This window comes from Hirundo rustica, chromosome 3 (assembly GCF_015227805.2).
Source record: "Hirundo rustica isolate bHirRus1 chromosome 3, bHirRus1.pri.v3, whole genome shotgun sequence".
Lineage (NCBI taxonomy): Eukaryota > Metazoa > Chordata > Aves > Passeriformes > Hirundinidae > Hirundo > Hirundo rustica.
The window spans coordinates 79,234,728-79,523,085 of record NC_053452.1 but is presented as its reverse complement, the minus strand read 5'-3'; the positions used below and the strand labels follow the sequence as shown (position 1 = coordinate 79,523,085).

General features: G+C 40.5%; 7 protein-coding genes across 25 annotated transcripts; 3 read left to right on the top strand and 4 right to left on the bottom strand.

Annotated features, from left to right (window-relative positions):
* Window positions 1-6,598: 6,598 nt before the first annotated feature.
* On the bottom strand, window positions 6,599-34,348 carry UBE2J1 (ubiquitin conjugating enzyme E2 J1). Of its 2 annotated transcripts, none has more exons than XM_040059501.2 (8): window positions 34,222-34,348; window positions 24,946-25,019; window positions 23,138-23,269; window positions 22,496-22,580; window positions 21,015-21,120; window positions 19,028-19,157; window positions 15,171-15,302; window positions 6,599-7,673 (listed from the first exon to the last, which is right to left on the bottom strand). In XM_040059501.2, exons 1-8 carry the CDS (start codon window positions 34,250-34,252, stop codon window positions 7,401-7,403), a joined length of 963 nt encoding a protein of 320 aa, XP_039915435.1. In that variant the 5' UTR covers window positions 34,253-34,348; the 3' UTR covers window positions 6,599-7,400. The 2 variants fall into 2 exon arrangements, with proteins under 2 accessions (XP_039915435.1, XP_039915436.1); XM_040059502.2 differs by lacking the exon at window positions 34,222-34,348 and adding an exon at window positions 33,924-34,021.
* Window positions 34,349-45,139: 10,791 nt separating this feature from the next.
* On the bottom strand, window positions 45,140-64,877 carry RRAGD (Ras related GTP binding D). The gene is made up of 7 exons (XM_040058272.2): window positions 64,636-64,877; window positions 57,879-58,174; window positions 57,257-57,456; window positions 56,158-56,272; window positions 50,259-50,401; window positions 48,359-48,507; window positions 45,140-46,447 (listed from the first exon to the last, which is right to left on the bottom strand). Exons 1-7 carry the CDS (start codon window positions 64,781-64,783, stop codon window positions 46,296-46,298), a joined length of 1,203 nt encoding a protein of 400 aa, XP_039914206.1. The 5' UTR covers window positions 64,784-64,877; the 3' UTR covers window positions 45,140-46,295.
* A 4,641-nt stretch (window positions 64,878-69,518) lies between these two features.
* Window positions 69,519-159,784, top strand: ANKRD6 (ankyrin repeat domain 6). Of its 13 annotated transcripts, none has more exons than XM_040058249.1 (19): window positions 69,519-69,589; window positions 69,959-70,091; window positions 113,036-113,173; window positions 118,580-118,666; window positions 124,590-124,846; window positions 133,236-133,334; window positions 141,517-141,615; window positions 142,128-142,226; window positions 145,365-145,463; window positions 146,399-146,497; window positions 148,097-148,195; window positions 148,434-148,511; window positions 149,310-149,414; window positions 149,666-149,803; window positions 150,033-150,209; window positions 152,226-152,378; window positions 152,922-153,035; window positions 154,770-155,109; window positions 156,169-159,784. In XM_040058249.1, the coding sequence occupies exons 5-19, from the start codon at window positions 124,727-124,729 to the stop codon at window positions 156,726-156,728; spliced, it is 2,379 nt and encodes a 792-aa protein (XP_039914183.1). In that variant the 5' UTR covers window positions 69,519-69,589; window positions 69,959-70,091; window positions 113,036-113,173; window positions 118,580-118,666; window positions 124,590-124,726; the 3' UTR covers window positions 156,729-159,784. The 13 variants fall into 13 exon arrangements, with proteins under 13 accessions (XP_039914183.1, XP_039914177.1, XP_039914184.1 ...); XM_040058243.2 differs by having other exon boundaries at window positions 149,663-149,803; XM_040058250.1 differs by lacking the exon at window positions 118,580-118,666.
* A 419-nt stretch (window positions 159,785-160,203) lies between these two features.
* LYRM2 (LYR motif containing 2) lies at window positions 160,204-161,828 on the bottom strand. The gene is made up of 3 exons (XM_040058256.2): window positions 161,774-161,828; window positions 161,488-161,628; window positions 160,204-160,606 (listed from the first exon to the last, which is right to left on the bottom strand). The coding sequence occupies exons 1-3, from the start codon at window positions 161,816-161,818 to the stop codon at window positions 160,526-160,528; spliced, it is 267 nt and encodes an 88-aa protein (XP_039914190.1). The 5' UTR covers window positions 161,819-161,828; the 3' UTR covers window positions 160,204-160,525.
* Window positions 161,829-161,987: 159 nt separating this feature from the next.
* On the bottom strand, window positions 161,988-255,081 carry MDN1 (midasin AAA ATPase 1). The gene is made up of 102 exons (XM_040058221.2): window positions 254,965-255,081; window positions 249,346-249,572; window positions 247,595-247,819; window positions 246,147-246,254; window positions 245,875-246,067; window positions 243,732-243,944; window positions 242,397-242,528; window positions 240,831-240,934; window positions 238,802-238,916; window positions 237,095-237,288; window positions 236,013-236,094; window positions 235,225-235,320; window positions 234,154-234,266; window positions 233,467-233,615; window positions 233,312-233,372; window positions 232,610-232,821; window positions 231,093-231,196; window positions 230,066-230,210; window positions 229,306-229,402; window positions 228,033-228,146; window positions 227,257-227,404; window positions 226,981-227,091; window positions 226,025-226,176; window positions 225,392-225,570; window positions 224,812-225,020; window positions 223,581-223,727; window positions 222,712-222,853; window positions 222,447-222,581; window positions 222,232-222,370; window positions 221,158-221,296; window positions 220,936-221,066; window positions 220,303-220,447; window positions 219,071-219,200; window positions 218,289-218,519; window positions 217,350-217,547; window positions 215,694-215,902; window positions 215,044-215,166; window positions 213,960-214,157; window positions 213,761-213,868; window positions 212,961-213,149; window positions 212,126-212,215; window positions 211,772-212,032; window positions 211,360-211,630; window positions 210,853-211,012; window positions 210,442-210,558; window positions 209,078-209,286; window positions 208,391-208,536; window positions 207,706-207,908; window positions 205,831-206,051; window positions 204,823-204,936; window positions 203,880-204,012; window positions 203,100-203,209; window positions 202,319-202,452; window positions 201,584-201,744; window positions 201,104-201,224; window positions 199,808-200,018; window positions 199,435-199,666; window positions 198,512-198,638; window positions 197,459-197,629; window positions 197,103-197,317; window positions 196,532-196,913; window positions 196,240-196,349; window positions 194,449-195,145; window positions 193,315-193,476; window positions 192,371-192,644; window positions 191,181-191,416; window positions 190,424-190,519; window positions 190,129-190,223; window positions 189,331-189,455; window positions 188,069-188,215; window positions 187,692-187,801; window positions 187,165-187,238; window positions 186,780-186,975; window positions 185,079-185,235; window positions 184,763-184,909; window positions 184,228-184,354; window positions 183,233-183,338; window positions 182,060-182,175; window positions 180,482-180,961; window positions 179,729-179,955; window positions 179,232-179,378; window positions 178,840-179,012; window positions 178,308-178,469; window positions 178,041-178,178; window positions 177,675-177,816; window positions 177,273-177,445; window positions 176,905-177,048; window positions 176,127-176,259; window positions 175,196-175,518; window positions 173,551-173,712; window positions 173,087-173,188; window positions 172,744-172,945; window positions 172,124-172,291; window positions 170,509-170,666; window positions 169,026-169,115; window positions 168,539-168,654; window positions 167,742-167,916; window positions 167,033-167,106; window positions 166,830-166,944; window positions 166,122-166,185; window positions 164,328-164,470; window positions 161,988-162,956 (listed from the first exon to the last, which is right to left on the bottom strand). Exons 1-102 carry the CDS (start codon window positions 255,064-255,066, stop codon window positions 162,768-162,770), a joined length of 16,713 nt encoding a protein of 5,570 aa, XP_039914155.1. The 5' UTR covers window positions 255,067-255,081; the 3' UTR covers window positions 161,988-162,767.
* A 193-nt stretch (window positions 255,082-255,274) lies between these two features.
* CASP8AP2 (caspase 8 associated protein 2) lies at window positions 255,275-276,036 on the top strand. 6 transcript variants are annotated; one of them, XM_040059151.2, is made up of 11 exons: window positions 255,275-255,670; window positions 256,836-256,911; window positions 258,021-258,101; window positions 259,463-259,563; window positions 260,749-260,823; window positions 262,039-262,154; window positions 263,980-265,184; window positions 265,284-266,495; window positions 267,495-270,420; window positions 272,005-272,104; window positions 273,412-276,036. In XM_040059151.2, the coding sequence occupies exons 2-11, from the start codon at window positions 256,863-256,865 to the stop codon at window positions 273,466-273,468; spliced, it is 5,922 nt and encodes a 1,973-aa protein (XP_039915085.1). In that variant the 5' UTR covers window positions 255,275-255,670; window positions 256,836-256,862; the 3' UTR covers window positions 273,469-276,036. The 6 variants fall into 6 exon arrangements, with proteins under 6 accessions (XP_039915085.1, XP_039915080.1, XP_039915081.1 ...); XM_040059146.2 differs by having other exon boundaries at window positions 263,980-266,495; XM_040059147.1 differs by lacking the exon at window positions 255,275-255,670 and adding an exon at window positions 256,030-256,056 and having other exon boundaries at window positions 263,980-266,495.
* Window positions 276,037-283,104: 7,068 nt separating this feature from the next.
* Window positions 283,105-284,664, top strand: GJA10 (gap junction protein alpha 10). The gene is made up of 2 exons (XM_058419692.1): window positions 283,105-283,902; window positions 284,212-284,664. Exons 1-2 carry the CDS (start codon window positions 283,105-283,107, stop codon window positions 284,662-284,664), a joined length of 1,251 nt encoding a protein of 416 aa, XP_058275675.1.
* The last annotated feature ends 3,694 nt before the right edge of the window (window positions 284,665-288,358 follow it).

Below are 288,358 nucleotides of genomic sequence, written 5' to 3'. Positions count from 1 at the left end.
AGAGATGAAATGTCTCCTGAGTTCTCAGTTTATGCAGAGCAATAAACATTACTGGAAGCATTATCAGCAATTATTTTTAGAGCAGCAAATATTAACAAAACCACTAATTTTCAGAGTTCCTTTTTTCTTTTGGAAATTCTGTCCAGTTGGATAATCTAGCAGGATTGCCAGTATTCATTTACCATTTCTGAGAGGCAGCCACGGCTGAGCTACTGAAGAGTACCCAAAACTGTTTCAAAAACTCAGTGCTGGACATTCCAGCAGCACTTGCTTGGAACTTGGGATAAGGCTGATGCTCAGAGGAAGATCCAAGCATAGCTACATACACTGTACAGTCAGTACCAAGTACAAAAGGAAAGGAACACTAGTTCCTAGGCTGGTTTCCTAATCATATAAGAGAAATTAAAAGAATGATTTTTTAAAAAAAATTTCATCACATTTCCTGCTTAGCATTTCTCTTGCTGACTTACTATAAGAAGCAGAGTAAATTTTACAGTAAACTCTTCTTATTCAAGAAAAAATATTTTTGTGTTTGGGAATCTACAGTTGGTAAGTTTGGTATTACGTTTAAGTGCCCTGGCAGGATCTAAACCCTGTGCACAGCTCTCTAGAAAATCTCAGCTAACATAGCAGCACAGTCCATCTGACACACACACCTGCACCTTTCCACATTTATATTGCTTCCTTCAGTGTCAGGCTCTTCGTAAATTTATTCTCTCGGTGTGCAGGTAAGGCTGGGGCAAACATGCCCTGCCCAGCAGTCACCGAGGCCACAATGACAAAAGGTTTTACTTTGCAATTCATTCATCACTTGAATCCTCTGAACAAAAGGAAATGCAATTTTTTTTAAACTAACAATGCTGTTACAGTTCTAGAGCCCTTGATTTCATGCACCATTTGTATATCTTGCACATCAGCAAGAATGCTCTCAACCTCATAGAAACAAGTATCGCTGATATCCTTCAGTTTCTCCATACAAGTGGCAGGGACTGTGCACCATGGAAAATGTGAAAAACTACTATCAAAGTATAAAGCCACGAGCTGCTACTTGATGAGCACACACCAATTCCCTATGCAAAGCCTGGCTCTTCAGAGCATAACATGAGGCAGTCTTGGGCAAAAGTCAGGGCAGAGAGGCATACAGGAAGTTGTTTATGTTATACCTCAATCTGTAGGAGGAGAGATATGTTATCAGCGAGGGGGGATGCGGGAAGAAGAGAAAATTAAATACAAGGTTGTTTCTAATCAAGCAAGGATAATCCATTCAGCATGCAGAGAGAGGCACAACTCATCGAAAAAAATGTGTTACAATGTATTAAACAACTGAGATTAATTAAGGATGAATAGGCAACCCTTAACCTGGTGTCCTGGTTTGGGACAAATTTGGGAGAAAACCCCTGTATAGGATCCCTCTAAGGAAGCAAACCCACGTGGCCCCTCCCTCCAACCGGTCCGGAAAAAACCAAAACCCTCTTTGGAGAAAAAAGTGGAAAAAACTATTTTACTAAACAAATGAAGTGCATACAAGTATAAAGAATGAATAGTATGAAACAATAAAACCTCTCCTTCTGAAGTGAGATGGCAAATTGAGAAAGTCCTTGCCGTGGGTGTAGCTCGGCTCTCTCTCAGCGTCTCCAGTCCCAGTCCCTCCGGCGCTGCTGGAAAATGCCGAGGTCCAGGCCCCGGTGGGCCGCAGGTGCAGCCCCCAGTGCTCCCCTGGGTTTTCAGTCCAGAGCAGGTTTAAACAGTTCCAAGGAAAAGGAAAAAAAAACAGTCCAGGGAAATTCTCTGCCCTAGCTAGCTGAAACTAACTAAAAGCAAAGGAAAAAAAAATCTCTGTCCCGCAGTCTCTCCAAGCCTCCGCCAGACACGCCGTCCGCAGAAGAATGTGGAGGAGTCAGGTAGTTTTCTCAAAACAAACTCCGCGCTTCTCCTTGCTCTTAGAACCAGTCTTAAAGGCACAGGACTCAATATACAGCACAAACAGAACAGACGATTGGGGATACAGGCATCATAAAGTTACCCTAGGACACCTGGCAATTCTTAATTTGGATTCCTAACCTTACTTTCCCCATGTCCCTTTCCCACTTAGGCACAGGCTCAACAACTTCTCCGCAGAACGGTGGCAGAGAGCTGTCCCAGAACCCACAGGACCAGCCACCCCAAGCACCCAGAGCTCCGTGGGGAAGAACCTCTGCACCACAGGAACCTCTGTGCAATGTCCAAGTAAGAAATACAGCACTGAAGGTGTTCTGCACCTGCACAACCCAAGCTATATTCTTGAAGTCGATAAAGAGATCTTTAGATCAGGCTGATTTACCACCTTAGTGGACACAAAATATCAAACTTACCAACTGTAGATTCCCACATACAAAAATAATTTTTCTTGAATAAGAAAAGTTTTCTGTAAAATTTACTCTGCTTCTTATGGTAAGTCAGCAAGAGATATGCTAAGCAGGAAATGTGATGAAATTTTTTAAAAGTTCATTCTTTTAATTTCTCTTATATGATTAGGAAACCAGCCTAGGAACTAATTTTAGATTCCTTCTACTACAATAGTCCACTATTCATCGTTGGTTTAGGGACAACTAAGTTTTTTCTATGTAATTGATAATGAATACAAAATTTAAAATAAATATAATTGAATATTGAAATATAAAAATTGAAATATAATTGAATAAGAAAATTAAAATATTAACAACACTGCTCCATACAGGTTTTGTTACAACATTGCAGAATTCTCTGTATTTAAAAAGCCATTCTTATTTGACAATCCCTAAAGCCTGATTTTATAAATTTTTAAATAATTTGCATAGGAGCTGTGTGCGCGCGTGTGTGTGTATGTATAAATATATATATAGCATATAGTTCCTCAGATCCTACCAAGATGGAAAATTGTTCATTTAAGGCATTACACCACAGAATACTAAATAGCATTGTCATTCTTTATAGTTTATTTATAAAAATAATTTTGGCAGCGCTTTGACTTCCACTCTGTTACAACTCATGAAAATATTGGCACAGTAGAAACTGTAAATTGTTTTCTTCAAGTTCAAATAAAGTAAAAAACTTTTAAAGCAAGGAATAGCTCTACTTCAGAGGAAATTGATATTTAAAGAAGGATTTGCACTATTTTATTACTTCAAAGCACATGATCTTTACGACACAAAAAGGTTTGCAAGGAAGTGCTACGGTTCAATTCCCTGCATTCCTCAGAATATAGACTCTGGAATATTTTCAGCATTCAATGAAAGTTCTGATTCAATAATTGAGATTCTGTGAACACCAGGAGTAAAACTGCAGTTGACTTTAGGATTTCAGGATCAGGCCCTGGCTGTTTCAGCTTTTTAACATTTACGTCACTAAAAACGTATGTCGCTGTATTTTTTCAATTAGTGGTATAAATCTGATAGCATATTATGTTTTCTTTGCTTCCAATTACATCACATTTCAAAACATTCAAGTAACAACACTCCCTAGAAAAGTGTTGAGTGATAAACCAAGAAGTCCACAAAAATAAATGAAATTTGAAAGTTTCCAGCCATAGTGAAACCATTTAATAAGACGGATTAACCCAATTTTATTTTTGAGCCCTTCAAACAATGAATAGTCTTGTAAGATATAATTGCCACTGGATGACATAACCACAAAAAAAGGATAACATACTTTGGACTGTCTGGCAGGTTTGGAAGATTATCTTTTCTAATGTAAACCTCTAGACAAATCTCAGCAGCGGTAAATCTAATAAACTTTACTAAGACTTTTAACTCATTCTTGTGCTTCCACTTAACTTTAAAATCCATTTTTAAAAGTTTTCACGTATTTCTTTAATTTTTTTCTTTTTTTTTTAATTTTATAATCCCTGGTCAACTTCCAGGGTTTAATTTGTTATCAATTACCACAATGTGTGCTAACCAACATCCCCATCTCAAATTGTCAGAGCATAATGGGCAATTACAAGCAAACATAAGTAACAGACATTCCAGCAAGCAGGTGAGTAACCTGCCCCAAAACACTGTTGAAACATTAAACAGTATGCACATTTGAACATCTCCTGTTAACTGCAACTCCTCTGAATTCCCTCAGTAATTTGCATGCATGGCTAAGAATAATTTTACCACAATCCATGCCGAAGTAGTCAACTTCTCTGCAAAACCTGCCTCACTCACAGTCAATCAAGGTTAGCCACTTACACATAAAACTGATTTATACTACCAGAGACCATTATAAAAACATAATCTGTGAAGCTCCTTGCACACACAATACACATGAAAACATTGACAAGAGTAAGTTTTTATATCCCTGTAGTAACGTATTTGTAACACTGCAGGAAAAGATACATACATGGTTTAGTAACCCTTACCTCACCCTCTGCACATCCAGATGGCTCGTCCACCTCCTCCTCCTGTGCTTTCTGCTTTCCACAAGAAGAACTAAGCAGAAGATTAAAAAAAGGAGTTTGGCAAAATAAGGCATCTTGCTGGAAACAGGAGCCGAGCACTCTGCACTCCAGTGACCTCCTGTAGTACAAGTCCCCCCAGGCTTAAACATCGAATCAGCTCTAATTCTGGCGTGTCGCGTTGGTCGGCGATCAGTGGCACAAACGCTGCGTTCCTGGCGTGATGCATTCGACCAGCTCTCAGGGGCTTCGCGTTCAGAGCTCTTCCCTCATCACCACTTAATGACTGGCCATTATTCACCAAGTTTGCCTCACTGAACATTTCCACTGGGTCCTAAAGAATACTTACTAAAGCCATTATATAAAAACCTGCAATTCCACATGCCAGATTTTTGCTCAATCCCCTAATCTCAGTGCTATCCTCCTGCCAGACTGTAAAACCAGCCTGTCCCTTTTCATTAGGCTTTCTACATTTTTTGATCCTCTGTACGGCATCTTTTTCAACTGGTAACTGCCTGTGCCACATTTCAGACATGTATGTCAATGTAAAATGCATGTATTTTAATGGATTTAGGGTAGTCAAGGCTTCTTTTTTTCTGTCTGGCTCTTCATGTTGTTGAAGACAGACTGAGTGACTTCCTCTGAAAAAGCTGACTTCATTTACTGTTAACTTAAAAGGAAAATTAAAACCGTAACTCCCAATCTATATGTGCAATTGACTTTATATAAACCAAGTCACCATTTTTTTTCCCCAAAAGGTATTTGCATTTTTAACTTTTATCAAAGAAGACAGAAACTAAAGCTGAAAGCAGCTATTTCTTTAATCACAATAAAGAGGCTGTTTCCAAAACCCATTCAAGGCTTATTTCCTCACAAGCTGGTGACAGTACAATGCTGATTTGGCCTCTCTGTGCAACAACGGCCAGTGAGTGGTACTCGTAGAGGGGCAGAAGTCTGCTTGGCACAGGAGGGATTCTGCAGGACAAGAAAAGCACATTCAGAGCAAAGATTCTTGAGAGCAAGCAACTCAATACCCAGCAGAACTGTCTTGTGGGTCAGACCTCTGCCAGAACTCTCCCCTGTGAGCCCACGTTTGCAGTACTCGAACAAGGATTCAAGCACAACACCAACAAGGAAACACAGTGCTTCTATTTTAGAGGCTACAGAATGTGAACAGTGTTCTGGTGTGGGTTTTAGTTGGGCGAATTAGTGTATTGGGTTTTGTTTGTTTTTATTTAATTTCTAACGAAATACACAAATTAGGTAGAAAGATGTTAATTAATATATTGACATCAAATTGGTCTGCAGCAGACAGTCTAACTGCTGAATAAATATATACTTTTGCCTGAACTTCTTACCAAAGTTATTTTTTCGCCTTTTTTCCATTATACCAATACAGAGAAATGCTAAAAGGCTCAGATTTTGGGGGGTTTCTAAATTTACATATCTCCCTTACACACAAAATGGATTTTCCTTATTTTAGAAAGTGTTATAGCTACTTTAATGATGCAAAACTGTAATATATACTATAGCTGACAAAACTTAGGTAGCTTGATAAATACTTGCTAAAAACCAGAATGAGACTCTCACATCAGTGCTATTATTTTTGACGGCAACAAAATGAAAGCCATCTAAAACTTCCTTGTCTTTGAAAGAAGAATGCGGAACAATAATTTGAACAATAATACAAGAGGAAAATTATCCCACTTTCTTCTACTTCAGTATTTAAACAAAGACAAAACTTCTCAGAACCCCAAGAACTGCAGGTCTACTGCTTTTATATGTGTTTTCACAGTATTCATGAATATCAGCAAGGAATATAATATATTCCCTGCTAATAAACAGGGGTTACCTTCCTCTTACAGTAAGTTGAGCTCTGGGTCAAAAATACAAATTTTAGGTTAAAAAGAAGAAAAAAACCACCACACTGAACCATGCCCTCCCCCCCAAAGCAAAGGAAAAAAAAAGAAAAAAACAACCAAAAGAAACTCCCTTACAAAAACCCAACCAACCAAAAAAAACCCCTCGAACAAGAAACAAACTGCCATGTGATACTTGAAACATATCCAAAGACTGGCTTGAAACTTTATTACTAGCAGGATTGTAATAAATACTTCTCTTAAGCTTGTTCATATATATGAGAATTTAAGTATAATAAGGTTTAAATTTTCTTCAGTAAATAAAACCACATATGGAACATTCAATTCAACACATTATGTATATTTCTGGTATAATTAAAAGACAACAGCTCTGGGTAAATAATTATATTACATATTTATAACTATTGCAAGAATAGACATGTTTTGCATAATCTTCAAATTTTAAAAACAAGATATACAGTTGAAAGTACTAGAAGAGGACATTCAAATCTTTCAAAAGATTATCCAATCTTTCTTTCAAAAAATAAAAATCAAAATAATGCAAGTAAGTTTTCTGGCAACCAACTTTTCTCCCACAATCCTTTCCTCCTTCCACACACACAAAGCAGCACCACAACCAATTTGTATTTGTTTCTCCTCTGGAAATGTGTCATGGCAAATAAAAGCAGTTACAAAACTGTATTCCCTCTAAATTAACAGTTCACCAGGCAGAAACACATAGTAGTGTTTCATTTCATAATCCCCTCTCCAATGTCAAATCTTATACTAACTTAGATGGGGTATTTATATGGGCATTTATGCCCCATAAAATATTTAATCAACCATTTTTTAAAAATTGTCTTTTTCTAGTTTATAAATTACTCAAATTTAGTCCCATCTCACATGCCTTAATGTTACTATTCCACTGCACTGTTTCTCCAAGTACCTAGTGGGCACTCAAAACTCATAGCTTACATGTCCAATTTTGCTTTTCTAACAAGTAACGTATCCGTAGGTAAATTAACATTCATAAGGATTTAAGCGTAAATACAAAAAGTAACCTTTGTAAACAGTTCTCATGTCTTAGCCAATACAGAATGTTCAGTGAAGCATTCAAGTCACTGCTGTTAGGACAAACAACCTTATAACTCAAATACATACTCGTTAGCCAAACATATTCTACGGAATATGAGAGCTGCCAGCGCAAAGGTCAGCAGGACAATGAGCACAGTTGACCCCGTGTGGTTCGTGTTGACCCTCGGCTGCTGCGCCCGGTTAAAGTCGGTCGAAGCTGGGGCCCGTCTCTGGCTCTGCTGCTGCGCACGGCGCTGCCGAGGACTCATCGAGGTGGTGGTGCTGGACACAGCTGGAGTACGCTCCTGGCCAGCCACAGCGCTGCTATTCTGAGTTTCAGACTATAAAAGAAATGTTGTATAGGAGAGTTGTCAGACAACAGAGCACGTAAGATCAGCAAGAGAGAAAATCGTAAGGGCTAAAATGTGCCCTTCAGATAACTGTTAACACATGTGACTAATAATTACAAGATTGTTATAGCTGGTTGGTTTTGTCCATGCACTATCCTGAGTAGAAGTATATTTCAAGCTGAAAATCAGCAGTTCTATAGACAAGAGAAGGCTGAAGGAAGTCTGTCAAACCGTCTTTGTGTTAGAGATTTCAAATATCTTTGTCTAGGATTTGTTTTAACTCTTTGCTACTTAAGAACTCTTTAATAATCCTCTGGATATTTAAATCTCTGAAAATTTGCAATGCTGCCTATGCTGGAGGTGAAACGAGATGGGGAAGCCAAAAGAAGGATGGAGAGAAGTCCAAGAACTGCAATTAAGCAATGCTGCAGTGCTTCTTGTGGACAGCTGGGTCCAGAACTCTGTTCTCATCACCACCACTGAAAAAAACAAAAAAAAATCCTAACCACAAACTACCTACCTCCCTGATCCCAGCTGCACAGCACGTGTGCAGGCACTGACCTATTGCCCTCTACTGGTCAAACTCGGTTTGACACTAACAAGTACTAAAAAATAAACTTCAGTAAATGATGTTCTGTTCAAGAGAATTTTGTGCTGAAGAAACCAAGTTTCAATCTCATGAACTAGAAAATATGGCATCTTATCTTCCACCAGACTAATCTTGCTTGAAATACTAAAAAGCTCAAACTTCAGTGTTTGATATTAAAAACAGTGATACAGCACAGTCATTAGAAATAAGCATTTTGACAAGGTTCAGTTTAAAAGTGTTAAAAAAAAAAAAAGGGCTCTGAGAAAAAATTGTAGGGATTTTTAAGTCTTATTTTCAGTCCTCAGAAAATAAGGTTTTCTGGTACTCCTACTTAAAGCAGTTTGCAGCTATTTTCCAGAATTAGCTTTCTGCCCCTTTCCTTCTAAAAAATTATCATTAGAGCAGGTAAAACTAGAATTCTGGACATTTTAGATTGTTTCCAAAGCCTTTTAATAATCAATATCCATGACCTTAAGCACCACTAGAGCCATCTACTATATTCATAAAGGAGAACCTTCCCAGGTTTGACAATCCACAAGACAGTGAACAGCACTTGGTCTTGTGACTCTTCCGTGTGTGAACAAAGAATTAAAAACTTTCATCTAGTCAGTGATCTGTCTCATCCAGGCAAGAGGCCTTCCATTCCTACCTCCTCCTCCTTAGTATTCCCTACTGTTTATCACTGGCAAGGAAGTACTGATGCAATTACTCACCAGATTTGACAACTTGCCTGTTTACACAGGCGTCTTGCCTAAATAAGCGAAGCAGCTTGGGTAGCTTCAAAGAAAAATGTTTTTAGAAGATATATTTTATCAGCAGAGACAGCCAAGAACACCACAAGCAGCCTGTCATGATATCCAGTACACTGCAGAAGACAGTAATTCTGCTTCTCACTTGAAAGCTCCTCATGCCAAGGAAAATAAAGACTTGGGGAAGCCAAGCCTTTGAAAAATGAAGTTTCTAGATTCATCTACATTCCCATCAACCAGAAGGCAAGAGGGAGAGAAGTTAATTCAGGACACAAGAACTACCAATTCAGTAAGCAGTGTTTTTCTTCTTCAAACAGTTCTTATAGATATAAAAAAGTCTAGAAATATTCATAATCCTTCATCTTACTGACAAAAGTAACTAGCGCTGGCTGTCACACACATCTTCTCCATACTGCAAAACTTAAAAATAAAACAAAAAGGTCCTGTTCTGAATAGAAGAATCTGTCATACACTGACATGAACAGATCAGTGATTCAAGAGAAATCTCACGGACAATTTCAAAGCTTTAAGTTATTTTTCTAAGGAAATTACAGATGGATTGTGGCAGCAGAAGACCAACGGCTTCACACAAAGCTCAACTAATGTACCACCTTGGGATTCCCAACATAATCAATGCCAACTATTACCAGATATGCAGAAGAAAGCTAAGAAAGGAGTGATCATGACCTGATATAAATTTGGGTGCTACATTATCTTAAATAATAGAGATAGATAGATAGATAGACAGACAGACAGATAGATAAGATAGATTCGATAGATAGATAGATTTGTTTGTTTGTTTGAAAACTTAACTGTTAAGAATCTCAAAAGTGGCAGATGGGCTGCATTATTTAAAAAAAAAAAAAATCAGAATCACCTTGTCTTCCACTTAATGGCAAGTCTTTAAACTCTTTGTAAGCAAATCTTACGAGATTTTTAGACTAACACAACACCTCACATGACACAATTTCCATTGTTTCTGCCAAACAATGGTTTCTGCCAAACCATACTGGAAATATGGATGAGGCTTAACAGACTAAAAATAGAAATATTCAATAATAATTACATTATAGCCACCTTTAGCATCTGATCTTTACAGATGTTTAATACATGTGTGACATTATTACATACTATTTATATTACTATGTGTCATATTATTTCTGAAGCTTCTGAAACTGTTAGGACTGATAGAAAACTTTGCTCCAAGGACATCTGAACAATTATTTGATGAATAAGCAATTCCAGTAAAATATACTTGTATTAGAACTATCAAAACCTTATATCATCTAACAAAATGCAAGTAAGGAAATTCATTGGTAGAATTCATTGCACCCTTTATATTTCCAGGACATTATTTTAAAAATTTTTATCAGAATTCTAAAAGGATTAAATAATCATCTTAGAAGGGATGCTTTAAAAATATAGCAAACTCAGGAACTCAGAACTATATAAATTCTCTGGGTTACTGAAGCCTCTTTCACTTATACTAATGGTATGGGCAGAGATGCAGAAATCAGGATACGTGAAATACTTGTTTATCTGTACAACTTCCAACTGAAGAAATGGCAAAGTTTGACGCAGCATGGCTTAATGGCTAATATGAAAAATGTCTATTTTTTAATGAATCAAAGTTGGGACAAGTACTCTCAATTGTCAAGACATTTTAAATGGTTGCTGTAGTATTAAAAAAGAAAATAAGACATCACTTAGCAGAGATAAAGGGAAATACTTTTTACCAATACATCATTCAGAACTTATGATTAAAGGTAAGGGCTTTTATAAATCTCATGCATCAGAACACAGCCCCCTTTTCTGACAGAAACCTCCTCCATCAGCTCAAGAGTAGCTGGCTTCAGCTACACTCTTTATTTTTATCACCCCCCCATCCAGACACTATTATCAGTGCAGGTCACTACTACGTGATATTGTTTAATAACAGATGTACTGAGGCTTAATGTATTCCCAGGTTACTAGAAAACAGCCCAACTACAGTTTTTACCTTGTTACTTAATAAAGCTCATCAAACATCAACTCTATTCACTAGCCATAAGCCCCAAAGTGGGACACCATTCCATATCAATACACCAAATGTATCATTACAGATTTGGTGGAAGTTCAGACACATAAAACGACTTATTAAAGAAATATGGGTATTGATCTAGTATCAATACCCAACTGTGACGGACAAAAACTCTCTAACAGTTTAAAGTTAGAAAGTGTATGTTTATTGCGGCGGGGCAGTATGTGGGATATTTCCCTAATTCGCACTGCGAAATTCACAGGTAATTACAAAGTCTTTTATTTACAAAAGTGTTGAATATCCAAAATACAAATGCATATTCATACCCCTGTCACCTCCCATTCCTCGCTTCGTATGCTAATTGGCAAAAAGGCTATTAAGCATGCGTACTTTGTTTCTTAAAATGAGTCGGGGGTCTATTTTGGGGAGGGGTCACCCAAAATGAGGAAGTAAGATGAGTCTTCCTCATCCTGACCTTTCTACCTTTTCAATGTATTCATGACAAATGATTCCTTGGTAGAACTTACAGTTTCCTCTGTTCAACGGGTCCTTTAAGCAGGAAATCTGCAGCTATCTTATGTCCTATTTACCACATTTTGTTTTTCATTACAAGCACAACTACATAAACATAAACCTGACAAGAAATGAGTTACAAGATCCGGGGTAGCTTATCTAAGATCCGGCTTCTGTTAACTACGAACAAAGATTACCTACCTACTTCAGCTAATACAGCAACTTATTATCTTAACTTTCCTAAAAATCCTTAGTTCCTCAAAATTAACGTCTCAATAATCCACATGGATTTAGTCCATGCAATCAGGGGGGAAGACAAAAATGCAGCCTACCACTCTCTGCTGCTGAGTAAACTGCACTGCTCTCCAGCCTCCACTAGTGAGTCACAATGTGATCAGAGTTTTGGTACCAAAATTTAGGTGACCACTGGACCTGAGTCTATTCTGAGTCCAACCTGAGTATCTGTAATATATTCCTTTGGCTCAGGTGTGGAAGGATCTCACCTTAATACTAAGGGTAATTACTTTTATCAAGCCAACTTTCAGCAGCATCACCTTGCTTGCACTTTGAATACTCAAACAAGAATAATGTACCATTACTTTGCCCTGAGTAGACATCAACAGCTACTGTAAATTAACAAAAAAATATTGTCAGAAGTAGTCCAGTCAGAGGTGTTCTCTGCACAGGGTTCAGACTCCTCAGAAGTACTATGCTCCATAATGCCTTAGGTAGCCTATTGTTTTAGTTTTATTAATGCTAAAGACTGTTCTCTGCAGCTCTGTATCCTTTTATACAAGTTACTGTGACATCATTTTACAGAGCAGCGCTGTTCTTTTCTTGTTCTCATGCTGTTGTACTTGTTACCTTGCACCTGGCAAGCCTCAATAATGTTGTGATAAGTTCTCTTGGGAAGCAGCTCTCACTGGCATGAGAATCAACTCCCTCCCCTCCTTCTTCTTCAAAGATCAGCTGTTTAAAGGCTGGATGAATGTTACCTAATAATACAGACACATAAAACTTAACAGCCGATGTGCAACATCTGCAGCAGTGTTGCACGCTCTGTCACTACGAACAGTACAGTGAATGGGAACAACCACTACTGGTCAGGCAAAAAAACAAGAGAAGGTGGGGAGGAAGGGAAGTGACCTGGAAGATGTGGTCATGCAGGGAAAGCCTGAAAGTCAACAGCTCTGAGTGCACCTCTCCCACAGACAAATACATCCACCCAGCAACTACACAGTATTTTCAAAGGGCAAGAATCTGTAAGACTAAATTACTGAGTAACACAGGGACAGTCAAAACATATACAACAGTTTCAAACTAAGTTTTGAAATCCGAAAAAAATATGCTTAATGGAAATACTCTAAGACTTGGTCTTTCTTTAGTTAGTGACGCTATAATCCTTTCCCTAGGTGAAACAGCCAGAAATGACAGAAAGGAGAGCTAATTAAAAAAAAAATTTGATGGAATGAAAAATTCTCTCGTCAGGAATGAAAAATTCTCTCTTCAGGAATAAGGCCCCGCAGGGAACAAAGAAATGGACACCAAGTGATGCCTGATGCCATGCCAGGGATCCACTTCAGCGCACTCTTCACATGAGAATTAAATTAGCCCTGTCCCAGAAAGAACATTACTGTGCTCACTAATATCTTGCCATTAACACATTCCAAAAATCTCTGGCCTTTCAAGGAACTCAAAGGTAAAGGAAAATCATGGACTAGAGAACTGTTGCTGCAAAGAACAAACTCGACCATGAAGCAATCCCACAGTAAAACACAGTCTACAGATTCCTTCACCTAGAGGTGACCCTTTCCTTAGCACCTGTTTATCACTGTGTCTTTAATGAAGACTGGTTACAACTGTTCTAGGAGCAGAGGGGGTAACACTCCGTTTTTTCTGCATGATTACCTCTAGTATTCACCTCCGTATTGTCTAGAAAGACAAAAGGTCCCACGCTTCAGAGTGAGACAGTAATCTACTATATTAGAAGGAATTACACAAGTTAATACAAGAATTCAGCATTGACCTACCTCTCCCCTTTTTACTCTCAGAGAGAGTAAACCCAGCAAATTTTCTACAATAGCTTTTAATTAAGGACACATTTGTGGAGTAAGTGACTAACATTTTATCCACAAAGAGAGAATAATATGTTTTGTTGTTCACATCTAACACAACTTAATTAGGCAGAATTAGGTCTTTATACAACAAGAACTCAAACAGATTTTACACAAGCAAGAAACCCAGCTGAGTAGAAAAGATCTGGGGTTTGCATGGGTACTCTCTCACACCTCTAAGCAGCTCAAAGCCCAGAGTGCCCTACTTTGAAAAGATTTCTATTATCTTTCACATGAATAAGAACACAAAAATAGCAAGCTCAAATTCCTTAAAATGGTCTTTCCTGTTACACATTTCTTTCTTTCACTGTGTGGCTATTTTCCACTGATGAATGGCTCTAGATAATTCCTAACACTCAAAAAGTGACAGCTCAGAAACACAGGTGTTGGTTCAAAGTAAAACTAACAATCCTGAACATTAGTTCAACTCCCTAAAACATGAACCCACTTATCATTTACAATTAATCACATATATGAATATTTTTACATACATTTATATGTTTATATGTTTAAAGGTCTCATTTATCATGATCTTCTGAAAATTAATTTAATCATTAATTATTAAATCAATATAATTGATAAAACCAGTTTTCTTAAAAATGTGTTTCATTTTAAAAAGTCTCTCTCCTCAAGAAAATCCCAGCAATGCCTTGGTGGGTCAGCTCTTTCTACTATATTAGTCAGGATTTGTTATAAGAATATAATAAAATGGTTTATTGAATCTTGAACAATCTCGAAAAATACTTATTGTGGGGAAAAAAGTATGCTATTAACATGTTTATATGTCTACATAGCTTGAAAATACGTTGGAAACACACAACAGATGTTATTGGACATGATGTAGGTTTTTTAGCCAATCTGCATCCCCATCGTCTCTAAAAAAGGCAGCTTAGCTGGGATTCGCCTGCAATTTATCCGTGAATTTAGCCTGCATTTGCAACAGTCATAACAGCAGCTGCCTTGGCCCATCACCAGACCTCAGTCACTTCTGAAACCTTTATGTAATTCCTACACCTTGCAGTATTAAAACATAGGTGTCATACTTCAAATGGTAAGAATATTTTAGACTTACTTAAGAGGTTGTAAAACCCAAGAAGATAGTATTGATTAATATTTTAAAGCTACAGGTTATCACTGAAACATGTTTTGCCCCTGGCTAAGAATTCTGTAGAAAAAATTCATGCTACATTATGCAGATGGTAAACTGTAGTGCTTCAGACACCATAAAGTTTTAATGAACATTTAATGTAATTAAAGGAGTCACTGGGAAGAAACACTGCTAAAAGAATATTATTTATTGTTTTATGAGAAGGGAGTGAAAGCAGAGGTTGCTATTTCTAAAAATGATTCAGCATACTATTTGCTAATATATTTTATTTAAAAGTATGCAGGAGTTCCAGAATAAATATGTGAACTACATACTTTAATCAGGACTCCAATCAGCTTAAGAGGACCAATTTCACGTTCAGACTATGCCCAATAAAACTCAAAGATGGACCATACCATTGCACTTGTTGGATCTGGGAATGCTCTAGCTGCACCATCCTGCTGGGGCTCATGTGAAGCAGCAGAGTGGCTCAGTCCTGACGTGTTTGAGGGTCCAGCATCAGATCTCCTGGATGAATTGACCTCTGCCTACAAGAAGCACAAATGTACACTTCACAGACAAGATCAAAATTGTTTCAAAACTATTTGGCTTATTTTGGAATGTGTATTTTATTGTATGAGAGAATATGAGGCTTACCAAAATGTAACAAACAGGTGTGCCAGTTGCATTTCAATCACACAGCAACAAGTTTAAGAAACTTTCATCCTTTAAAAATAAGGCTGCAAATGTGCAAACAATGGTTTAAAAAACAATTCTGTTTGCACAAAACAAATATAATGTTCAAAAAATGCACAGATGTAGAGAGAAAAAAAAAATTCTTTTTAACATCCAGGACATTATGCCAGAATAACACAATTTCTAAAACCTTTGTTTTGCACGTCCTTAAGACAATGCTGACCTACTGTTGATACAAGGGAAGTACCCCCACAGGACTAAGGAGCCTCCTGTGACTGCCAATGTAATGCGGCTGTACTGGTTTCAGTACCAAAGTTGCCTCACAGACAGAGTGGGCATATATGCATGACACTACACTGGGTAGTATATGCATATCAGTGTCCAGTATTTAAATTTCAGCAGAGAGTAAAAGAAAAAATACGAATCTTGTAATACTGCTTTCATACACATTTACAAAATGTCTACTATGCATTACTTCCCAGAATTTAGGTTTCCTGCCCAGGAAATCTGAGACAAGAGATCAGTAGGGAGAGGCAGAAGAACAAAACCCTTATGCCAGCAATCATCTCTTGGGAATGGAAAAGAACATACCATCACAGTGCTGAACTGAAATACTTTTAAAATTTACACATTAAAAAAAAAGTTATGACCATATCAATTTTTATCGGTAAGCAGGTCACCTCCCAAGTCATGTGTCTAGATCCCAATTTATTACAAAGATGACAACTTCAAATCTAGTGACTGTCTTCAAATGCAGACATAAGTAGTGGTGGTAGTAGTAGCAAGAAATACAAACGGTGTATTAGAAAACAACCAGTTACAGTGATAACAAACTGATAAGATCATAGTATAATACTCTTTCATGATACTATTTAGTGTGAGAAAATTAAGTTCTCTGTTTCTTTATGTGTATTATCTTAAGAGAATCCAAAAAATACAGCACCAAAACAATCTGGAGATAGATTTAACATTTGAAAACTTAGTATCTGACAACACTGCTTTCCCTTTGCACTTGACTATTATGAACTGTAATATTAGACAGGAAAAGTTATGATGCAAATATGGATCATTAACAAAGCAACACAGAATTATGAACCATTTAGACTGGAATGGACCTCTAGATGTCCCTGGTCCAACTCTCTCTAGAGTCATGTCCAGACAAGTTCTGAGCATCTCCAAAGCTGGGGGTTCCAGAGTCTCTCTGGGTAGTCTTCTCCAGCATTTTACAACACCTGGGGTGAATCTTTCTTTCCTATATTGAATCATAAATTCCCTGGAACCTGTGAGTACTGATTTTCATACTCTTGCTTCTGGCAAGATGACCTTATTTCATCTTTACTGTTAATCTCTATAAAGCAGTACCAAATGTGCATTTGATTTACTTCAGTTTATGAAAGTACTAAGTACAGTATCCAGACTGAAGTAAGACTAATATTCAAAAGATGACCAACATATTTAAACTTAATAATGAGGGGGAACACAGAATTAATTTTACTCCAAAATGTGCCTTGTGATGGCAATACGAAGGCAATCCATACTGTTTTACAGTGATACATATGCTATTAGTCATTTTTCTTTTTCCTTTTTTTAAGCAAAATGGAATTTCTGTTATGTAACACCTAAAATGCAGAAAAGTATTTGGAAGTCAATATATAACTGATATAAAATATAATTTACTATTAAAACAGACAGGAACAAAGGCGGATGCTCACAGAAGCGGGAAAACTCTAATGAGAAGATGTGTTGGGGGTTTTTCCCCCTCCTGAATTTCATATTCCTATCTCAATAGCACACAGGGGGCTTTTTACAGAGTTACCATCTTGTTTAAAGCTGGTAAGAAACACAATAACCCTGGGTTCATCTACACATAGCTCGGAAATCTCTTATTTAAGAATGAAGCTAATGCAGAGGTTGCTAGTATGTTTGCTAGTAGAGAGACTCTCTCAAATTATACACTCAATAAGCAATCTGATCTTATCCCAATAAGCAATCTAAATCTTACCCCATAAATTGACACGGAATGTATCTAAATGATTAAAAACTTCTTTATTTTCTGCTATTAATTCATATTATTAGTTTATTACAAACACATCAATTGAACACCTCAGCCTAACAACAAACAGATAAAGTCAAGCAGAGCCAAGAAGCAGGAAGCTTAAAAAACCCCAACTCCTAAAATTTGATTTGAGAAGGGAAGAAAGATGTAACCAGAGGACAGAACTGATTTACCTTATTAAAAAAAACCCACCCACAACGGATGGTAAAAGGCTGTAGAAACCTAAGACTTTTGTTCATTTTTTTTCCTTAACAAGCGCTTGTTCTTAGGAGGTGGTGTCAAGCATACAGATAGATGGAAAGCACCGATATTCATTAAAGACTGATGTCTCTAAGTCTTTAATTTTAAAACTGAAAAAGGTAGAAAATGTAAGTTATGAGCTGTTTCTCACAAAAGAAACTCAAACAAAACCTAACTCTGCTATTTCTAGAATTTCTTTGATGAAGATTAGCAGTTCTTAAGTAAAAAACAATCCTACAATTTTAAGCCCTTATACATTGTAAAAAAGCCAGGAAAAGGCAATCCATTTCTTCTCCAAGTATCTCAGCTTTAAAACTCTGTTTTTCCATCTTTGTAAAATACTTAGAGATGTTTTTATCATAAGCGTTATGGCACAGGAATATGCATGTCCTGCAAAACTGGCAGGAATGCTCCGACAAAGATAATCTTTACTTTCATGGCACACACAAAAAAAGCAGTAGTCTCTAGGTCACAATTAAAAGAATACGAGTGATAAAAGGGGACGTAATAGCAGCCCTGACCTTGGCGAGGATATGTTCTGCAATAACGCCACATTTTCATAATGTATCTGTAGTTCCCTGCCCTCATGCACAGTAGTCTTCCTTAGTGGCTGATTTAAGAGTTTAGTGGAAAACCCAGTGAAAAACAACACTGTGCATGCAAAACATGCAATTCTCTAAGGAATGTATTTGTCTAAACAAACCTTGCTTTCACTGAAACACAAGCTAGAGAACACATTTTTCGGTCACAGCAACTTCCATACCAGAGTTCAACTTTCAGTATCTTCAGATAGTAGCAGAGTAGTTCAAAAGAATTTGCAACCATTTTTCAGTAGTAATATGTTTTATTCCTTCCATAAGCCAAAAGGAAAAAAAAAAATCACAAAGGTAAAAAAAATTAGGTTAGCTTAGCCCAAACTTTCCTCCCGCTTCTAAGATAAGACTAATTCTGGAGAATTTAATCAAGTTATTAGTGTCTGAAAATGTGGAAGTAAAAGCAACATAGGCAGTTTTTAACACAGTGGTCACCACTAAAATTCAAGCTAATCAATCGATGCTTGAGATGCACAACTTATTAACTGGCAAATTTCAAGAGATCCATTCTTATTTTTCTCTTTCAGACTATACCTGAGAAAACAGGTTTCCACATAGCAATTGATGAAGGTTTTCTGAAATGATGAATGTTTCTGATTTACAAGTTTTTTCTCAGTGTTTTTTTTTTGGTTTTTTTTTTTTTTTTTTGGAATTCTGTACAAGAGAGATAAAAATTCAGTGACTTTACCTTGAAGCTAATCTGTTTGGCCAGTTCTTTAGCCTCCTTGTCCGCCTGGCTTGACACACTTTCAGATGTCAGTGGTAAAAGGGCTGTCTTCATAGATGTGCCACACATTTCACAACAGAAGTCTTGTGACCTGCCCACAAATGACATAGCTCAGAATAGCATGCACTCAGTGTTCCTATGTGCTTGTTTAAATAAACTACTCACAGAACAATTCACAGAAAAACAAGTGGTGGCAAGGTCAGTAACTCAGAAGTACTTACCTCTATCTCAAATCACTATCTTGAAAAAGATATGTTGAAAATTATCTATATTACTAACACAAATTCTCTCATGTCATTTAGGAAAGTATTAACAACTGACTTAAATATCACTATTATTTATACTTCATTAATAATTTCCTACAATTGAAATACTTATATCTGCAGCAAATAAAAATTATAAAGATTTAACTATTTTTACAAATGTTATACTGGACCCAGGAGCTTGCACCTCCAATCCAAGAATTTCAGCTTCTTGGAGAACATTACCTTCTCACACCATCTCTCTACAGGGCACACTGCAGGCAGCTCTCCAGGCCAGTGAGGAACCACAGAGACTTGATAGAACAGCATCAAGACCAACCCATCTCACTGACTCACTCCTGTTACTGAAAGCCACTGAAAAGAGCCTGGCTCTACCTTTTTTACAACTTCCTTTCAGATAATCATACACATGGATATGCTCCCCTGAACCTTCTCTTCTCCAGGCTGAACACTCCCAGCTCTTTTACTATCTTCATGAATGAAACATGTTCCAGCCCCTCAGTCACCTCTGTGGCACTGCACTGAATTTACTCCAGGACGTCCTTATCTTTCTTGTACTCTGACCTGGTCACAACCCCACCTGAATTCAGCACTCCTGATGTCTCACCAGTGCTGAGTACTGAAGTAGAATCACTTCCCTTGACCTGCTGGCAACGCTCCTCCTCATGCAACCCAGGACACCATCAGCCTTCTTTGCTGCAAGGGCACACTGCTGCCTCAAGATCAGCTTGGTGACCATCAGAATCTTCCCTTCCAAGCTCCCTTCTAGTCAGCTAGTCAGCTGGTATTATTCCTCTCCAGGGGGAGGACTTTTCTCTGACATTCCTTCAGCCCACTGAGGTTCCTCTGGATGGCAGCATAACTTTCTGGTGTAGCAGTCACTCCTTCCAGTTTTCGATCAGCAGCAAACTTGCTGAGGGTGCACCCTGTCCCAGTATCCAGGTCATTAATGACACTAAACAGCACTGGCCCCAGTACTGACACCAGGAATACACCAATAGTGACCAGCCTGCAGCTGGATTTTGTGTTGCTTATCACAATCCTTTGAGCCAGACAGCTTGAGCAGTTAATCCACCTTACTGTCCCTGCCTACCTAGGGTGTATTTCATGACGGAGGATAAGGGAAAGGACACCAAAAGCCTTGCTAAATTCCCTATAAACAACACCCACTGCCTCCCCTTTGTCCACTAAGCTAATGATTTCATCATAGTCACAAACCTAATCTTAAATTAATTTCCTAAAGATCATTTAGGAGAAGTTGCTTCAGAATTCTGAAATAATTTCATTATTATTATTTACTTAAAGACAATTATGCATTATTATTTTGGTTGTTTTCTCCCCACTTACTATCAATTCCATCATACCCACTTTCTCTCCATGCTGCAATTAGTGCTGTATCACGTTAATTACATCTCTAAGTCTGAATTTCAGACAAACCTCTACTACTACCACACAATGTGACCACACAATGCTGGAAGGAACAGAATGTTCTCAAAATATTTTGTTGGACTGCAAGTTCCAAGTTTGCAGAATATTCAGAGGAAAAAGCAACTACATATACAAGGCATCAAACTTGTTTTATTTGGAATAAATGCAAGAGAATAGACTGAAGTAGCTTATTTTCTACATGGTGCATTACCCTAAAAGTGAGTGAATGTACCTACAGTAACAAACTTAGCACTTACTTCTTTGCAAGAGATCTTCTTTCTTCTGGTGTGTAATCTAGAGATCCTATTGCTCCTTCACCTTTGGTTGGCATGAATCCAATGATGGCTAGTAAAGCTGTTCTTACTAAAATGGGAAAACAGAGATATAAACAAGGTGACAGAAACAGTTATGTGATCTCATTCCACACTCAGAAAAGTTCCTTTTCTGATTGCAAAACTTCATTCTGCCAAGTCTGAATTTCCTACATGCAGCACTGGTTTAGGGGTGTTTTCTTGGTACACTGTAAGGCTTTCTTAATTTTGTTTTAACATCACATTGTAAACAAAGAAAAGGCCACCAGCCAACAGAGAAGAAAAATTAATTGTTACAAAAATGCTGCATTAAGGTGAGTGTTCCAGACTTTAAAAACTATGAAAAAAGGTAAAGCAGAACTAACATATAAAAGGGGTGGGAGAACGGGAGCAGGAGGAGAGGAAGAGGATAAGAAGGTTCACAGGGAATTCTTCTTTTTGCATCTGTTTTCTATTAGACACGTATTTTGCAATTTAGTGTACACATGCTCAGAGTTTTTCACAAAGTATTGCAGAACTTGTTCCTTTTATATCATCATAAAAGCGGAAGGAGGTCGCTTAAAATATTAATAACTGCTTGTAACAGAATTGCCATCTAAAGCATCTCTTTTGACAACATCTCTACTTGAACTTTGTTTTACAGAAATTTAAGAATTCAAGACACTTTGCTAATAGATTTGGTAAATAAGTATCATATCAGAATAAGTACCACAGAAAAGAGACAGGATTTTTACAACTACTTAGAAACACAGTATTTTCTGCTCTTTAAAAAAACATGAAAGACAATAAAAGTTCTGCTAGAAAACTCCTAAGATCTTACCAACATATTTTAAAAGTGAAACCGATACCGAGATACTTGATGTAGCGTACCAAGCAAAACTAAAATTATTTGAACATATTGCCTTGCCTTGGATGAACTGTGTTAGATCTCAATTTCTGTGATAACAGTATTTTTAAAACTAAAGATAGAGAAGATTCAGTTATTCTGAGCTCAGATACATTATCTTTCCTCTTGAATGCTCAGAACCACAGCATTAGAATTGAAAACTCCCCTCTATTAATATTCAAGCTGGCTTAGTGATCATGCAAAACCAGGGTAAAGTAATAGGATTTATTTTTGTAAGAACAATTTAAAACAAAACACACAAAGAATATTCTAAGTAATCTGAGAATTCTTAATGCTTATCCAAGTAAAGAAGAGCTTACCATCACCCCTCAGCTTCTCAGCCCTAGCATTTACTTAGTATCATTTCCAAATCATTCAATTCCACTCTTTTATGACCTTACATTTGACAAATTCTCCCTGTATTTTACACCCTCAAAATCTGTCTCCTTTTCCACTATAAACATTCTTCATGAGATTTTTTTTCAGCTTAAAGACCAAGTTGTTTGTCAGGGGTAACATTTTTCAAGGAATTGCTACTTACTACTCCAGGAAGGCTGCCACGTTTCAGGATGATGCCCTGAGATGCTTAAACAAATTTTCTTCCCCACTTCAAACCTGCCATTTGGCTTTAAAGAAAGAAGGAGGATACAATAAAACATGATAGAAGTTAACTCTTGACTTTTGGTAAAAGTTGTAAAAAATAGGATCAAAATAATTCCATATGCAAACAACCTGACAATTATACTGCTGCCAACCTCATAAAATTGGCATTCAGCTTGCCGAACACAGAACTCTGTCATTTGACTCTATTAATGCATGAAGAAAACCTTCTACAAAACGATGCACTAAGGAAGGCCTTTGCCCCAAACTACAGGTCTGCCTTCCTATATCTGAGCAATGTTTTCAACAGAAACCAAGAGGGCCCATGGGGAGAAGGTTAGACAATCACATCAGCAGTGTGATTTCAACCAGAGGAACAAACTTCCATTCATTAGGCATGAAGCTCTGTGCAATTAGAGATTACCGAAATAATCTTGAATGACTTTGGAACCTGAATTACAATATACTGTGCCACTGTTCTTACAAAAATGACATTATGTTAAATGCCAAGAAATCTCTCTCTCTCTACCTATGATAGAATTGATAACATAAAAAGAAAAAACTAGTAAGCATGTTTACTTACCGTCAGCAAAATAATGCTAGGTGGTTTCATGGGATATTCAGGTGGCAGCACTATTCGCCCATGATAAATCCCTCCATCAAAATCTGAATCTGGAGGGCCTCTAACAGTGAAGTGCCATTCAAAAAGATTATCCTAAAATGACCCCATCAATGGAAGAAGAGGCGAAAAAAAGGAAAAAAAAAGAGAGAGAAATGAAGTGTTCGTCAGAAAAAAGAAGTGTTTGTCACAGAAACAGACAACTCAATGCCATTTTCTTGAACAAGGACAGACTAAAGAAACAGTACGCAGGCAAAAGTTTCAAGAAGCCAAAATTAAATGGAGAGTTAAGAGAACATAGCACTAAGGATAACGCGTTTTAAGTTTCTGATAATTTTCTTATGCAATAATTCCCCAAAGCCCTCAAATGCATTATCCAAATTCTTTATGCTAGCTGTACAAATTATGACAAGAGTTTTATTACCCAACAGATGGAAAACTGAGTCAATTAAGAGAAAACTCGATCTTTACCTCAGAGAAGAACAATAATTTCTGGAGAACCAAGGGGAGACGTACACCAAGAAAGAACACTAATGACAGCCTCCCCAAAGCTCCTTCTGTGCCCAGGTCAACAAACAGCTACTGTGCCCTACTGTGCCTTAGTGCACAATTTTGAAAGGTACACTTTGAAATCTAGAGTTTTATTGTCACTGGACATATTAATAACTTCTCTTTAAATGTTATTTCTTTGAGGTTTTGAGCTGGGACTTGTGTATCAGAACTTGTGCTGCCAACAATTTCTTCAATATTTACAAGAAGAACAACTCCTGTTAGGATTGGAGCCCAAATGAGGCTTGCTGTCAGTGAATGAGATCCCTCAGCTAATAATAAACATGTATTACAGTGTTGGAAAGGCCCACCTAGTCACAGTTTTTCAAGTACGGGAGATAACTGTCAAGATTTCCAGCATCTCCTTTCATCTGCCACTGTTCTCTTCCCAGTGTGACACAGTTCTAATCCAGAAATGATATCTTCATGTAGGTTACAAGTAATAGCAAGAATTAAACCTCTCTTTTCACCACAGGAAGGTGAATCAAGCAACAGCAAAAAAACTAGTATAGACAATAAGGAACATTTTATAGCACCTAAGAACATGCATTATTATGTGAGCATGTTAAGCATGTTATGCATTTCTGCAAACAGCTAAGAATCAAATCTCCTAACTGAATACCACAGAACACTGCCTTTTTAATTAATCCAGTGAAATCAGAAGGGATTTCTGTTTAAGCTTCTAACCACCAGAACTTCATTGTCCTCTCAGCCCAAAGATTTAACTGGGTGTTCAGACAAGAAGTTACTACTTAAGTGAAATCCCTCTCTCTTTCAATGCATCCAGATTTGCATACATTTATGTTTTTCACAGGTTTTCTTAAATGCAAAACAGCAATCCTCAGACATCACCTTAGGTTAAGTGTTTCAGTGACCAATGTAGCAACTGAGCCAGATGTCAGGTTTGGGTACAAAAAGCTTGACTTAAGTATTTCCATAGTTTTGGGAAAGAGACAGGGGAATAAACACACCCATGCTATAAAACTGATCAGATGCAATGTAAAACTGTTATTAAGTACTTTCACCAATAACCTGGAAATACAAGACCAGTGAAGCTGAATTCTGCTGCTGATTTCCATCACAGGGAAAAAAATTGGTTTGCTATCATTTAAGTATATACATTTTAAATATATATGCATTTTAGAGGAGTATATATTAATTAAGAGTATATATGAATAAAACTGCCTAATTACAAGCTCTTGCAAACATACAGAGAAACAAACCTCCAAAGGCTGTGCATGATAATGATCTGTAGGATCCTTCAGCTCTGCAGCCTCTTTCATCAAACGTTTGACAGCTGAAAAAAAAGAAAGCATAAGACATGAAAATGAAGAAAATAACTTAATATGCATTGGACAGAAAAAATACATAAAACATTTCCTGAAGAACTCTTCTCAGCTAACTAATCTTCTCCAGCATATTCCGGCTTCTTCACTAGAGTTCATAATTCAAGACACTATATAATTACTTATGATGACTAAACCTTAAATGGGTTATACAAGCATAAAGTTATGAAAAATATGTGCATGGTTACAGAGTTTCTCAACACAGAACAGTGGGACTAAAGTACTTTAATATCAGTAATTGCACCAGACAGGAGGAAAAACATACATATCATTAATAGAGTTTCAGACGACAAGATTCACAAGGCTAACAACCTCGACATTTTATGATACAGGACATCATGTGCATCTTTAACAATTGCTGAAAAGCTTTATCCTGACGCCTCCCATGAAAATTACATGACTAGTCCCTTAGGTAATACTTGAGAGAAATGAGCACATCACCAGTAAGAGAAAATGAAGTTTTATATTAGATTTGAACACACGTATGCCCAGTCAGAAACATTTACCCAGGGCCTCTGCAGCTGGAAACTGCCACTGAGTGTGAACACCCAGGTATTTTTCTATCATAACTTCAAGATAGTCATTAGTAACCCTCTCTAACCTTCCACTTCAGAAATACCAGCATCATCTGTATTTTCTGCATCTCCTTCTTGTGGCCACTTTTGCAAGCTCTGTTACATCACTTACACTTCAGGCACCCTCATGTGCACCATATGTTAATGTCCAATAAAAACTCTAACCTCCCTGCAGAGGAATTTTCCTTCCAATCTACTGTGAAAAGTTCCTTTCCTCCTTCACACTTTCGGACAGCTATAAACAACGGCTCAAAGTTTGAGAATTTCACCTCTAACAACCCAAACAGAAAACTGATTATGTGGAAATGTGCTGCTGCCAGTTACCTCAGTTATGTTGCTGCCACAAGGAGGTGTCAATTAAACACCCTACAGATCCCATCAGGTCACCCCAGCTAGCAGCATTCGGACACTGAAGAGTAACAGTTTGTCTCTTTCATCTTCATTGCAGTTTACCAGTTCATTAGAGAGGAAAAACAAGAAAACCAGTCTGGACCAGAAAAGGCTTTGGACCCCTACTGCTTCACTGCCAACAAGGCTGGACACTTGCCTTGGAAGAAGAGTGGCATGCAGCAGGATGAGCCAATTCAGGAGTGAACAAGCCATGAAGCAAAACAGTGACCGTGAGAAAACTGAGAATGTATGTAACAAAACCTAATAAACACAGAGCAGTCATGGACAAGACGGACAGCTGTTACTGAGATTTTCCAGCTGAAGGACCAAGACAGAAAAGAAACACATTCCCCCGTAACAGCATCATGTGCAGTCACCCATGCTCACAGAGGGAAAGCTATTAGAGCATAATACTATTCCACTCCTGGGGCACAAAACAGAGCACAATCTAATTTAGCACTTGTGTATCATAGAAACAATTTGCTCATAAGAAGTTTTCAGTATTAAGCAACCCAGGACCTCTTAAGAATCTATCAAGTGACTAACTTCAGCCTTCCAATATGTGAAGAGAACCTACAAGAAAGATGGGAGAGGGACTTTTGTAAGAGCATGTAGCAACAAGACGGGGAATAGCTTCAAACTGAAAGAGAGTCGATTTAGATTAGATATTAGGAAGAATTTCTTTCCTCTGAGGATGGTGAGGTGCTGGAAAAAGTTATCCAGTGAAGTTGTGGATGCCCCTTCTCTGGAAGTGTTCCAGGCCAGGTTGGACAGAGCTCTGAGCAACTCGGTCCAGTGAAAGGTGACCCTGCCCAAGGCAGGGCAGTGGACATAGGTGATCTTTAAGGTGCCTCCCAACCCAAGCATTTCTATTATTCCATGATTCTAAGAAGCACACGTGTATGCAGAAAGGCTGAGAGCTGGGGTTGTTCAACCTGAAGAAAAGGCTCTGGGAAGACTTTACTGTGACCTTTCAATACCGAGAAGGTGCTTATAAGAACAAAGTAACTTTTTACCACAGCCTGTAGTGACAAGACAAGAGGGACTGATTTTAAACTCAGAGAGCAGACTTAGATTGGACATATGAAAGGAATTCTCTTACAGTCAGGGCAATAACACACTGGAACAAGTTACCCAGATGCATCATCCCTGGAAGCACTCAAGGTCAAGATGGACAGAGCTTTGATCTGTCATCTAGCAGAAGGTGCTGCTGCCTGAGGCCGGCCCAAACCATTTTGTATTTCTCTTCGCACATTGCTGAAAAATACCAGCTGAGAGGCTGCAAAGAAAAGCCTGGAGTGGTAAAAGTTCATTCTGAGAATGTGTGATCCAGTGAAGAAAGCACAAAATTGGTTTCTTCTTTAAGCACTGCTGCAGTATTTGTGAAACAGTTCCTCCTTTGGCTACCACAAACTGCGGTGGAAGAAACAAGCATAATTCCCAAAGTCTGCCTGCAACAAGTCATGGTATTTCAACCCACACTGAGTCACTGAGTAAGCATTTGGCAATGGCAATTCTGAAACATCAGAATGGTTTGGGCCCATTTGAAATAAAGAGTCGCAGACTGACAATAAAGTCAAAGAGTATCACTAATTCTGCCAAAAAAAAAAAAAAAAGTCAAGACACTGATTTTATCTAAGACAGGCTTTAGAGACAAAATAATGAAATTATTTTTTAATGTGACATAACCATCAGTGTGAAAAATTACCAAACTTTCACAGATACACTAAGCAACACTTTATCAATGTTCATCAAAATTAAATCCTGAGGAAATTAAGTTCCTGGACTAGAGATTACAGGAGAGTTCCCACCAAACAGGAGGTGTGGGAGCTCTCTACCACTCTGTGGAGGAGACAGTACTACAGGTCAGAGGCTTTGCCTGACAATCTGCCTCTTGTGTTACATTGAACTTATCAACATTTTCTAAAAAGCAAAATATGGATATTAAAAATCTGAGAACCAAACTTAAAGGTACCAGCTTGCTTTAGAATTGAGTGGTGGTAGAATAACAATTAAGGAGCAAAATTTGTACAATATATGCATATGTGATCAACAGATTTATTTCTGCCAAAAAACACGTCCAGTCAAATTCCACTTTCATCATAATTTACCTCAAGCTACCGTGAAACTTCAGTTTACACAACTGCTTCTTTGAAATATATCTGCAGGTCACATTCAAGTACTCCTGCTATGTGCCCAACCAGACAAGTCTGCATCTAGTGGCTGGGGAAACCTTCTGGACACAGAAATCGCAAGTGATCAGTTTTTGTAAACATCAGTGTAACTTAGATGCTTCAAGAGATGACAGGATTTGAACATCGGTGGTGTTTTCTTAGTAAATCATTATGTCTTTCCTTAAAAAAAAAAAAAAAAAAAAAAAAGGTGGTTTTGCACGACAGTATCAAATGTATAACAACCTTTTAATTCTGAAATGAATCTTCAAACTTCCGTTTGAAATTTCAGTTCTATTGTTTGGAAAAAAAAAATACACGAGGAACAGATAAATAATGGAATCCAGAATAGCTGTCATAAAGCTAGAGATCTCTCAATCTTTCAGGTTCACTTATCTAAGCAGGGAAAAGAAGAATAAAACAACCTGACAGCTTTTACTGCTTTGGCAAATGTTTCCTACCTTTTTATTTATGGCTGCTGGTTTGTTTTTTTTTTTTTCACTTTAAGCAAGATTTAGAGGCCTACTCAGGAGAAATACAGAAAAAGTAGTAACTCTTTCCATATGGCTCTGCTGACCAAAACAGTCCAAGTAAGGATGCAGTTATCTTATTGAATACAAGTTTTCCAATCAAAGTAAAGCTCTCATAAAACCCTTCATCTCAGAGAAACTTTTGTAACTACTCAATCCACTTAAGCCATTAGCAAAGCAGAAGTCATCTTTGTTATGCTTTTTTCTATTAATGAGGCCACCATCTACAATTAGGAAAAATGTCAGAAAATAGAAGTAGAAAAAATTTTAAAAAATAAAACCACAGAAGCCATTTGAAACAAGCATCAAGTCCCTTCAATTACATATAAGTGTCATGGATCACATTTTGGGATGGTCTTCTTAAATCCAGCTGGCTTTGTTTTCTTCCCCCTTCCACTCTATACCTGACCACTGAGCCAACAGTGCCTGACCTACAGCTGGTATAACCATCAAGTGACTTCAGAGGTCACAGCACAGAGAGTCACCTGCTGAATCACCAGTCCCCACAGCCCAAAGCACCTGGGAACCCAAACTGCATTGGCATTTAGAAGAAAATCTCATTTACTAAAGGTAATGTTTTAATTTCTTGTAAGGGGAAAAATAACAAGTCAATCACACTGCCAGTAGTTCCGCTGCATAATGAATGGATCACATAATTAAAAAAAAAAAAAAAAAAAAAAAAAAAAAAAAAAAAAAAAAAAAATCAGGATTAAGTTTACGTGTAAAGTGTCTAGGATTTCTTGTAAAATGACAACACCTGACAAGCTCTGACATTTTAAGTGGAAAAAAAAACCAACCAAAACACTTAACATGATGTGGTCACTGACGCATCTAAGAAAATATATTTAAAGCAAAGAGTCACAGCAGCTCTTTGATATGGAAAATGTGGGGGGTTTTGTTGTTGGTTTTTGTTTTGTTTTCCTGTACTCTCTAGAGAATGGTTTATTACATCTAAACATACAGCAACTCTTAAAAGGTTCACAGCAACCTGCACAGTGTCACTAGGACCTGCATGTCACCTTGTGGGTGTGATTCTCCTGGACAGCTTAGAGCCTGTGAATGATGTGTGACCATTTGTGAACTAAAAATAAAAGAAAAAAAATCCAAAATACAGCACTGAACCAGCTACTAGGAAAAAAATTAACTCCATCCCAGCCAAGACCAGGACATTCTTTGGCAGTTCCTTTGACTTCTGCTACAGAACAAATGGAAACACCATTTGCCAAGAAAAAAGCCAGCTGTTTTCCATCCTAAGGATCTCAGATACATCCTTTCTCAAGACCCATAAGCCTCCTGAATAGCTGCTTTATATCTTCACAGCCTCATGAACATTCTTTCACATGACCAACAAGTCTCCTGTACTCATATAAAGTATTAACAACTATTAAAAAAAAAAACAAAAAACCTTTTAATTAGTCTTGTCTTGCTTTCCTCTCACCCTCAGAAACAGCCAACCTTTAGTCCTCAGGGCAGCAGGAAGTACAGTATTCTTCTTGTAGTTGCAATTGGAAACAATTGTTCAATCAACACAAAGGGAGGTAAAACTTACTAAATGAAAGGTGCTTGTTGAACACACTAAGATCAAACAGTATCTTCAGCCTTAATAAATTTTTAACATCTGTTCAATTTTTTATTTTTAAACGATCTATCCGTATTTCATACACAGAAGGTACTAAGCAGCACAACAGCTAGAGGCTATTTCCTATTAGCTGTTTTGTTAACAAAGAACTGATGCATGCTTGCTGGCACAGAACACTTACTTGTACAAAATATGCAGGGGAAAAAGAAGTACAGTTTGTGGAAAAGGAGCAATCATATTGAGGATGACAGCTAAGAGGATCCCAATCTCAGCATTGTTATGTTCCCTATGGCTCCAGGATCCCAAAGCAGTGCTCCTGGGCAATAAATACCCATGCAATGCCTCCCTCCACGTCCTCTCCCTAGGCCTCCAGTGCCCCGGCTAATCAAATTCTCAATGAGGTGGTCAGCATAAAGTGAAACAAACTCTGCCCTTGAAAAAAATAAAAATCACATTTGTTTGTAGGCTCTGTAAGTAGCTGTTCATAATTCAAGTGTCTGTGCTAATAACCCACTCAGATGCCCGGTCATAGCCTTCACAAAAGCAAGACATGGTCACTAAAAGAGCGGTGACCGCCCAAGATTTGGCATCTCATCTCACAGCAGGCTAAGGGTCACAGCTCTCAGGGAAAAAAAAAGTAAAGAGATTATTCCAAGTAGCTGTCTTATAAATTTCAGAAAATAGGGATGTTCCTGAGGCATGAAGAGGATGAAGTCCGTGCTTTATTCAGCTGAGCTTTAATATTGATGGGAGAGGTTTATCAGCCATGTGGTAGCAGCCTGATATACACTGACTAATCCATTTTGAAATCCTAAGACAGAAAATAGCTCGCCCTTTTACAACTGCCAAAAATACACACAAAAATATGAAGCAACAGGTTACAAGGCTTTGCCTTATTGAAGAAATACAAAGAAGCCTGAAGTGTGGAGCATGAAATTTCACCCCTTCCAAAATTAAGTCTTTTTGGGAAGAAATAAAAAAGAAACTCAAGTTCATAGGCAGTGTGAGAAGACAGCATCAGGTGAATGCCTCCATGGCTCTTTGCTCTTACAGAGGGGGTAAGTGACAGGAGCTGCTTGGCCATCCCAGACCATCACTGGCCATGGCCTGTGCCTATGGCAAACCCAGACAGCCCAGAGCTGTGCCACCTCTCATCAAAAGAGACGTGGTGTGCAGGGGGACAACTTGCTTTGTGTTATGGAGAGTTACCATCTTTCAGATATGTTGGGATGAACTAATTAGCTGTAGAAACAGGGATAAGGAAGAAGATGAACACATTGCCTGGGAGCAATCAGCAGTAGGACAAAGATTTGTAGTAATACCGCTCTTTGTGGTCTGCTTGAGAGCACACAGAAAAGTGTGGCAATGGAGAGCCGACTATCTGATCTCCACTCATCAATCTGGTCTAGCACATTCACGGAAGAGGGATCCAGGTATTAACCACAGATGAACTTCAGCTCCTTCACAACTCTTATAGCAGACTTTGGCTTAAAATAAAGATCAGTAAAGGCACATGTTTCTTTCAACAATATTTTCCTATTTGTGTTTTCATCTACAACATTACATTAAAGCAACTTACACAAAAAGGGTTAGTAGGATTTGCCCTTTTAAAAACTACTGAGCAGACAAAGTCAGTTTGCTCAAGTTCAAAAGCAGATTTCAACAGCAGAAGACTCTTGTACAGGTACAAAATGATTACTTTTTCCACTATGTATCAAGATAGCATGTTCCAAATCCCTAAAGCTGACATAAAGGTTAGCCGCTTGGTTCTTCCTCTATTAAAGGCAAAGCAGCAACAACAGGCACAAGGACAGCTACTCGTTCTAAAGCCCTAGAGGGCTCAGTTACCAAAGTAATCCCTTCAGATCACAGATGACACAACACCTTGAAATAGAAAACATGGTGGACTTCTTTTAATGTATTTTAGTGCATTTACATCAATTGAAACCACCTTAATATTAGAATATTCTACAGTTCCATCATAAGCCTTCAGTCGAATGGCAAGAGTAAGATACTACCACTGAACTGCACATGTAACTGGAACAAGATAGGAATTCGTAAAACGTACACAGAAATACTAAGTAATTGCATATGCATATCTACCTGGTTAGCAAGTAAAGTGCCAGACTAAAAGCAGTGGCTATACATAATTACCGTCAACTCATTTTAATGGACAACTGTTAAAGAAACAATATTTATTTAAAATATTTGTTTATATTTATTCAACACCTTTTTGCCCATCTGTTCAGAGAATGATTTCACACATACTGACTATTGAAAGCAATATTTTAAATCATTACAGAAATTTTAGAAGTTATTTATATAATTTACAAACTTTCACTATCTATACAAAAAGAAATAGTTTAATATATTAATAGGTAACCAAACATGTTTAATTTGGAGAAATAATATTAAGCCACTGTACAAATCATTTATCTTTGGCACAAAAAATTCATTTTGCTATGGAACAACTGGTTCCAGCTGGTTTTCAGCACCAACAGGTGCTGAAAATCAATTCCAGTAAAGGTAATTTTCTCTTTAATATAGGAGGGACAAGTAGCAAGAAAGAGGAAGAACATTTCTAAATTAAGCCACAAATATTTGTCCTCTCCACCCAGGTCCCAGGTGCTTGTCACACAGCACACCATCACTGTTTCCCATGACGTGGCGAACCAGTGAGCGTGTTTGTGTAGCCTTGTAAAAATTCACATATGCCACACATCCTGCATATCTCCCTAAAAAAAAAAAGAAGTATTCCTTCCAGATATTTTAAATGACAACGAGTTCATCGTTTGCTTAATGAACCTTCTTATCTTTCAGTTATGCAACTTCGGTGTGAGGCTAAGGGACATAATTTAGCAATAGACACATCATCCGCATGAGATATGTTTGTAAACAAGCATGTCACTGACATCTGTAAGGTAGAAGTCATCATAGCATTCAGTTTCTCCCCACCTCTCCTGCTGGTAACAGGACGGTATGATTAAAAAATAAACCCACTGTTCATCACAATAACATGAAGCTGATAATGCCTATTTCTCAACACCCGGTTAGGGGAGAGCAGGGGCAGGACAGCAACCCACACACAAACTCTACCAGCCCCTATGAGCTGCAGAAAAGGTTTTGCTTCGGCAGCGTGAGGCCTCCGGCTGTGCAAGCGGCTCCCAGGAGGTGAAGCCCTGGCACAGCCGGTCAGAGGCCACTGCTCCAACACAGCCATACGGGGGGGCATGGCCTGGCCACTATTCGCGGCCTAGGAATCAAAACCTTCCCTTCCAGCGCTGTTTCCCCGCATCTCTTGAGGCGTGACTCTCACTTCAAGGATTCAAAAGAAAGCCCAGGAGTTACAGGCATGCATTTTAACATGCGAACATGTCAGACCAAACATGCGAACGCAGACACGCAAGTAAACAGAGCCTGTCCAGAAACACTTCTGCAAAACAAACTGACGCCACACAGGCCAAGTAACCCTTGGCAAGCCGTCCCCTCACACGCACCTATTCAGAGAGAAGGCGATGCCCAGGGGAACAGGGCACGGCCACCTGAATAAACATTCATACGTTTCCACAAACGAGCAAAAATGCGTGGGCACACAGACACATACACAAACCTGGCGGTCAGGGTGTTTCGAACCGATTTAGAGCTCGGAGGGAGGCTTAACGCCATCGCGCTGCGAAGGCGAACGGAACGCGGCCGGCCTCCGCCTGAACGCCGCCACCGCCCCGGCGCAGGGAACCCACCGCCGCGGTCCCCGGCCCTCCTCTCCGCCCGGTTCCGGCCCCGGTCCCCGAGCCCTCCGCAACCAGCGGCAGCCCCGAGGTGGGTGGGCTCGCTCGCTCGTCCGCCCGCAGCGGCCCGGGCAGCCCGGAAAGGCGCGACCGCTGCCCCCGCCCGATCCCGCCGCCTACCCGGGCTCTTGAGGTTGTACCGGGCCTCCATGGCAGCGGGCACCGCTCGCTCCCTCCGCGGCGGCTCCGGCGGCGGGGCAGGGGGCGGAGGAGGAAGGCCGGCCCCGGCCCAGCCCGCCTCGCCTCGGGACACTCCCCTGACGTGGCAGCGGCCGCGACAGCCCCGCCGTGACCGCGGGGGGAGGCACCTGCCGCGCCGGCACCGCCCCGGGCCGGCCCCGGAACCGCAGCCGGGAGGGGACGCGGGGCTGCGGCGCCCGGGCCGCGGTGACTGCGCGAGTGAAAATGTCACTTCTGCGTCCCCGGCTCGGCCCCGCCCCGGCCGCAGAGGTGATGGGGCGAGGTGCCTCCGGGCCTCGGTGGGTTTCAAAACTGGGGGCTTGGAAAGGGGGCTTCCAGGACCCCACAGACCCAGCGCACTCCCCGCCCTACAGGCCTTACTGTAAGACTTGGTAGCGTCTTGTTTGTTGGTTTTCAGGATCATGAAATATTGGAATGGTGTCATATGCCAATGATTATTATTTTAGGCAAGAATTATCATCAAGAGCTTGACTTGACTGCCACCTTTTCCATACCACGGTGACAGAGAGATATCTACATTTTCAAATATTTCTCTTCCACCTGGTTATAGGTGTAAAACGCTTGGGATAAAACTTTTAAGAACATACAGCTCAGAGATAAAGTGGTCAGAATCTCAGCAGTCTCCATTTCCTTTTGTTTCAGTACAAGCTGTAAAAAAGAAACAACCTCTTAAGTACTTGTCTTCAGCAAAAGTTTGAAGTTCATATCTAGATCATATTGTCCTTAATTTCATCTGTGAAAAAGAATTGTTCAAACTTTCGTGTTACTTATATATTCATCTTTTAAAAATTAATTTTTCGTTTTGATGTCTTAGTTCTCACTTTGATTGAACAGCAATGGCAAACAGTTGTAAATCAAAACATTTGAGTAGGTACATATTTTTCACCTCAGCATGTTCTCAGTATTACAAAACAATGTGTTAGTCTTTCCTTTTCTGTTCTGTTACACAGTGGTGTGGTAACAGCAATAAGTAAAGAAGGCAACTTTACTCCTGAACAACCAGCAGAATTTTCAAAGGGGCAAAGTGATTGTCCCTTTTACATGACAAAGCACTATGGATAATTTAAAGGGTCATTAATGTATAGAGATGGGGAAAAATGGCATCAGACCTTGGAGTTCCCTCTTACAACAAAAGTACCCTAGGGTCCATTAAATGATGAACAACTCTTGATGACATTTCAGCATTCCTAGCTAAGAATGGTTGATCTGACCACTTGAGACTGAGCTGCAGGCACTGGCTGTCCTGTTGATGAACTATTTTGGTCCTAAGTATGCCCCATCTGTCCTTGTCCTCCAGAGCCACCTTGCTGTGCAGATGGAGAAGGGCTTTGGGACAATCTGTCACTAAATTTTGCCCTTCCCCAAAGTATGAGAAAGATATTTTCCATTCAGAATTTTGGATTTCTGTGTAAAAAGTTCTGTAGTCTATTTTCACTGCAGATAATTTTTGAAGTTGTATTATAACATGAATAGTACAAAGTGGTAGTTATTATGAACTACTTAAGCATATTGTGGAGCTTAGCTTTGCTTTCTGGTCTCTGGCCTTTGACCCTTGGATGCACTTACAGTGTCATTTTATATAGTTCAAGGAGGAAGCACCTGCAGTTAATGTGAAACTTGGGCTTTCAGCTAAAGAAAGATATATTGTCACTCTAACTGCATGACAACTAAGCACAATTGAAAATGAGCTGAATAGACTTAAAGCAACAGAAATACCCTGAAAGCAGGTGCACATTTTCCCAATCTAAGTAAGCTTTAGAGTGGCCTGGCTAGGAGCTGGGGGAATTGCCATAAGGTATTGTGCAGAGTTAGCAGTACAAGACTGCTTTCATTTTCAGATGTACTATTAGTTAAAAGTCAGAGCTCCAGGACCTGAATGCTGCCAAATGAAACTGCTGATTCCTGCAAGGTAGTCAGCATACAGTTAGAGATCTGGGGATTAATTCCCAGCCCTACATCTCAGCAGCTGCTTGGGGCTCTTGAGGAGCTGGTTCTGCAGAGCTCTTGCACAGTCAGTGTTGCCAGTCCAGATGCAGCAGCCTCCCTGGTTTTCCTGCCGCTGGTTAAAAATACTCTTTGGATTTTTCCTCTGCCTTTTGTTTAGACTTTTGCAGGAAGAAGCCATTTTGTACTAGAACTTGTGGCTTTTTAAAACCAAACACCAAATATAGTAGCAAAATTGCAGTCAAATCCTACATGCTGGCAGCACTTCATGTAGCTTGTATATCCTGTCATATGATCTAACCTGGTGAAAAAATAAACATGCTCAGCTGAAACATAGAAACTGAAAGTTTGCCTGAACACTGCTGCAACAAAGATTTTGTTATTTAATGCCACACTGAATCCGTGCTGAAAGTTTTTACTCATGTTTATGTGTACTTTTTTCTCTAGCTATCTTTGGGTGAAAACTCTGATAGATCCACCTAGCTTCAGAGCAAAGTAGCAAAGGCCCTATTTATTTATTTATGATTGTCATGCAAATTAATGACAATAATAAGGTTTGATAAAATTAATAATTTTTCACTTGATAGTGTTTTTACTGTGAAAGGAAGGCCAAGTCTGTGAGTAAACATATGGGCAGAATTCTGCTGAACCCTTGCAGACTATGGATACAGATTTCTGAGCAGATTCCTGAGGCTCACTTTATAGTTGATGGAAAGAACTGGGAGTTCCTCTTGCCTGGAATAGATGTTAGCTCTACATCCAACAAATCATGCTTTATATGTTCCTGCATTTTTCAATTATCTGCAAAGGGAGATTAAGCTACATCCTCTGTGTTCCAGACCATCCTAGTTAGGTATTTTTATATATACATATGTATATATGTTTGTATAGCTGCAACTGATACACAGAGGTCTCGATACCTGAGAGAAATGTATCCTGCATTTCCCCTCAGTTTAGCAGTTTAGAAGAATTACAAGTTTAGAAGAAGTACAAGCATTTCAGTCAATATAGCCTCTTATTTTTAATGGTAAAATCCTTGAAGAACTGATTTTAAAGGTCCAAGAAGGGAGCTCAGCCAATAGGAATGGGAATCAAGAAGGCCAGCATGTGGAGTTGGGGGAATGCACACTAAGAAGCATCCAGCAGGAGCCCACCAAGAGGGAGTTACTCCCCAAACCTCCCCTTTCTCTGGGAGTCAGAGCACCTGTGTGACACAGGGGTTCCGTTTTGCACAAAGGTCTGATGCGTCAGAGTATGTTCTTACAAATCTCAGGGAACTGTGCTAGGTAATGTGACACAACTACTATTTAGTTCTTTGTGCAGGTTGTATAATTGTATGAGATGAGTGTATAAATATGTTAGAAGGGTTTGCCTCATAATGCTAGCCTTTCAATACAGACAGTTGGCTGCAGAATTAAACTCTTACTGGAATTAAGGAATCTAACATTCATATGCCTATATTGTCAGTGGGAACAGATATGACTTACTTGCAAGAGAAAGCACCATGGTACTCATTGTGACTAATACAGTCTCAGCTTTTAAAATCCTCTGTGGGAATTCAGACCTTGTAAATCTGGATTCAATAAGTGCACCTCCTCCTCATCAATAAAAACAAGTGTGGCATTGTGTATCCAATGCCTGTAGCAGTAACACAGGTGGATGGTCCGTCTCAGGAAAGCAATTACTGTATGTTCTTCATGCTTAGTTCTAAGGCAACCGTCTCACAAAACAGAGATGGTTTGCCAGCTGACTTTTAATTAGCATTATTTCAGAAATTAGGACGATAGTGGGGAATGAAGTTACCAGATTGCTTTAATTGATGAAGCAAGCAAGTGCCAGTCTGGACCATTGGTGCAGCAGTTAGTGTGGACTAACAAGATATTTCACAATGTGAAGTCAAAATAAAGGTACATATTTTTCACCTTTTCTTTACTCCCTGAAGAATGAGGAGAGCCCTGCCAATCAGTTGACCCACAGTCTTCTGGCATCATTGCTGTGACAGTTCAGATAGTTTCCTGATTCAGAAGATGTGCAAAGGCCCAAGTCAAAGCTGAAGCTGTGTCCAAGTGGCAGCTGCTCATGACTCTGAACCTCCCTGATTTAGTTGTTCTATCTTTAGCAGCTACAGACAATGGCAGAAATTTTCTCTGGTGCATATTCTTCACCATGCAAATTGCAGAACACACTAGAGAGCTGGAGGCAATTGTAAACTACTGAATTTTAAAAATGTTTTGCTCCTATGCCAGTATTTAAGGAAAAAAGGCTGGGCATAGCTTTTGACCCATGCAGTCGGTTTTTCATGACCTCTTTAGGGCTTCAGGCCCCAGATTTTCTTGTCACATTTTCTGTATGTGAGTTCCTCTGCATGCCTTTCACTTACTCCCATAAGTTTCCTTCTGGGAAGGGAGCACCTGTCCTCACAATTACACATCGGGCAGAGGCAAAGCAGTCAGGGTTATATCTGTTGGACTGCCATCAAGTAGTCTTTCCACCCCATCCATTCCAAAACTGTTACTCACAACTTGAATGTACACTTGCATGTTCCTGCTTGCATGCAGCTGCTTGCATACAGCTGCTTGCATATAGCTCTGACTCAGCAATAGAAATGAAGGCTTGGTGAGCAGGCTGTTAATTTAAGGCTCCTCAAAAAGCATTACCAATCGGTGTAAGCTTACTGTGTCATAAACCAAGATATATTGAGTTACCATCTGTCTTCACCAGCCCCCTGCATATATCTGGGAGACACAGGAGTTCCTCAGATGGTTAGTGGAAATCTGGGGTTTGATTCAATTGCACACACATAAGCATCTGATGCTGTTTGAGGTATGCTGAGGTATGCTAAGGTATGCCAGATATCCACACAGAGCACAAAGGTATGGGATACTGGTGCCATTCTGAACAAAGCAGCAGCACAAGGCCAGGTGAAGTACCTAGAGTGCCTTCAATGACACCAGGGATCCATGTGGACACTTGGACTAAAGCCCTAATCACAACAGTCAGAAGAGCCCAGAGAGTGGCTCTGCTGACCAAATGTGCAAACCCTCTGGCAAACTGCATTGCTCTCTGGACTCCAGCTGACTGTATTGTCCTGATCTTCAGTGCCTGATACCAGCTCACTCACAGGGGATGCAGGCTGCAGAGGCTACTGTTATTCTGAAAGAAATAACAAAAGCTAAAAACAATTGTGCAGTCTGGTGTTGTCATAATTATTCAAATGACAGACTTTATAGCCTGGATTTTTATGGAGACTATTAATGGAAGCAATATAAAAAGGGGAGGGAAGAATGAAAGAACTTCTTCCATCCTGAGGAACTTTTAGGAATGCATTTAGCTCATGGGAGCTGGAAGCTTTGATGGGACAGGGTGTACTGAGTAAAGCAGAAAGGTGTTTATAATCAAGAGAATATTAAATTTAAAGCCAATAATCAATTTTCTGCATAATGTACTTTATGAAGAATGCAAAATTTGAATGACAACTGCTGCTTTATAGACAGAAAATGTGGAATTGAAACATGAAATGAAATTACTGAAGGAACAGAGCTGGAAACAGTGCTGAGCACGGGGAACAGGACTGGTGGGAGTGAGTTGTGTGCCTCTGCTGCAAAACTTGCATTCAGCACTTAGGATATGAGACCAAGATAGCATGATGAATGGCATACTGACAGTCCAAAGAAGTTGAAGCAGCTGCAAAGGGAGTATTGAAAGAGAAGCAATTTGTGGATCAGACCATTTGGCTCACCAGGGACAATTCAGTCACTGAAAAGGGCATTGCAGAGAAACAGAATATGGTTCCACTTCTCAGCACAGGGTTTGGAGACAAAGATGGTCCCAGGACCTTTTGATCTGGCACTACTGGATTTCCCAAATGGCACACCTGTTCTCTCTGTTTACAGCTTTGCAAGAGTAGAAACAGGGTACATTTCCCACAGCCCAGATGGCTCTCACTATCAAAGTAGACCCAAACCCAGATGTGGGTGTGCATAAGCAAAGGGAGAATTCAATCCACAGCTGACTTAACCTCAGAACAAGTTGGAGTTATATGATACCACTGCACTGGATGGTGGGGCTTCTAGAAACTCCAGAAATGCTGCTGAAAGTTTTTAAGTTTATTGCTAGAGTATCCATCACTCCAATCAATTAGGCAGTTTTATCAGCAGCATTAAGAGGAGCTCCAGCTGCAAAAGAGAGCTTGCAGCACTAGTTGTGAAGGAGTCTGGAAGCAGTACTGGCTCCCAAACTGTTGGATGATTGTTTTATCTGGATAATGTGTAGAAAATGCCTCCTCCTGCTGCTGAGGACTCCAGGACGGTGTGGATGAATGTAGACGAGAGATCTCTGAAGTTAGGTTTTAGAAGAAGAGCTTTATTGTATGGGACGTGAGGCCTTGCTCAGAGCCGCCAGGCGCAGCTGTAGCATGGCCTTGGAAGGTGGGGGCAGTGAGAGATAAGGAAATTCCAAGAGGCAAGAGAGAGGAGCAAAGGAGAAGAGAACAAAGAGACAAGAGGAGAGAAGAAACAGAAGGAACAGCAGGGAGGCCCACTCTCGCAGCCCCCTGATAAGGGGTCTCGAGGTGGGCTGTAACAGGGTTGTGCCAATGGGGTTACAGGTACTTGATACTTCGGGGGGGGTTACAAGTGTGGGATAAATCATACATTGGGGGTTGTTTTCCTAGGCATCCAGCAGCTAGGACATCTCAAACATCAAAACTTACTTTCAATTCTATCTCAGTTACAGGTTTCACATTCTCAAAATCTAAGCAATCATATTTATAGGGTTTTCTGGCTTCATCCTTCCCAACAATAATGGAAAGCTGAGGAAGGACTAGGGCAGTATTTATCAAGGGAGCATGCACTAGGTATGAGACTTGGAGTTTGTGTGGGAAGGAGTAAGGAGGCAGCCCAGTTTTGAGGACCAAGAACTTGCAGTGATGCATGGATTGAAGTGGCTGAGTGGGCACCTACCTGACACATAAACACCTAAATGCAAACATGAGTTAATTTGGGTAAGAAACTTGCAGTGCTGATGAGAAAGTGAGTTAAGACCATAGTATTCACTGATGCTAGCACTCTCGAGGAATTGACACACCATGACTTACACCCATTTTCACTGACAAGCTGAGGTTCCTCTTGGATGTTGTCAGGCTGTTTGCTCTCCCTGTGCTGCTCTCCTGTTTTAGAATTCTTTTTGATTTCCAGTGTGAATGTGGTTCATGTGGTTTATACTTATATTTGTACTGACACTATGCTTCAGTTCAGCACAGATAGCTTTTCTTTTGCACAGAGTAGAGATAAAACCACACAGGATAAATCCTGCTATAATAAGAAAGGCAGCTTTGATACTGTCTTATTGCTTCCTGTCAACTACTTGGACCTTTGAGGACCATGGGGTGAAACTGACCTCACCCACACCACCTCCCCGTGGCTGACCCTGTTGTGATAAGCCCATGATCCTTCCTTGGTCTACATTTTCATGGAACCACAGAATCAATTCACTTGGAAAAGACTTCTGGCATCATCAAATCCAGCCTTTGACTAAACACCTCCAGGTCAATTAGACCATGGAACTAAGTGCTATGTCCAGTCTTTCCTTAAATACCCCCAGGGATGGTGATTCCATTACCTCCCTGGGCAGCCCATTCCAATGTTTAGTCACCCTTTCTGGGGAGAAATTCCTCCAAATATCCAGCCTGAACATTTTGTGCAAGGCAGCTTGAATACAGTGAAATGTTCTGGCCTACACGCTGTACCTTTGGCCACTCTGTACTTTTTTCCTGCCTCTCATGTTTGCACTCATGCATGTGTCTAATCCCAATTCTTCTCAATTTAGGCTAGTGCATGTTATTGTTGGCTTGGTTTTATTTATTTTTTTTTTTTTTTAAAGAAAGGCCATCAATGGGTTTTTTCTCTTTTTCTTCTGCTATTCAGCAATTCTGAAATAAATAATCCCTCTTACTAGTAGTAGGTCCAGGTATTCAGGGAAATATTCAGTAGAGTATCCTCTTTGATAGTATCATGAAAATCTTTTACCTTATCAAAAATATGTTAGTTTAGTCCAAGAGACATTGTGATAAACTGCTGCATTAGGGGTTTCTGTTCTGGACATATATAAATATTTTTTTAAAAATTTTAAAATATGTTCTGGACATGATTAAGAAATGTTTAAAATCTGACTGTGAACATAAACTGTAAGTTCAATATGAAGATATATTTTATGGCATGCACGCAAACCAGGATTACATAAATACGTTGAGTCTTTTTAGGGACGTTAATAGCATGTAATGGATTTTTACAATTTAGATGTTTTTGTACTCAGTATTTTTTCAGCAGGCTTTAGCTCAAGACAGCCTGCGGCTCATAAGGCCTACAAGCCAAAGGGAATAGGCTGGCATGAACCAAGGAGACTGGGTATGAGACCTGGTTACAGCAAAACGTAAAATTCAGAGAGAGCGAACTGAGAAAGGTAACACAGAAAATACCAGAGAGAAAACAAATTAAAAGCAGCAATCTGCTAGTGTCATTTTTAAATGTAGCTATTTGAAGATATGTGCATGAGCTAATATGCAAATATTAATACAGTGAGAAATCAAGTGGGATGTCAACCATATGCCACCATGTAAGAGGAGCCCAACCCAACCAAGCTTATTCCTAATTTTCCACAAACCTGAAATGGGAGAAATTGATGTGTTTATCCATAACTGAGTAAATTCACATGTAGCTATTGAAAAACATTTAGAATCTGAGTAAGAAATTTTGGGGTTAATGTATATGTCCATCAAACAGGACAAAGCTGCAGCACAAAAATCATGGCATGATGTCATGTACATCATTCAGTACAAAAATAGGATAATCTCAGTGTTCAATTTAAGAAAAAATATTCTACAATGACTATTGGCAAATGACAGCACAGTAAATATGTCATTAAAGCAAACATTTGCTACTGTATACAATGACAAGGCTTATTTTAATTCTTCCACTTAATCTGATGACACATATAAAAATGGAGGGAGTTTGTAAGCTAACATTTCTTTTAAAAATTGCTGCAGTACTTTCAGAGAATGAACTCCCTTAGTATCAAACCATCAAGAGTGCAATTTCACATGCAAGAAACCACACAATTTTTAGTGGGAAAAAAATTGTTCCATCATGAAACATGAGATCTCAAATGATCCATATGAATTATGCTTTATCAGAGTAGTTTGCTCCTGTCAATTACACTTCCATGCTAATGCACAGCATGTTGGTAATAACCAGATTTTAGAAACGTATTCCAGCACTGTAACATTTTAAATAGCCATTCCAGTACATGCTCAAAGGTGCATATGAACTCTTCAGAGAAACCTTCACACACTCGGAGCTGCTGCCTGTTGAATTACTTACCGGGATTTCCTCAACTATAACAAGTTCTTGGAACCAATATTCTATCTAACTCCGGACTTTAAAATGCCTTTGGGATACTAAATTTATTTGGGGTTACTGTAAACTGGTGTTTTAAAAAGACATGACTTGTTCATTCATGGTCCCTACCATTTCTAGTCAACTTCAATGATAAATAAGAAATGGAGATTCACGGATCAGGTACTTTAGAAATACTGGACTATTTGGAAAGTAAATACATCTTACACAATTTCTAATTTTAGAAAAGGTATATCAACACTGCCTTAAGTGGCCCTTATAGCACATGGGGTATTTAATTTCTTTAAAATAAAAACTAGAATCTCAATAAAATTTAAAAGATTTTTTTTTAAGTAAAAGCAAGTTTTAAAATATGTTCTTAAAAAGAACCTTGCATGCCTTACTCAGTGCTCAACTACTTCAGCTAGAACATTAGAAAATTATTACTCAAAAGTGAAATGAGTCATCACCTAACCTGAAAATATCAAAGTTAAACACTAAAACGAATGAATTTTTAACATTCTTTCAATTTTATATTTGAAAGTAATCTGATGAAAATTACACTTACTCTGATAATATCCAATTGGAAGTTTTACGTTGGCTAAAGTCACCTTCCCTAAATTATAGTAGTCTGTTCCAAATGTTAGAGGGGACTTCAAGAGGTAACTTCGCTGTCTTAAACAAGTTGATGGTCTCTAATACAAAGGCATACATGACTACAATAAACTCAGGCCAAATATATGGAAGCTACATTTAGTTATGACTCATAGCATAGCCACTATGATGAGATAACTTACACATTGAAAGATGTGGCCCAGCCTGGTAGGTGTTCTTAGTCTCATACAGCCACCTACACCTGGGGCAGAGATTGTGACCCAATGGGGGATCTTAACAAAATGAAAGACAAACACATGGCCAGAAATTATGGCAGCCCTTCAGTGAAAGTCCTGTGACTGGAAAGCTGCCAAAAGGTCTCTCTTATCCATCACAGCTTTGGTGAACTCTCAAAACAGCTTTGCGTTACTTTAACTGAGGGGCTAATCAGAAGAATTGCCCTCAACTAAGATGATGTGTGGTGACAGTACCAAAAGGAATCTGTGCTCTGTGTTTTTGAAACACTCTGATTTGAGTACAGCTACTGTCACTGTTCTTCACATGAGTATCAGGATCAGTGGTTTTCACTATTATCAGTATTTCTTTATCTTCCTGAGCCCCTAGAACTGCATTACTTATCACACAACTCTTGAGAGAGCTATTGGCTCTATCTTCCTGCCCGCCTCCAGAGCTATTTTGGCTAGGGGCAGATTAGCTGTGAATAAGGTACATACCCCTTACCTGTTTCTGGTGTACACCAAGCTGCCTCCCATTCTGGTCAAGTTCTTCTCACTCCCAAAAGCTGCCAACAAAATCACTGGACTGCACATGCAATTGGTAAAAAAATTGAGTTTCCTTTCCATCTAAAAATCACAATTTTATATCGCTAATTAAACAAAAACACTGAATACAGAACATGGAAAGTAAGTGTTACTTCTTTTTAGGTTTGAGAGTGCTCTGCTGTCCTGGCTGATCATGTGGTAAATCTGCCCATGTTCAATATTACAATAAAAAGTAGTGATGTACTCTGATTATTACGGCAGGTAGATTGTGCAGTCCTCATTTTAATGGTCTCATCTTGATTTCAGTCACAGATGTACCCCTGTTAGAGGGAATCAGAACCCAGTGCTCACACCTTTATGACTTATCAGTACATCAGAATGCCAGGGTGGAAATACATACAGATTCTTCATTGCGCCAACTGTACATGTGCAGGCTCTCAACACAAACTTAGCAATGTAAATCCAGCCGTACGGATACAACATACTCCTCTGAAGCCTTATAAAAATACCAGTGCAACATAGAGCCATTTTACAAAACAATCATCTTTATAGAAAGGTATTTTAGTGGTATATGCTGAGGTAAATAATAAAACCAGACCCAAGAGAGGGCATGACCAGTGTTAAGGAGAACGCCGGATGAAATTTGGCCAAAAGCCTGTTTTATAAAAGCTAATATTTACCTACCAGTTATGATCCCTGGTAAGGTGCTTATTGCTGTAATACTTCAATATTATTCTTCAGTTTACAAATTGAAAAATATATGAAATTAGATCTGTATGAACGTTAGGTATTAGATGTCACAAATTTAAAAAGGCATTGTACCAAGTTTTCTTAATTGTTTACTAACCAATTTGATTGTAGCAGGTAAATAAACTACAGCATACATTTTACCTGACACCATGCATCAAAATCACCATAAAAACGAAGTTTATCAAAGTCCAAGTCCACAAGGAAAACATGAAAAAGTGCAAATTATGTACCCAGTATCTCTGTCACAGCTGTTTTTTCTTAATATGGCATGAAAAAGGTTTACAGCATATATTAAGAAAATTCTTACAGGTGCTCACCTCAATGTTTATATATACAACATTTTGCTCAAAGTGCTCACTATATGAAAAAACTGATTGGATAAAAATATTTAAACAGTGCTTTCTGAACGTTCAGGGAAAATTCATATAATACATCAGTCCCATTTGTTTTCCTCTTCACTCAGTGCAATGAGATGCAGAAGTCACGTCAACTTCATGAAAACTTTGCTTGCCACATTACCAGAAAACCTCAGTTACAGTGGCATTCTTGGTGTCCCATTGGGAGTGGGTCTTTTATTTTTTTGCAGGTGGCTTTGATGTTTTCGAGATCTTACTACTTTCATTCTTACTTCAAAAACTTCTTGTATGGCTTTTCGAAAACAATGGAAATTGTAGTCTATTAATCCTACAGAGACAGAAATGTTTTACATATTAATAAAGAAATTCATAAAAGTAAGTTAATGAAAACATTGCTTATATTCTGTGTTTAGTGAAATACCATACTCTCTGTCTGGAGGTCATATTCAGTGAACTGTCCAGGAATTCTTTCTATGCTATGCAAAAGCACATTTGATAAATACAAATAATTCAGTAAGCATTACAGCTTGAAACTCTCTCTGCTATGAAATACACTTGCAAGTTTTAAGAGAAAACAAATAGAAGTTCATTAGCAGATAACAGATCCATATTTAATAAGAGGCTTTGAAGAAGTGCTCAGTATGCTAGAAGAAAAACTGAAATATTTCATTACATATGGCATCATTTTGGAAATATGCTTTACAAAATAACTGTGGTAAAAATAAGTAGCATCTATTAATCAAGAAATGTGCATTTTTTGACAATACATAAACTTTGAAATGGATACTTGATAGAACTGTTACCAAATCTCAACCAGCTATATTTCATCTTACACTGTAATTAAAAAGTAATACAATAGACATGCTGTTAGATTAGATACTTACATAATAGGCAAATAACATTACCATGCCAGTGGGCTGAATGTGATCCCACAGAAAAACTGTAAAGCCTTATTAGTAGACAATTGGAAGACTTTCTGAGTGCTACAATTCTGTAATACCACAGTATGATTTTAGAATTTTGGTACTGAGCTCATGACCTCATTCAATGTAATGCCATAAGCTTTCTTAACTCAAATACTGCAGCATTTTCTCTTCAATTTCCCTAACAGGAGATACCTATTTTTAAGGTTTAAATATACCTTGTTACACTTTGTTTTGTTTTGTTTTCCCAGGAATTCTTTTGCATCTCCCTACAGTTCAGCCAAAACATTACTTGGCATTCATGAGGCACAAAAAGCTCATCTCCATTATAATACCAGAACCTTACTGCAGAAGAGTGCAGGCCACCAAGCGTCCCATCTAAGCAGACAACAACCTCACACAGTTATGGACAAACCCTAATGGATGTTTATTCAACATGGTGTCATTCTGAAACAGTGCTTTTAGTAAGTATGCGGAAGCAACACTTTTTATGCTTACAAGAGAAAGTGACTGTATCCAACATTCATATGCAATAAAGGTGGTAGGGGTATGGAAGAGACAACTGATCAGTTTAAGCTATCAAAAGCTCAGTAGGCTGTCAAACAGCCCAGAAGACATGGTACAAGTGCTGCATTCACAAACACACCAACACTGACTGGTGAAATTACTATCACACTGATGGGGCACACAAGCCCAGATGACAGCTTGCTCTTCCACTGCTGAATTTCGGTCTCAGGACATGCCACAAAGACCAGCAACTCAGTGAACATTATGTGAGTGAGCAGAGAGGTCAAGAACTAAGGGTTCAGTATTGACTTTGACCAGGGTCAAAAAGATAACAAAGGAATTTTATGCACTTTAACTGCAAAATATTAAAGCACTTCTAAATATGCAATTTTTCAAAAGCCTCCTTTCAGATATAAGAAAAGCAAGAACATTCTATCAGTCAGTTTCAAAAATTTTCACTTGGTTATTGCAGGTAAGCCGTCCCAAATGTGTATGCTGGTGTCAGCAGGTACAAATCAGTGTCAGTCAAGATGAACTAACACGGTCTACAGTTGCAGGTGGAAGCTTTACTGCATTGGATGTAAACTTCCAAATGCTTTCATATCAGAAAGTTGTCAAATACGTTTATGATTTCTTAATGCCTTCACAAGTACTTTCATCCCTTTAAAAATGTTATGTAAGCTTTATCAAGCTGTACTTACCTCAATATTTATGATAGAGTTAGAAACTGTTATCAGCTAATAACAACCTCAGTTATTCATTAACTTAATAATATAAGAGAAACTTAATACTAGAAAAGGGGAAAATACCTTTTCTCTCAAAGCTTTCTTCTCTGACAAAACAAACAAGAGCGAGGAATTTTGTCACCTCTTTTAAATAAAGGACAGTTGTATTATTCAGTTTTATGATTGCCATTGATTCTTTGTCATAAGGAGTTCCAGTGCCATCATCTTTAAGCCTAAAGAGCAATATTCAAACAAACAAATAAGAAAAGATAAGACACCAAATTAGCTAACGGAAGTACTGAGACATTGGTTCTCTCACCAAGGAATCTCAAACTTTATGAAATCTTCATTTTAATCTTTCAGGGAGACTCTTCTTCATACTACACACTACATAAACTAAGAAGACAAAGAGATTAAATTGTTTATCCCATCACAGACCAAACCTTAGATCTGGGGCTAGAAATCGGATTGTTTGATTGCCAAGAGCCTGAACTGGAACCTTATTTTTGACTCTGTAAGTTACTACACATTTACCACAAGGCTGCTTTTCATTTAATCAGTGCTTTATATTATGACTTATCATAAACATGTTAAACAGTAGGTCTGTACTGATAACTCAAAACCCAGTAACCTTGCCTGAGCAGTAGCAGCTGACTGATAGATTAAGACATCATGAGAATTTCCTCATGAGATGTTGGCTTTTGCAACATCATATTATGAAAAGAGATTTCTCTTTCACAGATGCTGAGTCATGATGATCACTGTTTTATGTTTTTGTACATTGTAACATTGTAATTTTATCCTCATTCCTGAATGCACACACAGATATTGTTAAATGGATAGTTATCACCAACCTCCCAGAACAATTCGTCTCAATAATATATTAAAGTGGTAAGTTCCACAGATGCTCCAGGAACAGAGGACAAGAAATGAATTGTAATATCAAGTCTTCAGTCTGTAGCTAAAAAATGGCAAGCAGATCTCTGGTGATACATGCTAAATAGCTACACAACCACAGTGGCAGAATGATATTTTGTAAATAAAGAGCCCAACAAGTGGTGTTGTACAGATAACTATTAAATGCATGCTCTTTTAAACTACACAGCAGAATCTTTCTCTTTACAAAAGTCAGCATCCTTTATTTTATACCTCTATAATACAAGTTCTTACACAGTTAATGAAGTGACGACTCCAAAATCTGAAACACCCGGCAGAATGCACTTCAGAGATTTTAGGTTAAGTATTCAACAGCTTATTGTTCCATTGCTTACTGCACTTCTGCAGCAGGACTCTCCCTTGTACCTTCTCCAAGAGTGCAAGAAGTCTGTCAGTGGGTACAAATGCAGAGCTACCCCAGCCTACCACTCTCTAAGCATGTTGTGCATTGGCCTCCAAGTGTAGGCATCTTAATCCACTAATTCTTAATGTGCCCCTGCCTTTCCCAGCAATGGCTGGCATTACATTTGGCCAAGGGCCAAGCCACTGAACACATAACTTGAAACGAGATGTACATGCCAGCCCAAGAGATTTCCACTTGCTAATGTACAGGAAAGGGAAACTTAAAAAATCCCAGAAAAGGTCATGTAGGGAATAGAGGACAAACAGAGAACTGAAGTGAGAGTGAAACAACTCTCTGAGGCTATCAGAGGCCACTGGCTATTAAATAAAACCAAATATGGCCCCACTTCTTTTTAAAACAGGAGGCATGCTTCTGTTGATTTCATCCCTAGGGAATAAAAAAATTATGTTTCCTTTTATTTTAGGTTGGTTTCTTCCCAATTCTTCCTCCAAATAAAATTATTAGAATAGAAAGAGGAAGATACTCACAAAAGGGACTGATGCTGGGAAGGATCCGTCCCTCAGAAGCCAGCTGTCCTGGCAAACTACCCATTCTCATTATTGTTTATACCCATATCACTTTAATTTTGAGGCTATTCACATTCTCAGTACACAGCTTTACGGAAAACATTCACAATTTACTTACCCATATATACAAGAAATGTCAATCACAACATCTATCATATCACAGCAGAGCTCGTAAGTTTGCATATCCACTGGAGTGCTGTCTGTTGCAATATAGATCTTACTGACTACATCAAATAAAAATGCTTTTTCAATCCCAGAATTCTATTCAGGAGAAGAAAAAAAAGAAAAATAAAGTGAAATCCAAGTTCTCAAATTAATCCCAAGATTTTCTGTACCCTTACTTGCCTGTTATACAAAAAAGTTAGGCTAAAGAAATTAAATTGCAATCAAGCTCATTTTGAAAGAACTGTACATACAGCACTGTTGTACTTGTAGCAAACCATAATGCTCACAAACCTTCCAACAGTTTCTGCCTCTGAGCAGACATAATGCCAAGTGACACTCCCTACCTTCACCTGGAGAGATTACATTTCTTTTCAGAAATGAAAATGGGGGGGGGGGGGGAATAGGGGGAGCAGAAAAAAAGCTTTAACGTTCAAGCTTTTGGTGTTTTAATTGTAGCAACAGACATAAAAGAAAGTTGTAATCTAAAGTTATTCCAGTTGGCCGTATGAGAAGATAGAAACAAAGGAAAGAAAACGCTGATGGACAAAGACAGTATTGTTCAGGAACTGATTTCTCAAGGAAATGAAGACATTTTTTCATTGCAGTCTGTAGCTGTTCTACTGTCTAGTTCTGTAGAACACCTTTTAGGATCACAGGAGAGAGACCAGTGTTTTGATGGTGCCTTAGGTTTCATATAGCACTGGTGGTTAAAGCCATGTTTAAAATGCTAAGGCTTGCTAAAGTGATGACAGCTATGCTCCTGTCATCCTGCCAAGCTGATTAAGATGCTCTCCATGCTGGAGATATATTGTATTCACAGCTCTGAGAAGCCAGCCAGGAATGCTAGCTCTGACTCTTTGTGTAGATAAGGTAAACTGCCACAAGCCTCTGCTTCCTGGAAAAAAAAAGTGTACTGCTTAACTGAAAACAGTAGCCTTACTGGCTGATATCAAGGGATTACAACTGTACAGTTGTCCCAGCATGAAAAAAGGAGATATTTCCCAGTATTGCTAAAGCACAAACTATAAAATACTCTTCACTATCCACCTATATGGGAAGACAAGCAACTTTCTCCATCCAACTGAACTGCCTCTGTATACGGACAGGATTTCCATTTTAACATGCCTTGGGACTGCTGCCACAGTAGTTGTGTAACCATCAGAAACCACACTGAAAATCCCTAACAAGTTTTAATAGTTTCAGCTTCTTTTGTACAGTTACAGAACTTTTCCATTTTTTCTTCCTTCTTTTCTAAGTCAAATATTTAACACATAGTTAAGTAACTAAAGCAACTCTCCTGTTTTCCGTATTTCCTGAAATAGGCAGGAAAATTTCCAGCACTAGATATGCTATTCAACAATGGCCAGCAGTATTTTGGGCATTTTCTTCTTAAAGAGTTATTCTTCCATCCCTGCAGAGAGCTAAGACTGCAAACATCCATTAGTAATAATAGAGTAGAGAGGTGAATTTCTTGCATTTCATAATGGAAAAGACTTTCTGAGTGGCATAGTTCAGTAAATCAGTAATTAAAAAATATTCAAAACCAAAGTATACACTGTGGATACCTTAGGCAGATGGGCTGAAGTACAGGATGTACAAGGAGAGCCGCAGAGAAATGGCTTTGTTCAACCTGAAGAAGAGAAGACTCATTGCTATCTACAGATACCTAATGTAAGGGTTCAGAGAAGCCAGAGCCAAACTCTTCTCAGAGCTACAATGTTGAAGGACAGACGCCAAAAGGCACAGGCTGGAATTCCAACTTGATGAGAAAACAATAAAAATTAACGTAAGAGTGATGAAGGACTGGGAGTATGCCGACCTGAGAGTTTGTAGCATTTCTATCCTTCCAAATGCACAAAGCTGAGCTGGACCCAGCCATAACCAACTTGGTGTAAGTGGCCTGACTGAGCAGCAGCTGATCTCTAAAGGTCCCTTTCAGCCTACAGGGTTCCATGAGTCTGTGTTCTTTGAGCAAGAAGAACAAAAATGTATGCATATTTATGCTGGTTGTTCTGGCCACATATGGGAGTTCTGTAATTTTACTTTTTAAACAGTAATTCTGACAGCACCTCACACAGTTCAACAGATCCTGTCAAGTAAGATTAATTACAAGACTCTCTTGAAATATCATGTAAGTACATAGCTGTAACTCATTGCCAAAATTGTATTGGAAAATACAAGCCATTTCAGACAGAAGAAGCTGAAACTTGAGCACTGCAGTGTCATTCATGAAAAGTCAATTACAAAGTTTTGTATTACACGAAGAGAGACAGCAACAATTTCAGCTGTACAGGTAAGATGCAGAGATGCACAATTATTAAGATGCCAGTGACAAAAAAAAAAAAAATGGCTACATTTAACAATGAGAAGTGATTTTTTTTAATCTCAGAGTTCCAGGTGCTGCAGCCTACCTGTACTTGCAGTGACAGTTCAGAAAGTTTTCTGAACGTCTCTCATGAACATCTAGAGACATTTGCCATGCCAGCAGTTACACCTGCTGGTTAAGGGCAGAAATTGGACTCTTAACATAAACTACGCTTGCTTTCAATTGCAACTGATCCATTGTTGTAGGACCTGCTGAGAAACTGCAAGTATTTGCTTCTTTAGAACTTTGTATGGTGACAGAAACCTCTGTGCAGGATGGACTGCCAGGAGTAGTAACCATTAAATTTACCCCCACGCCTTCAAATATGTAATTTGCCAGGGTTTTTAATACAACTGTAAATGAAAAATTAAAGGATTTCCCGTTTTTTTTGTGTGGAAACTACTCAGCAACTGCTACCCCTAGACTGCAAAAAAACCCAAACAGAAATGACAGAAACAATAATAACAAGTCATAAAAAAACAGGAAAAGGTGGATAAAAAGTACTATTCAAAGAGACATTACATCATTAATGCCTACGGAAAATGACAATAAGAAATCAACTGTTTCTGTTAGTAGAGCTGGTGGGTTCCTTACTGAATGAAAGGCTGCCATTGATTAAATGAGAGCAGGATCTGAATTGGCACCAGTTCTCCCTGACACAACCCTACAGTCTGCAGAGAAGATGCTACAAGTACTCTGAATCGATGTAAGAATATTCCATGGTTAATCTGAACCAAGAGTCATCGTGAAAAATCTGCAATGAATAGATGAGATTTTATTTTGGATAGGTAAAAACCATGAGGTACTTGAAATTCAAACCATGTTTCTCAACTATATGGGGTGTGATGATGTAGAAGACAGTTTCTATTCTTTAAATAGAATGGGTTCAGTAAAAGTGGTAGTATTCCTCCAATTGCTAGGATAGGTAAGCAGGCCTGTCTTTTTCAGCTTTAATGTATGAAACGAAACCATAATTTGGCCCTAAAAAGCAACTCTCAAAAGAACTTAAGAGGATATTGCCAGTCACATTCAGTTAGCAATCAATTTTGGACAATTATTTAAACAGGTCTTATATCACACAGCAGATTTCATTAATTAATTTTAAGCACTGCATTTGCAGATTACAAAATTTAAATAATTATTGAAACTGTACATAGTTTTATTTTTACTATAATAGTTTGTTTTAATACATACTTTTTAATATTCCTTTAAACAAAACAAACAACCCTCAAATGAAAATTTGCTTTCCCATGTCACACAACTTGATCGGTTGATAAGGCCACAGTAATTAAGAAATAGGCATCCTTCTATATTAAGCTGATCAGTGTGTTAGTCAGGTAAGACTAATATGAATTTTGAGTGCCAGTTATTTAATGACTTAAAAGCAGTTACATTAAAGAATGCAGAAGCAGTATTATCACACTGATGGTTCCTCAAACATGCCTACACACTGTGGTGTTATGAACTTGGGCAAAAACCTGCTGTGAACTTGAGTGATCGCAGATCTGTTTTTGTAGTTGTCAGCTTTTTATGTTGGAAGTCTCCATAAATGAAAGCATTTCCTAATGAATGCTGCTGTAAAACCAAAAGTAGAACTAATACACCCACACCCTGATATCCGACACATAGGCTTCCTGAGGTAAGGCATGACCAAAATCCATGCCAAAATTTGTTGTTATTAAGTTGCCAAGGTCAAGAGGCACCCCCTAACTAATTGTACGAAGGACAATGAGGTTTAATCTTCCTGTGGTTGCAAATAGTCATTCTGACTCTCTCTATCTACAAACAGAAAATACTTGTAAAAACAGCAAGCATGCTGAGGACATAGTGATGCAGCTACACATGGCCTTAAGTCACTAAAAAACTGGAGCAAAGAAACAGTCCAAGACTCTTTCCCATACTGAACAGGGGAGAGATAGCACACCTCCCTCATTTTCTGGACTTCCCATTTATTTTACATACTTGTTCTTCCGTACAAACTATACCTGATATTCTAGGTATGACTGGAGCTGGGTGTTCCAGACACACAAGCAACTGCTATCAGCCATTCAGGAAGCTGCCTGCGCTCAGTTCACGTGGAGATTCTGTACAAACCCTTCACCAATTCCAAACAGTGAGGAGACTCCATACAGAGATCTGACTCACAATGACTGACCGGAGTGACTCTGGCACAAGGAAGACTATTATTCAGCAAGCTTTCTCTGAAGACTGTGTGCCAAAACCACTATCAAATTGCTCTATAATTGTTGTCATCTTTTCTTCATTACCTTTCTGTTGGGGAGTTTTGAGACTACATGATAATAACTGGTATACAGTCCAGGTATTTTGGAAGAAACAGATCTTTGTAGCAAACTATTCATTATGAAACAGTATAAATATGCTGTTTAATAGTAAGAGAATAAATTTTGGAATGACCTTCCTCTGTTGCTAGCTTTCCCTTTCATATCCAACTTTTATCTCTCTCCATTTTCACTATGAGAAACCATGAAGTCTAATTTTTTCTTACAGGCTGTTCAATGACATCAAATAATTTCTTATGTCAAAATCACAAAAAGACACAACAAAGAATCTTGCTTGGAAATTGAAGCTTCAGAAATTAGTGCTAGATGTCCAGCACAAAATTAGAATACTGTGAGAAAGGGTGCAGTTTTCAGAGCCATTATGACCTGATTCAATGACCACTAAAATAGGGGGTTTCCCCTTTTCACAACCTACTCACTGTGCTCCCCTTCACTCACTGCCCCATGTTTCCATCTCTTACCTTGTGTCAAAAAAAGAACATGTTGGCACCTCCATCACCTGCTTTTAACTAAATTAAACAGTACATAAGTGCATGGTAATATCAAACCCACAAGGGAACAGGTGAGTGTCAGAACCAGTACAAAGGAAAGAAAGAGAGCAGACATACAGGAAGAGTGGAGCAAGCAATCTCTTCTACAGTGGTAACAAACCACTAGATATACAAAACTCCCTAACTGGCTTTCAGATAACTGTGGAAGCAGTGGGAGTTGTGGTGGAGTCTACATCTAAAGATTTCACAATATAAGATTTTCTTTAACTTGGTAAGCTTCCGATACAAAGTAAAATTAATTCTGGGAAGCACTACAGACAGCTCCCCATATGAGGTCAGACTAGATTATGTTCTTTTAAATATTTATTCATAAAAAAATTAAGTGCAACTTAAACAAATACATGCGGCACTGACTTTTGCAACATTCAGACTGATGTTACAAGCAGAGAAGTGATGGCTGCTAACCCACTTTATGTGACTCAGGAAATATTGTGAGTATCTCAGCAGCTCATCAGTGCTGTTTAATACACATGGAGGTGAGACCAAGCTGCATGGAGGTACATTTCAACTAAGTTCTGATAATTTCTCTGAGAGTTCACATTGCTCATGCTCTCTAAGAAGGCAGTGAACAGAGTATCCGAACATGCATGTTGGACATTGCCAGATCTATAGACAAAGGATATAGTAAGTACTTACTGAAATAAAGATGTTAAGCAGGTTTTCCAATGTTGGGAGCTGTGGAATCAGTTTCTGTACCACTTTGCTAAATGCTTCAAATATAGAATGATCATATATGCTTGTCAGATAAAAGCTGGAAAAAAATGTCACCACATTTTCCTTTTAGCCACATATTGTGAACATGATGTACCTTTCATAATATGAGTGAAATAAAATATTGTCAGACAGTAAGTGCCTACACTAATGCAATTACCCTCTATGATCAAAAGTCATTATATGATTGAAGCACAGGATTTCACCTCTATATTAAAAAATCCCCCAACCTAGACACTGAAACCTAGAACTTGATGTAGAATGCAATTCTTTAATGCAATTCCCACACTGGTATTCTTACAAAATATATTTATTGAATTTCAGGAGAGGACTATTACTGAATATGTCTGTTGTGATCTACTTTTCAAAAGCTGTGGACCCATTTATGAGTGCAGTGATGCAGTCGAGTAGTTGAGAGCTCTAAAGAGCTGGCATATTCATGGAGCAGGCCTCTCTTTTTAATAAGTTTGTACTTGGCTTTACAGTGCTAAGAAAGCCATGACAGCTTTATGACCTCTGGTTCCGTCTCCAAAGTCCACTACTTGTCACTACTTGCTACAGTAACCCATTTTACCAGAAGACACAAGGCAAAGATACAGCACAGGCCTTCCCAAGGGGCTCCAAGCAGGCTGCAGCACGGAGGATGAGCAACTGGGAGGGGACTGTGTGGTAGAGAGCTTTCAAGGAAGACAAAAGTGATGTAGTGGCACATACACTCCATTGCCTGGAACTCTACTGGTTGTCGTCACTGTCCGAGCCAACTTATTTCAAGACAGCAACTGCAGCAAAAACTGATAGGATTCTGGCATGTTTGTCCTCTGTTATTAAGCAGCTCTCCATCTTTCCCTTCAAGACAGCAATCAGAAATAGGATTCTTTGGCTCAGGTCAAATGCAGTATCTGATTATCCCTTTTCTTCATATATCAAAAGCATGTTGGCTGCTGCTTCAAGAGGACAGAAAATGGTAACTTGTAAAATAAACTGCTCTCCTCTTTAGCATTTTCTGCACAGCAACTTTTCTCACCTGAGGTGAATCTTCTCCAATCCAGCATCTGCAAGGTCATCATTTGCCCTCTGGTGAATATCCCTCTGTGTTTCAATCTTGTGATCATCAGATAAACCATCCACTTTATGGATAAAAATTTCAAAGTTGATGTCTGGATTCACTTTATAGGCTCTGGTCACAGTAAGATGCAGCCGAGCTAATGCTTCCATATAATCATCCTAAGTAAGGAAAAATAAGTTAGGAAAGTGTTTAAAAATAATAATAATAAAAAAATACATATAAAATTTTATGATACTTATTTTTAGATAGTACTACAGCTCAACAACAGCTTGATATTTTTAATGTTTTATAAGTAGAAGCCTGAGCATACATCCAGCATGTGCACCAGTCTCATGCTGTCATCACTCAGCAATCTGAGCAAGAACCCTGAGATGTTAAAACAAATCAGTTAACTTCTGAACACGCTACAGAGAGAGATTAAAAATAGCCAAGCAGGTCTTCAAGTTTTAATGACTTCTTTTAATGCGTGTTTGTGATGTAGATTATTTATTTACTTTGAAAAAACCCTGTGCTTTTCAACCCATTTGTTCATTGCTGAAGGAAGAAAACAAAAAAGTAGCTTAAAGTTCCTTTTTTTTACCTGAGAATCAATAACAAATATCAGTGCTCCAGTGCCTCTGAAAATCATCTCATAATCAAACGTAGGGTCAAAGAAGTCAATCTGCCCAGGAAAATCCCATATCTGAAAGTTGACAAAGGAGCTGTTGGAGACATCCTCTCTGCAGATCTTGTTTGTGCTCTCCAAGAAGAGAGTCTCATTCGGCGACATTTTGTGAAAGACAACTTTCTGAATGGAAGACTTTCCACTTCTTCTCAATCCCATGAGCAGGATTCTTGGCTTAACTTCAGTACTGAAGGGATCATTGAAATCCAAAACTGAATAAAATCATAGAAGAAGAAAAGGAATATACTATGGCAATATAATTAGTAACTGCCAAAAACCATGCATTTTATATTTATTTTCATGAATTTTTTATATGAATTTATGCAAATGCTACCAATGTTTAAGCTTAGAGAGCAGTGCTACATGCATTTTCACTTGAATTATTTGCCCCTTAGGGTATACTATCACAAAATCTACTTCTCACCTCCAAGACAGAAACTGCAGAAGGCTTGACTGCTCTGTTTGTATGTGAAAAATCTGTTATCGCACATAAACATCTTAAAATGCCTAATTTTACTCTAATTCTAATTAACACTATGCCACATATATTCTTCTTCAAAAGTGTATCATCTGACAACAAATACCCTTTTCAGCAGATAGCTACATCACACTGCTGGAAGAACAGAGTAAGACTGTGTTAAGTACTTCTGCATGATCCTTCTACCTGAGGGCTTCCTCTCTTGAAAATCAATCAACAAATAAATAAATTAACAAATAAATGAAATCACACATGCAAGGAGCTACTGGCAGAGTTCAACTCAGCAGGCACACAATGCTTCTGTGTTGGAACTTACAGTACTGAGCTTGTGAGGAACCTTTCCTAAAGTGCTTAGGATTTCACCTGCTGCTCAGTAATTTGTGTTACGATCTGTAAAGGTTTGTCATCCAGTAAATAAGATTACAGCAAATCATCTGCCTATTTGCAAAACAAAGGCCTGGGAACACTGAAGTTTCATTGTGTTACCTACCCCAGTTTGAACGTGGCACCACTTTTTCTGGTGCTGATGCAGTTATATCAGCATCAAGTCGTTCCAACAGTAAACTATGCTGTTATATCTGTAAGGACATGAATGTATAGCTATCCATTCCTGCAGGCACACCAACTTTAGCTTCAGGTATCTCTAATCAAAACACTTAAAGCAGTCTAAATTGCTGCATTTAGTTGGCCTATAACTTTGAAATGTCCATTGGTGCTGAGGTGAAATGGAGCTGCCCTTATATGTAAAAAGCTTTGAAACACCTCTGTGACTCTAGTGTCTAACACAAGCAATGCAAAAAAAATGAGCTGTCAATACTAAATCCACAGAGTACAACTCAAGAGTACACTGAGGTCAGGTTTAAAATACTGATCACACAACAGGCTAAACAAACTATCCAGTGAGTTTTGGTAGACCTTCTCCCACCCACTGCACTACAGACTATTCAGATTGTACTTCATAGCACAACATAACTGCATATCTTTTTCTTCTGGGATAAGCTTTGAATTGCAGAAAACTGGCACACACGTATTCACATGCATCATTCTTGAATATGCCCTGCAAAGGTTAAGTGGTCAGCTTCACTCCCAAAGTATGAAAAACCAAACCAAGAAACCTCATCAACAATTTGAACTTGCCAATTTATTACATAGTCTTATCAGCCAAAGAAATGGAAAGCTTACAGGAATCCTTTGCCTAGGAGCATGTTTTGCACCCCGGGTGGTGACCACATCTTGCGTCTTTCTTGTGTGCCAGAAGCCTCAGTCACAGCTTTCAGAAACACAGAAGCAGCGTATGCCTGCCAGGAGGGTACAGAACCTTGTCCAGGTCTGTTTGTGCTTCCCAAATTTGAGTGACAGAAGTAAAGCTTCTCAAACTGAAGGTACTGCAGTGTTAGCATAAAACATCTCCTGGCACCATCTACTGGCTTGTGAGAGGTTGTGCCACTCAGTGAAGGTCCGTGTCACCAGTGAATGACAGAAGTTTTCAGTTCATTATTGGAGGGAACCTGTCCATTTCAAATACAATTGAAAGGCCTTGGCAGATATTATCTGTGGTCTTGTCAATTATCACACGTGAACACTGCCAGGCAGGAGTAGTGCATAGAGGAAACACTTTCAGGCAGAACAGGGATAGGTAAGTTTGTAAGAATTTCATACCTATAAATACAGCAATGGCCACTTCTGCTGATCTACACACAACAAATTTAGGAAGTAAAAAACTGAGGTCAACAAGCTCCTTTACTCTTCCCATCAACTTGAACAGAGGTAGTACCTCCTGTGGCTAGGAGAAACATGTGCCTACAACACTTCACATCTCCAGAAGAATAATAAACATCTGCTCTATGATGACATAACGACATTTTATGTTTTGGGGGCACAGTCTTGTCAATAAACCAAACCAAACTTGCAAGATTTAATGGTATATCCTCCATCTCACTCTGGTTTTTGGCCATCAGAAGAGAAAATAATTTATTCAAAGTTTTACAAAGACTTCATAAAAGCATATAAAGAACAGTCTTCAAGTTGAAGCTTTATTGCATGTTTCAAAAAAAACAAAGCCTCCCATTTGCTCTGTAATAACTGAACTTACGAAGTCTCATCTACATGGATTTGTACTTTGTGTCCCCTTCCTCTTCCCACCGCAATAACACCAACTTCCTCCTGTATGTCTTATGACATCTCCAAATAATAGATATGACATGCTGTGGCTGATCTGGAGCTCAGCACATTTCAGTTGGTTACACTGTGTACACCCGTCTCCCAGCTGCTGCCACAGTGAACACACAAAGCTGCTCACCTGTCCCTCTGAGGACACTCATTTAGCTTTCTCCTCTCTTCTGAATGCCAGTTTTCCTCAAACTTGTGGGAACTTAATAACCTTTGAGACGTCTTTTGTTCAGATTTGGTTGAAAGTGGAGAGCAGTTTCCAAGATTCTGACCATTGATGAGACAACCAGAGGACAGGCTACCTACCTAACTCCCTTTTCTTTCAGAAACAAGCTAAAAACCCACATATATATCTGAAGAAATATTTAAAATAACTTGGAGGTTTTGTGTTGTGGTATTAAATTGTCTCAGGCTGCTAGACTTTTACTGACTGTAATGCTTAACAGCAGGAAATTGCTTTCTATTAAAGCTATGCTAAAAAAAAATACAGTTGCAACTGCAAACAGAATTAGAGATGAGAAGAATGAAGACCAGCTCTTCTGCTAGTAAGACTGTTACATAGCTTTTGAAATCCTGCCAGTTCAAAGACAGGGAAATGTAAGAGTATCATCCAAACCTGATGAGATAGCAAGGCTTCTACAGCACTTCCCTCTCAGAGAGAGTTAAGAGATTACCTTATATGTAAAGGAATTGGACGATGCATTGCCTGCCCACATTCCTTTGCAGGAGTACATGACAACTCCTTTCTTAATTTGCCACAGAAATGCCAGTAGATGTATCACTGTAACTTCCCAGACTAGGTTACTGAGTGAGATCATAATATGCCCAAGAGAAACGCTAAACTCTTCTCTTGTATAACGGGAAAGATAGTTTTCCCTATTGTGAGATGCAACACATTCCTTCTTCATTCACTTTTGCAAAGAGTCATCTTGTAAAAGGCCAGTCTCTAATGCATATCAACAGCCCTTCATATTTCAATTTTTCTAAGTAGCCATTAAGAACAGAAGCCATGCTGGTTACAGCCCATTCCTTTGAAGTATTCACAATTTTAACAAACCTAAAAGCACTTTTCCCCAGAGAAGCACTCAATTCCTTACAAAACTTCTGTTAACTGCAGTTGTGTCCTTGCTTATGGAGTGTGTTTTGCATGCATTGCAACATGCAGAAGAGCACAGCTCTGAGGAGTTGAGAACTGCACGTAGCAGTCCCAACCTGTCTCACCAGTACACAATGAATACTTTAGTATCTGCTTTGTGCTATTAGATATATATATAGATCACTAAAAAATTCAGCCCATCCTGAATTACAATTGCAATTAATTGTCAAAGCAGGTGACTATCCACACTTTGCAGGCATATGGGATGGGGATGCCACGTTCTGTGCATCCCACCAGCTTTCAAACGTCCAAATAAAACATCACAGCTCATCTGTTCAAGGAACATAAAGCCAAAAGGAATTATTTTGCTCACGCTTCCATCTGCAAGGTAACAAGCCTCTGCGTCTAGTTTTGAACTAATACAGCTAATAATGATTTTTCTTCCCCATTAATGCAGTTATATTAAGTCCTAACCATTTCTGTGTAAAGGAGAGGTAGCAGTCCCAAACTTTCTACTCTTACCTTCAAACCCATTGTATCATTTCCAGTACTGCTGTGACTGTGGTATTTGCAGCATTTTGAATTGCTGTCAAGACAATGCCCTTACAAAACACATACAATGAACATCTTCAACGCTAACGGATGGCCTGAGACTAAAGAGTTAACAGGAAAAGTTTGTATGCAATGAAGAAGTCTCTTCAGCTATGATGGGTTTATAGGCATTGCAGAAACGCCTGGTGGAAGGAAATTCTTGTGGGTACAGAAAAGACTCAGAACCAGAAGACCTGGTTCCACGCTGCCACAAGAGCAGCACTCTGCAGTGGTATGTCTTAGAGCCACTTCCTTGGACACTCTGCAGAGGGCTTTCCTGCTTCTAAACACTTTTTAATTGCATCCATAAAAAAATATGACTAGGCTTTATGTAAATTTAAGTGTTTTAAGGTCCCTGAATATGACTCTAAGTGTAAACTAAGGTACAAGAGTCATGGTTTCAGCATTGAAGATGGAGGCACAAACCCAGTATAGGGTGAGGGATGACCAATGTGAAGTTTTGAAATCTTCTGCATGCTTACAAGGAGAAATTATGCTTTTACTTTTAAGCCTGGCTTCTCTCTTTAAGCCTGGCTTCTCTCTTCATTGTCAACAGCCGTGCATTGAAGCTATTCTTCTTATACCGCCCTTTTCATTCTTTCTTTGTAGAAAAGTGGAAGCTGTGACACTGAATGTTGGACTACTTGTTGTATGGAGCCAGAAAGAGAGGACAAAAAAAGGGGAAAGCCACTTGCCCTGTAGCCCAGCATTACACAAAACACAGACTCAAATCCCAACTGCCTCCATTTCAGATGTTGTATGCCTCTTTCTCCAGAGAATTCAAAATTAAACAGGGAATCTGGACAGCTAAAAGGATTTTGTTGTAATCCTGTGTAAAATAGTCCCTGCATGGACTGTCTTCTCCTGCTATTCAGGATGTAAAGGTTCTTATCTGTTAAGTACAATATTCTGGTGTTACTATAAAGAAGCAATTGCAATTTCTAGCAGTCTAACAAGCTCCTAATCAAAAATATCCATATGAATTTGTCTGAAGGCTGTATATGGGTTACTTCTCTACACAAAATACTAAGTGTAGCACTAAAGAAACACATTAAAATTTATTCTCTTTGTATCAAAATGAAGGCAATTCTTTAGCAGGTTCAAGCAAGACTTCATTTAGCGTCAGTTATAGCTCTTACAGTCTAACATTCCTATAGTTTTTAACCATGAAGGCTTACACTCAAAGCACTGACCTTCCTCCACTCCCCAAAATTACATTACTGAATGCAGCACCTCCCATGGCAGCCTGGAGGACTGGGCCTTTAAGGAGACTGGCTCCACACGCTAATATCAATGTAGACTTAAAACATGTGGCCTTTTATTATGCTCTTATAAAAAAGCACTTCCTTTTTTATCGTGCGATACTGAGAGTTCTCCAAGCTCCTTTGTGAAATATGTCTCAGAAGAATGAATTCGGGCTCTGAATGAACGCAACAGGCTCTGAGCTGGCATTTCCTTTTTCTACTGAATGAGACTGCTTTTCCTGGTAAGCCCGTCCTTCTCAGCATCACCATCCATACTGATACGGACACGCAGCGAGTAAAGCGGCTCCTCACAAGCCCAGACAGACGGACATTTAGCAGAGCCTGCCACTGTGGGACTGACACTCGCAGCTGCGGAGCAGCCCCGGACACAGAGCTGCGTGTGGTCGCTGCCTTTTATAGCGTGACACCCAACCCCCCAGCTCCTTGGCACACTCGGGTCACATCATCAAGCTGTGGCCTCTAATAACTAATAACTCTCACCCCAGACATGAAGAATACTGATGAGAAATTACACGCACACACTATGCCTGCATTCCCTTTGCCTCCTCCCTCTTTCCCAACGCTTCCTGCTACCTGTCAGCCCTTGCTCCGCTTCTTCCTCAGAGCTCCCCGCACCCTCTGACCCACCGAGCACCCTTGTCCCGGGCCCTTCCCGTGGCCAGCGCCGCAGCATCCTCGCTCCGCCCGGCCTCTCTGCGCCCAACCCCGTCCCCAGCTGGGCCTGCCCCCCCCCCCTCTGGACGCCTCGTCTTCCCCGCACCGCTGGCCCTGGCTCCCCTCGTGCCCCAAACCCCGCGGGGAGCCTCGCCTCCTCCCTGACCCACATCCGCGGGCCGCCAAACCTCTCCTCCTGGCGGCGGCCCTGCGTGCCCCGCCACCGTCCCGGCCTCACCCCGGCCCCCGCCCCGCCTCACTCCACACCCGCACTCGTCGCCCGCCGCTACCCCGCAGCCCCCTCCGAGCCCGGTGCTCCCCCTCGGCTCTCCGGGAGCAGCCCCAGCCTCCGCCCCCGCGGCCGCCGCGCCGCTCCCCGCCGCCCCCGGTGCCGCTGCGGCCGCCGCGAGCGGCACTCACACGCCTCATCGCCGCCGCTCCCCGCGTCGCCGTCCGAGAAGGACTCGGCCCCGTCGGCGTAGCCCGCCAAGCCCACGATCTCCTCCTCCTCTTCCTCCTCCTCGTCCCCCTCTTCCTCCTCCGGCAGCTTCCTCGGCACCTGGCTCATGCCGGCCGCGCTCCTCGCGGGCCTCCGCGGCCCCTCTGCCTGCGGCGGGCTCGGGGCGCGGGGGGCGCAGGTCCCGCGCTGGCGCCGCGCCCGCCGCCGCTCCCCTCCTTCGCCCCGCACGGCGCTGGCGGAGCGCGGCGCAGCTGCCGGCGGGGCGGGCGGGGAGGCGGCGTGACCCGCGTCACCTGACGCGCCCGGTCACGGGCCGCCGGGGCCTCCGCGCCCGCCCGGGCCCGCTCCCAAGCCCGGCCGCGCCGCTGGCGACCTAGCGCCGGCGGGCATAGCCGGGAGCTGCGGGCTCACCGGCGGGTCCGGGGCCTGCCGCCGCCGCTCGCCCCGGCCCGAGCGTGCGGAGAGTCGCCCGTGGGAGCGGTGCACACGGGAGGCGCTGCCCCTGGCGTGCGGGGCGCCGCGGTGGGCGAGCGCAGTGGCCTGGTGTGCCCGGCAGCGGCACCGATGGCACCTCGCGTTTCTATTACAAGCATCCCTGCCCAGAATCCTTACAGTCATAGAGCCAAATAGGTTGGAAAAGACCTCTGGTATCATCGAGTCCAACCTATGAGTGAACACCACCATGTCAACTATGCTGCGGCACTAAGTGCCACGTCCAGTCTTCCCTTAAACACCTCCAGGGGCGGTGGCTCCACCACCCACCCTGGGCAGCTCATTCTGAATCTAATCACCCTCTCAGTGAAGAATTTCTGCCTAATGTAGAACCTAAATTTCCACTGAGGCAGCTTAAGACTATGTCCTCTCCTCCTGGCACTTGTTGCCTGGGCGAAGAGTCCGACCTCTATCTGGCTACAACCTCCTTTCAGTCAGTTTGAAGAGAGTGGTAAGGTCTTCCTTTGAGCCTCCTCTACTTGGTCATGTCCTGCAACCTCACCCTGCACAAACCCCGAAGACAGATTTGGGACTCTCCTGCATCATCTGTACACACTTCCAGCATGTGGGAGACTCGGGAACATGGCCAGGACTAGTGTGTGCCTGGTGCTGCTCAGCTCACCCCTCTGCCAAACCCACTCCAGCCCCAAATGTGCCGCCGGCACTGCTTGCTGCCTGCCCCATGCTTCTTCCATGCCGACTCGCAACACAAGGGCAAGCCCAAAATGTTAAGCCAGGCACTGATGGTGGGGGATAATGTATTTGCAGTAAGGTTAGAGACATTATTTTAGAAAAAACCAATTTGATTAATAAGGAACCCTTAAGAGAGATATTAGTGAAATCTCTGAAGAAGTTGAGATTTTGATGCCCCTGAGAGACAAAGGTGCATTCATCTCTTTGCCATTGCTTCCTCTAGGCCTGCTCTGCAAAGACTGATCTCCTGCCTCTCACCCAGGCCCCTCCTCAGGAGTTTCCAGTGCTGTTTTTATCGTGTACCAGTCTACGCTCCAGAGTGTGTGTTAGCCCCTGGCTAACACCCATGCTCCCCTGTGGTGACTGACAGCTGAGTTCCTGATTCTCCAACACCAAATTGGTGTTTTCTTTCTACTTCTTCCTGTCCTGTTCTCCCTCCTTGCATTCAGTATATTGATTAGACTTCTGTTTGGAGTCTCCATTTTTTTCCTGCAGCTGATTATTTTTCCCACCTCTGTGCTGCATGACAATCTTCTTTTCACCAGGCCTTCCAGGTTGCATTAACCCACTGGAGATAATGGAGGTACACATCTGTTCAGAGGTGGGAGAAATCCCCCTTGCCTATTAGCATACAAATTTATTGAAAGGCATGCCTTCATTCTCAGCTTATCAACCTGCTTGGAAGTTTTGCTTGAATAGATTAACAATATACTAAAATGTTACGGGAAACATTTCAAAGTTAAATCCTGTTAGAGGAATTAGTTTTGGAGCAGGATTTTTTTTACCAGTTTTCAGCAGTCACCAGTCACCAGTTTTCAGCAGTGTGTCTTGGGACAGCCCTGACAGGCATTAGCCTGCTGAAAACTGATGGAAAGAGGAAGAGTCTCCTGCTGTGTAATGAAGGACCATCTGTCTCACAAACCAGCTGATCACTTATGTGCACAAAGGGCTGGTAACTTTCAACACCAGCTTCGGAAAGCAGGTCTTGCCCAGAAATGTCTGTATTAGGTTTCTTCTATACAAAGAGCTATGAAGCATGACCAACGAGAGGGAGAATAATTTGGATCTATTAAAATGCTAAATGAGGGTGTAGAAACTTAAAAAAAGAGGACTGGTTGCAATGCAGCTCTTCCCACAGCCTTCCCACAACTGACATCAGTGACCTTCTACCTGTCCACAGCTTCAGGTTCAAAGCCACACAGACTCCAGGCCCACTGCCAGATAGGTTTTTAGAGTAGGGCTGAAGCATTTCTGCCAATCCTTGGCAATATAATCTGTCATGGACTCTACATAAACCTCAGGACTTGCTCCTCCTCTGTCCCTTTGCCACCAGGTTGTTTTCAGTTGCCTCTGCACCAGGCCTTTTTCTTCTTTTCTTTTTGTCAGGTCACTTGACTTTAAAGCTGGGTGCACATAATGAAACAGTGCCCAGCTTTCAGTCACAGGACTATTAGTAAGGGCAGGTAAATAAGAGCTGAGTCTTTGCAGATATGACATGTACAGTGATAGATGTGACTGGACTTTGTCCACAGAGAGCTGCAGTTCATAGACACTATATTCTTTCTGTGTCATTCATTTCTGTCCCCACTAGGAAAAGAAATCCCAAAGAATACAAAATCAACTGTCTGCACTAGAAAAGGTTAATGTTACCTAAGCACAGGGAATTGTCCCTCTGACATCCACACAATCAAGGGAGCCTATCTGCACCTAGGTTTGCAGGATCACGATAGGGTCTCATCCTGTTTCTGTTAAAGAGTGAAAATTTCCATGAAATACATTGGTGACACATCTGTGCCATGAAAGTTTTTTTCTACAATGTGCTAACACCTTGTTTCTCAATCGTAAGGATCAAACATAGCCAAAATAGTTCTGCAAACTTTTACCTATAACTTATTTACATATTTAACTTGTTTAACGTACAGATTAACTGTTACTCACACAAATACTTCTATTCCTACATTAAAATTTTACACAGAATCAAATTAAATAAAATTCACATGAACTAAGCCTATCCTGAATATGGGAATGAGCAAACAAAAGTGTAGTGTCTTTTTATGTGTTTTAGCAACTATGCTTTAACTTCAGTAATGAAGTGTAGTGTCTTTTTATGTGTTTTAGCAACTACGCTTTAACTTCAGTAATGACACCAGACTTCACATTAATGCTGTAGTTTTGACAAAGCCTTGCTGAGATCAGGGAGGCATCTGAACAGCAAATCCAGTCAGTCAGTCAGTCAGTCAGTCTTTCCTGGGGAGCACCAAGGGTTTTGATGTGAACCTCTGGTATGACTATTGCCACAGAATGATATCAACCATAGTAACTGTTTAGTGAAAAAGGCATGAGTAGAATAATCTGAAAAAACATTCAAAAGAATATATTCATGACTTAACTAGGAAGTGCCTGTGATACTTCAGTGTTTAGTTTGCTTAGGGCATCAATTCATTTAGGGCATTTTGAAAATGCCTTCGAGCCAGAGGAACAGCCTTTGAAAGTAATGTGCCTGTGAGATCGAGCAGTGTATGGGGAACAGCAGCTCGTTTTGTTTTCTCCTTCTTCTCCCAATCCCACTTTTATCATTTTACTCAGCCTACTCATACAAACTCCTTTCTTCTTTACCGGTGTCTACAGATGGTCCTGTCCAACTTGCCTCCCTACCAGTTTGTGAATTACTGACATTCACCCATAATTGCCTGCGCAAACACATGACTTAGGTGAGCAGAAGGTCCCAGTGATAGCTGGAGGGGTGGGTGGGGCATTAAGCAGGCACAGTCAGCTTTCAAGACATCCTTCTCTGATCTTCAGCTCAGACTTCAAAGCACACTGACAGGGTCCCTGCTGGAGGAAAGGGCATCTGGCCTCTCTGAAGTTGGGGAAATTTTATTGTGTCCAGTTCTGGGTTCCTTGGTACAAGAGGGACGTGTGGCTGCTGTGGAGGTCAACGAGGGTGATTGGGAGACTGAAGCATCTCTCTTATGAGGAAAGGCTGAGGGAGCTGAGCCTGGTTGCTGAAGATGTGACTGAGGGGACATCTCATTACTGCGTAGAAATATGTAAAGGGAGGTTACCAAGAAGATGGAGCCAGGCACTTCTTGGTGGTCTCAACCACTCAGATACGAGGCAACAGGCAGAAAATGATGCAAGGGCAGTTCCACCTGAACATAAGGAAGAACTTACTTACTGTGTGAATGACCATGCACTGGGAACAGATTTCTCAGAGAGATCGTGGAAGTTCCCTCACTGGAGATATTTAAGAGCGGTCTGGACGAAGTCGTGTCCCACGTGCTCTAGGACGACCCTGGTTAACCAGGGAGGCTGGGCAGGTGACCCACTGTGGTCCCTTCCAACCTTAACCCACTCTGATTCTGTGATTTTGTAGCGCTTCTGCTCCCACGCAAATTATTATTGGCTTCCATAATTAAGCCCCAAAGGAGCCTCCGTCCAGGAGAGCGTCCAGCCCGCGCAGAGCCTTGCTCCGGCCCGAGCGCCGTGTTCCCGGCCGGGGCGCGGGGCGCGGGGGTGGGTCCCGGTTCGGCCGGCGGGGCGGGCGGCGGCCCGGGCCGGTGCGCGCTGCCCGCCCGCCGCGGCCGCTCGGTGTCGCCCTCGCAGCGGGCATGGCGGCGGCGGCGGCGCCTCCCCCGGGGCTGCCCCGGCCCGGCCCGGCGGCGGAGGCGCCGCTGGAGGGGCAGTGCCGAGCCCGGCCCGGCGGAGCCGTGCCGCGGGGCAGCGCAGGTGAGCGCGGCGCCCACCCGCGCCCCCGCCGCGGTTCGTGTGGCTGCGGTGGGGCGGGGGAGCGCGCAGGGGCGGCGGGGGCCGGGCGGGGCCGGGGCGCTGCCGGCGGGGCCGCGCAGGTGATGGCGGAGGTGGCCGGGCTGTGGCGGGGCTGCAGCTGGGGACGATCGCGGCGAAGCCGCTGCCCCGGAGCGGAGCAGTGAAAGTGTTCCCTTATTCCAGCCCGGGGAGGGACTCCCTCACGGCGGGCGGACGCGGACCCTCCGGGACGTGCCGCGTCGGAGCAGGAGACTGTGTCCACCCAGGGGTTCAATTGCAGGTTTGGGGGTGAAAATGAGGAGTCTTAACGCTCTTGTTCCAACTTTTAAGGCCGCGTCTGATGAGAAATGGAAATCTGGCTCAAAGTCATCCTTCCTGTTGTTGACATCACCTGAAAAGTCCGCTGGAAATATTTCTACTAGTTTGCTGCAAACATCACCCTCCCCTGAGGTCTCAACACCTTGTAAGTACGCACTGGCGGCTGGTAGAGCTCTGATTGTGGAAATCCATGGCTACGGCATGTAATTGTTCTGCAGTGTTCTTTTTATTGCAAGCATTAATGAAGAGCTTATTGTGACCTGGGGTGTTGGTGTACTACAATATAGGCTTTTTAAAAAAGGCATAATCAATATCTTCATATTTTATAATTATATGTGAAGTGATTATTTGGGTTTCTGCTTGGTATTTCTGCAATGCACATGACCAAAGGGACATGTTGACTGCCACTGAATACCTATTGTTCACAGGGAGAACGCTGAGAGAGTTAGAAAGTAGCTTGCTGGTAGGTGGATTGTTCAATCTTTGCCCCATGAATTGTCTAAATGAATTTAGAATGCCATCCCAATGTTAAAGGAGTAATTGGGAAGATCAGTAAGTCCGCCTCTGTCCAAAACCAGAAAAATGTAACCATTTCTCAACTCCTATGCAGCATTGGTTAGGCATGGATCAGATCCCGTGGTAAGACTATTTGAGTCTATGGTTTATTCTGAGGAGAATGTTATTTACTTTCTTTCAAAGTGATGTGTCAGGCTGTGCAGCTAGTTTTGTAACAACTTATTTTGGCAGGCTCAGGTTCCAAGTATTGTGTAATCTTCATTCTCTAGATAGTTGCAAAACAAAGTGTTTCTGGAGATGTGTGATTACATGTAAGATCTGCAGTTGCATTGCGGACCACAAGACATGGTGCAGTGACTCTCCTTCAGAACTTCATAACAATTTCTGAGCAGAAAATACTCAAAAATAGTTAAATACACTTCATATAGCAAAACCTACAGTTGGGTGGCTACATGAAGTATTTGGATGCCTGGTATGTAGATGATGTATGCCTGTTTGTCCCTGAGAACTTATTAGTCTGCAATGGTAAATGGGAATTGTGTAGCAGCAGTAGTAATGTCACTGCTTTTCTCCCTGTTGTTTTGTTTTGTTTTTTGTTTTGTTTTGTTTGAAAATAAAATAATAAAATTAAAAAGGAGTTTTGTAGTAGTATTCATTTGGAAAGATCTCACCTTCTTCTGTTGGAAAGTTCCCCTGCTCCTTAATATTTACCCAGACAGTGGTACACCCTCACATAGGAGACTGGCTTTGTACACAAGAAATTAAATAGCCAGCAAATGATTGGTAAAAATAAAGTGAAAACCTCCTGTTCATGCAGGTGCTTTCCTTCAAGATTTTTTCACAGAGGTCCTTTCTTCTTTGGGGAGCAGAAATTGTGAGGGGTTGTCTGCACTAATGGGGCTCCTGTGTTGGCTGATATAATGTAGTTGCAGCACCAGGCTTAGCATCTTGCCTTGTCACAGGTGGCACGTTCTGGAGTTTGGATTATCAAACTTACGATGTTCTTGGATTAGGTGAGATGAATGATACCTTAATAAATCAGGTGCTTGTAGGGTGTGGTAATGAGCAATTGAGCCTCAAGCTGCATTTCTCCATGTGTCTTTAGCGTCACCTCTGACTTTGCCAGTGAATCATTTGGTGTTGTAAAAAAAAAAGACCTTACGGTCCCTTATTCACTAAATCTGTATAACAGGATGAACAATGCTTATTGGTTTGGATGGATGGTCTACCAATGAACATTTGTAAAGCACTTTCAGATTCTTAAATTAATTATACTGACAACTATATTTATTCTCATTAATTTCAGATGTGCCATTCCTCTTTTTTTCTCTCAACAGTTAGGACTTTGGATGAACTTGCAGAGAAGTTGTATCTTTTTTTTAGAGATATATCAGTACAACATGTCCCTAGTGGAAGTATTTTATTTAAAACCACAAATGAGGTGCCATATTTTATTGGCAAGATTGATCTAGGGAGATATTTGTCAAAGATATAAACTGATTGTAATTGCTTTGGGCAAATAAAAATCTGAAATAAAAATTTTTAGTTCCTTTTGTTTATTCAGGAATTAAATATGTGACTTCCTCAAAATGATCCAGCCAAAAATAGCAGGTGTAGAGCTACATTTTAGAAAGACCTTAATTCTTAACAGCAAGGGGCTAATTTTCTTCTCTGCCTCCTATCCAGCTATTTTGATCCACAAAATCTCCAGAACAATTTCTGAAGTACAATACAAGAAATATTATTGCATACTATCACTGACTTGTGAACCCTTTAGGAATAGCTTAGTTAGTTCTCACTTGACTACTCCACTCACTGTTAGCAGGTGCTGCTGAAGAATAGTTTGTTACAGTTCATTGACAGCAGTTGTGAGAATACTGAAATCCTGAAATACCCCATGTCTTGATGTGAACTGTCACTGAATTATCTGTACTGGTCCCTTTCTAAACTTTTTCTACTCCTTTTGTATGTACTTGGTTTATCTCATGCTGCCATTCAGAAGACTTAGATTTGTGAAGGAAGGTGTTCTAAATTTAGGGAAAGTCAGAATAAATGTGTGGAGTCCTTGCTTATGTATGAACTCCTTGCTTATTTGTTGCATAGCTTTCAAATACATGAGGCTTTGCATGTTCCCTGTGACTGGGATGTTCTCTGTGTATTGCTTCCTTTGACAGGTTGTGCATGACAGAGTGATGCTTTGTATTCAAAGTGCTGCTGGTTTGGCCAGACAGGTATTTTTCTTGTTTTCTGGAAAACAGTGAGGTCTAGTTGGAGATTTGCAGGTGTTGAGTGTGAAGCAGGAAGGATACTGTTATTGTGCAGTAGTTTGATACCAGGGTCAAGAATGCTATTAAAAAAACCGATAATGAATGTCAATTTAGGACACACTTTTGAGAGGTTTGTGATGAATGAAGCATTAAGGCTACACAGGACTTTGAGGTTAAAAGCAATCTAGCTTATTATTAATAGTTAGTTGTGTAAATCAATCCCCATTGGATGGCCTGATGGATACAGTACAACAGCTTGAATTCTTGCATTATCCAGCTGTGGAGAGGTTGTCTTGGTAGCCTCAGTGATGTACTTCTGATGCAATATCGAACGCATTGGTGGTAGCTTGTGGTACAATGCAGGAGTGTAGATTGCTGGCTTGCTCTTGCACTGTTTTACTTTTGATCCTTTGTCGGTGGTCCTGCCATGTGCGAAATGAAATGAATAGGAAGACTCTTTATTCCAGACAGCACTTGTGTCTTCCTGCTTTCTCCTCTGTGGCCCTCTCCTTTTCCACTCCCCACGCCCACTGATGGTCCTCCAAACCCTAGGTGCATCTCAGCCAAGCCACAGCCATGGGGGAATCTGGCTGTGATTAGGGATGGGATTTGGGCACATCTGTGGCAAGTGGTGGATGGAAGTATCTGGTGTGGATGCCAGCCAGATGGAGCATACTGGGGCTTCAGGGTAGCTGGGGTATGATGTGCTGAGCACAGGTACCCTAGTGGGATTGCCGTAATCCTGGAGTAAAATTTATATACTCCTATGCCAAAAAAACCTAGGCTTTTTAATCTTATGTCGTGATCAAAAGCATGTTTGGAGTACTCTTCAAATAATAAAATCCTGCCTCCTTCAAATCCTGGATTTAAACAGGCTTCTTCTAACTTAGCCTACCCCTTACTTTCTCTCTCACCATTTCCACCTTCCTCACCTAAGCACCATTCGCTTTGTGAAGTGAGCCACTGAAGATACAGGTTTTGTGTGCATGTCTTGGCATGCTGTTGGACAAAAGCATTTTCATTTGCATTATGGAATTTGCAATTTGGAATTGATGGAAATTAGTTCCTTAAGGGTATGCATCTTCATTGTGTCTGCATTGCTGTGGGATAATTTCCTTTTCCAGTTTGAGATGCCAATTGCTTTAAGCCAGTCAGGAATATTTTCTGTTGGCTTTAACAGCGTTTGCAATGTGACATCTTAGGAAGAACGGTTGCTAGGTCCATTTAAACTGTGCCTTCTGAGTTAAAGTGCCCTTAATTGTCTCAGTTGGGTCAGTCACTGAGGAAAAGTGCCAGCCTTATAAAGTAAGAAAGCACAGTGAAAGTATGGTAATTATCTATGAGCTTAGTATTTGAGTAACTTTTTAATAGTGGTCACAGTGAATTATTTTAGGTATGTTTTAGTTCTACTTAGAGTTTGATGTCTGTGCAACAGATGCAGAAATTGCAGCTGGTTCAGAGTCTTGGGCAGGATGTCATCTTTTCACTGTATCAATACTGTTGCAAATAATTGCACTAATAACTGCCAGGCAGATCTGTTGCTTAACTCAGTTTTTTAGTATTTTGTAAAGTTTACATATGAGTAATTTTCCTTCATTTTCTGTCTGAGCACTTTTGGGATTTGGCTGTGTCTGGCTGAAGTCTTTCAAGAGGATTATGGGATGGAGGGAAGGGGGGGGTGTCTTTCTTCTGGCTGTGGTATTATCTGCCTGACATCTACAGTTTTTCATTGATGTTACTGTTCTGGTTTGAATCCAGATTTTAAAAGTGCAGAACTTTCTTATCAATTTGTTTTCTCCAGACTTTGCAGCAGCTCCTGAATTCTTGCAAGTATGTGTTGTTCTTTTTTCATAGCTTCTGTGTAAAATCCAGCCATACTCTTTCCTTGTGTTCTTTTTTATTATTATTTTTAAGTTTATGGTGGTTTTTAATGTTTATTTTTAAGCTTATGGTGTAAGTATTGCTATGAATGGCAGACTCGTGTGTGGAGTAAGCTTAAACATGAGCTGGAAGTATAGTATTTTACTAATGAACAGTCAGCTACCAAGTTGGATTCTCTTCTTTCCCTGTAAGACTACAATTAATCAGTTTGGAGAAGCCAGGGTTTAAGAAATCCTGACCTGGCATGCACTATGTGAGGCTGTCATCCATTCCGCTTATTCCCTGGTGTCTTGACAGACAAGTGGAGGTACCCCTGCAGGTGAGCAGCTTCATTACCAGCATGCCTGATAAAGCGGAAATGGATTTGGGGATGAATGTGGACAGCTCAGTCAAGAGAGGGTGTTGATGTTAGCTGTCTTAATTGCTGCTAGCCCGAAAATAAGCAAGATGAAATTTAATTTATTTAAATTCTAATAATGTAGAGAGTTTTCAAAAACTTACCAAGTGACATAGATGCTTTGGACATAGCTGGGATAACAGAGTGCGTAACAATAGCAGCTTCTCTGTGTGACCATTTTTACAAATCATACTTGGTTGAAGGCAGTGGGGGGTGCACATCTCTCACTTACTAGGACAGGACTGTGTGTCTGGGGGGATTTCTTTCAGCTCTTCCTGCACTGGGGCCAGGAGCTGAGCAAGTCCCATGGCTGCAGGTATGATGAGCCTGGTTTGGAGGTGTGGGTGAACGGTTTCATGGTCAGCCTGGCCAGTTCTCATCTCTAAGTTGGCTGCATTTAATTTTAAGGGAAAGATGACATAGATTCTCTTCAATGGCTTTCACTCTTGTAGGGCATCCATATCAGTGACTCTTTGAAGCTGAGGAGGGAACATGAGTGAATGGGAAACAGCCTGAGAAAATCAGAGAAGAAAGGCTATGACAAACACAGTTTGAAAACTATTATTTGATAAGAGCTTTTTCTTCTCACTTGTTTTGAGCTTGAAATATCCTGGTTTAATCTGATGTCTTCTAGTATTTCTCCAACCTGATTTTCTTCTCCTTAATTACCTTTGGTTGTCTTATATTGTCCTTCCTTGAAACTCTTCTAGTTTTGCTAAACATTTTCAAGGAGGAGAAGGCCAGACTTACAGCTTCTAAGGTGCAATTGAGTTTCTTAGATGATTGAATAAAGGTGGGTTTGGTTGTACTCTCTGCAGTAATAATTTTTTTAGCACCCTTCCTGATTTTTAACTGTGCTGATGCTCTCATAAGAACAGTCCACTGTCAATCCAGGATATCATTCCTGGATCGTCTGAAGCCCATCATTATGCTTATGAAGTTGAAGTGTTTTTTCCCACCACAAATACCAGACTGTGATTAAATGGTATTGAAATCTACCAGCCATTTTAACAGTTGTAATCTTTCCCTGTCCTCTTGTGATTCGTTAGTGGGTATAATGAGCACAATATATGCTTAATGCAGATGGCTGTGGGGTGGCAGGCTTGCTGTCCTTCTCTTGGGAAGACTGACCTTGTACTGTTTATTTCCTGTCTAACTGGTTCTCTATACAGATGACGATTTTTCCTGTTATCCCATGACTGCTTCGTTTTTATGACACTGGGACTTTTTTTGTGGGTTTGCCTATTTATTTTATTTTATTTTATTTTATTTTATTTTATTTTAAGCATGCTTTCTTCCTTTGAAGGGAATCTTTGGGGATTAGACATGAGTTTTGAGGAATAACTTCGTATCAGTGCAACTGTGGTAACAGGCTAAGTGTATACTCACCATAAATGTGAAGTAGCTTAATTTTAACATCTGTCTTGTATCCAAACAATCAACATTCAGCTCTGTCTAATCTACATTGCAATCACATCCCTGCTTGCTTCATAAAATTTTAAGCATCAGTATTCCATTTGGGATTTAGTTTTGGTCAAAGAGAGCCCTGCGTGTGTTACAGTAACTCCTGCTTCTCATTCCTCCTACTTGTCAGAACAGGTTCTATTTCTATATTTAGCTCTGCTTTGCTTATTCATCCTTTCCCAATAAGAATTTTACACTTTGTTTACCTGGAAGCAAGATGGGTCCAGTGGTCCCAATGAGAAAGCGAATGGCAGAATTAAAAGAGTGGTATGAATACTTGCACTAAGTAGCATGCCATATCAGTAAATCAAAGGAGAATTTGTAGGTATAAGCTCTGGTCCTTGGCAGAGTCTCTTAACTGAAAAAACCTAATATTTTATGAAATTGTTTCCAGATTCCTAGTCTCCATAAAAGAGTAATTTAGGCCAAAAAAACCCCAAACCCAAGTTTTTTTCTGCCTCCTTTCTATTCCCCTTATCTCTGCCCACCAACACATGGTTGAGAAGTTTAAAAGCAAACTTCTGGGTTCCATATTCTTTTAGAGAAATCATCCTTTCATGTCTATAACTGCAGACATACAAATGAGCAGGATGTTGCTTCTTCATTTACTAGAACTGTGCCAGATTTTTCTTTTTGTTTCTAATCCTGAAAGTAGGATACTTGGCATAGAAGACAGAAACATCTTTTATTCAAAATCAAGCATACAGAACTTGGATACATGTATTTCTAGCTTTTAAGAATAATTGTTTTGAAAAGTTGTAATATGAATTTGTTTACATACCATGTGTGGGTTTGTACATGCAGCAAATGTCTGAATGTACTTACATGGGATGAGCTGGTTTTGGTGAGCAGGCACACCAAGAAAACAGGTAAGGGTGCATTCAGAAGAACTGAGAACAGCACTTGAAAGAAAAAAAAAAAAAAAAAAAAAAAACACAAACCAACATTTTAAAGGTTTATTTGAAACCAAGACTCTCTCCTTGTCTAGGCTGAAATAAGTGTTGAGCTACTCAGGAGGCTGTGGTGTAAAGCTAGTTTTGTCTGGGACCCATTCTCAGTCTTTCCCAGACGTGGAATAATGTCAGTGAAATTGAGAACTTGCTCTGTGTTTCAGGCCTGTGCAACTCTCATGAAACACACAGATACTTTGCCGTAGTGGAAAAAGCACTAAGTGTGCTTTTCAAGTAAAGCTAAGCCTGGGAGGGTTATCAGAGGAGAGTGACGCTATGATGGAATTTCTCAGCACATTAGTAAATGTATGCTACAGTGTTTTCACACTAAGATGAAGGATTTTTCTGTCATTCTAGGGAGCTGTGTACTTGTCATCTTCCCCAAAATACTGAGATTTTGGAAAGCATTACCTATATAGGCAGTGTCTTAGTTTGATTGTTATTAATAAAGTCACATTGTGAATTTCAGTATATCAGCAAGCATCTGTTGTATGTCTGTTCTTTTTACTTGTAAAAAGTAAACTGACCTTCAGTGATCACTTGGTGTGATTCAAATTTTGAGTATGAGTATCCACTCTTCTGCTAACAAAAGTTTTTCATGGTTTGTATATGTTAAGCTTAGCTCAAAATATATATCGTGTTTCAGGAAAAACAGTCAGGCAAAAGTGTCTGTAATGCAAAAGTTAGCAGTTTTTACCAAGTACCATTTGAAAATCACTTCCCTTATGGTCTGTAAGTGGGTTTTTCAGGCCTTGCTTAATTAAAGATCAAGAATAAAGTGATACTGAAATAATGACTCTTTTAAAAATTCACATGATTTGTACTCAAGTAACAGTATGGCCCACAGAGAGGTAATTATCAACTAATTGTGTGCAGCAAAATTATAATTAGTTTACTGTATTAAATCTCAGAAGGATAGAACTGAAAACAAAACCTTTGACAAGTTGTTGCATTATTAGATAGTTTAAAGATGGATGTTTATTATCCTGTTTTTTAAAAATTTAATATTATGTCGTATTTCGTATCGGTAATGGTGGATCAAAACCTGATTTCCCTGCTTCTGTGGCTGATCTCATTCAGTTCAATGACTGTTTATGTGAATAAGACCCAAAGAATGTGGCTTTGTACGAAAAATATCCTCCCAGAGGGAGTTGTAGTAGGCTCACACTTAATATAAAGGGGAAAAAAAGACAAAAAAAGAAATGAATGTTTATGTTTCCTTGTCCTGTTGTACAATGATTTTCAGTGAAGTTTCATATTCCGCGAAATTAAATCCGTAGCCAAGATAATACGATATTGGACAATTTTTATAATTCAGCATGCAGGTCTGTACTGTTGAAACAATAAGCTGAGTGTTTTTAGGTGCAGATAGCCTGACTAAAATGACATGCTGCAAAAGAAGTTGCAGTGCATTTTTGATAATGTTGAGCAGAGAGATAATTGTGAACTCTGCATGGTGTGTTACAGTCATGGGAGTAGTTAACAAGATAAAGAAAATCTCAGCTCTGTTTACAAAACTAGCCTTTCTGGAAGGACTGGAAAACAAGAATACAAATATATAATCAGCTTGCATTCTCTTTCTACCCCTCCTTTTTGCCTCCCTGTATTGAGCCAAAAATAAGTGGGAAGACTAACTGTAAGAAAACAGCACTAAAGTCAGTCCTTCCCTTCCTTAGTTTTCTCTCTCTGTTTTATACACCCCTGGGTTTTCTCTCTGTTTTAGACACCACTGGGAGCTGGTGGTTGTGTGGCAACGCAGCTCCCCTGATAAGGTGTGATTCAGTCCTGTAATGCCGACAGAGCAGAACTCTGCTGTTAACTCCTCCTCACTCACACTGCAGTACCTGCAAATCCAGAGATGGAGCAGCACAGTTTGGGAGTGAAGTTTGATCTTGTCTCCACTGAAACACCAATGCGTGTTTCTACCATATTAGGCCACTCCTGTGATTTTAAGGTAATGAAGATGTCCTCGACCTTTTTACCATTTAATTTTCCCATTTTTTGCTTCATTCTGTGCCACTTCTAAAAGCTCTGCATTGTTCCCCAATTTTGTCTTCCCCTCTCTTTTGTCCTAGTACTTTCATATAATTGAGAGAATCATCTGATTTTCTTTGATCTGTTCCTCATCCCCTACAAATCTCCTGTTGTTTTGCTAGTTGTGCTTCTAACAGTGGTTAATAAGTGCTGAGTCAATGCTTAGAATTCATAAGAGCTGTGAATAGAGCAAAAGGTTTTTTGACAATCCTTTAAGAAGGAATTTGTGAAAGAATGAAAAAGGATACATATCCCTCTTCCATACCTTTCCAGGTCACCTTTACAGATCAGATTGATTGTCATGACACATCTCCTGAGGCTTTTTAAAAGCTTCATGTTCAGTATTTTCTTCCTCATCCTGTCCTCTAGCCTTTATCTGTCTCAATTTGCAATCTTATTTTTCTTCTTTCCGTTCAAATCTAGTATTTTTGGGGGTCTTGGAGCATGTTTTTCCATCTCTGACTGCTTTCAACTCTCTGTTCCAACATCAGTAGCTTATGGGCTTTTCTGGTTGTACTTCTAGCTTTGTTAGGCGTCCAGTTCTTATCAGTGCGCTGTTTTTTTGATAACAACAGTCCACTGCTTTCCTTGATAGGAGTGATGGTTAAGGAATATCTATTTCTATCTTACTGGACAGGAGCTGCCACCTCCTTGAGATTTCTGTTGTGTTTTTCTTGTATGTTCTAAAAGTGAAAATGAAATCTCTTTCAAGGGGTATCCTCAAATACAAGAGGCTCAGGGGTGCTGAGCTTCATAAGGGTAGGTAAGGAGGTGGCCATGAGGAAAATCCAGCCTGTTTCTGTGAACATGGTCCAGGAGTATGATGTCCCTCTAGCATGATCCTGCCCTTCTCTGTTTTTCTGTCATCAGTTTTGGGTTTTTTTTCTTATTTCTCTTTAGGACCTGGGCAGCCTTTGTGGGCAGATAATGTAAAATATTCTCCGTGTTTTAACACAATCTTGGACAAGCTGGCCTCTTGTAGAATATGAAGGAGGCTCAGATATGCTGAAATTTCAGAATATGCATTAATTATAAAGCAGATACATTGAACTGCATGATCCTTTTCAGTACTTAAAACAGACCAAAGCATCTATTTTGGCTGAAGACAAAAAAAACAAAGGAGACTGAAATGGGTGCAACAAATAGCATCATCCTCCATGGTTCCTATTAGTGGCTGACCAAGGAAGTGCTTATACTAAGGGATCCTGGCTTTACCAAGGTGCGGTAGGTAAACCCATGTAGTAACACATTTCCAGATTTTCCTTTCTGTCGGGCTGTGGGAAATATCCACAAGCATTAAGAGGCTGAGTGTCTTTAAAGCCAGTTTGAGTTCCCAGAGAGATGGCTTCCACTGCAGAATTCCTCCTTCAGGTTCCTGCAGTGCCTGTGAGTGCACAGGGGAAAGGAGGGGGGTCATTTGTGTTCACTTTGCCCTCTCAGCTCTCCATACGAGACACAAGTACAAATATTTCTGGATTATGAACCTGTGACTTCTTGTATGTAGCCATGAGGACAGTCTTCACTGGGAGCTGAGGTTTTGTCCTACAAGAGGAGAAGCTTTCAAGAGATGCAGTCTCTGTAGCATAGTTTCTTGAATCACCTAAAATTATGTTAGTGGTGATCTTTTAATCTGTACAAAGAGCCTGCTGGTGTGGGAGACTTTTATTTTACCTGGGTGGGTATTGCATTTCAATGCAGCAGATGGCGTGTGTATGACAAGTGCCCTTTGGTAAGAAAGTAAACACAGCAAGAAATACACCCCAACCCCCTGGCATTTTCTTAGGCCTTTTATTACATCAAAGCACCCTTTTGCAATACTCATTTCAGTCACCTGATGCAAGAGCCAAGGTTTTGTGATAAGTACTTTCTTCTGTTGTTCATGTGTTAGTACAGCTGGCAAGATTCTCAAGATACAGGGAAGAGCAATGTGATATTCAAGGTGAGATGTGTTAATTGAGCTGTAGCCTGAGCTGAGCAATTCACTTCAGTTACTTGTCCTGGAAGTATTTTGTGTCGATGCATAGCTTTTTTAAATTAACTGAGGTCTTAGTTTGCGATATAAGTAGGATAGGACAGAAACGTGATTTTGTTTATTTTGGGCTTGGTGGGGAGGCATTCCTCATGAATCAAATGCTGCATTGAGACTATTGCTCTGCATGGCTTGCACAGAACAAATGAATAAGGACATTCTGGGAACTGGGCTGTTCAGGTGGGTTGGAATAAAAGAGCCCCAAGGTAGGGAATTACTTTTGTTGTCTGACTGAAATGCCCACCAGTGAACTTCTGCATGGAATGGGGAAGAGTCTTCTGCAGAACTTCCAGAGAATTTAGCAAGTAATAAAGATAGCACAGAGGGTGCCCACAACCCACTGAGAGATCCTTCAGCTCCATGTCTGCCAATGGTGCAGGCAAGAGGATCAGAATTTCCGTAATTTTGCTTGCATGACCTGTTTGGAGATTACTCACAAACATCACTTGTACAGATACAGCTGTGAAGGGCAACTTGACCTTGTTGTATTACAACTTAAGAGGGGATTTAAAATTACTTTTTGCCGATACTATTTCTTATGATAGCCTTCCTTCCAGAAGAACTTTGAGAATGTCTGTGTCTGTGTGGCATCAAACTCTGTCCCTGACTATTTATTGATAACAGTGAGTGCCTGAAACATCAAAGTCTTATTTCTGTGGGGAATCAAGTCCCTAGTCTGGTTCCCCACATGCCGAACCTGCCTTACGGTGTGGCATATCCCTTTGGCCAGTTCAGGTCAGCTGTCCTGGCCATGCTCCCTCCTGGCTTCTTGTGCCCCTCTTCACTGGCAGGGCACGAGACACTGAAAGTCCTTGACTCAGGGTAAGCTCTGCGGAGCCACAGCTGAAACATCACTGTGTTACCAACACTGTTCTTATACTAAATCCAAAACACAGCACTGAACCAGCTACTAAGAAAATTGTCCCTATGGCCAGGACAAGAGAAGGTGTAACTAGAGTGGGCAGGGCATGAAATGGACTGGTGCCACTGAAGGCTTTTTGCAGATACTTCTTCAATCTAATGTTAATTCACTCAATGCCAGGGCAGTCTTCAGACTATGTCTGCATAAAGTAAACTCCTGGATTCTTATGTTGTAGCGTCTGAGTCAGCAAATGTGTCCTATTGCTATATTCAGCCCAATATGTTTTGAAACAAAGGTCTTGTACCAAAACAGCTGCTGTCATTTTTGTGCAGTCTGTCCCAGCATATGGCTTTTCTCAAATGTAATTTTCCTTCTTCCCCCAAAATCTACAATTGTAAAAGTTTTACTGGCCTGCCACCACATGTCTTTAAAGAACCCAAGGGGTTTTTTTAATGAGAATTGCTTTAGAATTCCTGGCTTGATTTATGAGATAAAGAAAAAAATATACACAGAAACATTATCCTCTTACTTGTTAAAATTTTTGCCTTCAACTTTATGGTGATAACAGCTTAACTTTTTGCAGATGGAATAACCAAATGATTACCTGTTTTCTGCTTAGAAACATAGACTGTCTTTGCTTAAATGCAAGACAATTTGAGAAAAAGGGATGTGGAATTGTAAAGGATTAGAGGCCTTTGTTCTAAATTGTGGAATAAACAAACATTCAGGGCCTCAGCATTGGATGTTTGCTGAAAACTTTTGCTGTGACTTGTTCTTGAGAAATAAAGCTGAAAAGTTTTTTAGCAGTTTGCTGTACTGTTCTGAGGAGGTTTTTGTTACTTGTACAAAGTGAGACAAACATGGCAACAGGTCTTTGCTTTTGGTTTCTTTTGTCATCTCACCAGTGTTAATGTAAGTACTTTTTTCTTTCTTTTGAACAAGATTACATTACAGCCACAGACCTAAAGTGCGAATCATTCTGCATTATTTATATTTATGCATTAATAATCATAATTCATAAGCATGTTCAAAGGTATAGAAATCCACTCCAGTCCATGCTAAGGTCACCAGTTACGACAGGTGCCCTAAGTCTTATCTTCACTGCCTTTCAAAAAGTGCCAAACCTGTTTTCATTTACGCTGCACTCAGCCACTTGACGTAATTTCTCATTGTTCAGTAACACCTCCTCCTTTCCCTGCTCCAAAAAAAAAAAAAAAAAAAAAAGGCAAAAAGCTTGACTCCCAACATTCCTCTCATGTCATACAAATACGTGTGAAAGTCAGTGGCAAGAAGCTGACTCTGTTCCTCACCACTAGCCAGTCCGAGGTGTTTACCGTGGTGTTAAACACCACTGAGTTTGAGTTCTGCGGATCGTTAGCATAGGCAAGTGGCATGAGAGAATGAAGAGGCAAGGGCTACTGCTGGGTATTTGGTTTTCCATGGCTTTTATTTTAAAAGGAAATGAAATGTGGAAAACCGTAAGAAGAGAATGCTGAGGTGTAAACCTTAAAGACATCATCGAGTATTTGCTGCTGTGTGGGAGACATGCCCTGTGTGGTGCATAGGACAGGCAGTGACTGGGCAAGGCTCTGGAGAGGTAGGAGTGCATTTTTGTGTGGAAGCCGTGACCTGGAACCCAAGAGCAAGCTCACACCATCAGGAGAAGCGCTTGACTAATTCTGGCAGTTCTGCTCTCTCTATGATTTGCTTTGCAGCTTTAGTGTTGTATTAACTCCTCCTTGGTGTTACATTAATCCAGGGCAAACAAGGTCCTTAGGTTTCTTGTTTCACTCCCAAACAGACACATTCATCAAAACTAGGATAACTTTCTGCACATACCTCGCTTCTACTGTATTCTTTTGCGTGCATTTACACTGTGCACAAGAAAAAAATGTGTTTCAGGATTTTCGTTTCTTTGTTTTAATACCTAGCTCTGTGAGTACTATACTGAAGGGTCAGATCTGCAGGGAAGTTTGTTTATGCTGCACTAGCGATGATCAAGTCACATGAGTTTAAATCCAAGGAATGAAACAATAATGGTATTATTATTATTATTAATGTTAATATTAATAGTGATATTAATATTGATATTTTGTGCCTTGTATGGTCCAGAGCAGAACTGTCTGAAAATACAGAGAAATTATTCTTTGAGAGGAGACTGGCTCTCTCTTGCAAAGGTTGCCCAGGTGCCAGGTCCAGTACTCGAATTAAGACATTTCTTGCCTGTATTGGTTCTGCTGACTTTGTTTCAATCTCTTAATTGGTTTTTATATTATATTGAAACAGAGCAAGCAAGAACAATATCCTTGTCAAAAAAATGGTAGTAAAAACCTCCTGCAGCTTCTGAAGTGAATTTCTGTGTATCCTCATCCTGGCAGGTCTGTCAGTAAACCAATTTGGAGTCTAGCTAGGAGGAAACTTTTCAAGTAGAATTTTTCCTAACCAGATGAAAATACAAATCTGTTGTTCCCAATCTCCAAATCTAGTTTATATAAGATCTCAGATGCCTTGTAAGATAGCAGGTACAAATCTGTTGATGCAAAATTGCAAGTGTTCTTGTGTGCAGATAGTTTGTCAATATTACTGAAGGTACCAAAACAGAAAAAATAACAAGAAAACTGTGCTCACCAAGGGGATAGTCCTGCTCTCCTTGATGCTTCTGACAGAAATTGTGCTGTGTAGGACAGGAACGGGATCGATTTCAGATTCTTCATTTCTTTACCCTCTGCTCCTTCCTTTTGAACTACATTTTTTTTTCTCTCCAGTAGCCTGCAACACATTCCAGAAATGTCTATGTGAGGTAGAAGAGTAAGAGTGCCAGGGTTGCTGATGAATAAGAGACTTTGTTATGAATCTTGTTACATTGGAACTTTTCATTCAAAGACTCGTTCTTGATTACCGAGTCTTTTGTTGCCTTCTTTTGAATTGCCAGGGAGAGGAGGAGACGTTAAGTGTTGGCCTGCAACACTTACCAGAGGGATGAATTGCTTTGACATGGGGGGTGGGTAGAGGAAAATGCAGTGGAAGTTGACTCAGTTTGTTAAATCTAAAGATGCAGCAATCGTATTACTTCACTTCTGAAACTAGACAGTTTTGGGATATTTAAATTCATGTCAGAAGTTTGATTTTGAACTTGCTGATCCAAGCTGAGAGGTGATAATGGAAACTTTCAATTTCAAAATCACCACTTTTTAAACAGATATTCAGGTCTTACTGACTCCCAGTTCCTTGGAATAAATCTGTAAGTTGAATTTTTTTTTTCTATTCTAAACTACTTTGCAACAATATTATTACTCTAAGATTTGGTTTATTTATTGATACTTCAGCTTGGAACTTCCTGCAAGGAGAATTTGGATTGCATATGTATTTTATCTGGGCTATGCCAGAATCCCAAACATGCATTTTTTTTCCTGCATTGAGTTTTCCTGTAGTAACAGCTGGAGAACTATGGCAGTTTCTATTTTAACAAGGTGACGTGCAGTGTGAGGTCAGGGCTGCAGCAGCTGTGTCCCAAGAGTGCACCTTGGTGAAGTTAATCACCATGCCTCAAATGGTAATATCTGATTACTAATAGGCAATAGTAGTATGTAAACATAGATGTGTGAGCTGTCACTTCAAGAAGGGGCACTTGATGCAATGGAGAGCTGCCTTCTAGTTTGACAGGAATCCATGCTTGTGAAAATTTGCAGTGAGCAGAATTAAGTCTCACAGTCTTGTCTCCAAAGCCTTAGTTCTTCATCAGGTCTGACAGGGTATCATACAAATGTCTTTGAAATTAATCCATTATTTGAAACTCCTGTGATGCTTTCTAGTTTAAACACCTTGAGACAGAAGGGTGTCTTTAATCAGTTCCTTATTTTCCCTTTTAATTATTGTAGGAGCTCCTGTTGTCTCCATTTGCAATGTTTCCTTCTCTCCCAAGTTGATGTGGGCAACTCTGCTGCAGCAAACACTGTAGCATCCTTTCAGCATTGCTGCCAGGGCAATCAGTTTCCACCTTCAAGGGATCTGCCCTGTCTCCACAGATTCTTCCAGTTTTTTGTGTTGGCTGCTGGTGCACTGGCTTGGCAGCCACTCTCGTCTGGGAGAGCTTTTTAGAGACTCAAATGCTTATTTTGTATGGAAATCTTCTGGACAAAATGTCTAACTCAGGAGGTAGGCAGCTGCTTTCCACACTGCACCAAGTTCTGTGTTTCACTTCTTTATGGTGTACAAGGGGTTTGGCTGGGAAGGACTGTGCTCCCTCTCTGTGCTGCTTGCTCTGAACAGTTGCAGGAGCCGGCATCCCTTCAGATCTCAGGGGGAGACCTCGGAATTCAGTGGCAAACATCCAAATCTTTTCAGTGCTGGGGGAGTGCCCTGGCAGGGTGATTGTTGAGGAGCACTGCAAGATATCTGGCTAGATGGGGCTACTTCCCTCCATCACCAGGCAAGAAAGGAGAGAAATCAGAAGTGGGTACAAGTTTCAAGAGCAAGGCAGCCTCTTTTCCCTGTACCCGTGAGGGAGGCACCCTGGTAGCCCATGCCACCAGCTGCACCTGATGCAGAGCGGCACCAATGGCTCTTCCCTTCTCCCTGCAGTCTGAAGATGTCAGATGAGCTCTCTGCTCTCCCTGATGGTTTTGTTGTGATAGGGCACCCCAAGAACACCGTTCTTCTGAAGAGCTTCCCACCTTTACATGGATAGAGCAGGCCTGCCAGACTCACGCACCACAGATGAGTGAGTAGTACGTGGTGAACTTGCTCCTGATTTCTAATGTGAAACTTTGCTCACTGATGTAGGGGGAAAAGACAAGCATATTCCTCTTTTAAAAATGCTTTCTGTGACTGGTTTTGTCCTCCACCCTGCAAAAGCATAAAGCATATTACAGGCATAAAGCATTTTTAAGGGAGTGAGTCCTGTCATAAACTGACATTGCTGCTATTGCTCACATGTGAAAATTCACTGTGGAGTCTGTTCTTCTAGCTGGGGAGCACAGCACTGGCCTCTTGGGAAGCAGATAGACAGACGCCTGCAGAGAATAGAGCTGTAGAAACATGGATCCCTGCAAGTGTGCTGAGACAGCCTTTTCTCTTGTGCCAGCAGTGACAGTCTCCCTGCCCAGCAAAGGGTCTCCATGTGTCTTAACTCTTTAACATTACTGTAAAAGTGAGGCTCTATTCTTAAGGTGAGATGGAGGAGCTGGTATCATCAGTTTTCTCCAGACATTTCCGGGGTTTGTTTATGGACTCATAGAAGCTACCGATTCAAGTCAGAAAATACTGAATATTGTGAAAATTGCAATGCTCACTTGCCTGAAAGAAGTTGTGGCTGTATATTGCACTTTCTGCAGAGTGGGATGGAGAGGAGGAATTTTCTGGCCATTCTGAAGGTTTGGGTGTTTTGGTTTTTTTTTAAACCAAAAAACTAGGTTGTTGCCTAGTGTTGTTGCTACAGATCTCCAAGATGTAGTGTCCAGGACTGAACACGTTTTTGCAGGATGTTTGCTCTCTCATTGCTGCCTTCCTCTCTCTCTAACCCCAGCTCGCCACTTCCTCATTCATTTAATGAAGACAGAGGGTTCTTTATTGTATGATAGTCAAAACGTAATATGATATTGTTGCAGGAGAGCTGCTGGAATGGTACCAGGTGTTTGGTGTTTTCTGTTTCAGGGAGATCTGTAGCTGTAAGAATGGCTTCTGTATTACTCGGTCCCTGTGCAGGAGGGGAAGGCAGGTTGGGAATACTTTGTGGTGTGGCACCATCTGTGCAGCCATGAGCTTTTCCAGGGGCTGCAAGTCAATGTGGAAGGTATTGTGCTTTAGGTCCCTTTTAACCTCCTGAGGGAGAGCAATGCCAGCTGCTCACACAGAGGTAAATGTGGAGCTGGGTCTCACCACATTTGAAAACTTCTGAGTTGGCCAAACAAATAGATGTGAAAACCCATGTAGAATCTCCAAAAAATCCAGTTTTAGATCACATTTTTTTTGTGAGGGAAGTTTGGGCAGATCTGTTTTTGTGTAAAGGCGTCAGGATTGTTTTGTCCCTGGCCCCTGGTGGTAGAAGCAGCTGAGGTTTCCTTATAGAATGTTCTTTTAGTTAGCTGGTTCTGATCATCTGTTGTAGATATTCCTGCTGTTTCTGTTTTGCCTTCTGCTCCGAGTAAGCCAGCACATATTACAGTATTGTCTTTCCTGATAAGCATACGAATAAAGCAGGACTGATAAATTGTTGTTTCATAACTGCTTCTGGAATGACACATCCATCATTTTGTGAACAAATTCAACAACCAGAATATACTTTCTTCATTTTTGAACACATGTCGCAGGAAACATGTTATCCTATGTGTTTTCCCACGAACGCATTGTTCTTTGGAAGTAATATTGACTGTGCTTATTAATGCACAGTGAAAATCTCTTACAAAGACAACCTGCATGGCATATATGGAAAAGTAGCTTAATTCTCCTGTCTTTAAAGATAAGTTTCATTTTGGAGCTTCTCTCCCAACAACAGGTTTAAAGTAAGACACTGCCAGTAGTTGTCTTGGACAATTAAACCATTAAGGCAGTCTCAAAATGAGTTAATAGCAATAGCAGCCTTCTGTTCTCTCAGAGAAGGATATGTAACTTTTTCTTCTAGCTAAATTGCATATTGGAATTTTAAAAAGCCTTCTTGTAAATATTCCCTTGCTGAAGGAATGTTAAACTGGATGCAATTATGTTCCCATATGAAACCATCCTTTCACCCACTAGCATCTTGTATTTTTTCTGGCAAGTGGAATACATGCAACATAAGTCTTGAAACTGAATTCTTACTACAGTTGTTGTACAAATAAATGTACTTTGTAATTTGCAAAGTCTTTCCATATTCTCCCAGTATATATGCTGATTAATATTTTTCTAATCTCGTTCATACCACATAATAGTTGGATTTGGAATGGATGCCTGGAGATCTGTGGAAGCTGCACACTTTGTATGCTGGAACATTGCTTTAAAAACCTGAAGGAAACTAAATCAGGTCCTCATACACCGTGCTTTCCTGATTGAAGATGAAACCACATTTGTCTCAGTAGCTTTCAGTTGTACTGCTGACCTCCCAACAGTAGTACACTGCTATTGATTTCATCTCAAGTAATAATTTCACAGCTGCCCTTACATCATTGCCATGTTTTTGTCCTTCACCCTTGACTGAGCTTTTGAGCAATGAGCATCTGGTGAAGGTGATGACAATGATGAAAACATAGCCATTCAGAAAAAAAAAAATGCAGCCAAGGTCGTTTGTACAAAGCGTTTTGTGTTGTGTATTCAGCTTCACAGGTGAAGCAGTGAAATCTTGTCAGGAGGTCATTCATTTTGAGAGTGATTGGACAGAGCATTGCAAATTTTCATCTCATCTTATGAAGAGTGGTTGTGCTGGTCAAAATTTCAAGCTAGTAAAAAGTCATCTCTTGATTTTTGTTTCAGAAAGAGAACAGCATCTCTCGCTGCCACAAAACTAGCCTCCATAAAGAGAACCTCTCCTCCACCTTTTCTCTCATTCCTAGATTTGTGTTGGTGGTTGGCTATCCTAATGATCCTGCACATGTCTCTTTTCTTCATGACAAACTTACAGCCTGTGTATATTTGAAACTGTGTTGGGTGTTGGGACTCTGCCGGCATTCCCTCCTCTCTTGCCTTAATTTCTTTGCTGTCTGTCAAATCACTGGTGGTCAGATGTCTAAGGAATGACTGAATGAGTTCTTGCTGGATTTTAGAGACAGCCCCATTGACATCTGGTGCAGGGTACAGTATCAGACACTGGGCCAATAGCTCATTTCTGAGTAACAAATACAGTTTTGCACAGTAACAAATACAGATTTGTAGTAACATTACTCAGGTTCCAATGACAGCAAATCCTGTAATTCATCAGTGTGGGGCTAAGTTAAATGTCCAGGTGCACAAAGGCTTACATGACCAAAGTGTCCAGGCAGGCCAGCAGGAAGCTGGAAATGGCTCTTCTCCAGGTGAGGATTGCATTAGGTTTGTGCAGCCAGGTTTTGGTAACTGCTGGGATACAGGGATCACTTCTCTGGGAAGCTGCCGGAAGCTTTCTCTGTGTTTGATACAGACAATGCCAGCAGTCTCCAAGACAGGCCCCTGGCTGGGCAAGGCTGAGCCCATCACTGATGGTGGCAGTGCCTCTGGGATATCAGAGTGAAGAAGGAGAAAAGGTTACTGCACAGAGGCAAAATTGCCACCCAAGAGAGGAGTGAGAATATGTGAGAGAGACACCAAGTTCAGTGAGGAAAGAGGATAAGGAGGTGCTCCAGAAGGTGAAGCTGAGATTCCCTTGCAGCCCACAGTGAAGCAGCTGTGCCCCTGCAGCCCATAAGGTCCATGGGGGAGCAGAGATCCACCTGAAGCCAACGGTGGACTCCACAGTGTAGTTGGTGGATGCCCAGATAACGCTGTGATCCCTTGGGAAGACTGAGCTGGAAAAGGCTCCTGGAGCCCCATGAGACCCCGTGGAGAGAGGAGCCCACACTGGAGCAGGTTTGCTGGCAGGACTTGTGACCCCACAGGGGACCCACACTGGAGCAGCCTGTTCCTGAAGAACTGCACCCCATGGGAGGGACTGACACTGGAACAGTTTGCGAAGGTCTGCAGCCTGTGGGACAGACTCACATCAGAGAAGTTTGTGGAGGACTGTCTCCTGTGGGAGGGACCCCTGGCTAGAGGAGGGGAAGGGTGTAAGGAGTCCTTCCCCTAGTCTTGGTTCCTCAGAGGAGGAAGGCAGAGAACCAGGAATGAAGCTAAGCCCAGCAAGGAGAGAGAGGTGAGGGGAAGGTGCTTTTAAGATTTGGTTTTACTGCTCATTATCCTACTTTGATTTGATTGGTAATGCGTTCAAGTCGAGTCTGTTCTGCCTGTGATGGTAATTGGTGAGTGATCTCTCCCTGGCCTTAGGTTGACCCATGAGCCTTTCATTATATTTTCTCTCCCCTGTCCAGTTGAGGAGGAGGATGCTAGAGCAGCTTTGGTGAGCACCTGGCATCTGGTTAAGATGAAACCACCACAAGGAACAACTTGGACCAGCCAGGGGGTTCAAGAAATGCCTAGAAAAAATCAGAAGATTTTTTTTTTTACTGCTGAGTTGTGCAGAAAAAGATTATTCTGTTTTCGGAAGGTACTGGTTGTGATGTTGGAGGCAGATGTTTCCTTCATGTCAGAGTTAAGCTCTGCTCCCATGGCATTTGGTGATTATAATGGATGATCTTTGTCTTCCCTGTTCATAGAGATTTATTGTATGTGAGTGTACTGAGTTTTCTCACTTTCCATTCATATAGTGGAAGGAAGGCAAGCTTTCATTTCCTAACATTTTTAAGGAAAAAATAAGTGGGATAGTGAAGGGGATCATTTAGTTAGTAATGGAAGTTGGGGACAGGAGTAGGGTGACCACAGGGTGCCAGTCACCTCTAGACACCCACCTTTTTCTCAGAAGTGCTTTTGACTGTGCTCATGTGTTTTATTTCATGAGTTTTTAATGTTAGTATTTAAAGGTTAGGGCAAAAATACAAAACTTGTTACAACTTCCTTGAGCTAGAAGGCGATCAAATTTAGGATTCCTCTTCTCCTCACTTGCCCCTTACATGCAATGTTTGGTGCATTTTTGGCTTTCCAGAATGGACAAGGAGAGGGGAGTACCTATTCATGAGGGTTGTTGTTACTTCATTACTAATTTTCCAGCCTGTCCTGTGTATTTCTTTACCTACTGTATGTTGACATCATTTGGATCCAGCTGCTGCTGAAATGAAAGGTCATTTTGCTACCTGTGTTCACCTGCCTAAAAGCTACCGTAAGCAGAGAAGAAAGAGAGAAATACTTGGAATCCATCTGTTAGGATGGACTAACTGCCAAGTTAGGAGGGCAATTTGGTCCCATGGTAATCTTTGTGGTGGATATGTGGCAACTGAAATAATAATTGTAATACTCTAGTGTCTTTTACAGCCCCTCAAGGCAAGTGTTTGTGATTACTCTAAGATACAAATCAGAAGCAATATGTGCATTAGGATTTGGGAATCATCACATTACCCTAGTGTAAGAGAAGAAAAAAGAGCCCGGGCAAATTCCCTCATGCTAAGGGAATTTCTTGCAATACCCATTATCTGTAGCATAGATACCACGAACTGTTTTAAAAAGATACCTCTTGAAAGCAAATTGCTGAATTTCTCTTTTTAGCTGGTGGATCAGAAAGCCATTTACCCTCTTGTACAGCCTTTGCTCCAGTATCCTGCATAGTCATTTCGCTGAGCAGCGGAAGGCACAGAAGGAAGGAGGGTCACTGCATGCTATGAAACCTCTCCTGCAGCCCTGCATTAATAAGTTCCTTTTTTTCTGGCCTGTGTAATACTTGTCAGCTGCCCCTTGTGCCATGTTTGCACTGTCATTCCTGCAGTGTGTTTGGCCCTGGTTTGTGCTGTAGCTGAATTAGATCAAGCCAAACCCGTATATGAAACTTTTTTCTCCTGGTTAGATTGATCCTGGGAGCAAACCTGTTCCCTGGGGCTATGTCTGGTTTTATATATGTGCTGGGTCAAGGTATTAACTGTTAGTTCATGGTTCATTAAAAATAAAGCAGACAAGCTAACACTGAATCAACTGCTCCAAAGCTGTGTTAATGTTTTCCTTCCTGACACAGGTGGGGACCTGGCCTTTTTCCTCCTACCGGTGGTTTTGTATGCAAGAAGCTTAACTGGTCTTTAAACTCTCACTTGTCAGTAAAAACAGCTGTGTTATGAAATATGAAAGCTCATCTCATCTGGGAAAGGAAAATACTCTTTTGCCCTGTAACACAGTACATAACAGGGCAATGTGGAAGTGCAATCCCTCTGCCTAACAGAAAATGAGTAGGTCAACTCTGAAACTCTAATTGATGTCATTTACTGACCCTTGGTGCCTTTCTCACCTTCTGAGCATGTCCCCTAGGCAGTTTGGGAACTGCTCAGTGCAGTAAAGGATACCTGAGGTGCTTTGCGTTCCCAGGCAGTGCAGCTGCTTTTGTGGATTGAGAACTGTGCTCCAGCTTTGGAAGTCCTTTTACCCTGTGGGGGTAACAGCACTTTTGGGGCTGATCCTGAACACCTACAGCTGTGAGTTACTTCCAGCCTTGCCTCTTTGCTTCTATTCAGAAGTGGTGGTACCACTCTATAACTCAGATGGTGGGTTGTGAGGATTCCTTATGGAGGTTGCATCTGTTCTGTAATTCTCCTACTCAGAGCAGCACAACTTCTTGTGACTGCTACGCTCTGCTTTTGTCATAGTGGTCCTTGCTGTGCCAGAAAGCATCCAAATGAGACCTTCCACCCTTCTTTGGCTTCCTCAGGGTAGATGAATTGCACCCTTGAGACTAGTAATAAATGTGAGTTTGAATATTGATTTTTGACTTCTATATTCCTTCTTCAGTGTTTTGATTAGGGCAAATTAAAAATTAGTCACACAGCAGCCTGTATTCTAAGGTCATGCAAGTTAGCAGTTTGAATTCATTGGGTATCATGGGAGCATAAAGATAAAATAAGAGGTTTCAGGGGGTCTTACAATACTAATTCTTTAGAGATGAGCAAAATAGCAGACTGAGATTTGCTAGATTCAGAGGGATCCCGGGATAATCAAACCATCCACATGTCTGGAATCCTGTACAGTGAGATCTTAGATAAACATCCAGACCTGTAGACTGTTAGCTATTCCATATTACATTGTCATTTCTTTGTATTTTTCAGATGTCCCCAACAACACAAGTGGGGACAAAATGTCAGGTACTTCCACATGTATGGCCATATCTGCTTTAAGTCTCCTGTGCCTATTTTAATTCTGGCTGGAGATTTGTCTCTGGTTTCATCCTCTGCAAGGTGGGATATTGGCACCACCAAGTACCTTTTTGAACAGCTAAATTAAATGTTACCTTTTTTGGAAAAAAAAATAAAATGAGGCAGTCAGTCATCTTCTTAATCATAATGAAAATGTTTTTTTATAAAGTATCTTACATAATTTTCTAAAATCAAAGCACAGGGGCCTAAATAACTGAGCTTCATTAAGCAGATGAAATGAAAGAAGAGAAGCATCTGGCAGAAGAATGGAGGGCAGTGTAAAAATAGAGGCATATGGCTGTTTGAGTAGCATTAGTAATTTCTGAAATTACTTTGCCTATGAACCTCTGCTCCATTCAAAGTAGAAGACTAAGCAAACAAAGCCAATTTTCAGGACACTCACATAGTGTTCATTTCTTCCTGAAAATAAGTGGCTGAAGCTTGGAGAAATCAGAGGTACCTTTTGGCCAGCAGAAATTTTTGCCACATTGAGAATTTTATAATTTACTCTACATAAGTCTTCAGAAAGCAAATAATTAGAAACAAACAAACAAACAAAAACAACAAAAAACCCCCCACTGTTTTCCTAGAACATGTGCCCTGATTCATTGTGATCAGTCTGTATACGGATCCTGAAGAATATTCCTTAAATAAACACATCCCTGATTTGTAATTATTTATTTGTATATACTAAGAGGCTGGCTTGCTTTGTGCTGGTTTCCCTTGCTTTCCATAACATTCCATATTGCTACTTTCCATAACATGGCTTAATGGAAACCTGTATTTCAGAAACATTGATGATTTTTCAAACTTTTAATCTTGAGTTAAAGTGTCAGTTTCAAACTTCCATTGTAAGTTCCTTGTTTAAGGAGCTCCTTGTTTTTTCTTTGTTTATTTTTGCATTCCTCTTTGGTTTTTTCCTTCTCCTCCCTTACATAATTTCCCCCTTCTCTCTATTGTCATGTTTTATGTTTCCTCTAAGAAACTTAGCTGAGTGTAAATGGTAGTGCATTACTTCTTGCACTACCACTGTATGTCTCAGTAAATCTGGAATCAGTGTCTCTAAAGCTTGTAAACCACAAGTGTAGGAAAATTAAATGACTCTCTCAACAGCACAGGGAAATTCTCTGTCAGACCTGGGACTGGAATATGGATATGTATTCTGGTCACATCACTGGACTGTGCTACTTCTGTGTCTAGTTGCTGCTTTATTTGTCTATCTGACCTTTTCATCTTTCTCATCTCACTGCTCTCCTAATTTGAGTCCTCTCAAACAGCCTAGGTTGCTTCCGGCTGGCCACTCTGCAGCTGCTTTGATGTACATGTTCACCTGGCTCTCCATAATGCTTTCCATCATGGTTATAGCATAGGCAGGACACTGCTTCTTCTGGTATCATAAATATGCTCAATAATAATATGGTGGGATATGGATATACTGCTTATTAAGAAAGGCTGCAAAACATGTAACTGCTGTTATCTATGGAGAATAGGGTCTTCAGGATTATTTCCAATCTATGTAATTGTGGACACCAATATATATAGAGATTGTTTCCTAAAGTAGAGAAAGTCTTTTGGACAGTTTGTTGAAAATCCCCTGGTGTCTTTAAGTGTACTGTAAAAGTGATGTGGTGTAGTAGGGGATTATGTTAAATGGGAAATGCACATTTTGTTTTAATAGTCAAAGTGCAAGAGCACCTTATTCCACTGTAAGAAGGATGGCAATTGGCAGCTTGCTAAAGGAAGTTTTCATGTTTTTGAGATTCTAACAGTAGTAAATACAACAATCCTGTATGCTGAACGCTTCTAGTTGTGAAATAAAAGACACACTAAAAAGAGTTTTCCCACATAAAGGTGATTAAAGTTTATTTCTGAAATGAGAAAGCTGTTTAACTGTAGAAAGTGGCAAGACCTGTGCTAGTTTGGAGTTAATACTGGAGAGGTTCAGCACCGGGACTGCTTCTTTTCACTCAGTTTGCAATGAACAGCTGCAAGTGCTTAGATTTTCATGTACATTTTTAAAGCAATTTGATTAGCAAAAGTGGGATGATGTAGAAGGTCTTCTCTCAGAAAACTCACTGGTGAGTTTTACTGTAATTTAATATGGTCTAGTGGTCACATTCAAAGTGAATAAAGTGAAAAATATACATTATCAGTGTTCATACTTCACTGAGTCCCATTTTTGAGGTGGAGAGATCTGGAGGAACATGAGTAACTCTGATAAGTAAGGGAGTTTTTTAATCAAGCTATGCTAAATTAATTAAACATGGGTTGCTTTACAACAACATCACTATTTTTTTTTTTTTTCTTTTTGTGTCATTTTAATAAAGATGGTTGTACATCATAATCTAAGTCACACTGGCATATTTTACTCATACAGAAGAGCCTCTGCATTTTTCTTCCTTTGCCTACTAGAACCGACAGTTCTCTAGCCACTACTAACATGTCCAGCCTGCGAGGTGTTTTATCCTTCAGCACTGTATTCTTTATTTCCATTTAGGTTTTGGTTCCCTGTGTCTTAACATGTCGTTTCCTCCAGTATTCCTGCTTGGTCAGTTCATTCTTATTTTTTTGCATCTTTAGTGTTGATTATTCCTGTGTAAATGTGGAAATTTGAACTTTATTGATTGCATCCTCTTTATGCCAGACCCTTTCTTCAATTTGAAATTACTTTGAAATGTGACCCGTGTCTCTCTAAGAAACTTGAAATTTTACCCATTCTGATGTTAGAGACAGATTTCACAACTGTCATCTCTGTTTCCTTGATCTCAGTTGGGACTTTTGAACAAAACTGGACCCAGCACATACATATATAGGAGCCCATCAGAAATTTTAAGACAGTTTGATAAAGAAACTTTCAGAGATAACTACCAAGCTATTGATTTTGTAAACCACTTGGGCACTTAGCTTGCACCCATAGGTTGTAGTTTCTTAGTTCGTGTGTCAGTGTCAAAAGCCTTGCTGAATTCAAGATGCATATACTGCTTTTCTTTTTGCCTACTGAGAGGTTATGCTGTCAAAGAGGAATATTACGTCAGACATAATTTTTGATGATTCTTGTGCTGTTAGAGTTGTGTTACCTTACTTCCATTCTTGTATTCTTGTGACTGCTTAACCATTTATTTCTGGGTGGTAAGGGCAAGGTGGAAGTTTGTAATTCTTTTAGTTTTTCTTCTTCTCACCTTTTCAATGACAATCTTGACCTTCCTTTGTAGAATTTGTCAATTTTCTCCCTTCTCAGTAAGTTTATAAGTATGAACCTAAACAGGTGTAGGGACCTTGGTTGAGCATTTTAATTGATAATATTTTCCAGAATGTCCTGACCTCCCCCTTATATTCTCTCATGGGCTTTCTTTGGTATAACAAGACAAAGCAGGAAAATGAGCAGCTATATTGGCTTAGCTGGACCAAAAAGCACCTCCTCCTGGCCTCACGCAGTGGCCAGAAGTGTATGGCTAGGGAAGAGAAGGAAGGAAAACTATCTCTCCCTTGACTCCATATGATCCTTCAGTATCAATCTACATCATCCTTTTTCTGGATAAGATGGGGTTGGATAACAATGACCTAAGCTGGATTTCCTAAACTGCATGAATGAATATTTGTGTTAGTTCCTGAAGGTAAAACAGTTATTTTGCTACAATGTAATTATTGCTGGATATTTAAATAAATGCTTATATCTTCATCAGAACTTTCTGGTAATTTTTCCTGTTGTTACCTGTTTCCTGATGTGTATGACTGCTATAGCTGCAGTGTTCTTTTATTCTAAACTGTGGCATGCCTTTGGAAAGGGTACCTGGCCTAGAGAGTTAAGGCAATTGCTTATATATTGTGTGAGAATGGAATGACTGCGACATTATTTTGGGGGTATGAACATGACTGATAAAAGGTTTATCTGAAATGGTTAAGCAGCATTATTTATATTTGAAATGAAAGCAGTAAGCTGCTTTTAGAGAAGAGTGATGAAAGAAGGATGAAATACTTCGATGAAGCAATAGGAGAGAAATATAAGGTGCAGGATACATTTAGTACACAGCTGGGTGAACATACTGAAGTCATGGTGCTTTGAGCTGAAGGGCTGTAAATTTGTCTAAGTTTTAGAGATTAGTCCACGAGATGTGAGAGTCATTGTTACTTATGTGTTTTATGAAGTTGATGACTGGGCAGATTAGGCTCTGCATGCATCTCACCAGGTCTAGGAATCCAACCCACTGCTTTCTTTGCTTGTAGTTCACCCGTGAATGAAGGAAGAAAACTATATAATTTTATTTCAGTGTCGCTTGCAGCAAGTCTGAAAGGGTCTGCTGTTTCCCTTGATTGCTTTACTTTTCATTATATGGTGTTCCAAACACTACTGTCTTCTCTGAATGTGTTGGAGGTCTCCCTGGAGAGCCAGCACGGGAGGATGGGCAATATCCAGCTCTAGGCTGAAGACTGGTATGATGCAGGAAACACTTTGGCGATTGTACTGAAGTGATGCATCTTCCTGAACATAATCCAAAACAAAACAAAGTAACAGAAAGGATTTTTCCTTTCCTTTGGCACTTCTGCTGTAGTGCTTACTCTGACATCACCTTTCCAGTCATTCATGTGGCATCCCAGGAGAGGCAAGACAGGAATTTCTAATACAAGTAATAAACAAGAGCTTCTCACCCAAATATGTAATTTAATATTGCAGGGACAGAGGATATGTTTTCTTTGGCAGGTCATTTTTACGACTAGTCCACTCAATTTTTATGCCAAAACAGTTAAGTAATTCTGTTACAGAGGGACATAAAGAAGCTCAGGCAAGAAAGGCAAGACTTTTTCTCCTTGGGGTTGAAACAAGTTAGAAAGTAGATGAGGGAGGGAGGGAAGTTTACAAAGGCTCTTCCAGATTTCCGAGCAGGGAAATGTTTTGCACTAGCAGTGCATTTGGATGGGCACAGCAGAGGCCTGTGCTGCTTCAGCCGAGAGGCAGGAACATCCTCTAGGGAAGAGTTGAAAGCAGTCTCCCAGCTCAAAGGATGTGAAGGCAAAGCTGTGCCATGGAGCTGTGCAGACTCATGTTTTCTGATGCTCTGGCTTTTTCTCTGTCCTGCATGGGCACCACCAGTCATGTGGAGTGCCAGAACAAAATGTGGCCTCATCTGAGTTGCTTACAGATGAGGAACAAGTGTGTTGGCCCGTTATGTTGTTTAGTCTTTTTAAAATTGCTAATGCGGAATAATGTGAGAATTTAGCAAGGAATCCCATTCCTTCCCACTTCCCTCTGCATTGAGGCTGCTGCTTGTATTGTTTCCTTTCTTCTTTTGCTTCTTTTTCTTTTAATATTCACCAGAAATGTGTAATAATGGAGTTTTACCCTCCTGCAGCAAGTGTAGCACCTGCCATGTGAAATCTCTCCTTTTCTCTTTGAGTGAAAGCTTTAAGCAAGACTTCTCCCAGACAGAGATTAAAGCCTTGGAATTCCTGTCTGGGGTGGACATTTGATTAATACAGGGTCCCTTTATTGTCACCCTGCCTTTCTGCTCTTCCTCATTAGAAATCAGTGACTCTTCCCCAATTCATTCATGACACAGAGAAAAGAATGTCTAATGATACACATAAATAAAGAAAATATATAGCATGCATTCAGCTAGTAAAATGAGCTATTTTCCCACATGAGGAGGGGATTAGGCAGGGGGGCTTTTGCCTCCTGCAGCTGTTGGTAGAAGCCTCTGACAGATGGCAGTGCTATATATATATGTGTGCATACATATATATATATATATGCACATATATGTATGTGCACACACAAGTAGGAGAACTAAACACAGTTGCTTTTCATAAGTAATTTCTGGTTTGTGTTTATGTTTCAGTGAAGGGATGTGGTGGCCTGTAGTTGGGGGGGATTTTGCCTTTGACGGCTGGAAATAGTTTTGTTCCTGCAAGCTACAGTTTCCATTAGCACTTGACAGCACGGTTGGACAGGAGAGGATTTATTTGCTGGGGATTATCCAGGGAGGCACTCCAAGGAGGGGTGTGGGGGTGTGTTTTGGCCACAGCACGGTTCTCTGGGGACATAATCCTTCCCGTAAGGAATTGCACAATTTACAGGGATAGAAATGGGTATGTTGATACTTCACTGTAACCCTTTTACCCCTTATCTCCAAAGTTTTCTTCACTTTTTAGTGATGTAGGGTGAATATGTGCATCAGTTCACCTGCGGTTAGAGTCCCACAAGTGCTTTTCTGCTGTCCCTCTCCCTGCTGGCTCCTAGCTGAACAGCTGCACATCATGCCAGGGCTGGTATTTGGGGCTTGCTGCAATTCTCTTCAGCCTCAGTGGGAGCATGAGTACAAGACCTGTGGTGCAAAGCCAAGCCAAACACAAGCTCTCTTGGACTCATGCTTTTCCTGTGTCAGGGCAGTGTGGAGGGACTTCTGATGCAGAGAGAGGTGGGAGTTGCCCAGAGGAGATGTCTCAGGTCCAGCTGTTACTGGAGGGGATTTAATGGGGAACAGAAGCTTTCTTCTCGAATGTCAGGATGGTTATGTGCAGTGCTGGTGGTGAGACCTGGCCAGGGCTTGCCTTACTCCTGGAGCTTGGGGCTGCAGGGTTTGGAGCTGCTGGAGCCTAGCTGTAGGGATACGTGCCAAAGGTGCCCAGAGCAGGGTTGCCAGGTTCAGTGTGATAGGCGGTGTTACAGAACAGATGGAGGAGGGAAAAATCACCTTAGGTATCTATAAACCATAATGCAGAGTGTAGAAAGCAATGTGAATAAAACCATATGTATATAAATATATTTGCTATGTGTTCAATGTGTCAAATATATATATTTTATTGGTAAGGAAAGTTTCACTTTGCTCACCTTGTTGGTCTCCATGCTCAGCCCTGGTGGTCTTGTGCTTTTGCCATTTAAGGAACTGACAGAAGTAAGGATCAAAAAGAAAGCCCCCAGTGACTGTGGTTCAAGTTGAGTTCAGGTGAAAGGAACATGAATGAGGCAAATGTACTTGGACTGGTGCTTTGTGAGTGCTTTCTCAATGGAAGATGCTTGTCTGTCCACTGCTGTAGAGGTTCTGCCTTCAAAATGTGCTGGATCCAGTCCAAACCATAGGGTGCCAGTGGCCATAACGTGCCTCCCTTTATCTTTCACTTGGTTTTACTTCTGGTTTTAATGTTTAAGCATAATAAAGTTTTTATTATCCCAACATCTCCCTGAGAAGCTTATTCTACTGCTATATGAATCGACCCGGTTAATAACTCAGTTTCATATTAAATTTTTTTAATGCATTGTTGTGTGGGTACCTGAAACTGTCAACTTCCTTTGGTAGTGGTGCTAGGTGAAGAACCCAAAACGAAGACCTCATAAAAAGGATATTTCCACAGGCACCTGTTCACTTTGTTTATGGAGGTATGTTTTGAGCACAGAATGAGCTTCATTCTTGCAGCTCTGGCAAATGAGCTGCAACACATTCTTACTGATGCTGCTGCTGCAAGTAATCAGCTAGAGGTTACTTTCCTGAATAAAATACATTTAAATGGCAGGAAAGGAGAAGACTGATTTGGTTGCTTTTCTCCATGGTATTTGAATACTGCATTATGTAACATGAACAGTTATATACAAAGATTTTTTTTTTTTTCTCCATATGATACCATAGATCAAGAGAGAGTTTTAAAAAACTCAGTTTGCTTTTACGGACTTTGCCTTTTCCCCCGAAGAACCTGGGAGCTTAGATCTGAATGCTTTGAATGAATATATTGTTCTATTTATGTTGGATAAAACTATAGATTTTTATGTGGGATAATGTATCTCTGAGGCAATTATCATCACCTGAATGCACTAAACATTTAGAGCCAGCCCTCTTTGTTTATGTTTTCATTCCCAGATCAGTGCTAAAGAAATAGTTATAAAACTGCTTATCAGAGGTTTCGATAAACATTTTTCTATAGTTGCAGAGTGATTAGGATATAATAATGTGGTTTAGATACGTTTGAGGAATAAAATGCTTAATAACCTAGTGCTATAGTAGCTGCTACAGAACAGCTGTGGGTTTTTTCTCCTTAGCAAAGAGGTGATAAATTAGGGGGTTTCACTGTGCAAACTCCATCTTTTTTTCTTAGGTTCAGCTTCTTTAAATTGACAAGAATGGGGAAATAAATATGACAAAAATAGATTCTTCATTAAGAATGTGTGAATATAAATTGAGGGCACAGGGGTCAATTTGGAAAAACAAAACATATGTTTACTCTGTAGTCTGTTTGTAACACGTTCAAATGATGCCAGTTTTAAAAGTGTGAGAGCCTTTGAAGGAACTGAGGCAGCAATGGAAGCACTCACTCGCTTGCTGGCTTGTGCATGCAGGCGTGTGAGGCTGCTTATTTTTCAGACAATTGTGCCAGCACTGCAACAGCCCTTGTTTGGCACAATACCACTTGAGTGCACTGAGGCTGGGCTGCTTGTTTCATCCCGGCATCTGGTGAGGTTAAGTATTAGTGCTGCTGTTTAATGAACAGTGTGCGGATGTGCATGAGTATTTGGGGTTGTTTTTGTTTCCTCTGGTTTGTAGCCGACAAAGCTGTAGGGATGAACAAAGCCTTCCAGACTGCCTGCTATATAGATTAATTTACAGCTGCCAGTTTATATTAGTTGTTCTATTTATTCTGCTTCGGTGCTTTTTTGAGGAAAGGAGTATTTCTTAGTCAATTGTCTGGCAAAGAGAAAGGAATTCAAGAAATGCGAAGCAAACAAGTTCGTGGTAATTAGACAAGCTTTTGGCAGATGAACTGTTTGCTCCCTTTTCTTATGATATTATGTTACACGGAAGGACTGAAGTTTGAAAACAGAATTTAAGTTGACATCTGAACTTTGTCTTTACTCTCCTGTTCTCTGCATTGGTGGTGCCGAGGCTTGATGAGCTCATCTATGACCACATCTCTTGTCTGCCTACTTAGAAGCGTAGCCCTACAGGAGGTTTTGATAAGCAGAACAGCTTACGTCTCTTGTTTCTTCAGCTAAAATGGTGCTGTAGATTTATCAGGAACCTCTATTGCTCTTTATTTTTGTTTTCCTGTAACTCTCCTTCTCTCTGGCTCTGTTTGCACTGAGACCTGTTGCTGTGTGCTGACTATCTGATGCATCCAGGGGCTGCTGGAGATGTCCAAAGCTGTGCACAGCCCTACACACCCTGGGAGGCAACTCTGCATTAGGTGGTTATCAGTGAGGGCACAAGAGAAATAGCTGAGACTTTATCCAAGAGCCTTATGGAAATGTCTGAATATTGATAATACAGACTGATGTCTTGTCTGTCTTCTAAAATAATTGCTTTGGAGGAATCAAGTCGTTCAGAAGGGGATTAGTTGGTTTACTTAGAGCAGGATCAGGCACACTGGGGCATGTGCTCTTCTTCCCCACCCTCAGTGGAGCCAGTAATTTGTTGCCCAAATTACAGAGCATAAGACCAAACTGGGCTAAATATAATCTTGAATGATCCTGCACCGAGGGTTCCTTCTCCTGCTTCCCTCTGCTGGGTTGCAGGGTGGGGAATAAAGCACCATGGACCTCTCTGGAAATCGAGTGGAAGCTAGGAAGACATGAGACAACCCAGGTGCTAAGAAGAGACCTTTCAGGAACAGGAGCCACTGCTCTTGGGACCCCACAGCATCAGGGGAGCCCATTCTCTGCTGAGGTGTCCCTGATGAACTGTCAGCTCTGAGGGAAAACAAGGAGGTGAAGTCTCTGTAAATCACTAATAAACCTCGGCAGGTAGCAATTAGAGTGTCTTGTGGACTTGGATGAAAGTGTTCAATGAGAGATCTGTCATGCAGAGATAAATACAGAGGCATATGTACATATATATTATTTTTAATATGTGTATATTTATTTATTTGTTTGTTTATTTATCTCCCCCCCGCCCCCCCCCCCCATTGAGGAGGTGGTTTTGCTCCATAGTGGCTGATAAGCAGCAGGCATGACACCAGTACACAGTGATCTGTGCTTTCTTTTGTCTTGATTGGACTTTGGCTTTGGAGCTTGCAGGTGTCTGTGATGATGGTGCAGGTGTTTGCTGTGCCAGGTGCAACTCCATTTGAGAGATGCTTGCTACTGCTCTTTTGATCTTTATCCTTTTGAAATTCTTTTAATTGATTTGGAAATACCCTTTAATGAATGTTGTTCTTTTAACTGTTTCGTATCAGATGTTTCAGGTATATGTGTGCTCCATTAATATGAATTTTGTTTGTTGACTGTGTCAAAAGTTACTTGATATGTCCTGTGTGAAAGATTTCAAAACCTTATTAACTAATCATGGGTTTTTTTAAGATTGTGTAGCGAAGTTGAGCTGGTACTAGATTTCTTCCAAGTATACTTTGAGATACAGTGGGTGCTTAGAGTTAAAAAATAAAAAACCCAACCTTCTAAATGTACCAAACCCCAAAACAATCAGTGAATTATCAGAAAGAAAAATGTTAGATGTTGGGTTTTTTTAATTGTAACCAGTGTTTAAAGTGGTTTGGAATAATTAATCAAACTATTTTAAACCCACTATTTTTTACCATTGTAATTGAAGTATCATTCCCTCTAAAAATCATTCCTTCTCTGCACAATATTGGGAAGTAGCAGTCTTTTTGTATAAAATATACACCAAACAATTCACTGTTTTCTAATACTTTTCTTTGTACAGAATAGACAGTTGTAAAAATATAGTACCTTTTTGGTGAGAAAGTAGAACTGTCAAATTTTACTGTTAAGTTTGTATTTTGTTGCAAGTGATTATGTCTTTATTACCACAGATGCCAAGCTTTTACATTTTTAAAGTCACATTTAAAATTGGTTCTTAAAATTAAATCAGTTCCTCCCAATGCCTCACTTATATGCCAGTTAAATCTGCTGCTCAAAAAGTCTCTTAAGGAATCTTCTTTTTGCACATAAAATCTCAGGGCGTGTTGGGTCATCTGGAGAAGGTGTGAAGCTGAGTGAAATGTATTTTTCCTGTTGCACTTGTGGGAGGTTTTATTCCTGGGTTGGAATGGCAAAGCATCAGCCCAGCCATGTGTCCATTTAGCTGTTGGTAGGGATTAGATGTTCAAAATTATTTGTTCTATGGCTGGGGTGGGTTTAGAGGTGTGCTGCTTTGCTTTGGTCACATCCAACTCCTCTGCCGTGCACTACAGCTGGTGACAGCCTGGGTGGCTGCTGGCTGCTGCACTTCTCCCTCATAATGAGGGGAGACTGCAGATATGGGGTCCTCTATGTAATACTTTCAGGCAGTATTTTCCTTCTTGTTTTTAGTAGAAACAAGATGACCAATCAAATGCTTTTTACCTTAATTTGTGAGAAATATATGGACATTTAAATTGCCTTGCTATTAAGTCACTGTTTTTTGTTTATGGAATCCCTTTCAGAAATTCCATATGGTTCTCTTTTGTCAAGGAAATTCTATTTATTATTTTTTTTTTTCATATGCATTGTTTTATGTTACAACTGAATAAAGAATCAAATTTCTTCATTACTGCATGCCTTACAGCAATTCTGAGTAGACAGGAGAGAACTAGAGTATATCTCAGTACCTGGCTTCTTTATTCCTTGTAGTTTGTGCTGCTTTGGTAGGCATCTAAAATCACTGCATTTGTTTAGATTGTTAGCAGAAATCAAAAAGTCTGACAAAACTGCAAAGATTCTTTTTTCTTTCTCTTTCATTCTGCAAAAACATTTATCTGTTATTTTCTATTACACCATCTAAGTCAACAGAGGCTTCATCCTTGTCTGTGTGTGAAAGGGAAATTGCTCTCCTGCATCCCTCCCATCCCTGCAGATGAGCCGGGAACCGGAATCAGACAGTATCTCCATTAAGCTTCCTTAAACATTTAGTAAGAGTTTTAGAGTGAAACCTTGGACAAATGTTGTGGTTGGAGACCTTCACATCAAATGGTGGTATGGGTTTCCTGGTTTTCTTTCATGTGCACAAATGACTTAACAAAAACAATGGCTGTTGACTGTATTATAGAAATATATATTCAGAGCATACATAATTAATAAGACCTTGAAAATAATTGGTATGTATATAAACTCACAAAACACCACAAAAAGACTTTAAATTACATATATTATTTACAAAAATACTTTAAATTACATATTTTATTTTCTTCTGAACATTTTCCTTTCAAATCCTGACTTTTGTTTGTTTGTTTGTTTGTTTCTGCTGTTTCTCCTGGACCTGACTCTTAAGAGCACAAATAAAGCAGAAAGCATTTGGGATCTTTTTAGGGTTTTTTTTTGCAGATATCCAGGTTGTAGCTATCCAGTTGTATTAGCTGATTTTGAGCCCTTTGCCCTTTTTATTTGTGCCACAGATGGGAGGCAGGCAGTGTGCTGAGCAGGTATGCAGTTGCCAGCACAGTGGGTGTACCTTCTGACAGACCTGCCTTGCCTGTCCAGATGTACCTGTGCATCTGCTCAGAGCTGGATTCTTATGGAGAGACTGGAAATGGTCAGTAGTGGAAGTACAGTGGGAACCACCACCGAGGCTGAATCCCATACTCACGTTTCAGTATCCAAAACGGAAATGGGACTAATCTAATGCCTTCATATACATACACAAAAATTACTCTTTTTAGTTTAAATTAAGTGAGGATAAATAGTTTCTGTATTTGCTAATATATTTTAAACATGATGATTTGGAGTGAATGTGAGAAAGTGAGCAGGTCATTTTGCCAGGTCTTTCAGGTGTTAGTTGAAACATCAGGCTATTTAGATTTGGACATTTGACTCTTAAACCAACCTGTCTGCCTGGGACTCTCTTTTAGTGAATGGAAAGCGACAGTTTTCCTCCAGAGGGATGTTTAGAATCTCCAAATTAAGTGCCTAGTGTGGATGGCCTTCTGTTTCTATCTCCTTGAGCGTGCTCTCCATTGAAGAGAATGAGTTTGGGCTACCTGTGGATATGTATCCCCAGTCCTTTGTCTTTCCTGAAGAGTAGTGATGAGGGACAAAGATGGGGCAGTGTGGCCGTCAGATTCTTCTAGAGGAAAAATATAACAGCCTGTTCATTTGTTTGAATTAATTCCTACACATGGTGGTCCTAAAACTCCCCATCTTTAGAGAAAGCTGAGTAAGTGACATTTCATAGGCTGTCTGTTCTGTTATCTAAAGACCTCCTCTGTTTTCCTGTGGAGGGCACCTCATTCCCACGGTCATAGTGCTCCAGAGTCCTTTGTTCGTCTTTGCCTCTCTTTTTGCCCCCTTTGGAGGGAGGGGCATAAATCTCTGAAACATCCAGCTAAAATGTCAGGGTACTTAATGAAACAGTGACACAGCTACTTGTGCTCATCATGAAACTTTTAAACAGAGAACAAATAAACAACCAGTAGGTTCATAAATATAAAAGTTTGTTTTCGTGCAAGAACTGTAATGATTCTCTGGTGCCTCTGCCTTGCAGCCTGTCACAGTATCCGGTTTTAATGTGTGTGCCCTACAGTGTCTTTGCAGGCAGCTGAATTTGGCATCCCTAACTTTGAATGGACTAAGTTCTACCTGCTTAAACTTCCCCTCTACAGTTTCTCCCCCTTCTCATTTGATTTTCTTCTGAAAAGCAGTACAAAAACTAGCAAAAGAGAGGGAAGTAAGATATAATGGAGGAATGCCATACCACAGTTGAACCCATACTTGAATTAAGAACTGTTCTTTTTGCAATTCGTATTTTGGAGTTGTATTGCAGGGTGGAAATACTTGTTTGCCTCAAAGAGCCTACATGGATTTAATGACAAACATTACACCTAGCAGAAAGATTTCTCCAGCATGATGTGATATAGATCAAGATCCACGGACTAAATATTCCAAGATCCAAAAAAGTAGCCTGAAGATTTAAACCCATTTGTAAATATGAACAATAACAAGCCTTGTAGCTCTCTGGGTATCAGGAGCTGGAGTGAAATCATCAAAGTTAATAGAAAGTTCCCTGTGATATAATAGGGTCAAGGATCATACTTATTTTCTACTTAAGGTCTTGCATATGTAAGCTTATATATAGTCAACGTGGCACCAGGAATGGCTTTGCTGCTTTAATGACAGCAAAATGAATGGTGGTTAAAAGGTGCTGGGAATCCCGTAGCCTCAGATGGGAGCTAAGGGCTATAATGGCAGTTCCAGACACTCTAGAAACAATCTTTAGCTCTTCCTCTAAGAAGATGGAAGCCTTGACATAGCAAAATATTTTCTCTAAAGGATGGCCAGATTGTTGTTATGGGGTTTGCACCATCTGAGTTAGAGGTGTGTGACAATTAGAGGTGATTGTCCCTTTGTGGTCAGAGGAACCAGCAAGAAAGAAGCTGGGGCACTCCTGTGCCTGCATTACAGTTGTTTGCCTTTCTCCATCTGTGGTAGAAGGAAATTTAACTAATCTAAATCAAAACCTTTTAAAGATTTAAGTTATCCAGCGAAGTGTATCCGGCATGGTGACGATTGCAAAGCTTTGTGAAGGGCTTGTGTGTTCAGTCGTTAACCTCCCGTTAAGAGAAAGTAGTGGAGGGAATGACTAATGTATTGCCTGTAAATAGTGTAAAATAATGAGTGGGAGGAGCAGGGAATTGCAGAGAATTGGCTGAAGTCGCCAGGGTTTTGTCTTTCCCTTCCCCCTTGCACCTGGGTGGATCAATAGAAAGGGAGAGCAGTTGTGTAATGGCTTTTTTGCCATCACTGTGTGCTGTTAGTTTGACACATGCAATTTACTTGGAAAAGCTTAAGTAGCCTTAATAACAGAAAGTCCCAGCAGAGCTGACACTAATGGTCTCCCCCGTTGTCAGTCTCAACAGAGAGATTAAGAACTGAATGAACAAAGAGACCCAATTACCCTCTCCCCCCTCTGGATGTTGCCGCATGAAAACAGGTATGAGCTATGACAGTGGCTCTTTGCTCTGCCTTGCCCTGGTGTGAGAGGGGTTTTTACTGTGCACTCAATTTACTGCCATTACTGAGGCTGCTGCAACATCTCCCAGTCCACCTTTTTTTTTTCCACTAATAGTGGAGTCCAGTCATCTTGAAAGAAGTTTGGTATACAATGCCCTGATAATACACATTATTGAGCACTCTTCAGACACTCACCATCCCGTACACTCTGCTAAACCTACCCCAGCTAAGTCTACTATGTTTTCTACTCAGTTTTGCACAGGCAAATCATCTTTTCTTGGCTCAAGCTCTCAGGGAGGTATTGGAGTGCAGCTCTGCAGGGTGTGCAGCTAGAGACAGACATGTCCCCACTGGGCTGGACTTGCAGAAAAGTCTCAGAGACAACAGAACATCTGTTTCTGCTTTCATCCAGAGCTTGGAGCGACTTGGTTAATAACACAATATGAGCACCCTCTGTGAATGTCTGCATACTATCCTTTATGAGTGCTGTTTCTCAAATATATTTTAAAGCACAGTGCCAGCTCTCTTTTGCCTCCCTTCAGTAGGACAGCTTCATACAGTCAGCCCAATATTCAGTTTAAAAAAATTGCTGTTGTGTGTGCTATAATTTTGTGCCTGTTTTTTATGGCTAGTGTGTGGAAGGCTTTAATTGCCACTCATTTCTCAGTAAGACTGGTCCTTTTTCAGGAAGTTTTTTCTACTTGTTTCACTTGCATGGCAGACCAAAGATTTTGCACCTCCGGGAAGTAAAACAAATGTGTTTCAAGAGGACTCTAGGTGGGCTTTACCAATGTGGGGTTTGATTGATGATGATTGATTAATTGACTGTGAAAAATATGTACCCCACCTTATTCAGTCTCGGTATTGAGGAAAAGCATTGTCTTTCAATGAACAGCTGATTTTTGAAGATACTGTCCTGCTGACAAATTGGTAAACCAAACCTGTCTCCCCTGGATTTAGAAGATTAAAACCTAAATAGTCATTCCAGCATCAGTATCAACATTGTCTAGCCTTGTAAATCTTTACTTTATAACTCATTGTATTTTCCAACATCACTTAAAATACTTTGCCAGGTACACCAGGTCAATGGTGGAGCACAACATACTTGTATTTCAAAGGCAGTGAAATAGATACTTTCCATTTTATTAATTGAATGTAAGTATATGAACATTTAATGGATGTATATGAACGTATTTAATTAACGGTTCTAGAGAGGAACAATTGCTCTTGTACAATATAATAACTAATATTTATGCTGCTAAAATATACTTAATATGCAGGAAAATAATGGGTTTGGCTAAAACCAGGTTTGTACAGCTTTGTGTATTTTTCTGTGTGCATACAGCATACAAAGGAGTACTGCACATCGAATGAATGCAACATTTAATCTAAAGTGAAATGCTTAACACTCATAGCAGCAGTTCAAAGATGAGGACAGCTTTATTAGTGTTTTAGAGTCATGCTTTCTTAAACTCGAATTCTCATCTTACTGTGGATAATTAAAGTTTTGTTGTTGATCTCCAGCAATTAAATTGGCTCCATTATATATCAGTTACAGTGTTGGTTTTTTAAGTGATTTGTCCATACATCAAAAATGGCAGGGAGGAGAAAAAAAGTGTTCATAATCTTTAATAACAAAGACTTGCATGACTTACACAAAAGAGAGGAGTATATAAACTTTCTATTCCCACCTAATGAAAATTTGAAATACCTCCTCCTAAATAGACTGGAGTGTACTTTGGGAAATACCTGTGTATTTCTTGAATTATGTGCACTAAGCAAATATGACAGTTTATAAAGAAGTAGTAATTTATTATAAATATTTACTCTACAGCCCCAGTAAGGTTTTTGACAGCATGGGTTTGTCCCTGGGACATTCCCTTTTTTCTCCCTCCATTTCTCTCTCAGTGTAGGAACTCAGCAATTGTTTTGAAGAGAATACTGGCAAAAGAAGCTTTTTCATTGCTTGTACAATCTTCTCCTTTCTTACCAGCCTTTCATTCTTCAGCAAAGGGAGAAGTTCTTTGCCTGCCCTCCTTTGCTAACCTCTCCACTTGCCCTGATGATCATGTGCGATCTCAGACCATTTCATTGCTTTTTCGTCTCTTCTCTTAGTATCCATCCTCATGTCTCATTCCTCTGATTTTGCAAGCAGTATAAGCTCATCTGGACCTCTTCCAGCATGAAAAAAGACCAGACCATCCCCAGTTACATTTCTAGAAGAGTTACAGCTCTTCTAGATCCCTTCTGCAATTCTGTTCTCCCCTTATTGCTCAATGTGCTGTCAGTAGTTGTTGGTGGTACGGTGACTTTTCCAGTCCAGCTTTGCACATTTCCTTCTGGGCAGTGTCTTTCCTGACCTCTTCCTCATCAAAGGGTACAATGTGCACTTTCTCCTCAGCCTCACATTAGCTGTCATCTGTCTGCAGTCCCTGATGTTCTTGAAATCCTGCCCATGCTTTTGTTCTCTGATCTTATACAAGATACTGGGTAGCATGCCCAGGTCTTAAACTGTTCACGGCATTGCTGCTGGATCCCTTCTACACCATCTGCCACTCTGTCCAATTGCTGCTTGATTTTCCTCACAAATACAGAACAGGGAGCTATTTCACTTTTTGGGCCCTTTTCTTTGAACCGAGTTTCGGATTGTGAGTAGTCTTTAACGAGTAATGTGTAAATTGTAAGCCTGTTATGTTAATTTCATACTGTAGATATTATTTGCCAGATAGACTATTTGTATTGATGTGGAGTTACTTCTGTTAGTATACAGTTTCCAAAGAGTATAGATAAGAGATAAGATACCCAAGTGAACTCACGCTAGCTGTGTTCCTGATGAACCTGGTGAGGTGAGCAGAATGATACAGATAATCAAATTATCTTGAATTAGGCTTAATTGCATTTCTGTTTTAATGTTTCTGGTGTGGTTTTTTTTGTTGTTTTGTTTTGGTTTTTGTTTTCTTTTTCCCCTTTAAAAAAAAAGAAACTTCTCTTTCTCTATTCCCTACATGAAATTGTCACATCACATAACCTATGGAACTTGTACCACCTCTGAGACATTTTAGGAACCTGTTTTCAGGGTACACCATTTATTCCTAAGAAGTAGCATATGAGTTCATCCAAGCTGTAGGAAGGGATGAGCTCTGGAGATGAGACCGTTTCTTGATTCTCACTTTAGGCTATATCTTTTTGCACATCATCTTGAACATGACTGTTGATAGTTTACCTGTAGATAAAATGCAGTTTATTTATTTGGTTCTTTATATTTCAATTGGTATTTCCAATGAAAATGAAACAGCAAGGTTTATTCACAAGACAGTGACATTGTCATTGACAACATAGTCAGCAAAACAGTACCAAAAGGTAAAGTCATAGACATAACTAGTGCCTGTTTCCAATGCCTTTATGTATTATCAGGTGGTTTTTGTACCTAAACACATCTGCTGATCCAAATGCATTAGGAAAAAGGATAGCAAAAGCAGCTAAACTATGCGGTGATTTTAATTAGTAGGAAAGAGGGATGGTAACGTCTTCCAACAGCATTTTCTAATTGAAGTCCCTGAACTGGCATTTCAGCAATGATTTCTGCTTCAGAGATCAAGAGAGATTATTTATCCTTAGCAGTTTTCAGCTCTCAAAAGTTCATGCCGGCCAAGTGACTTCCATCGTTCATGAACACTGTTGTGAACTTGACCCTTTCCTTATTTTATTGATTTGTCGCGTGAGTTCTGGGAAGAAATTAAGGTCTCTGTTGCATTTCCTTCATCCCTACAAAGCAGTGAGAGCTGCACAATTTTATTTTCAGAGATCAGTCAGTGGGAACCAAACTGGAGAGCTGTGGTTGGAACTTGTTTATAATGGGAAGTGGATGTATAGACCTCAGGAGGAAACGCCTGGGTTTTCCCAGGTGTATACAGGCAGCTGAGTGCTGCGGACAGCACTGTTATTAAATTTCTGTGTTTCTCAGTCTGCTGTGATGCTCCATTTATGATGTGTTTCTCCTCACTCAGGAGCAGTGTACTTCCTGTTGTCGTAAGCAGTGGGAAAGACTGAAGCTGGCATCCCCCACAGTCCTTCTCCAGAGGTTGCCTTGCAAGACACAGCTATAAAATGTTCATCTGAAAAAATTGAACCGTAGATCCGTAAGAGTGAGTAAAAAACAAATGCGACCTTCCAGAATTTTTGTCTAAAATGTAAAATGCAAATTTTTGTCATTATTTTTATAGAAATGCATTCCAGTTCCTGGGTGGCTAGGGATTTTGAAGAGCTTGGACTGAACCTGTGGCACTGGGTTCTGGTATTTACGTCACACTGCTGTGTTCTTTGGAGTGTGTAGCTCCTTGTCTCCTCTGCTGTCGTTGTACACCTCTGTTGAGCTGCATTTTTGAGGACCAGTGGCTTGAGGAGTGTCAGACATGCCATTGAAATGAGATTTCCCTAAGCAGGAGGCTAGCTTAGCTAGCTTGAATTCTTCAAGACAAAATCACAAACTAGGGCTTCCTCGAGAAGTCCCACTGTGATCACGGCACGCAAAGCAATCACACGGACACGAGAGATTTGCAGGGCAGAGTTGCTCCTCAGAGACAGCCCAAGGCTGAGCCCAAGGCTGAGAGGTCTCTGCCTGTTTACTTCTTACTTTTTATACATTTGTGGGTCTGGTTGTGGATTGGCTTCTGGAGTTATCACCTCTCAGCCAATGGCCAGACCAACTGTCAGTTACAATTGTTTTCAGGTTAGAAATATGTAAACAAAGGACAGGGAATGAAAAACAAAAGGTTTGTTTATGTTACATGTGTGAGAAAAGTGAAAACTGTTCTTAATATTGTGCAGAAGCTAAAGAGACTGACTCCATCTTACGAACAAGTAGAAGGCTTTAAAAAACTCAGAGAAAACAGGGTGACAGTCCCATCCTCTGCACAAGGAGAGACCTTCTATGCACTAAAGTGTTTCATTATTTCTGGAAAACAAGGCACTCTCAATGCTGGAGGATTGCTCATCTTGTGGGATCACTGACTAGGGATGAGAAAATTAGACCCGAGAGTGTGATGGGATTTCTGAAGTCCATGCAGAAGATAAGTCATTACTCAGATTTATTGATACTTTCTTCCCCAGTTGAATTTTGCATTTCTTTTGCAATCTGAGTGTTTTCCCATGGTAAGTTAGAGTGCTTGCTTCAGATGGTTACTCCAGTTCTTTGGTGCTACTGTCCTCAGCTTCTGTGGTGGACACCTCTGGTTGAAGAGGTTAGTGAGTCATTTGAGAGCTATTAACTGTCAGTGTCCAAGGAGAGTCTTTTCCCTTGTAAAGCATCCCTCACTATCATGCTATCATCAGTGCACCTTCTGGTCTCACCAGAGAATTTTCCACTGAGATAATCCCTGCACAGCTCTCTACTGTCGCCCTTGCAAGCCAACGTGAAAGCAAGATCAGCCATGCCATCAGCATGAAGATTATCTTCAAGTTCATAGCACAATACATTAAAGCAACAAAAAATATAATCTGATGTGATGCATACAGCCCACAGTATGTGTGCAAAACACCTTAATTTTTAGTTTTATTTTTAAAGTTATTTTTATTCCCCAGACTTGTTTTTCTCAAAAATTTTACTTATTTAGGTACTTTGTATTGTGGGATGCTGCTAATGAAAATAATTGCTTTAATCCTGAGGGGACTGCAGCATGTTGTAAAACAGGATGTAACAATCCTTTAATATAATATAAAAGGGTTTCCAGGTAGATACATTCTCTGTTGCTGCCTGAAATGTTTGTGGGTTTTGGGTCTGCCAGTTGTTACTGCTTCTGCACCTCCTGCTTGTGTAAATACAGAGAAATGGGTGCTAAAACAGGACCACTGGGCTCATCACACTCAACTGTGTTCTTCTTGCTTCCCCCCAGCTTAAGAAAAATAGAAACAGCATTTAACCCCCAATTCACAAGTGGGGTGGTGGGAGATCTCTAAGCAGTGCGAGAGGGTGGAATAGGGAGGAAATGCAGGAACTTCAAAAGGAGAGGAAATCCACAGGGATTTAGCTCCACTAGGTCCAAAATCAAGAGGATTAAACTCTGCTGAGTTGAGTGCCGAGCACTGCACTGTAAGAATGGATCTCTGGTTCCTACAAGGCAGAGAATTACTGTTTAAGCTGCAGAAATCTGAGAATTTGGAGTGTGCTGGGAAGTGAATTTGATCTGTCTGATGCAGTTGCAAGGAAAGGCAAAGGCAGGGGCTCTGAGATGCTGAAATTGATCTGTAGAGGAGATCAGAGGGAATTAACTGTGTGGTTGTCATGACCTGAAGGGTTAACTGGCCAACAGGAGTAAGAAGATTTCGGCCATGGAGGATTTCAGGGCTTCTGTAACACAGAATTGGTCCCAGGAGAAGACCAGTAAAGTAACAGGCAGAGTCTCACATCAATGATGAGCCTTGTCACAAAGCTGGGAGTCAGCCAGACATCCCTAATGAGGGTTGAAGAGTTTTGTCTAGAAGATCTTGTGGAAAGTTTGTGCAGAGTGCTCAGTCTGTATGGGAAAACTACAAACAGTGCGGGAAATAACCAGAGGATAAAGCGCCAGTTTGGGTAAAAAGTAAGTACTTTCTATGGCCCAGAGACATTAGAGGGTGTACAACACACTCAGCAGCCAAGAGGTGTTGGTAATTTCTATTTTTCGGCTGGGAGAAGCAGGAGATGATGATGATTTCTCACATCTCAGACCACTGTTTCCTGTTCTTGCAGTTAGAACAGCCAATGGCAGCCGTTGAACCTTATTTTCTCAGCACGTTTTCCCTTTTTCCCACCTTTCCCACTTCTTTCACCTTTGGAGATGATAAGTTCCTTGGTTTTTTTACTTCTTGATGGTATCTCAGGATTCCTCTGGTTTCTGGACACCCCACTGCCCTTGAAAGATGCTGACTGCACTTCTCAAGGATGCTACTGGCTCCCAGGCTCAGAGTCCAGCAGGCATTTCCTCTTTCAGCACACATATTCTGCTCAGTATCTCTCTTTGGAACCAGGTTGCACTTTAGGGCTGCTCACATTAAGAGCCCTCTGCAAACATTCTGCATAATTTTGAGTACCAAGCCTCAAAAGAACTACATCAGGGGATGAACAAGCAGAGAGCTGGAATAAGTTATCTAGAGGGGAGTGGCAAAAAACCTCCAGTGTTTTATCTAGACAAGGAAGCAGTGAAAAAAATGGAAGAAGGGAAGGGGAGAGGGATCCTCTAGTGATCTTCCATGCTTCATTATGTTTGTCAGTACAGTAGATAAATATTAGGTATCATTTTGATAAAACAGCTTATTTTATAGGGAAGAGAGTGTTGTAATTGTCTGGAGTACAACACTGACAGCATGGAAATCTCTGTTCATTGGCCCAGTTTCTGTGCCTTCACATGGCAGTCCAGTCTGTTTGCTGAGACAGCTGACAAATGTGTCCTTTCATATGTGTTGGAATCTTTTTTGTAATTTATTAACAGCTTTGCGCTAGTATTGGAGTAGAGACCTTCTGTGGGCGTTGTGTAGGATCCTGCACAGCCAGGAAACAGCAGTTTTGGTAGCTGACCTGACCTGTCTGCCAAAGCAGAATTGAGCCCATGGTCTCAAGAGGAAAACCTATGTCCCCTTCAGCTGCTGCTGTGGAACCCAAAACACTGAGTACCATGAGAAGTGTGCAGCATGGAGGCTTTGTGCACTGAATCAGAGAGTCTTTCCTGTCTTTGGCCCAGACTCATGGATAAAATAGGATAAAGTCCCTAAACCTACACTTTTCTCCTTACTAGGAACTCCTCAGAGATGATTTAAAGTTGCGCCCCAACTCTTTCAGTTCTCTTCCAAAGTCTGCTGAGTTCAGAGAAAGCCCCCTGGCAGATTCAGCAGGTTTGGGATCTTTCCTAAAGCAGTTCTCTGTGTGAATCAGATGCAGCTAATTTAGCTCATCAATATTTTTTTTTTTTTTTTTCCTTGGGAGTTACAGCCAGTTTCTCAACAGCAGCACTGGGGGATCAGTGCAGGGGTTTAGGAAATGCAAATTACTGTTCTAGCTGTGCTGACTGGTGGAGTGATTCCATGCAAAAAAATGTGACCTCCATATCTGCTTCCCTACTGTGTTCACTTTCTCTCACTTGCCCATTTTCCAGGGTGTGGCAAATCCCTGGATATTTTTGCTTCCTCTTGCTGTTGCAGTACCCTGTGGTGGGAGGCAAGTGGAAAAGTCGTGATCTCTTGATGGTAGTGGTGTGCACCATAGCAGGGGCACACACCTCTCTGAGGGTTACAGTGGACATACTCTGCACTTCTACCCATGCTTGTCTGAATGCATCTTTCTCCCACCCTGGCCGCTCCATCCCTAAGATTTCATCCACTGACTTTCAGCTTGGGCCTTGTTAAGCTTTTAATTGACACACCGCCTGCCAGACTCTTGCTCTCATGCCAGAAACCTAGCAATATTAAGGAATATTGTGCCAATATCCAAACATCTCATGTACTCACATTGTCTCCACGATTCAGTGCAGAACTGGATGGCACTGGTCCACCTACCTCACTGCATCTCCCAGCGCTCTCCCAAGATATCAGCTCTGAGGGTACAGGAGGGGCTGCGTCATCGCTGCTGGCAGCTCTAAAGTCACGGTTTTCTTGAAGAGGAAGAAAATCTCCACTGCTCTTTTGCCAGCTGAAAAATATTTTGAAGCTGGTAAATGTGTTTTTTTTCCCTGCTCTGTCAGCCAGAGCATTTCTTGATCACTGCCTGGCTGCACATCTTTAATAGTGTGTATAAAAGATAGGATCTAGCTCAAATAGGAGTTCGTGCCTTGGTGCTGGTTGGCATTAGATTATTGTAGTGGCATCTTCTGGCCTTGAAAAAAAAAAATCTGTAAGTGTAGGAATTAGTTTTTTCTTGAAATTTTCTGGAGTGTCTTTTTCAGTATTAACCAGAGTTGCTGTTTGTTATATGCAGTCTGGGAGGGTGTGGGGCTGCTTGCTGCCTGAGCAGGGAGGAGGGTTCAGGTCATACATGGGTGGGAGGAGACCTCTGCACCAGCACTCTGACATGGCAGCAGAAGGGTCCATGCTAAAGATGATCTGAACCCTTGTAGCAGAGGACATGCTTTGGGGTAAGGAAGGGATGAACAGCAGAGAAGGAGAGTTGGTTGTGGAAACGGTTATGGCACTTTCTGCTCACAGTGAGGTCCTGCAGTCATTTTAATTGGCTCCTACACAAAAGGGGACAGTGAGGGACAGTCTCTGATCCAGAAGCCCCACTGTGTGTGAGGGTAACATAAACTCCCACTCTCCCATGAGCACAGCCGTGAGTCTGCCTCGTTCCCAAGGTTAGGCTCCGACACTTCTGTTGAGCAGCAGTCAGCTGGAAAGATCTTCTAACTGGTTTTATGCAAATGGTGCAGATATGTCATGTATGTGTGCTTGCACACTGGCACTGTCCCCTGTCAAACAATAGATATGGTTTTGTCATGTAAATAGTGCTCAACTGACAGGGCTTGCTGGGAGTTGAGCTTGCTTGTACTGAGTGGTTTTGACGTGCGTGTGTGTGTGTGTTTATGCAGGTGTTGAAAAAGTGGGGAGTGACAAAGCTGTGAAACTCCAACGAGATAAACCAAATTAACCCTCCAAATCATGTTATATGGAAAGTGGTAAGTGTATAACTTGTGCGGTGCATAAGGGAGGTCGGGGCTACATGGCAGAGGAGTAAATAAGAGGGAAACAAAAACAATTGTTTGCGTACAAGATTAGTTACGTCTAAGCAATGACTTGAAACTGCCTCTGATCTTCATCACTGGTCTCCATGTGTCCATGCCTCTCTCCAAGAGCATTTTGCCTGGCAGGTGCAACTCTGGATGTTGGATTTGATGGTACCAAGGCATTGCCTGGGAGCTGCCAGGCAGCTGAGGATTTACGCTGAGTGCAGGCCAGGCAACGGAGACGGGCTGGCCAAAGCAGCTGGCGAAGCTGCGGTCGCCGTCTCCCTGCGTTCGTCGCTGAGCAGGGCTGGCTGTGGGTCCGGCTGCTGGCGGCCACCTGCAGCGGAGCAGTGACATCAGTCAGTCTGCTCTGGTTGTGGTGGGATGCCTGATGAGCAACTGTCATGCAGATGCTCCCTGGGAGGCTGCTAAATAGTAGTTGTTGAAGTAATTAATAGCAACATGTGGGGGGGGGGGGGGGAAGCTCAGGGAATGTTTTCAGATGTCCCAGACAGCGGTGATACTTAGGGTGATGAATATTCAACTATCCAAATGAAAACTGAATGATTGTATTCTCCACAATAAAGTATGTAATGAGATCAGTAATCTCCCACACCCCCGAGACCAACATATAATCTACTAAAAATCTATGTCCAGTTCAAAATGTTGGTTGATATAAAACCTAACTCCAAAAATAGTGTTGATGATGTTGTAAAGGAAAGAAGAAAAGTGTGAATCAAAAGCACATTGTTCTCGACCTGGTGGGGGGCTTTACTGTTCTCCAGATTAAGATGCTGCTGGCTTTCACAATTACACTTTTGACTGATTTTTAACTGTTTTTTGGGGCAGAATGGGGTAAGAGGCAATGTCCTCCCTTTAGCAAAATATATAGATATTTTTCATGAGTAGTTTATGCTGGAACTAAAGAAAAATCACTGAAAGGGAAGTAGTGCTGCATGTCTTGGACTAAAACCCTTTTAAAGTCAGCTGAGAGAAATGGCAGATATATCAGCATCCTGCAGTAAGTGATAAATGAGTTCCAGGAAACCCACTTTTTCTAATGCAATAATCCACTCTGCTGGATAATGCTGTTATTCTAAAGTGAATACAATCTTAGTGTTTACGTCATATTTTATGTATGACAAACTGCTTTGCAAAGAGGCTGGATGAGAAAAAGAGCATTTTATAGGTTTTGTCATGTACTAAAAAAAAAATCCACCTGTTTTGCTCTGAGAGTCAAGCAAAGAAGAGATGAGCAGTATTTAGATGTAGGAAATTTTCTTAGAAAGACTATTATTGTAAATCAGTAGTTTTTGTCTACTCTCCCATAACTAAATGGTCTGAGTCCGTATCTTAATATTTGGTATTACAAAATACTTTAGACTAATTTTATTCCATTGTTTATGTTGAATAAAATAAAGCTACCAGGTGCTGAGATTTTTTTCTTGGACTACATGCTCCCCAGGGAAGTTGTCACAGCCCCAAGCCTGCCAAAGTTCAAGAAGCATTTGGACAATGCTCTCAGGCACAGGGTGGGATTTTTGGGGCCATCTTGTGTTGGACCAGGAGTTGGACTTGGTGATCTTTGTGGATCCCTTCCAACTCAGGAAATTCTGCTATTCTGTGATTCTATTCAGCATGATTTCTGGTGATAAACTAAAGAAGAGAATTTGGGATTCCTTGCAGAAAACTGCAGTCCCTTCTTTTTTTCTCCTTTCCTCTTGTACCTCAGCACACTTAGAAACTTTTTGTTAGCTATGTAAGCATTCTTTTATTCAAATACTGAATTAACTTAGTGATTGCATTAAGAATGACCTGTGCTCTGGCATTTCATCTTTTCCATTTAGCACAGGGAGCTTCTTAAAATTGATTAGCTCATAGCTCCTAAATCTTTCATAGTTTTGGCTTTTTTCTCTTGCCTCAGCGAGGAAGCTGCGGGTTTTAACCTTTTGCATGAATTTAGGAGAGTCTATTGCCTAGCCTTTCAGTATCTGTGGTGTTTGATGTTTCCTGGACTGTCCTTTGGCTTTTGAAAAGCATCGTTCCTGTGGTTTTTTTGTTGCTGACGTGTCGGCGCTATGGCCACAGGAGCAGCCTGGCAGCAGTTTGGAGGGGAGGGAGCTGGGGAGGGGAAAGGTGCAGGGAGTGTTTTTTTGCCAGCTCTGCCAGTTGCATGGGGGAGAGGGCAGAGCTGGGAGCTTTACAACCCTGCCACTGAGCAGCCAGCTGCCCACCCGCACGGTGCTGTGCCACCCCAGACGTCTCCTGAGCATCCGTAGGGCAGCGTGGCTCAGGGAGCTGCGAGCGTAATCCGTGGGGATGCAGCTGGACCTCAGCGACTGGGGACGGCGCCTCGCAGCTGCCGATTGGGAACACTAATCCACAGTCAGCCTGTCCTTTTCCACACTCCACCGATGGGGTGAGCACACTGTCCTCAGAAGGGATTGACCCACAACAAAGCAACGGAACCTGTGGCCATCACATCTGGCCAGTTTCCTTGGAGAGACTTGGGAAGTAGGTGTTGCTTTCCCAACCCACCCCAGGTAAGTAATCTGATCTTAAACAAAGAAGCACAGAGACGGCTGTTTTTCATTTCAAAATATGTTAAAGGAAAATAAATATTTTTATTGTTGTTTTGAAGTCATAAGGTTTGAATATTCTCTTGCTCTGTGCTTCCCTTGAGCTTCTGGATCTTGGGGGTGATAATGAGGGATTTAATTCTGGGCAGCAGGTGCTGGCAGCAGGGATGCGATGCAGTGCCGGTAATCATGTTGTTGGGTTCATTTTGCACCATCTGGGTGTGAAAGGAGCAGTCAAGCTTTTAATTGCAGTCCTTGGGCACCTGGTACCTTCTTCCTGCTGCTGGGGGTGCAGATGTGGTCAAGGAAAGACTCTCTGTGTGTCTGAGGCACGCAGAGGGTTAAAGCTGGGGGGAGTGACGCCACTGCCAGTGTAGTCACTGTGCTGGGAATGGATCCTTGGGGAGGGGAATCAGAAGGCTGTTCCCACCTCCCCTGTTCACCCATCACCTTTTTCAACCAGCTCAGGAGAAAAGGAAAGTTGTTCTTTCAGTTGTCTGGGCTTCCTATTCTAATTAGACGCGCTTTTCAGAATTGCAGGTAATCCCAGTTGAGGAGATGTAAAGCAGATGTGGTAGGGAATGTGACCTGTTGTTTGAGCAGGAGCCAGGCTCGAGCTGTGACTGCCCTCTGGGAGCAGGAGCTGCTGGAGACCTGGGCAAAGTGGGAGATAGCCCTAAAAGACCAAGAGCTGAATCAGCTCCTTGCTATGCTTTTATGTATGATGCAAGCAGTGGAAAAGACAAGAAGGCAAATTCCATGATAGAAGCGGCATGGTCAGAGTCCATCACTCCAGTGTGGCAGGGCATGGCAGGAGGAGGATCATCATCTCAGTGTGCTGCAGTAATGGGAACGCAGCGTGAGAGAGGGAAAACAATTAAACTAGGAAGTGTGATTTCCAGCATTTACCTTGCATAGGTTATCCAGATTTTCCAGCCCTAGATTGTTGAGACATTGGTGGCTTTCTGGTGGTGTGGCTAAGATGTGATGAGTATCTATGGTTTCTGCAAACTTAGTCGGGAATGTCAGGAAAATGTCTCCATTGAGACTGAGATTTTTGTAGTGAATATGCAAATCCATCAGTGACAATGATGCCACTGCATGGTTTTGGTTTTGTTTGGATTTTTATTTTTTTTTAATTTAAGAGGTAAGAAAACCAAGCAGGTTCTGACCAGAGTTTTAAGATGTCCATGTGTTGTACATGCCTCCAGCCAAAGTGTTGGCTGCTAGCTTAGGGATAAGCTGGGGACAAACAAGAGATGGCACAGTTCACCTGGAAACTACCACTGCCCAGGCAGGGGATGGCACAGAAACACACCATCTTCTGCCTGAAAAGCTCCCTGTTGTAAGGTGTGCCCTGCACTGTGTACTGGTCAGGGAGGGGAGCTGTGGGGTGTGCCCCTGTTATGGGTTCACCACTTTGGGATGTGATGGGAGAGCCAGGGATGTGCTGGGAGCAGGGGGCTGGGATCGTGGGTGGGGGGTGTGGATGGAGGGTGGGGGTTCTGCCTGCTTTGGAAGCATGAGTCACTGGAAATCAAATACTTGAGGAGGTAAGGTTGAACTTGTATTGTACATCACAGATCAAATTACTAAGTGTTTCTTGGTGCTTTTTACATGGTTTGTACTATAATGTGTACAGCACTTTGCCAGAGGAGCAGGGGGTATGATGTGCTAGTGAAGGACATGAGGATTTTTCCTTCCATCTTCCCTATTTTCCATGTTACCAGGGTACAGTGTCCATCACACTGACGGTGTGGGTGAATCCAGTCCAGTAGCACAGGGTACAGCACTGCTCCTCTGTTGTCCTGTGTTATGATGACTTTGAGGCCCAGAAACTCTTTGTCTGGTTTCTCTGAATAAATGTGCAGCTATTTTCATTCCAAACATGTTTGCACTTAGGAAGAGATAGGTGAGGAAAAGTTAACTTGGATCTTTTACCTGGCAATGGTATTGCCTAATGCTTACATTTAGAAATCAAGAGTCATTTACCTGGAGTTTTTACTGGCTTTGGCATAGCTTTCTATTGATCTCAGAGAAAGCAGTAACTTTTCTCAGCTTTCAAGGGCCTTTTTCTAAAATGCATGTAATATTCTTTTGCATATTGTTCACCTCAAAGTGTGTTATAAGAATCAAAGCTCATAAAAAGTTCTAAGATTTGTTAATATAAATTACTTTAGGAGTGCAAATTAAATTCTGCTACCCTCTACTACTACTACCTACAGTTTTAGTTGTTGCTGTTCTGAGATGGATTTAAAGGATAACATAAGGATGAAAGACACTGTAGTCCAGTATCGATCTCCAACATCATCTGGACGCTGCACTTATTACTTTTCAACTATGCAAGGTGTTTAGTACTGGTGGCTGTTAAGGAGCAGTGCAGTGATATTTCAAGAGAGGAGGACATATAATTCAGAAATACACTGGATATCTTGAAGGTGTTTTTCCTGTACTGAAACAATTAGGTACTAAAGTGAGAAAAGCACAAATAAAGACAAAATCTTCCCAAATTGGGCAGGTTTTGGATTCCACAGCTCAAAGTGATCAGTGGATACATTTTCTGTAATTATATCAGAAAACTCTTTTCAGCTCTGATGGTTCATTGGATGGGTCAGTGATGCCTGGGCAGACTCATACAGTTTGCGTGATGAGTGCTAAATCTGAATTGTTTCTGGAGTCGGTGGGGCATGATGTCAGCTCAGTGGGGAGAACATAATTTTGCAGTGAAAGCAAAGATGAGTCTTTCACAATAGCAGTTTGTGATTTCTCCCAGCGGTGTCCTTGGGATGGTTCAGGGGAGGCTGTGAAGCATTTTATACTCGTGAGGGAACAGTCAGCTGCCTTTAATTGCTGACTGCACTCAATGCTTCCAGGGCAGAGGTTTGTATATTTATATCAGCAGCCAGTAACTATAACCTGTTCTTGTTCCTTTGCCCAACAGTAGTTAACCCATCCTTGGCTAATTAAAGACTGGGAAACCTGGCGGGAGGAAAGAGGGTGAAAGGGGACCACACAAATGGAAGTCAGGCTGAAAGAGAATTAAGCTCTCAGAGAATTTAAGAATTTTTCTCCCTCCAAGGGGAGGAAATGAGGACACATTGAAAATGTGCTACTGTCTACATCCCTCCACCTTGCAACTTCTGCACACTTGCAGAAGTGCAATGTCTTCAGGAGGTTCTGAGGAGTTTTTGGGATCCCTTCCCAAACCAATGCAAAGATGAATGCTCTGGGAGGAGCTGCTGTAGTGCTCTGTTTCTGAAAGTTGGCTGACAGCAGTGTCGTTTTCTGATCCATAGGTCCAATGGATGGCATAGCAATAACATCGCTGTCCAGGGAGCTGGAATCCTTCCTCGCCTGCCTGCATGCTGCTTGAACTGATCCCAAGCCTTTGTTTTCGGATTGAAGAAACCTGAAAACCTTTCTCTCCTAATTCATGAGCCAGCAGGATGTGGTCGCCGTGCTTTCAGAACGCCTGCTTGTAGCCGCCTACAAAGGCCAAGTGGAGAATGTGGTGCAGCTTATCAACAGGGGTGCCAAGGTAGCAGTTACCAAGGTAACGAGAGAAAAACGCTCTGCAAAAGCCCTGGGAACTAATGTAACCCTTTTAGACCATTGTCCGTGAAAATGCCCTCCTAGCTTTACCAATCTGAATGTGACTGAAGTTAGTGTTCGGATTTCCTTAAAGTTTGCGCTTAATAGCTCACACAAATTTGCAATATAGCGCTCGTCTTGTGCTTACACCCTTTGCAGTGGGTGCAGCTGTGATGGACGCTTAGTCCTTGCAAGCGCAGTGTGTCGACAGAGGGGAGCAACATTTTTCAAAGCATGCATTGACTTTTGAGTACTGTGTGACCTGATGAATGGAGCGATTCATCAGTGTCAAGGGAAGGCGGTTCAGGGCACCCATCTCCCTGGGTAAGGGGATGGGGAAAAGCCACCTCTTGTGGCAGGGTAAAGGAACAAAGAAAGTGTTTCTTGCTGCTGAAGTCTCTTGGTGCAGCAGCCTCACTTATACCCAGCATCTTCATTGATTAGTTCTGTGTAGTCCCTTAGTCACTTCCAAGCTTGGGGGCTGCAAGTTGTGTTCCCCATGCCTTTGAGAAAAGTAAGAATCAAATGATTTCTGCTTAGATACAAGTGAGTTGAAACTGATATTCACCTATTCCTAATTCTCAAGATGTTATAAATAATACTATCTTAGAAAATATGAGATGTAATTGCCTGTTGCAGAGAAGGTTTGATCAGCAAAAAACCGTAGAAAGAACTGGGTAAGTCAAATCTTGCGAAGTGTAACAAAATTTGGGGTATGCTGTTTTGATGAACTGTTGTTCTCCGTCTTACCTTTTTTTATTTATGTTTACATATTGGTTTTGAACATCACATATGTATGGAAGCTAATATTTACACAGAGAAAGCACATTTGATAAAAAAGAGGAAAAGACAGAATGCTTATCTGTCAGTGACAGTTGTTTTCAGTCCCTTCACAGTATTTGAGTTTTAGATAATACTTATTTTGAAAGTTGGAGCAATCCAAGGACAACCTGTGTTTGTAAGTTTTGTTTGCCAGAATAATAAAATAACATATCTCTTGGTGGAAGATACAAAGGACAGACATAATAAATGTGAACAGTCCCGTGTAGGTGGCTGTTTGGTTCTGTTGTCCAAGCAGCTCTGTAGCTGATGAACAACTATTAAAGGCAGTCAGTAACAGACCAGAAAATACTGACTTACATGTACCTAAATGGCAGCTCAGAATTTTGTGGTTGTGTTTTCTTTTGTTTGTTTGTTTTTGGTTTTTTTTTTAAAGATGATGATAGGCTTTGAGGCTGCTGAGGGACCTCTGCTGATTACAATACAAAACAAATAGTGTAGATTTGACTTGGAAACACAAAACCAACTTAATTTGATATAACGCACATTTCCTAGAGTTGACAAGTTTTTCTTTCCTATATGACATAGGTGGCTCCCTTGCTTTGTTGTTCTGCCATGTGTGGAAAATCAAAACAAAGCTCATTTGGCAGCAAAATTGCAGCCAGGTGCAAAGTGCTGGAGTTTCTGTGGAGACGTGCTTGCCAGCCATGCTGGAGGGCTGTGAGCTTTGAGGCCATCCCTGTAGCTTACCAGGTACTACAGCATTGTAGCTGTTCTTTCCTAAAAGTTGTGGGTCTCCCTGTGGAGCCCAGAGAGGGAAGATGACAAAAGCTGTCGCTGTTGTCATTCTGGATGCATCCCAGCACACCGACAGACAGTACAGATGAGGTACTTGGGTAGCCTGGTGACAAGCCCTGCTCAGAAGAGATGAAGTCAGATCTGCAAGACTGTGGAGGAGTGCACACAGAGGCGCAGGGACTCTCTCAGAGCAGCAGACAAGGCTGTGTGTACAGGGTGTTTGGAAGGCACACAGCCTGTTACTCCTCCCACGCTGTGAGCCAGAGAGAGCTGAGCTCAGTGTGAACCAAGAGGTGTGAGACCAACCTGGACCCCTCCCCAGAGCCCATCTGTTCAGGTCCTGTGATGTCCTGTCTAGGTGCACACAGTGGGGAGTTTGCATCTGGCTCTCGCCCAGCCAGCCAGCTGTATAGGGAGAGCATGTGCATATTTGCCTTCGAAAGGCTCTATAAACGTACCCTGGAAGAGCTTGGCTTGCTAATCTGATGACACACAAAGACTGGAAGGAGAAAGAGCTGTTTCAAGTTAAGGAAAAGGTTGTCACAAGAGCAAGGATGTATAGATTAGACTCAAGTATATTGAAACTGGAAATCTGGAGGGGTTTTTTAGCCATCACAGCAACAGGTTCTTGTGCAGTCTTCTACTAAGCAGTACAAGCACAAAATAAGGACAACCTTCAGGATAGAGGTTCTTAATTTTAGAATGGAAATTAGATGGCAGACTTTTTGTAGTGCAGCAAAATAGACCAAGCTTTCAGATAAATCGAAAGCCAGAACCCTCTTCTCCCCCAAGATAAAACTTACTGCACAATGAAGCATAAAAATAAATTTATCCATGTGCATGCCTTATGCCTGTACGTCTTCTGATTTTATTAGTAGTTTTCAGTTTGTTCTGCCTAATTATAAATTACAGGGGTTTGCTTCCAAAAAAGTAAAAAAAAAAAAAATTGTACTTGTCAACCAAACTTCCTGCTGAATTCTCTGGGTTTTATTGGAAGAAGACACGTGGAGACAAAACTCTTTGGAGGGAGAGAAAAAGTTCCCCCATCCCAGCAGGCTTTAAATGTATTTCTGATCCACATCTGTAAGCACAGACTAATTGTTGTGAATAACACCGCCGAGCCACAGATTAGAGTCTCCAGCATCTAGAGATAAAAGTCACAGTTATTTATTCAAAAAGGATTAATTGAGCATAGCTCAAGAAAAATGAAGGATATTTTCTGGAACCAACAGAGTACTAGCAAATACCTTATAGCTGACTTTTCCACTTCTGGTTTTGTCCAGTATGGAAGGTCATAGGACGTGGTTAATTGTTGCCTCAGTAAACAACAGTTCAGCTGCAAAATAATATTTCATTTTTGTCACTTCTGAGTAGATGATTTCAGAAAAAAAGAGGAAGAATATCAAAGAAACAAAATCCAGTGGAGGATACACATACACGTGTCCAGGTGCTGACTTCAGCATTACGGTGAGGATGCACTTGTTTCATTTTGACAGCATTGCCAGCAAGGCATCTGTGCAAGTGAAGTTAGAATGGAAATGTCCACCTCCTCTGACTCCAGTGAGGGACACTCAGGTTGATTCCAGATTTGGGGCCTTTTAAAATATGTAAAGAGGAGCTGATGTCTGCTAGGTCACACAGGTGATGGCAATCTGACTTCGGGGAGCCCACAGTAGGAGAGGGCTGGTGCCACTGTGTGGCATATGCATTGAGCACTCATTGTGGTGCTCGACCTCTGCCACCATCCCCATGGGCTTCTGGCCCAGGGCAGGTGTGGTGCTCAGCAGAGGCTTGATGGCTCTCTTCTCAAAGGGCACCTGCTTGGTCAGGTGCTCTGTTGCTGCTTTGCCAGATGTGACAAAGAGATAATTTCCATTTTTATACCTTTTTGTCTGACATTCATCACAGGTGTGAAACGTATAGCTGATTCCTTTATGAGAAGGGAAAAAAATACCCTGAACAACTGGTCATACATACTGGCTGGTCCAACAAGCAGGTGCCCCTATCAGGTACTTTGGTGAATAAGCTGCAAAAATTGGAAAACTAAGAACTTAGGCCATTTTTTCCAAGCAAGAAAGCTAGTCCCTTCTTTCAGTCCTTTTGTAATAGAGCTCTCTTTCAGTGAAAGTATTGACAAAAGCCCTGGGACTTCTGCTTAGCTGATGTGTCTTGCTGTTCTCCCAGGATGCTGTTGTCCTTTTCCTGAGGGTATTGGGTTTGCACGGCCAGGTTTTGGTAGCGGGAAGGGCTATGGGTGTGGTTTCTGTGGGAAGCTGCTAAAAGCTTCACCACTACTGGGTGCCTCCAAGATGGATGTGCTGCTGGTGAAGGCTTGGCCAGTCAGAAATGGTGGTAACCCCTCACCAAGGTCAGTGTAGGAAGGGTAGGAGGTGCTTCGGGTGGTGGAGCTGAGACTCCCCTGCAGCCCATGGTGAGGCAGCTGTCCTCCTGCAGCCCATGGAGGTCTGTGGGGATGCAGAGATCCACCTGCAGCCTGTGGAGGCAGACCCATACCAGAGCAGGTGGATGTCTGAAAGAGGCCTGGGAATCCATGAGAAACTGGTGTTGGAGCAGGCTCCTGCTTTGGTCATAGCTATAAAATGGAATTCTGCAGGGAATGGATGATCATTCAGAAAAAAAGCCCTAAAGAAATGCAAAAGGTAGTGCTTCTGTTTTGAGTCAGTAATTGTTTGATTTAACTTTTGAAGTAGTCATGTTATGAACACACCTTATGGCAACACTTTTATAATGCTGGGGTACTTTAAGTCTCAACTTTAGAGCATGTTGAGTTCTTTAAAGCAGTCTCTCTTTTTCTTCTTTTTTAAGCTAAGACAGAAATGAAAAAATAAAAGTATTTTGGTGCTTTCATATATTTGCACTCCTTCAGTTTGAAAAGCTATTTGTGTCTGTTTTAAACAATAAATAAAGATAAATTAAAAGGGACTAACAAACACTTAGAAACTTGCTGAATGCCTATTGAGGTCAATGAGGAGCTTTCTGCTGACTTGAGTGAGCAGGTTATTCATGGAGAACAGTACAACAAATCATCTATGTGAACAATGTGACGGGACTTGGATTTTGCTTTCAGGGTTTCCAATAAAATGTGGATAGGCATGTTTTTTATGAGTGCAGAACAGATGAATAAATAACAGTCTTTGTGCATCACAAGAGTAGGGTGAGATGGAGAACTGAATGTACCTGCAGAAAAGTACCTACACATACATAAACACAAGGAAAGATCATGGAGCTTATGGTGCTAAGCCCCCCTGTACGGGTTTGGTTGTGGAGTGCATATACATTGGCAGCGATGTTGACAGGATTCTGCTTTCAAGTGGTGTGTATCCACAGCTGCCTGTCAATGTCTGGAAGTTAGAGCACAGATTGAATGCAAACAAAAACCTACCCTTGCATTTTACTGTTGAAGTTCGTGTGGCTGTTTATGGTGCTTGGCTGCAACACGATACGCCCCACAGCTACAGCAGTGTGTCACAGCTGGAAGTTGAAGCCTCAGTCCAATAGGTCCCATTTATTTTGTCAATAAGTCCGTGACACAGGACCATTTGTATGATTTGTTGCCTGATGAAGCAATTGTTTACATTTGAATAGAAGTCCAAATTGCTTTTTTTTTTTTAACATATGAATGACTGCTTTATTGGTTCATTAATCCCAAGTTGTAGCAGTCTCTCATTTGTATTTGTAATAACCCCCAAAACATTACAGTTCATATTTGACAAGGCTCACAATCTTCTAAGTCAGTAATCTGCATGTGGAACAGTCCCTGCATTTAATGTTGTGTCCTTGAAGTGAGCATTTAGGAGACACTCTGGTTTGTAGGTTTTCTCTCCCCTGAGGACCCTTGTGTGTATTCAGATAAACCCCCTCTTTGCTACCGCATTGAGTGCAGAATGTTTTTGTGGAGGAGACACAGAGAGAGAGTTTTGTCTGTCTGCCTTCATCTCTCTGCCCCCTATATATTTTGGGTAGGATGAATTGCTGTGAGAGAAAAACTGGTGGTTTGACTTAAAGACATGAAGGCAGGAGCAGCCCTGACTTGTGGCATGGACTTGTTCAGTGTTTGTCTCCAAAGCTTGCTCTGCTCCAAGTTTGTCATCACAGCATGAGGGGCACCCGAATTGCCTTGTCTCTTCCTCATGTTCTGGATTGGTGTGTGCATGTGTGTGTACAGTCATACCTGTGTGTACCTATGTGTATGTGTATATTTGTGTGGGGATTTGATGTTTTTCCAGTGCTTGCATTGCCTGCACTGGAACAGTGTCCAGCTGTACCACCCATCTCTGCTCTCATTTTGATGTTGCTGGGAAGAAAAAGAAAATCTGGCATTGCTGGTTCTTGCAGAGTTGTGATTTATCTTGAGACGATCAGTGCTTTTCCAAAAGCCTGAGCCTCTAATCAATGTAATACGCTGGAATTGATCTTCCTTCCCAGTCTCCTCTCCTGATTAGTGTCATAGCTTTTGTTTATAGTGTCCCTTTAAAGTAGGAAGAGCTCAAGGACTGCATGTGTGCAGAAACTCTCGTTCCTGAAGGCTTCTCTTTAGGATTTTCCAGAAAGTGAGATGCCTCTCAACCTATGTTTCTGGATAGAGAATCTGAAACACACAAACACTCTGGAATGAAAATGATCCTTTAGTCTTCCAGCTCAACCATGCCAGCAGGCATGGTTCATGTGGCAATTGCCCAGGAAGGTGTGTTTGGTGAAGAAAATATGTCCCTTGTATTCAAATAAACTCCTGCTTTCATAGCTTATGTTTAACACTGTACCTTTAACTGCATTGTCAGCATTTTTTTAGTGGTTAGAGCTGGTTATCTTATCAGAAGGTTTCCCTGCTGGAATATATATTCATGATGCTGACACTTTCCTTTTAAAGCACATGAGCTGGCTTCAGGTTGGGTTTGTTTGAGATTTTTCCTTCTCTATGCACAGATTACTATAAATTGTTTTCATGGTGTATTAATAACCTGGGAAGTGAGATAGATGCCTGGATTAGGTGATTTACTTATTGGCATTAAGGAATGTAGAAAGTCAGGACCTGTAAATCTGAATGTGCTGAAGCACATATTCATAGTCCAAACATAATGTTCATTGTTGGGAATGATTTGTCAATTTGGTAATTTATTTTAAAATTTTATTTTATTCTTTTTTTATTTCTTTTTATCCCTCTGTTGCCTGGGGATTTCATGCCTCCTGCTATTGAGTTAGCTGGAACAGCAACATACCCCTGACTCTCCTCCAGGCTGATGGAGAAGGAAGTGTGGCCAGTGCAGCTCAGTGCCCTTCGATACAGGGACAGGATTTTAGGGACCTGTGGCCAGATTGAGCCAGAGGTACCCAGGCAGGAGGCTGCATGATGCCCAGGTGCTGTGGTGACAAAAATGAGCCCTTTCCATGCCTTTAGCAGAGCAGGAATGGAAGTTTCTCTCTCAAGACTGTACTGCTCCTGCCAGCAGGGGAAAACGTGCAGGTTCTGAGAGACCCACGTGTCATAGTGTGAGTGAGCATTTTGTCCTCAGATCTGCCTCTTTAAGTCAATAATGTAGGACAGTTAATCAACACTTAGTGTTTCTGAAACACTGCACAACTAATCAGTAATGGCACAAACATTTTACCCTCACCCATTCTGTTGATTCCCAACAGTGTTTTTCCTTTTGCTCTGAAGAAGCTGAGTGAACAAGGCTTTACCTGATATGTGGGTATGGGGTTTGCTGTATGAAAACAATCTTTTCTTGAGCTTGGTTTATTATATAGTTGAAGTAGTTTTCTTACTGAAGAATTTGCTTAAAACATGAGAGAGCCAATGGTTGCCTTCTGTGTACTTCAGGCCATTAGTCAGACAGCTCTTGAAGTGTTTGCACCTTCTGTGGTTGATGTATTAGAGCTATTTATCTTCCTTTGCAGCTTAAATCACTGGGTGGAAAAATAGACAACAGCACTGGTAGTGAAGAAATAGATACATAACAGATACAGGTGAAGTCAAGGAACTTTTAAAGTGACTCTCACGAAATGCCTAGTGGAGAAAACAGCATTCTTTGTGAAGATACTTCATGAATTTAGCAATTGCTGGAATCTCATTTTCTTTACTGCCATTAAATAATCTGCAGTGAACAGTTTTAGTGTTGTTGTTTCACAGATCTTAAGGTGTTTCACTCACTTTGAAATTTTAGAGGTAGAAATAAGTATTGTCTAAAAAAAACCTGGCAGATCTCTAGCAAAGTGAAGTTGGGTGTCATACTTGTGAAGTCACTTGGAGTGACTACAGGCCTTCCATTCCTTTTCAGGGGAGTATCCGTCATATGCAACAGCTCAGTAATTCTTATCTCTGTTGCAAAAACAGTGCCCATTACAATATATGAATGAGCCAGCTATTGCAACTTATCTGTATGGAGGGAAGGGGACAGCAGTTGATAATTCCGTGCTTCAGGGGGACAGAAACCAAAGGATCATGAATCCTGCTTAGGCATGGACACAGAGCCAGATCTGAATTTGTAAGGAAGTACCCTTATGTGAATATAACATCCCTTTTGTAGAATGTCATTGGGATAAACGGAAATGTTGCAGAAGGTGGTGGTGAAGTTTTCAGCTTTCACAAAACCAAGGTAAAGCCTTTGTCACACTAATACATGTCAGCTGCTACTCTTGCAGGTTTCAGACGGTGAGGTACAAACAGAAGAATGATGAAAAGGAGATAAAACTCTATTCAACTGCCATGCATAAAAATTCATCTTAAGGTATTATTATTTTCTTCTCATTCATAGCATGGCCGGACCCCCCTGCATCTTGCTGCCTACAAGGGTCATCTCCACGTTGTCCAGGTTTTGTTGAAGGCAGGTTGTGATCTGGATATTCAGGATGATGTAAGTACATAAAACCTTCTAACTTGGGGTGGAGGGGAAAAGGTCATTTGCAAATAACAGTAGGCATTCACTTCTTTGAAGTAGGATTAAATGGAAACAAAATCTGTCTCTCTATTTTCCAATTCAGAAAAGTAACCTCTAATTTGGAGATGCAAAACTGCATAGGAAACAAAGTAAAATGTGGTGGTTTTCAGTGAATAGCTTAGTCCTCTTCTTCAAGCTGCAGAGCTTTATAAGAGCTCTGCTTGTGCCAGGCAGGTGTGAGAGTTGTCATCGGCTGCTTCTGGTAGAAATGCACTAGGAGTTCATTCTGGGAACCCGCTGGAGGCCATCAGGTAGGGGACAGAACCCATTGCGATAATTGCCTGAACTGGGAGATGCTTTTTGGGTACACACAACCCTCAGCATCCAGAACAGCTGCCCATACCACAGTGTTGTGCCGGACGGCACCATGCTTCACGTGGGGGTGGTTGCATCTCTGAGGGTGTTGTGTGGTGGGGCATCAGCACCAGAAACAGATTTGAATTTAGCAAAGGGTAGTTTATGTTCATTTGGTAAAATATGTAAATTGCTGGAATTTCCTGTGTTGCTGTAAGAGCAGTTCTAATCTAGGACTGGGCTATAAGATGCTTTGGAGTGACAGGTAATGTGGTTTTCGTTCCTGCACTGGTGAAAAATGATCCCTCATGCTGAAATGTACAATAGCAGTTGAATAACCATGATTTCTTCAAATTAATTGCTAACTTCTGATGGCATGCTGGAAGAAGTTTGACGTAGGGTTGTTTTTGTTCCCTTTGTAATACATAAGGTGGAGAGTCTTCAAATGCCATAGAGGTCCAAAGGTGTTAGTAGAGGCACCTGTCTGACTAGTAGAAGGACACTGGAAATCTCTCGGTGCCTTTTAAAAATGCCCTTGGGCATTTGCTTCTAAAGAGTTAAAAGTCTATAGCAACTGGAAAACTGGTTTCTTTCTCTGCATGACTAGCTGATTCCCTGTGAGACATGAGCAGTCTGCCTGACAAGCTTGGGGCTGGGATACTGATGTGGCCAGCTTTCTGCAGGAAAACTTGTTTTTCCAGGAAGAAAATTTGTTTCCTGCGCTCTTTATTCTTTCCCTGTGCCCATCTGTGAAATGGAGCAGATTTACATGTACAATAGGAGAATCAGTTTATTCAGATATATCCTGGCTATGCTTTTAGACTTCTCCCAGCAGAAATGGTCCATTAGGTGTTTAAGACAAAATTGCAGACACTTTATAAATACAGCTGGTTTTCCTGAGAAAACAAAACTTCTGCTTTAAGAAAACAAGAACTTCCACTGATTTGGTCAAACTGAGTTTCTGTGGAAACTGTTTTTTGAATATGTCTGGTTCATTTGTTTTAATCAACTAGGAATAAAGTCTACGCTGTTTATATGTAAACGTGATAGCCATGATGGAAGAACAGTAAATCAATGTTTAGCTTCAGTTCAGTGAAGAGTCTCGCACTTGCAGAAATACTCAGCTCATTTTAGACATATTGTCTTATGACCTTCTCAGGGGCTTTGTTCACGACAGTTGGATACTGCATCTAAATGTGGTGATTAATATGAGCAGAGTAGATGCATACTGGATTCATAGATACTGTTCCTTTAAAATGTATTTTGATGTGTAGCTCTGTATTTAGTAGTAGTAGTAATTTAGTTGGGATTGAGGAGAGCCTCAGGAGTTCCTGAATTTCAAAGGCTGTGTTTGGATTTGTCTTATAAGAGGAGGAAGTCTAGAGATCCAAATTAAGATTTTTGCTTGCAATAGCTATTAACTAAAATATTTCTGCTTTCCTTTTACATAGGTCTTCAAAGAAGGTTCTCTGCTTATGGCCTCTCCTTGTACAATTAATTTTTACAGTTTATGCCCCACAGAATATGTTTGTAGTCTCTTTCAGTAGCAATCTATTGATTATGCCTTCAGTCAATTTTACTGTGTGCTTATGTGGCAGTGAAGGCATCTTAGTCTCAAGTATTGATTAACAACTGTATGTTTTATTGCTGTTTTTCAGGAATGCAGATTTAGGTTCAGATATGGAAACATCTGTGAGAGTGGGGAGTATTATATTTAATTGAAAACCAAATTATTTTGTTGATTTTTTTCTATGGCATTGTTGTGATAGCACACAAAAATCCAAAAAGATGATCTGTGTTTTATTTTTCAAAATAACGAGAGAAACCTCAACATTTTATTTTGGAGTTTTGATCAAATTCAAGGCTAAGTTTTAATCTGTCAGATGATAAGGAGAAACTTAAAAGCTGCTAATTGTTGTGGAGAGATTAAAATGCTCCCTTTCATGTTCTACAGATATATTCCCTAAACACGGTAAGAGCCTTAAGAATTAGTTGAAGAATGACCTCCAGTGGCCTGGAGTGGGATTATTATGAATTTCAGCCGGTGGAGTCCAGCTCTGTAGAATATGCCACTCCGGGAGCTGGCTCCTTCCTCCTCCCTGCCAATACTGACAACTCTTACTGGGATCCCAGTGCCATCTCTGAGTGGTCAATGAGTGTCCATACAGCACGCACCTCAGAAATAGTCCAGGAGAAAATTGTCCCGGTGAAGGAAATCAAGGATGAAAAAAATAAGAGAAACCAGAAGAGAAAGGCTAGGAAGGAACCTAGAAGATCAGAAAGAGAGAAGGAGGTTAGAACTCTCGTGCGTCAACCCTGCCCTGCGCCTGTCCCGGTGCATGCTGCGAACCCCCGGTGCGGCGCTCCGGCATGCCGAGCTCCCTGCGCTGCATGGCTGCATGGCCCGCTTGGCGCTCCGTGCTCCGCGTCCAGTCTCCTGCCCTGTCTGCACCCTTGAAAATCTAACCAGGAAAGCAAGCTGATTTAAAACAAAGGCCAAAGGCCCCGAAACTTCCTTTCTGGAAGCTCCAGTTTAAGAAGCAGAAAATAAGTTTCAAATGGAACAATAGCCCAGGGTTCATAATCATTTCTAGCTGAATGAAGTCATGCAAAGTGGCTTATTCCTGTGGTCCCATTTCATTTAAGCTGTAATTTGTTTTGTTCATGATTATTTTTCATGCCTTGCTCACTTCTGCGGGTCGTGCATCGTCATTTGTTGTGCAGAGTGAAGTTGTTCTTAACTGTGTATCATGACTGCCTCTCTAGCAAACGAGGATGAGAGCAGCACAGAGACACTGAGAAGCATGAGAGCATATTCAGTTCCCTTTGTGTACAGCTGCTTCAGGATATCCACATATGCTTGTATGCTCCTGCAACTATTTAACACTTGGTTATATTTTAAATTTAGACTGTTTTGATACTTCTGCTGTGGATTTAGTGGCTTGATTTTATATTATATGACTTTGCAAGTGCTGTTCAGTACTTTGTATCAGGGATTGAAGCAATGAGGTTTTTTTCTGGTTGTTTCAGTTGTTTGGTTTTTTGGTTGGCCAAAGTTGTGGATGTTCTATCACTGGAAGTGTGTGAGGCCAGGCTGGATGGGACAACCTGGTCTAGTGGAAGGTGTCCCTGCTCATGGGAAGGGAGTTGGAACCAGATGATCTTCAGGGTCCCTTCCAACCCTGAACTATTCTATGATTCTACGATTTTGGTGCTATCCTCCTGCAGCAAGATAGTCTGTTGATTTCTGCAAACACAGAAGTGAGAAGGCAAAGTGTCACATGGGAGAAGGGCTTTAAAGGAGATTGTACAACTGTTGGATGCTCTGGGGAGTAGGAATGTGCAGGAAAAATGTGGTTATAGGTTGGAGTTTTTTAAATCAGAGAAAGGAAACCTTGACATGTATTACAAACTAATGTAAACCAAATCTCATTAATTTGGGTCTGTAGAGTCCATAATAGAGACTCCAGTAACCCAGGAGAGATGTCAAAAATCTACCTGAGACTGTATTAGAAATCACTTCTGTTTTTTCCTTTCCCTTGGGGTGAACTTCAGATGTAAATAGATACCTGCCCAATTTCCAAGTGCCTGGTCCTAGTGGTTGCATCTTAAGATAGTCAGCACATGAGGAAGCTCAGGGAGACAGTTGCAAACACCAGGACACTGAGCAAATGCCAGCAGCCATGCCAACAGAGTAGCGCTAAAGAAAGGGCAATGCCAAAGTCCATGGGGAAAAAAAATCAAGATTTAGGTGTTTGCCTTTCTTTAGGACTCCCAGCCTGTGAGCCTATCCTGAAAGCAGGTGTTAAAGCCCTCTGTAAAGAGCATGGTTCCCCACTGTGGAAATGTACCTGCTGCTGTGCAGGAGGTGTTTCAGGTAGAGCACTCAGATGTCCAGTCCTGCATCCTCTGCATCAGGGCAGGCAGATTGCTATCCCAGTCTTCTCCCAATGTCAGCCTCTTACTATCCCAATGAATGCCAAGATATTTTCCTAAAAGTGAAGAACTTTCAACACTGCAGTGCTGCCATGGCAAGACAAAGTGAGTGAGTACTGCTACCTCTGGGCTACTGTGGAAGAGCCAGTGACCACTTCCTTTGCTGGCTTAATTTTGAAGGGTGGTGGCTGTACCTGCAACATGCGTGGATCTTTTTCCATCATGTGTGTGACAAGGGCACTCATGGGGCCAGAGAGAGGAGGGGAGCTGCCTGCATTAGGGCTGTGCAGGGCCAGGGTGTGCCCTGCCCCTGTGATGCAGTGCCCTGTACCCACCTTGCAAGTTGACAGGTCCAGGGCATGGACATGTTGGAGTGGAATCTCCTGAGTTTGAGCTGCCTTCAGGGCTAGGCAGAGTCTGAGGAAGATTTAAGATTCACCAGTGCAGACCTTAGTGCCTTACTTCTTTGAGCATCAGTTAAGTCTTTTTGGCTTTGGGCCCACATCTGCATTTGGGCAGACTGTTGTTTCTGTCAAGGTCATGCTTCTGTGACACGGCACTGGAGTTGTCTCTCTTCATTGCTACTGACCTGCAGTCTGTTCCTAAGGCATAAATCTCTTGAGAACAGGATCATAAATTATGCCCAGCATAATAGTCTGGACAGTTACTATGCATTTACCGGTGTAATTGCTCTCTGAGCCTCTGGAACAGACCCCTAATGCTTTGCTAAAGGCAGAATTCTGTTGAGTGCTTTCAGAGACATTTATTTCAGCAATTAATAAAAGGTACACTAGTCGGTGATTACTGCCTGAAAATTCATGCTGTGAAAAACCACAACACATCTGTTTTCTCGGACTCCATGTAAAGCAAGGCTGGGATTTGCTCTGCTGCTGATGGGGAGGGAAGGCAGGTTAGAGTGCAGTGATGCAGGCACTGTTATTTATAGGATAGCTGTGCTCTTCATGGCTGGGTTGCTCAGTGTCTGTCACACAGAAGCCATCACAACCTGGTGGTTCAGCTTCCACAGCACTTGAAGCAGTTTAAGGTTAATATTCGTGCTGAGGTGTAAGGGAACAGTGGACCAGGTGCTGCTCTGTCCTGCTGGCTGAGGGGTCTGGTGGTGGTAGGGACAGACCCTCACCAGTGATACGTGCCCTCTCTTCACTGGGAGGTGCCTCAGTTGGTGAAACAAGGTTTGAGATATCCTTTGACACTCCCTGTTATAGGGATGAGGTGCTTTTTTTGTCCAGTCAGGATGTGGGTTGGACCTCACTCTTGGATGCTCGTGTAGGGAAGATGTCATAACCAAAGCCCATACCTTGGGCAGGAAGCACCTGAGCTTGCCATTTCAGGAGTTGTGTCCCTTCACCTGCTTCATTTCAGGGACCACAACATCTTCTGGGACAAAGCTTAGGCATGGCTAAAGCTGTCCCAGTGCTGCTCTGCATCCCCAGTCTGTGGCCCCCAGCACATGGGTTGGGATTACCAAGGGGTACCTGGTCTTGCAGGAGTGAGGTGTGCTGCCCACTTTCCAAACAGACAAATGTGTTTGTATAAAATTTAAATGAAATGCTGTTAGAAATAGCTGTCATATCAACAAAGCCCCAAAAGCTGTGAAAAGTCTTTTTACCTCCCTGCGGTTACTGTGATGGGGAGAGGAACAGCCTTGATTTAAAATGTCCCAGTAAGAAGATCCTTAATTACGCACCAAATCCTGTACAACCCATCGCTGCCCCAAATTTATCTTCTCCATAGTAATTTTCCTGACTGTAAAGCAGTAGGAGCCAACCATTCATTGCTCAGATTCCATCCATTGCAATGGCAATTGCCATTTTGTTTTAGTCTGTTTTATAATATCTTCTGTATGTTTGCTGATGCATCAATACCACTTGGCAGGGGTAGGTTGGCAGATTACTTTCCACTTCATGATAGTCAGATAAAATGATTTTTGCACTGCTCCCTATGACTCACTACTGCAGTAACAGTAGCTGTGCCATTATCAAAAATCAAATAGCAAATTCTTCCTCAGTTTGTTGGTGAGCAGACTTCCATGTAGTCATGGTAACCGGTAACTATTTGACATTTGTACTTGTGAGATGGCATAATTTGGACATTTTCCATAACATTTTGGTTGTCTTTGAGTTTGGAACAAATGCATAAGTTCAGAGCACTTGCCATGCTGTCAATTTTCTGATATTTTTTGTTCCCACTTCCTGGAAGCTTTACTGTCTTTGTTGAAATCTTATAAAATATATTTCCAGTCACAAGAACAAAAGTAAAAATACGTAACTTTTACTAACAACAACAAAAATAGCAAGTTTTTAAAAAGCACCTTCAACACAATTTTTTAAAATCAACTTCATCATTATAAGCCAATTTAATTATTTACTGGTAGGGATTACTGAAAGGTTGTGGTTGGCAATGCTCATTTTTAAAGATTAATAACTATTTTGGTGTCATTAGCACAAAAGAACCCCACCAAGAGCAATTTCCAAGTCAGCTGCTAATTGCATTTGAGAACAAATTTTTCAGCTAAGCTAGTCATCTAAACACTTGGACACTCTAGAACAAAAAATACAGAAATTCCTCTAATTTTAGTATTTAATACAATATGGTATTATCTGATAAAGAATTCTAGCAGGGAAGTTTTGTGTCTATTTAGGACTTGGTTTCCTGCAAATTTTTTTGGGACACATGGCATTATGTGTGTTTGTGGTGACCATTATCTAGATAAGCAGAAATGGATTGGATTCCAAATCTGTTTATTCATCCCAAAAAAATCTGTGTGCAGCTTTAAAGCCCGTCTCTTTTCCTGGACTCAGGCTGTGCTTTGGCATTGCTGGTTCAAAGCAACTTCAAAGGAAAGCCAAGACCAGATGTTGCAGCAGTGGAGCTACTGCAGCTCATTTTCCCACTGATCCCTGTCTTATGTCCTTATGCACTGCTTCATAAATCTTTCTCTTGCCCCTCTTTTATCAGGTTCTCACCAACATGTACATAAAACATATAGATACTCCCTGATATGCAGGGACAGTGGTTTAAGTTTTCCTAGTCTTCAGTTTCTGGAAGGATTGCAGAAAACTAACCTTGGGCTCTCTAGCTCAGCAAATGAGTTCAGCATTTATTAGAGAGGAGATAAATGTGCAGTCAGACAAGATGACCACATCAGCATAATTTCTTTTGGAAAGTTGGCCTTAAAGGAAGTAAACTGATGTAGGAGACTTGCTTGTTGCTGCTACGTGGTGGGTCAATGAGAAATGAAAATTGTGCGGACCTCAAGACCCCTCAGTTGCTCGAGCGAAACAAGTGGATGGTCCTGCAGTTGTGGTTCTCGTCGTAAAGTTGCCTCCACTCTTAGCACTAATTGGTAAATTCATCAGAGGTGCTGAAGAGATCTATCTCATCTCATGTTCCTTATCCTAAGCAGGGCTGATGGAGCAATCAGAGCCAGAGCAGGAGAGCCTTATCCAGTTAGTGTAAGTCCTGGAGGATCATGATAATGAGCTACGACAGCCTGTAATTCCCTATAGTTCCCTACAGACACTGATGACTATTAGACACATAGAGCCAAGTGTGTCCTATTCACTGCCTTCTAATATTGCCATGTTTTTAGAATGCTTCAGCACTGTATATGGGACTGTGATGACTTGCAAACGTCTGTAAATGGTTTGTAGCTCTGATACTTTCAGTGACTTCATTAATCTTGGAAACTTTTATAGTAGTTGTTTAGGGGGACTATTTTCAAAGGCAGCTTGAATTTAAACAGTGTGTGTGTCGAAGATGCAGCCCCTGTGTGTGTTGTCTGCATTTGCATTAAGCCAAAATGAGGTGGGAATTGTACCAACTGCAAATTTCCTTCTTTTTGCAGGGTGACCAGACAGCATTGCACCGGGCTGCTGTTGTAGGGAACACTGATATAATAGCAACTCTGATTCAAGAGGGCTGTGCTCTGGACAGACAAGACAAGGTAACTGACAAAACAAAAGCCCTGTGGGATGGCAGCTTTGGCAGTCAGTAATGTTAAGGTCTCAGAGAGAAAGTTATAGTTTATACTCCTTATTTAGTGTCTGAGGCTTTGAGAGTAATTGGAGCAATTACATTAAAAAAAAAGCTGTATCATCTCTTTAATACAAATGACTGATTTAGTTATGTTTTTATATTAAGCTGATAGTTTTTGGCTTAAGAGTCTGTTCTCAGCTCATTATGGGATAAATTAAAGGAATGTATAACAATACATTCCGTATGCAAAAGACTGCACAGTTCCCAGAAAATTGATTATCCCAGAAACTTGAGAATCCCAGCCTGTAAGTTCAATTTAGGAGTAAATATAACTAATTTCAAGTTCCAGAAAATAACAGGATTTTTACCCTCTTCTAAAAATAAAATAGAAAATAAGACAGTAGGAAATGAAAATATTTTTAAGGGAATAGGTTGGTTATACAGCCCCTAACATTCTTCTCCTGTGTTTGTGCTCTTCAGGATGGGAACACTGCTCTTCATGAAGCTTGTTGGCATGGATTCAGTCAGTCTGCTAAAGTGCTTGTTAAAGCAGGTGCCAACGTTCTTGCCAAGAACAAGGTGAGACCCGTGGAGGAGGAGCTCTCAGTTCTGGTCTAAGGTGGCTGATTCTCAGAACTGGATATTTCTGGCCATGGCATTTCTCAGCAGGTGGGGGAGCAGCTCTTAGTGGGATTTTTTTCTTCTTTTTCTTTCCATTTATCGCGCCTGGATGGTTCATCCAGAGGCATTAGGAAATTCATATTTTGACAGCTGACGCAGGAGAAACTCAATAACGCGTTGAATGATACATTAATTACGCTGAGGAACACTGCCATTCCTGTGGTAATCTCCATGGTGCTCTGATTTATTCTAAGGAGATTCATTGTGGTTGGTGTGATTTAAAGTGGAAAAAAACTGTACTAATAAGAACACAGTATTGAAAACCTGTTTTTTTTTCCAGAAATTAAACAGCCAAAGGAATGTAAGCCACAGAGGGAAACAAAAAAAAAGTGTCTTTTGTTACTAAGATATTCCTAATATACTAGCATAGTCTCTTCCCAGAATCTTGTAAGGAAGCTGGATTATGTTCCTTTTGGTATTTATAATACCTTGAGAGCCATTTAGAGGAAAGAATGACAAAGTAAAGTTTTTTTGTTCCACTTTTAATTGTTATAACTCAGAGGGACTTCAACTCAGTAATTCAGAAGTTCATGGAATAGTCCAGGAAATGGTGGTAGGAGCCCATGGTGTGAGCAGTCAGGGTTTGGACGGCTGTGCTGCTGGGTTGGTGAGATCACACGGCTGGCACTGTGCCCTGCGTGACAGGGAGAGGGCTTTGGGATTGCTTTAGGGGATCTCTGAGCATTTTTGGTAAATGTGTCTCTAAAACAACAACTGAAAGGGGCTGGGAAAGAAAGGAGACAGCTGGTCATAGTCTAAGATTTAGAGTAAAAAGGCACGTTGCCTGGGTATAGCGATTCTGTATGTGCACATGTGTATAGGTACCATAGAAGCATATGTTTATACAGTTGTGGTGTCTTTGTGGTCTGCAATTATATCATCCTTGATATTATTTTATGTGTATTCCTTCTTTTATATTATTTCAACTACCAATTTTTATTTACTGTAACCACTTTTGCTGTAATGTCCACCTAGATTTGTATCAAGGGTACTTCAGAAACTTCCCATGCTTGACTATAAGTCTCGCTCCTGTCCCTGGATACACTTGTGTCTATGCATACACATAAACTTCTGTACAAAGGTGTGGGCTTAAGATGCAAGTCTGGTTATCCTGCATGCTTGGGTGCCTCAGGGAATTAGAAGATTTAGCTTACAATCCAGTTTATGTCATCTGGAGGCAACCTCTCTGGGAAAGTATGTGCACAAAATAGCTCAGCAGGGTTGATGGCTGAAATATGACTGGCAAATACTGCCTGAGCAGCTCCTATGCTAGTCTTTGATGTCTTACCCTTTTCATTTCACTCTTTGGGTGGTTTTTAATGGACAAGATATATTCTCAGGAGCTGTTGAAAAATGTGGGAATCATGCATGCTTGCATGTGCTTTTACCTCTTTTGTTTTCAAGAAAAATGAAGAGCTTAAGTCTACTTAATCCCCAAATGGTTTCTCTGTTCTCTCAGCTTTTTGTGTTACTGATGACAAGGCATTAGCATTCTGACAGCTTTTCTGGCAGCCAGGGTTGAGTGCCTTGTACAGGAGCATCCCACACCTGGGCATTGTGTGATTTTGGATGGATGGGACAGATACGGGCTGCTAGATTTGCCAAACCTGTGAAAATGGGAAGGATTTGACACTCTGTTTTGGGTAGCTGTATTCCTCCTGCACAGGAGTCACCCTGGAGGTACAGTTTATTTTCATTTAAGTTGGCTTAGTAAAACCTTTTCTGCTGTGATGTGATGTGATCATCTAGTGAGATCAGTTGTAGCCTTACTTTTAGATTCTCCATCAGTCTGTACATTTCAGTGAAGATTCCCAGACTGCTACAACTTGGACCCTCTCTTTCTCTCAGAAGCTGGTGAGAGATTTGTAACCCCGTGGGAGATGAGCCAGATGAACCACTCCATGAGCTCTGACCCTTGGCACCGTGATTCTCCCAGGACTGAAGTCCTCACCTGCTGCACAGGACCTCTGCCTTCCCAGCAGGGCCAACCTGCAAACAGCAAATGATAAAGGCATTGCAGAGGCTTTTCAGAGATGAACCTGGGAGGGAAAAAATTGACACTTAAACACAATTTAGCTGAGAAGAAAAGTGTTCATGTCTGCCACAGCTTAGAGACTACATTCAGGTCTGCACAGCTTTGATCTGTGTCTTGAAAGCCAAGAGGACAAATCAAAGGACATAATCAAGGTGAACAGGCAGCATAGTAAGCCTGGTAAACCTTTTTACCTGAGGTGATTTAATTTTTATCTCCCAAAAGCCAAAAACCCTGAATGTTTTCAGGCCAACAAAAGCCAAATGCTCCCAGAAAAACTTGTCAGACCAATAAAATCATTCACTATGTTAGAAAGACAATGCACAAACCAACACTTCTTTGATTTCTGTCCATTTCTGCACATTTTGTTCTTTGAGGAGCCGTTGCATGTGATTCTCTGGGGCTTAGGTGGCTTTTTGCCCTCCCTTCCCATCTTGGCTAGAGACTGGTGTGCCTCCTGAACATCAAAGCTTCTTGATAGCCTAAAATCTGTATCCTGCCCAGTGAGAGCACCTACAGAGCCAGCGAGAATTCAAGCTGTTTTGCCTTACAATTGTAAGGAGACAGGAGACCCGTGACCCTGGTCTGCTCAATTCCCTGCAGCAGTCAGGGCTGGGATCAAAGATCCTGTGCCGTGGCAGTTTGTTTTTTTGTGTCTGTGCATGGGGGAAACTTGAAAGACAAGAATTACAGTTCTTTAAATTAAATATTTAATGCTGCTGTTTGGGACTAATGAACGAGACAGCTTCTGGAGTTCTTTCTTCCAGATTTGACCAATGCAGATATCATTATACTGTCCTATTTCTGCCTTTATTATTTCCTAGGTAAGCTATTGCCACAATGAAGCGGGGATTTCAGTTTCCGGGTTCGTTCCTCTCATATCTTTGGGAAAACAAGAGTTTCCCACTCTTGGGTGGATCTTTGTGTGTGAAAAGGGTTTTATTTTTTAATGCTTATGTCCAGCTTCTAAATCTGGCTTGTATATTTTCCTGTATTTCTCTAAGGCAGGTAACACACCTCTTCACCTGGCCTGCCAGAATAGCCATTCCCAGAGTACTCGTGTTTTGTTACTTGGAGGATCTCGGGCAGACCTTAAAAATAATGTGAGTTTTGGAAATAACATGTTCATTATTGTGTGACTTTGTTTGAGGTATATTGATTTAACTTGTAGAAATACTCAGAAAGGCTTTAAGCGATGATTTTTTATTATAAATTATATTGAAAAAACCCCACTACTGAACCATTGCATTCATCATGCACAGGAATGTTTCTGGTAGGACTGAGTGATGCACTACTTGTACCCATCTCTTGAGCAAGGATAGAAGGAGCCAAATGGGGTTTTGCTGTTGCACAGAGAGCGGTGAAAGGCTTCAGATCTGTAGATCATATATACTGTGTGTCAGTCTGTCAAATGAGGTAGATTAAAGGTGGCTTCAGTTTCAGATGGCTTTCTTCCTATTTTATAATGATTTTGACATGATAGATTAAAAAAAATCTACAAAAGGAAGCCAGATATTTTTGCCCTGCTTGATAACAAAGTGGGCAGAGAAGTGTAAACCTGTGGGGTTTTGTGCAGCTCCCAGGCTCAGCTGCACAAAGGCCACCCTTCATGGGAATGCTGCTCTGGCTGCCACTCATGTTTTCTACATTATGTGGAACCCTAAGTTGAAATTCCAAATTGCATTGGTTTGTGGTTCAGAAGAACAGATTGGAAATCATTTCCCATTATTTTTAATGGTAAAACATAACTAACTCGGGGTTTGTAGTGCCAGTAAAATAGCATTTTGTTTCTCCAGTATTACCCATCAGTGGTTAAAGAATTCATGCTCTCACCTTGCCTGACCCCAGCTCTTGCTAAACTTTCTCACCCATGATAGCAGATTTTGTACTGCAGAGAATACAGCATTGCTGTTCTGTGGAGATGTGTGGTGTTTACTGCTCTTTCTGATTTAATAGGATTATTTCATCCCTGAAAATCATGGCAAGTACAGGCTTTCTCACTGTGATTACATGCTCAGAGCTTTGTTTCTGTTTGCAGGCAGGAGATACCTGTCTGCATGTGGCTGCTCGTTATAATCACTTGCCCATCATTAGGGTGCTGCTCAGTGCTTTCTGTTCTGTCCATGAAAAGAACCAGGTCAGTGCATGAACCTCATTGTGACTCTGTGCCCTTTGCATATGGCCAGTTGTTGGGAAGAGGAATTCCTACCCAAGTAATCCCACTTCACTCTCTGTGTTCCACTGTACCACTAAATGCCTAAGCTTTTAAGAATAGCCTTAAAGTAATGGCATATCAGTGGTTTATTATTTTACCATCGCATTTGCATTATTTCTTTAAAGCATTGCTTATTTATGAGGTGATTTAATGATCTTAGAACCATTACAGAGACATTGTCAAGCATGACTCACTGACATTTAGATGCTACTAAAGTACAAATTCCTCTGGAATATCTTTCTTTGTTGCACTTTGCAGCAGGGGGAATTAAAAGAACATAAAAGTGAAGACAAAGCATGCTCTAAATTCAAAGTAATGATCAGTCCACCCTAGGATTAATCATCCATAGTTGTTTTATAGGGAAGTAATTGATTGCTGTACCTATAGCAAAGCAATTGGGTGGTAGAAAGGAATGAAATTAGTATATTAAAACGTGTTAAATCTGCTAAATAAACATATTATGTGGTGCTTAACCACATTTTCTCATGTTCCTGGGAAAACTTCCATGTGTAGTTGAGGATCATAAAGACATTTTCTGAACTGTACATTTAATGTTCTTTACTATGAGATATTACAGCAAACAAAATGGGTTTCAGCATGTTAAATTTATGATGTAATTTTACTTGGAAATGAGTTTTTTAACTTGCAAAATGAGCTACTGAATATTAAGATCAACTGGTGTGAACCTGGGCCAGAGAGACATCCCCTTCCTTCATTCCCCAGCTCTACCCAAAGTTGTTTCATATTTGCCCACAGAATGATTTGGTTTAGGAGCACACCTCATCTAAGTTAGCAACGGTCCTGAGGAAACAGTTAGCCCTAGTCCTGAGGAAATCTAATTTTATGAAGGCAAAATGCAAGACTGGGGGACAGAAAGGCATTATACACACATGTCCAGTCTCACTTGAACAGTTGCTGGCTCTGCTGCCAGTGCCCAAATCTGATCAGGGCTGTCTTCACCTCACTGCACCAGGACAAGGGCATGGCAGTGTGTTAGTGCTGGACCCAGATTACTCCCTGGCTCTGATCCAAAATCAGTTTTTCCTGAGGAAACCTGTGAAGAGCATGCCAACCATCTCACTGCTGCTACTTACCTGAGTATTCCTGAGTAATGTGATACATGACCACCTGCACACCAAATAATCAAACCTGGGGGGAAAAAAAGAAGAGAAGGTTGTGGTGGAAAAACTTGTTCTACCCTCAGATGTTGTATCTATTTACTGGAGGTAGCTGGGCTGTCTCCAAGCTGCATCACGTGTCACTTGGTTTAGATAAATCAGATCACCAGCATCCCAGCTGCGTTTCTCAGACTCGGGCTGAAGTAGCTCCTTGCGCCCTCCTGTTATCTTCATCTCCACTCAGTCATTATTTATTGACCAGGCCTTCTTTAAGCTTAGTTGTTGCATCAGTAAGTGTAGGTTTTTGTCATCTCTGAGCACACACATTGAAGAAGTGTGGGTTCTGTCGGGTGAGACGCAAGGACTAGTGTCATAAGTTTGTTTTCTGCTTTCTGACTTGCAGGCAGGGGATACTGCACTCCATGTAGCTGCTGCTCTAAATCACAAGAAGGTGGTGAAGCTCTTGCTGGAGGCAGGGGCTGATGCATCCGTTGTCAACAATGTAAGCAGGACACAGAGTTTCTTTGGTATTTTATATTAATGTAGAGTCCCTTCAACGTTCCTCATAGGCTTAGTAGAAAATACTTGGTTGTGAAGTGCTGAATTGTGTCTGGGCAAATTGACACAATTTAGTTGCTTTACTTTTGTGCACAGAGTATAGTCTGAACTTGGCTGGAGAAATTCCATGTTTCCAGTAGCTTGTGTTTTAAAGGAAATGCTGTTTTCTTTTTTTCTCTCAGGCAGGCCAGACCCCTCTAGAGGTTGCCAGACAGCACAATAACCCCGAGGTTGCGCTCCTGCTCACTAAAGCATCACAGGTATGTTACATGTCTCTCCCCAACACACACATGCACATGGAGCTGAGGCCACTTAATCTTGGGAGGCTGCATTCCCTGCTCCTTCATCTTCTGCTGTGAAAGGTTCCTAAATTTCTGCTGGTATTGTGGGCTGGGCTGAGGTCTATTGACATAGAGCCTTTCAGCCCCCATGGCGAGCAAGGCGTGCAGATTAAGCATCAGTGTGAAGTGCTGTCAGAGGTCTCTGTGTCCTGACTGGCAGAGGGTGGAGCAGTCAGAGGCACTTGTTGCCTGCAGTGGCCCAGGGGTTAGAAAGTTGCCCTGTACCCAGAAGCTCCTGAATTGTGTCACTCTGCTGCCTGCTTCAGGCATATCCCATCCCCAGAAGGGTGGTTAGCACTGGAGGGTGCTTTGCAATGGGGACAAAATGCTTATGTCCTGTTTATACTTTGCAGCTGCGTGTGAAATGCTGCAATGCTCTTCAGGCCAGAAGGCAGGAGGGCATGAGACCAGGCTCAATCCTTGCCCTCCTCCTCCTTGTCACCTCTGCATAAAAAGGGCTTGGCTTGGCTTGGGAACAACCTCAAGGACAGCAGAGGAGGTGCTCACCCTTCTAGGGGACAGCAGAGTGCCCCAAAGGACTGAGCTCAGTGCTGGTGTGTTTTCACAGCCATAAACACCCACGTTGCCGGGTTAATCAGTGCACTTTCCTTCATCCATAGCCTTTCAGACAGACAAGGAAAATGTCTGCTGTATTACTTGTCTTCTGTGGTAGGAAAGAGCATGTCATCACTGAGTAACAGTGTGGTCTGTCTTCAGGTCTCGCGCTTTAACCGTGGGAGAAGCCTGAGGAAGAAGAGAGAGAGACTGAAGGAGGAAAGGAGGGCTCAGTCAGTGCCACGGGATGAAGTGGTACAGAGCAAGGTACAGCCTGGCATTACCATCTGGATCTGCTGTGAGGAGGGACTGTCCGAAAATACGTTGAGGACTCAGACTGTTTGGAGCCATCACTTGTGCCTGGCCCCAGCAGCTGCCCGAGGCAGTCTGTCAAGCTCTGCTGCTAAAGCATTTCCCACTCATGTGTGCAGAGCAGCTTAAAGCTGGGCAATCAAAGAAGAGGCTCCTTTTCCCCATCTCTGCAACTGCTCTGAACTCCCTGTCTTTGCTTCAAGCAGGGCAGTGTCTCAGCTGCTGATGACACACCAAGCAGCGACCAGCCCCCAGAGAGGAAGAACAATCTGAAGGACAAACCCCGGTCAGCCTCACCAGATCCCAAAGGGAAAAAGAGCAAAAAGAAAAAGCCAAAGGAAAAGGTATCAGTAGATTTAAAACAGCAGAGAGAAAGAAGGGATAGCTGTTGAGAAGTGGTGTGGGTCCCTTTGGTGTGTTGGGGCAGCAGACCCACCATGCTCCTGGGGCAGAGATAGTCTTCAGATGAAAGTGATTTTTGCTGCAATTGTCTCAATGAATTTGTCCCATTCCCACCAGGAATGGTTTACCAAGGTGCTCATATAAGCAAAACATTGTGTGTATGTTATGCAGGTTTCAGCACTCTCGGACCCCATCTCCCCAGCTGATCAGCAGACACTCCCTCAGCCCCAGAAGAACGTGCCTAAGCGCAGAAGTAAACACCACTGCTCCTCTCCACCCCCTCCCCACGAGGTCCGAGCCTACCAGCTCTACACGCTCTACCGAGGAAAGGATGGGAAGGTGATGCAGGTGAGCCTCTGCCCTCACAGAGGGAGACACTGCGAGCAGCCTGTGGAGCTGGGACACGGGTAACGCATGGAAAATATGTTCCGCTAACTGCACTCTCAGAGGCATGAAATCGTGACTTGGGATTGATTTTCCCTGCCTGGGCTTCAGCTGCATTTTGGCCTGAAGTCTGGCAAAAAATAAGCTGGCTTTGTGCAGGTTAAAGAAGACATACTTAAGTAGTTTGATCTGCAAAGATAAGGATGAACAGTGATTGGAAATGACATGAGAATTTTCATTATATACTTTGAAACATTAAGAGTTCTGACAGGAGATGCAAAGAAATTTTCCAAGCAAAAGCAGTGTGTGAGCAGCAAAAGCTTACTATCTAAACCAAGAAGTTGAGTAAGCTGCATAGATTTTGTTCCAATTCTTTCTGAATTTCCCAACATGTCTTTGGGTGTTCTATGTTTACTGGGGGCAGGATTTCTAGGGAAACTGGTAAACAAATAAACCTGGAGCTAACAGGCCATGTGCATTTATTTCAGTTTGGAGAATAATATTTTAGTCACTTTATTACACAATTAATTACCAGTAGACATTTATAAGAAAGCATAAAAAGAGTCATTAAATTGTCCTATAGACACTGTAGACATCTGTATTATTGTTTTCTTAATTATGCCCTCCTGTACACCTGGAAGGTCTATCGTTTCATTTCCTTAGCTTCTCATATCCATCCATCAGCTCTTGTCAGTCCCTTACTGTAGTTCAGAATTTCAGCAGATTCTGAAGACATTCAAGTCAGACTTCAAAGGTTTTACTGGCTATTTACTACTTTCCAACCTCTCCATGTAGTGTTTGAGAAATTTCCAGACAAGGGCACATGGGAATTATCCCATGGCAGACATCAGGAAGGCTGGGGGACATTTCAGATATTAAAGGGATAAAGGAGCAGAGAGGTGCAGAAGGACTTGGGGAGCAGAGAGGTGCAAAAAGCAGATAGGACTTATACACAAATCTCACCTATTCACAAAGACTAGCTTAATAGAGCTAGACTCCCATACAGTATTTCCTGAAATACATGACACTCCTCTCTCCTTTTCTTTTTTGCTTGTCTGTCTTCTTTGATGCCCTGAGGCCATGAATAGCAAACATAGTTTCTGAAGTACATGTACTTCTGAAGGCTGCTTTAGTACTCAGCAAACCACCCACCTTTCCCTGCCGAGGGAATAACCCCCAACTCATGAAACACTGCTGCGAGGGAATAACCCCCAACTTATGAAACACTGCTGCGTGGCTGAAGAAGAGAGGGAGACTCCTCTGCAGACAGATTCAGAGCAGCTGCTTTGGGTTACTGGCACAGCTCTTGAAAGAGCCAGTTTCTGCCTTTTGCCTGCAGAGGAAGCTGATGAGGTTTAGCTGTCCTTGCTTAAGGGAGCTTTTTGTAACCATCTCCCTGAGATTTAACTGTGGTCAGTGCAGCTGCCCTTGCACAGGGGCCATGGGATGGTATCACATGAGTCAAAGGCAGGCAGAGGAGTGGCCAGCAGGCAAGGGGCAGATGAAGGAGGGTGAGGGCAAACAGAAGCAGAGAGGTGCTGCCATTCAGTACTGAAAAAGGACAGAGCACATGATTGGCATTAAGTTAAAAAGCAAATGCACACAACCCACATGTGTCCACAAAATCAATTTTTTTTACCACTGTGAATTACAGCATGAAGACACAGGTATAGGCCTGTGATATGGTATTCCCTCAGCCAGCACATTGGGTCTGAGCTCAGTGCTGCTTGTAGCCCCAGGGAAATCAACACTGCTGTGTTAGGGTGTGTCCATACACATCAGATCAATCCTTGTGTAGGCTGTGCATTTTCAACTAACAGACACCTGCTGAGCTGCTGTAAGATACTGTCAGGAGGGTGAGATACAGTACATGGGATAGAAGAACCCCAGACTGACTGAAGGAGGCTGTGATAATGTTCCAAGTGTGCTAAGAGGGTGGTGGGGTGTAGCAAGTAAATGTATCATTATCGCTTCTTTCAGGCACCCATAAATGGATGTCGGTGTGAGCCCCTGATAAATAAACTGGAGAATCAGCTGGAGGCAACAGTGGAAGAGATAAAAGCTGAGCTTGGGACAATACAAGATAAAATGAATATTAAGCTGGGCCAGATGGAAAGCAAAACTCAACATCAAGTAAGAACATGACCTGAATTGCCTATATGATTTAGAAACACATTCTAAACTTAATTAATATTTTCATTGTATTGATTCGGTTTTTTTGCATCTTCTTGTAAAAGCCAACCTGAACTTTAATACTCAAGTCCAGGGAACTGTGACATTCTACTGGGAATCGATGTTGCAAACTAGGGTCTTGAGAAAAAACACATTTAATGTGTTAAGTGGCTTCTGGAGCTTCTTTAGACAACGATTCTTAAGGGCTTGAACCATTAAGAGGGAAAGAAGACAGTCCTAGGACTGGTCAGTTCATAATTGTCAAAATCCCTCCTGCTGAATTATGTATGCATTGAGATTCAGGATCCTCTAAACTACTTTTTATTTTTAATTTAATAGTTACTCATCGGTAATTTTGTGATTGAGCCTCTTTGCAAGCTACATCTAATTGTAGTTGGCAGCATTCCTAGAAACAAAGACTGAAAGACAGACTGTACTTTGATTTACAGGGTTCACAGATGGGAGTTTGATTTCTAACATGATGATCTCAGTGTTTTCCCACAGCTCCGAGTTTTGGACAAGCTCATGGCCGAGCGACTGTCGGCAGAGAGGACAGAGTGCCTTCACCGCCTGCAGCAGCACACGGAGCTGGAAAAGAGTGAGGGGGAGAAGCGACAGGTAGGGCTTGAAACAGCTACTCCCCCTCAGTCCATCCCCTGTAAGGTCAGCTCAGGAGTTTCATTCCAGCAGGCAGAAAATATCAGAGATGCATCACATTGGTTCAAACAGGTAAAAGAGCTTCAAAGACCAAATTATTCCTACCCACCCTCTTAGTCACTAAACCAAATTTATGAAGTTTTTGCATTAGAAATGAGGAATGTGAAATCTGGTCCCACTGCTGTAATTGAATTTGGCGTGTCTCTAGTGTGGGATCTGCAACAAAATACCATTTTTCTAACACAGTGATTCGCAAAAATTTCCAGCACTAAATTTTTCACAGTTGTGCTTTCAGCTTTTGCTTCATTAGAGGACACATGCAGGAACACATGCAGGACACATAAAAAAGGCATCTGTGTTGTTCCTTTTCCTTTTTATCCATTTGGTTGTGGGTCCTTGGAATCTCTTCCCTCTTCTCTATCTGATCTTTTTTCCCCCATGTATTAAAAGGCTGAAGTTCTTTCCTCTGATCTTTCCAGCACCATCTCCAAGCTGTGTATTACTGCCAATAGGAAAGTCTTTTTTGTATGCTTGTTCAACCAGCAGTACAAGAACAACTGCTCCCATAGAGATCCAGCTCTTGCCCTTCCAACTTCTGCAAAAACTCACCATTTAAAACCTGCTGTGAAATGTGTGTTTCTCCACTCATACGGGTGAATTTAAAATACAGTTAATTTTCTCATTACTGGTATTCTTCCAAAAATTGAGAAATACACTTTGCACTAGGAAAATGTCATGAGTGTTTGTAAGACCATTCCAAATCCTTGTAAAAAGACTGACAGCTGTGATAATCCTTGTATAGGCTACTGATCAAGATACTTGGCTCTGACATCCATCAAACACTCTTCTCCAAAGAAAAGTACTTACCAAACCAAGGCAGCTTTAATTTTTATTTCATAAGAGACATAAGTATTTTATTGGCTTCTGAACATCTAGGCTTGTGCTCCATCTCCTTGTAATCTCCGTTTAAGACAAAAGATGCTGGAGTGATACATCAGTGAACTGAATTAAGTGATGTCAGCTCTTCCTGCTCAGTTGGATCTAATTGAAACATCTGAAAAAACAGAACTGGGCTTTACTAAACACACTGACTAAACATCCTTGTGCCTGGGAGGGCTTGACATAAATTCATGATGTCATATGAACAACAGGGTGAAAAGAGCTACTCCTATTTTGAATTATTTAAATGCATCTGCAGCTGACACTTATTAAGCATCTGTGTAATCTGAAAGCTGTTACTGATTTATCATTTAGTGGGGGACTCACCTTTATTACTGAATGAACAGAGAAGCAGATGTTGGTAGTTATATAAATATAATATACACTCTCCCAGAAGTGTCTAATTTGAATTTCACTCTTAAAAATGACCATGTGCTGTTCCTTGCACTTAAGGTACTATTGACTGTATGATTAAACATGTCATCCTTGACAGAGGACTCGGAGTTGCATTGGAAGTAGCATATTCATATCTAAGAGGTGCTAGCTTGGACTAAAGACACTGCATTTCATAAGCTAGTGCATAATTCTCTACCTTTTTTGATCTGCAGTCCTTTAAATATTCCCAGTGGCAGCATGCACATCTGTACAGGGAATCTAAGCCCACAAATACCTGGCTTGCTTCTTTTTGTCCCTGCCACATGTTCTCAGCAGCCCAGGAACCATAGGATCATATAATTTACAGTCTTTTTCTGATAGATTTCCTTGGTTGATGAGCTGAAGACCTGGTGCTTGTTGAAGATTCAGAATCTGGAGCTAAAGCTTTCTGGAGATTCCAGGTCATCAAGACCAAAATCAACTTTGTCCACTTGTGAGTCTCTCACCGAGACCCTGGATACTGACAACAACCCCCACAGTGCCAAGGACTGTAAAGCCAACCAACCTGTGCTGTCAGAGGGCTCCCACCAGCATTCCTATATCACACTTCCAAATAGCCTCTTGGAAGATGGGGGAAGGAGCAGAGTCCAGATGCCAGAACAAAGCTTTGGGCAACACGTTTGTGTTAAACAAGACGGAGCATTGGGTACAACCACGCCAGGTACTTCGCTGTCATATCCATTCAAGGGCGAGCTCATTAACTCAGGGGTACTTGAATTATTAATGCTACATAATTCTGGTGGTGTGCTTTCCCCCCTCCATATGCCCAATGTCTTGGGATTTGAATACACTTCAAGGCAGCCACTGGGAATATTTTAAGAGGTGGCTGGGTGGAATTCCACTGACTGTTCCTGATGCTTCCACTATGTCTTTGAAGCAAAAGTCCTTTGGTGCTTTTAATAACTCTTGGCCCCAAAAGCTTCTGAGGAAAAAACAACAAAAAAAAAGAAATGGCAGAGCAGCCAGGTGTCCCCAGCCAAGTAGAATGCTATCTGAGCCCTGGCTTCTGTAAAATATAGTGTATATGTCCCCTAAACACTAAGCTAAGTGAACAGACATTGATGCCCCATCAAATGGAAAGGCATATAAGAGATCTGTGGTACTTGAGCGTGAGCTAGTCTGCATTGGAACAGTTCAAAAACAGAAAAATGTGTGACCGTTCTGAAGTTACTGGGACTTCAAGTTTTGTAGAAACAGGGAGTTCATAAATATCAGCAGACATAACCTACTTTGGAAATCTAGACTGACACTTGTTAACATGTCCTTCTGATGAAGTCACAGAATCACAGAATGGTTTGAATTGGAAGGGACCCTAAAGATCATCTTGTTCTAAACCCCCTGCCATGGGTAGGGACACTTTCCACTGCACCAGGTTGCTCAGAGCCACATCCACACTTCTGAAGATGGGCCACCCACAGCTTCTCTGGGTAACCTATGCCAGTATCTCACAGTGAAGAATTTTTGGCTAATTTTAATGTCCTTTGCCTGTTGTCCGTCTGTAGCCCCACAGCTGGAATGCAGCAGCACCTCTCTCTCTGGGTCAGCTTTTCTCCTTTAATGACCTTCTTTCTATTACATCACTTGAAGATGTGATAAACTAATATAAGCCTGTAGAAGGTACACACAAAACCCCATCATTCATCAAACAATGAGGTCTCCTGAGTGCTAAAATAAATGCCCAGAGCTTTTCTTAATATATTGTCTATAATTTATTCTATAGGTACAGAGCAACAGGTAGTGGCTGGTGGACCAGTTTCTTCTTCCGCCCCTGCTCAAGATGTCAGGCCAAAGGACAAAGCTGTGAGTGCCAGCACGTTCCACAGGTTCCAGCAGGAGCTGCCCTCCTCCGAGCTTTCGGGCTCCAAATTAAGACACGTTAAAGTTCAAGCTGCTTTGCAGCCAGTGACTGAACCTGCAAAGACTGAACCACAGAGCGGCTACTTCATTGACAAAGGAACTCAGACGAAAAAGTCCAGCAAAAGTGGGCAGTTGAGGCACAAAGCTCTGCAGCACGCTGGGGCACAGCAGGGCCAGGAGCAGCAGCCCTCGGCCCCGCCTGCCCCTCCGCTCAGAGACACCTCCCAGGCCCTGGAGATAACCCAGTACTTCTTCGAGGCCGTTTCCACGCAGATGGAGAAGTGGTACGAGCGGAAGATAGAAGAAGCCCGGTGCCAAGCGAACCAGAGAGCGCAACAAGACAAAGCTGCGCTCAAGGAGCACATCAAATGCTTAGAAGAGGAGCTGAGCAAATTAAGGACTAAGGTGCAGAAAGAGAGCTAGCACTTGCCAAGCAGGTAATCAAACAACAGGACTCATTTTGGAACCTGCTCTATGGGAATTTGGAATACTGAGAAGGTATTTGTAGTGCCTGTTACATTCAAACACAACACACTACTTCAGAAATAGAAATAACTTTGGAAACTCCATAACGGAGGAGAGTTCATATGCAAACTATATTGGTAACAAAGAGATGCTGCAGATTAGATCCTTTCTTTGTTATTTCCAAGAGTCTGTCAATATTGCACTCTCAGTTTCCAGATGCTGCTTGAAACCAAACTGCATTAGTAACCAAAACTGCTTTCTGAAAAGGGAATTCCCTTACTTCCACACAGGACATAGACTAGAGGGTTCTGCTGTATGCCACATGTAAACACATTGTGATACCAGTGCTGAAATAAATCCAGGATGTTTGAAAGCTTTTGACATAATTACTTAGTGATGAAGGGCTATTGATCCTATTTTAGATACTCCCTCTAGTCAGTGGAAGGAAGCTAAAGAACCCACTCCAATTAAAGCCTAGGGAGGTGACAGATGCAGGTTTCCAGCTGGGAGAGGGCAGGCAACTGTGGAGGGAGATGCTAAGGCGACTCATCCCATTAGGTACAGAGGCTTCAGCTACCACTTTGCTTTTCTCTTGGTTTTCCATTATTAAAACAAGTGCTAAATCTGATTTGCCTTTTTTTTAACGGTATCCTGCTTGCAGAGCTCCTTGTGGTTACACTGTTGTTGGGGCTGTACTCCAGTAATCTGACTGAGAACTTTTGTTTAGGGCATGGATGGCAAGTGTTTTACTGTAACAGTGGTCTGTTTGTTAGGTTGAATTTTTATATCAACCTTTTTTCCTTCAAGCAGGAAATGGCTGAGTTGCCTACTACTGAAGAAGTTTGAAAAAGTCCCTTTATGTGAGGAAGTGAAAGCTTGGCTCCCTGTATTCAAATGTTTCTTTTTCTGCAGTGAGGATTTTTTCCCAGGCACCTTGTCCAGACTGTCTACCTTTGTTCCTCTGAATGATTTCTCCTGGTTTTTTCCCTTCTGTCTCTAAAAAGAAGACCAGGCCCTGGTGAGTCTACAGGTTTTAGGACAAATGGGCCCACATAACAGCAGTCAACATTTAAGAGTTTTATCGATGTGTTTTGTTATAAAATCAGAACTTTCACTGACCAGTGTTGTCCATGCTGACAGCCTCCAAATAACCTCAAGGCACTGTAACTATTGCATCTGCACCCATTTAGGGTTTCCTCCTTACACCTCTGAGAAGGGTCTATCAGATTCTGCTAAAAAATAACTTCATTTACCAAATCATGATAGAACTGTTCAAAATCAGTTCCTACACAGGATCGTACTGTTATGCCAAGGAGAAAAATATTTTTTCTGTACTAAGGAGCTCTAAAATCACTACAAAATACCTTACAGTGTTGAAGAATGCCATTCACTAATTAGTAATTAAGCTCTGGCCTTCTTAGCAGACGTATAAAGCAAAAAAAGTCATTATATAACAATATTTTTAAAGTTCCTATTAATGCACTATCACGACAAGAGAAGTGTATCTGCAGCTATGGAAATACTAGTTTTCTTGCTCTGACTTCTGTAGTCTAATATAGACACTTTAGTATGTTTACAGTTTTGTTTAAGCTTACAGTAGGAATGCAGAAGCATGCTATTGAAGTTTTGTATCACCTGGATAAAGTTAATGTTTTGCCAAGCAATTAAAGTAAGTGTTGCTCAGAAATGTGTGGTGTAACATTTTCCAGCCACAGAAGACTGATACAGTCCCCTCCCTTGACTCAAAAGCGGGGTGCAGAAGATTGGACTCCAACTTCTTTTTGTTTGTGGTTATAAAACATGGAAATGGAGTCTGCCATGTGTGCCGAGGGAGGAAGCTGCAGGGTCTGAGTGCTGTCTGTTGGCTAGTGCAGGTGCCCCTTTGACAAGTTACAGGCACAGGGCTGAGTTGTGCACGGATCACACACACGCTCCTCAGCTTGCCCAAGCGCAAGGGAGAGGCTCTGACTTTAGCTCTGCTTCCCATACAGACCACACTGGATCACACTGATGTCCAAGTAACTTAAGTAAATCCAAGTAATTACCAAGTAATCTAAGGCTGTAACCAGGCTCCAGGTTACTGATTTTAGAGGTTTTCTGCAGCCAATGAGTGCATAGTAAAAAAAAGAGAAGCATTTTCTCCTAATTTCTTTCTATACCCTTCCCTTCTTCAAAACGATGAAGGACTTTATAAAACAGTTGTGATCCTTTCTCTTCAGGTAAATTCACTTACCCTCGCAGGCTCTACTTGGACTCTTTTAAGGCTTCTGGCTGGCAATTTTATCTTGGCAAGCCCACAGAGGAGTGGAGATGAGGGGCAGTAGCACTCAAGAGGTCAGCATCTGTCCAGGGCCCTGCCTGTCAATCCCAGCTCTGGATTGTGTGCACACCCTGGAAACGTACAAACTGGGAGTCAAAGGGGTAATGCAGGCTCTGGGCACCAAAAGGAAATCACCATGGTGAGGCAGCAGGGTAAAGCCTCCTGATTAACGAACAGAAATCAAAGCACTGGCTGAAGGGGAAGGGAAGGCTTCGCTGGTAACAGCCAACACTGGTTATGGCAGTTCAGTACCTTTCTAAGCAGCACTTTCTCTTTACATGAAAAATAAACCCCCCAATACAAAAACGTTAACGAAGCATTTTTAGATACGTATTTTTCACTGACAGACTGAAGCTCAGAGGCTTTAGTCTATAGAGATCTGAACCATAGCTCCTGCTCCCAACCTGGGTTGCTCCTCCTGTAGCCTGCAATTCTGTCCTGTCCCTTCCCTGGTGCCAGTGGTAATACCTATTTACCGGATTTGCTGCCAGTTTGTGCAGCTCAGCAACTCTGCAGAAAACCACCTGAAGCAGGGGTGTTCCCTAAGGGAACTACAACAGCAGAGTGGGAGAGGGGAGAGTTCCTGCATGTCTTGGAATCACAACCTAAAATAATATGGCATCGATCTACTGCTGCCCGTCTAATTATGTGGAGAAAATCCTCAGCTCATCCAGGCATTTTTAAACTATATGAATAAAAAAGGATACACTGCAGCTCAAGGAAAGTGAGGACAGTTGCAAGCTAACAATTAGAAGTGAAGTAGTATAACATTTGAGTTAACAAACCACAACTTTTGCAGTTAGTACTTTCTACCTGCAGTTCTTTATATCTTGACTTTTAAATACTAGTTTGAAGATACTTGGTAATAAACCTCTCTGGGGCTAAAATATCCCATTTTCATAAATAAAGACCTCCTCTTTTAAGTTCTGTTCAGCTACTACTGAAAACATCTCCACACAAAACTTTTTTTTAAATGTTTGCTTGTTCTGGGCCAGTTTATCCCAAATTCTTTTTTTATTCACAAATTTTGGTGAAAATCCTTGGCACAGTACATGAAGAGCTGTCATTGTGAATACTGCCGACTACAGCTACCACAGTAAAAAGCAGACAAAATAATCTGGCATATATTTATTTTCCACTGCACTGGCATTAACAAAGCTGTTGTAATTTTTGGTGCTTTCTGCTTTGTCTGCAGCACATGCTACATCATCCATGCAGTTCTTTAATGTCCTTTGTGCCCAAGGGATTTCAACTTCTGAGGGTAGCCAAACTGAGAAATGCATGGGGAAGGGGAAAAAAGCAAAACCCCCACTGTGGTAGATTCTTCCTTCAAACATTACCAGTTTGCCAGCAAAGGCTGCCATTCTTACCACATTCTGGAAAAAGCAATGTGCCTATTTGCAATTAAAAAATCCAACTGTCAACAAAACGAAGATCAGGATTTTGCCAGCTTAAGTGTTCTCTGAAGTTCCTGAAGTTGCATGTTGCCTTGAGTAATCATCATCCTGATTGCATCCTGTAAAACAGAATGGAATCTAGTGAACTGTACGTCCGTACACACCACAGGTTTTATACATGCATGCAGACTTTTAATGCATTAAAATACATACAATTCTTACTGGCACTACTGTCATTTACTTCTTTGTGTGACCTAACACTGCTGTCTCTGAGAGGGTTAAAAACTAGGTTAATAAAGGGATACGTGGTTGTGATTTTGCTTTAAAACTCAGTTTTTAACAGGATTCAAACTCCTAATAATCTTTTCTTTATGCCTGTGTGTGTACTGCCTTTGCAAGCCAGTAGTGAGAACATGAGCAATATGGAGATGGGTTTTACAGAGCAGGTGCAGGTTCTCTCAACATTATCTAAGGACTCTAAGGTTTTGTCTGCATAATTCAGCCAATTTCTTGGGCACTGCCTAGAAAAGGGGATGAACTAGGAAGGACAGGAGACATACAAGAAATGTGAAGATTTCTCCATTTCACACTTGCTTCACATCCCAAACCATCCCATTTGCATGAATATAGGTGAAATTAAAGCTAAAAAAATAAGCTATAAAAAGCTTAACCATTAGTAAGTTTATAAGTTAGTTACCACATTATTCTATATGGTTTTCCTGATCTGTGATTTGAGTAAGCATTTGTTTTTTAGCTTTTTAATTCCAGATTATTCTCTGGAATTTGAGAAATTGAGAAATTCCATTACTACCGCTAAGAGGGGGAATAATATTTAGAGATGCTGGATACTTTCTTCGCACAAACGAGGAAATAGTAACAGGAGACTTCTCACCAGTCTGGAAGCGACACCTACAAAACCAACCCCCAAGACACAGGACAGGACATTGCAGCGACCATTCCCGAGGGCAGGCGATCACAGCTGCGGGTTCCCCATCCTAACCTCTTCTGTAGCATCCTTATTTCTTCTGAATTCCTCCCTGGCCCAGTCCTTTAAGTAGCGCCGATCCTGCTCAGCCGGGACCTCCCGAATAGCCCGCAGGATTTTGCGGTACAGCTGAAGGACCTGCTGCCGCCTCAGGAACTGGCAAGGAGAGAGAAAAGTCTGCCCGCCGCCCCAGGACAGTGCTGCGAGCCGCACCCTCGGCGCTTTGCTTCGAGGGATATTTAACCACCGAGCATCGTTCCTACAAGACGCTGCCCGCCCGAGCCCCCTCGCCCGCCCGTACCTGCTTGAGGCTGAGCGCGCCCGGCGGGAGGCGCCCGGCGGCCATGACGCGGCTCCGCCCCTTCCGCTGCCCCGGGCCCGCCACGGGGCCGCCGGGCCCGCCCCGCGCGGGCGGGGCCGAGGCCGCCATGTCCTGCGTCACCCCGGCCTCCGTGGCCGGCTGCGCTCGGCCGGTGTCAGCTTTGATCAACTCCAGGCACAGACGTCGCAACGGAAGAGTGGTATCTCTCTTTATTAGTACAGACGATACAAGATGCATAGGCTTTGCAATGAAAATCCACGTCCGTGCTCCAAGACACCGGATTTATGAATCATCCCCAATGCCTGCCTCGAACAGGGCAAACTTCACAGTGTAAAGTGGTACGGCAGGGATCGGCACATGGCATGATTCAGAAAACTCCCCGCTGCTATGGTCAGGCAAAAATCAGCAATAACTAAAAAGGATGTGTTAAAACTGCAAAATAGTTTCAAGTATTCAAGTACTTTTTTGGTTTTTTTGGGGGGAGGTTGAGTAAAACCATCTGCCTCCCCTGCTCTCCGCTCCTCCCTTCCCAGAGGCACCTCCACGTGGATGATGCTGAGGAAGGTTTTATTTGCAAGACACCTCAACTTCTAATGCAGAAATGCCTTCCCAGGAACAAGACTGTTTTACTTACGGCAGGGGGGGAAGCAGCAGGAATAATACCACCTCTTAATATTACAAATGCCTTTTTTTTTTTTTTTTTTTTAAAAGTAATAAGTTATTACAAGAGAAGTTGAGACAAGTCTTACATTACTTGTGAGAACAGCAGGGGACAGTCTCACCGTTGCATAATTGTCCTCTGACACACTGGGAGGATGCACCCAAACCACTCTGTTCTTACAGTCTCTGCCCCAGGGCAGCTCCTGCTGGATAATCCGTTAGGAAGAGCTTTATGGCCCTTCCCATGAAATGCAGCTTCTTGTATTTCAGCAGCTCAGCAGCAGCAATCGGGTCCTGACCTTGTCTCCAAAGTCTAAAGAGTGTCAGAGGCAGTCACCAGTTCAAACCACTGTCTGAGGGCATCACTCAGAGTTTCTGGGAGCGCGTTCACATCCCTAAGGATCATGTAGAACGGGAATGGGAATTCTTCCATGTAAGACCTGATTTCAGGCAATTCTCCAGGTCCTTTGAATATAGGTACTTTAATGTCCAAAATAGAATCCTGTAAAAGAAGTACGGATGTTACTACTAAATAACACACATATTCTGTGACCACTGATAGAATTTACCCTATGTTCTAAGCACTTATAATTTTCCCCCGATAGACTGAAAACTAATAAAATACTTTTAAGATTAAAAGCTCTAAGTGTTCAAAGGTAAATCAGATCAGAAGCTGAAAATAAATCAGTTAAATGCTTTTGCCCTTTTAGATACAGTGTATTAATCCATGAATTATAGGCTAGAAGAGACTAAGCTTGAGCTTCTGCAATACCAAATTCTGTCAATAAATTCTGTCTTTTCTTAGCATTTTATGATTACAGTTTACTGTTGGCACTTTAGTTTTATTACTTTGATGCCTTCCCCAGAGAGTGTAAACTCTTCAGTGCTAAGTTCAACTCATATTTGTGCAGTGCTCTAATAGAAGATTTTTTAGCAACTTCATAGTATTTCAACAAATATTACAAAGACAAAAATCAGATTAAACTCCAGCTGTCCTTCTTGTAAAGTAACTTCTAAGTTGCTCAGTGCAGCAACTCAGAAATTAATAAAGGTTATGGAAAAAACCCTTTTTTTCCCCCAGAAAAAAAAAAAAACCTTACGAAAAACACCCAGTATTTTCGCTTGATACTACAGCCAGGTTTCATCAGAACCTTTCAGCTGTTTTGTCAGCAGGACTGTTAGAATTGGTTTTGAACAATAAATATAGCAGATGAGTTTTGAATGCAAAAATAAAGATACAGGAAGAAAACACGAACCACAGAATTAGAGTCTTTACCATGAAAGGCTTCACTATCAGGCTTACGTTCGCTCACTTACCGCACTACAGAGCCTTCCTGAAATACTCCCAGATATTTCAGCTTCCCATCCAAGGTCATCTTAAGTTTTCTTCCCCCATTAACAGATGCAGGACTCAGCTTTCCCAATTGAGGCACTAAATAACTCTCACATACTCCCTTCTGTCTAATGTTTAATCTCATACTGGCTCCAGCTGTCATGTCAACTGGGGACTGCTGTCAGAAATTATCAAGATGCATCAGAGCTGAGATGGAACAAAGCATCTCTCAAACTCCAAACCTGTCAACCTGCCAGCTGCTTCCCTGGTGGCCAAGAGCTACAACCGTTCCGTTTGAAGACATGAGCTCTTAGCCTTTCTGTGGCATGGAAGCAGGGATTTTTTTCTTTAAATACAAAAGATAAGAAGCACAGTAGGAAGAAATGGCAGATCTAACAGACATGGAAAATGGCAATTGGGTTCAGTATCTCTGACCTCTACAAAAGATAAGGTAGCTGTATGGCACTATAAAAGACAAGAAAAAGATTCGTATCGGTTTCTCATTCACTGCAGTTGAATACTTCTCCCTTGTTCACTTACCCGGGAATTAGGGTTGTCCAACACTACAAAAATAACAAAGATATTGGCATTCCGAGCTGCTTGAACTGCTGCTGTCACCCGTTCCTTGCCTTCCAAGAAAAGGCCTCTTCCATCAGACACAATCAAAAGCAGCTGTGCCGTTTCTGAGCACAAAGAACATTTAAAATTCCAGTAAGTTCAGAGTAATCCATTTAAAAGGATAAAACCCCCATTTTGCTGTTTGCCCTGGGGTATAATGGAAAAAGGAGTATTCCTAAGAAAATTAACTCTTAATCAAATAGAATTCTGTGACGTAACATTAAGCTGCAGTTACTAGTGGGTCAACAAAGAAAGTAATGTGTGACACCACTGAAAATAATGGAGGGAAGGGGAGTGTCATACAACATACAGACAACCCTCACCATCCATCAGTACTATAATCAAGGATGAAAGTCACAGAAAATACCAAACAGACTTGGTCACAGTCTTGTCTTTCATGCCTAGAGGTTAAATACTGGCTGAATTACAAGGCTCCAGCCACCAGCTCAGTAGAGTACCAGCTGCTGCAATGAAATAGAGCTCAAATCACTTTCTCTAGAAGCAGGTACCTATGAGTCCATCTACAGGCTTTTCTCCACTGTCTCCACTTTATCAGGCTTGGCTTCCATCAGAGAAAAATCCTGGACTGTCCAAACTGGATTATTTTTGGAAGAAACTAAATCCGAAGATAGGCTCCGAGGCACAGTCAAAGCAGTCCAATTAGTCTGAAGTAAACCTCCTGAAACATCCGACATAGCACCTATGCTGGGCTCCTCAGCACCTACCATTTCTGGAGACATGTTACTTGACCCAAGTCGTCCCTAGAGTCATCTACATCCCTCTAGAGGGACATTTTAAGTTATGTCTCTGTCATCCTTTAATTACACGTAAAATCACAGTAATTACAGTCAGGATTGAAAGCCCTAATTGTTACAGAGGGATGCAGAACACACTACTGCAGGCCCCAAATGTGACAGGGCTTTCTTTTTACAGAAGGAGATGATGGATCCTCCAGCCTTTTCTCCTGCCAGCTCCCTAATCCTAAAGAGCTGATGGCTGCTGCATCCCCTGCCTAGTTTAACAGAACTGGATTGCTGCTCCCTCTCAGAATATTGTGACACCCTGGCCATTCTGTGGCAAAGCAGCTGTGGATTATAAATCCCAGACTGCCCAGTTCTTGGAGTACTTCAACAATAAGAACTTATAAAAAATACAGGTGGCACCATGATAAACTTTTAAACATCACAGAGCAATCTTTTAGCCTAACAATGGGGCAGACACAAGGCAAGCAGTCTTCCAGCTTTTCTTGGAAATTCAAGCAGCTCGTGACCTAAAGCTGCAGGACAGTGAAAGGCAGGTAGGAGGCAAATTCTGTCCTCAGGGAAGTGTGTTTCTGGATACCTAGAGAACTCAAGCTCTCAAGGAGGAGCAGACCCTAGAAAGTCAGGGTCCTTAGGAAGCTGGACAATGCTCCAAGCTGGCGCTATCTAGGCCTTAAAACAGTCTGCAAGCAGGAGGTAAAGGGAGACAGGTAAGGCGGGCCGTTTTAAAAAGTCTCACACAAAATTTTAGTGAATTATTGACAAATAGGAAGTAGGTGTCACTTAGGTTTTAACCTAAATTTTGACCAAACATTGCTTTTGAGAAAGCAAAACCCAAAGCCCTAATGCAAGGGATGTTTCAGTCCTAGGAGTCTTCCTGGCAGGATCCTACTTCAGGATTGTAGTGAGCATTCTGCTGCCATGGCAACAAGCACAGTAACACAAAAAAACTCACCCGGATTAATATTTTGAGACAACTGCTGTGCTGCAGCAAACATATTTGCTGATGATTCTAGAAACTGCAGAGGAAATAAACAAGAAAATCAAATTATCGCATCATAAAAATAATAAACGTAAAAATGAAAACATTTCTGAAGAACATCTTTCTCTATTTTTAAGTGCTAAGACAGTCTGACCACCTAACACAGATACAGTTGTTGGCATTTTCCTCTATTAACTCCTGCTTTAAATTTTTAAAGTACTTTTGAACTAAAGAATCTTCAGAGAGCCTTCAAACAGAATTTATTTTTTTCCCAATGCTAGCAATGCCATCAACACAGTACACTGCTAATGAGATTAATGGCATCATTGAAAATACACATCATGTTTCTAGGTTGAACTTCTTCAGCTTGAAACAAAAGTGTCTGGTCTCATACTTCCCATTAAAATACAGAACATCAACAGCACCTAAAATACTTTTTAAGACCCAATACAGAGAAAGGTGACCACATAAAAGTGGTATACATCCAAACTAAAAGTGAGGAAACACTCTTCCTGTTACAAAATTCTAACCATTTTATTTCTTTGTTATCTAACCTGCTATCAGACTCTCAAATACAAAAAAATAGTAAGTGTTACAAAGTGATCATGAAACGATGAAACTGCTGCTGTCTTGTCTGGAAAAGACTGGGAAACCTGTTGCCCTAGAGGCATTCTTGTGTACCTGGGCTATTTTTGTTTTCTTCTGCTGAAACTTGCAGAGACGCAATATCCGTGTCCCTGACTGGTCACTGAACTGCTCGTGGAATGGGTGCAGCAGCTGAACAGTCTCTCCAAAGCTTCAGAAGAGAAAATTACAGCATGAAACTGGTATTTACATTGTGCTCTGAAGTACTGAAGAAAAGTCAAGATTTCAAATAAACTCACCTACACACAGCAATTTGTCCCACTTCTAGAAGAGTCAGAGCATTTCCAATAACTGCCAGGGATTCATATGCAAGCTATTAAAGAAAAAAGTTGCATCAAAAATAGCACAGTCAATGTTTTACTCAAAGCCCAGAATTAAATATGAAGAATATTATGGAAATTATTTTTCATCATCTAGAAAGATAATTGAAGAGACAGCCTATCTTTTTGCCTGTCTTATGTAAAACAGTCAGTGCAATAAAGATACACTAGTTCTGCTTGATGGCTTCAGCTGATTGACTTAGAGGCACCACTTTAGGTAGGCTAATGAAATACATAAAGAACTGTTCAGAAGGAAACACACCATTTTAATTAATAAAAACCTTACAAGTGGCCTATGATGAATGGATATTTAGTGCTCCAATGAACTGCCAGGTAAGGAAGTTTCAGCCTTTTATAGGCTACAAAAAGTAATTTTACAGTGGATATGTACACCTCTAACAAACTTAACAGGTCATCCTTTCAGATAGTTTTCAGTGATTTCTTTGTTAATAAATCTTTTAGGCATGAAGTTACATGAGTTCAAGCACATGGACTGGAAAAACAGGTGCTTTGAAATTATCAGTCAGTCTTTCCAGCAGCCACCAGCCCTGTGTGACACAAGTCAGCAACCGCCACACACATCAATGACAGGTGGTTTCTCCATGCTTCGCCCAAGGGTTTATTTTACCTGTTTAGAGTGATTGTCAATCATGCTAGAGGAATCATCAATAGCCAGGCAAATCTGGTACTGTCGTTTACTGGGCTTGGTCCTTCGCAGCCAGATCTTGTCTTTTCGGAACTGACTGGCAATGTACGGGATCACTTTGCGCATGTTCAGCCTCTTCCCGGTTCTGTAGTCTCCTCTGAAAGTTGAGAAAAAAGACAGTGACAGGGGTTATCAGCAAATATCTCATTCTGGAAATCCATGGCCTATGCAGCATATACACCAAATATATTTTTTTTAAAATACTACAAATCCAATATTAGTAGTTTTAATACTGATATTTAGTTATAGATAAAAAAAATCACCCACATTTTTAATGTAAGATGGATATTCAGTGCTTTTAAAAGAAGTTGATATCTACGTACCTAAAAAGGAAGGCAGACCTCAAATTTACATTCCACCAATTTGAAACAAGTCTACATCTCTTTAAAAAATAATCAACTAATGTTATAAACAACGTAAAACATTTTGACATTTAACACTCTGACTTAACTTCAAATGGTGAAGTTGACTGATCACCTATTGAACAGGAGAAAAAAAAAGGAGGAGGCAATATCCTCAGGATGGGTGACTACTACTATATCATGTTTGCATTTCATAAAATAACCTAATGTTCCCATACAAAGAAATTGAAGGCATTTGCAAACAGGAATAATTACAGTAATGCAAGAGTGACACAAATCTGCAGTTTTACAGAGGTTAAAGTGCCCCAAACCCATGGGTTTAAAGAAATCAGAAGCCTCAGAAAGACCCCAACTTACTTCAACTTGGCGGCCTGAGTGGGTTCCAGTATGAGTCGCAGCTGTTCACAAAGCTGCTGTGATAGAGGAGCTGTCAGTACTAAATACTTCTGCCACAGCTGTGCTGCTTCCTTCTCCTACAACATCACACAAAGAAATTAAAGTGAATTATGAAAAACAAAACAAGATGGGGAGTGCTGTCTGAAGAAACTAAACCTCAGTGCACTAAGGGGAAGGCAGTAACCAGCTAAAACTGAAGGTGTCTTCTTTGACAGTCTGCATTCACATTCAAAACAAGATCTGATACAGCATCCTGCTTCAAGAATAATGTAGTACATTTTTCAAAGGAAGTCAAAACGTAACAACAAAAATAGTATCTATATCCTGTGACTTTGAGTATTTAGATTCCAGCCTGCTTGAATTCCCCAATGTTTTAGCAGATAAAGAAGATGAAATAATGCAATGAAGGGTTCTTATGACAGTTTTATATTCAAATAAGGTCACGAACCTCCTCTGGAGTTCCAGGCTGTTGTGTTTGCCAAGCTTCCAATTGTCTTTCAAGCTCCTTTCTTAGCTCTTCAGGATCTCTAATAATGCGCTAGGAGTTTTATGAGACAGAAAAATAAGTTTACACATCTAGTGATCTCCAAATATAGCAAACTATAAAAAAGTATAAATGCATTGTTCTCATTCTTATTAACAAAAAAAATACCCGAATACCTAAATGAAAATTCTAAATCTCCATGGTTTTCAATAGTTGTCATGCATGTGAAGGATAAATACCTCCACACAAATACCTCCATATGTGATATAATCAATAAAGAAACAAAGCTAGGAACATCTATGATAAGACACTGAATATAATATCGAATTTCAAGATAAATCAATGAAATGATCAGTATAACTGAGACCAAACTATCGAATACTACACCTAACTAGCATCTGTGAAAACACAGTATACTTCACTCAATTACATTCAAACTGCTTGAAGACTGAATGACATCATCCTCCTTACCTGGCACCAAATATTATTTTGATAAGCCATTCTGTTAAAGGACACCCAAGCTTTATGATGCTTCTTTTACTTTCGTTGTGCTTTCAGTGACAGCCTCTGTCCCTGACTTACAAACCCCCAGTTTGGCCAAACAGCAATACATGGTCTGCATAACCTGCAGGCTTTACAAACTAAGGAAAATAACCCCATGACTCCAAACTCAATAGTCTCAGTAACTTCTCATTCCTCACGAAGCAGCTGCTCACCTACTGCACATTTAAGGAAGGGAGAAAGAACATACACAGAGGGGATTTCTCTCCTCTTCCTTTTGCTGGAAGGTGAAAAGCTGCACTTTTCCCCCAGCAGCCTCCTTCCCTTCCCTCCTTCCCCTTTAAATGGTGTTGCAAGAGCTCCCTCTCCTGTTTCACATTTTGCATGCCAGTTGGGAAAAAAACTACAAATCCCAAAGCCACAATTACTCTGACAACAGGAGAAGAAATTCAGCAGCCTCTTTACAAAAAGCTGCAACACTTGGCATTAAGACAGAAATATGAATTAAGTAAAACATCACTGTCCGCAATAATGTTTTAAGTCAGTGATGCCTAGTTCTCTCATCACTCTGTATGCACCCTTTTGTTATCTTCAGGCCACACACCCTTTCCTATTGCTTTCCACTTTACCCAAGCATTTTATCTGCAGATCAATCTAAGCAAAAGAGTCCTTTACAGTTAGAAAAACAAAAGCTTTTTGAAACATTACATGAGAAAGCTCCATGCTAAGGATGGGTAGAACTAATCATTTTAAAGGCTTCTTTCAGCTGCATATACAACATAATATGCGCATTACTTTTCATCCTGCTGTTAAATAATAGCAAGGTACTGAGTTGGCTGAAAAAAGTAATTCTAGTCTTTTGCATTCAGAGTTTCATTAAGACAGGTAAAGTAAAACCATCTGTTTCTCCTGCTGTAGCTGAAAGAAGACAAACTGGGTATCCTACCTGGGGAATGTCCATCAGAAACTGGTGGGCTGTGTGTATGGTCGAGTCCTTGCTTCTCTCTGGCTTCTCTTCAGTCACCTTTAGTAGTTTTTCTGGTGCAGAGTCATTGACATCCTCTGAGTCAAAAGTCTGGAGCTCTGGCTCCACATCACCTGGTCCTGCAACCACAAAACTAATTACTAACTTCATGGATAACACATAATACAAGAAGCAATATTGTATCTTGACTCTTTTGCAGAGCATCTCATACACTGTAGTGCAGCTGACATTTTCTTTAAAAAGAAGTGCCAGATTTCAAGACATTTAATTCTAGGCATAGGATTAATACATCTCACAACTCACTGGAACAGATAACCACGCATTTCCTAATGCAAATTGTTTTTCTGTCTTGTAACCTTGCCAAACAAAGCAATAGTTAACAGATCTTTAACACCTGAAAATTCCTCTGCTGAAGTATATTTATTGACTCTTAGAGTCTCTATGACAGAATCATAGGAGGTTAGGAGGTACAAAGTAATTGGAGAACAGTCAGAAAATCATCATTTAATAATGGCAATCTTTGCTTATCTTTTACTCTCTATTTTTTAACAGAACAGTTTTCTATAAATCAAAAATCAATTTACAAATAAAGGAACAAATTAGAGAGTTTGTTTAATTACTGTTTCTACTGTACTATGCTGTTTAACAACTCATTTCTTAAGAATTATTCTAGAGGAGAAAAAGTATTGTAGGAGATGTTTTTAAGATTAGTTTTTCAGAACATCAAGTTAGAGAATCATGTGGAAAAACAAGTAGACGGATTACCTGCACACCTGTACCATAAATAAAGAGTCTAGCAAGAGATGTAAGTGATTAAAGCTCAAGGGAGTGGGAAACAAAAATGTGGGCTTGTAAAACTCGTCTTCCCTCTCCAGCCATGCTTGTGCTATTCAAGAAGGAAAGCGTTCAAAATTCCAAGCTACGGTGTCATTTACTTAGATTCATCAAAATCACAATTTCTGTTGCACCTGGCAAGATATACTTCTATCTTGCTTATTTTGTGTGGGAGGGTCAGTGGCTCACAAGTCAGACCTATCTTCTCTATCAACTACTTCTGTTAGCTGCTCAGTTTTGTTCCCACTTATGAAAGAAGGCAGAGAGTTTGGTGCTACCTCGCTAGATGTTGTTCAGACCAGCTCCTCTCTTCTTGCTGGTTTGGTTTTAGGTGGGTTTTTTCTTTTTTTTTTTTTGCCAGAACTTAGTTATACATAAAACAATTGAGTTACATGGTGCTGATGGTGGTGACACTGGAATGCATTGTTAAATGCCAATTAATTAAGTGGATTGGCACTGTGTTGAACAGCAGGGAAGTTTTTGCTTTTTATTTCTTCAAAGTGGTGGATAAAGATTAGAGACCATTAACTTGAAAGAAAGCAGCAAACCCCTCTGTCAGTCAATCAATTTAGCAAAGGCTAATGCTGGTTACTAGGCAGAAGACTACTGCTGCAGAGGAATCAATTTAGAGCAGGCACTTAGCCTTATGAAACATATCCACTATATGCAAATCTAAATACCTGCATATAGATATAAACATCCATATCAGCATGCATTTAGAATGTTTTTTAAGTTAATGTACCAGGGGGTTTAGTGGCAGTAGACTTCTTTTTTTCTGGCTTCAGCTCTTCAGTGTCTACTGCTCTGAGATCCTCATCCTGCATTTCTGTTTCCATTGCTGCATCTTCAGTGTCTTCTTCCTTTTCTTCAGGAGGCATAATAGGTTTCTCTTGCTCCTTGCTAGCTACATCTGAACAAAGACAACAATACTTGTCAAAATGAGTGCAAGGAGAAGTAGTCAAGTTAAAAAAGAAAAAAGTTGCTTTCTGAGGCTACTGTGCATCAGTTTCAGTGAACTTAGAAGAGATCTGAGGCTCAAACTCCTGTTTTATCTCTCTCTCTGCTGTGCTGCGTCATGTTAGTAAGCTATTGCCTTGATTAGCTGGAGTAAGATTTGAAGAGAATAGATTGTAAAGATACTAAGATAAAATCCATTTTTCTAAGTCAAATCAGTATTTTCAAAAGCGTTATACTGCCAAGGAGTAGCAGCTATTGTAGTGAAATGATGCTGCACCTTTAACCAAAGCAAGGATCATTAAAGGCACCTTTGAAAAGCAAACAGGGAATACGACAGCAAATACGAGTGTTTCAGGATTTGATTCTGCAATGACAACTCTTTACACCCAGAAATCACCACTGTACCGTATGTCTGTGCATCATAGTGTTCAGAGCCTTGTTTAATATGTTCAAATACATCAGCCTCCTCCACATTTTGTTTAAGCTCAGTTGTATCCTGCTTTGCTTCACTGCTGGATTCCATGGTTCTCAGTCGCTTGTGGATGCGTTCATTGTGGTCCCCCATCGAACGCTCATTGTCTGCCTGGCCAGGTTTCCTCTTGAAACTCTGAAAAGGAACAAATTAACACCATGAACTTCAAGAAAAGTGTAACCCACCACTAGTGTTATAGCAAGGAGAAACTGAGTCCTGCCTATTTGCTGGTTAATATTAAGCCATTTAAACAAAAATTTAAAAGAAGAGATGAACCTGTGTATTTTTTCTGCTTTGCTTCTGAGAAACCATCCGGGCCATACGTGTGGATTCATGGCCTTCTGACTGATTTGCACTTGAAGCTCCAGTTCCACTTTCCTGCAAGAAAAAAATTTCAGTGGTAACAGAAACTACTGTAAACAAACTCCAGATGTTAAACTGCAATGCTTTGCTACATTCTGCTCTGAAGGACCAATGGCTCATAACTCTAAGTAGCATTCTTATGGAGAGCAGACAAGCCACTTCTACAGTTCAATAATTACCCTAAACTTAACTTTATAGCAATGAAGACGCAGGGTATGTACACGGCCTTTAAGGGTTTTTTCAGTTAATTTATAACTGATATAAACTAAGGTCTTTTACACAGTTCTTGAAAACTATGGTAGCAGTTCCCTGGTTTCAGTTGGAGAACATCTTCACAAATTTCACATTTTTAACTCAGACATTTCCACATAATTTACCTCTTTAGACTCTTCTCTTTCTGAAGCCTCTCCAGCCAGCTCAACAGCACTGTCACTCTGCAGATTTTCTTGCCCAGTCTGCCCTTGTGTTTCATGCTCCATTCTTTCCTCAGCCTCAGGGATCTGTTCATCCGTCTCTGAATTATCTTTATCCTCCTCTTCCTGAAATAACATCACATTATTTCTACATTCTAAAAAACATTGAGAACTGTGTGTTACTGAAAGGCACTTAAAGGCAAATACAGTTATCAGATACAGTCAGGATGAGTTAACAAAGGGAAAGGCCTATTTAACTGGGCACCCCTTCTATCGTGGGGTCACCGGCCTAGCAGATGAAGGGAAAGCAGTGGATATATTTTTTCTGGATTTTTAGTAACGCTTTTCATAGTGTCCTTCACAGCATCCTTTTGGAAAAGTTGTCCAGCTGTGGGATGAGTGGATTCAGTGTGCTGGGTGGATTCCAGGGCTCATATTCCAGGGTTGTGGTGAATGGGGCTTCATGTGGTGACAGTCACCAGTGCTGTTCCTTGGGGTTCAGATCCAGGACTAGTCCTGCTTAATGTATTTATCAATGATCTGGATGCAGGAGTTGAACGCTCCATTACCAAGTTTGCTGATACAAAGTGGGAGGTGCTGTGGGCTCTCTTGAAAGTCTAAAGGCCCCTTGCAGAAGGATTTAGACAGATTTGGGCACTGGACTATGATTAAGGGGATGAAATTTAACAGGTCCAAATGCTGGTTTCTGCACCGAGGATAGAGTAACACTGGGCTCAAGTATAGACTGGGAAGAGGAATAAGGTTGCAGAGCAGCCCTGCAAAGGGATCTGGGGATGGTGATGCACAGCAGGCTCTGTGTGAGTGAGCACTGAGCCCTGGCAACCCAGAGGGCAACCCCATCCTGGGGCGCATCAAACACAGCAACACCAGCTGGTCAAAAGAGGTGGTGAATCCACTGTATTCAGCACTGGTGCAGCCTCACCTGAGAGCTGCGTGCAGTTCTGGACCCCACAAGTTAAAATGGATGTGAATGCCCTTGAATGTGGCCAGAGGAGGGCAACAGAGGTGGTGCAAGGGCTGGAAGGAATGTCCTATAAAGAATGGCTAAGGACTTTGGTCTTGTGTAGTTTGGGGAGGAGGCTGAAGGGTTGGCCCCACTGCTCTCTACAACTTCCTGAGGAAGGGACATAGAGAGACAGGTGCTGATCTCCCTGGTACCCAGTGATAGGATGCATGGGAATGGTCATTGGGACTTCAGTATCACACCAAGAGGGTGGTCAAACACTGAAACAGGCTTCCTAGAGAGTGGTCAATGTCCCATAGCTCTCAGTGTTTAAGAGGCATTTGGTCAATGTGCTTAATAATATGCTGACATTTTTGGTCAGCCCTGAAGTGGTCAGGCAGTTGGACTAGATGATCACTGTAGGTCCCTTCCAACTCTGTTCCATTCCAACACAAGGCTGAGGAGGCAGCAGCAACACAGATAGCAGAAACACACATTTAATAAACTCATTCGTGTTATCTTGATGAAGACTCTCACTAACATAGTATCTATTCAATGTCCAATTTGTTTTGGAGCACATCCATTGTATAAGGCAATTTATTAAAAAAAATAATGAAAATCACACTTTTATTTATTACACTGTACCTGAGGTTGAAGACCTTGGTCTTCATTAGGGATTCCCTTATCTTCAGCAGATTCGGTTTTTTTCTCATCAAGTAGTTGTGACTCTTCCTCTTCTTCTTCTTCTGCATCCTCAGTGTTCTCTGCCTTTTCTTCTTGATCATGAGCATCTTTGTCTCCTTCATCATCCTTCTCCTCTTTATCTTCAGAAATGCCTTCTTCAGCTGCTTTTGCATCTTGATCATCTCTTTCTGTCTTATCAGTATCCTCTTCATTCTGTTCTTCTGTCTTCTCTGCCTCATTTAAATCCACAGGTTTCTCATCTATTTCAAAATCATTCTCTTCTTCTGGATTTTAAAAAAATCAGAAAGGTGTATAAAACTTTCAGTGAAGTACAGAGACAGTGTATATTACAGATATTTGGAATAAAACTGCCTAGATAATCAAAACCCCATAAAATACTGAGTTCTATACACAGAATCTGTGTTTTCTATAGCCAGATAATTCCTTGATTGATTGATTGATTTCTAGCTAGCAGGATGAATTCCTATTAACTTCCTTTAACCTAATATTCCTGAGGGTCAATTTTTAAGAGTACAAATATTTGAAAGTATAATAGGAAAAAAAATGAAACCACAAAACCAACTGGACAATTAAATAAGGAGATTCCAGCACTGTTAGGCTGTATCACTTGGCTAACAGGAGAAAGCATGCTCCACAGCGTGCATGAAAGGGAGGTAAAGGAAAATGTTGTAATGCTGACTTCTTGTCTGGCCTGCATTTGCTATGTTGGTATTTTGATGCACAAATGAATTTGTAGCTTCTTGGTGGTTATACAGAATCCTACCACAGTCTTTCTCCTTTCTGGAGGCAAAAAGGGCTCATGATCTGACTGTCCCCCCTGCCACTTCCATGCAGCTTTCATCTAGGAATCTGTAGAGATTTTCAGCTGTACCTTCATCCTCCTCATCATCACTCTTCTCATCAGTCTCCAGATTCAAATTATCAGGGAGGTCCAAAGGTTCAACTTCAGGCTCCTTTTCTGGCTGGCCATGATAAGGATCTACTTCATTCTCATCATACTCACGCTGTCAGCAAAAGAATGGAGGATAAAATAACAGGGATGGACTAAGTAGGAGGATAGGCAAAGAAAAGAAACGAGACACTACTGTACTCTCTAGGACAAAGAAATACAGGACACAATATTACATTCTGATCAGTTAAATGTGGATTTCCAGTGGCACACATACTCATGCATGAAGAGCAGAAAGATTAATTTCAGCAAATGCATTTACATAAATTGGTGGTACTTAAACCAGCATGTTTTGTGTTCAAAAGCCAATTTTCCTAGCTGAAACATTCTAAACAGAATATGCACTCTTGGAGATGCTAAATGTACTCTTGCATACTAAGGTGTTTCTGTTGCTAAACACAACAGAATTAGGGTTTTAAAGCTTTGTTCATCAAAGCATCAGTTCAGTGTAAAGCCTGTTTTGGCAGCCATTACAAGGTCAGGGTACAAAGACCAATCCTTTCTGGAATACAAATCAAAAAATAAATATGTATTATAATGGATACAGTATGGTTTACTATTAGCTCTCAAATGAACTAGCATTTTTTCAGGGTGCTTCACTGTTAAAGAAAAAGCATTTCAAATACTCAGAAACACATGGTATAAGCAACAGAATGTGGTTTAACAGCAAGGTACTCCATGTAGTCCAAATAATTTTTACCTCATCAATTTGTTCATGGATTTTCTCTTTATTTCCAGTGTCCTCTTCCTGTTGCTCTTTTTCCTCATTCTTGGGAGGCTGTTTTTTATTATCCTTGTTTCCTGTCCCCAGATTGTCATCATTTGCAACAAGCTCTGAATCCTCCTATTAGTAAATCCAAAAGACACTCAATTACGTTACCCGCTTTTCAAAGTCTCAGCGACATCATCTCCTACAGCAAAAAAGGCAACATTCAACAGAACTTATTCCCTGAAATTATCCCTTTCTAAGGCAAAGAGCTACAAGAGGCAATTCCCATTCTAGGTCACATCAAGTTAGCAGAGTTCAATTTCTTTGATACTTCTTTCCCCCACCCCATTCTTTATTACCTCATCCATTCCTGGTCCAGTTTCTTCTGTTTTACTACTAGCATCTTCATCATCATCATCATCATCTTCATCCCCCCAGAGCCTTTCATCCAGTTTTTCATCAGCTTCAGCATCACCAAGATTGCCCATCTGCTTATCCAGTTCCTCCTCTTCATCTGAATTTTCCTCATCTTCTGTGTACAGTTCAGAATGTGTTTCAGTACAGAAGAGAGACAGCTAATGTTTTTGTTAATTTGAGAAGCAAATAAGCAATCATACTTTGAACCTCAATTTCATCACCCCATTCACTTAATTGATATATGCTGAAAAAGACACACGTGCACACATTATAGAAAAGCATCAACCATTACCGGGTGGATCTATAACTTTTCTTGTAAATTTGCCATAGTGGAAGAACCAAACCTTTTTTCTCCCCTTCTCCATCATGCATCTTTCCTTCAAAGTCTTCAGACATTTCAATTGCATTGTCTTCTTCTTCAATGTCTGGTTTAGACTCTTGATCCTCCTTCTCCTTCTCTTCACCTTTTTTAAAACTGTCTTCTATCTAAATCATCGGTAAAGCCAAAAATTACAATGGATCTTGCCTCTATGTTAAAAGCTGAAGTATCACAACATTATTTATAAGGTGACATGCAAAGATAAAAGCCAACATAAATAGGGGACTGAAGGTAACATCATGTTTCTTTTTACCCAAGATACACACATCATGGATTTCAAGAGCTTTTTCACTTTCACTTCAATTAAACAAGAGCAAACCCAAACACTTGCCTGATCTTCGCTTTCTATTTTGTCGCTCACATCCTTCTTTCCTTCCCCTTCTCCAATACCAGCATCCTCATAGTCATGGAACTCTGTTGCTCCCTCTCCTGCTTCATCTTCAAGTAGTTCTTTTGGCAGACAAAACCCCTGCAAAGGCGAACAGAAACTCAAAATCTTCCTCAGTAGTAAATACATTTTCAACTTAGTTTCTACTCAAGACTTTTCCACATTAAATATATGCCTGCCATATATCCACTGTTACCTCTAATAACTTACCTTTAGAGCAAGCTCTGTGAAAATGCTGGTTAGAACAGAAAGCAGTTTTCCAGTACTCCTGTGAGATGCCAGTGAAATGGTGAGGTAGAACAGGATGAGATCTGAATACTTGCAGAGCATGGGCTTTAGACGCACCAGCAAATAGCAGGACTGGTTGAAGAACTACAGTTAAAACAAAAAACCAGCTGTCAGTCATTATTTGTACCTACTGACATGCACCTCAGAGAGGGACACAACAGCAACTGAAAAGAGATGCTCAAAGCAGAAATATCAGTAGCTCAATTTAAGTACAATTTCTAATGTTTCTGGAGCTTTTTCTAGATTTTTCAACACAACTTTGTCTTCTTACTACAGGAATGTCTGGCTTTTGCAATGCAGAAGACTACCTTTATCTATCCAGTTTCTCAAATGCTTCTAGTTCTAAAGTACTGAGGCAAGAAGAAGCAATGCATGTTTAACCACCAAAGTAGTCCACAATTCCAAATCTCTCGAGACTCCTAAGCCAAAAAACTCATTAAAAGAAAAATTTTACCTTATGTTTATATGAAAGGCAGTCTTCCCTGTAAGATTTCAGGATCTCCAGGAGTTCTGAAACACCTAATATTGCCTTCTGCACATGTAAAGACTCCAAATCAGCAGAGAGATCTTCATCCAAAAGTTTAGTTATATGCCCGGCTTTAATCACATCAAGTAAGGCTGCATCCTCTTTGTTTGAAAAGCATTAAAAAAATGGAGATCGTCAGACATTCTAAAAATGTTATAGCAAGCAATCTAGAAATATCCATCCTGTTTAAATACACAATTTCTATTAAAATAGCAATTTCCTAGTGTATTGGTACCTCTGACACACACTATTTAAGAAATTTTAAGGTTTGCCCAGTTTAAACTCTTCTGCTCCCCACTCAAATATATTGACAACCTTACCATTTTCCTCTGAAGATTTTTCTTCCTCTTTTCCACCTTCCTGTTTTCTCTCTACCAAACACTGAACAGCATACAGAACAGCACGGATAACAGTTTCCACTTTGGCTGAGAATTGCTCCACACACTCTTCATCCGACTGTTGATTTCCTTTTGAACCATAACACAGGCAGTTTTACATGGAGACATGTCAGATTAGGGGTTCCTGTGTTTCCCTTATGCAAAGACAATGACAGCACTATGCAACTTTTATTACACAGTTCTACCAAAATCTCCTTGCTAATCCTGACCTACAACTGTGGCACAGAATCCATCACTAATAGAGATGGTAAAAAAATTATACTGCACAAATAAAGTCTGGACTAAATTTTGCAAGTTTTAATTTCATGAAGTTTTTGGGTATCACAAGGAACACATGGCCACCTTCAGCAATAACCAGACTAATAAATTCATGTTTCTTTACCAACATTACAAATCAGGTAGAGAAAAGTCATCCTTACCAATGCAATCTGACATGGAAGCAAGAAGCTGTGTTCTCCAGGCTGTGAAATCTGAAGATGTGTTATTAACTTCTTCTTGTATATACTTCAGGCTCTTGATTAGGGCCATTTGATTTGCAGCTTCCCCATCTTGCCCATTTGGAAGAAACAGGGACTCTATGCTTTGTAGCTGGGCTGAGACTTCCAGCAAACAACTCACAGCTGATGTGCAAACTTCAAAGTCTCTCCTGCAACAGAAATACCATACTACTGAAAGAAGAACAAACAGTCCAATTTGAGATTAAACCTTTTCTTGGGCATGGATAAGGGAGAGGCAGCATACGTCCATCCTGAATTTATTAAATAAAAGACTTGACAACAAGCTTATATTCACACTGTTTGAAGCAGAGAGAAAATTAGAAGATTGTTATTAAATGGGCTACAAATGTCTTTTAAAATGAAAATGTTTTCATCAGATTTATATTTGAAATTCACCTAATTAGCTAGGAGCTATGGGGATAAAATCCTGAGAGACCAAAGACAAAGTGGGAAGCTGAGAAGGAAGTTTTTTTCACTTGTCAGGGGAGTGGGAGAAGACTGCACTGCATTTTGGAGAAAAAAAAAAAAAAAAAAAAAAAAAAAAAAAGGAAAGGAAAATGTTTGAAGAACATCTGAACCCACTTTTCAATCTATGCGTAGGCAAAGATTTTCAGAATTACTTCACACAAATTATGTGAACATAAAACAGAAGAGATGTTCACATGTAGAACTCACCAGGAATAAAAGGAGGTCTCACGTGACTGTTGTCTTACTCTGTCCACTTCTGCTTTCATGGCTTTCACATTTGCCATCACTGCAGTCAATTGTGCAGCCACCTGCAGCCACAACCGATCCTTACTGCGCATCCTGCATGCGGGAGGCAATCGCTCAGGTGCTACTGGAGACAAGTGGTTTAGATCGGAGGGAATCAGGTCAGGCATTCCAGCAAGAACATTTCCCATTTCAGGCACTGAACTCTGAGGAATGCTGGCTTTGACATCGGTCCTTTCACTCTCAGTGCACCTGGCTGACTCTTCTTTTGGGCAGCTCTGGATAAACCAAGACAGCTCCTCGAGAACCATCACGCACTGCATGCAAAGTTGCTGCAGTCTCTCTGTCCAGCGTTGAATGCTGTCTTGAGGAGGAAATGCTGCATTGTATTCTCTGTCAGCAGTCAACCTAGAATCTATCTCTTGTATACAACTCAGGAGGTTCCTAGTTTAGAAGAAAGAAAGAAAGAGAAATTAAAATCACTGAGTTTTACATTGTACTTCCTTTTTAAAAGCTCTACCTTTAACTAAATTAATTAAAAAAAAAAATCTGGATAATAACTTCTCCTGGAAAAACTAAAACAATAGTTTGGGGTTTTTTAAAGTTGTTGAGTTAGAGATTTTTTTTTTTCCCCCTCCATAAATTATGATATACTACAAAGCCCTGGAAATCTAATTTGCTATGAAAGTCATAGTAATACAGATAAGTGTCCTGAAAGTTTTACTGTTCCTGTGACTGTAAAGCTGAGGAGTTTGTTTAATTGGAGTTTTCTGTTTATTCATTTTTTTCAAGTTTCCTGTGGTTAGAATAATTTTGCACCAGTAATCTCCAGTCCAGAATTCCTTCTCTGTGCAAAGGTACTAGCTCCTAACCTGACTTCTGTAAGTTTTATGGACTACAGAGTGCTGAGCACAAATATGCTCAACAAAGGTGACATTTGCAATGATTCCAATGACTCAAGCAATGAAATGAAAAATCGCATCAAGTAATAAAGATTCTTATACACTTTTACAGTTTTGACACAACATCCAGTATGTCCCACCTTTCTGTAATTTTTCTTCGTAAGCTGTTGATGCTTTACTTCTTTTGGCTCAGAATACTATCCAGATGATTTATTTGGCCCAAGTCAAGCCAACAACTTAAATGTACACAAAACTAACTTAGGACAATACCAAATGAGAGAGATATAACAATCTGTTAGTTTAATGGTTTAACTATGTAATTAACTACAAGAATAGTTACACATATATGTCTTACTTGTCCTACAAGAATAATTACACATATATGCCTTGCTTGTCCTACAGAATTATTTTGATTCCAAAATACTGGCTGAAGTGAAAGGATAAACTTAAATCTTTTCTACCTAGGCTTAACTGATGTTGGAGTGGGGTAAGCCCCCGAGAAACTGAGGGGAGGAGAAATATAGGGAAGCAGAGGAAAAAGTTGTTATTTTCTTCTACCTTATTTTCCATCTTTCTTGAACTGATTTGCTTACTGTCAAAACTTCTTGCCAACACTGAAACGTTGGAAGATGGAAAATACCTGAGTAAGATCCACTGTTCTGTCAGAGCAGTAAGAGATCGCCTCTGTCTCACGAGCACCTGCATGAGGTGTGCAGTGAAGCCTTTGCATCGTTCAATGCTACCCAGTCCAATATCCTGAACAAAACAGACAGAAAAAGTGGGAGGGGACAGTTAGATGAACAACAAGAGCAAGTCTCTGTGCCTCCATTTCACTGAGCACGCTGAAAGGTTATGGTTTAATTGAACAAGTCGTGATATGCAGACTAGAGTTACAATTATTACAGTTTCCCCATCTTCATCTTTTCTGCATCTTCCATATATCCTGCATACAAATTTGCCTTTCAAGTAACTTCTGCAACAGTAACATTACCTTTCACTCCACTGCAGCAATTCTTATCAGGAATTTGGTTCCAGTATTATATCTACCTTATACAAATAATGATTAAAATCAGAAGAGATACCAGCCTAAATGCTTTACATTCACGACCAATGCTACGGCCGTTAATTTTACCAGATATACTGACAATTACGTTCACTCCGTTCATTAGAAGTGGTCACATCTTAAAGCTCAAAATAAATGGTCACAACACAGAGCATAACTGATCACAGTCACGTTCCACTATTTGTATCCAATATCAGGTGTGACTTTGGAAGATCATGTTGTAAAACAAGGGTAAAGCATAGTGAGAGGAAGAACATCTGGAAGAGATTTTTTTTTCTGAAATTATAGAAAAGTGGTTCTGGTTTGGGAGAGCTCATTTGTCTGTTTTGCTAGTTTTAGACCAACCTTTAAATGAAGAAATATATTAGCACTTTTTGTGTTGGACACAGACTCCCGTTACACCCAATTATAATTATCAGCTGATTTCTTCAAAAACACTGAATAACATTGGGTTTATTTTCCTTACAAGCTTGGATTCCGCATTTCATGCATTTCTTCATGCACAAAAAGGGATATGCTGGGATGAAAGATTCTATACACTGAACAGATCCTTAACTTCTTTCCCCAAACCACTTTTGTCCCTTCATAAAACAGCGGGTGCATTTAATGAGTGGTAGGAAAGTGTCATATTTAGTATCATATTACACAGCATTATCTCTCATCCCTTTTTTACTACTAGGAAATTTCAGTCCAAGCTCGTAAAATGAAGATAACAGAACTAAGATTCTGGTTTTACTTTGCTGGTTTTACCTTGGCAGGTGCTAACAGTGCTGTCTGGAGCCGAGAGTGACGTGCAAGTGACCGATAGAAGTACTTCTGGCATCCATCCCAGGCAGAAGAAATCTCTGTCAGCAACCTGGCAGAGCACAAAGAAATATGGTATTAAAAAGTACCTCAGCATGCTGGAGCCACCAGGTCAGCTCTTGAACCCAACAGTTTTGCCTGAAATTTGTTGTTTTGAAAGTGCATTGATCTTGCAATTCTTAATTTTCTCTAAAAATATTCTAGTCTTGAAAAAACATTTAATTTTAGAAATAAATTCTAAAAAACCCCTAAGCAATAGCAGCAAGATCTCTATCCTTGAACACAATTTAATTCGTTAATAGTGATACTGTTTTTCTTCCCCCCATGCAGCTAAATCCAGCTTCATACAGAAGCCCTCCTTTTCTCCCTGATACATAAACCAAATGTTTACATCTCAGAAGGACAATAACCAGCATGTCTCAATGACAAAAAAGCACTTACTGACAGAAAAACAATAAAGAAAAAATCTGAAAAAACATCTTTCTCCTATGAAAGCTTTTTCAGCAATACCCACTTTGAAGTATATGTATCTTCTCCGGAAATATTCCATTATTTAATGAAAACAAAAGAATGAAGTAGTCCCTGAAAATCACAGCTCACCTTCAATAATACCATTAGCAGTTTACACTCTAATATACTGCAATCAAAGCATCCCAGGCAAGGCTGGACAGTGGAGGGATAACTGAAATCTAATTCATGGAAAGAATGAAACTGAGGGCAGTTGTTAAAGTGCAAATTTAGGAAAAAAAAAAGCAAACCAAAAAAACCCCCAAATCCTTGCCCAGTTGTACATAAACTGAGAAGTAATGGGAAGAAGGGAATATACAAAATCCTAAATTACTCACTGTCCAGAAATCCCAGTCTAGATCAACATGCCATAAATTCTATACATTACAGCTGCAATTCACACAATCTGAGGGTACAAAGTGCTGTGTACATACGTGGCATCCAGTTCTTGCTTACAATTCACTGCAGCCAATGCACTACACAAGTCCAGGGGACGAAGGTAGAGAACTTCCTGGCAATCTTTTGAACGGGACCAAGACAGACCTTTCCGGTACGACAAACCTGGAAGAGTATTTCAGCACACATCCTTTGATGCCCTCCTTTTTAATATGGAAAATGTCACTCATACAGCTGGTAGTAAGACATCAAATGTTCTCATTTCGACAAGTCTTTTGAACATGATACAAGTTTTGTAATGTAAGAACACACTGTAGCTGAGCTATCTTGAGCTGAACAACACAGCTGAAATAAGACTAACAGACCTGTGTACATTAAGGGCTTTTCACTGGCCCATGTCCTTTAAGAAAGCTGAGTTAGGGATCATTTTTAAGACATGAAAAGGCTGATGAATGAGGAAGGGAAAGGTGTTACCTTACATTGTATTATGGTGGGTTTAGATATATTGGTAAAGACAGTAAAATGCTCAAGAACTCTACTTTTAAACCGAGCCCATTTTTAGTCAAAGCTCACCTGTTTTAGCAAGGCTTTTAAAGAGGTCTGACAAAGCCCGTTGCTTTTGCATCTGAATATGCTTTGCCTCCGATTTCTGCTTCTCCTTAGTTGCTGTCTGATCAAATGTTAAATTTTGCAGTTCAGATACAGAAACAATAATACCACCTGTATAGAAGACAGCAGACAAAAGTATGAGATTGAGGATTTAATGTAAGCAAAGCAGCTGTGGGAAAACACTCTAGGAAGACCACTTTTTTATCTGCACTTTTTCCTGATTTGTTCCATTTATGTTATAGAGGTCAATTGGGGTATGGAAATCACAAGAAAACCTAACCTGTGAACTGGTCGAGATTTTCCACCAGGTTTAAGAATGAATTATTTTCTGTAACTGCTGTACACATTTTCTTCATTTTTTTTGTCAGCTTAGACAGACGATATTGAAGAGATTCTGTATGAAATGTAATGACACCCTGACATTCTGGGAGTGCCCTCTGAAAAAAAATGGAAGAAAATCATACACGCATATTCAAAGCTCTTGTTCCATCACTAGGAGTGAATCACTTTAAAACAATGGCTAAATTCTGCATTCCTCTGAAACCCCAAAACACGTTTATGTGATTCTTTCATCAGTTCAGCACCAACACTTGAGAAAAATCCTAACACATATATGTGTCAGGCAGACATTTGTTTTGAAAACAGGCAAGCGAATGAAAGATGCTATGATCTTACTGTCTTAGGTGTTTGTCATTACCTCTATGAAAAAGGTCATCACTGCTCAGGTCAGCTTCCTCTGCCTTCCAAGTTCAAAGGCATTACCCTACATCACTAATGCCCCCAAGGTGTCAGGTAAGAACACCCTCACTTACTTTCCACTAGACATGAATTTTGTTCTAAAACAACAACAAAAAGAAGTGTGCAAGTTGAAATTATTAAATAATGGAATTCATTCCTCAGCACATCCAAAGCTTTTCATTTTTTCTTTTTTTCGATTTCTGATTGCATGTATCTTCTTTAAGGAATGAAGACAACACAAGCAACACTACAAGTGAAACCAATGACCCCGTTAACTATCGGTAATGTTCAATTTATGTTTGCATGTATCTTCTTTAAGGAAAGAAGACAACACAAGCAACACTACAAGTGAAACCAATGATCCCGTTAACTATCGGTAACAGGCTTACAAATCACTGATCAACAAACAAAACCCTCAATCAATCAAACACATTAGATTTGCATTAGATTTCTCCCTCCTCGCTCTACCCTCCTATACAGGACACGAGCAAGATTAACCCTGCTCCTGGTCTGACGAAACTGAACAAAGCTGAGGGGAACACAGCTTTTCCCACTCACCACCAAATTCTGATGAGTTATGATTATCTCCTTGCATCTTGTTAATAAAAACTAATGGTATGAATAGGAATCTCTTTCAGGAAGAAAATTAGCTGACTTCCTCTCTGAGCCAGGCAAATTAATTAGAGACAGACTGAACGGAGACTCTGTGAAGCATCAGCTTGTCCAAGGCAAATGTTCACAGTCCACAAACTGTCAGTCAACAGCATATGATAATGTAGTGCATTCCCCTATCAGTATCCAAGCCAAAAATTTTTTAATATTTAATCAGAGCTTATATACACACAAATCCTACAGCTACGTTGTTATTTGTTTGGGCCCTTGTTTAGAAAAAAGAGGGGTAAGAATAATTTCAACTCCCAAGCTATTTTACTTCAGTAGTTGGGAAGAAATAAATTGCTGCAGACAATATGTAAGCAAATTGGAGATGAAATGTGTAACTGCCTCATCTCTACATTAGACACAGATATAGTACCAGATCAGTACAGACCACGCTTGCCATTCCATGCTGCATTCCCACCCATCTGCAGTGTTGCGTAACACTGAACACAAGTAAGACCAAAAAAGTTTATGATATATTCAACAGACTTGACATTTATATACAAGATTTTCCTGCATAAATCAGTGAAAAGCAACATAATGGAGAAACTGTTCTTCCCACACTTAGAATAACTAATTCAGTCACCTTGGTAACATCTGTTCTAGCAGACAGAACCTTTCTTAATGTGTTGTTTAGCCTCTGAATTTTGGTTTCTTTGTCCTCAGATTCTTCTTGCTTTTGCATGCAGTCCAACTGCTCTTCCTTACCAATTTCCACCAAGGCAGGCCGACATGGCTCATCCAGAACAACTTCAAACTTCTTCATGAATTTAAAGAGAGTTCTAATTACCAAATGAAAGCAAAAAAGTTACTGGGTTTTGTAATCCTGGAAATCTCTCAGCTGCTGGAAATAAATGTTTTCAGTGTGTTATGAGCAGAAGAAACATTTCTGCATTCAAATGTAATACCATACAGAAATCATCTAGAAAGCACGTTTCAAAAAAGGGAGCTTCATTTTAATTCTGAGTTACCTGCGTATTTTTTCAACTGATTGCTTTATAGCCCAGAAGCTGACATCATTCCACCTGGAAATCTTCACAAATTCCTATTAGGAAAAAAAAAGAATCAATGGGATTATTTATGTAAATGAAATCTAGTATTTCCACATTGAAGATTATCTTTAAACCTAATCAGCTACGATGATCTGGTAGCCTTAAAATGCAAAACATTTTAGTAAGTGAGCAAATTATTGCACTGGCATCTTATTCCTATTAACATACATATTTGCACTGCATAAAAGCTGCTTCATAGCCAGATGTTGTGACATCCACAGGGGCTTCACCCCTGGAAACCTTCACGGATAAATGGGACTGATCAAACATTAAAGCTTTCAATCAACCCCTCCCCCACCTCAAGAATTAATTTTTGTCAAAGAAAATGTTACTTTTAGTAGGGAATTCAGTGGCCAACAGAACTATTATAGACAAATTCAAATAATATCTGCTCCACCGTTCCTTTGATTAGACCAATACATTGTCAGAGCCAAGTTTCCTTTTACCTTAAGTTCCTTTTCTATGGGCTGACGAAGTTCAGTGATTTTGGCCTCAACACACTCTGAAAACTGCTTATAGTAATTGTATAGATTCCACAGGATGCTGCACAGAACATCTAGAAGGGAAAAGGGACAGATAATAACAATAATAATCATCATTACCCTTCTTTTACATTTTTCAGTATCATCACAATAATTACACCCCAGTTCTTTTTGGAAGCTTATCAACACCAGAAGATGGGATAAACTGACCAACAGGAAAACAGTGAAACAGCCTCACTGGTTTGTGTTCTATTCATGAACTTAGTGACCTGTTTGGGAAGTCTGGAACACCTGATGCTGAGATTGCTGCACAGGTAACATAGGTAATGCTAACAACTTACCCTTTTCTGCTACTTGAGGCATCAGCAGAACATGGCAGTGGAAAACCAACAGTACTTGGAGCCGTGCATGAAACTCTCCCAGAGTAGAGCCTTCAATGAAAGCCTGTAATGTGCTGACCAGCGTTTTCAGATCCATTTGCTCAGTTCCTGAACATTGCAACAGAAATTTAGAAAGAGAGTGAGAGAAAACAGAAAAACCCAGAAGATCTACCTGAAAACTGTTGTCTGGTCTTTAACTTTCAATTAAATATCAAGTCTCAATTAGGCAAAGTTCAAAACAAAATAGGAAAGGGGCAGAGAGGGGAAGAATTCTGATTTAATAATAAGTAAAACCAACAAACACCACACTGGAAGAAAGGAAAGGGAACAGGAAGCAGCATTAAGATAGTGACTGAGAAGGTCAGTTATATGCCAAATTTCAGAATCCATTGAGTATTTACAGAATACTTGCTATTCTCTATGAATGAGTGGCTTTTTCAGTCATGATGAGCCCTACTACAAATAAGTCAGTTCCTTAACTCCTCAAAATCATGAGGACAGAAATAGATCAGAAGAATCTGGTAGAGAATACAGTGTCTTTAGAGTATCATCTGTAGAAGAAGACATGTTGTCCTCTTGGAGATATAGTACAACTGAAGGATCTGAAGCTCATCAAGTGCATTAAGTAGTCATGAGATTGGAAACTTGGCCTCAAGCCAGAGGTTACTGCGTTCATCGTTACAATTCCATTAAACTTGGGGGAGGCAAGGTGCTGCCTCTCATTCCACTATCTTATGTGCCATGAACACATGAGGACAGATTTGCTAAGAACAGTATGTACCAAAACCTACTTACTCTAAGAATTCTTTAGACTTTATACAGAATGTTAAAAGCAGTTCAGCTGGCATATGAATTATGCTTTCTGCAGCTAAAGAAACAAGGTGCCTTTTACAGTTGCAGATGGAAGCTTCCTACCCTCCAAATCTGTTTGACATGTTTGTGTGTGCATGACATACAGCTATCACAATTTCACTTTCTTTTAGATGCTTTTTACAGACATCTTTTCTTTACATCACAACACAGGCCCTATGAGCCACAAGTGGTTTCAGAAATATATATGAAATTCACTCCATATGGAAAACCCTACATGGTCATAAAATTTACTGTAGGGCAAAGAATTGTACCTGCAAGTGCATTGTCAAATTCTGGCACTTAGGACCTTAATCATGCATCCTTAGTCATTACTAGAACTACATCACATTTATTTTAATGCCAGCACTTACCTTCTGTGTTTGCCTCTGTCTGTTCTTGAACATACTTCTCAATCATCTGATAGACTGAGAACCAGTGCTTTGTGGATTTCTCCACATGCTGCTTCATAATATTGTCCAAACTTACTGACCAGCAACTAGAAACAATAAGAAAAGGGAGAGATAAATCAAAAATATCATGGGCAGTTTGGGCTCAAAACAACAAAAAATTTTTTTTGTTTCTATTAAACTAATGGAAAGTTTAGCAGGATGAAAGAATTTGCACATAAGCTTAATATATGCAATCAACTTCTGAGTATCATAGTTTTACCAACATCATTAAATATGAGAGAAGAAAAGAAGGGAGAGTAAATTAAAATCCATCAGAGGCAAGTTCAAAAGTTTATTTTCTCAGAAATTGAGGTAGACTTGTAGAATTGCTGATTCTGACATACTGTGGCTATAAAAATTTTACGTGGTCTTAAACAGGAGACTGGACAATAATTTTAAAGGACAATTAAATGATGTTTATTAAACAGACAAAGCCCTGCAGGCTCAGGAAAGTCTAGGATGAAAACAGGAAGAACACTGGGAAAATATTGTTTCTGTTTCCCCTGAGGCAAACACGTAGAGTCACCACAGCCTGGACATGCTCGTTCTGGTCCACTACAGCTCCTCGTTGGTGGCCTCCTTCCCCCACCCGTTTTCACCACGACACATACACAGAAGCATGTTCCACAATTAAGGCAATTCTGTATTGGAATGTGCCTCCATGTGGAGATGAAAGCTTACAGTATCTAAGGAAAAGCAGCATGGAAGGACAATTCTTACTTCAACTCCAATCTACGCCACTGAATAATCAGTTGTGTGACCAGATCAAGATGCTTCCGCAAGGACAAGGCCCGACTAGCATTTTCCTCCCAGTCCTAGAAAAGAAAAGCCAGAAATTAGTCACTGTCTGGCAAAACTCATTGTGTTACTCTGGATTACTGGGTTCTTGCTCTTGAAACTTTCAGCATGGAGCAAGTCCACCTCCCCAAATAACCCCTGTACTCTGCTTGTCATATGGTACCAAATATAGGTAAGGAAACATAAAAGAGAAAAATAGCCTTAGCCTTCTTCTTACCTGTGCCTTTGAAAGAAGAATTTCCAAGCCATTCAGAAACTTTGAGAGAGGACTAGAAAGTGGAAAACTCCGGATTCTGTCCATCACAACTAACAGCTGTAGAATAAAAGCAAGACATTCAGCCCTTAGTAATTGCACTTCAACAGAAGAAGCCATGAAATTGAGTTGATTTCTATGAACATAACCAACTCCTGCAAGAGATAAGGTGATTTTTGGGTTTTTTTACATTTTTCAACTGCTTTCGCAATTTTGTATAAGCTCACTACGAGTTCAGTAAGGCCAATGCACTTGGGGAAGGGAGCACATACGACGACCTAATGCAAAGAGTTCCTATGGAATCTGAGTTTCTACATTATCCAAAAAAATGTAGCCTGAAGACAACATAGATGCCATAAGAGGGACTAAAAATAATTATTCTAAAGCATTATGAAAGAAGGAACTTTAGAAACAAACAGGAGTAGAAACAGCAAGACTTCAGGGATCTTTGAGCTATGGCAGACTGAAGACTGTCTCTAAGTTCACACTTGGCAGAATCCCACTTAACATTTCATAACTAAAATAGAACAGCTATAATACACAACAATACTTACACCTCTTATGAATAAACAGGTATGACTTCAAAACATCTTCATAAGTAATACAGACATCTAGGCAAGCATATCAATGTGTTTGTACTTGTCTATGCCTATCTATACACATATTCATACATGCAATCTTAAAATGCTCCAGTTTCCCCAAATATTTAAGGTGTTTTTACCTGCACAAGTACAGGGTGCTCTGGCCATTCTTGCAGTAGCCCATTTATTTCTTTAGCAAAATTGTCAAGTACAGGTTGGCACTGTCGGACTTGCTGAATATTGGGATGCTGATAGAAGTCATATGGGCCATCTTGCTGCAGCACAACATCTGAAGTTACTTCCTCAAAAAAAGTATTGTGAAGAAGAGTGCTCAACAGAAGTTGGCTTCCCAAAAGACTGTCATTCATTTCAGCACCTAGGAAGCAAGAAGGGAAGACATCACACATGATATTAGCTCTTTTTTCAGTTGAATAGATAAAGCTGAGGGGTTTTTCCCCCCATGTATCCCAAGCCTTAGTATGCTATCTTTTACAAGAATATAAGACTATACCACTGGAACAGTGAGACGGAGTATGGAACACAAGACATACTTAAGAGTTTATATTCCATATTTTTTCAGGTTTTTGTATGAAAGTACAATGAGCATCATTAAAGGCTGTCTGTAATCCTGTCAGAAGAACACAGTTCCTCTGTATATAAATTTACATCGAGAAGATACTCCTGTAAAGCAAGACTTGCTGGGAAAGTAATCCAACACACAAAAACACTCCCACAGGTGCAAACACAAAAATAAGGTATTGTAGAGACAACAGCCCTTATCTGCTTCAACTTATTTGCACAGGTGCACTTATTAGATCAGAACTGAAGTATACAGCTGGGCTTCAACGAGTGATGATTCTGAGTTCTCACACATCGTTAAAACAATTTACATGTCAAGTTTTCCAAAATCCAGGGATGGAAAAAAAATCCCACGATACCTTTTGTCTTTTTACTTTATACACATAAGCTAAATTTAACCCAATTCTTTAAATGAACTTCATCGCAAAATTTACTTCTGGGAAATTCTTCAAGTGCTTTATCTTCCACAGGACTATGGAGATCCATGTGATCAAAACTTCAGTCAGTATTCAATACATTTTTACACTGTGTTGGTCTTCTATATTACTAAATTGAATTTAAAAAATGCAGAGAAGAATAAAAATCAAAACATTCCACAAAACAATTCTGAGAATGGGGCAAATTCTCTGGAAGCAGAATTTTCAGCCTTTTCCCTATAACAGGCATGTTTCATGACCTGTAATGCAATTATTTTAAACCAAATCATCACAAATCTAAACCTGCATATCTGAAATACTGCTAGCAGTCTTACCAATTAAAGGATAGAGTTGTGACACCAGGCATGCACCAGTCTGATAGCAGGAAATAAATGTACTGAAATAATGCTTGGCTTGATGAGGAGGCAGACTCTGTTGATACCACAGGGATCGAGCAAAGCTTAAGCACAACTGCTGATGAACCTTCATTACTGTTTGCATAGAGCTCTTGGACAAAAGGGCTCTGTCAACTTCCAGCTGGTCTTCCACTGGATCTTCAGTTTCCATTTTTTCTTCTAGGCTTGGTTGTGCTGTGATATCTTCAAAGTCCTGCAGATTAGATGATAACCAAAAGTAAATTTTAATTTCTTCTTTTAATGCCTCCTTTCCCTGTCTCCTCTTTTGCTTTTTTTGGCATTGCAATGACATGCTAATGATTTGCAGCAGGTACCAAACAGACAGACTGCCAGTCTGAAACTGAACACAGGTGTACAGAACATTTCAGGGTGTAACTACAGCAGGCAAGAGTGCAGTACAGTGATCCCTGAGCTGCTGCCAACTTGCAGAAAAAGCAGCAGCAGCTGTGTCTGCTGACAAACCACTGTGTGGTCGCTTGAGGACCTGAACCCCTCTGACCTAGCTGCTTTATTTAATCAAGGAGATCAGCCATCTCCACAGGGAGTACAACCTCACATGACCTTACCTGCTAAATAACTAAAATTCCAGCGTTTTACAAGCAACTATATTAAGTTATATAATTTGGGATTATTCACCCAAATCACACTACAGTTCAAGCCTGGAAATTAATTTCAAAATTTTTTTTTCAACCAGAAGGTAATATAAACCACAAGCACATAACCTAATACCTACTGAAATCTACCCCATTTTGGTTTTGGTTGAAGAAAAAACTGCTTAATTCCTCATGTCATTTATAGCATTTATTTTCAGAAGCAACTTCAGATGTAATTTTTGTGTTTCTTAACAGAGCTACAGCTATTACCTTTTCATGAAAAGGAAATCTCCTCCTAAATTCTTCTTCTTCCTCTTCTTCCTCGGTCTGTTCTTTCCCATGACTTTTACTTCTGTATCTGTACAGGCTGCGCTCCATTGCCTCCTGCTCTTGGGCACGGCGTTCCTGTTCATCCCATTCATTTACAATGGCCTAAAGAAACACAAAGCAAGATGCTTCCAGACAAGTTAACCTTTAAAATCGTCTCATATTCCATCAATGGGGCAGCATCTATTTTGCTTGGCTCTTCCCCTCCTCTACAACACTATAAATCAAAGCCATCTAGCATTTGTGAATTGCCCTCTTGATAAACTAATGAGGAAAATGCAAAGAAAATATGCAACAGAGTACTTGACCGAGTTCTAGCCTCTGTTCTTAAACATTTTATAAAAAAACTCTATACAAAGTTTGCATTGGGTTGGGGTTTTTTATGTATATGTCCACTTTTGGATTTTGTTGTTTGGGGATTTTCTTACATAAAATCTTTGCTAATCATTAGAGACTATTGTTTCATGCCTTGATAAAGTCAAACAAGTTAATCCAGTATATTCTATGATCTTGATAATTATTAGTATGATGTGCTTTAAAACCTTCTAATTTTTTTCCCAGTTAGAATGCTTTAAAGCACATCACACTAATAATTATCAAGATAAGGACTTGTAAAGATCATCTAATCCACCCGGCTCTGCCAGGGCAGGGACATCTTCCACTAGACCAGATTGCTCAAAGCCCCATCCAATCACTCTCCAACACTTTCAGGGTTGCAGCATCCACAACTTCTCCGGACAACCTGTTACTGTGTCTCATCTTACACATTTCTAAACAATTATTTTTCATACCTCATCTAGATTTACCCTCTTTCAGTTTAAAACTGTTATGCCTTGTTCTACAAGCCTTGGTAAAAAGTCTCCTTCCCTCCTTTTCATAAACCCCTTTTATATACTGAAAAGCCACACCAAGGTCTCCTCAGAGGCATCTCTTCCCCCCCTAAACTGCATCTTCACAAGAGGGGTGTTCCAGTCCCCTGACCATTTTTGTGGCCCCCCTCTGGAGGTGTTTTAACAGATCCATGTCCTCATGGGGACAAGTTCAGTGCAAGACTCCAGTTAGAGATTCACAGCTTACCCGACACAGATGTCTGAAGAGCTGCAGAGATTTCTCATCCATTTCTCCTCGGGATAGTACATGGCATCGAAGGTGCAACAAAGCATTCACCAGGAGCTGTTCCAGAGTTGGGGAAGGCTGCTCAGCTCCCTCAGACCCTCCTTCAGAGCGCTTCAGAGAGAACTTTTTAAGTCCATTCAGTACCCCAACTGAATTCACTGAGCATAAAATTTCCGCCCGAGCAAAGTAAGTGGGAAAGGCACAGCCAACAGAAGGAAATGCCAACAAAGAAGTGAGGAGGTTGGTGAGATCAGCTGGGCACACAGAGCTCTGCAGCACCGCACACGCTTCAGAGGCCACTAATCGCATGCCGTGCTGCAGCTGCAGGATGGCAGCTTGGAGGGGAACGATGGCATCAGGGAACACAGCATACTCCTCTGCCAGGTGTTTCCTGAACTGATGGTGTGATTGTTGCCACGATGCCTCTTCGCTTAACAGGTTCTGTATAGCCTGAAGTGATTTAGGTCTCTCTCCACGGAGGAACTGCAGAAGGCGTGCCAGGAGGTCTTGGACTGAGGAGATCCTTGCTATGCTGTTGATGTACTGCTGAGCCTCCTGGTATAAGCAATCATACAGAGGAGCTGGAGGCCTGAAGGCCTTCCTTCTAGAAAGACTGCTGATTTGCTCCTTCAACCTTTGCATTCTTTCATGCAACATCCTGTTAAGAAGTGGCATTGACCAGTTTAGACATGAAAATATGTTCCACACAAACTTGCTTAAGTAGATCTAATGTAACAATTAAGCAAAGGAAAAGATTAATCAGAAAATACTCTGCTAGTTTGTGTGGAACAGCAAATAAGGAAAAAACAAGGGACAGCCTTATAGCCCACAGCTGTAGATTTCTTCTCTCCCTGACACTTCAACAAATTTCATGTACTTTTTTCTTGCTACGTGATGGCTCTATGAGCAGTAAGAAAAAAAATATTACCACAAGTAATTGGTAAAACTCAGCCATTCAGAACCTGCTTTCAATGATTATCACTCTCTTTAAGCAATAGCATGGAACTACCAGATCCTCTATGTGTATAATAATGAAATCAAAAATTTCTATTAAAAGTGAAAAATAATGTATAATAGACAGTTTTCATCTCCATGTACAAAAACATGCCTGGAAGGCTGCAGAAAAGAAAAAGCTCTCTTTTCTTAAAATTTCCTCCTCAAGTTCCTCTGATAAAAAAAGAACTACAAAAAGCCCCAAAGTAAAAGTGGCTACAGATTCTGAATGTCAACAGTGTACTCTATGTGGTAAGATATTTAATTCATCCACAGCAACATGGACAAAGGCTATGGCTAAAATACACATATGCAGATTTCTCCCCAGTAAAATCAGTGGAAGAACTTTGCAAAATAGCACTGACACATATAATGGCCTTGAGAAACGACAGTGATAGATAATACATCTCATTTCAACTGATTGATATTGTCACATTTTAAGAAAAGTACTGTAATTCAAATGTATGGCATGGTTTTTACTTCAGGGCATGGTTTCAACTTTATCAATATATGATGGCCACTGCTTTAATTGTTCTATTTACAGCAGTACAAAGTGTACAGACAATTCCTTACTGCAAGTAAAAAGCACAGCTTCTTCTCTACCACTTCAGTATGTAAATCAATACTTTTAAATCAGCAACTCTAGTTTCTACAGAAAGAGAGAAAAATTGTAAAGCTTCAGATAAAAGCTTCAGAGCCTGAACACACAAAGATGACATGTCCACACTAAAAGAGATGGGTTCAGTGCCTGGGTGTTACCTGGTATGGGGATGAATATAGTTGCTGACTGTTTCATCTTCAATACTTTTTCCTGTATGCAGCTGGGATGAAAAATCATGTGTTTTCCATTCACACTCCAGCTGGTGTAACTAAAAAGGAAAGAATAAACCGTTCACAGTGGTTCTGACTTTAGTAACCAACAAGGTACATCAGCTTCTTGGACATTAAATGAAGTTTTAACTGTATAGTTTAAAAATCATAACCAATCCAAACTCCTCTGCATTGATTTTACACATAACTAAGGTAAAAGCCAACTTGGCTTCATACTCACCTCTTCTTTTGAGTGCTTGAGCTTGTATTCTCTTTTAACAGCTGGATCAAACCTGGTCTGTGGAAGCCACATCTGGATCTGCACCAAGCCAATGCTCACCCAGAGGCTTCCTCGCCAAGCTGTCTCGGGTAACTCCTGAAGTCCTTCCCCATAGAACTGATGCAAGCAAGTGAGCAGAAGAAACAGGAATTCTTTAGGAAGTAATTCTTGATCAGTGATGCTTTCAAGTATCTTGAGCAGGTACTCATATGCAACGGGATCCTTGAGGCAGAGCTTCTCACAGCACTCCAAAAATTCCTCTTGAAGACCCACTGGAATCAGATCTACCAGGGCAGAGAGCTGTCTGCTTAGCATTATTCCTTGCAGTCTAGCATCCGTGTGTCTGGAGAAAAAGGAATGAGAAAACATTTACATACAGTAAGCAACCTTCTGTAACATGCATGATTTAAATAACACACATGATTTAAATAACACGCATGATTTAAATAACACGCATGATTTAAATAACACGCATGATTTAAATAACACGCATGATTTAAATAACATGCATGTGGAAGAGAGGTCTTAATACCTAAAATCTGTTATTGAAGAGACAGCCAGGTTGGTCCACAGTGCTGTGCTGACTTTGTGAAGCTGCTGTGCTCTCTCCACCCATTCTCCCAGTGTTACATGGGATGATGACAAGACAGGAAGCCCACTCACATCCCACTGGCTTGTCTTGCTGCTGCTAGTTAGAATTTCAAAGATGCACTTTGAGAAAACAGCTCGGGTCAAAACACCTGGGCCCTGAATTAAGAGATTAAGAGTTAGATTGTTCAGATGCAACTTGCACTGACTATGCTAGAACTTACAATATTGCTTTAGAAAACCTGAATTAGTCAACAAGAGCATTCAGCCTAGAATTTGATTAGATCAGAAGAGACAAACCTTCATAGAACGGTTCACATGGGATTTAGAGAAGTTGTTTTCCTCTGGCGCAGGCAGTGGCCTCCAACTCAACCAGAAGTCTGGGTCCATGGTGAAAGTACTGCTCCAAAAGGATGCTAACACAGCATTAACCAGCTGAGATGACAGAAGAGACATTTCTTCAGGGGATATCTACGGAGAAACAAAACCTCGAGGTGAGAATAATGTACAGGGAGCAAAAGAGAATTAAGCACACACATGTACAGAGAAAGTATGATTCTGTTTTTCAGTAGGGAGAGTAGAAGATCCTCTCCAAGATCCTTTCAAATTCATATAGCATTCACTTGCATCTCCTCAATGGAGAATAAACTTCCTGAGGTCAGCACTGTCTCCTGTGTGTGAAATATGCAGCATGTTTACAGAGCAATTGTTAGAATAGAGCCTGTAGTCCATGACTGAGCAACCTTTTGTTACAGTACACAAGGGTGCAGAGGCATGAAATGGGTAAAACCATCCCATACTCTGCTCTGAAGCATTTAAGGTGAACTTGTGCTTTACTGTGCCATGTGGGAACACAACCACTCTGTATCATAAATATTAAGGAGAGTTATTAAATGATCTACAGAAAATGCATCAGCTTTATCAATCTGTTTGATTTCCAACAGAAATAAAAAATTTTAGAGGCATGGGAAGAGAGGAAAGCATTTTTCAGTGTAAAATTACTTTGAATACATAGATACAACCAGGATGGCACCTCCCACCCAAGCAATTTCCCATTAGGTCACAGATGGATGTATGGAACAATACTAGCAAACAAAATCACACAGAACTATGTTATTCAAGACTTTGTTGTATTTTATCTTTCAATGTTGTGTTTTAATTACATTTTCTCAAGGCTTGCAGTTAATAATCTTTCTTGTTAAAAGAAGGAATAGTTTTTTATCAGGCAGAGGTAGAAAAACTGCATGTCAAAAACCTCAGTGATATACATATTTTGAAGAACCTTTGAAAACTTCTTCAGCAAGATTAATTAAACTAATGATCTAATTAAATTAAAATAAAGCTCATTCTTACTTCATTAAGGTGTAACAAGTGCCACAGTCCAGAGAGCTGGTGAGAGGCAGCTGGTGTCAACTTCAGAGAAAAAGCTATGAACTGAGCTAAACCTGAACAGACACTTAATTCTTGACTGCAGTTCCTCCTGTAGCAGGTAAAAAAATACAACCTAAGCAGTGCTTAAACAGGGCACATGAAATAAATCACTTGGATAGCGAAACAAATTAAGAATGGCAAGCAAAGTCACCAAAAGGTTAAAGTGACAGCATTTCAAAAGTTGGGGAAGAACAAGCATTCAAATAATACTCAAAACACTTGAATCCTTCAAAGTTAACAAAATATAAATACAAGAAAAAGGGGGAAAAGTGTAATCTCCTGTAGCTATAAGCTCCATGTTGACCAAAATACACAAAACATTTTGGGACAAACCGTTTTCTAGCTTTATAGCTTTCGTGAAAAGTCACAACTTTGCTGAATTCAAGAGCGGAGCTGAGATTCCAATGATCTTGTTAGACAAAAAATTACTTTCACTGAAATCCATAAATGAATAGCTTTCTTTTAAGGAGTGGCAAACCAGACTAGAAATAAATACACTTGGCTCCTTAAAACATTAACACTTCTTAAATTAATAATGTTAATTTCAACTGTGGTTCTATGTGTGTATAGTTCACACAGCAGGAAGCACACATGCCAGTCTACTTCTTTCGTCTCCAGGTCTAATTCAGTTTTTCTGCAGTAGCCCCCAGCAGCACAGTATAAACATCTTCTGTTGATTCCTAATACACATAGACTTGTGTGCTGCGTATATATACAGGTGTATATAAATTACAATTACGTACACACAGATTTACATGCAGATGTAAAGCACCAAAGTTATAGATTCTAGCTAGGGATTCAGAATATCATGGAAGGAATATAGGAGCTTTCTCCAAACTTCTTACCCTCTTGCACAAGCCTTGGCCACATAATCTGCCGTTAGTTTGTACTGCCAGAGCACCCCTATGTATTCCATTGCAGGCCACAGCTGAACCTGACTGCAGAGCTGGTTTAGCAGGGCAGGGTCTAACTGGTTGGAGATGATGTCCTCAGGAAGCCTTTCTTCTGAATAACTGTATGTGACTCCTTCTGCTTTCAGCTGTGAATGTACAGCTTTCAAAAATATCTGTAGCTGACCTGTTCGACAGAACGTAAGAGGCACATAAATAAATGTACTATGTTTCTTGTCAGTGAACATTTAACATCCTTTCCATCTGCCTATGAAAGAATGGAGATGGCAGAAATCGTCCTGCTGAGCTCTTCCCGAGTGTTACCTACCCAGATTAACATCTTCTAAATGATTGGCTCTTATTATCAGGCCATCAGCTTGCAGCAGTGCTTTCTTAATCTTCACTCCCGTGGCAGCAATTTTCACGCAGCACATTTTTTCCTGCCACCTACTTTCTCCACAGGCCAGTCTTAGCTCCAAGATGTTCAGTGGTTTGTTGAGAGCTTTTAACTGAGAAAAACATTCCATGCCCAGTTTATCCTGGAAATATGAAAATCAGGATTTGTTTCAGCAGCGCTAACAAAACCACAAACAAGATTTGTGACTGCAGACAAAACTAAGATTTCAAATTCACATGTACACAACTAAAGTACAAGTATATATAACCAGCCTGCAACAACTGATTAAAAACAATCTTTTAGTAGCCTGACTCAGTACGGCAGGAAAACAGAAATTTAAACAGGTGGCTACAACTCCTCCTTGTCAAGTTGGGGTTTTTTCCCTTTGTGAAGATCTTGTGACAAATAGTACTTCTTCTTGACAACTTATCTAAATCAAGGGTTATAAATACACAAAATAATAAAAAATTACCAGGAGCTACTGTCACTTACAAGAAATTGCAGTTTACACCTGCAATTTAAATACATTTGGATGCTTAGATGCATTTGGATGCCTAAATACATTTGGATCTCTCCAAATTCTTAGAAAGCATAATGTATGTTCTTCAGAGTCTCACAAAGTAACTACGTGCATTTTTTGATAACTGAGTATCCTTGAGAGATAAGGTCATAAAAACCTTGGTCTAAGTATTAGTCACCAACACGACTGCACGTGACTACTTGTGCACTCCTTTTAAACAGGAACTTGTATTCTTTAGAAAATTTACTGACATTGTTTAATTGAATTACAACAAGTTCTGAAATATATTAAGAGCAAACTCCAAAACTGTCAAAGCTAAGAGACCTTGTTTTGGGAAGTCATGCTGTATAAAAGGAAGTGCAGAGGCTGTTCTGAATATACATATGTTCACTGAATAACCAAGTGGAATAGTGATATTCACACACCTCCAAAACAGAGCAAGGAGTAATATTTCTATGCCAAGGCACGTTTTTGTATTAAGTAAATATTTTCTATTCATAGCATAATTAATAGTAGAAATGCTATATCTGGATAACTGATATATTTCTCAAAAGATATGTACATTAACATGTGCTAAAGTATTTTTAATCGATCTGACAAACACAAAAAAATTGTGGTTCTGTTGTTCTTGAAAGCAAGTGCTGTAAATATATTAAAGCCTGTCTATACATTGCTGGAATTACAAATCTTTTGCAGAGTATTGATACCTTAAAAGGAAGGGGTCTTCCTAGAGACTTCTGTAATATCTTCATATTGGCTGAAACACCAGCAGGATTGACCAAGCAGTTCTGAATCTGCTGTGAAACAGATTGAATTTCCCTGGAAATCCTTGTAAAGAAAAAAAAAAAAAATAAAAAAGGGAGAGACAGATGGGAAAAAAAAGTCGACAGGTAACAGAAGTTTGAGAAACAAGGCAAAAGGATGCATAAGGAAGTCTTTCTCTCATCCTTTCACTAAAGGGGTAAAAATTCTAGAGGATCAGTTGAGCAAGCAGAAGCCCAATGCTAGGAAAGACAAATTTTAAAAACTAACAGCAACTCAATACGTTGCCATTTACATCACTAATGGAACATGACTTGGGACACTAATCTAAACAATGCTAAGGTAGCTATAACACTGAAGAAAAGAGTAATTTATATAGCCATTTAACAGAAACTAATCAAAAGCCACCAAACAAAGCCACTCACTTGTTCTGGTCTGATCCAATAAGCATCTGGGGAATTCTGTCAATTAGGTGTTTCATAACCCAGTGCCAGTGCAGAGCCAGGAGTGACAACCCTGAGGAATCCACGGTGACGGTGTCAGAGATGGCCCAGAACCGGTCTCGCCACAGCCAGCAGTACAAAACCTGGGAACAGGCCAAGGAGGTTAGTGTTACCCCTGCCAAAGGTTACACAACATCTCCTACTTCAAGCAGGAGAAAAAGCAAAACCACCATCACTTGTCTTAACTTCAGAGTCACACAGTGTTTTGTATTTAGTGCTACACAACTGGACTCAACTACAGGTTCTCTAAAAATACCACACCAGCAGGCTGAACTACAGTAACCAAAACAAACCAATCCCTGCACCAAGACTACAATGTCAAGATTTCAGCAAAACTATACTTAAAGGACAGGGAGAAGTGAACCACCTCTGTGGCCTGCAAGTCAGCTGTCCAGGTTCAGACATTCTTATCACAGAGAGAAATGGATACTCTGTTTATCATCAGTGGAGAGAAGCAGCAATTCTACAGCACGTCATGCCATGCTAAGCAGGTGTGATACAGCCACTGAAACAAACATGGATCATTTCCCTGCTGTTAGGCATATTCTCAATACAAACAGAAGCACTGAAGTTTATTTCATGGTCCCTGAAACTAAAAACAGTGTTCTGCATACAACCTCTGAACTTCCATAAATGTACTGTGGAAAGTCTACTCACATCATGCATGTCATCATCACTTAAGGCCACCTGAGTAGACTTCACCCAGTGAAGTGCAAATGCATCCCAAAGTTCAAAGAAAGCAGCAAGGTTGACCACGATCCCATGAGGAAGACAGTTGTAACTTCCTGGATCTGAGGTTTGGGGAAGAGGAAAAGAAAGGCAGAGACTGAATATTCCAGCCACATCACATGACACAATATGGGTCAACTTCTGATCACTAGGACCTCTCTATGACAGAAAAAACCCACAACCTGAAAAGATCCAAGAAATGAAGCAATAAAAGTAGTCCTTCATTACTTTCATAAGTCTCTATAACCTCTATGCATTTTATACATATATTGAAAAAACCCACAATGAGGGATTCCTTCATCAATTGCTTCTATGCAGCACACTAACCTCATCACTAAATTTTACCCTTTTAGAAGTAGAACTTCCTACTTACATAAAACAAAAACACATCAGAAGGATCTGGTTATTCTTATTAGCTGAAGACAGAATGCTACTCCAGTTTCTCTCCACTGTTATCCTAAAGTTTGGTTAACTAAGAGAAAAATCACATTCACTGACTACCTCATAGAGGCAGGACATAAATAATGTAGCCCAAGGTATCTCTAATTTAAGAATGTGTTAGATACCACACTAGTCCACATCTGACTGCTTTACATTCACCTATTATTTCTTTGCACACCATGTTTAAAGTATGCATTTCAAAACAATGCAAATGAATCATATTTCAAATTGACTACAGAACTAAAAGGAACAGCAAAAATCAACCCACTTTTGTGGAAATCTAGAGACATTCTTAGGACACTGTTTCTTGGCTTCTTGCTGGCAATCAAACTCTTCTCAATGTAACTTCTTTTTTCTCGGTCAAGAAATAACACTGCCCTGAAGGAAAAATAAAGTTGTTATCAATCCAGTTCTGTTTTAAACCTTGGCCTTATGAGAATGGTGAACTACAACATGGCATTTGAACTACAGAGTGACATAATATATTCAGTGTATTATAGAAGTATGAGGTACAACACAACTAATTGCTTGAATACGGTTTCTATAGAAGCAATTTTCACAAGGAGCAGATTCCTGACTTCACCAGGAAGGAAAAACCAGTGAGCTACTAAACAGCTGCAACACCACAGCCTGTAGGATATGTGAGCAGCTGCTTCCTTACACTATAACTTCAAAATCTGTGTACTTTTACATTTTATTAGGAAAAACAGTCCAAATCCCAAAACAGAACAACTATTCGAGTTTTGTCAGAGATCTCATACTGCTTCTTCTGCCTCTTTAATGCTTTATCCCACAGTTCTCATTTGTCCTTGAAGTACTGCAGCCTGTATGGAATGCTGGGAGCTCTGCTCCTACACTGATTGTGTTTAGCATGCACCTACAGAAAATGGAAGCAAAGAATTTAAATACCTGTACAAAAACCTCTGCCTCTGATATTTTAGATCACAACTATCAAAACCTAAAAACACACTTGGCAAACACCTCAGGTGTTCACTCAGCACTGATTACAGGCATTGGGCACTCTTTACAAGGGTTTTTTGTAACCCACCGATTTGCTGCAGAATTCAAAAGCCTAAGAAGCTGGTCTGCATGTTCCATTTCTGTATCCAGGTTCATCGAATTTCTAATGACCTCCAAAAGCTGCATATTCCATCTTGGGTCCAGAGGCATCACATGTTCATCTGGAAAGGCAGACAAGACAGGACAGCAGTGAAACATTACTCAGTTCTTTTCTTGCTCCCTCCTCCCCACCCCTGCCTATTCCCTATTAGGGAAAGAAAAAAGCAGCCTAGGGGCAAGGCAGTCAAACTGTGTCACTCCAGATATCCAAAAAGAAAAGCTTTAAAGCAGACTGAAGGTTCTATAAAACAGAACTGTGACAATAAATTAAACAGGGCTTAGAGCACCCATACAGAGCTTAGAAACTCAAATGTGGTTTGCAGTCTAGGCAAGATGCCAGGAACTTCCCTAAAAGCCCAGTGTCACTGTATGCAGCTTTCATGTGCTTAACAAGCACAGGTCTGAGCTCCCCACAAAACACCAAGGGAAAAATAACAGGCCAAAGCATGGGTTTCAGATGGGCTAACACAAATCCTGAGGAAAAGAAGATCAGGGTGCCTAAACTATCAGGTCAGAAAGTGAATATTTGTATCACTCTCCAGAACATCACTCTGAGCTGTAGGAATACATCTGAGTCAAAGATACACAGTCAGGGCTCATGGGCAGATCATTTATCTCTAACTTGAATAGTATGAATGCATCTAATTGCCATAACTGCTATTCTAGACTGCAAGAATGTATTTGTGGTAATTTCTTTTTTTTTGTTCGTTTTCTTTGTTATGACAAAGAAACGTTTTCTTTTTTATGACAAAGGCAATGTATATTTAAAATTTAGCCTCTGTTTTGCTACATACATTTCCTAAGAAGGGTTGCAGCGTGTTCAGAGAACAAATAAAGAAGCAATGTCTTACATCCATCTTTTTCAGGAGTACCTGTCATAGTTGGCTGTAGCAGCTTGATCATGTTACTGACTCCAGATGAGAGGGGACTGGCATAAAAACAACCAAGGGCTACAGCACCTGCTTCCAGCTGAATCCGCACTGAATCTGCAGGTGAAGAGGGGAGAACATGGGCTTAAAAGAGTGTTTAGCACAAATAAAGAAAAATAGCTTCAACTGAGCCAGCACATACAGATTGAACCAAATCTGTGCATGTACTCTGGATATGCTAGTCATATTTTGTATTAGCTCCAAAAGGTCTTAAAAGCACCAGAATGTTACAGCTGAAGACATAAATCCTATGTGGAGTTCTAGCTGAACTGGTGATACTACATGTATGCTAGTAAAATATGGTTTGTGAAAATCCATTAATTTATACCTTCAAATCTGCCTCTTGATAAACTTTTTTTTTGATGGGGTGGTATTTTCTTTACAATAAGAAAAAAAAGAGCAGTTTTCAATACAGTATTTTTTACATATTTTCTACTTTACAGACCCACCTGCCTGAAAAGACATCAAAATAAAGGTGGAGCAATTAATATAGGGATAGCATAGTCTGAGATTTCAGACCACAGCAGAAAGCTAAATGTGTGAATTATTTGGACTAATGCCTGCCTAAATGCTCCAGGAGTTTAATGTGATTAATTCTGTAATTAAGCGAATAGCTCTTTTTGGCTATTATCCTAATGTTCAGACAACACTCTTTTAGGAAATCTCAGTTCTGCAGTTTCTTGGCTTTCTAAGCACTTGAATTTTAACACCAGATACGCGGAAGGCATTTGACTGCTTTCACTAGGTTGAGCCCAAACCTCCATGTTTCCTTAACATGCATTTCCCTAACCTGTTTCTATCCCTCCCTAGAGCCTCCATGCCCTTGAATTAGTGTGGATAGCTAGGAGTCTTCATAACTCGGAACTTGGAATGGTCTGGACGTTTTCATAGAAGATTAACAAAACAAAACACCTCGGCCCTCAGACAAAACCAAGTTAAATGATTACATACCAAGCACCTGCGGCAAATTTTTGGCTAAGGAGTTAAGCCATTTAACTCTTAATTTCCAGTCTTGGTTGGTCGCCTTTTCTGTGAACGATTTCACTGAAGCCTGGAGAACTTCCATTTTGTCCATCCAGTTTGCATCTATCTCAACAGCACTGAACTTGAGGCTCTCGGGATTAGTGGACTGCATAACCTTCTCAAGATCTTGCAGCGTCACTGGTAATGTCCTGAAACACAAAGAAGTCCAGCAATCAAGGGCTCAAACTGCCAGATCCAGGAAAAAAATATTTTTTGCAGGTCAAGCTATGCAACCATCTTTAGGCATCACTGTAGCAATGCAATGATCTTTCCTCTATTATTTAGCTTTAAAATGAGTTTCCGATTTCAAATCAGTTGGCGGTGTCTACTGTTAGGAGCTCACTGTTGCCAAGAGTTCATTGCACTATCCCAAGAGAACACGCACAGAATTTCACTGAGAAATTCTAATTGATTTGTGCACCAGAATGCTATGCAAAGGTAAATTAAAACAAAGCTAGGAAGTGACATTGAGTAAAAAATAAACAACAAAACTGTGAAAAGTGCATATTATATGGCTCTACGCAAGATATCTACTATATGTATTATGTTGTATTGATTGTTAATGTTGTATTAATATTTTGATAGTATGGTAAATGTAGTTTTGCAGTTAAAATGTAGTTTTTATGTACCAACCACAGGAAAATGTAAACCTTTCAGAGAAAAAAAGAATTTACTACTTCCTTATCAGGAGAGACCAACTCCTCCTGCCTCTCTCAGCCTTGTGGACGCCATACAGATTAAAGGAAAAAAGTGATAATAACCAGAGACAATTCTTTGTTTGAACGGAATTTATGCATCATGTATGAAATGTATGAATATTCAACAGGCTATTGCTTTTAAGAGATAATCCTTTGTTAACAGGGTCCTTCTCTGGAGCCTTTTTGCTCAGGGAGGCACCCAGACGTCTCTAACTTTGTTTTTTTATTGTCTCGTATTGTCCTAACTCGAATTGTTCAATTTTGTACTCTAATTCTATTTTTATAACCATCTTATTTACTATTAAACTTTTAAAATTTTAAAAACAAGTGACTGGCGTTTTTCACAAAAACCTAACAAAAATACAAAACAATACTGCATATTACTAAGAGCTTATAATTTCAACTTTTTACCATAGTACAAACTTCCACAGCTTGCTCTTTCACTGGAAGCAACCTAAAGTACCTGCCCAGAGTAGGTTATTAAGCAGAGAAGGCAGAAACAAAGTTTTTGCACCAGTGTTGTAAAAATTCACAGCTATATTGCACAAGAAATGATTAAAAAATTCTTTCATATACCCCCTGCACTGGGGTCTCTGCTTCTTTCAGACACAAGAAGGAAATCTGTGTTTTTACATTAAGCTACTGGGCCTAAAATTACTGATAAATAATTGATTACATGAAAACAGGAAATCCAGAGACTCGTAACTAAACTTTAAACTAGTTCAATGCCCAGGTTTTTTTAAGTTTAGAAGGAAACAGAAGGAAGACGTTTTGGGGCTCTTATTAGCTACTAAACCCAGTGTTTGCATTCACATTTTTGGCTAAACAACTCTCAAAATTAGTCAAATGCACTTACTGAAGATTAAAAAGTCAAGTATTTTGAATGTATTTGGAAGACTTTAAAATAAAGCAGTAAATAATTAAACTTTCATTTGCATTGGTTGCATGGAAAGGTAACAGGAACACAGCAAGAGAGTATGACAATCACAGTCTCTACCAGCCCAATTTGATGAAGAGAGGATTTTGCAATAAACAATGACATGCCATGAACAGGTCACATATATTGTTTCTCATTTACTAGACAAAAAACCTGTTTCCTGCCTACCTGCAGTTTCTGAGGTTTAGTCTATGCAGACAATACATCAGGACCTGTCCATCACTCTGGACCGTGGAAAGGAGTGAGTCTTCAGCTGCAAACAGGCCCGAAGGCAGGGGGTCTGGCCACAATCCCACTGCTAGCAAGGACTCACCCCAGGTGTCAGAGGAAGCCAGAGAGGAAGCATGCCTTGTAACCAATTCTAACACAAGCTACAACAAACAACCAAAAGCAGTTTAGAGTCACATTCAAACATGTAACATGTATTCAAGAACCATAGCTCAGGAAGCTCTTTAATTACATGTATTTATTATGACATTATTATAGACCAAATCTTCTACAAACACTATATAAAGTACACAATAAAAGTACCAAAACATTCCTACCAGAAGTGAAATAACACACTGTGCAGTTTCAAACAGGAGGTGAATGTGTCTAGAGATGACAGCGTGCACATTGTTACAGGCTACAGATGTATCAGCATGAATATCCCAAAGTCTAAGCTGAAGCTCCTACAAACTACAAGCCTCAGAGTCCAAACAGGATATTGTTTGGTTCATCTCTCCAAGAGCACCATCTTAATCAGTCTTTTGCTCACTTAAGAAATAGAGGATCTCAAACACTAGCCGCATGAAGTTACATTTTTCACTAATCTAGATGATGTAAGAAAAGCTTTCAAATGGAGGATTTTTACCTTTTGGTTAATCTGCAGCTGTTGTGAGCGGCCATAAACTTCCCAACAGGCTCTGTAAAAAGACTTTGCTAATCCAAGGCCTCTTTGTATTTGCTGCACAATTAATACAGCAGCCTGAAGCAAAGGTGACAAAGATGACAGAGAACCTGAAAGACACACAGCAATTAGAGTGATACCAATGTTTAGCAACCGTCAGCCCTTTAATCTGACAAACACCACTTTCAGTGTCATGATACAAAACAAATATATCCTATTGACCTGAAAGCTGAATGGATTTTTCCCAGTGTTGATAGGAAAATCTGACAAGACTGTAAATTACAGATGATCAGCTCAAAATAAGACATCAAACAGCTGAGATGAACGAAACTCCGCTGTTTAAGTACAACTTGTGCAGAAACTCTATTTTGCTGATTTTCACTTTGAACACATTGCCTTCCCAATAGCAAGGGACAACAGACACATGCCAGTGTCTGTCTCCTTAACAAAGCACTGTAGCCACCACATGACTTGGGCCTACTTCCTGGGAATGCAAAAAACCAATCCAAAAGTCCCTGATTACAGTTTTATGTGCTTACTTATATCAGCACAATAACACAATGAAGTAACCAGGCTTTAATACTAAAGACTTCATCTATATATACGTAATGAGCCCACATTGCTAAAAAATACTGAACAGACTTTTTTTACCTGCTACTGCTGCTTTGGTTTCTGAATGCACAGCCAGAAGTGCATCACAGACACTATCTCCAACTAAACCCAAACCATGCAGGAGTAACTTCAAATCCAGACTGTCCAATATATTTCCATCATTCTCCCCAGGAATGTAAATTTCAATCCCACGATTCCGCATGGCTCTAGATATTTCCCCGTGAACTGGATCCATAGAAAGGAAGAGCCTGTTGGATATTAGAAAAGAACAATTCAGGTTGGAAGGGATCTACAACAATCATCCATTTCAACTGCCTTAAATTCTTAAGATTTAACTTAGGTCCTTAAACTATCACTCTGGAACTACCAAATCTGCTTCTCCATAAAATAAAATCATCTTCATAAAAATATGGACATCTACCTAGATAGATGGGGATATATAGAAATCCAGAGACAGCTTCTGAATTTAAATGAGAAATCTGTATGAGTAGTTATACTTTGCTATTAGACACAGATATTCTGCATGACTTTTAACTCATTATTACCTGAGTTATGTCAGTTTCATCATTAGCCCACTTACAGAGTTAGATTATGCCTCTGAGCAATAAAGACTTTCAAAAGTCGTAGGAACAGCTTCAAATAAATCTGTGCTACCTAAAAACCAAAGTATCCAACACCCAAGTGGTTAATACTATCAATGGACACCTCTAACAAGCAAGGAGGAAAAAGTACTACTGAGATACAATGCAGTGGAAAACATATTACTGAAAAGTCAAGAATGTTTTCCAATTCAGAGGAACCAGAGCGTTATCAATCCCAATATCCTTGTCATGAATTTGTAACAGGTAGGAATGATACAGAATCCTGTTACCTTCTCCCATCTTCCACAGAGACTAATTCAGGTCTGAGAGAACAGACTGTTTATTTGGGTGGTTTGTTGGAGTTTTTTTAAATTCTGCCACCACAGGAAATTCCAATTTATATATGGGATAGAAAAAGCTGGGAAGAAAATTATTATGCTCATATAGCAGCTATCATAACCAGCATATCTCAAGACTTCACCATCCTCAATGCACGTATCTTCAACTTTATTGCAGTGAAACAGGGAAGTGCTGAAATCCTAAACTAGAAATGCAAAATCAAGGCAGAGGCACGCTGCTATGAATTTTCTTGTGTAACAGCTTGTGTTGCAACAGGGATATAAAGCAGAGCCTCTTAAGCTCTCTTTTATTATGCTCACTACAGTGCAGTGTTCTTCCCTGCTGGAGTGTCACGACACGACATGGCAAACTGAACAGCATTCAAAATATCAAAAGACTGGCTCACTGATGACATTTTCATTCTAAACCTGCTGTTTGATAAAGGGGGGGAAAAAAGGAAAAAGAGAAAGCAGAAATAAGTACCTGAAGTTTGGATGAGGAGCTATTGTAGGAATGGTGCCATCTATGACACCTCTCTCACTCATGGTCAGAACACCTCCTGGCTCAAGCAAAGCATTCAAGCGGTCCAGCACAGAAGGGCTACATTCAAAACAAATTCATGTGGTCATAAAAAGGTACAAATTTGATCCCTTTCTGATCTGAAATCAAAATGGTACCAATCTGAAGCAAAACAGTTAATTACTTCATAAGGTAACAGGAAAACCATCAAGGGCTAAGCTGTCTGAGAAGGAAAATACTCTCACAGAAAATCTAAGTTATTCCTCCTGTGTATTATCAAATGCAAAATACTCAGTTGTGAACCACTCAGGAAGAGGCTAAGTCAATCAGGAAAGTGAAAGGGTTCACTGAAATAAGGCCACTAAAATCTCTTACTTGCAGAAATTAACATTGTCCATTAAGAGCCAGTCTCCAGATTGCAGGGCCTGGACCAGCATCCCATCTACCCACTCAAAAGTGCCATGGCTGTTGCAGTCAGCAGCCTGGGCCTGCTGCAGCTTGAAACGCCGGAACTCTTCTACCAGGTGAGCAAACTCTGAAAGGAAATACATCTTACACTGAGACTTACGTTAATGGAGCAGCTTCCAGCACCATTCAATAGCAGTCATTTTGTTAATAAATAGATACATGCTTCCTACTTTTTACGGGAACATAAAAAAACCATCAGAGACTCCAGCTGCTCAGCAGCCTCCCATGGGCAAAATCTACGTGAACAGAAAAGGTTTGCAAGCACAAAGAAATATAAAACAGATTGACACTTTACTTCCTAAACAGGTATTTTTCTTCATCACTTCTCCCCCATTAGATGAAATCTGATGAGCATTAATGCCTTATTTTAAACAATGATTAATAAAAACAAAGAAGGAAATCCAACATACATACCCGCCTTTGTGTAAGAATTGATTTTGTTGTTTAGTCGCTGGGTAAGTACCAGTATTCCCTCCAGTCTGCTCACTAATTCAGCTGTAACACTCCCACCTCCTTCCCCCAGAGATCTGGGGTTGCAGTTCAGGATGAAATTGCTCCAAGCCCGCAGCACGAGCTCAGCGTCATCCGCACAAAGCTCTGCCAGGAGCAGGCCGTCCCTCACGAGCGCGCTCACGGCGCTCTCCACCTTCTCCAAGAGGCGCTGCCATGGCCTGTTGATATCGACCTGCAAACACGCCACCAGGGACTTAGGTCATGCAGAACCCCGTGGTGCCGAGGCTCCGTTTACAAACACTAAACCCACAGCAGGCTGGCCACTATTAGGTAGGAAGGAGAAATACTGCCATATTAGCGGAACAGTATTTACCTGCTCGAATCCACCCAGCAGTTCAGTTGTATCCATTGCGCTGTTCATCGCCATGATCTTCAGCCGATGGCCGGTGAGATGGGCCAACAACTCCACCAGACTGGTTTTGCCAACAGCTGCTGGGCCCACCAGGATCACCATCCAGCTCATGTGCACACACTTCATTATGGACTCCAGGGACTGCAGTGAATGATGCAGAAGTGAGAGGGTTCTGCCAGAATGAGGAACGTGGTTGCCACGAGAAAGAACTGAATAACCAATCTGAAAAGGATGACAGACAAAGGCAAATGGAGTTTAGCTGTGCAAGTTGATTCCTTCCCTATCCCGTCACAAAATGCCTTGTCAACAGTTTACCTGAACATTATATGGATTGATGTGAAACTCTCTGGTTCCTGTATACACATCAGCCTCCTGGCCAAAAATGTCTCTGTACACAGAAATAACCTAGAACAGTTAAAACAGCAAAAAAGAGACTTATTAGTTCAAGTTATCCACTGTTCCAAAGACTCATTTCTAAAGGTTTACATCTGAAGTGTCTTTTCCTCTCAGTTCCACAGCTGTATGACAATAACACAGTAAATCACAAGCTCATTTAACTCGAAGTGAGTGTGAGCTGCCCACAGCAACCCTTTCATTAATCACAGTTTCCTGAGACTTGAAGTACTGTAAGCAATACTTCTCTTTAACAAAGTACTGGGACAGAATTCACTTCATAAGCAAGCTCTTTGGTAACACAGAAAAATATAACAATGTTACAGGGAGGGGAAAGTAAACCCATGAGGAAACGTCCAGTCACACACAGCCGATAACTTCAGCTTTACAATCTGACTTTTCACTTTAATACCATTTAAATGGTGTGAAATGAAACAAAAGTACAGGATTTCTAAGCAAGAGAGGGATAAGTAGGTAGCAAACATAATTATTTAATACAGAAACATATAAGAATATGATGTGTTTTACTTTAAGTCATTTGTTATTCTAGTTGCCTTCATTTACATCAGCTGTCTGCTTTTATACTAATTAAATTGATATTTCAAATGGCAAGGGGAGCAAGTATCTATTTTTCATTTTTAAGAGATAAGTGTCTATGAGTGAATTGCAAGGAGTCTTCAAATTGGAGATCTGTACTTGGATTTCTATAAATATGCCCTGATCATCTGAAGAGAAAGGAATGAGAACAACGGCTCACCTTTTCTTTGTCTTCTCTAGTTCTCATTCTTTCCCCATATACCAAAAACACATGCTGGCCTGGATCATACCATCCTGGTGCCTGGTCAACAAGCATAAGCTGGCACCAGCGGAAAAGATCACGTAAGTTGAACTCCCAGGGTCCTCCTTTCTGTCCCCACTTTTTTTCAGCCATTACTTCTTTTTCAATCTGAGGGGGGGGGGGGGGGGGGGGGGGGAAGAAAAAAAAAGTAGCAATTAAAAAAATTATCTTTTATTCCATCCACAAGCTGGTCTTCAAATATTTTTTTTAAAGTGTCAACTGAACTTCTGCCTTTGGTACTGCTTACAAGACAAAGCAAACAAAAAGAGTAGGTTGAATTTACTTTGCTGAAGGTATGTTAGGAACTAAAGCTTGCTTTACTTTGTCTCTTCTCTGCTATTTCTCTAACACCTAAGCTCAATTTTGCAGTTTGCTCTTGCACTCTTATAAATAAATATGCAGTAAGATGCTGACACAAGAGATTTTACCTAAGGTCACAGAATACTACTTTCTCCTGTGTATATATGTTTTATCTTCTGCGAAAAACGGTGCCTCATCAAATATCAACAGAGCATCTGATTGTCATGGTACAAGAATTCAGATACCAGGTTTAGCACTGTTCTTTACTTTCTTCTGCATATATTTCCATCCCTCTTTTTTTTTTTCATTCACACACTTCTCTATAAAAATGCTTCAAAATGTAACATTAGACTTTAATTTTTTCGTAATCTTACAGCATTCTGCCTACTTCTACAAAAGAGAAATTAAAATATGTTTACCTTGTTATTGAAAGCAACCATTTTAGCAATAGTAGTTTTATCAATAGCAGGAAACAATGTATTCCCAATAAATTTCATATCTTCTGCTGACAGCGGATCAACATACACCTGTAAAATCAACAGAATTCAGAAAGTCTGTAAAGCCAGAAACCTGTAAGACAGGATCATGATGTAGTTTAAACCAAACAAAAAAGCTTGCCTGTGTGAATCTATTAAGAAAGGACTTGGGGAGACCCTTCCTTCCACCTCCTTGTCTGTATGGATTCTGGCATCCAAAAATCTTTGTCGTCTTGTGTTGTACATGGAAATTCATTCCCAATTCTGGAACATAAACCTCAGCTCTGTGGTCAAAGCATGCGTTAAGCCCCTCTAACACAGACTGAGAAGCCAGATTCAACTGAGGAAAGAAATAAAAATACAATATTAATGCTCAATAAAACATTTTTGCATAATCTCTAGTCTAATAGTTTGGGATATATAGAAGGCAAAATTCCATTTCATTGCTGTTCTAGAACTAACACATGTTATTACCACCAGCTAGACTGTAATTACACTGGAGCAGCTAACATTTCCTTATGCTCACCTGTTACTTGTACCATGTTTTTTCATTGTGATAACAATCCAATTCTCCATTGTAAAACCTGTATGTTCAAAATGTTTTTTCTGAATTTATGTTCATATATTTGTGGCACTCAGAGCATTTTGTTTGTTTGAATTAAGGCAGTCTCAGCTATTTAATTATAGTGGTTGTTTAAAGTGACATTTTTCACAACAGGGGGAAGAAGGAGGAATAAAAGAGGCTAAAGAATTGAAGATTTTGCACTCTACAGTAATTAGAATGCATATTGCCAAGAAGGCAGATCTGTGCACACACACGCTTGAAAGCACTTGCCACATGATACATGAACAAACCTTCAGTGGCAGGACAGCTTATACTGGAACCATGGAACTCTTCCCCATCTCAATTACATCAGTAATCAAACACAGCCTATTAGTCCCAGAAAAACACCTTCTATTTCAGTGAAAATTGTATCCACGTAAGAACACTTGTACCAAAACTTCTGTTGACATTCTTCCCTAAAACCTTTCAAATATAAATCAAACCTCTCCTTGGTTTTCTGCAGTAATCTAACCTGGGATTCCACACTTGTTCTCTTGTCTCAAAAAAGTCTAATCACCACCTGCCTCCATGAAGGGAGGTCATCAGCACTCAAAGGTATTTATTCCACAAGCCAAATTTGCTCTTTTAGAACATTTTATTTGTCCCCCAAACCTCAACTTACCTCATCTAATACAATCCAGTGTCCAGCCTTTAGTGCTGCTAACAGTGGTCCATCACGCCAGGCAAATTCTCCTCCCTTCCCACCTTCAACAGGCAAGTCTGTCCCAAATAAGTCTGTCACATCCTTTGGGAGTAAAGAACAGAATGGAGGAGTTGAGGAATTAGAAACTTAAATGAAGTTCATAAACAGAATTGTTAACTCTACTTCACATTTTCTCCCTTCTCTTTCAGTACCTACACTTTAGGTCTATTTAAAATTTTCCAGTAATTGCAAAATGCTAAAAGCTTTTCCATTATAGGACTCCGGTGACCAGCTACTATATTTAACAACAAAAATTCAAAGTGGAACAGAAAAGCTAAAAAGCCTTAAAGCTGCTTTCAAGTAATGTTGCAGAAGCCAAGAAAAACATAGTAGACAAAGGTATGCATGACTTCACCTGCAAAGTACAGAAATATCTAGGAACTGGCATTCACCCACAGAAGCTTACTGCCCTGCCTGGTTCCCTCTCTCATTCAGTTTCCTCTTGAGACCAAGACAAAACTGACATTTCAGATACAGTGCTGAAGTTAAAGAGAACTGCACTTTAAAAGTTACACAAAGCCTCTACCCTGCCAAAAACACCAAGAAATGAAGATAATATTTTATTCTACCGTTTGCTCAGAGAGGTTGATTCGAACAAGACAGTTGCCTGAGGCTTTTGCCAGGGCAGCGACTAGGCTGGTCTTGCCCACTCCTGGTGAGCCCTCCAACAAAATAGGTTTGTTAAGCTGCAGAGCTCTTAGCAGTCTTTGTGCATTCACTGCTGTAGTCCCAGCATTTAGAGCATAATCTGTCATGTTGTTCCTCTGGAGAGCAGGGCCTAAAACAAAGAAAAGGTAAACCAGAAAACAATTAAACCAGAATGTTATGTTGGCGGTGCTGACAGTGGCTCTGAATGAGCTCACTCTGTCTATAAAATGCTGATCTCAGTACTGCAAGCAAGGGAGATCCAACTTTTATGCAGTCTCAGAGATCAGGCACATTCACTTTCTATTTAACCCACAGCGGTATCTCAGCCCATCTCCACATATTTATATTGAATTATGCAAAAAAAAGTATGGATATACAATGTATTTTGCCATGAAACTTCAATACCTCTTGGTTTATGACGGAAACTAGAGATCTGTGCCTGAGAAAACATAAATGTGTCCTTGCACCTCAGTCATGTGGATCTAAAACTCAAAAGCAGCTCTTTAAAAATTAACATTGAGGGATGAAATCCAGTCATGCTCCAGAATAACATATTAATCTATTCCATACACTGCCAGTTCTGTGAAGGAACACTCCTTTAATTAGAAGGTTGCTTTTCCTTTACTGTTATTATCCCCATACAGTGGGGAGAGAGCACAGAATCTGTCTGCCAAATTCTAGCCAGTGTAGCTCCTTGGATATCACTCCCCCAAATGTGTAATACAGCACTGTTCATGTATACAAGATATTAATCACCAATGCATCCTACAACAAACTGGTATCAGTTTAGCATGAAAGGGACCCAAAGAGATTCCTTTTGTGAACTAATCAGCAGAAGGGAACTAAGCAATTTGTGAAAAAGCATTACTTTGTACAATTTTATGCATGACTAACACAATCCATGAATGTCAGAAAGTTCAAATATGAACAATTAATACAGCATTAGGAACACATTGGTCCATGTGTTAAAAACTAACCAGCTGAGTTAGAAAGCTCACAGTCAGCACTTTTTAGTGCTGTTATGGGCAAGAAGCAGTGTTTTTCTAGTTCCATTTACATTTTTTCATCCCATGAGAAACTGAAATGCAGAGACCCAATAATTTTGCCAAAATTGCAGCAAAATCTTTGAGAGCCTAGAGCAAGGCATGGCATTAACCTCCATTCTGTTTAGCTTTGTACTCAGGACCCCTGCTTTCCATGCTTTGCACAAGGGCCATGATGAGCTGCAGCTTTAGTTAGTGGAAATTAGCAGGCATTCTAAGCATGCAAAAGTGTCAGAAAATCCAATTAAAAAATTTTAAAAAAGCTTTGTTACACCAAAAAACCCTACAAGTCTATGAAAATTTGGCCATTAACCATTAAGAAGTAATGAAAAAAGGGAATGAACAGATTTGTCTTAATAAATGTGACTGAGTTGCAATCTAGACTTGAAGGCAGAAAAGGCATTTTTCTAAAGCTTAAGAACTAATAAATTGTTCCATGATAGTTCAGGTATCCTACTTAGATTTAGTGAATAGCAAAACTACTGAAAATATATATCACAGAATAAATGTCCACCCTCTACCACAGTCTCTTGCCTCTTGGAATAAAGAACGGGTGAATTCCCATAAAGTTGTCCATCCATATGAACTCTTTTTCCTTTGTTCTGTCATAAATCTTTAGTTCATTCTTCTGATAATCAGTCAGCTCAAAGAATTGACTCATTTTCTCACATAAGAACGTCAGGCATTTCTCACGAGCTAATAAAGCTGTATCAGCTGAGCAGGATGTTGTACCTGTAATTAGGAAAGTTCAGTGTGCTTCAAAACAGAACTAGGCACAATCATCTTAGCACAACAAACTCAATCCCTTCATGTGCATGCAAGCTCATATTTGATTTTAATTTTTTTGCTTGACAGTGCTTCCAGTACTATTTACCATGGACAAATTGTTCTGGAAGCAACAGAACTAAGGACACCATACTTCCTGACCCTTTTCTTCTACCGTCACAATCACCCTGATCCCTTGCCATTGGCCCCCCCAGGCTTTCTTTTCCGGCACTTCTTCTGCCTTTCACTTTTCCTCCTCTCCCTTATCTACTAATTATCAGCTGGGCCAGCAGCTGATAAGCAGCAAACACACAAAGATGCATTCTCAGCTATGTGCATGGTACTGGGCAGCACAGACAGATGCCGACACGTGGAGCGGGGGATAGAGAGCATAATACGTGCTCATGTGCTCAAGTACTGTTATCAGCTCAGAATCACAGAAAACCACAGGTTTTCTTAATTTGTGTGCTAGCCTTTGTAATTCTATTAATCCCTCTAATTTACTTCAGCTTGCTCTATTACTCAAACTCTTGCTACTGAAACACAGAAAAGGTACATGACATACATGAGATTGTCAAATGGAAGTGAAAACTTCTCCCAGAGGAGTCCTATGCTGCCCCAAACCGTTTTGTTTGCATTTGACTAAAAATATTAACACAAATACACAGTTTCATATTTTCTGCTACCAAATGAGCACTGAAGACTTACCTGATCCTATTCCATCAATATACACCAAACATGCAGCATGGATGAAAGACAACACTGGAGAAATGTTATGGCGGCTACATCCCTTGGCAGAACTCAGTTCATCCTCCGCCATGACATTCATAAAATTAACCCAGGCCAAGACGTCTCTCACACTGACAATACACTGGTGACCAAACTCTTGATTAGTCAGCCATTCAACAAAGTCCATCATGAGCTCTGCTATGTCTGCCCCTAAAAAAAAAAAAAAGGTGAAAAAACAACAAAAAAAAAAACCCCAAATAAATTTGAGTCACATTTTTTTTGTTCACATCTACTATGCTCTTTAAAACATTTTCAAAGTAGGTACAGCTGCATAAGCAACGTGGATGGGTACTCCATATCCTGGAAACAGAATAAGAGAAGAGAAAGCTCCTGCCTGAGCTGTTGTTACAGATCCTTTTAAATTCAGATAACAAGACAGCATCAAGTGATTAATACTAACAATGAAGCCGCTGGCAGAAAGTGAAGTGCCAGTTATTACAACACTCACCAAGCTGGGACACTGAAGGGCTGGGGATAGTTCAACTACCTGGATGGTGAAGTAAAGATAGCCTTGAACTTACTTCTGGCTAGACATATACACAGTGAAGGAAGAACAAAGTCGAAAATATATCATCCTGTCCTCAGGGGGAAATGCAGCAGAAAAAGGGTGACAGTGGCGTACATTCTGAAGAAAGGTTGGCAGCCTCCAAAGTCCTTATTTTCTTAGCAATATTTGAATACCAACACACAGAAACACCTACCTTCATGGTTTATTGCACCCAGAGACAATCCTGGATGAAGATTGTGTTTTACAATCTGTACCAAATCATCCCGGCCATTGCTCTGTGGACACCATATTTCTGTAAATCTGTTGCGCAGTGCAGGGGAAAGCTGCAAACAAGCAGAGTGACAGAGCAATTAAATACTCATTACATCATCTTCCCTAAAGGTCAGTCAACAGCAGTCTCATAGTTTACTTTGTAAACAATAAATAAAGTGAACAAGATAGATATTTCCTTCTAATTTTGACAGAGACACTTTGTAAGAAAATCTTTGACAGAAGGAGAATTTTTAAGACTTCTAGTAGTGGAAATGGGTAGTAAAGAAAGCTCAAAATAATATGGGAAGCAAATGAGCTGGTTTGCAAGCACAAAAGCTCCATTTTATTCTAGGACACCAGGTATCAACGGCTCTGTAACCTCACTTTGCTTACAGAAGCAAACCACCACGTGGAAATTTGCCTTCAATTACAACTCATTTCCCTAAAACCTCTCTTCCTTGGCTGAATTGATTAAACAAAATTTAGTAGCACAAATGCAATCCAGAAATAAATCCTGCTTAAACACATGGCTTCAATGAAGTGGCTCTCTACTCCAGAAACCACTTTAGATGGAGTACCCATCTTCTTCGGAGTGAAAGACCTTCTGGTTCTTTTTTAGAGATCTAGATTCCAACACTGCTTAAAAGTTGTACAGTTTTGCGGTCTTATGGGTTTTACTTAACATGCTTTAAATTACTTAATTCTCAACTTCAGAAACATTTTTTTTTCATTCAATGAAAAAGCTTTTTTAGGATGTTATGTTAATTATTCACTCAGAAACACAAGATGACCATCACTTTCTGAATAGCATTAGGGAGAAAAATTTGCTATGCAACTTTGTACTACCCCAGAAAGCTGGATTTACTTGCTTCACAAGTCACAGTCCCTGTACTTAAATATTCTATATATCAAGCTTAACTAGAGTATTTAGAGGCCTGAAGCTTCCTTTGACATTTTGCTGAGTATTCATTTACAGTGCCTAAGTGACACCCCATAAAAGTGGCAGAAAACAGATTCACCCCAATCCTTCTTTAGAGCAACGAAGCAGATGCCAACTAGAAAGCACTGGATGCCAGAATTGGCATGATGTATTTCTGCATTGCATCTTCAACCACTTAATAGTCAGTATGACCAGAAGATACAAGCTCTATTTCCAGATATTTTGACATTTACCTCTTTTTTCCCAAAGTCACCTCCTGGGTTCATGGTTGCAAGGATACGGAATTTCTTTCCTGCAACTAATAGCTCTACTTCATTCTCCTCATCATCTTGGCCACCTTTTTCAGCAAGTACCAATGTCTTTTCAGCTTCAAGAACACTAGAGAGAAGGATAAAAAAATATTGCTTATTTTAAATTTTGTTCTGCACTTCCAAAGGCTTAAAAATGAAAATGGGATTAATTGGCCTGGATAATTTTCCCTTACCCAATATAATGGGTAACAGAAAAGACTAAAATGAGGGATACTGCTGCAAATAGATAATGAAGTTAAATTTATATTTTAGTTGTTCTGGGTGCTTTCTTTACATACACACACAAAAGTAGGGAATAGCTAGATTCTGTTCCTGGGTTTTGACAAGATCCGTAATTTCAAGACCTCACTGACAGGCTGAAACTATTAATACTGCAGATGGTAAACTGGATATTTTACTTTCAAGAATTATTTGTACCATTGTCCTTTTCAGCAAGAGAGCAGCTCACCTAAGCCAGGAAACAAATTTGCCTTAAGGTCAGATTTACCCCACTCGTGTTTGGATAATGAACGGACACATTGAGCATGCTTAGTACCCCCACATTTCCAGACATACCTGTTAAGTCTCTCTAGTACAGAATCATCAGCTAAAGAAATTTCATCAAGGAGAAAAAATCCCTCCTCCTTAATTGCTAAAACAAGAGGACCATCACACCACTCAAAGAGTCTAGAACCATCAGATTCCTCCTAAGAAATGGAAAAAGAAAGTGAGAAGTTGTAACTGCTACTTTTTACTCCCACAGTCAGACCATCCAAGTATTACTGGTGCAAGACAAACCTGGTCTTTGGACCTCTGCCTGACTGGTCTCAGCCCTCCCAGGAAATCTGATGTCTCCATGTGCAGGTGGCAATTCACTGAGTACAGCTTCTGATTTGCTAATGCTGCAAAGATCTGACAAATGGTAGTTTTACCACACCTGCAACCAAGTAATTTAATTGAAAAGGATGAATTAAAAAAAGAAGCAAAACCAAACAATCAGCTCACTTTGGACAGGATTCATACTTTCATTGAAGAGCTATGAGGCAAAGTCCCAACATGCAAATTTTCTTCTGCTCCTTTCCATGAAAGGAATGTATGCAAAGTGAAGTCATTTTTGGCACAACTCTTGCTGAGTTGCACAAGAGGCCTTTAATTAAATTTAAATCAATAGCTGCATTGATGGATTTCTGCATGTTCAAAGTCAAATTTATTAGCTTGCCCTTACAGATATTCAATCAGCTTAATATTTCACTGAACTGGAAATGCTACATGTCTAGACCAAGCCTAAGTCTGAGGGAATAAACTGCTGAGTATCTAGTTTTTATTCACTACCCAAGTAAGTTTTCCTTCTCTCTTGCATTTTTCTTTCCTTCTCTTCCATAAAAATTTAATCTACAAATTCATAACCAGCACAAGAGCAGAGAGTATCTACTTCCACCACCTCCTCTACAGCATATGAGGTGGAGAATCCATAGCAAGACTATATTCAAGCTCATAAAACATGCAAATTGAATGTGCTCTCAAAGAGAAAAATGTCACAATACCCCAAAAGCAGCCATTCCCATGAGGCAGTGAGATTCTACAGGGAACCTTATAAAGCTGGGGACAGAAAGCGGTTCACTTTAATTTTACTACTTTTATTTAACTTCTATGTAGTTACACAATGCAGATAAACCCATCAAAGACACAGGTTAAATGAAACGCATCTGGCTCCCCCTCAAAAAGGAACTGCAAAGACAGCAGCTGCAAGCCTGCTGTGAGACAGGCTTAAATGTCCCAGATCAAAGCAGCACTGAAGCCCACACAATCATTTTCTCTCCAGCTCAGCAGCTGGTACAGCACTACCAAGAACATCATACAAAGCAAGATTACCCAGTGTCTCCCACCAGCAGTACTGGTTCACCAAACTCCAGGGCTCGTCCCACCAAAATGGCAAGTCTCCTCATCCCTTCAGTCCACACGACGTGGTTAAAATCTCTGTCCATCACTGACATCCACGTGGAAGACTTAGCTGTACAACACAAAGCAATGCATCAGCTTCAGTCACATCTGGAGATCTACCAGTGGGGTCTCTCTAGGAAACTCACCCAGTAGCTTTTTGACACTTTCCCCCGAGAAGAGAGACTCAGGATATATTTTCTTCTTGAAGTGTTTTTCAATGACATTTTGAATAACATCCACCTCCTCCTGTTTCCTGACTCTGCCTGCCAGAAGCATAAATCCTAGAAAAGAGAGGAAGAGAAAGAGCCATTATTACTACCTGAGTAATCAGCAACAAAAATTTACACCTAATAAGTGGGGCTGGAAAGCAATTCTACAGACACTTCAAAAAGCTGGGGCAGCAGAGCTCACCATCATTAGCTAAGTGCTGAAGCCAGTCATACTCCTTCTGCAGCTGCTCTGCCAGCCTGTACCGCTCAGCCCAGCGGAACAGATCCCGCAGCGTGATGAATCCATGCTTCCCAGCAAACACCGTCGAACCTCTGCGGTAAGACTGGCACAACAACAAAACGTGAGGTGTTTCCTCATCAACCTGTCCAAATACTTCAAGCAACACTAATCACCACTCTCTGAAGTGACACTGCAGCAAGAAAATTCTACGAATAACTACAAAAAAAGTAGAATCACAACTCCTAAACACTAACTCCTTCTAGGCAAGTGTTTGATGAGCGTCAGAAACAAAATAATTTAGATAATTAAAAAAAACAAACAAACAAACAAAACCAACTAAGAATAAAGTAGGTACCTGGAATAAAACAAAATCCAGTTTGTGCTGCAGTAATTGCTTTTAAATACGAGGCAGTTTTAGCTACATACAAAGTGTCAAATGCCAGATGAATACAGGAGCGTCTGAGCATATCCAAAAATCACTGCTTAAAAATAATACCAAATTTCAGATGACCCAAAGACTCCTACAAATCCAGTACTGTACTTTGGCTCCAGAGCATAGGATAATTCTACACATTAAATCCCAAGGCGTCTGATTTCTGGGGGTTTTTGGTTGGGATTTTTTTGCTTCTAGCTTTCTCTCAAATCTGACATCACTAGTCTTAGTCTTAACCACTGAAATTAGTACCTTGGTGGGTTCTCTCCATGGTTTAGAACTTTAAATATCCTTCATCTAACAATACTTCCCCCCTAAAGGAATTTCTATTACTCTGTGCATGTTACTTTGAAGTATGTTAGCATCTCTTATACTAAAAGAAAAAAGAGTCTCATACTTGCAGGTCTAACATGACTTTGACAAGCTTGCTGCAGTAAGAAGGTGGCAAACTGCATCGCTTGTGCAGGATGGTTTCCAGTTCAGCACTTGGCAGTTCATCAAAATGCAGCTCCACGAAACGATTTCTGAAGGCTCTGGACAAAACCTAAAATAGGAGACCACACTACTGCTTGAACTTTTTCCTTTGATACTGCTCATAGATCTTCCCCTACACATCCAAAGGAAATAAGGATAGTGTCATAGCATACAAATTAACACATACACATCATCATTGAAAGAAAGCATAAGAGACAGTCTGGGTGAGGACAGAAGCTTTAAAATGGATTGAGTGTTTTAAGGGCATAAGGCAGCTAAGTAATACAAAGACATAAACTCACTCTCCCTACAGTGGGTGAACTGGAAGGGTAAAAGTGATAAAACTTTCAGGCTGAAACAGTTTCATAAGTAAAGCAAAAGGTGCATGCGCAAGCAGAGCAGAATTAGGAATTTATTCATCACTTCACATCAATAGGAAGGTATTCAGCCATCTCCAAAATATAAGGGCTTCATCACACACCAGTGTTATTCAGGGAAATGAACACTGAACTCCCCTTCTACCTCCTCTTCCCCCCAGTCTTGACTGCTGAGCACAATGTCATATGACAGGGAATATTCCTTTGGGCAGTTGGGGTCAGCTGCCCCACAGCTGCATCCCCACAGCTTCTCATGCACTCCCAACCTACTCCACAAGTAGGTGGGGCAGAGTGTGAGAAGCAGAAAAGGCCTTGAATCTGTGCAAGCACTGCCCAGCAATAACTAAGACTATGCTATCAAAACTGTTTTGACCACAAATGCAAAACACAGCACCATACCGGTCACTGTGAAGAGAATTACCTATTACAGAAAAAAAAAAAAAAAAGGTACAAAATGGACTTCTACAGCCTAAGCAGCATCTCCTTTCCAGTGCTTTTGGATAAGAAATGCTGATTCAAGTATAATATATATGAACTCTGGTTCACTAAAACATTTAAATCTCAACTACCTAAAATTAATTAAAAATTCTGTATCTATGAAACAAGCAACTCACCCAAACAGAGCCCGGCTGCACAGACAGCTCACAGCCACCTCAGCTCTCTCCCTCTTCAGAGATTCATGATGCCACACATCAAAACATTTTCACATCACTTTATGCATGAAAGAGATTAATTCCCTAAAGTCTTAGCCACCCAAAAGGAATAGATGATACAGACCTTTCTGCCACCATAGAGACCTGGAGGGTTCTGTGTGGCAAACAGCATGAAGCGAGGGTGAGCTTTGACAACTTCCTGAGTCTCAGTAATGAACAGCTCTCTGTTATCATCCAACAAGCGGTTGAGAGCCTCCAGAACATCAGTGGGAGCCAAGTTCAATTCATCTAGAACGATCCAGTAGCCCTTTCTCATTGCATCTATGAGAATGCCTTGTGGGGAACAGGAAAATTCCTACTTAAAAATCTTATAAAGCCAATCTAAGAGAAGCATGCACTCAGATACTTCTAGCAACCCATTTCGTTCAGGATAAACACTAATCCAGAGAAGGATGCTACAGTATTGTTTAAATTGTTGGCTTATCACCTTTAGGTCTGACAGGACAAACATGATGAGACTGACACGAACTTTTCAGAATTCACCGAAATTCACACAAGTGATTATCATTAAAGCACAACTACTGACTTTATGACAGGTCATCTTTCCATCGTAATAAACCAGACAAGTTAATCATAAAAGAAGAAAAAAACCAAGCCACTGAAATGAGACAGGAATTGGGAGTACACAGAACATGCTTTTTTACCTTCCTTGAACACCAACTTTCCAGAGGCATCTGATGTGTAACAGCCAATATATTCTTGGATATCAGTATGCTCATGGTTGTTAATCCTTACACAATGATTCCCAGTAGCAGCAGCCAACCAGCGAATTAAACTGGTTTTACCAACAGAGGTCTCTCCTTGAATCAGAACTGGGTGAGTCCTAAAAGCCATAACCAAAAGAGCGGGTTAGAAGCATGAGCCATGTCTTTCTCACACACAGGATGTCAACATTATTAAACCACACTACCAAAACACCATCACTTAACTCATTTGGTGTATGCAAGATCACACACTAACAGGGAAATATAAGTATCTTTACTCCCAAGTGCTAACAGCTACCTATGAAACTTTTCATGGCAGAATAAGCAGGTTATTCTAACTGCAAATTTCTAGATTGGAATTTAAATAAAACTAGGTATGGCAGTAAGATGTTTAAGGAAACAAGAAATACATGTTTAAATTTTAAGTCACTCTATAATAAAAAGTTAACTGTAAAATAGAAGGGAAATAGACATTTTTCATCCAAACAACAAAGATTACAGGGGCACCAACAACTCAAGGCCTAAACAAATACATTTAATTTATTTTTTTAATGAAAAAGTTGAAACACTTACCCTGCAGACACAACTCTGACAATGTCTTTCAGATTAAGCTTAACTGAAGGGGTGAGCACATAACTCTCATCTACTGTAGGTTCTTTGTCCCCAGCTGAAATCCAGTATCCTTCTATAAGTATAAAACTTCCTCCCTGAGGTTTCGGTATTTGCTACGAGACATGACAGAAATAACAGATTACACCAATGGCTTTCAATTTGCTAATGAAAACAACTACTGTCACACCACTGCTACATATTCTCTGAAGTAATTTTAAATTAATCCCTGAGCACTCCTGCAGCAAGCACTGTCCCCTTGTCACAGAATGCAAATCACAGGAAAAACCTGATCAGATTATTTCAGAGTCATGAAGTAGGAGGCTTTGCCTGTGGCATGAAAATAAAAATGTCTCAAGAGTCTTAGCACTGAATTTTGAAGGGCATTTACAAGCAGGAACTTTGCCTTAATCTTTTTCATATATTTATACACATTTTTCAGTATGAAAGGGTTTATTTTGAAACAAATACCCATCTCTTTAACTGGCTTCCCCATCCCCCATGCAAACTCATGCTGGGTTCCCAGCACTAGTGACATTCTTCCTTTCCCATAAGAGACAAAGCACAGATGCTTCTTCATATCCATATGTTCTGCATTCAGAGTCTAAAATTATAAAGCTTGAGAAAATTCCTCCAAAGTCTGTGAAAACCACACAGTTGGAGCCACTGCATTAGGCTGCCCACACTCCACACTGCTCTAGCTATTCATATTTTTTCAAATTAACAAATATACCAGCTAACATATCAACATTCAAGCAGAGTAAAAAACTACAAAAGCACGGTATTATTTTTTTCTAGTTCTTATCTTTGTAAAATGAAAAACAGAACTGCACGAAGGAAATATAGAGGAAAAAAGGAGAGAAGGCAACTCAAATTCTACTTTAAATACTAAACAGCCCTTCATAATCTTAGTTGCCTACCTGCTTGAGAAGGCTTTTGATGTTGCCAGAGACTATATGCTGGCAAATTAGCTTTTGAACCACTGGGTGAGAACCTCTGTCAAGCTGTGTCAGGAAACTCAAACAGAAACCCTAAGAAGAAGAATTATTTTTGGTGATAAACATGGAAAATAAGGAAAAAACATACAGTTTAAAGAACCATTTCTGCTCAGTACTGAACTTAGAGAAGATTATCCTTTAGCCAAACAACCTCTGTAGTGAACAGACACTGAAACAAATGCCAGCACAGGTAATCACCTCGTACAGGGAGCGTGCTATGCTGCCACATGGATTCGATGCTGCAAATCTCAGCGCCCTGCACAGGGTACGGAGACTGTAGTGAGGTCTGTGGCCAGTTCCATCCACCAACTTTGTTTCTGCTTCCTTTCTCACAGACAAATAAAAGCTGCAAAAATAAAGTTGCACAGAGCTGTTACTGATCAGAGCATTGCTCCAAGGAATTAAACCCCAAGTATGAACACTTCAGTCTACCCCAACTGTTACTTTTCTTAAAAGCTCCAGGTTACGAAAGCCGTGCCAAGCTCTGCCATCTGTACAGCCAGTGAAGCAAAGCCTCAGAGTATTTTTAGGACCATATTTTTGACAGAGCTCGATATACAGAGAGTAACTGTAAACTCCAAGTATTCTAAATATGACATAGTTCACTTTACACTAAGGGAAAGAAAGGTAATTCTAGACAAACACACAAGACTTTCTTCGGAATTATCTACACAAACAAACCATTTCAGTCTCTCAGATGTGAAAGAGGACTGAAACAACAACGCTAATTAACTGGAGCCACCAAGAAAACAATTCTGAATTTAAAAAAATGAAAATCTCCTTCAAACAATTAAAGAAACCGGCAGAACTAAGAAGATGGATGTCTACACTTTTCTGTTTCCTAAAGCTGTGTCAACTGCAGCATGAGGAGCATTACAGTGTTTCCCACAGCAGCCTAACCACAGACTACTGTCACATCCTTTCTTTTTGTAGCTTATTTCATCGAGAATTTAAAAAGATTACAGTCAACTTACTTCACAATTCCTTTTACTGTATTTTTGTTCACATTCAAGCTTCTCAGATAATCCATTATGAGAATTTGCAAGTCTCCTTCATTTTTCAATTCTTCTACATAAAGTTCAGTAAACCTGGAAGAATCAAATCATTCTAATACTTAAGACACCTGACCATACTGAGAAATCATGTTATATATAAATCTCATGGCATATAACATTTCAAGTTTTTAAGTAACAGAATACTGACTGTTAAAGCTACAGACCTATAAACTGTCAGACCTACAGACTCTAGAACCAGTAGCTGAAAAATAAGATATTACTAATACTTTCAAATAACTTATCTGAATTAGTTTAATGTCTTAGACTGAAAGTGAACAATGTGACTTAAATTACAATTTAAAACAATTTCCAAGAGATACTCAAATGTTACAGCTTGAACAATGAAGTACTGGCACAGCAGTAGCTATTTTTGGCAAGTAGTAGCAGGTATTTTTGACAAGCAGAAATATGAATTAGTTTAAACTTAGTTATGTTATGCTGAAGTATCTTATTTTCTGTATTACACTCTCCTTTCACTATTCTGCAAGAGAGCCAATAGCAATAAAACCTTGCTTTGCCACTACTAACTACAAATGACTCGTTACACATAGCTGATGCATCTCTACAGTCTTGCCCAATGTTTATGAATCTGGGAAGGGACTATACATGCAACTTTTGGCACTCATGAGGGAAATTGCATCAAGCGGGAGATATGTGCATAAAGGAATAAGTAGATGGTACTGAAGAATGGATTTGCCACAATTCCAATCGCCTTGCCATAGCTTAAATGCTTTGAGACCACGCCTCAAATATTCTGAGTATCACACATCTGCACCACCATGCAAACCACCTTCTTTTTGAGTGAACAAGACCAGATATGCAGCTTTTTGCAAGGATCATCAATACTTTTAAGTTAAGAGAAGGCTGTTAAATAGACACCAAGAACTTACTTGTTTTTACTACTCCCATCAGGAACATAAACTGCTGTAGCAGCATTCCCTAGGTGCTGACACCTTAAGTGTGAAGAATAATTGTTTCCTGCCCCCACCACCAACACCCTACTTCACCAAAGTATTTTGCTGATTCTACTTAATAAAAAACCTTCACCATACATCTCTCACAGGTAGTAAATTTGAGTTCAGACTTGCATCCTCAGGCTTCAAATAAAGCATTCTTCACTGATCAACTCCTGAGACTAATTAAACTCTGAAGAAGACAGTGACTATTTTGTCCCAGAATTGCTATTTCCTACCTGTTTCTTATTCCTAGAGGAAGATTTCTCTTGCCAACATCTGTAGCTGGATTCATGCATGCAAACAAGCGAAAATCAGGGTGACGGACAAGAGGCTCTAAAGCAAAACAGAAATAAAAGACAAAGTTCATGATAAACACAGCATATATATATATATGTTAAATACAGTGTATTTTATCTAAGGCATCTTTCTATTGCTGCACTACTGCATTTTCTTAAACATGCCAGTGTCAAAAATTTACAGAGAATAACCCCATGTGATTTTATCAGAAGTACCTGCATCTTCACAACAGCCACAGGCAAGTGAAACCCTTGACCTTTTTGTCCTTTGTGCAGCAAGATTTCTTAACAACACAAAACATTTCAAAAGTTATGTGAGCCCTAAACTTGGAACTCCTTTTGTCTCTTTCAGAACAATAGCCTGTGCTTCCCCAGGCCAGGAAAAAAATCCAGCCTGGGATGCTCATACAACATTTGCCTCTCTCTGTAGCTCTTGAGACCAGCATTCAGCAACTGCATTTTTTATCTCTGCATCTGTAAAAGGAATCAACTTTCTACACAGCAGTCTCCACAGTGCTGTTGAGAACACACCAGTGTTTTGGACCTCCTGCAAAGAAGTACAAAGTCTACAAAGAGCACGTTGCTCTCTTGTGCACACCTCCATTTTAATGGTAAATGATCTCAACTTATTTTAAGCTACATAGGATAGGGAACTCAGCTGAATACCAAGATACAGCATAAGCAAGCACAGAAATAGTACCTGTGTCTCCTCTGTCGAGCAACACCAGTGACCCAGATGATCCTTCCAATAACCCACTCAGGCACTCCAAAGTCTCTGCTGCAGCCAAGTTAATCTCGTCCAACAGAATCCACTCTCCTTTTTTTACTGCTTGTGCCAGAGTACCCTAAAAGTAAGATCAATTTGTTAATTATGTTGCCAGCATTGAAATGTCAGCTGAAGCATTCAGATACTGGACATACCTGGTGTGCAATCTATGACATGATCAGACAAATGGCAATTCCAGACCTTTACCTTTTGCTCTCTGTTAATAACACCAAACATTTTGCCAGTCACAGAAGTCAGGCAGTTATCATACCATTGTTATCAGTTACCAGTTAGATTGGCTCAAATACAACAGATTTAAGATCTCATATTTGTCCAATCTACCACTGTGGTGCATATCTGTCACTAACACCACATGAGAATAAAGTTAATCTCAAGAAATCCAAAGACACAAGCAGTATCATGCTCCTATGGAATCTGTAGCCTATTAATTAAAATCATACTTAAGTCAGAGGCTCTCCAACTACTTGTAAATACATTTTTAATACAGGACTGGTCAACATTTCACATACTTTACATGAAATTTGAGAGCATATATTCAGATTATCAGGGTGACAATAAACAAGCATAAATAAACCTCATGGTTTCTCCTAATCACATTTACTGTCATTAAAACATATTATGGGTTTGAAATGTGTAGAAAAATCACTTATAGATAAACAGCACAGATTAATTTTAAATCCTTCATAGGAATCCCTAAAGAAGCAAGACCTACTGGAGATTGATCAAGAAGTTTTTTTAAATCTCCTAGAGTTGAAAAGAAGGTATAACATACTGATACTCTTATCATAGCAGTCCTAATTCCTGTTATACAGCACTGAATAATGTGCTACCACAAACCAGTCTCCTACTGCCCATCTCACCCCTGCTTCTTTGAATCTGCAAAGTCTTTTAAATACTTCTCCTTATTCCTCCTAGCATCAAAATGCAAGTATCTAAATACCTCAACAAATGCAAAGAGAAGAGCATTTTCTGTCATTTTCATCTGTTGATGAGCATGATTCAGTTTAAGACCAAATGCCTCCCACTTTTCCTTCAGTGGTAAGCCTGCAAGCAAAACAAATTTAAGTTTGTACCATCAGAACAATAGCACAAAAATGTTTGACAACAGTATTTTAATCAAGTTATTGCAAGCAACAACAGAAAGAGATACAAAAGTAAGGTCAAGCAACAAAAGCATTCAAATCCTGCAGATGACACACCACAAATTAAAAAAGTCATCTAATCTTGTTGTTTTGGTTTTGTGTACGTGTGGTTTTTTGGTTTTTAAATTTAACTGTACCCATATGTCAATAGTGCTCATATAATTTGCTATTTATTATTCCCAGATGAGGAACAAATACTTATATTGCACTTTGTTCCAGTGTGACTGTTACCACTCTCTAATTTCCAGAGACAGAAAGAGACACGTCAAAAAAACAAATCCAAATTTACACCTGTTATGACAGAACAAACTAACAAGGAACACCTTAGTATCAATAATTAACACTATTGCTCATCAGTTACAACAATAATTACTATTGCACTCATTTCAGTTATTCCTTAAAATCACTACCTGAGCTATATACAGCATCAAACTTTCTTAAGAAACTTTGCAAGTTACAGATTCAGATTGTCTTTATTTTAGGATTGTCAATTCTTGCAATAAGTAGCCTTTAAAGGCTGTCTTTTTTTTTTTTTAACATTAGTAGGTATTTATTTTAGTATCTGCATATTCATAAGAACCAGTTAAAAGAGGATAAAGTTCATAACCAATTTTATTTAGCCCAAACTGAATGAAAGCTACAGCTTCTCTTGTTCTGCTGGTCTAGAACAAGAAACAATTCCATGCAAGGCAAAGAATCAACATCGCCTCAGCCCCAAAATGGGTTGCCAAGTATTAAACAAAAATTTATTTGGAGACAAAACCACTCTGGAACAGAATAAAGCACTAGGCAAGTCAGCATCACTGACAGAGGAACCAAGACAAAAGCAAGCTCTTAAAAATAATTCCTACCCTAAACCAGTTATTAACTTGGGGTTTGGTTTTGTTATTCTTGTTTTGTTTTTTAAACAGGACGTTTGTGAGACAAGAGCAGGTTCCAGGGCTGAAAGTGTGAACGCATTCACATAGAAGACTGACACACAAACAACCAGGACTGCTCACCAGCACAGCTAACAAGTGCTCAGGAGAACAGATGTCAAGGGTACCACAGGGCAGACAATCTCTCAGACATAGCCAACAGCAGAGATGAGTTGGAAAAATGAAAACAAAACCCAGCCACTGTCCTAACAGTGTTCTGAATGTCTTGCTGCAATGTTGACACTGCATTTCTCAAAACCAGAAAAAAAGATGTCATATAGGGGAAGGAAAAAAACCCCTAAACCAAATCCAAATTAAAAGAACAAAAGTCACCAGTATTTATCTACCCTCTGCAGTGGTTTAGCACTAATTTGTGTTTGATCCATCTGAAGTCTTACCAGATGCATTTTCTTTTACTTCTTTATTAATAGCAGATTTATGAATATGTTGCATTAGTTTCAGCAGATCATGCCAACGCTTCTGCCTGTAGCAAGTCTGAATATGTCCCAAGAACGTTTGATTTTTCTTCCTAGAGAATGTCTGAGCGAAGAGTTCTTCAAAAGACTCTCGCAGAGGGAGCCAGATCAGCTTGTTATCCACAGGCTTGTAACTGAAGAGAAGCAACAGGGTAATTATGTATGTGAGACAGTTATCTGTGAACTTAAAAAATAAAACAAGTCCAAAAGCAGTTACTTGAAACAACAATAAGCCGCAGGGATGAACCCTTGTTTCTAAAGTTTTTTACTCAACTAATGAACTAAATAGAATTGCACATATTTAAATGCACCTCTTGAGGTGATTTTGTAAAGACAGAAACAACCTGATAAGCAAAATATCTGTAATACTACCAAACAGTATGTCCAGTGAATATTACATCAGATTTATATTTAACAGCTTAGCCATCTTCAAAGACATTGGGCTGTGTTTTTGAATGACTTCATCACAGCTCTGCACACAAATCAGTGAAACTGCTCTGCTCTTTAGCAAGGACAAGAAGGTTTCTGCATGCAAACATTTATAAAGACATTTATCCTACTAGGAGACAGATACTGCCTCCTATTTGTTCTGCAGAACAGACAAAACAGTGGTCAGTGACTCACCCCCCCAAGAGATCCGCCGTGTCGCTCTGCTGGTTCATGTTGACAACCCTCAAACGGTGTCCTTGAAACAGAAAGCAGCATCAGCTTGTGGGTTTGCTCGTTTGTTGTTCTTCAAATTATCTTCATGTAAGTTACAGTTTTCACACATTATTTACCTGTAATATGAGCTAAGTACTGCACCGTTGAGGTTTTGCCAGTTCCTGTTTCACCAACCAAAAGCACAGGCTCTCCTTTGACAACACACACTGCAAGCTGTTCAATCAGTACTGCAGATGGCCGTGTGGCAGCAAAGGTATGCTTTACCCTGGAAAAACAAACCAGGTTACTCAAAACTAAGATACATCAACGAGCTCATTTCAATCTTACCTTTATTATTTTTTTAGTGGAGTGGTTTGATTTAGGAGTTTTTTTTTAATATAGGTCTGAAAAGAAACAGTTCTAAGATATCCTTCTAATATACTTATTTTTCTCGAGATACAACCTAAAAATTCAGGGTTTCCAAGTAACTTCCTGGCCAATTAAGTTAGTGACACATACTACAAAAATCTCCCTCTACTAAGATCCATCAAAATCTTTTTATAACAGCAGTGGATCCACACTGCTTTGAAGACACCCAAGTTCAAAGAAGCTGAAAATCTCCATGCTTTGGCTGCCAGAAGCATGATGCAGATACTCTTAAAAATACACAAAGTAAAATTTAGATTGCAAGGGAAAGAGCTCTCACATTCCTTTCATAAGAGTGAGAGTACCCAATTCACATTTTCCTTAACCCTGTGACCTGCAGTCTATCCTATTCCACCACAAAATATTTCAATTCACATGGAAACTCCAGGATATTCTACCGTTGTAGAGTGAGAGCATGGTTCTGCTTCTTCACAAGATTCACTCTTCCAACAGAGACTTCTTGTTCCCGTATTGAAATTTCTGGTTTATAGAGCTCACAGAAGAACTCCACCTGTGGAAAAAAAGCATTAGCATTTCCAATACTAATGTTGTTTACATCACAGAAAGAACACCCACACCATGCTACCAATATTACTTTGCAGCAAGTTCATTTTTAATGATAAAATTCTGTATTTTTCAGGTTTTACATCATGATCACCTAAAACAGTGAAGGACCTCAGAAGCGTTTTTATCTGTACAAACAACTTTCAACTTAATAACCTGGTAATAGTCTTTGCCACTGTATTTCTACTTCACCTACCTCCATGGTAGTTCAACTACACAAACCTGAACAGTTACTTCAACAATAAAAACATAATCTCCCTTAGAAAAACCCCGTTGTGTAAACAAGGATATTTTGCCACTTGCAGGAAATAATGAAAAACCCACAGAAGTTTCAGGGATCCATCAGTCAACATGAAGTAACAGTAGAGGGAATTCGCTTTGCAGACTTCTACAGTCAGAAATAGTTGACAAAGAAATTATTTAGTTTAACTCTGTCATTTGTAGAGCTCCAAAGAGGCAGCTGATTTTGTAATCAGTGAATACAGAACAAGTAGCAGTAAAGATCATGTTTCTCTCTGATCTGCCCATTTAAGTGATTATCATTCACTGTAAACCACCTAAGGAAAAACACATTCTTTGCTACCCTGTGCATCTAGTGGCATCATATGCTTAGGCAGCTGTGCTGTTCCAGCTGTGAAATCCTTCTTTTGCATCATGTGGCCATTTGATCTAAAAACAGGTTCCCTGGAACTTTCAGAGAAAAAAAAACCTGCAGCTGAATACAATATAGGAGAAAAACAAATCCTGGGATGAAACAGAAAGCAGAAAAACAGTTCGGGACAGAGAGGTGGGCATAATTTTGAATAAAAAAATTGCATAACATATTTCAATTAATCACAGAAATGTCTTACGACAAGCTATAGAATATTACCAATAAAGACCAAGTTAACTGTAGCTCAACATACCTTTTTTTTCGAAATGTTTAGGTAACTTCCAATAACTTTTGCCATTTTCTGTCTGCTCCCTTGGTTGGACAACATGGCTGTGAAACAGTCCAATGCCTGTCAAGGGGAAAAACAACTTCTTGAAAACTAGTTTTGTATGATTTTATCTGACATAATAAAATAAAAATAAAATTTTATCTTATTCTAAATGAACCCAAATCCAATCCAACCATTGTAAATAAAACTATTTCACCATCCTCTGACTGAGTGAAATAACAGAGTTCAGAAAGATGCAATAAAAACTTCTAAACTCTGTGATGTGGTGGGTTTATACCAAATAGGAAAAGTTTGCAATGCCCAGTCACAAAAGCTATTTTTAGACAGATGGACCAAAATTGACAAGGAAGTAACATTCTAAGATTGCATATCTCAAAACTGCCTCTGACAGACGCACACCCCAAAAGTTCCCAACCTACACTGCAAACAGCAGCTAAGTAGAAAAGCAGCCCCATATTACAAGAAAAAGAAAGGTCTCAGCCATATGCAATCCCAGCTTGTACCAGTTATTATTTTGCACCTGGCTGTTTGGACAACAGCAGTAAATTCTTTTTGCACCTTACTGCAAAGAACTTTCCTTGCAGCAATAAAAGCTTCTGATCAGAGAGATCACAAACATTTCAACTGAAGTCCAACTGCTTCAAACAAAACCAAACAAATCCCCATCTCACATTCCCAAAGAGAGCATTTTGTGAAATAACGACAGAATGTGGGATCAATTGGATCAATTTCTGGATCAAGTCTTACAGCACCTCCTGAAAAATATTCACTGCTGTGGTTGAAGAATTACTGTCAAAGTTGTAAGCAATCCTGCTGCACCAATTCAGTAGGTCTCTAAAAAGAAAAACAAAAAAGATTTGGTACAAACATGCCAAAATGCACAGCATCTTCTTTCATGTTCAACTTAGGTCACAACATTATCTTCTGGCACTTGGCACATACAGTTGTGCAAGTTGTACATGGGAAGACACAAAGAGAATGATAATTCTGAGGAGTAGCTGAGCACAAAGATCAACATTGCTTATAAACAGATAATACATACTTCATTAAATTATAAGGCAGCTGTAAAACTCTAAGGTATTAAAGAATCCAGAAAGGTATAAAACCCCACTTTTTCAAGATACAGATCCCTTACCAACAACAAGATCTTCCAAAGGGCAAGAAAAGCAAACTTTGTTCTCAAAAAACCTGACATTCTTATGCTCCACAAAAATACAGGTACTACCCAGACCTAACATTTAACTAATTCACAAAGCAATACTGGTTACAGAAATTCCAGGTGAGTAGAACTGACATCCAGTAGGAGAGGAAGAAATAATTCAGCATTGAACTACATTCCATCACAGATTTTCTGAAATGAACAGTACATTACAGATACAGTCACCTTAAGTTATAATGCTGAGTGTTCAGCATGAAATAATATAATGTACTCAGTTACTGAAAATGTTATCTTCTAGCTATTGAGAGGAAATTACACAGCTCCTTCCAGTTCTTAACTAGTACTGATATCTTGTGTTAACAATAATTAAGAATAAATTCATATGGCCTGATGCCAACTAAGCACTGCATATGACAAAACCCACCCATTCCCCCACACATCCCAAAAAGTAAGTAGAGCAAATACGACGTTGAAATAACCCAGAATGAGCTTCTTTAAATTACATATTAATCATTATTTTAAAACAAAAATACTATTTTCCAACTTTTACAAAATTCACGTCTAATTATTCAAGCTTTCACCATTGTTTTTAAAAAAAATTGGGAAAATAACGAAAATAAACCCTTCTATCTCTGTAGCTAGCTGATTTCCAATAAACATGTCAGAAAAGACAACCTCAGAGACAGTTCTCGTCCTTCCAGATTTGGTTTCTTATGTTCTGATCTCGATTCTGATGCTGTTTCTGGCACCTGACTGGAGCCAGCAGCACTGTGCTCTGGTGCCTGGTACTTGTCTCCTGCAAGGTCAGTGAAAATGTCTAGCAAATGATCTGTCACAAGAGCAAGGTTGGGGTATCTCCGCTGGAGGACCTGAAACCAGAAACAAAAAAAGAAAAAAATTAAGCAAAATAACGAAACAAAAAACCCATCCACATTGGAAAGAAACCAAGAGCACCCCAGTATTTACTGGGAGATGCTTCAATAGTTATTTTAGCTAGTAATTCACATGAAACTGCTCTCTTGCAATCTCTTATCTGAAGAAAACAGATACTGGTTTTGATTCCAAAAATGAGCTTTTCCAATTCATTTAATACATTTGAACAAATACCAACAGGAAGAACAAAAAGTACATTCAATCCTATCGGAACCCAAACCACAACCATACAACTTCACAACTGATCACACAAGTCCTTACCTCCCGCCCTTCTTTTTATGACTGAATTCATTCGACCATTCAAATTGTCTATTCACTGTGCTGACAAAGGCATGTTAAGGGGATAATTTTTCGTTTGTAATTTCCTTTCAGCTCAGTTCTCTCCACTAAAGCTTGCCAACCAAAATACTGCTTCCCAAAATTACTTTTCACAAATACGGGCCAGGAAAACTGGTCCTACCCTGCCGGGCTGACTTTTAAGACTAACAAGAAGAACATGAGACTGTTTTCAAGGCAAGCAGGTGGGTGTTCTCTAACACTGTCTCTTATACTACTACTGAGGAATCTTAGTGCATCCTTTATGCATTTCTGTAACTTAAGCTACAAAGTTGCAGAAAAAGAATAAAAAGCACCTAGTGGTAAGCAAGACAGCTAACACCCAAGTTTTGTTTTTTCCTAAGGTTTTGATAGTTGTTCTTGCCCCATTCCTAACAATTAGCTGACAAATGACAAGAAAAAAAACACACAGATATTTAAGGGCGCCTATAATTGTGCTGGTTGAGTCTCCAAAGGAGTGAATCAATTCCACTGAAAAAACTATCTTCTCCATTCTAGAAAATTCAGAACTTTCTCAACTCTTCTGCTAAATACTACTCACTACCTTCTCCCTCAGCCGAGAGTCTTTTAGAACCAGATCCTGCTCTGAGCTCTTTATCACAAGGAGAATCTCCAGAGAATCCTATTTTCATATGAACCCTGGGCTGCTTTAATCTTCAAAAGAACCACACAAAGCAAACATCTCCCAGAGATGCTAACAAAAGAAAGATGTTAATAGAAGCAGTTATTTTTAATTGATAACTGACCAACTACTTTTCAACTCAAAGCTTAGAACTCAGAATAAGAGTAAGCTCAACTTTCTTTTTCGCTATTTCTCTCTGCTTTCAAGTCTCCGTGGGCTAATAAAGCAGCAAAGCAACTTGATTCTTAGACCCACACAAAGCACAATTGTGTTGGTCAAGGCAAGTTCCAGGAATCTTTGTTCAATTCACTTCGAATTTTCCTGACAAACTGCCTGTTTACTTCAAAACTGGCAGCACAAAGCTGAAATTGTAAGGGTCTAGGGTAGAACTTGAAGATACAATAAGGATTCAATTAACTACTGAAAAACATTTATTACCCTAAGCTGAAACCATTATTCATGTGTCACAATGGAGCAACACACCCCCATACCTCCTTGAGCTCTCCTTTGCTCATGTTATCCAGATGTATTTTGGTCCAGTATTTGTCCAGAAGAGCAGCATGGCTGCTTTGCTGCCTGTACCAACCTCCACCACAGCTGAATATCCTAAATCAAAACAGCAATGAAGAAACACAGCATGTGGAGTGTAGCTGAAGAATTCAACATTTTCAGTGTATCAAAGAACATGTTCCATAGAGCTGGGACAGCATAATTCAACAGGCATAAATGACACTGTCACTGTACTGTCATATACCTGACCTTGCCTATCCATGCTTTCCAAATTACTTGTTATCATGGTGGGGTTTTTTTCCTATATGGGAAAATCTCCAGAGAGATACTTTCAGAAAAACTTACTGTCAGTTGTCTATCAGAACCAACATATAAAATCCTTTGTAAAGGGAGAATCCTGATGGAAGTGGCCTGTGAAATACCTTAAAGGATCTGTGATATTATTGCAGAGATGCAGGAAAAGCATCTTCAGCCCCTTCCCCTCCACAGTTTTTCACAATTATTCCCCCTCGTTCTCCAGACTCAGCTCTTTCCATCACACATTTCATTCCCTTTGCCCTTTTACTACAGAAATAACTATTCAGCCATGTGTTTTTACCCACTGTAGAAGTAGCTTCGCACATGCAAAGCATTAGATTTGGGGTTGTGGTTTGGCTTTTGTTTTTTGGTGGGCTTTTGTTAAATGTTTTCTTCTTTGTTGTATTGTGTTTGGTTTCAATTGTTAAATACTTTTTCCCGGCTGTAAACTGCAACAGATTTATAGAATCTACTCTAACAAGCCTAATGAAAATTACAATTTGCTGCTATACAAACTGTTCTCTGATGTGCCGGTTTGGGCTGGGATAGAGTTACATTTCCTCATAGTAGCTGGTGTGGTGTTCTGTATTTGTGATCAAAACACAAATGCAAAAAAGTGCTGATAATACAGGGATGTCTTAGTTACCCCCAGGCAGGGCTTCCAGAGAGCCAAGGTCTCTCCTGCTTCTCAGAAAAGCACCAGCACCACCCCAGCAGATGAGGGAAAGAGTACACAGGGAGTTGGGAAGGGGGACAGCCAGGAGAGCTGAGGCCAACTGACCACAAGGATATTCAGTATCAGATGGGGTCATGCCTAGCATATAAACCTGTGGGAAGAAGAAAGGAAGTGTGATAGGGTTTGTCCCTGTGTGGAAAGCATTTTTCTTTACCTAAACTCTAGTTCAACCCATGATTTTTCCTACTTTTTCTCTTCCAACTCTCTCTCCCTCATCCTGCTGCAGGGCAGTGAGCCAAGCACCTGAGTGGTGTTTAGTTGCTGACTGAGGTTAAACCATGACAACCACGCATACAGAAATAAAAATTCTTAGGAAATGAGGCAACCAAAGGAGTTGAATACAAGACTCGATTCCAGAAAAAACAGATCAGAAGAACAAATTTATAGAGGTAAGAGAAAAGCAGGAAAATTTGTTAAAGGCTTTGAAATAAACTACAAAACATTTGAAAACCATGTGCCATTCCCCACATATACCTCCTAACCTTTAACTTTGAGACAATATTATGTCTTCCTACACAAAAAAGTAATTTTGACATTTGAGGCACATTTTGACATCCGAGGAACTACTACAGTGAAACAATCAGGCAGAATATTCTATCTTTTCCTAGTTAGAAAACATTAGAAACACCTATATTGACTCAAGACTTTCGTAACTATCAATAATAAACCTTTTTCACACAGTAATTCCTAAGAGTGATATTTTGTCTTAGTGATGGGTTGGTTTTGTCGGGTTCCTCCCAGCAAGGTTCATTCTTCAGTCTTGTTGAAGCAATTTTTCTGTACAAAAATTGGGATTCATCCCAAGGCTACTTTCAAGTGGAAAAAAAAAAAAAAAAAAATCAGTTTCTGCATCTTATGTTGCCTGTTAATTGGAAATTGCTAAAATACTCCTACATAAGTACCTTGTACTAACAAGTTCCTTGGGCTTGAAAGAAGGATGTCCATGTTTTCAATCTCATTTAAGTTTACAAACCTACCTCCTGGTTGCAAAAAATTGGAATCCTGGTGCTACTTTTAAACAGTCACCACGACCCGGAATAAGTAACTGCCTTTTCTCCAACAGAGGAATCAGCACAGAGATCTGGAGAGAAAAAGAAAAATTATAAAACTTGGGGGGTTTTTGAGACACTAACATACAGCACAACCATCCACACTTATTTCACACTTGAGATACTGGAGCAATGCCACTGAGCACCATTACGTTGCCAACAACTATTCCCAGGGATACACTTCTGAGTGATGCTAACAGGAATTGCAGAGTTCCCAGCAATTTTGATTAGCAGCGGAAGTCAAAAGTGTAACTTACCTTTTTTTCTCCTGTATTCAAATTTAGTGAGTAGAGAATGGAAATGACAGCCTTTACACTGCAAATCCAAATCAAAACTATTTATTTTTAAATTATCAAATTACTTATTGGACACATTCAGATCAGCAGCTTTATTTTGTTTATCTGCCTGAACAAAGATGACCTGTGCCTCAAAGATGTCATTCTCAAACACCAACCTTTTTCACTGCATACACTGCTACCCCCAGGAGAGTTTGGTGTCTTTAAATAGACACCTTCCCTTTCCCTGGGGAAGGACAGTAATGGTGGTGGAAAGAAAGAAGGGAGGATGACCACACCAACCCCTCAGCACAGAGGAGGCACACAGAGATCCTCTGATACGGAGAAAGCAGACAGGATGCCTGCAGGGAGGACCTGAAGAAAGGGATTTGATGAATGCAGGATACTGCTCAGGGTATGCTTACCATGAGTGCAATGAGCTGAGTCCACAGAAGCAAGTAAGTGCACAACCCCCTAGCAGTGAACTGTCTGTACATACAAGCAGTATTCATTCGCTTTCTTATATATTTTCTACTTCTATATCAAAAGCCTAGAACCTAATAAACAAGACAGGTTATTCAGTCACACAAAGGATGCTTTATGGAACAGATCTGAAAGGAAACAACCAGCAGTATGTCCAGCAGGCCTATGCAGCAAAGCATCTCTATTACACCAATCTCGCAAATGACTTGTTTTCGGTAGCCATTATTTGAAGAGGCAAGGATAACTGCCTAACTAGTTGTTCTGGAGCCAAAAAAGAGGAAGTCTGTTAAAACTTATAATGCTTAGTGCAACAGCACATTTTTAATATGTAAGCAATGTATAAGAAAAAATATGTGGAAGGGAAAAAAAGCCCCACACAACAAAACACACACACACAAAAATCTTATTAACAGCACCAGCGTCATATATTGACAATATTATGTGGTGCTTAGGGCCACATTTGGTTTGATTCACCAAAACATTATTAAACAGACACATTATCAGTGTCAATTCCAGTTTTCAGAGTGAAATCTGGTGTCAGTGTCACGACTACTCTGGAACAAAGACAAAAACTAATAAGGTGGGCAAATATGTGAACAAAGGTGAACTCTTTCTAACCCCTTCTAAAGGAGCAGTATTTTCAGCATGCTGCCACAGAACCCTGGTGATTAGACTCCCCAAAGTGCCACCACGGGCATTAAGACCAGCACCTTAAAGCAAACATAAAGCCACATACCACATCCAGAGGAGCATAATCGATATCCTCCAGAAGTATCCAGTGACCCTTGGTAACAGCTTGTGTCAAGGTGCCAGGCTGCCACACAAACTCCCCTGGCACATCCGTGCACCGATACATCCCCAGCAGCGTCTGTGACAGGAACAGTCAGCACATCAGAGACCTGGGCATCACCTCCCCAGAGGAAAGGATGGCAAGTACGACCAAAGTCGGGACAGAAGTTACACTTAGCCTCCATCCTACTAAACAATCTGTCTGGCAACCTGTGCCCAGCATTGCATTTGTTTTAATTAAGAAGAAAAGCTTCCCACCTCCAGCAGCAATTTAACTGAAACCTGATAATTAAAACCAACCAGGTGACTGGAAGTGAATTTATGAGCTGTGCCATCCTAATTTACAAGCAATCGAAAATAAATGTCTCGGACAGAAAACTGTCTCGGGTCACACCAAACTTTAGTTTACGTTTTTGAAAACTCTGTGACTAAACAGAACCTTAAAGCAAGTTATTCAAAGGTAAAATCCAGTCAAAGCTTTGCCCAAAATGTAACTTTTTCACTTAAATTGTAACTTCAATATTTAAACATTGCTTTAAAAATTGAGTTTGTGTTTTTACTGCTACATATTTTATACCTTGAACTTCACAATTTTTTCTTAAATATGATGGCCTTAGTCTTGTGTATGAGAAGATACAGTTGTGAGATGGTGCATGGTGTTCCATGCATCAAAGAAGGTGCTTACGCATGCTAATAAAAACTGCAACTTCTGGTAGATACCACCTTGAAAAACTAAAAATAAATTGTGCCAAACAACATAACTCAAGTTCCAAAATTCTATATGCAAAACACGAAGTACATGAAAATATTTATTGATAGAGCTTATTCATTATTATGCAACCGCAAGTCACCTCAGCATCCCAGGATCTTACTTTATCTCACCTTTATCACAAAAAAAGGCATCAGATTAAACTGATATTAGCTCACTTAAACTGAAATAAAAGTGTTCATGCAACCTTTAGCACCAGAATCTTGCTTTTCCCAACACAAATGAATTTTTTTAAATTAAAAAAAAATCAATAGAGCTCTTCCACACAGAAAGACCCTGATAAAACATAATTTGAATAATACAGTTTCAGCACAATTATGCAAAGAATTTAAAACCTACTGGAAAATAAGTTATTTTTCTTGTTTATTTATTAATTCTCATAAATATTAAGACAGGTGCTAAAGAGTTGGGCACTGTAAGGTCCTTGAGTGAAAACATTATATCTTTAGAAGATTAAGTCCATGCTTTAAGTTATGTCTCATGATACAAACATAAAACAAATTCATCAGTTACCTTACTATCGGTTTGATCTCCAAGCTGAACTTTCAAAATATGAGGAGGTTTTGCTCTTCCTGTAACAGCCGCTAAATATTCAATTAAACAAGTTTTGCCACATCCTATCTGTCCTTCTAATAAAACAGGAGTCTGAGATGCTACAGCAATAGCAAGGTTTTGAAGATTTGTGAAGGCAGACTCAACCAAAACAAAACTGCTGGCGTTATTCTCCTGTTCAAACATAAAATTTGGGTTACTACACTGAAATCACTTTTCTTACAGTTTTACAACAGAACAATTAGGAAAGTGAGTCTAAAAACAAGAAAAATTTTTGGGCTGCAGATCTGCATATCAAACAAAATAAAGGAGTCTATTTAGGGACAGCTATTAAAATAGATTTCATCCAAAACCTATTATAGGTGAAACACTTAATGAAAAGTATACATTCAACTCGATCCCAAGGAGAATTCACACTAAGTTGTCAGTACAGGCATAGTAACTACTCAGTCATAACTCATGTCAGTCAAAAATTTGCAATATGAATGAAATTAAGTCATCAGAATGGATCCAAATCACAGGACAAAACAAGGAGTAGCTGCATTCAAATGATGCATATAAGACTATTAAATGAATGAATGTGAGTATTTACTCCCTTCTGTAGAGGCCAAAGTGTAAGATCATTAAACTCAGCGAATAAATAAAAAAGCTATATTCAATAACATTTTCATTTTGTTCAAAATTAAATTAATTCAGTTTATTGAGTAATTAATCAATGCGACAGACAGTCTCCAAATATTCTCTTATAGTCACCTACCTATATATGGTACCAAAATTAGTGCTTTGTGCCAAAAGGCTCAGAGGAAAGAAATCAGAGCATTGAAACAAGTGTCTTGTACTTAAGTCTGACCTTTTTTTCAGATACAGCTTGATGTATTTCTCTGGAAACAAGAGAACCTGCTTCCCCTCACAGTTTGCTCCTGGGTCTTCATCAGACCTCCTAAGCTGTCACTAGAACCTCCCTACTGTAACTGGAACTACACTGCAGACCCGATCAGCGGAATACCTGTGGCTATTAAAAACATAAAAGCATTCCTTTCAGGGAAGTTCTCTCCTCCCCCAGGAATCCAGTTTATAGCATGGCCTGGCTCCAGCACAGCTGCAGCAGCAGTGATGCAGCCATGAGAGTAAGAATTCTTCTTAAACAGCTCTACAGTTTCCCCTGCAGCAGTGAATTCCAAACCACTCTCAATCCTACAAAAGATCCCAAAAGGCTAGAAAACAGTGAATTCAAAAACAGAAGCAGGGAGAAAAACAATGTGGGGGGGGAATAGGAATTTGGAAGCAAAATCCTCTTTCCTTGCTTCAGCTACTCAAACAATTCGGGACACTGGTAGTCCTCATTCACTTCCTTTGTCCTGTTGTAGATCACTGTCACAAAATTAAACCCAAAAACTCAGCTAAGAGCTAAAACTTGTGTCTAAAGGAAAAAAACAGTCAGGAATACTGGCAGTAGCTACAAAGAGGGGTCTGAATAACTTAAGTTAAATAGCAATTTAGAAGAAAAAAAGGTTAAATACTGTTTGTTTAAAAACGTTTATGCCTTCGATGAGCTTCCCAACACAGTAAGGCACTATAGCCTGCATTACACTTTCTCAAGCAGTGACAGTAAATTCTTGCTCACTTCCTTTCCCCTTTCTCTGCCTTCTGGAAGAGTTTAAACTGCAGCCTTGTTCTCTTTTCAGAGAAGAAATGAGCATAGGTTTGGAGAAAGGCTGCATATAAGATGCACAAAACCCCCTATGTCAGGCAGGTAAAAGCAACTGTCCCAGATCCTGCTTTTAGTCAGCTATGGACTGTCACCCTAACTGAGACTGGAGTTACTATGTAAGGCTGAATATTCTTTTGTAGTATGTTTGTACAAACTGCTACATGAAGGTAAAATGAACAGCACTACTGCTCCTTCAGTGCTTCACTCCACTGCAGAGCTTCTTTCTGGTGCCTGTGATCACACAGCACTACTTTACAGCACACACTGAGGAAGATAAAGATACACACATTACCCACAGCATCTCAATATCATCTAATCAGGAAATAAAGTCAGTTCACTGTACTTAGAAATTCCTAAAACAGAAATGTACTGATTTAACTGTGGATTACATACCTGCTCCTCAGAAACACGCTGTAGTCTAGGCAGCACAATGCCACAGACAGCTACTACATGTGCAGAGAGGTCGCCTGACACAACATGTCCTTGTGTGTAGTGCAGTTCTTTCTCCTTTTGCCAAAATGAGGAGTCTGGATTAGCCAAAACTAAGGCTTTTTCCACGTTCTGCAGCTGAGATTCTTCTAGCAACCTGTGAAATGCATGTTTATTAACTCAGCTGAAAGCCATCAAGAAAAACAAATAGTGCTCAAGATTTTAAAAGTCCTTACTTCAGTCTGAAATGAACCAGCTCCTCAGGATTGAATATCTTCTTCAGGAAAGATAATTTGTGCTCATCATTCATGCACGTAACCAGCGCGAGACAGTTTGAAGTATACCTAAAAAATATATTTAGAACAAAATATGTCAAAAGAGTTTTAAGAAATGTAGTTCTACAACTGTCAATTGCAAACCAGAACATCAACTTTGGAAAAACGTGCAGAAAACTTTATTCAATGAAATTACTTTAGCACTATGCTTAACATTCTTTCAGATTAGACAAATATCTCAGAACTGAGGAAAGCAATTCTATCATGGCAGTTTTAATTTATACACCAATTAGCTAACATTTGCCTGAAGAACTGAATTATCAGCAGAAATATAATAATGGAATGCACTTTCCTAAGTAAACGAAGGTTTAACATATGAGACAAGGAAAATGAAGTCATCTATGCCCAATTTTTTTCTCCTACCATTTCCCTTCCAAAATTGCATTTCACGCTATTTCTAAAGTAAACAACGCAATGAAATCAATTCTGAGCGCCTAAAAAAGCCAACAACTCCCAAGTCGTGACTACATAAAGCTGTCCTGCAACAAACGAATGCTTAATATAAATCACAGACCAGTTTTCATTCATTATAATGCTGTTTTTAGCTTCCACAAAGTTTTCAATGAGAGTGATGGGGGGGAGGGAAGAGTAGGCAGAAGACTGTTTCAGGACAAATGTTTAAAAGTCAGCTCATTCACTTACTAAGACTATTGGCTGAACACCAGGTAAACCAATTCTAGCCAACAAATTACAAGTTCTCCTCTTCGGACATTAAGGATGTAATTTTGAAGAGCTTCATAAATGACTGATAGATTTGACAACACTCTTGGCTCTGCCCTTCCTAAATTACACACCTTACTTAAATTATGTGTTACTAACACAAATCTGAATTTATGTTTTAAAAAGTGAAGACTATTATACATCTTTTCTTAAAATAAAAGGCACTATCAATACTACCACTGACATAAATAGGGTAAAGCATGTGATTAAGGTGAAGCCCTGTGGGCAGACACCTAACATGAAAGATTTGACCAAAATCCCACATGAAACCTGCAACAAAGCCAATACAAAGCACAGCTTAAATAAGCCAAGTTTGACAGCCGCTGAGAAATCTACACACAAACAATCGAAAAAAGAACCAACTCAGGCAAACTAAAATTATTTGGAAAGACTCTCTAGACCATAGTTTTAAGCGCTACTAAGAGCTCGCCTAAAATTCACTTTGTGATATGTAACTGTAGCTTTCAAAAGGTCAGAAAGGTACTTTAAGAAGTACAAGTACAATTACCATTGGTATAGATTCCTGGCATTATTTGAAGATGCCTTCTATTGCACGTGAACATTGTTAATTACAGTTCAAGATACATATACATCTACTCAGTGAAGAAGATTTGGAGGTTTTAACTTACCAACGGACTAAAGTGTCATGACTCCTCAGGAGTGGAATACACACACTCCAGTCCCATAGTTCCCGGAAAACTGATGGCTCCTTTTGTAAAAACCTGTAGGCAGCCTCCATGAGGTCCCGTAGCTTCATTCGCCTGCGCCCATATCGGACTGTGTTTGCATCTGAGCTCTCCAGGAAAAGCCTCTGGAAAACTGGTGATGTAGTTTTAAAGTACCTTAAAGCAAACCTTTAGAAGAGAGAGAAGGAGATGGAACACGCACATGTAAGTCAGAAGAAAGAAAAACAGACACTAAAAAAAATGTCAGAGCACAGATTCTAACACAGTAATTGATGGTATGAAGAAGTAAAGGCTATAATTAACTTTGTCCACACAGGGAAAGACAACAATTTCAGTAATCAGCTGACAACTCTACCTTATTAGAAATCATTATTTATTCAATTATCAAGGGGAAATACTACCGCTTTTGATGAAAATTCTTCGATTGCTCTTGTTAACTGAAAAAGTAATACTGATTCCTACTTATGTAACTTTATATTCTACTGCCTAGAGGTCTAACATTAAACTCAGAGATTTTGGTTGTGAACTGTTTTCAGGGTAGCTGTTTTGCTTTTCTGTAAATCAGAGACGAAAGTCAAATTACATCTTACAACACTATTTAATTAAACAAACTGTGTTTGAGAATTGTGTTTACCTGAAAATTATTTATGTTCGAAACGCATTTGTTATTGTGGGAGACAATTCAAATCCTGCCACCATGGCTCTTCACCAAGGAACACTAACAATCACATATTGGCTGGATGAAGTGTTAACTGCGACATTAATGGTTAATGACTCAAGCAATTGGCCATTTGCAAAAGCAGCAGCGCTTTGCTGAGGATGTGCAGGGCCACAGCCCAGGGACAGAGGGGGTGAGCACAAACCACCCATCCCCAGGGGCTACAAACTGAGGTTTGGGCCACATCTGGAAGAGACCAGTAGGAAGCAAATCCTGCAAGGTGGGATAATGCTTTTTATCATGACAATATCCTCCCTTACACAAGTGGCTCAGGTGTGAAAACCTCCCTCGAGGGAAGTACCAGGACATTCACACTGAAGATTTTCATCCCTTCTGGTGGACCTGAACTGGCTCCATCCATGTTAGAGGCAGCTGTCTTAGGAGAGTCTTAGTTATGAATCAAAGATCCCCGAAGTGCCCCCAGATCCACTTTTAGGAACTTCCACCAGAGAATCGGTCACGATCCACAGAATTCCCCCCACCAGGGGAGGTTACCTGGGCACTTCCACCTGAACCTGAGTGCTTATTAACCCAACAAATTCTGTGTTCCCCAGGCTTCCCCCACCTCCTGATGGATCAACACTTTGACTACCACTTGGACTGATGGACGCTGAAACTGCAACAACCAAGTCTCGCCACTGGATCCGTGGATAATGAGAGCTTCCTATCCTTACCCTCTTTTCTCTTTTCCCTTATACATTTCCTTAAGTGCTATTTTTTATGCTTATATATTACTATATTTCTAAAGATAACCAAAGAACTTATTTCCACTGCAAGCACATTGCTCTAAAATAAACACACACACATACACATCACACACATACACACACATATACATATATATATATAAACAGCAATCAGTGTCCTTCTCTCTAATCCATCCCACGGGACCCACTAACAAGAACTTGAGTTACCCTGCCTCCCGGGGCAAGCTGTAACACTTCTAAAGCTCAAGCACTGAGATGTCATTACTCACGGCAAAACATCAGGGTGGTCAGCAACCAGCTTGCTCATTGCTACACACAGCCTTTCATGCTGATCATGGTTGATTTGGCCACCAGCTTTAATAGCTTCTGCATTTCTTTCCAACAAATCCAGCAGGATGGGCCGAACCTGACGGCCGATCAACAGAGTACATTCTTTATCCAGCAATAACTGCGCTAAAGTATTGAGGATGCACTGGCGATCCTGCGGAGTCCAAACCTAAAGGAACGGGAAGGGAAAACACATTCAATGGAAAATGATTTTGACATTCAACTTCAGAACGCAGTCTGACATTTAACTTCAGTCATACTGGAGTCAGAGTGAATTTTACAGGAACAAATAGCGCGAAACCAGAAGGGAGTCCAAAATCCCAAAGCAAGTACTCAATTGACACAGTTCTTGGTATTAAAAAAAAAAAAATTAAAAAAAAAAAAAAAAAAAAAAAAAATTACAATACAGAATGAATAAGATGTAGAATGATATGCTAAATAGGAATTACAAAGTAGTCCCAAAATCCTAAATTATTACTTTATAACTGAAAGATAAAGCAATTTTCAATTGTTTTTTAAAGGAAAAGATTGGGAAAATGTTGAAACAACTAATACATATTTCTTCCTAGAATTTCCATTGATCTGAACAGCTTGGTCTCACAAGAGCCACAAAACATTTAAGATTCTGAGTTCTTAAGTTTAAGTTGCTTCATGTTCACTATCTCCTTACAAAAAAGAAGCACTCAATCAGTCATGATCACAGCCTTATTTTCATAGTTGTGACAAGAACTACAGTGAGCAATGCTCTTAACAAGAAGCAGCTTGTATCTGCAGTTTTGAAGTTGAAATTCTTTTTCTTTTTACACTGTTATACAAAAATGGTCATTTAATTCTTTAAAATACAAGGAAAACATATTCACATCTGTTAGAAGAAAGAAAAAAACCCAAATGAACCTCACATCTCCCCCCTAGCCCTCCTAACTTTGTTACTGAAGAACAACCCATCTCCTGTGTCTTACCCTTAATTTTCTCTGCTCTTTGAGCTCACATTACTACCCAAGCATCTCTCCACTTTCATAATGTTTAACACAAAGGGCAGTATATGTAGTTTTGAAAATCGGGATTCTGAATTCGCACTGTAGTGGTTTTGCTCTTAACTCAGATGCTCTGAGCTTCCCTCCCCTACTGAGAGAACCCTTATCCTGCTCACGACAGAAACACTCTGTAATTCAGGTAGTCTTTGTTTCAGCACCACATGAAGCCAAATCCTGCTTCTCCTAGGCTTTAGTTACTGGGGTATGACCTGCTCCTGGTCTCACAGACGGGATGGTTTCATTTGATTATACCACTGTGCACACCCTTCTAGAACACAGGCAAACCTGTTCAAGTTCCTCCGTCTCCTGAATTTGAAAAGACATTCATCCCCCTACAGCACTAAGGACCCAGGGAAACTGAGGTATATACACTACAGATATCAAACCCATCAGAATAATTGCAAGCAGTTTCTTACAGGCTCGCATTTGCCTCTACAGAACATAAGTTTATCTGCCTCTCATCTATCACAGCAGCATCAAAAATAATTTTAAGAATGGAGCAAGGCGCTGTTCATTACAGGGAATCAGATTTTGAGTGGAAAAATGACTGATAAACAGTTTAAAGGCAGAATGGCTCAAAAGAATCAGAAATAAACTCCATTGGAAAAACAAAAAGTACCCCCAGTTTTCAAATCAATTACATATCTGGCTACCCAAACAAGGCACAACAGGGTGTTTAATTTATTAACCAGAGCTTTGAATATCAAATAAAGCCAGTTTACAATAGAATAACAAATAATGTGACTGACTCAGTAAAATTCCGTATTTACATGTCTACTGTACAAGAAAATCATGCCATTACCAATTTCATGAGAGGAAGCAGTTTTTAATCATTGTGTGCTATACCCTTAGGACATATAAAGCTCTTCAAAAATCACAGTGGCAACATTCACATTCTACAAAGAGACTGTCTATCCGATTTCACTGCCTAAATTAAAAATTTTATGGAAAAGCATAATACGGTCAGAGGGCTTTTTTTTTTTTTTTTTAAAACTAAACATAGCTTTATGAAATACCAACTTTCTTAACCAACAGCAACAGACAGCTGATCTGAAAGTGTTCCAGTCTGGGATAGTAAAGCTGTACCTGTGGTTCCAAACAGCTGCTTTAAAACAGCATCACAGAAGACTGCGCCTCCAAACACAGAAAAAATATACCACCACTATTATTGAGACACACGAGGCAGACACACAGCTAGGATTGAGACCCGCAGTCAGACACAATCCCAGCTGCTGCTCCAGCAGTGGGATGCACATCTCCTTCCCAACCTGTAGAGTACGTTTGCTCAGTGCACACAAGGAACAGAAATCTTTAACAATACCTAGCTTAATCCACAAACCCTAAATTCAGAAAAGGATCACAGCAACCAGCAAGCTGGTACCACTTGAAATCCACACTTCTGCTCATGACAGACAGGTTACACCTGACAGAGATTTAATACTGGGATACTCCTAAAGAGTTGAAGGGCATGAAAGCCACACGGGAAATCTTTCTTCCCCTTCAACACAAGAACTCATGTTCTCATCTGTTCCCTCACACAACAGCTGTATCACTGCAGCAACCCACTTAGCAAAATGATCCAAATTAATCTTTTTTACACTGGGTGGGAAAGTTGAATGGATTTTCCAAATCAGCACTCTTACTGGGTTCAAGATAAAAGAAGCAACACAAATGTGTGGCTTGGCCTTGGGAAGAGGCTAGAAGAGAACAGAGCAGCACCACTCTTTTTGGCAGCTGTTCAGTTCAGCAGGATAAACCAAAACACGACCCTGCACTCCTCCCATAACCCACACAGTTCAAGGGAAAAAAAAAAAGGCAGGGGTGATATGCAGTCTCACAGGGAGCATGAGATGGAACTTCCTAAACCTCCTCCAACACATCTTTGACAGAGTTGGACAGATCTCTCCCTCATAAGTGAGGATGCAAGCAAGAAGTTTCTTCTTGACTTTTTATCAGTGACATACCATGTGCCAAAAATCACAGCTCTGCAAAAACTAGCAGAAGGAGATAACAATACAGCCCAAGATGGAAGCCAAAGTGCAACACACCTTCCCCTGTTTCTAATGCTACATGATGTAAAGACTAACCAATCTTTCAAACAAAATGTCGAAGTCACATTTTAGTATGAAAAAACCTCTGCCTTAGTTGCCAGAGCATCAGGACATTTTTCTGACTGACAATGGGCAACTGTGTGAATTCGAGACCACTGGGTCACCTCTTTTTCCCTACATTTATTAGCATAAAGGAATAAAGGCATTTCTCAACATCAAATGCTAAGATTGAAGGACTCTAAATAAACAACTTGGAATTATTATTAAAACAGCTTTCACTGCTACATAGAAAAATGAAATGCAAAATAAAGGATGCCAAGATAAATTAAAATTAAAAAAGAAAATCAAGAATGGTGTACTCAAGATCTCCGGTCCACTTAGGATAGTTGCATAGATTTAATCGGAGAAATATCTAAAGGGGTCAGGTTCTTTGATATGTATCTTTCCAAGCACAGCGGTAGATGGAAAAGACAGAAACAAATAAGGGTGTTTTTGCATTAAAGCTCTATTCTTAGGAGTGTTTCAACTTTCACAGTGATTAACTTCTCTACTGAAACTACATGATCACATGCATTTGCACAAAATTCACACTTGGAATTCTATGCAGGGAGACTTTCTGGCAGACCTTTGGTAACTCAAAGCCAAAAGCACATTCCAGCAGTTTGTGGAGACCTACTGCTTCTACAGTTTGCTTAAATTATTCAAAAATGTAAACGTGGGGAACAAAGACTTGTTCAGAGAGCTTTTCATCCCAGCTTCCTCATTAAGAGCACAGAAATTTGCTGTATCTTTGCAGAGTTCATGGTATATAAAAATACTTTACAGAAAAGGCTCTAATTCTATTACATACCCAAGCACAATGAACAAAATCTTCCACGACCACATGAACTGTCTCATACTGTGAACCTCAAAAGATTGCTCCTAGTTTAGAAGTTGTGGACAAGTTTCATTCCTTCATGGAATGCTGTTGAAGAAGCAAGTTGCCAGAAAGACATAAGAGCTCTAAATTTCCAGAATGCATGCTTCCTAGTTTATATACAAAGCAACTTGTAGGAAACCAGGTATGACGTTTAGAGATGGAGTCTGTTTACTGGCAAGACAAGCTTAAAATAACGCTAGAGCTGTAGCTTCCAAGCCTGGAAACAGCAATTCAGTTTTCAAAAGGATGTGTTAAATTAAATAATGTGCTGTTCCAGACTCCGTCTATGCAATCACTCTTTAGTAATTTCCACCAAGGAAGGCTTTTAAACCTGAAGCATATCTCCAAACAGCCACCAAAAAGGAAAGGGCACAGTGTCTTGCCCCTTCTCGGATCTCGGTGACTCACTTCTGGTTCGCTGCTCCATCTGTCTGCTACAACTTGTATCCACATCACCCTAGTTTCTATTTCAAAGCAGCTTCTCTCTCCTGAAGAGCAACTCCTCATCACTGCTTCCCACCAATTAGCTTCCACTCAGAACCATAAATTCACGTCAATTTTACTTTAATCCTGTGATTTGCAGCAACAAAAAAAAGAGCCATCTGTCTACCAACGAAGAACCTTGAGTAGCAGTACGAAAGCCTTCCCCAACCATAACTGAGACAGCAACTCAGACTGAAAGCCAATATTCCGAAAAAATATGGTACTTTAGATTTTTCATCTTCAAACCGGGACGTTTCCTAGGCACTCAAAGAGAAATAGAGACTTTGAGCCCCGAAATGCGTACACATCTTAGGGGCTTCAAAAGCTCTATCATGAAAAGTACTAATAAAACAATATCTGATGTGCTGATATCCTGTTACTAAATGTCCTCGAGCATTTCAGAGAAAGAAAGGAGATAGGCCTTCCTTTCCTAGAAAGCAGGTGTGTTTTTCGGAGCTAAGGCAGCCTAAGCAAGAAAGTGACTATAGGACCGTGTTTCCAGCATCACTACAAGCTGTGCGACTGTGATTAAAAAAACCTCAAAACCCTCAAAGCAAAGCCTAAAATAACCCATGCCTCTTTTTATCCCACATGCTGTTTGAAGATAATTAAACAAGATACGCAAAATAGCATCAGGGTAGAGACTAGTTACTGTCTCAGTGCTTGGTAAGAAAACGCCACCACCTCTTGCTGTCACGCTTCCAGAGTCACCTGAAGGGACATGGAATGGATCGAATATTTTAACTGCGGGACGAGGCGCAACAGGAAGGATACCAGGATACAAAAGAGGACCTCCATGGGCTGCACCCGCGCATCCCCTAAAGGGGCGAGGAGGGCAAGAAACAGCGCCAGGGAGAGAGAGAGAGAGAGAGAGCAGGATTCGCTGCCGCCGGCTGCCCGAGGGCCAGGGACGGCGGGGCGGGTCGGGCACACACAAAGCTGCCGGGACAAGACGGCCGCACGTGGGAGGCAGAAGGGTGCGCTCCCTTCGCTCCACAGTGCGAAACCCTCCCTCATGGAGGGAGAACGGACGCCTGGGGGCTGCCACCGAGCGCCGCACCGCCCGCTCCTCACCTGCTTCGCCAGGAATCTGCTCAGCTCCACGCCGCTCTTCTCGTTCCTGCGCGCCACTACCCGCAGCGACTCGGCCAGGCGGAACCGCAGGTCCGCCGCCATCCTGCTGCTGCTGCTGCTGCTCGTCCCGCGGCCGGGGAGAGCGGCGGGAGGGGCGCGGGGCGCGCTGCACGTGCGGCGCGCGGCGGACGCGCCACCACCAACTTCCGCTCTGCCGCCGTCACGGGAAGCGAGGCCGCCGCCCCGCCCCTCCGGACTACAGCTCCCGGCGTGCAGCGCGCCGCCCCCCTCTCCCGCCGCGGGCGCCGTCCGAGAGCGGAGCGAGGCTCTCCCGCAGGCTCAGAGCGTTGGAACCCCGCGCGTGTGGGGCCGCGTTTGCCTCGCCCTTGGCCTCCTCTGCTCTCTGCTTCCCGAACAGCCATCTGCCACTGCTGCCGCAGGACTCGACTGCCCACGAGCCCTTTAAATCTGGGTCAGGGAGGCGGCCGAGGGCGGGCGGTGACGGACGCGGCAGCGGGTGGCCCCGGCTCGGGCTGCAGGAGCGTTACACCCCCTCGGCAGCCGCTCGCGGAGGCCGAGCGCGGCTGTGGGTCGGTAACGATGTCCCTGCAGGGGTTTGGCAGCGGGATCGCCGACGGCAGCAGCCGCCGGGATTAAACCTTGGGCTTCCCGGAAGCACCGCCGCAGCAGCGGGGAACGGCACCAGGTGAGCGCACGCGTGTGTCGTGCGGGGCAGCCTCCAGCGGCCGCGGCACAGGCCTACGTGACTAGCGATTGCCGTGAGCTCCGGACCGGAGCATGGGGAAACTCTCGGCTCGTCCCGCCGGGAGCGACGCGCGATTTCCCGCGCTCCGGGCCGGGCCGGGATGGGGCCCGCGGCCGGGAAGGGGCGAGGGGGCGGGGCCACGGCGGAGGGGGCGGGGCTCGGCAGCGCCGCGCGCCTCACTTTGGCGCCAACTGCTCGAGCCTGGGGGGCTGGGTTCGCCGACGTCACGGCGGCGGATGCGCCGTGCGGCTGCGGCCGTTGGCTGGCGCGGCGGTGGCCCCGCCCCCCGCGCCCGGCCTGCGGCACCGCGGCGGCGGCGTTGGCCGGTGAGTGCTCCCGGCCTGCGCGGGTCCCGCCGCACCGTACCCCCGGAACGGCACGGCACGGCACGGCGCTCCCGGCACCGCACACCCCGGGTACAGCCTACCCGTCCCGGGCTGCCGGCGGCTGTGGGAGCCGCGACCGGGGGTACCCCTGCTCTGACCGCCGAGAGGTCCCGAGCTCTTCCGCCGTGGCAGGAATTGGGACGGGCGGGAGCCCCTTCCCGCCTGTGCAGGGAGGGCGAGGCCTGGGGGTGAGGAAGGGCCGCTGCCTCTGAACGGGCTGGGGGCTGCTCAGCGCTGCTCGATGCCTGTGCCTGCCCCTCTGCCAGCCCCCCAGCCTGAGCTGCTCCCAGCCCCCCTGCTCGGTACTGGTTGGACTGGTGGTGTCAGACAAGGGGAATTTGCCCTTAAATGGTCAGTAGGGAAGAAATCAGAATTATCAAATCAGGTTGTTTTAATTGGGTAAGATGCACGTTCGAATAACGTGTTCACAGAATGCAGTGCGCATTTTGATATCAAAATTTCTTCGTGGGATCAATAAGTGACAGGTAAAGCTCTTCAGGATGCTTTTTCAAGTACCAGAGAATTTCTTACGTTTCTTGAAAGCTCATTTTGTTACCTTGATCCAGGAGTTTTCTCATTCTAGTGCTGGATTTCATTGAAGAACAGGGGCCACAGGTAGCTCAGGTGTAATTGACATACTTCAAGATGCTGCTGCTTTATGTTACTGTTCCGAAATTGTCAATTGATTGGTTCCCTTTGCTCTGATATTTTATTTGTAGATGGGGAAGCCATAGGGAATTTGTATCATGGCAGCGGGTGAGCATGGACTGGGACTGTACAATATCCGCTACGGTGGTAAGAAGTGTTAGATTACTTTATGGTTTGTGGGGAATTAATGCAAGCAGGCATAGGCAAATAAATAGGTCCAGAAATAACTTAGAAAACAAATTTGAAGTTGTGACTAATACCAATGAGCTTCAAATGTAATCAAATGGCTGTGGCACAATACCATGCAAGCCATATCCCATTAGTAAGTTTGTATTTAAAACCTTACCTATATACTTTGGATTTCTGGAATGCTTTGAGGGGTTGCTCGGGACTGGTCTCTCCCCTGTGTTCCACGGTGTACAATTTAACCTTCAGCTGTATCTTAATGAAGCTTGCGTTTGACCAGTTAGGGGCACTGCTCCTTTGTTTGCTGTTTGTAAGAGCCAACGTGCTATCAACTGCCACAGTACCCATTAGCAAGGTACTCTTTATTTCCAGCTCCACAGTTGGTTGATTTGGTACATATTTGGGAGATTCCCAGCCTCAGAAGGACTGTGGATATTGATGTTTTTCTTTATAGAAATAATATTTGTTGCAGAAATTGAGAGGTTCACATAGAGGAGATGAGAGTGATAAGAGGCATTGGAAAAAGACATGACAAGAGACGGAGGAGATTTAGATTAAAATACGTTTACAGAACCAGTTAGTGTGTGGGTAGATGACAATACTAAAGCAAATTCTTTATATGCTACAGACAGCTACAATACTTTATTTTTAGCAGGCAATCTTTCTTTTAACAGTAGTGGTTTTATCATATCAATACTTCTATTTCTGTTTTTGAGTTGTATAATTTTTGTATTCAGTGTATTGTAAAAAACAGTTTCAATGTTAGATCAAGTTTACTTAATTTATCATTTTAAAGTCTATTTGCTGTATAGTTTGCTTGATGCACTCTTCTTGTAGTATTTACGAACTGATCTTACCAGACTGTCTTTGCTCCCTGATGACTACAGATCTTTTCTCCACAGTAGCAGTAGTTCCCTGGATAAAATTTCCCTTTTACTGATCTATACTATTGCTTCTACTATTTTCTACTGGTATAGAATCACAGCTACACTTACTTTATGGGGAAGGTAGGGTTTGCAGTTTACTAAATTATTACTTTGGCCTTTTTTTTTTTTTTTTTTTTTTTTTTGCTGAAGTGTCCCCTTTCAGGGAAGGAGATGAGAGCTCGGTGGATATTTATGATGGCTTGGACAGCAGTTTGTCAGTTTCTGGTAGGTTAATTGTGTCTCACCGCTTGGCTTGGAACATTATGGAGTCTCTACTTCTTGGGCTGATTTCAAGTAAAACAATATTTAAAGTTTACATTCAGCTGGTGTAACCTATGCTTCAGAGAGCAAATTGTTTAAGTTCAAGACATATGTATTAGGCTGTATAAATGCAGCAGGGAATTCTTAAATCTATTAACTGAATGAATGAAAGACAGTTTTCCTCTGATATTGGCTGTTTGAAGAAACTTGGGCATATAAAGGGGTGCAGAGAAACCTTAGCTATTTTATCTGTGCCTCGATAATGGGACATTTTACCTTGGAAAAAAACCCTTTTTTGTGTGTTTTTGTAAGCCTCAGGACCAGATCCAACAGTCACTAAACCCCCAGTGAGAAATCCAACACATACTTTCTGTGTGATACAGTAAATTCAGGATATCCTTCCAACCTTTTGTTACTTTCCAAATAATTTGATGTGCTAATGCAAATTACTTTCCCCTTTAAATTCTTTGAGAGTGAGAAATAAATGGATCCAGCACATGTTCTTTTTTTGTGAGCCTTAGAGTATCATTTAATGAAACACTGTTTCTAATATTTAAGCAATTATTTCTCCCCTGATAGTACTGCTGTAAGATCATTGAATTTTTATGAAGAACTATACTATACCCTACAGACTTAAAACATTTATGTATCTTTTTCTCATTTTGCATTTCTTATATTCATATTTCACATATGGGGATGCATTGTTTAGTAAACATTAAAGATACAAGGAGGAATAGCAATGCAATGAAAACATTTTATATAGTCCAGTTTTGAGGGACCTTGGTTTTTTAAATTTGAAGAGAAGACTGGTGAGATCTTTTGTCTGTACAGATAAGATATTATTTATACATCTTCTTGCATTGTGTTAATTATACTTTTTACATTACGATATTGTCCATGGGATGGAAGCACAGCTTTGATAGCTAACTTGATTTATTTGTCTGCAAATGCATCTGCATTTCAGGGGTGTCATAAGCCAGGTCCTGCCAGTTAAATGTATTTGGTGAACAGAACACCCAGGCTGATTTGAGGAACAAGCACTGTAATTAAATAGTTTGGGTGTCGGCTTGTCAGTTGGTTTTGGTTGGTTGGGGTTTTTGTTTCACTTTCATTTCACTTACAGATGGCTATTTCAAAAAATCTCCTTATTATACCTTATTGTAACATGGTATTACATGAGCATGTAATATTTCTTTATTTGTATGTTGTTACATTGTAAGTACAAAAAGTAAAACCAAAATGCACAGACAGTATAGAACAGTGTACACAATGCAACATGGCTAAAATACGCCTTTTTCCTTATGTAACTGCTTTTCTTTATATAGACAATTTTGCTCCAAGTACTACACCATCTAGAAGCAGCTTAAATTTATTTGATGAGATTTTAATTGAAGAAGGGACTGCAAAGAAAGCATCCTATGATGAGGTATGTATTAATATGGAAAAAAACTCTGGTGTTTTTGGGGGGGTGGGGGTGGGGTGTGTTCAAAATTTCCTTGTGTAAAAGTACAGAAAATGTTGTCAGCATGCTCACCTTGTAGGAAAAATAGGCTGTTTTTAAATAAGTAAAAACAAGAGTGTGGTAATAAACTTTTAGAACAACAAGTTCATCTGAACAAGTGATTCTGTCCCTCTGTGACATGATCTGTTCCCATTTCTCATCCTTCACATGTAGTTCATTTATCAGCTGTGTTATGGGAAAATGTATTGTGGTTTCCCTGTAGTCAAGGATCTGGTCAGACACCTGATACAAAGCGAGTCTTGACATTTCTCTCAGTAAGTTTTACTGGAGTAAAGCAGATAAATCCATGACTTACGTTACATTAAATTCAGTCCTTGAGACTGAAGATGGCTGTGCAGTAGGTAAGTGCTCCTAGCAAATCATCAATCCTGGCCTGTGAGACACATTTAAATGGTGTGAAAGGGACAGGCATCAACAGATGTTATAGAATGAGCAGGAGCAAATCCTCCAGGGCTCCACTGTGTAAGAAAATATCACTTTGTAAGTTTGAAAGTTGTTTACTGTTTGTTTGAATGGAAGCTGTCCATTCTTCTGTGAAAGCTTTGTCACTATCTACCTCTAAGGAAGAGCTCATGCCAAATTTACTTTACTTTGTGATCTCAGCAGAATCATGTCCTTTGCAGTCTATTTTTACAATTCATGTTTGTTTTTAGTAACTCTTTGTTGTGGTTTTACTTAAGTATTTTGTATTTGCACATAAAATCTGACAAGATTTTATGTGCAAAATGTAAGTGGTCTTTTATGTGTTTATGCAAGTCCCCATCTATTTGGCTCTCAGAGCTCCTGCTCCTTGTAGTTGTGTCTTTAATTTCACAGTAATATGGCTGTCTGTTATTCTTAACCTATTGCTGTGAGGCAAGCACACATAGATTTCCTCTTGTCTGAGTGTTTGTGTTGTTTTGGAGACTTGTATAGCAATTGGAGCATATTGAAACCTTTTGTTTCAGTATGGCTTTCTTATGTTTCTTTGGGGGAAAAAAACAGGTTTGTAGTATACCTTTGTGTGTTAACTAACGATAGATCTGGAGAAGTGACTCTTCTGTATAATTAAGCCCACTTCTGTGCTGTGAATTTTTCTCTCTTTGACAGTTGCGGGCAGAATATGGAAAATGTCAACAGCAAATTAAAGAGTTGATGAAGAAATTTAAAGAAATACAGGCGCAGGTATTGTAGTTCAAAGGGAAATATTGTCAAAATAATGCAAAGTAAATTGAATATTACTTTGAGAAAGCAATTTCATGTGCTTTCCAGACTTGATCCATTGTATGGATGGTTTGCAAAGCACCCCTGTAGAGGCTAGGAGCTTGGTCTGCCTGGGATGGTTGGCAGGGATAGCCTGTTGATAAGACCAGTAGGTAAATTAATTTGTTTCACAATGTTGTGTGCAGTAAGGCTTTATTTGGTTAAAAGCTATTTTTTGTCTTCTTAATTAGAAAGTAAACATGTCAAATGAATAGTTATCAGAAAGGTATCCAGTACTCTTGTTATTTTAATGCTCTAGGGACAAGGCTGTAAAGGTAAGGTACCTGAGCTGTCATTAGAACTGGAAGCAGATGTCTGTATTGCTTTGAGCATAGTCCCATTCTGATAAATCTGAACTCATCTTCAGCTTGAGCTGGTGTTCCTTTGCTGTGCCATTCTGTAGAGCGGAATTATTTTGGGCAATTCTGCAGTGTGCTCTACTGCATGTTACACATAACTCCCAATGGTTCTAAGGTCTGCAGTGGTAAGCAGCTGCTGCCCTGTGACAGTTCTGTATTGTTTTCTTCAAAACTTCTCTGCCTGTCTCAGCAGGCCTCACTGAGGACAATTATCAAGAGAAGGGACTATTTCTAGGGTTGACAGCGTTCAGAATATCATACGTAGAAATGTTAGAATGATAAAGCACCAAAGTTGGTTTTGATACCTTGAAAGAAATACGATTAATTGCCCTCTTTCTCTGAAAGTGCTTTCTCTGAAAGAGCTGCATCTCTCATTTGATGCAGTGACCAAGAAAGCAATAAATTGAGTAAAAGAATTAAGCAAAAAGGTGGATTATAATTTTTTAGCTCACTTATTTTATGCTGTATTTCACTTTTACTAAATTGGATACTTGAAATGTATGTAATAATTACCAGGACCACAAACAGAAGCATAAATCTGAGTAATGTTAAAAAAAAACCAAAAAACCAACACCCAAACTTTTTTGGATCTCAACAATTCTGATTCCTTCGAAAGCATTTATATATGTTTTACTGTTGTTTTGCCAACGATGGGACATTTCTCTAGTGGCTGTGTTGCACTATTTTTCATTACATGTTTGGATACCCAAGCTAATTTTGTTTTTTTTTTTTTTCTCCCTCTCTCTCTTGCTGTCTGTTTTACATGTATTAAAAATAGAATATCATTCTGCAGAATGAAAACCTGGCTCTCAAAAAGAATATTTCAGCTCTTATCAAAACAGCAAGAGTGGAAATTAACCGCAAGGATGAAGAAATCAGTCATCTGCATCGAAGGTACAAATAGATAGTAGGTCTGAAAACATGCTTTTGGTCTGATGACGTTTATATACTTGTTAGAAAATTTTGTGTGTGTCTTCAGAAAAATTAATGAAAAAATCATTACTTAGAAAATTATTGTGTAGTTTAGAACCAGCACAATCAGAGGAAATGCGTATCTCCTTTGCCTGATGAGGTCTTTGGTTTCTGCTTAAGAAACCAAGGAGTCCAAGTGGTGAGCCTTTGCATGAATTTTTGTTTGTTTGTAACCCAGTGTTCCCTGTGGGTTATCTAACCATCTTGCGTGTTTGGAAGCATTACCTTACTAGTTTTGAAGCTGAATTGTGTCTGTTTTATGGCCTCAGACATGAATTCCATGGAACTTTTCAGGTAGCAGCAGAGAAGAAATAGATTATATGATGTTTTCCTGGCAAGCTATGAAATCCCTGTCTCCAGTGGTGGGGGATAACAGCTAGAGAATTCTTGGTTATTTCTGTGTACCGCTGATGTTACTGGAAAGAGTTGAAAACAGTGAAGTGCAGATGGGACAGTAGCTGACAGTAAGGTTCCTGAACTGTGTAAAACCAGAGCAGGGGTTCGGGATTCAGGACGCCAGCTTGTCAGAAGGTTACCCCCTTGGTGCTTGGGACACACATCATTGGTTTGTTTGTATTTTCTTTTGACCATTTGATAGTTTCTTGCACCAAAATGTGTTGTAAAGAAGGTTCCTTTTGACAGGTTCCTGTGCTAAAGGCTATGTGGATATAAACTATGCAGGTTTCTTTACTAAATGCAGAGAATTACCAGGCACAATCTGATGGAGGTCAAGAGGTTTTGACGTGTGTAATTCTTTCAGCTGATCAGCTTTCACACAACAGCTCTCGTTTTCACTTCACACCTTTGAGTGCAGTGTTCTGAATTTTAAATTAAGTTTTTTGAAATTTTCTTTTTTTGTTTTGAGTATTTGACCTCTTTATATACTTTACAAGCTCCATTGCAATACCATCTGATGATGGTGAAAGTTTGTTAACAGGGTATTTGATCTAAGTATTTTGGAGGTATCCGTCATGGAAAATTGTGGGGAAATTGACACCTTGAGATCTTAGAAACGTGCCTTGTCTACTACATGGTTTATAGGAAATTTGCTTTTCTTAAGCAATGCATCTATGTGTAAAGATTATTTCAAAGTTAGTACCTCTCAAGGAATTATTAGTGTTAATCTCAAAAGAAACCCCTCAACTATAAAACCACAAAACCAAACAAACAGCTTGGATACAATTACATTAATTGTACATGTATACCCTTTCTAATTTGATTTTTTAAAATATTTTTAATATGATGACTTCTTAGTAGTAGCATGTGGCCTTGATGAGGCTTGGTTATCATAATGTACTGCTTGTTTTCTGGAGCTTGCAGCAATTCTCAAATGTATTTTATTTGCTTATTGATGGTTTTTAAATTATTTTAAATCATTAATGCTGTAAAGAACAACTTCTTTTTCTTTTTTTTTTTTTTTTCTTTCCTGGGAGAAGAGCTCTTTTTGTTGCTGGACAATGAAATACTAGTTTGAATTACTGAAATTGTTAATTAGGCTCAATACAGTATTTTTTTCTTAAATCTTGAGTTTTCTTTAGATGAATCTCTTTTGGAAAATACATATATAAATTATACGCTTTTGTTCTGCGCTGATGGAAATTATTAAATGTCTTTTTATGTCACCTTTTTTTTCAGCTTGAGGTTGAAAGTATTAATTTTTACAGATACAGGGATTCATTGCAGTTCAACTTTAGTTATGTTCAGATAAATTTAAAAACAACATAATTTTTTTCCTTTTTATAAACAGGCTATCGGAATTTCCCAACCATCGAAGTGTTTTCAGCAGAACATACCTTCCAGGATCAACTAAAACAAAAGATTCCAAATTCAGACCACCTGATTTTGGTGACAATATGAGGATGGAGCATAGAGCGAAAAATGACTGTTCAAAAGATGCATACCACAGTTACTCATCTCATAACACGGACAGTGGGAAGCCTGGCTCTGAAAAAAGGAACACTCCACTTTCGCTGAGGTACCCTCCTGAAGAGGTCTGCAGCGATGGTACTCACACGTCTGCACTGAGCTATGACCATACCTCCAACAAGGACAACAGAAAGGAAAGAAAAGAAACTAAAAGTAGTGAACAACATAGTAGGGGAAATGGCAACAAATACAGAAGAGAAGTACATCAGAGCACTGGAAATGATGGTGACAGTGAGGAGGGGAATTTGGATCCTCAGCAGAAGCTGAAAACGCTTTCAGAGACGGCTAGTAAAAATGAGTTACAACAAAAAAGTCAGAGCACAAAACTCAAATGCAGTCCAAGTGTAGAAAGAAGAGCAGAAAGGGATGTTTCTTCCTGGGAGAAACAGGCAGCTGGTAAAGATAGATTTCAAACGAGAGATGAATTGTATGCTGATGACAGATTACAGAATGTGTGTAAAAAGGACATTAAAACACATGATAAAGGTGAAAAACATGCTGGCCAAAAAAATAAAACAAACGAGAAGCTGCAAGAACAACCAAGGAGGCCTGGCAGGGGAAGCAGTCCACACTCCAAGAGTGAACATTCGAAGAGTCTTCATGAATCACGTAAATGCCGTGTGGAAGAGTCTAGGAAAGTAAAACACACTGACAGCAAGAGAGACAGGGGAACAGATGATCATACCTCTCGAGAAGGAAGGACTTCACCTTCTAATTCCAACAGCAGAGAGCATAAATACGCACGCTTGAAGGAAAGTAGCAGTAGACATGAATGGGAAACAGCACATTCCAAATCAGAAAGACACAGAACTGAAGAAAAAAGGAAAAGGGAAAGAGAGGATCAGGATGAAAATAGACATTTTAGAAATGAAAAAAAAGTTGCAAAAGAATTTTCTCACCAATCTGTAAAAGACTCCAAGAAAGGTACACATATTACAAGGAGTGAGAGAAACAAATCCTGTAAGCCGGAAGAAACATCCAGAGCAGCAGATAGATTAAAAGATGATAAGGTACCCAAAACTAAAGGTAATCGCAATGGGCCAAAAAGCAAAGACTTAAAACTTAGCTTTATGGAAAAGCTAAATTTAACTCTTTCTCCTAATAAGAAACAATGTCTTTCTGCAGTGGATGGACTTAAAACACCTTCCCAAAAGGCCACTGATGAGGGAGGTTCAGAGCTCACACTGCAAGCAGAACTCTTAGATTCTTCCCACCCTGTAGACTGTGGTCCCACGGAGCACAGTCATTCAACACTACAAGTTCTGGACACTGCAGCTCAGAGCAACATGGAACCAGCACTGCCTGTTTCTGTCAGTTCTGAAAATGGAGCCTTGAAAGTAGCAGCAGCAGATCCAGCACAGTCTGAAGTGTTACCAGCAGTCACAACTGATGAACCAGCTGATGAACCAAACTCAGAAACCTTACCAGAAGCAGAAGGGGGTCAGGTCCAGCCCCAAGCCTTGCCAGGAGCAGCAAAGGTGCTGGTTCCTGATGAGATGGAGGCTGAAATGCCATCAGAAGTGGCAGAAGCTTGTGGTCCGGTTGAATTGGAAGCCTCAGTAAAAACAGCAGCAATGACAGGTCTGAACCACCCTGAATCTTTGCCCCTCGATGTGACGGGTAGTGTGGCAGAGTGTAAAGAGCTGCCTGTGACAGAGGGTGAGATGCAGGATGATTATGTACCAGCAGCAGAGGTGGCAGAACCTGAACCTGCAAGTGCAAGTGTGGGAGACCTTCTAGAGTCAGCAGCAGAGACGAAAGAGGAAGATAAAATATGGCTGGCTGCTGACATAGGAAGCTCTGCAGATCAGAGTGGCTCTCAAAACGTTGTCTTAGATGGCTCAGAAGCCAGAAGTTCTGGTGACCTGGGGTCCTCTGATACTGCAGATGATACCAATGAAACCAAACCAGATTCTTTAATGGAAGTAGTTAGGGATGATGATCACCTGGCTGCAGAAAATGTTGACTATCCCATTGAGGAAAAGAGTATCTGTGACAAAGTTAATACAAGTACATCTCATTCAGTGGACAGAACTCTGATAACTGATAAGGATGAACCACTAGTTGACCAGAATACTTGTGGTCTGGGGCCAGACCTAACTGATAACAGTACTGCAACCGCATCTTCTCTCAGTGACGAGATATGTCCTGCAACTAAAGAGAGAGAAACTAACCCAGTTCCTGTTGATGATGACAGCTCAATACTGAGCATTGATCTCAATCACTTGAGGTATATTCCAAGGGCAATCAGCCCACTGAACAGTCCAGTGCGTCCTTTGGCTAAAGCACTGAAGATGGAAAGTGCCTGTAAAGGCCTTGTGAAGACTTGCAACAAAGGTATATTCTAATTTATTTTCTATGTAAAACTTAGAAGATCCACTCATGCAAAGCAGAAGTTACTTCTTTTAACTGCTTTCTGAAAAATACAAATTGTGTCTTCTTAAGCTGTGTATGTCTCAGTGGTCCTTTTTGTTAGCAGTGGAAGCATTTTATGTTGCAGCCAAGACTCTAGCCATTTGAATATTAGCATTCTAAAAATTGGAGTTGGTCACTACTGACAGAAGACTGGTTGAAATAGGAGTTTTGTATTAGCTTACTAAAAAAAAATATATACACATTTCTTAATTGTGGCTAATTTTGCATAGATTTCTTTAGGTTTTTCTCAGAAATTGTGGAAGCAAAAGTTACATAGGATCATATTCTTTCAAGTATTTGTGGATTTAAGTCTTCCTTGTAATGTCCTACTGCCATTTAAACAAACAAAAATTCTTGGAAGTTTAGATTTTATACTAGAAAAGTGGCATTGAAATCTGGTTTTTTGTGTTTCAGACTGTAACTCTGTACAGGATTATTAAAACATTAATGGGTAGTTTGTTCTCAATTTGTTTTAGTTTTGAAATTGTCAAAAGAAAAGCCACCTATTGTATGTAAATGTCAGTTCATAATTATGTGATGGTTATAATTTAGTTGGTACAGTAATCAGAAAACTTGTTAAAGTACATGGAACGAAATTCAAAGCTGGTGAAAAACGCTACATTTTTCTCTTTCAAATTGATGTGTTTGTGAGATAGTTCACATGTGTTTGGTGGAATGTTGAGGCCTCTTAAATCTCAAAATTTGCTCAAAATAAAGCTCAATTTGGCCTTTAAACCTCAAGGAAACATTAAACTAGCAGCTGCTGAAGCAAACCATCCAAACTCATTATAGCTCAGGCCTCCTGAGTTCAAACAGCTCTAAATAATCAGTTTAAAGAAGAGAATCTTGCAGGTTTTTCTGAAAATATCTGTTTAAAATTTCATTCTTTATGGTGATTAGCAAACTGTTTTATTTTTATAGATTTAATTCCTGAAAGTACCGTTGTCATCTGCCCCTCAAAGAACTTGTCAAAGGAGGTGAACAAAGAAAATCAAAAGCCAGTTAGCATGTCTGATGAACACTTAGAGATGGAGTCTCAACTAAGTATCTCTTCAGATGGAATAGAAGAAGGCGAAATCGTAAGTAGTGATGAAGATAAAAAAAAAACTAAACCAGAGAGAGGCTCTGAAAATACGAAAAAGTCAAGACAAAAAGCTGCTGCTGAGACACGAAATTTGACCAACAGCCCACAGAATCAAAATAGCAAAACTGTGCACTGCAATGAAGATAATGGAAAATTTGTTTCTGTGCAAGTGAGCGCACAAAAGAACAGAGAGAGGCATAAAAATCAGACGTTCAGGTCTTCAAAGAATATGAAGAAAAACAAAACCGTGAGCATTGCTTGTCTTGAAAAAATAGTTCACGTTATTGTTGAACCATCAAATATACAAGAAATCATGCAGATGCTCAGAGCTATACGAAAACAGATGAGGAAAAGTTATATGAAGTTCAAAGTACGTTTCCCAGTTCAGCATTTTCACAGAATTATAGAATCTGGAATCATAAATTTTACAGCATTAATAAGATACCTGAACTTTTCCAAGATGTGTGCATTAGGTGATACATTGAAATTGAATATCTGTGATATTATAGAGTCAAAACTTAAGCAAGTTAAAAAGAATGCGATAGTAGACCGTCTTTTTGACCAGCAAGTATCAGATATGAAAAAACAGTTGTGGAAATTTGTAGATGAACAGCTTGATTACTTATTTGACAAGATACGGAGGATTATAATAAAGCTATGTGATGTGGGAGATGAGGGTGAGGAAGGGAAACTCGAAAGGGCTGGGAAGCAAAACCACAAGATCAGTCATAAAAATGATGTGCAGAGATCTAGAAAAAAGTCCCTGAAAGATACTTCTCAAAAGCCTGAAGAATATATTTCAAAGCAAACTGTGGATGAGAAAAATAAGACAGGTGCACCAAAACCTGCCTTTACAAAATGTCTTAATTCCATTGATAACACAAGAAATTCCCAAACAAAAGTTCACCTCTCTAAAGAGAATAATTTACAGAACACTCTTACTCCACTAAGGGGTGTTAAATATCAAAAGGAAGGACTCCAGCTGTCCAGAGATGCCAACAAGTCTGATCTTAGTTATGAGCTTCTCACAGAACAACAAGCATCCAGTCTTACATTTAATCTGGTAAGTGATGCTCAAATGGGTGAAATTTTCAAAAGTTTATTGCAAGGTTCTGATCTCTTGGAAAAAAATGGTGGCAGTATCAACAGAAATGAGTGTGAATTCAGGACTCCAGAAAAACAGTTTTTGGACAGTCATAAATGCAGGGATAATGCTGCTGCACTGGAACAAGACATCGCTCCAAAGGAGGCATACATGGATTGTAAACTGGAAGAGAATATTAGTTGGACTATTGTTTCACCTGTAAGAGCTCCCTCATTAATATCTAGGCCTCAGATGCCTGTTGATCCAGATGTGCTGGATGAGAGCTGTATGTTTGAGGTTTCCACAAACTCAGCTTCATGCAAAGAAGATGAATGCCATTTACAGAAGAATAAATCGTGTATTTCTTCCATCCTTCTTGAAGATTTGGCCGTTTCCTTAACGATTCCATCACCTTTGAAATCAGATGCTCACCTCAGTTTCCTAAAACCTGAGAATAATTCTAGCTCAGCTCCAGAGGGTGTTGTTAGTGCACATTACAGCGAAGATGCTCTTCTTGGGGAGGAGGATGCCACTGAACAAGACATTCATTTGGCTTTAGAATCTGATAACTCAAGCAGTAAATCGAGTTGTTCATCATCGTGGACAAGTCGACCCGTTGTTCCCGGTTTTCAGTGTCGCCCCAGCCTACCAATGCAAGCTGTAATCATGGAGAAATCCAATGATCATTTTATTGTCAAGATTCGGCGGGCAGTGCCGTCTGCCTTGCCAGCAATTGACCAGATGGCTCCAGTGAAGGAGGCACAGGCATCCTCAGCCAAGATTGGAAAAGGAGAAATGAGAACTGGTGGAAAAGAAAGGGACAGACAGAGTGCCACCATCAAAGAAGTGGTCAAACCAGACCTGGGTAAGATGGATCACTTGCTTCATGTCAGCACTGAACAAGAACAAAATCCTACCTTAGCTCAACCTGTGAAGGAGTCACACAGTAGTATTGGAAAGGAGGAAACTACTGGCTTGCTTGTAGCCTCTAGAAAATCTTCAGACAAAGAGAGCCACAACACTGAAAGCCCAGATAAAGGCTCTGAGCAATCTGAGGCACAGAAATTGAAAGTATCTGAAAACATAAAAGAAATGCATGTTAGACCTCAAGCCTCTTTTCCTACTGGATGCAGTATGAAGTCATGCATAACAGATGCATGCATAACAGATAACAGGGATGGTATTGTTAGTGGAACTTCATGCCATAGAGTGGAATCCAGAGCAGATAATGGTACTCAGGAAACTCCAGCAGGAAACTCAGAAGTCAGTGATAAAAAGGAAGGACTGGAAGAGTGCTTTGATGCATCTATAGACCTAACAAAAGAGCTTTCTAATGAGACTGTAGCAGGTGAATGTGATCTTGAAACAAAACCCAGTTCAAAGACTAATAGAGCGTGTCAGATAAGTATAGATGATAAAACTAATAAAAAGAGGAAAAAGGAGACTGTCAAAGAGAATTCCAATTCAAAAAGGCAACGAAAAGGAACTGAATCAGCAGGTGATGAAAGTAATATCCGGTCTGAAGGTAGAAATTCATCACCCAAGCAATGTTCCAGTAAGAAGAACGAGCTACAGCAGAATAAAGGCTCTTCTCCCTTGGCTTCATCTCTATCATCACCTAGCCTCTATGCCAAAAACATCATTAAAAAGAAGGGAGAAGTAGTGGTTTCCTGGACAAGGTAATTTCTGATTTGATCTGCTTGATTGCTTTAGGGTTTTTTAAACTATGTGAAACTCAGAAAAGAGGGAAGAAAAGAGTATTTAGCTAATGACTGAAGTTATTTGGTAGTTCTATACCCTTCTCTAAAAGGGGAAATGGGAACCTCCTTTTATCAATGCAGGATTGCTCTAGGAGGTTGATGTCCATCACTTAACCCACATCCCCCAAAGCAAGGGTCCTCTTGGCTTTTGTTTTGGAAGCTTATGTGCCGAGGTAACAAGACCTACTGTAATGCACTGTATGTTCTTTTTATTTTCCCTCTGCAGTTTATTTTTTCTATCCAAAAATTCCAGCCAGGCTTGGTAGGGGATGGAGATCCTTGATGTTCCTACAGTAAGGCATTGGTGACTGGTGAAGAACACCTAAGTATTTCCCCCTCTGAGGGAAGGCACGAGAGCAAGCAGTTTTCTGGTTTTGGGTGTGAGCTGCTCAATATGTGGAAGTGTACCAGTCAACCATTCAACTCAATGTATTCCAGTTTGATCAATGTGGATGACAAATGAGATGGCTGTATGTGTCCGTAATACATGCAAAATTTTGGTGATGCATTCTTATTTTTAAGAAACTACAGTTGGCAGATTTTGCTGTTCTTGTTAGGACTTGATGCAATCAACACTGTATAACAAGGCTTCAAAAATTTTCAGAATAGACTTTTCTAAACTATAGTTCGGATATAAAGTAAGTTTCTAGGTAGCATTTTAAAAGAAAATCAGTTTCTTCACAGAAAAAAGACAGCAAAAGGTAATGTGATTTTTTAATGTGCAAACCAACAAGGTAGAAAGAGACCTAGAGTTTTCTGTATGAATATTCACCAGGTTTTCAGTTCCACAGTTTTAGTTTATCTTTTTGAAAAAAACCCAAAGATACTTACTTAAATAACTGGTCATTACATTGTTCTTTGTAATTGAAGAAAATAGATATAATTTATTGAAGTATGATTGGTTTCAGCCAAGTAAAATTACTGTCTATACATATTTTGCCTAAATTCAGTGATGAGACAAACAGGAAATTGGTGACACACTTCAGAATAGACTCCTGGCTTTTTATTCTCACAGGAACAGTAGATGTGCTCTGAGTATGTTACACTGAAGCCACTTAGAGAAGTCAAACACCTCCCTGGTTTATCTTTGAACATCAGTGGGCCTTAGGTGAAAGGTGCTGTTTAGCCATGCAAACTGAGGCATGTGCACCTGGAACTGCTGATCCCTGTTGAATTTGCGTTCCTTTCAATCCAAGTTTAAATATCTGGTTTAGAAGCTTAAAACTCTTTGACTTTGTTTTGGGGCTAGCTGTGTTCTAATAATCCTGCTCTTCCTAGTAGGGGAGCATAATCTCCACTACCACTTGTTCGTACTGCCTCTATTACTCTGTGCTGGTAGAAGAAAGGATCCTCTACAAATTTGATGCTGCTGTTTGAACTCATGTTCTGTAGTTTGGAAATACTCCAAATTTTATATATGCCTATATGTAGTCTTTTGTTTGTGTATCTGTACATGACTATATGTATTAATTTAATAATTTTAAAAATTCATTTCTGGTGTAGAAATGATGACCGAGAAATTTTACTGGAATGTCAGAAAAAAGGACCATCAAGCAAAACCTTTGTTTCCTTGGCCACTAAGCTGAACAAAAGCCCAAATCAGGTAGGTGGTGATCATTCTTAAATATATGACCAGCAATATTCCTACATTTACAATTGCAGTTGAACAGAAGTCTTTGGAGATCTTTTGCAAATCTGTAGTTTTCTTTTCCTCATGTCTTTTTGGAGGGATTTCTGAAAAAAAGAACCTTAGATTCTGCCAGTGGTTACTTCTTAAAATATACATTATGGGGGTATTATGGGGATTCCTCAGTACCTGTTTGGTACATTGGAACTGCTCCACTCTTAATCCAGGTACAGCAGGATTGTTCTGTTGTTGGATCAGCACTTAGATAAAGAAAGGCAATTTTTAGAGGTCTGAAACCTTTGCACACCTTTAATAAACCAGAAAAAGATTCAATTTAGAGCTGAGAAGAAGTATCATGATTGTGCAGAAAAGACATTTTTAATGAAGGCGTTTCTTTTTTCCCTTTCACTTTTTAATGTTAAAGTTTCAAGAGACACAGGTACCAAGTCAGTGTAGAGTATTACCAGAGGTTTGCATGTGACTTTATCCTTGAGTTGAATTTCTCTCTTAATCTGTATCCTGCAAATCTAGAAAGGGAGAAACACGTTTGACTCCATTAGGAAATCCTGCATGATTGGGATTTGGCTTTTAGGATGTTGGGTTGTATGGTTGTAGAGTTTTTGTGGGGTTTAAAAGCTGTTGGGGTGGCTGGTTGGATAAAACAATGTTATCTGTGCATTTATGCTTCTCTTCCCAGTTAGTTTGGTGGATCATCAATTTGCTGTGTGTGTGTGTGTATATATATATATATATACACACACAGCAATAAAAAGTTCTGTCTTAGTGCTGAATGAGGTCACTGTGTCAGCTGTAGCTATGTTCAGCAAAAAGATATTTTACTCCGATCTACAAACCAGTTAATGTAAAATCCCTGGCAGGCAGATTACTCCACGATGAGCAAAAAATACCTGAAGCAAGTTTTGTGGAGGACAAAATAAGCTTTTGTCTTTATATTTGTGTCTTACTCATGGTTATGTGTGGAAAATTGAAGGCTAATTGGCTTTGAAACCTTCATTTTTTCCTCCTTCTTGTAGGGAAACCTGTGTTGGCTCTAGGTGTCTTTGATTAACTCGGAAGCTATTTCAGATGTATAGGAAGGCTTCCTACATCCAGTTAATCTGTTAATGGTGCTTCTAAAATTCTTCTACTAAAATTTCTTGGGAGCAAATAGTGGTGGTCTTAAAAAAACTTGATGTCAGATCAATCTGTCTTGGTAAATTTGAAAATCAGGGGCTTTAATAATATGTTGGGGGTTTTTTGTTTGTTTGTTTTTCTTCTTTTAGGTTTCAGAAAGATTCAAGCAGTTAATGAAGCTGTTCAAGAAATCCAAGTGCAAGTAGACTCAAACCAAGTTGCTTCGTGGTTACAGGGCTTGGCTGTTACCTGCAGGGTTGGACTGGAGCTACTGCATTCATATGGTGGGATTACGGGGAGGTATCCAAGTCAGAATACTGAGTTTGGTAAATCCAGTGCACCGTTAGTTGTTTACTTGTCTGAGTTTGCTCTGAACTTCTTTCACAGAGTAACAAAGAGGGAACTTCACAAACCAAGTAGCTGGGGAAGAAGGGCCTTTGACACTGCGCATGGGGCAGTGTCATTTCAAGGGGGTCATCTCCTATTAGTTAGAGATGTTCTGTGAGTGGAGACAAGGGCAGGAGTGGGAGAGGTGGCTCTTGCTTCACTTGTTGGAAGTTCAGCACATGCTCATGTCAAACTGTGATCTTAAGAAGTCAGAGTGCTTTGGAATCCAGTTGGTAGATAATCCTGGGAAATGACATCTTGATGACTGTGGAACATATTTTAGGAAGTGAGGCCTTTTTCTTTTAAAATTAGGCAGGGCAATGATAGCAATGATTCCAAAAGTTGTTATCTAGTAATTGAATTCTGTTGCTCAGGAATAGGTGGATCTTGCAGCTTGTTCTTAACAGGCATTTGTGACAATTGTTTACTTACTAGAGATGTAAATCTAACAGAATCTGTTTTCAGAATAGTCAGTGTGCAGGGTAGCGTAAATGTTACCTTACGTGAACGCTACTCTGCAAAGGCCATTATGTTTTTCTCTTCCAAATTACATCTGGAAAAGGTACTTCATTTAGGTCTTCAACATAATAAACAATCTGTTTTGTTAAAAAAATATATTCAGAAGTGATTTTCTTTTAAAAATTATTTTAGAAACAGACTTTTACAGTTTCATAAAATGTGACTTTGTAGTTACTAACCAGAAGCAAAACTTTTCTGTAAAAACAGGTTTTCAAAAGCTTGTCAACTTGGCATGTTTTGACAGCAATTGCATCTATCTTTACAAATTGTTTAGTGCATTAGAAATTCATTATGTTCTATTTTAAAAAATCTGTTATAACTGTTTCCAGTTTTACTAGAATATACCTAAACTCTGTGTGTGTGTGTGTGCGTGTGTGTATATATTTACACACATATACATACTGCTGTTTTATCCCAAATTTCTAAAAAGGTTTTGTTTTTTCTTCTCTCTGAGAAACATCCCTGAAAGTTGCAAGGGGTTTTATTTAATTAATTCATTGATTCTTGAGGTTTCATTCTCTATGAAGGATTGTAATTGCTGTAGTCTTTATTCAGTCAGAGCATCTGCTGAGTTCAGTTAGACTTCATTTAATAGCCCTCACCTAAGTGCATTGCCTTTCAACTTGGATTGAATTGGCTCTTTTTCAGAGTCCAGTGATCATTTCTTCAATGTCAGCATGTTTTTTGTTCCCTCTCCAACAAATGGGACAGATTTCTCTTTCTAATAAACCATAAGATAATTTGTCAGTGATGTCGTCACTGGCCCCTTTGGAGTATTGTACGTGTGACCTGTGGAATGCGCTGCCAAAACAGTGCATTGTCCTTGTTTTAAGGCAGTGCTTTGGAAACTGTTAGCAGGAATGACTTGAGTGGGTGATGATGTCAGTTCTGGCAATCTTCCATCTTTTGTGCTTGCTTCTGAAATGTTTGCTTTTAATGATCAAATCTCACCTTCCGTGCTGCGCTGGCAGTGCCTGGTAATTTCAGTGGGGGATTGGTGCACCAGCCCATGCTCGTTCTTAACAAACAGTTGTGACAATTGTTAATTTGTTGGAGGTTTAAATCTAAATGAAACTGTTTTCAGAGTAGTTAGTTTGCAGGGAAGTGTTCACGTGTGTGGAAAAATCAGACTCTCCTAAGTGTACTCTTTTAACCATATCCTTATAGATCAACATGTGCACAATACTGAAGGCACTGGGAAGTCACTTCTCTCCACTTAAGTGCTTCCTCTCTGCGTCAGAAAAGACGGGCAGTATTTTATTACAAAGGTGTTTATTCGTTATCTGTGTTTACTTACTTTCATATCTGTATAGGTGATGGGGGCAGGGTTTTACTGTTTTGAATCTGACTTTGATTCCTTTTTTGTAAAGTGTGAAACTTGGTTAATGTTCTCTCTATTGTATCTATGTGTACAGGTTCCTATGTGGTCATGTAAAATACCTGATGTTTGTATATATATAAATATATGTATAAAAATAGAGCTTTGCTTAGCCAAAGATGATTTTTTTAACTATATAAAACTACAGGTTTATTTTGTATAAACTAAATAGTTTGCTTACTTGTAAGAGCAATACAAAAATAAAACTGTAAAACTCTCACACATGTTCTTGTTGAACAAAGGTTGGCTTGGAGTGGTTTTGTACCGTTGTTTGTAAATTATTTCTCCAACAAGTATTTTGATACATATATGCCAAATGTACTGTATGTAATTCTACAGTCTTTTTTGTGAAACCTCAGGTAAATCAAAATATTTTCTAGAACTGTTGGTTAATGGCTTGACAACTACACGTGCTGTGAAGCAGCATTAAGATTTACTTCTCTTAGTTTGTATAAGTGAGTAGCTATGTTGATGTTCTGGCCAATAAACATGGAAGTTGTCAGCTGCTGCTCTGCTGTAATTACTGCTCTGAGTACATACTTCGTATTTCTTAGTGAATTTGCCTGGAAATTGGAGAGTTTCACAAACTATGTAAAACCCTTAAGTCACTTACAAAACAGGACCTTCAATTTTAATCTTTTTTCTGGAAGCATAGGGTTAGTGTTGAGTGGAATATTACAAAGGAGAAAGACCTTTTCATGTCCAAGACCTCTCACTGGAAGAGTGTAGCAGATGGTCCTTTGAGAGTCTTACTCCGACTTGCTACTGAATAGGTCTTCTTCTATCAAACACACATACTTTTACAGAATTCTCTTCAATGGATGTGAGTATCATAAATTTTCCAGAGTTTAAATTCACAGAGTGGGTTCGTGGAGATGTGCATGATAGTGAAATCGTGGGACATTGGGCATTGAATTTTGAGGGATTCTCTCTAAGGCGATGGCTGTTGGCAGCTAAAGGTGTACATATAATAGTTGTCATATCTCAGGACACATCTCTTAGATGTCAGTCCAGCAACACAGCTATTCCCACTAAGGCTTTCCTCTAATTGAATTCACTCTAAAACCAGAAGCAGAATAATCTAACAATTTGTCTTTGTGAGGGAAGGCAGCAGTAATAAAGCCTGCTGAGGAACAGTCTCAAGGATTTCTTAGAAGAAACTATGAAATCAGTCAAGAGGCATTTCAGGAGTGGAATTTGCTTTGCTAGGAAAGGTGGATACAGTTTTCGGAGTGGCTGGCTGGTTCCTGTGAAACATAACTTGCTCCAGAAGGAGAAAATTAGTACCTGTAGTAATGGTAATTGTCTGCAGTAAAAGGGGAAAAGAAGTTCAAGTGAAGTGACTTTTTTAGTAAGCTGAGGTGTCACTAGACAGTGAGGGTGCATTGTACCAGTTAGTGGTTTAGGCTAAAACTAAAATTCTGTAGTCTTATCTTTGCATTTCATTATGCCCATACCTGGATTGCTTTGGCTGCAGCCTGTTATCCAGCTCAGTGTTCTGCATCCAATCTGACTGGTTCGGTGAGACAGCAGAAAGCATGTGCACTTTGAGGTGGTTTTGACCCTGTACTGTTAGTATTGTTGTGATGTCAGATTGTAAAGTATTAGTACAAGGAAATGCTGCTGTATGTGTTATAAGAAGATTACTATTAGTTCCGACATACATATTTTTCTGTTTTTCAAATGTGTGAGTCCCTGACAAGAATATCAAAACCTGCAGTGCTATAAAAAGTGTATTTGGACCTAATACTAGAAGAGCTTAATTTGTACTAGCTGGCACTTCTAATTTAGAATCAACAAATGTCCTGAGTTGGAAGGGACCTGCAAGGATCCAGCTCCTCACCCTGCGTAGGACAGCCCCAAGAATCCCAGTGTCTGCCTGAGGGCGCTGTCCAAATGTTTCTTGAACTCTGTCAGGCTTGGTGCTGTGACCACTTCTCTGGGAAGGCTGTTCCAGTGCTCAGCCACCTTCTGAACAAAGAACCTTTTTCTAATATCCAACCTAAACTTTCCCTGACAACACAGGCCGTTTTCTTGCATCCTTTCACTGGGCACCACAGAGAAGAGATCAGTGCCTGCCCCTCCTCTTCCCCTCAGGAAGTTGTAGATTGCAATGAGGTCTCCAGGCTGAACAGACCAAGTGACCTCAGCTGGCTTCCCCTCAAGGCCCTTCTCTATCACCGTTGCCCTCCTTTGGATGCTCTCTCCTATAGCTGAATATCTTTGTTATACTATGGCACCCAAAATTGCCCCCAGCACTCGAGGTGAGGCTGCCCCAGTGCAGAGCAGAGGGGACAATCCCCTCCCTTGCCTGGCTGGCCATGCTGTGCCTGATGCCCCCAGGACAGGGCTGGCCCTCCTGGCTGCCAGGGCACTGCTGGCTCCTGTTCAGCGTGCCACTGACCAGGACCCTTTCTGTGGCACTGCTTTCCAGCATTTCATTCCCCAGTCTGCATCCAGGGTCACCCCATCCCAGGTGCAGAATCCTGCTGTCACACAAGAGAAGAGTAAGTGCCCTATACTGGATTTGGATACTGGTGTTTATTGAATAACCACCAGGACCAGGCCTTTCACCCTGCTTGGTTGTGATCAGCTCCTGCCCCAGCGCTATGTTCCTTGGTGCCTCCCAGCAGGGAGGTCACTCCTGGTCCAGGAAGGTCAGGCATGAAGATGTGCTGGTTCCCACTGTGCTGCTTCTCACCGTTGCCTATTCCAGTCACCACTGGCCTAGGTTCCATCTCTCTGATCTGCAGGATATCTTCCCTCCCACCACACGCACACACAGCCTGCTGTCATTCACACTCTAAGCTTGTTCTGTCTATGGCAGATGCTTATAGCAAGGGAATGTCCTGAGGCACCACGGATTCCTGCTTCTCTCCAAATGTAAACACCACCATCCCTGTGCCCTCACCCTGCTTCCCTTTCATGCATAATTAATCATGGTCCATTAACGAGCTTGTATGAGCATTCCTTTAACAGAATTAATTATTCTGCTGCTAAAGCAGAAATGTAAAAATTGTCCCTGAACAGCCCACTGTCACCCGCCTTGTCCCCTGAGAAAACCAAAGCCTTAAACCAGGTTGCTCTGAGGGCAGGGTGAAGTAGGCACCTGTGGTTCTGGACCTGTCAGGGGGCAGGTGGGGTGGGACAGAAATGTGCTGGGCCCAGACTGAGCTGCTTCGGCAGTGAACAACAGAGCTCATTCTCTGACAGGAGGGACACATCATACGTGCTGCAGCTCTTGCTCTCTTCTCAACTTTTCACAGCCAGCAGAGGTGAAGAGGGTGCTTCTGAGAAACACCTGGCCACTGTGAAAGCTGCTGGAGATGTCAGGTCAACAACATCTGATGAGGCAGCAAAGAGGACCCAGGCCTGAGTCGAAGGTCTAAGATAGCTGAAGCAGCAAGGAAAAGCTTTAAGGACTTGATGACCAGATTTGGAAAGAAGAGACATGAAAATAAAATGGCAATGGCAGGTATGTGAGAGCATATGGATGAGAAAGGCCTGTGAAGGTGTGGGTGGTTTGGATAAATATTAATGCATCTCTCAGGGGTGAAAAATATGATCCTACTGCCCCTGAAGCATTTGTTTGTTATGTGTGCATAAACCATACATCTGCTGCGTTAGGCTGAGGCTCGAGGAAAGGTGCTGCGGCCACCTCACCTGCTGCGGGGCAGGGCTCTGAAGGCATACTCAAACAGGATCCTCAGGAAGACATGTACAGCTTGTGCGAGAGAGAAGGATGCAGTGCTGCGTACATCAGAGATAATTCCAAAGAATTGAGATGACTGTCCTTTGAGAACTGGCCACTGGTTAGCAGGAGTATCTTCAGGAAGAAGAGTCTGAAATAGAAATCATACATGTGCCTTATGAAATAGAAGAAAAGAGACAGAAGTTCCGCAACAAGAGAGGAAAAAATAAGTATTTGAAATTTCCATAAAATTTAGGTCTGGGCAAGTGTAGGCAGTAGAAGGTCTTAATATTGGCAACTCAGTTCTAGTGGCTCCAATTTCTCACAAAATACCAATTTGACAATTCGCCCTCCTTTTTTAAACCTTGTCTCTCACAGACATTGTTTCTGAATGGGCTTGAGGGTGATTATTCAGCCCAGCTGAAGAAGGGTTACTGTGCTGAAAGCCTGTGCTGCTAACTTAAGACTCGAGTCTTAGTTCCTGTGGCCTCCATTTTCAAAGGCTCAGTCTAACACATCCTAAATTAACTCCCCAGGCAACGGAGTATGAAATCGGACATGACCGATCGATCCTCGAGCATTGATTCAAAGCAAAACTAATGGAATGTAAAGAAAATGTAAGACTCTATTGTACTGCAAAGGCTGCCTATTTAGCCATTTTACAAAATAAAATTTCATTTGGGAGGTGGGTGGAGGTGTAAAGTTCGAAGAACTGACTCAAACCAGGCACAGGGACATTACAAACTGCTGCCATAGAGATTAAGCCTTGGGGGAATGGCTTTGTTGGATGCCGCTGACTAAAATAATTGCATGATAATTTTGGCTAGAGGCACCATCCTATCATGCCATGATTTTTAAACTGTGCATGAGTTTAGACAGAGCGATCTTGGCATACAGCTACATAGAACTGAGAAGCCTGTTCAGTGTACCACATCTATGTTTTGGTTCCTGGGGAAAAGAAAAGAAAGGGGAAAAAAAAAAGGAGATGTCCTAGGACTCTTCAATAGAGGCCTCTGAGAAATAACAAGCATTTCTGCATGCTCCTTCTGCAATGCTCTTAAGAGACTAACCAAGGGCTTTCTCCTAAGGTAAGTGGCAGAAAAATAATTCTTCCTAGGGTAGTACAGAGCAGGCAGATGCCTGTCAGACTTGAAGCAATGCAAATTAAATCCCCAAGTATTTGCATCTTAACATTTAACTTCTGACAAGAATTTTAAAGTTTAATGCTGTTTTTTTATACCTTAACTGATGAAAACCTGGCATGAATGTAAAATAGAAGTGATTTGAATAGTTGCAAATGACCAGATGATTTTTGAAGAAGTAACAAAATCAGAAAACAAAGGAACTTCCTCCAAGAGAAATGGTGGATGTCCATCTGGTTCTAACTGATTACTTGCATGAATTTTTATTGTTTGGAATAACCATATAAAAATACTTGGGCAGACACAAAGATGGTACAATGAGAAATGTCTCAGGTATGTACTTTATATACTAAAAATGGTATACTTCTAGTCTACAATGCCAGTAATATAGAATAGGCTGCACTACTAGAGTTTCTAGTCTACTAGTAAACTGGAAACAATGATATTGATATTTAAGAATACTGTCTTACAGTAAACTAAAATTATTCTGTTACACAGAACTCAATTAAAACCAGGGAAGGGGAGGGAAAAATGGAAAAATTAGAAGTCCATTGCTCTGACAAGGTTGTGAAGTAGTTTGGGCTGATTTCTTAAAAACGCTGGCTTTTGCAGCTCTAAACTGACTTCTTTATTTTATATGCAGTATTCACCGTATCGTTATTTATACTGCAGTTCTACCAGTGCAGAGCTGAGGGGAAGTGTCCTGGTATCAAAGGCTCACATAAAGGGTGAATTATACCATTTGTACAATTACATTACATTCCTCTGTTGGCTTTTATAATGCAAAGGTGAGGATGGAGTTATTTAAACACTGGTAGAAACAACTGAAGAAAGAAAACTGTAGAGCCAGAGCGATAGGTTTATACACCTCCCTTGCCCCAGATACTTACATCCACTTTCTGTTCCGGAACAGACGACGACAGTTTCTGCTGCTAGAGAATTTCATTCTTGGGATTAAAACATATTTATCTCTGGATTTACGTTGTAGCCTCACATTTGGGGTTTTGCGGTTTGGTTGGGGTTTTGTGATGAGTCAATCAATTTCTGTGAGGGATCAGCCATTTGCAAGACAGCGAATATACCTAAAGCTCCTTTGCTTAACTGTTGCATTGGACTACAATAATTATTGCTGACTTTCTGTTTCCCTCATGTGTCTCATTGCAATGATATGCGTGGGAGGGAAGGATGGGGAAACAAGATATTCTGAGTGTATAACAACACCTAAGAAATTGCTTGGCTAGATACGTTTCCTTAGCCAGTTCCATGTGTGAAAATTCAAAATTGCAGACAAAAAACAGTCCCAGAAACATAATAATAAAGTCTGTAGGATGCCTTTGCTGAGAATGACTTCACTGCTGAAAATTCTTACAACTGAAATTTTTTACTTGCAGTATGGATAAACAGAGCCTCGAAGGCTATGCTATCATTTAAATAGAGACAAGATTTTGGGCATATTAACCATCCGCTTTCAAAAAAACAAAACAAAACAAAACAACAACAACAAAAAACAAAAACAAAACAAAAACAAAACAAAAAAACCCAAAACAAAACAAAAAACCCCCCACAAACCCCCAAAAAACTTAGAAATTGCACTCTACTAAAGGTAGCACTTTAGTGGAATTTGGGATGTTTTGAAAGTATTGTAGCATAAAAAAATTCAAGGGCAAACCCTAAGGTAGATATGATCACAGTTTCTCTCAATAATTTACTGCCATATTAATAGAAAAAGTTCCAGGGACACAACACCAAACATGCAGTTGATTCGCAAATAAACAGTCAAATATCCTACATTTCAATTCCCCATATTGCCTAAAGCTCCAAAATAAAGAACATAGAGCAATTTGCTTGAGAATCAGTTTCTGGAAAAGAGGTAGTTAAAAAAGTTTTCACATACTCACAGTTAAAAACCTCCACATCACTCTGATTTCATTAGCTCATACGCTAAAATTTTTAATTAAGATGCAGTAAAACTTGATACATAAAAATACAGGTATTAACCCTAGCAGCAATCTGTTTGTTGATATCATTCTAGAACTGAGACTACAAATGTACAGCTGCACGTAAATCAGCTATGTATTTGTAGTTTTAGGAAGCCAAGAGAGAAATTTGTGAATTGTTACCCAGGTAGAAGGAAAAATATTGGATGGATGGCACTAAAATTGCTACTACCTTCAGGTAAAAAATGAAACTTTCTTAAAGTCACAGTTATAGGACACGCCTCAAAATTTTATCCAATAAATTAAAGCCAAGAACATTATCTGTTATGGCAAAACTATGGCAAATCCGTAGTTAATGTGGAATGGAATGGATGTAGAATTAAACTGTGGTCGGCAAAGGATTTGCAAGGTGGGAAAAAAGTCATCTTCATTTCTAGTGGGAAGAAAATAATGTAATACTATAGGCAGTCATGAAGTACTGTTGCTTACATCTGAAATAAATCTCTCTTAATCTCAAAATAATCTCACATTTGCATCTTTGACCAGTAATCATGAATTTTGAATTCATTTAAAGACCCAGTAAGTAGAAAACAATGATGGACTTCTAAGAGGTCTCCAGCTACCAGTAGAATGTATCTGAAACACATTTATTAAAATTTAAGAAACAAAACAAAACAAATTTAAAATGGCCATTTCCAAAAGACATCCACCATTGCAGGAAAATAACTTTTTTTTTTTTTTTTTTTTTTTTTTTTTTTTTTTTTTTCTCCAGAAATGAACTTCTGACCATGGGGGACTGGAACTTGTTGGGCAGCATCCTCGAAGAAGTGCACATCCACTCCACCATAGTTGGCAAAATCTGGCTCACAATCCTGTTCATATTCCGGATGCTGGTTCTGGGAGTGGCCGCTGAAGACGTCTGGGACGACGAGCAGTCCGAGTTCATCTGCAACACAGAGCAACCTGGCTGCAACAACATCTGTTACGACAAAGCCTTCCCCATCTCTTTGATCAGATACTGGGTACTGCAGATCATATTTGTCTCCTCCCCGTCCTTAGTGTACATGGGCCATGCGCTCTACAGGTTGAGGGCGCTGGAGAAAGAGCGGCAGCACAGGAAAGCCCACCTGCGGGCTCAGCTCGAGGACCTGGAGCCCACGCTCGAGCAACACAAGAGAGTGGAGAGAGAACTGCGTAAGCTGGAGGAACAGAAGAAAGTGAACAAGGCACCCCTGAGAGGGTCCCTGCTGCGCACCTATGTCCTACATATCCTGACCCGGTCGGTGGTCGAAGTGGGCTTTATGATAGGTCAGTATCTTTTATACGGGTTTCACATGTCTCCCCTTTACAAATGCACTCGCCCCCCCTGCCCTAACACGGTGGATTGTTTTGTGTCCCGACCCACAGAGAAGACCATCTTTATGGTTTTCATGAACAGCATCGCCGCAGTCTCCCTCTTCCTCAACATCCTCGAAATCGCCCACCTGGGCGTCAAGAAGATCCGGACGAGCCTGTGCGGGCAGCCGCAGTGGCCGGCGGGCCCCTCGGAGGAGGACCCCGGCCTGTACAACTCCAAGAAGAGCTCGGTGGTGCCTCCGCCGCCCTGCCTGGCCAGCAACGCGTCCCCGCCGCGCCCCGCGCCCGCCCCGCTCCCGCCGCCCGCGCCCGCCGCCCCCGCGGCCCCGCCGGCTCGGCAGCACCGCGGGCAGCTCCGGGGCACGCCGCCGCCGCGCCGCCGGCACCACGGACAGCACCAGCCGCCCTCCTCCAGCAGCGAGGAGGCGCCGCGGGCCGCGCCGGCGGGCGGCGGGGCCGGGGCGGCGGGGGCGGGGGCCGCCGCCCGCCGGGCGCCCCGCAGGCACAGCCGGGCGAGCGCCTGCCGGGATCTGGACGAGGAGCGCGGCGACTCCCCGGACAGCGGGCACTGCCCGGGCACCCGCAAGTCCAGCTTCCTCTCCCGCGTCCTCACCGGGAGCCGGGCGGGCAGCGACAGCGAGAGCACCGCCTCCCGCGGCGGCTCCGGCCCCGGCCTCTGCCTCGGCCCCGGCTCCGGCTCCGGCTCGGAGGGGAAGCGCCGCGAGGAGGGCGCGCCCAGCCCGCCGCCCGCAGCCTCGGGACGCCGCGTGTCCATGGCAAGTAGCGCCCGGGACGGCCCGCGGGAGGGGGGCGGCGGGGGGCCGCGGCACCCTGTGCCGGCCCTGGGGAGGAGGGGGCGAGCCACGGGGCAGAACGGCTCGGGCAGGACTTCCAGCACGGCCCCAGCGCCTCGCGGCCTCCCGGACAAAGCCAAGCTCCCAAACGCTCGGCGTCCTTCTGCGGTGAAAGCAGGAACACCAGGGAATTACTGAGTCCCGAGGAGCTCTAAGCCACCGAATCCCACCTTCTTTATACTCATTCCATCATCCCAAGCGACTTGACGAGGATTGTCCCAGGGAAAAACAACTTCAGCTCCGGCCACTGTAAGAAAGAGAAGCTTTGAATGCATTAGGCTCAATGACACCGCTTCTCTCAGTTGCAGGTTTGTCCCACAGGTGACCTCCAAGCTGAATAATCGTTCAATGAATAAATCAAAAAGATCTACATGTCAAAACCCCCACCAAATAATTTCAATGCCAGAGCAGACTACAGATTTGCTTTTCCGGCAGCTCTTCATTTTCTTTGGCCGCGTGCTTTAGGCTTGCTTACAGTCACAATGTTGATAAGATTTAGCGCTCTCATTCAAGAATCAACAAGGCTTTCTTAAAAGTGGTTTGAATTCTGGTCGTCTCAGATCACAGGTTTTGTTCTTTGAGAGCGTAGAGGCTCTTTTACAATTGCTTGCAGTAGCAAGCCCGTACATACCTTCTTCTAGGGCATGTAATAAACAAGATTACTTCACACAATGTTCAAATCATAGATTCTGTTCAATTTTTTTTTCCATGCTCTTCCTAAGCACCGCTCCCCCCCCCCCCCTCCCCCCCCCCCGGGCTTTTTTTTTTTTTTTTTTTTTTTTTTTTTTCTTTCCTCCTATATACAAAACTAACAAAACTAACCAACCAACCAACCAACTTCAAATCTTTTTTGTGGTAAGAAACACAAGGCACCGTTACATTGCTCATCCAAAAGCTGTTTGTGCGTTCCAGTTTTCGTGGGGTTACAGTTCCTACAATAAGCCTGCCAGCATAAACCATATTAAATTGTCTCTTAGGAGCAATTTAACCACTTTCCACTTCAATCTTTCTAGTACAGGGAGAGAGCCAGAGCCTAATCTGTTGATCTGGTGTGTTTTCATACTCTTTAAAAAAGTGAAGTGCAGAAAGCTGTTCAAAGCAAGACAGAATTCCAGTAGCACTCTGTTCAGAACTCACAGAAGTTTCTTGGCAACTTTTCCTGTGTACTGACAACGATTCTACCTTCCAGGGGAGATCTTCAGAGAAATATAGTCAGTTTGCAAAACAATGTCATTACTCTTGAAAGTAACACCCTTTCAGCATGCTGTCTTTGGAGATCATTATGTATAGGACTTGTGCTAGTAATTTAAAATGTGGCTGATGTAGGTATGCTACCTGGTGCTTCCTGCTTACAGCATGCAATATTTGAAAGTACATGTACTTCTTAAAACGTTTGAGGCAGGGTTTTGGCAAATGCACTTTATCCTCGCATTGGTGCAGCATTTTTGTGAATACTGATTTCAATGCACAAATATGCTGGTGCATCATAAATATGTTGAACCTGGTCATTAAAACTTTAATACTCTTCCATTCTGTATTCCTCAATTCCTATATTACTATTTAATTTGGTCAAAGGGTTTGGTTTGATTTGTTTAGATTTCCAGAAGACAATAATCATGTATTAATGATAGAATCACAGAATGATTTGGGTTGGAAGGGATCTTAAAGATCATCTAGTTCCAGCCTTCACCATGTCAAGGGACACCTTCCACTAGGCAAGGTTGCCCATCAAGCCTGGCCTTGAGCACTTCCAGGGATGGGGTGTTCACAACTTCTCTGAGCAACCACTTCCAGCACCTCACCACCCTCACAGTAAAGAATTTCTTCCTACTAAACCCGCTTTCTTTCAGTTTATAGCCATTCCCCTTTGTCCTATCACTACATGCCCTTGCTAACAGTCCCTCTCCAGCTCTCTTGTAGGCTTCCTTTTTACTTACTGGAAGGCCACTATTAGGTCACCTTGGAGCATTCTCCAGGCTGAACAACCTCAATTCTCTCAGCCTTTCCTCACAGGAGAGGTAATGTTTAGATAAAAGAAAAATGTGTGTGATTAGATTCGAAATCTATTGATCAAATATATTTTAAAAAGTACTTAAAAGTAATTATATTTTTAAAATTCCAAATGAAGCATACAAAAACTTTACCTACAGCCATCCCTGATTAACAGTGACTTGCAACAGTAATGCAAAGAAAGCACAGACACTTTTTCTAATATAACAGTGAATCCACGTGCACATACTCTAAACAGCCAAAATACAGTCTGTTCTAACCTGGATGTTACTAATTTAAGCTGGGTGGCCTAACAGCAGAATTGACGCTATGCTTCAGTTTTCTTTGATAACTTTCCCAGACCATCATCTTTAGTTCCATACTGGTTCAAGTTTTTTCTTTTTCCACCCATTCACACCATTCTGCCAGAATTTCTACAGCTCGGTAACCATTCTAACAGTCTCTAACCAAATACATACTCACGTTCTGTGCTAAGATAGCAGGACAGCTGCAGCTGCCCACAAGCACCATAGTTTCCTTCCTAGCTGAAAGAAAACCTCAAAGTTAGACAAAATCCATCTATCTGATACTGTAAACTGTGACATTGAAGGCACTGAGCAAGCCTAATGGTAAAGCTTATGAATGTTTGACCATCAACCAGTGATGAGCTTTTTTTTTTGACCAATATTATCAATGCCATTTCCACACCAAAACCGAATCTTTAACAAGTAAATGATAATCATTAGAGACAGATAAATGTTTTAAAATTTACCTCTCGTTATGTACTGCACCCTCTGGATCAAACAATGAAGACCAGGTGGTGGATAGCAATTGGCCGGGTCATATAACGGGATGTTTTTCATAAGTACAAAACTGCATCTCTCAAAGAGAACAGGAAGATTGCCTTAGGACTTCCTCTTTGGATGAAACGTTACTTTGGACCCTTAGGAGAGAATGCATTTAATTCTTCACTGAAAGCCCCAATGAAAAAGCACAGTAGTTTCAAATACAAAATGCACGTCTGGCTATCAGGATTCCTCAACTTTTCCAGACTTCAGTTCAAACCAGACCAGCTCTATATATAAAAAAGAAAAAATGCCCTTCCCATTGGTAGGATTTATACAGACCAACCATATTTGGCCACAGTACAAACTAGAAGGCTATTTAAAACTACCTTTTCTGGAATTGGTGGAGATGAAGAGCCATTTCATCATTTCACATCCAACTGCAGCATAAACCTCTGACAAAATATTTACATTGCAGATGTTTAGTTTTACACCCAAACCATTCACTCTTCATGTTCTGTTCCACTTCTTTCACATGGCTTTATCCAAAGTTAATCATTATTCAGACCAGGAAGCCAAAGTGAGAGAGATAGAAAACCTAAAAAACTTATTTGACTAAAGATCCACTGGAAAAAAAAAAGAAAATAAAAACCAACCAAAAAAAAACCAACCGAAAAACAACAACCCACCTTTTTTTTTTGAGCCACTGCTTGACAAGTTTTAGGTTTATTAGATTCTGAGGACAGACCACCAAAATTGGACCTTCAAGCACATAGCAAAGCAAATGTGGAGAGTCAACGTATGATATGAGATTTATTTCCAACTGGTTTAATTCCACCTAAACACAATGGCAAGTGTATTGCTGACTATATGGATGAGCTAATCTCAATCTAATGTTATGAAACTCTAAATTGACAGGGGAATCCAGCAACAGTGTACAGCTGAAGTCAGACTATCTGCAAGTCTCAAAAATCTTGGTCCAGAGGACCACAGTCAGCACGTTTTGAAGTGACAGAAAACAATTTGTTCACTGAGAACTCTCTCCAAGCTAATAATTT

What these genes read in the sequence shown, in the direction of transcription:
- CASP8AP2 (XM_040059146.2), top strand. Translation starts at nt 256,863, where the DNA reads ATGGCAGCGGGTGAGCATGGACTGGGACTGTACAATATCCGCTACGGT. An exon ending in AGAAAGCATCCTATGATGAG is followed by an intron (nt 259,564 to 260,748) that starts GTATGTATTAAT and finishes TCTCTTTGACAG; the next exon opens with TTGCGGGCAGAATATGGAAA. An exon ending in TGAACAAAAGCCCAAATCAG is followed by an intron (nt 272,105 to 273,411) that starts GTAGGTGGTGAT and finishes TTCTTCTTTTAG; the next exon opens with GTTTCAGAAAGATTCAAGCA.
- RRAGD (XM_040058272.2), bottom strand. Translation starts at nt 64,783, where the DNA reads ATGAGCCAGGTGCCGAGGAAGCTGCCGGAGGAGGAAGAGGGGGACGAG. An exon ending in TTGGAGAAGATTCACCTCAG is followed by an intron (nt 56,273 to 57,256) that starts GTGAGAAAAGTT and finishes ATTTTTTTCCAG; the next exon opens with CTTTTATCTGACAAGCATAT. An exon ending in AGAAAGCTTTGAGAGAAAAG is followed by an intron (nt 46,448 to 48,358) that starts GTATTTTCCCCT and finishes CTGTCTCTGTAG; the next exon opens with GATTAATAGACTACAATTTC.
- LYRM2 (XM_040058256.2), bottom strand. Translation starts at nt 161,818, where the DNA reads ATGGCCGCCGGGCGCCTCCCGCCGGGCGCGCTCAGCCTCAAGCAG. An exon ending in GCGCGCTCAGCCTCAAGCAG is followed by an intron (nt 161,629 to 161,773) that starts GTACGGGCGGGC and finishes TCTCCTTGCCAG; the next exon opens with TTCCTGAGGCGGCAGCAGGT. An exon ending in ATAAGGATGCTACAGAAGAG is followed by an intron (nt 160,607 to 161,487) that starts GTTAGGATGGGG and finishes TCTGTTTTACAG; the next exon opens with GATGCAATCAGGATGATGAT.
- ANKRD6 (XM_040058241.1), top strand. Translation starts at nt 135,712, where the DNA reads ATGACCTCCAGTGGCCTGGAGTGGGATTATTATGAATTTCAGCCGGTG. An exon ending in GGGCAGACCTTAAAAATAAT is followed by an intron (nt 145,464 to 146,398) that starts GTGAGTTTTGGA and finishes TTCTGTTTGCAG; the next exon opens with GCAGGAGATACCTGTCTGCA. An exon ending in ATGAAGTGGTACAGAGCAAG is followed by an intron (nt 149,415 to 149,662) that starts GTACAGCCTGGC and finishes CTTTGCTTCAAG; the next exon opens with CAGGGCAGTGTCTCAGCTGC.
- MDN1 (XM_040058221.2), bottom strand. Translation starts at nt 255,066, where the DNA reads ATGGCGGCGGACCTGCGGTTCCGCCTGGCCGAGTCGCTGCGGGTAGTG. An exon ending in TGGTTGCTTTCAATAACAAG is followed by an intron (nt 213,150 to 213,760) that starts GTAAACATATTT and finishes CCCCCCCCTCAG; the next exon opens with ATTGAAAAAGAAGTAATGGC. An exon ending in GCTCCTCATCCAAACTTCAG is followed by an intron (nt 209,287 to 210,441) that starts GTACTTATTTCT and finishes AATATCCAACAG; the next exon opens with GCTCTTCCTTTCTATGGATC.
- GJA10 (XM_058419692.1), top strand. Translation starts at nt 283,105, where the DNA reads ATGGGGGACTGGAACTTGTTGGGCAGCATCCTCGAAGAAGTGCACATC. An exon ending in ACAACTCCAAGAAGAGCTCG is followed by an intron (nt 283,903 to 284,211) that starts GTGGTGCCTCCG and finishes GATCTGGACGAG; the next exon opens with GAGCGCGGCGACTCCCCGGA.
- UBE2J1 (XM_040059501.2), bottom strand. Translation starts at nt 34,252, where the DNA reads ATGGAGGCCCGGTACAACCTCAAGAGCCCGG. An exon ending in GTACAACCTCAAGAGCCCGG is followed by an intron (nt 25,020 to 34,221) that starts GTAGGCGGCGGG and finishes CTTTTTTTTCAG; the next exon opens with CTGTCAAACGTTTGATGAAA. An exon ending in CCAAACAGATTAGCTTCAAG is followed by an intron (nt 15,303 to 19,027) that starts GTAAAGTCACTG and finishes TGCTTCTTGTAG; the next exon opens with GCAGAGGTCAATTCATCCAG.